The 204147-nt window shown below is 36.6% G+C and overlaps 6 protein-coding genes across 6 annotated transcripts in view; 3 read left to right on the forward strand and 3 right to left on the reverse strand.

Moving 5' to 3' along the window:
- LOC141435768 (nuclear receptor subfamily 2 group C member 2-like) overlaps nt 1-17029 on the reverse strand; it is a gene marked incomplete in the record, with an annotated part of 21409 nt that extends 4380 nt beyond the window's left edge. The window contains 8 exon segments of the mRNA XM_074098583.1: nt 1-186; nt 1329-1496; nt 1597-2034; nt 6748-6863; nt 7483-7656; nt 13636-13677; nt 16540-16594; nt 17014-17029. Of these exon segments, the coding sequence (XP_073954684.1) occupies nt 1-186; nt 1329-1496; nt 1597-2034; nt 6748-6863; nt 7483-7604 (1030 nt within the window).
- A 4056-nt stretch (nt 17030-21085) lies between these two features.
- Nucleotides 21086-46760, reverse strand: LOC141435777 (uncharacterized). The gene is made up of 6 exons (XM_074098596.1): nt 46416-46760; nt 38858-39007; nt 37295-38548; nt 35890-36055; nt 33824-34022; nt 21086-32868 (listed from the first exon to the last, which is right to left on the reverse strand). Exons 1-6 carry the CDS (start codon nt 46542-46544, stop codon nt 32751-32753), a joined length of 2016 nt encoding a protein of 671 aa, XP_073954697.1. The 5' UTR covers nt 46545-46760; the 3' UTR covers nt 21086-32750.
- Nucleotides 46761-50061: 3301 nt separating this feature from the next.
- Nucleotides 50062-73608, forward strand: MED23 (mediator complex subunit 23). Its single transcript, XM_074098605.1, has 17 exons — nt 50062-50579; nt 51821-52065; nt 52219-52351; nt 52574-52756; nt 53072-53844; nt 53931-54331; nt 54885-55059; nt 56861-57030; nt 57366-57484; nt 59451-59638; nt 62208-62388; nt 63029-63174; nt 64355-64578; nt 65336-65581; nt 66846-67290; nt 67883-68089; nt 68427-73608. Exons 1-17 carry the CDS (start codon nt 50508-50510, stop codon nt 68563-68565), a joined length of 4047 nt encoding a protein of 1348 aa, XP_073954706.1. The 5' UTR covers nt 50062-50507; the 3' UTR covers nt 68566-73608.
- Nucleotides 73609-75256: 1648 nt separating this feature from the next.
- On the forward strand, nt 75257-125018 carry fax (failed axon connections). The gene is made up of 6 exons (XM_074098617.1): nt 75257-75773; nt 110650-110785; nt 111124-111326; nt 113136-113273; nt 121059-121343; nt 121446-125018. The coding sequence occupies exons 1-6, from the start codon at nt 75468-75470 to the stop codon at nt 121515-121517; spliced, it is 1140 nt and encodes a 379-aa protein (XP_073954718.1). The 5' UTR covers nt 75257-75467; the 3' UTR covers nt 121518-125018.
- An 8529-nt stretch (nt 125019-133547) lies between these two features.
- On the forward strand, nt 133548-170797 carry LOC141435800 (peroxidasin-like). Its single transcript, XM_074098628.1, has 7 exons — nt 133548-133840; nt 152989-153204; nt 157564-157635; nt 160639-160871; nt 160948-161241; nt 162216-162488; nt 162573-170797. Exons 1-7 carry the CDS (start codon nt 133677-133679, stop codon nt 165413-165415), a joined length of 4095 nt encoding a protein of 1364 aa, XP_073954729.1. The 5' UTR covers nt 133548-133676; the 3' UTR covers nt 165416-170797.
- Nucleotides 170798-174620: 3823 nt separating this feature from the next.
- On the reverse strand, nt 174621-180968 carry LOC141439710 (acyl-coenzyme A thioesterase 13-like). The gene is made up of 3 exons (XM_074104057.1): nt 180689-180968; nt 176472-176659; nt 174621-174778 (listed from the first exon to the last, which is right to left on the reverse strand). The coding sequence occupies exons 1-3, from the start codon at nt 180773-180775 to the stop codon at nt 174622-174624; spliced, it is 432 nt and encodes a 143-aa protein (XP_073960158.1). The 5' UTR covers nt 180776-180968; the 3' UTR covers nt 174621.
- Nucleotides 180969-204147: the final 23179 nt, after the last annotated feature.

The raw sequence follows: 204147 nt of genomic DNA on the forward strand, positions 1-204147 counted from the left end.
TACTTTGCATACTTCTATTCTCTTGTCGTGCGCTTTTCTCTGGATCTCTAATAATATACTCCACTGTGACGCTTTTGTTTCCACTGGTGTCCAAGGCTATGCGGCTTTCTGCCATTTTTGACACCACGTGTATGACTGGAGGGTCGCAGTTAGTCGGGGAGCACACGGGCACCCGTGTTCTTGTGCCTGTTTAAAACAATAATTGATTTAATAGATAATATTTATAATAGTAAAAGCCGGGAAAATACTTATTCATAACAAAAAATATGATTACGCAATTTATTTGGTGCATGTTTCATATTGTACAATATAGTCGCGTATAAGTGTACGTTAAATGAACCGAATTATCGAATCAACAGAGCGGGTTCTGGAGGGAGTTGTGTATGCAAAATTAGATTACCGCATTCTGTGAATAGTTTTGAACTTAGAAAAGCTTGCAAATTATGATTCTGAATGTTTCGTGGTCCATTTTTTTTATACCTGAACCACAGCCTGAACCCATAAGACTGAACTGGAAGACAGGAATGGACTGAAAAAATGGAATGATGATGATACAAGCTTTTATTTAACTTTCAATGTATGTATGTATGTCTATGTATAAATGTGCGGGTCAAATCTTGCAAGTTGAATTTGACCTACTTCCAGTAGCCGGATTGACTTGAAATTTGGCATACTTATGTACATCTGATGACAATACAATAATCGGATAGTGACATCCTGGCGGTCCAATTAGGATCGTCTCTGAAGGACGGAACTCTTCAAAGGTTAATGGCATCGACTTGAAATTTGGCACGGAAATGTTGTTTAGATGACGATAAAAGTACAATCAACAAAAAGTACAGTCAGCAAAAAAAGCTTGTAGTAAAAATATTTTTTTAATGAAATCCTTTTTTCTTATTATTAAATAAAAGTTATCAATTTATAATAAAAGTTATCAAGTGACTCGATAAAAGCTTGTAAAAAATGAATGTTATTACGAAATTAGTTATTAAAATGTTCCAAAAGCATTCTTTTCCAGTCCATTTACATGATATTTTAAGGGGTATAAAAAAATGGACCACCGGTTCTCCTGGAAACATTCAGAATCATAATTTGCAAGCTTTTCTGAGTTCTAAACTATTCACAGAATGCGGGCCCTAATTTAGCATACGCAACTTCCCTTGGCGCCTGCTCTACAAGATCTCGTGACTGCTCGTGACATATATGTTGCGATATGTTGATTAGTCGACGTCTAGGAACGTAAGTAGAAGATAAGATGGCTGGGGAAGTTTTCCATTTGTCAAACGTGTTTTGAGTGATAAAATATTAAAGATACTTGCAAGTCTTACCTTCTTTTGTGACATTATCTAAGCACCGATTCGATTTGAATGCTTCTTCGGAACTTGACACTTCATCTTCTTTAATTTTTTCCGGCAGTTGTGAATCAGGTTTCTCTGCTGTACGAGTTGACACAGTTGATCTAAATTTGGGCGAATCCATGGTCTTTTCTAACGCTTCTACAACGGGAAGTCAGGTGGAATAAGTAGTTAGTAGGCACAAAAATTATATAATTAGATCTAAAAAAAACATTTGAATAATATAGGATAATAAACTCACTATTGGGTTGCTCAGCGGGCGTAGTAGGGCTTTCGGTCGAAATAAGTGGGGGATAGAAAATATTTGCCGGGAAGTATCCACTGTGTGGCATGGGGTAATGGAACTGGGTGGGAAAGAGCGGTATCTTGAATGGATTTAGAGGGCTCAGCGAGCCGACTTGAGTGCCGAAAAGTGGATTCAATTGCGGAAGTTCTGACGGTATCGTTTCAGGAAGCCTTGGGAAATCTTGAAAGGAGGTTTCTAGGAAGGTGGGCATAGGTATGTCGGGTGGGGTGGTGGCTAGAGTACTGTAGGTGTTTAACTGCGGTAAGGTGGAGAAGGCTAGGGGGGCGGTGGGAAAGAAGTTTTGTTGACGCGTGAAGTTGTATCCGAGTTTTTGTAAGGTCAGTTGGTGGTGCGCTGCCACAGCAGGCCGGGGTGCTCGCTCGTGCTGTACCGCTGCAGCGCCAACAATATATTAATATAAACTCATTAAATACAAGGCATTAGATAATAGGAAAGTACCTACAAGTAATGTAACTATTTAGTGTGATCTATGATCACCTCAAGACGTCAGCATTTAAGATACGAAAAAATATAAAGTACGTACGTCAAATCTATACTTAATATTATAAATGCGAAAGTGTGTGTGTTTGTATGTTTGTGTGTATGTTTGTCCGTCTTTCACGTCGAAACGGAGCGACGGATCGACGTGATTTTTGGCACAAAGATAGTTTATGGGCCAGAGAGTGACATAGGGTACTTTTTATCCCGGGAAAATGCACAGTTCCCGAGGGAACAGCACACGATAACCGAATTCCACGCGGGCGAAGCCCTGGGCAAAAGCTAGTAATATTATATTTGATAGGTTTCTTTCTAGTGAAAGTAAAGAAGATGGAAGGAGTTTTGAATTAACTAGTCATATTACGAAACATGAGACATCTCGCAAACAAATTTAAGTCCATATGCCTGTAGATTCTAAAGAACTTAACGCCGGATAGCAGCAAAGTTATTAACACCTAAGCAAACACATAATAAGTACTACAAGTGGTTGGCAAACAATATCACATTAGGGAAGAAAAGTTAGAAAGTGTCGGCTAGAAAAGCGATAGGGTCGCTCGGGGAGCAATCAATTTGATATGTAAATAAATATGGCGCGAATGCCGGCTGCGGGCGACAGTTCCTCGACAAACATTTGGCGACCCTCGAATAGGTCAAGATTTGCGCTAAGTATTTGTGAAACACGTTATTTTTTATGCGAGAAATCATCCCTCGTACAATATTTATTTACAATTTCTGAATTGATTGCTTGTTTATGATTTTCTTTAAAATAGCAAATATGGCGTAGGTCTCAAACACCTAAGTGGTTCGTTTGGGACATTTAGGCTGTTTTTAACCAGAGATTTGCGAGTGTTGCGAGGAATGCGTTTTACATGTAAGTACCAATAGGAACGCTTCATTATATCGCCTTGCTCCGGTCAGCTGTTTCCTCCAGAGCGGTGCTGTGCGAGGTTAGGTAAAAGCAGCGTTTCTATTGGTTCATGAAAAACCCATTCCTCGCATCCTGAGCTCGCAATCGCAACACATACTTGCACATCTCTGGTGGAAACGCAGCCTTATGAAGCGTTTGCATATTTTTTTAATCTAAGTAAGGTGAGTATTGCACTTTAATTGCTTACCTATACAAATTATTAAGAAGCAAAATAAACAGATAAGTACTTCTTACTTCTCATGCTCTTAAAATGTTACTATAGTCTTTGTATATCGGGACTAAAGCTCCTTTTTATTCTATAGGGATTAAAGTATTTTTTTTTAATTTACGTTGGAAACCCCTAAACAGCCAACACGGTGTTTGTGAATGGAGGAGTTTTAGGGCGTAGAAATAACCCCAATATGACAACTGTCCAAATATATTAAAAAAAAAACACGATTTAATTTCGTGAAACATAATTAATGATTACGAATATTAATCTATTCAATTATATTAAGGATTAATTCATTTTATTATGCATAGTCCAATTAGTTTTAAAATAGTTTTCAATTTTGAAACTGTTGGCTAAATATGCAAGCTTTTAAAGTATGACTTCATAAACAACAAAAGAAAAGAAAAAACCGCGCGACAATTTTTTTGCTATTTTAATTTTGAACAGATGACCTGTCCATTAGTTCGAGCGTATGTTTTTAAAAAGTAATATTGTAATTTTGAACAGAACATTGTTTTTTTTCTCGCATTCTAAGTGAAAAGTAGTGTTTAACGCGAGACTAAACAACCATAATGCCACTCGAACTATAGCCACCCTGGCTCTGCTCGGGTGGCTAAACATCTCGTGTCATTATGGCTTGTTTTAGTCCCTTGTTGGACATTCTACTATATATCGATCCTCGTGAGTCCTCGCATACTCTACAAAGAACAAATGAACACTAATTGTAAGATTAACGGCCGCCGAATATACTTTTTAAATTATAAATCACAAATTGTTTATTAAATAAATAATTTAAAGAATATGTATAGATATACTATCTAAAATAAAAAAAAACTAGTGACCCATTGGTCTTGAGTACTAAAAAAAAGGTAGGATTCAGGAGGATATTTAAGTGCCACTAAGTCACTCGCTCAGTTACCTACATGCAGAATTGATTGAGCATTCGGCACGGAAAGGATCGTCACCACGCTACGCTTGTAAGAGTAAAAATGCCCTCGCGTTTTTTCCTCTCGCCACTTATCGTCACTCGTGTACCGCAAATACTTGAATGCTTCCTAATGGAAAAGACATGCTACGGAGGCGCCGCTGGATAAATACTTTATTGAGACAAGTGCTCGGCCATGTTCACTATTGATTGCCGTTCAATTTCCTTTCGTAGTGCGCGGAGATGCCCGTGTACCTATATTATCGGTTATGAAATATATATGTAGTTACGACGCTTTCGCCTGTCTGGTCTGGGGTCAATTCTGGGTTACATTAGGCAAATTTGTACAGTGTCCAGTGTCAGAGTGTGTGTGTGTGTGTGTGTGGGGACACTGTAGAAATTGGTCTACAGAACCGTCCCAGAACCGGTGATAATATTAAACAAGAGCGAAAAAATTAAGTAATGTTTTTCTAAGGATTTCGTATTTTATACGGAATCTTCCAAGTTTAGGTATATATTTTATACCTTAGGCTGCTATTTACTCTTAAACTACTAATAATTCTCAGGCAAACTTAGCCGTTATAGTTTTCCTTGAAAGTTTGATATATTTACTACTATCCTGAATTTTTCCAAATTTTTCCACCCACCGGTTTAGATTTTAGAGGGGGGGGGGGACGCTGGATTTCAATGAAAATGTGAACTTTAAAGTTGAATATTTCGCAAACAGATCACTGAATAGAAAAATTGTCTTAGCAACCCCCCAATGGTTTTAAAAGACCTATCATACGAACGATACCACACAATATAGGGTTAGTCGAGAAAAAAAATCACCCCCCTTTACGTCTATAGGAGGTTATGTACCTTAAATATTTTTTTTACTTTTTTATTGTAAGTACCACTTTGTCGGCGTGACTGATATGTATATATTGTATATTCATGCCAAATTACAGCTTTCTAGTACTAATGGTCTCTGAGCTTACCCGTGGACAGACAGACGGACAGACATGGCGAAACTATAAGGGTTCCTAGTTGACTACGTAACCCTAAAAACAGGGGCTATACCGGGTGTGGCCTGTAATATGAGCAAATAATTAATACATAGATCATACTTGTCAAAATTAACAACATTATGTCAGCGACTTTTAAAATTAATAGTAAGTTTTTTTAATTTTTATTACACTGTAAAGTTTATTCGAAGAACCAATGTAAAGCAAAATGCTTGATGTTTGTAGCGTGACAGGCGACGTCACTTGTGTTCAAGAATGGCGTACATTGATTACAGTATTTAATTTGCAAGAAAAAAGGAAAATCTAAAGACTCAATTATTTTTAAAAGTCGCTGAATTAATGTTGTTTAGTTTGACGAGTACCTACGATCTATGTTTTAATTATTTTTTCGTATTACAGGCGACACCCGGTATAGATCACTGGTAATTGGATCATCATGGACCCACTTAATTAAAATCAAAACTTAACTTTTGTTTTTTTTTCTAACAAACTTAATCGTAAATTCAATGTACGCCATCCTAGAACCCAACTGACGTCGCCTGTCACGCTACAAATAATAAACATTTTGCTTTACCTACATTGCTTCTTCGAATAAACTTTAAAGTGTAATAAAAATGAAAAACTAATTATTTTTAAAAGTCGTTGAACTAATGTTGTTCAGTTTGACGAGTATGATCTATGTTTTAATTATTTGCCCAGTGTGTAAGTTTCCGGTTACAAAATACGTCTCGATCGCGTTTGCGTTAAAATCTCAATTTGTATGGAAGGAAACACGGACAGGGCCTCTAGCGGAACGTTTGCGCTGTTCGTGTTTCCATACAAATTGAGATTTTAACGCGAACGTGATCGAGACGTATTTTGTAACCGAAAACTTACACTAAGGATACAGGCCACACCCGGTATTTTAGTTTGTGTTGTGTGGAATGTCGAATGTGGCTCTATTGAATCCCTGAATCGATATAGGTAAATGAATGTCGTCGGCCTGGGAAATAGGGCCTCTGATAAGTCACTACTTATCAGAGACCGCGCCGCAAGTTAACATAAAACTAATATGACATGAATAATAAAAATGTTAAACGAGTTAAGAATGCGGGCCACCTATTTAGCTAAAAAGCCATTATTATGTATTATATTGTAAAACTCTTTATTGTAGGTACATAAAAAACACAGGAAAGAATAAGAATGACTGAGAATGATGTATGTTCACATGATGTTCACTGCAGCTTAAAAGATTCTAGCGTTAAACTAATATAATCCTGCACATGTTTCTAAGATAGGTAGGTACTTTAGTTATAGGGCGATATGAGCCTAAATTCGCTTAAATTAATTTTGACATGATTATCAGTGTCATTAAATTAGGTATACTTAAGCATATTAGCAATGATACTAAACTAATACCCTTGATTTTTTTTCCAAATTCAGGCTTTTAAGCCTATAAATATTACGATGTATGTAGTCTGATGGCATTGTTTGTGTACTTTTTGCTTGTTGGGCAGTGAACAAGTATTTTCTTGTTGTGATGCAATGTCTAACTTACCGTCTTTCTTCATATTCACGCGCAGGCATTTGGAGAAGCGGCAGGCCTGGCACTGGTTCCGTCGTGTCACGTCTACCACGCAGCGGCCGTTTTCCTTGCACACGTAGTCTAAATTACTAAATTACAAAACATAAATCAAATTAACTAATGGTACGGTAACACTTAGGTTACACAACAGGATCTTTCGAGTAATAGGGCCCAGATGTCCAAAATAAGACATTCCACCAAAAAAATTACTTCCTTGAGTATGTAATTTTGGATTTTGTAATATGGTGCAACGAGAATCTTGTAAGCCAGAAATGTGGTAAATAGGTAATGTATCTAGTATTTTGAAAAATGTAGTATTCTGGGAACGTGGTATTTTAGGCACGAGCGCTAACATAGGTTACAAAAGAGGATTGAAGAGTTGGAGAGTGGAGAAAAAACAAATTATTGAGATAAACGAATCTAGGGTGAATGAGCATTTATTAGACAAGCGTGCTTCATCTTAGTTCACATCTTTGTTTACTATCAGGCGTGATTGTGGTCAAACGCAAGCCTATTTCTGTTTGGCAAACCTGCGATTTTTATATCTTAGCTTGCTTTACCAATACCTACATTGCAGCACTTGATTGACCGCTTCAAACTCATTAGCTTTACGGCCTCGCATCGCAATGTTCAGTTTGCACGATTTTTCTAGCTGATCTAAACCGGGCTTAAAGATTGTGTTATAAAGATACGTATAATGGTAATAACCGTCTTATACTCCTCTTGAAGAACCCTCTGCAGCCGTCGCAGGAGGGCACCCCGTAGTGTTTCCCTGAAGCTTTGTCGCCGCAGACACGGCACAGGGCCTCGGGCTTGCTGCAGCTCTCCATCGCGCCTCTTCAGCTTAAAACGTCCAAATGCTGGGAACAGGCCTATAGCCACCTGGTGAATAACATTTTTATTTGCAACGGCAGTGGAAATCAAGAAAGCAACTCGCCAATAATAAGGACGGCTGTGTATTCGGTTGTTTTTTTATGTTTGTTACCTCAGAACTCCGTCATTTATGAACCGATTTGAAATTTTTTTTTCTTTCTCGTATAGGAATGCCTTCAATAAGGTCCCATAAGCACCAAATCAGGATCTAATGATTGGATCCGACTGAAGGAAATCGATGGAACTCTTAAAATATTGTAGGGACACCTATGGTAATTTGGATATATTTAGCAGTAACTCGTCCATTTGCTCTAGGAAATGATAATTTGGTGAAGTGGAACTGATGATGAAGACCACATTTGACCAACAGAGAGCTACTACTCAATAACAAGTACCTACTTCACGGGTTGAATTTCAATTACCTACTTTAACACAGTTGCTAAGCAATTTATGCTCGTAATGCATATGGTAAAATGGAACGAGTGGTGAAGCACCAGGACTCCTCAATAATGAACGTCTCTACACCAGATAAAGCAATCTTTCGTAAAAGGTGTCGAGCAGTTGACATAAAACTATTATATCTTAACTTATTTACACTAAAAATCATGGAAAACAAAATATAACAAAACATTGAACAGACTACAAAAAACATGAAAAAAAAATTCTACCAGTCTGAAGTCGGTGCCTCAGCACGAGACAGCAGGAGTGATTGGAGTGTAATATATAAGTACTCGTAGGTATGTAGGTGAAGTAGAAGTATAATTATGTATGGCCTAAAGATCAATCGTTCCGATTTTCATGCTTTTAACACCATTTGCAGCTTTTTTTGGCGTACCGCTAGCACTACCTATTCAATTTTTAGTCTCTTCGCGGCAGACACAAAAACACAATCAGGGCCAAGTTGCATAATAAAGTACCTACAAGTTAAATAGTATAAGCAATTTTGTACGGAAATTTACTAATTGGCACTAGTAGCTTGTACTTTATTCTGCAATTGGGCCCAGTAGTACAATGTCGACGCTGCAAGCACTACTATGCTAAGGTGGAAGCTGATTGATAATAATAATTTTGTGCGTATGAGGTGCAATAAAGAATCTGAAACTACTCAGAAAATAACTAGCGCTATACACGACAGAGCACGAGTACAGCTTAATTTACAACAGTATTATTTCAGTCAATTTTATGCGCATATCTAACGCCTCATTTTCACCACAATAGCTCAATCACATTATCCGCGAAACGCGATGATATAGCAAAGAAAGGATAAGTTTGTAAAGATACTGCCTCGTCACAGCGTCATGCGGGACGGTATTGATAGTCGATTGATTATTCAAATAAGCCAGTCGCGACATCATGCCCGTAGTAAAATATTAAAAAGCACTTAGGTATGTCGAATGTGCGACAAACGAGGGTTTAATAGCTAAATTTCCGCACGTGTTTGTATTCTTTGCACTTTTAAGCAGACTAAATACCTACAAGAAAAATCGTGCAAGTTATTCACTAGACATTGCGTCGCTCGATTTGATCACGGCCTCGCAATATACCTATTGCAACATGCACGATATTTTTTGCAGGTCTAAGTTTTCCTTGTAAATTTAATTTACCTTCTTAACTACCATAATAATTTTTCTTCAAACTTTTCAAACCAACATTGAGGACGTGCGATAATGAAAATTTGCAATTTCAAGTTGAATATCTCGCAAATAAATCACAGTCTCGAAAAATTATATCCAGAATTATTTTAAAATACCTATCCAACGGTACCCCACACTACAGCGTTAAAGGAGCATAAAAAATCACCCCCACATTACGTCTATGGGAGGTACCTACACAAAAAAAACGTTATTTTTATCATCTTGTCGGCATAGTTGCTACATACCTAATTTGCGTGCAAAATTACAGCTTTCTAACACATAGTCTTTGAGTAAAGCCGCGGACGGACAGCCAGACAGACAGATATGGCGAAATTATAAGGGTTCCTTTTTTGCCATTTGTCATAAAAATTATGAAGTTCTATGTGACATACGCTGTGCGACACAGTACAGAAATCTGTACTGTGGCGACACTGTCATTTTTACAAAATAAAAATAACGTGTCCACAACCTTTTGATAATTTAACTGACGATTAAATTGGATTTTTATTAGCCAGGAAACTAGGTAGGTACCTACCCAATTGACAAGCAGGCACCAAGAAGGACTACCTATGCTGAATCGTAAACAGCAATTTCTATTTTTTTGCTTGGATGGAAATACAACCTAACGTGTAAAAAAAGCACTGTTGTTTCAAGGCGTAACGGATATGCCCGTGCTTTCATCATAGAAGTGGAGGTCGATTGTTACGGAACGCCTGGCAAGGTTCCCACGAAGCTCCTGGGGGAACTTACCTAAGCCATTATCTACAAATTACTCGCGGCACCGCGGTCATGTGCTTCAAAAGTTAACGTTTGTAAGTCATTTTCATTTTATAAAACTGATTTGTCTATATGACTTCGGTTATACGACTTACACGCTCACTCCATGGCGTCAGTTCAGTCCATCTGATTTTCTGTCAGTCAAAACGGATTATTATTAATTTAATACAGATTTTCACCAGTCGCTGGGCCATCAGACCGTCAGTCTGAAAGGGTTACGCCTTAATTCTGTCGTCATTCAGATCAGAATGATGGAATGAACTGACGGCAGAATGAGCGTGTTTAACCGAAGTCTAGTTTTCATCAGTCACATCGGTATTTTGAAGATTCAGATGCAATCATAACAGATTCTGGTCTGAGTTCACATGTTTTAAGTGCCAGCCGTGTATTAGGTATAAAAAAGTTGCACCTTCTGAACGGTACGGTAATGTTAGTCTGTAACCATCTAAAATTACTTCACATTGCGTAAGTTTTGTTTAGGAGACGAGAGGGGTAGGAGACCCTAATAACACTGAATATTTACCTACAAATTTGTACGGAACTGTCCGTGCGTATATTTTTGCCCGGATTTTTTTTAATAGGTCCGTATAGTCAGCCTAACGCCTAAAGCCCTCGCAGATTAGAAATCATAACGAAATAGATTTTGAAAGATTCCACCCTGGTACGTGATTCAGTTTTCTTGACTGTACATGAATAAGTTTGTTCGACTGTACATACCGAGTGTGGCCTGTAATATAAGCAAATAATTGAAACATAGATCATACTCCTCAAACGGAACAACATTAGTTCAGCGACTTTATGAAAACACGCTACTACTACATACGTTAACTTTAAGGCCGCTCGACTTTTTGTAGCGATGCAGTAGCGATGCTGTCGCGCGTTCGCATAGATACAGTCGCGATGCGGTCGCTAGCTGTGTACCCTCGCTCACATAACCACGATTCAGTCGCGATGCAAAATGCTTCACCTTCCCTCCGTTCTCTCCACGATGTCGTCCAAAACCGTCGCGCGTTTGCATCGATACAGTCGCGATGCTGTAGCGCGTATACCTATCGCTTCAAAAAGTCCCCGTGGGCTAGGGCCCCAAGGGGACAATCTACAGATCAAATGAAGTTAATTTCTCCAAGACACAATGACCTAACTCTTACTGTTTAAAAAATAATCAAGATTTAAGATATTCATTATTAGCAGTAAAACAGCATAAAGGTCCTTAATTTATGTTTTTTTTTTTCAAAGAACATTAGTAATCTGTCTTTAATTCACACATATTTAGCAAAAGAAAGTTGTTGTTTTTGTTTCTTTAAAAAAATATGGCTCTGTCCATTGGAGGACAATTTTGCCAGTGTCTAGTAGGTTTTGCCGTTGTACGGTAAAAAAAAGGTACGGTAAAAGAAAGTTAAATGTGTGGATTTTTTTGACGCCTCTCTTATGTGATGTGTTGGTGATGCGTCACGTCAGTCGTCAATGTCACTAGTCAAGTTTGTTTATTTTACAATTCAACAATTAACAATAAATAGATTTTTCGCGCTGTCATCGTTCATCCACCATTACCTCTCATATTTCGTTTTCTAGAATTTTTTTACCGTACAACGGCAAAACCTACTAGACACTGGCAAAATTGTCCTCCAATGGACAGAGCCATATTTTTTTAAAGAAACAACAACAAAAACAATAAATGTGAAGCTACTAAGTATATGCAAGAAAAGTTTTCAATTTACGAAAAAAAAATTTTTTTCTGTTCCGCGAAAAAGTTCAATTATCAGGTAGTTCATATCAATGAACTGAATCGTCTGCCGAAGTTAACGGATATAAAGAAAAGACGGTGTATTATCGTAACAAAAGCTACAAGAGCCTCCAGTCAACAATAACATTATCTAACCATAGGTATTTATCAGGTAATGGTTTTCGAAATACCAAGTGGCGTGCGCCGCACACGCGCTAGTATTTAGTACGATAATCGCAATCGGTATCGTTAGGTAACTAATTGTCAGCAAAATGCTGACATGTTTTTGTAACCGTAGCGTGACGTCCGGGTCACAATTACGCCGTATGTGACGCTGGTATCAGTCGAAATAATTATCTATTCATGCAACGTGTGTCGGGCGGGCGGGGAATAACAGTGCAGGACAGAACTAAATAACTAAGAGGAATAGAAATGCCATGTTAGCTAAAAACGCCAGGCGCTGATATGGTTTAAAAACTGGCTAAGAACGTGTCGGACATGCTCAAGATAGGGTTCCGTAGCCATTACGAAAAAATCAAGTACCTACTTAATATTTTACTAAGGATTTCGTATTGTGTACGGAATCTTCCAAGTTAAGAGTAAATAGCAGCCTAAGGTATATAATATACCTAAATTTGGAAAATGCCGTAACACAATACAAAATCCTTAGAAAAATATTACCTACTTGATTTTTTCGTAATGGCTACGGAACCCGATCTTGGGTATATCCGACACGCTCTTGGCCGGTTTTTATTCTTATATTATTCTTTCTTGATATGTACAACCTGTTTGTACACAAGTATAGAGTCTAGGTATTGAAAATAAGTAATTATTAAACTTCACGGTTCGTTAAGTGCAAAGTATGGCTCATGTAAGGCAGACATATTGCGGGAATTATTAAAATGCTGTTACCTATTATTATTGGAAGGGCACGGATTGCGTGTCCCCTAAAGTCAAAGGGCGAATGTACCTCTATGACATTTGGATCTGAACCCCGACCCCTGGCCGCAAGCCGAAGTGTGAAGCGCAATGTAAACACAAACAACCCCGGGATTTAATAAGTGGTAACTACTGTAGTAATTTGTTCCAGAATCAAATCCATACATCTTCAAACTTCTTTATTTGCCCAGAATATAATACGAGTAGGTACAGTCAATTGCCTTTCCTTTTGGATTTGCCGTCTTTGGGTTAAAATATTGTTGATTAAATACTATAGTTTACTGCTTGAAACTTATTCTGCTATAAGGTTTATTTATTACGTTAACAAATAGGTACTAACTAGCATGCAAAAAAAATATATTTAAATTATTTGAAAGGAACATTTTTACATCATATACTGAACCTTTGCATAACAATTTATCTATTTAGGAACTTAATAAACGGAAAATGTTGCAAATCTAGAGGCAATTTATTAAATATGTACAGTCAAGTGCAAAAATAAGTATCTATTCGAACAACTCAAAAATTTGTTACTACGGTCTTATTGCGTCGGAAAAAGAGTCTGTGGTACAGTCACTAGCACCAATATCTGACACAACAAGCGTGCATAATTATCTGATACGACTCTATTTCTAGGGCCGGAAGGACGTGTCAGATATTTTTGCACGCTCCGCTGTGGCAGATATTAATGCTGGTGACTGTACCAACATATTTTTGAAACTTTGAATAAGTACATCTCGTAATATTCAATTTCAATGGAATCTATTAACCAGAATGTTAATGTCGCTCGGGAGTCGTCGAATTTCTTCGTCGGGCCGAAGATAGGGTTCCGTAGCCGTTACGGAAAAATCAAGTAATATTTTTCTAAGGATTTTGTATTGTGTACGAAATCTTCCAAGTTTAGGTATATCTTACCTTAGGCTGCTATTCACTCCCTCCTGGATCCCCTGGTCCTCACTTGAGGACATAAAAAAAAACAACTTTACTTTCAAATTGTGAAAACAGATATTTTACGTCGGGCCTCAGGAGGAAAACTACTAATAATTCTCAAGCAAACTTAACCGTTATACTTTTCCTTATAAATTTGATATACATACTTGCTACCATCATGACTTAAAAAAAATTCAAACCAATATAGTCTATCAAAAAAGAGTAGAAATTAAAAAGTGGCAACACTGTATAGTGTCCTCCCTTTTTGGTTTGACAGGGTTTGAAAGGGATGGCACTTCAGTGTTGCCACTTTTTAATTGTAGCGTGACAGGCGACGTCAGTTGTGTTCTAGGATGGCGTACATTGATGGCATGTATTTAATTTGTATGAAAAAAGGAAAAATCAAATATTCCATTATTTTTAAAAGTTGCTGAACTAATGTTGTTCAGTTTGACGAGGAAGATCTATGTTTTAATTTTTTGCTCGTATTACAGGACACACCCGTAACCCTAGTGTAAGTTTTCGGTTACAAAATACGTCTCGATCGCGTTCGCGTAAAATCTCAAGTTGTATGGAAACACGAACATCGCAAACGTTCCGCTAGAGGCGCTGTTCGTGTTTCCATACAAATTGAGATTTTAACGCGAACGCGATCGAGACGTATTTTGTAACCGTAAACTAACACTAAGGACACCGGTATAGTTAAAGTGTACGTTATTAGGCACAGGTCATGTCAAATCAAAATTAATCTATAAACGAACAATTAATGTACTCGTAAAGGTTAATTTAATTTGCAAAATTGCACCCAAAATTTCGAATCTGAAACTATAGTCAAACGATGCCTACGCACATAATTTTAACCCTCTACTGCTCCCAGGAAGGTCACAGCACCCAATTAACCCAAAAATTGCTTTATTTTTTTCTCCAAAACTATGCAACTGACCGATTTTCAATTTTGCACAAATATTTTTGCGAAAAAAAATTAAAAAAAATATACCGTATAACAACTTCGGCTTAAAGTCACTTCACCTTTTTTCTGAAATATGCATCAACATCTAATCTACATAATATCCAAGTTTCATAAAATGTCTAGCTCGAGTGCAATACTAAAAAATAAATCTAAATGTACCTACTCTTTAAGAAAGAAAGAAAGAATAAATTAATTTGCTAAAATTCGGCACAACAAGAAAAATAACTTACAAGAAAAAAAATTAGACAACCTTAACATAATCTTATATACTAAATAGGAAGAAAGAAACGATACATTGTGCCGAAAGAAGCAAGAAGGGCCATACTCTGCAGGGCTACTACGAAACTCGAAAATCGAAGTTCGTGTCGTGCCGTCCCTCTGACACTTATACTATTTAATACCTGCTCAAAGTAACTAATTGCAATAAATAATTAAATTACAAGCTAGGTACCTATTCAATAACTTCAAGTACGTTTAAGTGGGTTCTTTGTAGGTCAAATACCTACCTACTTTAGAAAATCCTACAACTATGAAACTTGGTAAAATGACGACGTACCTACGTAATAAAAAAAAACCGGCCAAGTGCGAGTCGAACTCGCGCAGGAAGGGTTCCGTTCTGTACCATTATCTACTTATACAAAATTAGACATTACCTAGCAAAAACACGGCAAAAAAAAAGAAGTTTGTTGTATGGGAGGGGAGATATTTATTTTATTTAAATTTAATTATTTATTTTTAAAGTGATTACAACTAAAGATTCTGTGTATATTTGAAGCGTCTACCTGTTGCCGTTATTATACGAGTATCAACCAAAAAAAGGAAAAACAATCACGTTTGTTGTATGGGAGCCCCCCTTAAATATTTATTTTATTCTGTTTTTAGTATTTGTTGTTATAGCGGCCACAGTAATAGGTACATAATCTGTGAAAATTTCAAGTGTCTCACTATCATAACTCAAGAGATAGAGCCCGCCCTGTGACAAACGGACGGACAGACAGACAGACAGCGGAGTCTCCGTAATAGGGTTCCGTTGGCACCCTTTGGGTAAGGAACCCTAAAAAGGACTACGTTCTCAAATTCAAAATTAGAATTATTAAAATATAAATAGGTACCTACCTACTTTAGTTTATAATTAGTTGTTCTGGCCTTTTTTCCCAGGCACAATATTGTTCATTATCAGAACATACCTACTAAGAAAGTACATCTACTTCATTATTTTTAAATTTTTTTCATAGTAAAAAATACGTTTCGCCATTTCCATAAATTCATCTCCTAAATTCTTCCTAAATTCATAAATGAAAGTTTAGCTTATATATTTTTTATTAAGTTTACCTATTGAATAGGCATTTAACTACTTACTCTTAAAACGAAATTTGTGGTGCCCAAAAGAACCTTAATATTATGTATGCGACATGCGTACCTACGTAGAACAGAACCCAAATTCGGCAAAGCAACACGAATTTAAAGAAGCACAATACTTTAACATACGAAGAAAAGGAAAATTTAGCAGAAACTGTAATATAAATACATGTACTTACTGTTTTTTAAACAATAAATTAATATAAGTAAGTAGAGATTTTAGGCTGTTCGGTGGTTGGGACTCTACTCTGAAACTTTTCAACCCCTTTTTTCCGTGTTACCTACGAAAATCGTATAAAAATATGTCTGTCATCTAAAAATCTCAATCAAAACCACCATCGTGTGTTTGGTGTGCGGGATTGATTTCATTTTATGCAGACATTATTCTTACATTTTCGTAACTCACAGGGTCACAGGACACAGAGGTTGAAACTTTTCAATTGCGTACCTACTTCTTCTCCTGATGACTTTTTTATAAATTACATTAATACATGTGACATTATCTTATTATTTAAAACAATCGCATTCTGCATAAGATTAATTAATGGCAATAAACTTACCTAATCATGGTAAACTTGCGTCTCGCCTGCAAAATCCATTACATTAGGTAGGTACCTACGTACATGAAAAATGCTTAAGGACAGTTTAAAAAGTCAGAGAAAAATTACATTATGGTTTCTGAAGGCACACAGGCACACCGACGGTTGTTGTTAAAAATAAGCCGTAAGTAATTTTTTGAATGACGTAACTTTAACACGTTAAATTTTTAATTATTTAGATTAGAACCATGAATTAAGCAATTTAAGTGTCGACATTGCAGATAATATTTTGTCTGAGCATGTTGACTCTTACTCAGTAGGTAATATCCAAAACAGTTTGTGCAAAAACGTTAATTTTTGTTTAAATATTGTATGTATTATTATAATAAATATTCCATTATATTCATTAATAAGAACAAAGTACTTAGGTACCTACAGCTAAAAATTAATTGCCTCCTTCGAACAATTCTTCAAATTAAGTAGTAAAATACTTACCACATCGATGTCGTCCAGAGGGGTGCAATATTACGAATGTTGGAGCCTTAGTGGCGAGACACGATGTGGGTGGGCAGGGTACAATAAGGGGCGTACCGTCACCCCTAAACAGGCAACTCCCATTGGCTCGCGGCTGGTCGGTAGGCGTGTTTAGACACACTCTACCCTTAACAGAGATGTTTTAACGTAGATGTTTCGATTATGCATTAATGTTAATGGGCGTTTGTGTCGAGGTGCTATGCTTGTCATACCATGTGCCATAATATACAGGATGTAACATTCATATCGGTCAGTATGGGAAAGTCTGAAACTATAAGAAATACGAAGATCTGTTCTTAGAAACCGTGTCATCGATTTTAGTAACAAGAAAAACTGTATTCATACATTTAAAGAAAACTTGTACTCAGCTCGGGAATCGAACCCGGACGTTTTGAAAAATAAACCTTATATTATTATGGAATATGAAATACAATGCATTTTATTCATTCTAGATAACGCGTTTCATAGTAACATTTATTGCTTATGACCTACACTACCGATATCCAAATAGAAAGAAATAATATATTGTTATATTTTCAAAACGACCGGGTTCGATTCCCGAATTGAATAAAAGTTTTTTTTTTAATGTATGAATGCAGTTTTTTGTTATTAAAATCGATGATATGGTTCCTAAGAACAGATCTTCGTATGTCTTATAGTTTCAGACTTTCCCATACTGACCGATATGAATGTTACACCCTGTATAATACACGTAGTCAATAATTCATTATTGAACGGCGATGGCACCCACAAATTAGATAAAAGCTGGCTCACGTGACAAAGGTTCGAGGACTTTGAAGTGCGATATACATAATTTGATGCTGGTATTGTTTTTTTTTTATACAATATAGGCTTGCGTTTGGCCACAATCACGCCTGATGGAAAGCGAGGATGGCCTACGATGAAGCACGCTTGCCTAGTAAATGCTCATTCACCCTAGACTTGAAAGCGGCCAAATTGTCTTTTATTTGGCCTCATTTTTCATAAAGTTGATTTACGGAAAATAAGCAGAAAGAGGCAGTTGAGCGAGGTGTTGCGCTCGCCCCCGAGCAGTGCGAACCGTACCGCAACGCTAATGGGTGGCTGATCAGCAGGGCTACTACGAAACCCGAAACTCAAAGTTCGTGTCGTGCGGTCCCTCTGACACTTATACTATTTAATACGAGAGCGAGAGGGACGGTACGACACGAACTTCGAGTTTCGAGTTTCGTAGTAGCCCTACTGGAGCGCGCGGGGACGCCCGAGCCAGCCAGATACAGCCAGCAAAGGAGTTGTAGTCGATGCCTAAAAAAAAAGGAAAGTATTACCTACGTAGAAACCATTTTCGAATGCTGATACGTGCATATGCAACGAACTTGCATTTAAACTATGATATTGTTTCACATTTTAATAGTTCGTTCTAGAATTCTTATCACAAAAAAGAAGAGACTGGCATTTAAGACACAGGCACTGCCTAGTTTAAATGCTGACGTCAGGATGTCTGGACCACTTTCATACTCATTTTTTAGGGTTTCGTACCCAAAGGGTGCCAACGGAACCCTATTACTGAGACTATGCTGTCTGTCTGTCTGTCCGTCTGTCACAGGGCTCTATCTCTTGGGCCGTAATAGCTAGGCACCTGAAATTTTCACAGATTATGTATTACAGTGGCCGCAACAACAACAACAATACTTAAAATAAAATAAAGTTACAAATTAAAGGGAGTCGTCATAGAAGAAACGTGTTTCATTCAGCCGTTTTTGATTGCTAGGCTGCCAAGATGACGGCCGTCAGTTGCTAGGGGCAACGCCCGTGACCCTATGTGGAATGTTTAACTACTTATTAATTTGCGATTTTATTAGTGCTATTTTATAAAACCTTCGATAATTATAATAATTGTCTCTAAGACCGTGGTTTATTTTTTTATGCAGCATTAAGACTAAATAACAATTTATAATCCACAAACCTCCGACACACACTACCTACACACACTTCACAAAAGCCAACTTCAATAAAGCACTCACAGCCGCTGTATTTAATGCTTTTTACACTTAAAAATGTCCGTTATAATTCATACTAAGTAACACTATATTTATTGACAAGGTCAAAATTTAAAATCAGGTTAAGATTTATTCACTAATCTATATAAATAAAAATGAATCGTAAAATGTGTTGCTAAGCGCAAAACTCGGGAACGGCTGGACAGATTTTACTAATTCTTTTTTTGTTGTGTTCTTTATTGTAAGGAGAAGGTTTTTATGGAAGAAAATTTAGAAAATTACAACGGGGCGAAGCCGCGGGCAACAGCTAGTTCATAATAAGTACGCGCCGTTCGGCCGAATTACTGCGTTCAGCGAAATTTTTTTTTTTTGGCGCATGGCAAGATTCTAAAGCGCTATTCAGCCTCCGACAGGGCGACAGCTAAAGAGGATGAGAATTTAAAATTGTTCTTTATTCAAAATACTTGCACCTAGTGCTTACATTTTGGTGATATGTTTTTATTAACTTATAATGTAATGTAACTAATTATGTTTGTTCAATTATATTTCAACTTAAATTTGAAGTGGATATCTTCAACCGATTGAGCTGAAATGTTGCATGCATGTATAAATCCGATAACAATGCAATATTATTATGACATAGAGCTGATCTGATGATGAAGTTAGATGTTGGCCATAGGAACTCTGTAATAAAACGACACGACCGCATCGATTTTGGTCTCATTTGGTTCGTCTTGACGACTACCTACTTTGGTAACCAGGGGCAAAAAGTACCGCCAACAAAAAAGCTTGTGTTAGACTTTTTTTACAAAAAATATTACTGAACTATTTGTTTTTAAAACATTGTACGGAGGTGCGGAACCCTTCATGCGCGAGTCGCTCGCACTCGCACTTGACCGATTTTTTTTATTGTCTGTCAAGGTACTAATTATTTTAAGTTAGGTATCAAATAATAACAAATAAGTAGTAAATTTTGGTATTTTCTAAACATCAAATATCTCCATTGCTACAGGGGTTCTGACGCTTACAAGACCTATCCAACGATACCCCACACTTTGGGGTTAGTCAAGAAAATATTTTTTATTTTACCACTGTCTGCGTGACTGATATGAAGCTGATATGTATATTCATGCCAAACTACAGCTTTCTAGGACTAACGGTCATTGAGCTTAAAGCAAAGTGTGAGTCGGGCCACACGCAGGGTAATTTTCTGTAGGTTAGGTACCTACCAATATATATGCGGCAAATGTTCAATATTAACTTGTACAATTATAGCTTAGGTACTATGCTCCATTTAATTTAAGGTTTGAATTAACGGTGAAATTGTAACACATGTTTCTCGGTATTTCGAACACAAATGGACTAAAAATACCTACAGGTACTTACATTTATTAGCGGTATTTACTGTTTTTAGTATATAGAAATTAATACAACTTTAAATATTTTCGTTGTTTTATTTAAAAACTTGTGCAAATTTTACCGTTAAGTTTCAAATGTTAAAATAAATGGAGTATAGGCTGTGATAGACCATTTCTATTGTTGGTAGGCTTTTTGTCTAACCGTTAAGACTCTAACGCGTACACGGTCGTAATGCCGATCACCATTTCTATCTGTACCCTTAGGGGGTGTTTCACCATCCATTGATTAGCGTTAACCGACGGTTAAATGTGATGCCGTCTCCGTCTATTCTAACAAAACAAATAGAGACGGCATCATACCTAACCGCCAGTTAACACTAATCAATGGATGGTGAAACAGCCCCTTGTGTAAGTTTTCGGTTAGAAAATACGTCTCGATCGCGTTCGCGTTAAAATCTCAATTTGTATGGAAACATGAACATCGCAAACGTTCCGCTAGAGGCGCTGTTCGTGTTTCCATACAAATTGATATATTAACGCCATAATTAATTTCAGGTAATGCAAAATATTCACAAAATTATTCTAATAAATCCGCTACACTAGCGCCTCTAGCGGCGAATTCATACGCGATAGCCCTCATTGCGAGTGCGTTAGAAAACGTGGCTTCAGATGGAGCAGGAAAATCAAACAAAGGTATTAGTAAATCCATATAATAAAGTACACAGTATTATGATTACAGTTCGTATTTATAGTGCAAGTCAGATAAATTCACATTTTACTTATTACGTGGTGATATGTTATGTTATTATTAACTTATTATCTTACGTTCTAAGCGTCACTGTGGCGGTTTAAGGCATTCAAGCAGCTCGGGAAGCAAGCAAATATCAGACTAGGCCTCTATTGCATACGTCCAAGCGATACAGTTGACGATATGACCCTTGGCAACTCCTCCTTCCAAACTTCATACAAAATTGCTAATGAAATTATTTTTCATGTAAGGATAGAATTGGGAATGGATGAAAATTTTAGAAAGGCTTGAAACTTTTTTTATCGATAGGAATAATCTTACTAATTAACAGAAAAAAATATCTGATTTTTAAGTAGCATCAATTAATTTTAAAAAATGAAAGAGTTTTCTTTACTGACTAATGACGATAGTCCGGTCGGTTACATGTTGTTCCATAGCCCAGAACAAAAAACTTTAAAAAAGAATTTATGTGTCTTTAACTCGTTCGTTTTTACAGGTGACACTCTTTACCGGCCCGGATAATACCGAGCCTGTTTTTCAAGTACACACCCATAGAAGCTCGTGTCAGTTTCTATGGGCGTGTACATGAAAAACAGGATTGGTATTTCCATGTTGGTATTATCCGGACCGGAAAGAGTGTCACCTGTAAAAACGAACGAGTCAACCATCTCACCTTGATCTCACCTTTCAATAAGACCTTTCAAAGAAGTTTCGAAGACATATCTTCTTTTTTAAAACTTTTTGTTCAGGGCTATGGAAGAACCCGTAACCAACCGGACTATCGTAATTTGACGGTAAAGAAAACTCTTTCATTTTTTAAAATTAATTAATGCTACTTAAAAATCTGATATTTTTTCTGTTAATTAGGAAGGTTATTCCTATCGATAAAAAAAGTTTCAAGCGTTTCTAAAATTTTCATCCATTCCCCAATGGATCTCCAGCTTAGAACAGTGGAAAAGAAAAATTAGACGGACGTATTTATTAAATCACAACTTTTTTCAATTTTTGAGGGCAATTTTTTACAAACTAAATCTCTGCCTAACCTATTTATAATTTGTCTGTAAGCAAGATGACTATTAACGAAGGCGTACCGTGTCCGGTTTATGAATAGGACGAACCCAGTGTCTTTGCGTGGGTGTTCTACGGGTCGTGAAAGTGGAGACCTGACTTTTTTTTTATCAAACAGCTGGCAAACAAGCAGGCGGGTCACCTGATGTTAAGTGATCACCGCCGCCCATAATTTTCATTTCCGTGTCGCGGGAAATTTAAAATAGGGATACGTGACCAGATTTATAGCTGGAAACGAGCGTCGAGCAACTACCAATTGTGACCGCACCTTCATCGCCAGACAGCGCGAGCGAAACCCTATTTCACCTTTTAGGTACGTATGCATAAGATCACTTCACATCGCGACGCGCGTGTTATATATAGGTACACATCTATTTACCTATCTATCTATAACTACAGACAATTTTATATTTGAAATGTAAACTATATGTATATATCCTACTAATATTATAAATGTGAAAGTTTGTGAGTGAGTGAGTGAGTTGAGTATGTTTGTTACTTCTTCACGCTGAAACGGCTGAACGGATTTGGATGAACTTTAACAAAAAGTTAATTTATAACCTGGAATAAAACATAGGATACTTTTATCCCGATGTTCCCACGGGATAGGGATAAAATCTCGAACTAATAACCGCTGGGCAACAACGATTTAATTTTCGGGAATTCCCAAGGGAATTTAAAAAAAAAACCGGAATTTCAATTCAGCTGCTGGGCATAATGATCTACGTGTGTGAAGCCGCGGGTAAACACTTGTGTATATATATATGTATATATATATATATATATATATATATATATATATATATATATATATATATTATATCTGTATATATAACACGCGCGACTTAACTGACCCTAATGGTATCGAGGAAAAAATGTTGCTTATAACTTTTATCTCGTTATTCATATAAACTCTGGCTTAAGTTATGTTAATTTAGCATTCCTTTGTCTTTATCTGTCACTTTCGCATTTGCCTTTGTCAGACACGTTTAGGTATACAGGGTGACTGGTAATTCAACCTATTGAAGGAGGCTTTGCTGGAGCACTGTTCTGCAATAATTTGATCAAATTAACTAGTCTAAGTTGAGTTAGAGTTACCTATTAAAAGGTTTGTTTAAAAAAACCTTTTTAGGGTTCCGTAGTCAACTAGGAACCCTTATAGTTTCGCCATGTCTGTCCGTCTATCTGTCTGTCTATCCGCGGGTAAGCTCAGAGACCGTTAGTACTAGAAAGCTGTAATTTGACATGAATATACATATCAGTCACGCCGACAGTGGTACAAAAAAAGTAAAAAAAAATTTATGGTACCTCCCATACACGTAAAGTGGGGGTTTTTAAAACCATTGGGGGGTTGCTAAGACAATTTTTCTATTCAGTGATCTGTTTGCGAAATATTCAACTTTAAAGTGCAAATTTTCATTGAAATCGAGCGTCCTCCCCTTTAAAATCTACTGTTGGGTGGAAAAATTTGAAAAATTCAAAATTCAGAATGGTAGTAAATATTTAAAAAAACAATTACAAGGAAAATTATAGCGGCTAAGATTGCTTGAGAATAATTAATAGTTTAAGAGTAAATAGCAGCCTAAGGTATAAAATATACCTAAACTTGGAAGATTCAGTACACAATACGAAATCCTTAGAAAAATATTATTTGATTTTTTTGTAATGGCTACGGAACCCTATCCTGGGCGTGTACGACACGCTCTTGGCCGGTTTTTTGACATAAAATTAGTAGGTGATTGCGAAATAAAACATCATTTTTAACTGCAAAAAGAATTCTTGTGATAGTTGATGAACAAATAATTTCTTTAAATAAAGAATCGCGTCAAAAAAATCCTAAACCTTAGAAATAAAAGGATATTAAACAACACGTAAATTATTTTATCTGCACCCATAGATAATGACCAGCATTACAACATTGGATTCTATCATGAACACGGTCCACGGCTGTATCGTAATGGTCATTACGATACCATTCGGTACAGAAATCTGTATCGTAATGTTCATTTCTTTACATTTCGTTTAACTAAAAAAGGAATGCTCAAAAAATAGAATCACAAAACTCCTAATTGAGTGGATACAAGTTATTGCAAATCAGCTGTTGTATAACCTCCCTCAAAGAGGTCGAATTACCAATCGGGTACGTATTATAATGTATAAATTTAAAATACATATCGGTTGAAATACATACAGTTGAAATACCGAAAATTATAAAATATAATGCATCAAAATATATATAGTTATTTAACATAAGTTCTAAACGCATAAGCTTGAAATGCATAGTGGTCAAAATATATAATGGTTACAATACTTACAATGCATAATGGTTCTTAGTCATATGGCACAAAAATCATATTTTCATAATGTATACGTTCAAAATCTATACAGTATGTTTTCTATAATGGTTGAAATACATACTAGACACTGAATTTTCACTAAGAAAAATGCATATATTACAATTCTGGCACTCGCCGGCCGCTGCCGCGGCACGCTCGCTTCGCTCGCTCGGCTCTTGCTTGTTTTGGTCATAGTTGAACCTAACACGCTCCTCCTCGCTACGCTTGTCGTCGCACCTAAAGTTTCTATTCAAATAATGATCAGACTTTAGTTTAAAATCCAAGGTCTTGCTAGACAATACGGCTACCGATCAGTCGGTTTCTTATAGGTTAGGTTAGTTTAGCCCAGGCGCGAAGCGCCTTAACTACGCTAAATAGGAGCTCCTCCGTCGACATTGTCTTACAGTCCTTAATTTTTCAAAATTTAACATGTAAATACAACGTAAATAGACTGGAGATGATGATAAACCTAGGCATTATAGTATGTATTTTGACCATTATGAAAAACGTACTTTAGGAATTTTAATTGTTATTTCTTTCAACTATTATATATTCTGATTGTATATATTCTGAACATATACATTGTGAACTTAGTCATTTTAATTGTATGTATTTCGACCAGTATGAAAAACGTGCTTTATGAATTTTGATTAGTATATATTTTAACCATTATATTTTTCAATTTTCGGTATTTCAACTTTATGTATTTCAACCGATATGTATTTTAAACTTATACATTATAATACGTACCCTTACCAATCACCTTTCATAGTCCAAGATCCGTTTAAGAACGACCTTCACCGAACTGGTTAATGGATGAAACGTATTTTATATTAAATTTAATATGTCAATAAATATATTGTATATGGGTCGTCTAAAAAATTTCAGTCGAGGATATGATTAATTAATAATTAAAAAAAAATAACGGTTTGTTGAAGTCCATAGAATATGCAAACGTTAGGTTGCCTATTTTTTTCCCGCCACAACTCGGGTAGGCAGGTATAAACAGGTAAATCGATACTAGTAACTTGCACCGGTCTGGTTAATGGATGAAAGTTAAATGAAAATAAAGATTATTTCATTACGAACACGGTGGTACAGGGTTGTTTGCGAAAAATATGTCTTGAATTCCGGTTGTCGAATTTTATAAAGTGAAATATTGCTGCGAGTGAATATGTGCGACTCATTTTTTAAATGGACGGACTACAAAAAGCTGCTTTGCTGTAGGTATCCTCTTCTATCGCATGGGATGGTTGTTGCGAACTCTCAGTGGCACATATTCACTCGCAGCAATATTTCTCTTTTTAAAATTCGACAACCGGAATCCATATGCAATATATTTATTGACATATTAAATTTAATATAAAATACGTTTCATCCATTAACCAGTTGGTGACGGTCGTTCTTAAACTGATCTTCTACTATCCTGTCATACTACATGTGTACAGTACATACTTCATATGTAAAAGTTTGCATATGAATAAGGGTGCAGCAGTGTTTAGCTGTTTGTATACCCTAGCAGGCCTTTTGTCTAGGGTTTTTCGTAAGAAAGTTTTTTTTTTCGGCCACGATAAAACCTAGGTCTTCTACTAGCAGCTGTCATAGGTATAACTCGACTGTATCGTGTAGATGCTGTTCAATAAAGGCCCGGGAAAACCTTGCGGACGTTATTATCAGTCGTACGCTTCTTCGTAGCTATATCATATCATAGAACAATGCACGTAAAGAAAAACAAGTCACGCTCGTAACAGTAAATCTATATCGTCTTTGGTGAAGGAAACACTAGTTGTAGGTAGAGTCATTCACGATGACGCGTGCCGTGGTTCTTATTACAATGTCTGTTCTTATTCTAATTTTGACAAAATCACGCGTCTTCGTGGATGGCACTAGGTATAGTCTTAATTAGGTCATAAACTAATTATTATCATTTAGCCAACCGTTACAATACAGTACAATGCATGAAAAACCAACGCCGAAAGGGGTGTCCACTGTTAAACATTAAAAACTCCCTGTATTTCTTGACCATTTACAGAAGTCATACACACAATCTATGTCCAATTAGAAAAACATATTTCAGCGAATTCGACATACATAAATCTTTGTAGAACCAAGTAAACGAAAGTAAACCTTTACATGATACAGGCTATTGTGTGGATTACACGTTAAGTTACATGCGATGCTATTCTCTTATGTAAGCTTTCTCTGCTTTACTTTGTAAACTGTAAGATAATTATCGAGATAAAAGTCAGTAACCTCAGAAAGTGTCGGTTCTCATTTTAGATCCAAAGAATATACCAATGCTTGAAATGTTATATAAATCAACGAAAAAACTTGGGATACTGAAAAGTCTATGCGTAATGTTGCCTTTTTAATCTTTACCATCAGCTAATGGATCTACTGGATGGGCCCTTCAACAAGAGCAAATAATTAAAACATATATCGTACTTAATCATTTTTGAAAGTCGCTGAACTAATGTCGTACTGTTTGTCGGGTACGACCTTAAGTTTGTTAAAAGGACCACCCGATATAAACAGTTCAGAATGTTCAATTTTGAGATTCTCCTTATTTTAAATTAATCTATGTTATATTATATGAAACGTTTCCCAGTGATTCTAAACTATTTATTTAATTTAAAAGAAACTTGAAAAAGGAACCACTTTTCGCAATAAAATTAAAATGGCATTTACCCTCTCATCAGTATACAAAGCGTGCAAATAAATTTACACATTCCATTTCGATGTAGGTACATCGACATGGCGCACAAACCACAAACCATTATAAAAAACAATCATAATAAGTACTATAACCACGCATGTGAGTGGATAAACATCATTGGGAACTCTGTAAAAACTTAATAACCATAATCAAAATAACTACAAAGGATATAAATAAGATCTATATTACTTGAAAAAAGAAACTTGTGTCTAACATCGATATTGTAAATAAACTGAGGCCTTATTGCCTAACAAAACTGGCAACACAAACATTTTCGCCACTTCATTTTGTCACATGGCATAAGACGAGGGTAGAAAGAGATGGAGAATGCGATCGCTAACGTCAGCGTGTTAGGCAATACGGCCTCCGGACCGGGTAAAGTTTACCTGCTTATATATCAATTACAAGATACGAGCTCTTTTAAAAGCGGTGTTGAAATATGAAAATCATCTCATCAGGTTCATGAATTCTTCTTACACTGACAGTCGGCGCGTAGATTGTCGTAATAGATGAACCAAAAGTGCCGAGAGGCGGTTTCGGAACGTTCCATTCCATCTTATTCCCAAAATACTCTTTGCCAAAACACCCGTTCCAAAATAAAAGTTTCCTAAATCGACCGTATGCCAAAAGGCCTGTTTCTAATAGCGTCCGCTCCGCATACCAAAATACCCGTTTCTCGTAGCATCCGTATGCCAAAAGATCTGTTTCTCATTATACCTGTATTCCCAAAAGACCTTTTTCTCGTAGTGTCCGTATGCCATAAGATCAGTTTCTCATTTTCCGTATTGTAAAGAGTTTTCACATTACGTATTAACAACGGGTGTTTTGGGAAACGGATCATCACAAGCATATCTTTTGAGAGAAGCACATTGCGAGAAACGGATTATTTAATAAAAGGTAGTGATGGGAACGATCATTTCGGGATTAGGTCTTTTTAGGAAACGGATATCAAATCAAGCCAAACGTATCTTTTGGGAGAACCACATTTTGGGAAACACTTATTTGGGATATAAACTGATTTATTTGGAAATGGTAGTGACGGGAACGGATGCTTTTGGAAACGGAGAGAACGTTCCGAAACCCGAGTGGCGATAATTTATATTTCCTAAATAATTTGTATTTCTATACATAAAGCTTCCTTTTCGACCCGGCAGGTAAATTCAGTTACAATATTTTTCTCATACACCCATACTGTGAACACTGCTCAGAAACTGTAACTTGATAAATAAAATTAAAAGTTATCTTACATTATTTAGACCTTCATTATTGCACTTGATATGGCATCAAATCACAGTTTCTGGACATATTTTATTTGTATGAGAAAACAAACCAACTAGTGAGCTCACTAGCTCAGTGCAGGCCAAACTTCATAACAATTTAGCAGTAAGAAGCAATACTCGTAAGAACGAAGATTTCAAAAAGGTATAACACAAACTCTTCTTGATTAAGAGCGTTTATACCTGCTGATCTGGCAACGTTGCATTTTTGTTAGTTTTTCTCGATTATTCCATAAAAATTGAATGAAAATTAAAAATGTGGTCTTCAAACTCTTCTTAATATAAGTTAATGTGTCTACTCCAATAATTATTCGTGATAGACTTTTATATTCTTTAAAAACGAACAAATGTTTATTAACGGTTTTAAAAGAAAATAAAAGTCTATCACGAATAATTATTGGAGTAGACACATTAACTTATATATTAAGAAGAGTTCTATCAGACCACATTTTTAATTTTCATTAAATCTTTATGGAATAATCGAGAAAAACTAACAAAAATGCAACGTTGCCAGCTCAGCAGGTATAAACGCTCTTAATAGCAGAGGCAAGTAAAGTAGTGTCAATGTTTTCCTTTTGAGTTCTTCATCAGCGGATCAACTTCTGCTGTTGATTGCAAAGATGTAACATTTAAAACCTGCTCCAATGTAAAACACCGCCAAATAAATAGATTAACAACTATCAGCTCACTTTGTGATATTTATAATTGGTAAATGATTCATCTGCGATCTGGTTCGACTGTAACAATACTCGTATTGGCGCCGACCGTCTCAACGTGAAAGAATAAGAAAATAAAAAAGCCTCAGTGTGAATCAGTGAACATTCGTAAAACAAGTTTTACTTCATTCATACGGTAGACAGGTCACAATACAATAATTTGGCTAATCAATTAATTAACTCAAATAAAGTACCCCACCCGCAGTTGACGCGTCGATTCAGATACATCTGATATTAATATTATAAATGCGAAAGTGTGTGTTTGTATGTTTGTCCGTCTTTCACTTCGAAACGGACCGTCGGATCGACGTGATTTTTGGCATAGAGATAGTTTATGGGCCAGAGAGTGACAAAAGCTACTTTTTATCCCGGAAAAATGCACAGTTCCCGAGGGAACAGCGCGCGATAACCGAATTCCACGCGGGCGAAGCCGCGGGCAAAAGCTAGTAGGTACATAAATCATATAAGCGGCGCGCCAACTGAATGTGGTCATTCTAATACATATTCATAACGGTATTCCCTTGTCTGGTCTATTTTTTTGCCCAAGTTCAGTTTCTCTAAAAACTTTTAGTATAGTGAATTGTTTGTCTAAAGTAAATTTGTATAATTGCATTATTCATAATTATTATTTTGTCGAATTTTCATTTTACCTAAATGATCATTTTCATAACTCTTGTTTTGTCGAATATTATTTTATAAATTTAAAACTCACTTTGTCGATTCTTATTTTAAGTAATCATCACATAGCCGAATAACGTTTTTACTAAGATTAGAACTGCGACCAGTAAAGTAGGTTAGGTTAGGTTAGAACTGCGACCACAACAGCGCGCGAGCCGAGCGAGCGTGGCGAGCGGCCGCGGTAGCAGCCGGCGAAGCGCCAGAACCGAACTTATGTTAGACGAAATATAATTATGTCGTCAAACAATATACGAAATAAGTTTATAAAAAATCAAAATGAGGGCATTTAAAGTAAAAATTACTCGCAAAAATTAAAATTAGGTAAAATGAGAATAATGTTCAGTAATATTAGGCAAACCGAAAATTGGCAAAAAGTTGTTAGGCAAAACAAGGTACAACCATTTATAACACTTAATGCCCACACAGGGGAAAATAAATAACATTATTTCGCTAAAAAATGTATCATTTTATGAATTTGACCAACTTTATTGAGCAACGACAGTAGAAACCTTTTAAATTGGTACATTTTTCAGAAACATCATTACAGTTAACAATAAATACATAGTATATCTTGTGTCACTCAATTTATTACAAAACTTAACATTAATTATTATTATTATTGCTGAAACAAGATCGTTGCCCAGGCCCCCACGGATATTTGGTGTCTAAATTACATCTATGGTATAATATTGTAATAGGTACATGGGCACACAAAATATAAACAAGATATATCTACTCTGTATAGTAATATGTACTGACTTTGTACCACCACAAAAGTATTGCTATAATTATTATGCATGAATCCCTGAGGGCCTGCTTTGCTACTTCTCAAAATAGCTTTGAACAGAATTGACTAACATTATTTACCTATTTTATTACGACCAAAACCACTTTATAAATGATCTGTGTTAGATGGGACAGTAGTGAAACAGGTCGTCAGTGTCAGTCTCGTGGTACATCGTCAAAGCAATTATGAAAGGGTATTCGGCGAGTCTGTATTCGAAATCGCTACAAAATATAAGCGAAATTTATCTTTAACTCAGATGCCCGCCCATAATGAGATAGTATTTCCCGTATGTTAAATGTACACCAATCTCGCATATGCGCATGCCGAATACAGACCATGAAGAGAGGTCATTAGAGAAGACGTAAACGGATGCATGTCGTCGATATGATGACGCAAGGTCCATCGGTGAGACACCCGTAAAGTTAAGCGTTCATTTCATTATGGACGTAGTATTGTCTAGTCTAGGCAGCAACAACATGGGCAAGAGGGGTACGACAATTCTGTTCACACTCAGGATCAACGTAACAAACTGTACTAAAAGTACGAATACGAAAATTTACCACGGTAAATATGTCGATTAAACAAATACGACTAATGATAGAAATATTATCAGGTACTTAAAGAGAGTACATTTAATGATATTGTCTAATTATTGAATAATAAATTAATATTAAAATCGAAAGCTGAATAAATGGAATGCAAAACGGCTAAATATTTTTATCGAATGGGTTACTGGTTTTTGTGACATTTCATATGGAATTCTGACGTATGCTTACGCCCGGTACACACGACAACGATCCATCGCAGCAATTTATCTGCTCAGTTCGTCTGCGCAGATTTACCGAATGTGTGTATGGCAAATCGTTGCAGACTATTTCGATTGCACACTTGATCGATGGCAGTTACATTTTCTATTTGATATTGCGCAGTTTTATTATAGCGTGCGGATGTTTTATGGGACATGCTCGGAAAGTGCATCGTTGCACCGTGATTTGTGCACAACTGAAGATCGATTTAACTGTGCAAACAGGAATCACTGCGATATGTCGTTGTCGTGTGTGGCGGGCTTTACCATGTGGTACACGCACCTCGACATGGATAGACAAAATATATTTACGTGGGCGCCACTACAAAAACCTTAAACCTAGAAAGTCAATAATCACATTACTTTCTTGTTTGTCGGTTATCTTTATCTATCAATGTCGATGGCGCGTCTACTTAGTGAATTAGGTATTTAGCTACAACTGCAACTAAGTATCTCGCTAAATCATGATTAGAGCGATTAATGTCAAGTCACGACACCATCTAGATTTTTTTTAATCTTAGATTTTTCAATTGTTAGTTACGTATTTATCACAAATGCTATGTTTTATGGCAGACAATTTGTTAAAAATCTTGTGATATCCGAATATCGAATGGTATTCCTCTCTTACTTAGAATATTTTTTGATAGATTCAGTGGGAAGGGTGCAAGCAACAGCAACCAAAAGCCTAAGTTACTCAGGGAAAACGTAGTTTTCTATTACTAAAGAAATCGGTTTGGATGTTTGAGACGAGGGTTTCCCCTTCCGAGCCATTTTCGGTTTTAAAATAGTAGGAGCCGTAAAATGGTAGGTACGGAACTAGCAGGGCTACTACGAAACTCGAAACTCGAAGTTCGTATCGTACCGTCCCTCTCGCTCTCGTATTAAGCAGTATAAGTGTCAGAGGGACCGCAAGACACGAACTTCGAGTTTCGAGTTTCATAGTAGCCCTGCTGACTCTTTCTTATATAACAAAAAACAAGCACACACACTTAACCTCTTTATCAAATTAGGAAAATAGATAGATATGTAGACGATAGTATAGAGAAGTTTGGAAACCACCAGTGCAAAAATTTCAGTACCTAAATTATGGATTGTTTTACATTAAATATGCACACGATGTTTAGAGATAGATCAAACATGCGTAACTACCGCGGCTCTAGACGTCATCACTGACATTGACACTTGTCATTCTAACCATGATACAGCGAGCTTAATATTACCAACATCAGCCTATATTTCAGCAAGTAGCTCCGAATAGTAATGTGTTGCGTTCAAATAATCCAGGAGGCGCCTCGGCAGAGGCAGGTTGCTTATCAGGTCCCGCCGTACGTATTTTAATATCACAAACCTGAAATTACATATTACATGTTGATTAATATTCAATGACACATTAGAATAAATTATTGTCTATGATTGAGGTCATTAAAAAATAGTACAAACAAAGAGTCAAATAAAAAAAAACTTAGCTTTCACGCCTAAACCGCTGAATCGATTTTGATGAAATTTGGTACAGATAGAATAGACCTTGGGAAAAAACATAGGCTATCTTTTATTGAAGAATTAGTCCTTTTGTGTTGGCAGGGTAGAATACACGTCGTATTGCTAAAATGTGGCTACCCGCAAAATATTTTTCATCACACTTGCTCGTAAACAGTGTCGTAACATGCAGGCTACCTTGGTTGCAACCCCCCAAATAAAACCCTCGACCTTAATGTGCTTGTCATGAAACCCGTGGTCGGTAAATGAGTCATTGTGCGTACAAATTGTCTTGTCATGAAGCCCAAGGTCGGTAAATGAGTAAATTGCCCGTACTGATGGTGCTGCGCATGGCGTAGCAGCAGGACCACATGCACACGCGGCTCAGGCACATGCTGAGGGAGGGGGAGGGCGACGCTGCCAAGAGCGCAGCCTAAGGTATCGCCAATATTTGGAACAATTATATTTTTTCTTTTAGAAATATAAAATTTTACTCGCAAATGTGATGAAAAACATTGTATGTCGCACGGGCGGTGAATTTCGAACGTCGTCGGTTTTAGTACTTAGAATCTCGGGATTATTCGTGAGAGTGCGTTAAGTACATGTTCACACGAGTGAAATTCGTACAAAAACTAATACAATGGATACACACAACGACACAAGATTAGTAATGATTACACTTTAAACACGTTTGCTAATGTCGTTCAGAAATCAAACAAAAGATCGGTTTTCTTATTCATTCTCATGCGAATCTTCAGGAAAACGAAGAAAACCGAGCGCCATTAACATTCTAGTAGTAATTTTATTACACAGCCTGTAGATATTACCTGCACATGTGTTGCAAGCTCTGTACGCGCTTGAACCTGGATACTGGGTACAAGAGTTGCACTCTCACTGGCCCCAGGACCGGCCTCAAATTTAAGAAGAACAGGTATCTGCCGCTCCTTGACGTTTCCACCGCATTCTCTATGAACTCCACTATTGTCTGAGCCTTGAACATTGTACAACCGCCGAAGCAGAAATTACCTGAAAATGCAAGTTTCAATCAAATTCCTTTCCTTCCTTTCCCTTCATCCCCCTACTCGGAAATTCGTGGAAAGCGCGAGGTGAGGTCCACTCATTGTCAACGCGCCGTCTGCGCCTGGACAGGTGGGACAATGAGTGGACGCCGAAAGTCGAGGCGGTGCTGGTCGGGTGCCGGGTGGCTCTAATGAGCTGTAACCTAAAGAATCCTTTTTTTAGGGTTCCGTACCCAAAGATTGACAATGGAACCCTATTACTGATACTCCGCTGTCTGTCTTTCTGTCCGTCCGTCCGTCTGTCACAGGGCTCTATCTCTTGAGCCGTAATAGCTAGGTACTTGAAATTTTCACAGATTATATATTACAGTGACCGCTACAACAAATACGAAAAATAAAATAAAGTTAAAAATTAAAGGGGGTCGTTATACAAGAAACGTGTTTCATTCGGCGGCGCGGGCAACGCGAGTGACCCTATGTTGTTTTTAATGTTTAACTACTTATTAATTTGCAATTTTATTAGTGCTATTTTATAAAACCTTCGATAATATAATCATCATCATCATCATCTCAGCCTATATATGTCCCACTGCTGGGCACAGGCCTCCATAATATAATATAATAATTGTCTTTATTTTTTTGTGCAGCATTTAGACTAAATAACAATTTATGATCCACCAACCTCCGACACACACTACACACACTTCCTAAAAAATGTTCGTTATAATTCATACTAAGTAAAACTATTTATTTACAAGGTCAAATTCGTCAGGTTAAGATTTATTCACTAATCCATAATAAGTACGCGCCGTCGGCCGAATTACCGCGTTCAGCCACTTTTTTTTTCTCGGCGCATGGCAAGAGTCTAAAGCGCTATTCAGCCTTCGACAGGGCGACAGCCAAAGAGGATGAGAATTTAAAATTGTTCTTTATTCAAAATACTTGCACCTAGTGCTTACATTTTGGTGATAGATATGTTTTTATTGACTTGTAATGTAATGTAACTAGTTATGTTTGTTTGGGTGGAATTAATATTTCAACTTAAATTTGAAGTGGATTGCTTCAACCGATTGAGCTGGAACTTTGCATGCATGTATAATAAAACGACACGACCGCATCGATTTTGGTCTCATTTGATTCGTCTTGACGACTACCTACTTTGGTAACCAGGGGCAAAAAGTACCGCCAGCAAAAAAGCTTGTATTAGAATTATTTACAAAAAAATATTACTGAACTATTTGTTTTTAAAACATTTTACGGATGTGCGGAACCCTTCATGCGCGAGTAGCTCGCACTCGCACTTGACCGATTTTTATAATATAACATAGGACACCCAGACAATAAATGTTTATCGAGCAGTGGGCTCGAGTTATTTAACAATGAAAAGGGAAATATGTAAGAAAGGAACTCGTGGATGCAATAGCATAATGCCCATAGTATACAGTCTGGCATTCCTTATTTGTTTGTCAATTGAATATGAACATATGATAATATGAACAATAACCAATCACTCCTAACTAACACGTACTTCCATGTTCAACTAATTTTATGAATCATACATACATATATCATCATCATAATCAGATTTGAAGAGAATTCCGAAAAAGACTTCTTAAAAAGAATCGGCTTTTAATTAAAATTAGTTTCAATTCAGTTCTTATGGACATATATTTTAACTGAAAGTATATAAAAGCTCAATGGGTACTATACTGTATACAGTAATACGTAATTTCGTATGTGTTTCTCTTTTTATTTAATACTTCTTAATTGAATGTAGGTCATAAAGGCAAGAAATATAATAAATAATTCATTGTTTATCAAGTTCTTAGTCGTAGTCTTGCAGATATGAAATAATAATTTACATCCATACTTACCCTGATCATGTTCAATCCTTACGTGTCTCAGTCCATTTAGCTTAAACGTTAAAGTAAATATGTAATGATCGTCGCTGCTGTCGCGTACTATAAACGACCCATCAGGTTCATTGGACAGGATCTTCTCAGCAGCCTCTACTGATATAGGACCCCAGTACCAGCCATACTAAAACAATTAGAAATCTGATAAAACTTAGAGCTTGTACAATTAAACGTAAGGGTTGATAAGAAATCGAAAAAGGTAAGAAAATACTACTGGAAATAATACTGGAAGAGATCCCTTAAAGGGATAAGTGTTAATTTCATGTGTTTTTATGGGGTCCATATCGGCTCGCATACTTATTGAAAGTCCGAATGTAGGTAATGTTTGTCAGAATGATCGTTTGTTATAACTATTTCTTCTCTGAATCCAATGATTGTCCAGAATTGTTATAAAACAAATTTAACCTAACCTATAGTTTTCTATAGGACGATTATTTAAAATTTTCAGAAAAATTTAAGGTTTCAGTGGGAAAAAAACTATGACAAACGATGATTCGGACAAAAATTACGGTATGACTAGCGAAGAGTATGCGAACTTTGGCGCTCCCGTTTTTATGTTACAATAAAGAGTTTACAATACAATACGAAATATGAGACGGTGCAATGGAAGAAGGTAGGTATCACACAAATTCACATAATGTTGATTATGTACAATACTGACACTACCGAGCGAATAAACGGCGTTTTTTTTTCGTCATTATCCTATAGAAAATTTTGAAAGACAGTATCAATCTAGTTTGATCAAGGTTGTAGCGACTTGCGCATCCAATGTCTAATAATCGTTTGAGGGCCATGAAGTTTTTCCAATGAAAATGCTTGATTGTTATTTTTAGTTAACTTTATCCTTACGCACTACCAGTTGGGCACTGGGCAGTAGTTTTTGATCAGCAAAGCCGACCCCAAGCTATTACTGCACCTGTTCAGCCTATCCGGCCTACTGTACCTACACGTGCGACAAAGCCGAGCGACTTCTTTACAAGCATGTATTCGATATTACCGCCCAGCCCGGCTTATATGTAGGAATAGCAACCTTTACATTTTTAGTGTAGGTCGGCCACCCAAAAAAATAGGTGGGGGACTTGAACGTCGGTAGATATAAATGGGCACCGGGAAGGGGGTTTGCACACTTTGCACCCCCACGGCGTAAAAGAAAATACATAGAACAAAACTAAGATACAGAATGAAACCTATAAATGCACCTTCCTATATGCAGATGCCAGATCATCCCCCATCAGCATCCATCTCAAAATAATCCTACCGGCGCCCATGTAGATATAGAATGTTATTTTATTAAAGAAGCGTTTTGGGGGCACCTACAGTCAGCAGTAGGCCTTTCCAGATTAAAAAAACGAAAATCACTTACATCTTTAACCCTCTGAATGGAGGTTGCGAAGTCCATGACAGCATCGTCGTCGTTGACGCGACGCGACGAGTGCGGCGCCGGCGCCGGCGGCAGCGGCGGCAACGCCCGCCGCACAGCCGCCGGCGGCGACTCCCGGCCCTCCACTCGCTCCACTTCGCCTCCCGACTCTCTCTCCACACCCGTCCTCCGCCAACGAAATAAATTACAAAAACTCTGCTTCAAATTCAACGACAAAATCCTCACTGGCGACATCTTCTTCTGATTACCCACTTTCTTAACACTCTTATCACTCTTATCTATTTCTATAACGTCTTTAGGAACCTCTTTATGCTTCTTATACTTCACATTTATGCCAAAAGAATTTTTATTAGGCTTCTTGTGATTATTATTCGCCTCGACCGCAACGCAAACTTCGTTTTCCTTGGACGCGTTAATCTTGGCGTCTTTCGTTGGCCGCACGTGTATCTGGACGTTCGGAATTATTATATTGTTCTTCTTGTTTAAAGTATTCCTGCACTCTGAATCGCTAGAGCTAGAGTACAAGGTATGCAAATATTTCCTCATTTCACGCAACGTCAAGTGTAGTGAATCTGTCTCTGAATCGGATATATTTTTCTTACACGACGAACTTGGCAAGCTGTGCCTTTTATTTTTGGAATCTTTATGTCTAGTTGTTGTTTCCTTTGGCTTATGATTATTATCGGTTTGAACGTAGTTAGTGGCGGTGTTTTGTAGAGTGCTTTTGCCGCGTTTCTTATTTGTTCTAGGAGGTTTCTTGCATTTACTTCTCACATTGCTATGACTAGGACGCACCATGTCGATGGGGACGGCGTAGATATCGCTGTCGAAGGGTACATTGTACATGTCAGTTATGTCGGATGTCTTAGCTGATAGCGTGTCGTGGGAGATGGCTTGCGTTATGAAACTGGAGTCGTCTTGGAACTGAGTGATGAGGGAATTGTGACTGCTGGAGAGACGTGAAGTGAGGGAGTTTCTAGAGGACGGGCGGTTGCCGCGGCACGGGCTCAGGTGCAGTAGCCGAGGACTCGCGAACCTGTGGTTCAAACACTGCCGACGCTCGTACAGTGACTCTGGCTTTAATTTTCTTGCGTAGAGAGGAGACACGTGTCTCGTAGTCATCGGAATATCAAGACTCGATGTTTTTGAGTTATTTACAGAGTCATTGTTAATTACGACGGACGGAGGCACGAACACTGCCGTACATTCGATTATATTAACCGAGACAGGATCATCCTGTAAATTAAGAAAATATTAAACGTTAATCAATACAGTACCTGGGCGACTGAGCTTCGCTCGAGCTAAAATTAGAAATCCCGCGTTTCACCGAGATATGTAGATCGAGTTTTCGCCCCCGAAAACCTACAGAAAATCTCAACGAAATCATTAAAATTGTTTCTGAGATCACCATAATAAATAAATTACAAGTATTGCTCGTTTAAAGGTAGTACATAGATACCTATTACGTATTTTATTATCTACATATTCACAAAAATTATCACAATCTGTGAAAATAAAAAATAAATAACTGTGCACCAGAAATACCTGAAATTCTAGAGGAGGCTCAATAGTAGTTATCAAGCCTTTTCCGGGGCCTTTTTTGACAGTGTTAAAAAAATCACCACACATGCGCTCGGATGTCTCGGTTGACTCGCATAGTGACAGAGACTTTTCATCAAAGTCGCTTTCTTGGAGCTAAAAAAAAAAAGAATTAATGTTATTTGTATATCTTGTTGACTGAAGGAATAAGTATAATTCATATATACATTATGTACAGTTGACTTCTGAACCATTTGATTTCTGACCCATTGTAGTGTAGAATGTTTTCACAGTAAGTGTCATACTGAACTCTCTTGTCAAGCAATACATTGTCACTATGTCTTTTTCTATGAAAAGGTTCCACAGTGGGTCAAGATTTAGTTGGTTTGATAGTAGGTACATTATAAGGTGTTAAAATTTATAATTCTGTACTCTACATCTTTGTCTTCAAAACAAACATGTTTTCGCACCCACTCATTATAATCTTGATTTTTCATGTATTTTATTTTATGTAGGTATTCATTGTAGGCAAGATATTACAAACACATCATACATCAACACAAAAATTAGCTATTTCTATCTTATTTTCAAAATCTTTACTAACTGTCTGTAATATTTTTGCATATATTCGCAAGCACAACAATAAATAACTAACAATGTAACAATATTATGTAAGCATTCTTGTTATAACACATTTAACATTATATTTTGAAGGTAAATACGGATATTTTTTTACAACCATACTCATACAGTTGAGGAAATTGAATCACATACCAGGGTGGGGGGGACCTTTTCATAATAAATTTCGGGGTGCCCCTTGAAATGTCGACAAACTATTTATCGAACTTCATTATATCGAAAAGAATTCATAGTATATTTAATACTAGTAATTTCACTTCATCGACTAAACAATACCTACAGTAGCGAACAAAAGTATTTTGACTCCAACAAAAGTTTCGATATTATGTTAATCATATTAGTTATGCCTACGTATTTGTTCCTAAAATAATGAATGGCTTAAGACATCTTCAAACTAGGCAAAAAGTTCAATTTCTTTTAATAATATAAACACTAGCCCCAAAATTTTACAGTTCAAAATCATTTTGACAAGTATATTCTTTTAATTTTTTACTAAGAATAAGCATGCATGTCACAAATATTTCATGTATAAATATCAGTAGACTACTTGTAACATGCCGAAATACAAAGAATATTCAAACGATATAAAACAGGTTGTTGCGGCTGCGCTCAAAAAGGGCAAGTCGCAAGCTGAAGTTTCACGAACTTTTGGAGTATCCCGCCCGACAGCTTATTAGCGTTTGAAATAAATTGTTTGAGGCTCGATAGAATGTCCTTAACAAGCCTAAAAGTGGTCGTCATCGAAAATGACTTTAACAACTGATCGTGTAATCAAAAAACTTTCCACAGAAGATCCGCGAAAATCTGCAGAGGCGATCAAAGACAAATAAAAAAAAAAAAAATTTTAAACAATCTATTAAGATATGGCTTGCTAGAAAATGTTACTATAGTATGAATGATTTCTCAATGATGAAAGTTGACATATAATTTTACGTTATGGTATTGTATTAGCTATGATAATTTGAAACCTAGTCGTGTGAATAGTTGGATAAATTGTAATGATTTTAAAATTGTTAATAATGTCCCAGCTAAAATGTATGTACACCTGAAAAGGTAGGGTCTGGTGATACTCTATTTTCATGTATTATAATCTGCAAATGTAACCCATGTCCCACATACATCGAATAAAATTATTATTATTATTATTATAAAAATAAAAATTTCAACAAATATATTCATGTTTCCACTGTTAAACGACGCCTGAGAGAGTGAGGATTATATGGCCGACTCCCGTCTAAAAAGCCGGATACTTCGGGAAAGAATAAGACGGCGAGATTAGCGTTCGCAATTTGTCACACACAAGTCGTGGACCAGTACTGATTGGTCAAAAAATGTATGGAGCGACGAGAGTCAGTTTAATTTAATGCCATCGGATGGCATCAAGTACGTGGGACGTCCACACATAACGACACGATGTAAGATACCAAGTACCCTACCCACGTCAAGCATGGTGGTGGCAATATGATGGTTTGGGAACGATTTTCTCGCCACGGAGTCGGCCCCCTCGTTAGAATTTACGGGATAATGGATCGATTTGTATACGAAAATATACTCAATACACATCATGATACCTTATACTAAAGAAAATTCAGCACGATAATGACCCCAAACATATCCAGGCGTTGTTAAAGTGAAAAAAAATAAAGATTTTTTGAATAGCCCAGTCAAAATTCAGATCTAAATCCCATTGAACACTTGTGGGAAGAGCAGGATCGCAGAGTAAGGTGCAGAAATTCCTCTAGCTAGGAGGCTTTTTTTTCGAGCACTTAAGTCAGAGTAGGCGAACAGACCTTATGAACGGATATACAAAAGTTAGTAGACTGTATGCCAGCTCGATGTGCCGCTGTAACGAAGATTAGAGGCTTTGCAACCAAGTATTAAGCAAATAGTTCATTTTAACAAATCACCAGCTCGGCAAGGCCAGTGATTGTAAATGTCAAAATATATTTGAACGGTCTGAACTGAATAGTTAAAAAAAAAGTTTTTCATTTAACGTAGGTACGTGGTTTTTTTATAGTAATGGTAATGACAAGTGGAAAAGCAAGAAGCATAGGCTCAGTTTACGTATTTATAAATTATTTTAAAATAATTACTGTATTAATAAAAATTAAAAAAGATTTTTATTTGCCAAAATACTTTTGATCGCTATACTGTACATATTAAAACAATTATTAGAACAACAGTAGGTACAAGGATTATTATTTGCTTAAAAATATATTTCATCAACTATTCATGAGACAGAACAACTAAATATCGCTGTTTATTTCTTCGACGTATTATTATAATATAATAACTATACAAGTGATAAAGCGTAGTGCACATTACATAATAAAACCACTAGTACATATCATCAACTTGATGCTTGAAAATGGTACATTCCCAGATGATCTAAAAAAAGCAATTATAGTTTCTGTGTACAAAAAAGGCGAAAAAACAGAAATCGGTAACCATAGCCCTATTGCCCTAATCCCAAATTTCACAATTTTTTTTTAAAGTAATTTATTCTAGACTAATGTCTTTTCTTAATAACAACAGTATCCTGGATAATGCACAATGCGGTTTCCGGAAGTATCTGTCAACGTTACCTATATGCATTATTAAAAATAATGAAAGGTGTTTGGAATGCATTGGACATGAAATCCCCTGCGTGTGCGCTCTTATTATACAATACATGTCGAGTGTTGGGCAAAATTTAGTTTGACTAATGATTGATGACTAATGTTAGATACGTCAATCATGAAATGACTAATGATTTGTTAGTTTAGTCATGTTATGGTGATTGATGATTGATTAGTTTCAATCTTAGTAAAGTAATCATGATTGATCGTTTATGATTACCGTTATTGAATATCGTCAAAATGTCGTCCGTCACTGAGTGAGTATGGACAAAACAAATTGGTCAAGTGCGAGTCGGACTCGTACATGCAGGGTTCCGTAAACAGTTCAGTAAGTTTTTTTGCTGCCTGTAGGTACTTTATGCCCCTGGTTACCAAAGTACTCGTCAAGACAAATCAAACGAGTCCAAACTCGATGCGGTCGTATCGTTTATCACAGTGTTCCTATGGTCACCCGCTAGCTTTATCATCAGATCAACTCCATGTTATAATAATAATGCATTTTCATCGGATTTATACATGCGTGCAAAATTTCAAATTTGAGTTGAAAGATTCCACCCGAGCAAACATAGTTACATTACACTGCAAATAAATATAATGCTTGTAATAAGTTTTTGTTAAACAAGCTTTTTTGCCGAATGTACTTTTTGTTGACTGTACTTGCATTGTCATCTAAACTACATATCTGTACCAAATTTCAAGTCGATACTATTAACTATTGAGGAGTTCAGGGCAGGAACACCAAGATGTCTCGATAACTCGAACAGAAGTACGACGAACGAAACACAAACATTAACATTCCGTTAGAAGCATCAATCACATCACATGCATGGTCGTGATTAAAACTAACGATTGAATGACTAATGATTTGTGGCGTTAGTCATGATTAGTTCAATCATGATTAAATCAATCACGATTACATTAGTCATGATTGATCAGTTGATTGACGAAATTAGTTGATTTGCCCCACACTGATTGACTGTGTGGACTACTCAATCCTACTTAGGTTACTTGAAAATATTGGTATAAGAGGGGTTGCACTCAGACATATGGAGACATATAATATATTAAAACGTTTGCAGGCAACGCAAGTAATATTTTATAACAAGCGCTGTAATTGTTTCCAGACGAAGACGTCTCCATTCTTAGAGAATAAGCTGGGTGTAACGCAGGGAAGCATATTAGGTCCGTTATTCGTTCTAATTTACATTAATGAGTTCTCCGAAGTTAATCCACACATAAGCGCTCTCTTTCCAGATGACGCTTCTGTTCTTATATTAGGCAAGGGATTAAGCCACGCTGAATATGAGACGTCCATAAACACCACACTAGGAAATATTGTAGTGGTTGGCTTCTTTGAATCTAAGTATCAGAGGGCCTACTCCGAAGTTCAAAAATCAAAGTTCGTATCGTACTGTCCCTTTCACTCTCGTATTAAATAGTAGAAGTATCAGAGGGACGGAACGACACGAACTTTGATTTTCGAATTTCGTAGTAGCCCCGCAATTTGTCAAAAACCAAGTATATTCAATTCAGACCCTATCAAGCTAAAGCAGCCCAGCTTAGTATAAACTATAAAGGCACACCTATAGAAGAAGTAAATTCATATAAATTTTTAGGAATTGTTATTGATTTGTTCCTTAACTGGAAACAGCACATAGAGATGGTTAGTGGCAGGTTGAGGTGATTTTGTAATGGTTTGCAAATATTAGTAAAAGTTGCAGATACTAAGACAGCATTATCAGCATATTATGGATATGTGTACTCAATTTTAAATTACGGAGTTATGTTCTGGGGGTTCTTATGGGGCAACCCTGCGGAATTTCAAGTTAAGGATACCACTAGACCAGTAAGAAACAAATATAAGTTAAATTTAAGCGTGCCAGAATCGAAAATGGTCATTGTACGCAAAGGAATGTATTATAATAGCATAAAAAATTTCAACCACCTACCCCAACATATAAAAGTGATGTCCGGAGCTAAGTTTCAAACATTAAAAAAAGTAATGAAAATGTTTTTATAGTTTAAGGGAGTATTTTGAATTTAATTTTGATGACAATATTGTGAGTTGTAACTAATCATTATCTTCAAATCATTACCCTAATGTAGTAACATGACTAAGCAATTTTTATTTTATTTGACATTGAAATTAATGCATGTATTAGTTCTGTGTCTGCTATTGTATGCTCCACTGGGGCAGATTATGTGTGACTTACTATCAAACTTATAACAACTTCACCAATGTGTATACCATAATCATTCAATAAATCTATTATTATTATAACTCTTTATTAATTTTTTTATTCTTCTATTATTATTATTATTATTCTCTTTCTATATTTTTTATTCTTAGGATTAGGTTGTATAGTAGTTTTATAAGAAGGTCCCTGAAACGTAGCCAGGTCACCGACGTGAGAAGGTCTACATCAGGCCCTGTTAGGGCCTTGTAGAGCCGCCCGTGTTGCTCCTTGCTCTTCCATACGTTCTTGCGATCTTCCGTGCTCATTACCATAGGACTGCGCCAATTATTATTATTATTATAAAACACCAGAAGAACTACAACCTCAAAAAACATCTCTACCAGAAAAGTATGTTAGGTTAGGTTAGAACTGCGATCCCAACAAAAATTAATTGCTACCAAAAAAGTAGGTTAGGTTATAAAACTACTTAGAACTGCGACTGCAACCCCATCAAAAATAAATCGCTACCAGTAAATTAGGTTAGGTTAGAACTATGATCCCAAGAAAAATAAATTATTAATATTGATAAGGCACTTTCATTACTGAGACTGCAATTAAAAGTTAAACATGTGTATCAAAAAGTAATCAAAATACCATGCACAGGGGGCCTACCACACTCTCTTAATACAATCACTAGTCTTTCAGAAACGTCAAATGCTACCTCAATGCCACGAGCCGCTGATGTTTAAAATGCTATAAAAAACATGACAATAGACGACACTGATTTGACAGAAATGACGGCATATTAACAAGAACACTTTATTGTTAATGTGCTCAATGGAAAAGTGGGGCCTATGGTTATAGCAAAACCAATACCAATAGAATTTGCACGTTTATTCAGTAAACTTAAGCACACACACAAACAGCACAGCACTAGTGGAAACAACTGAGCGGAGCAAGGATAGGTATGAATCTTATCTATTAGTTCACAAGAAACACATTTCTCGCAACACATCCTCTCATATCTCTGGCGTAAAAGCATCCTAAAAAGCCTTATTTCTTGGCCGTTATCTCCTATATGCTGTAATAAATGCTTTTGACTATAATTGGATCTGGTACTATAAAATTATTTCTGTTTCTATATCGAGGCAGAGCAGTTAAACACTTAAAGGCAGTTAGTTTTGAATTAAGATGGTAATACAGATGTCTGTTACTCAATATACATCAGGAATAGCAGTTAAATAGGCCCTAAGTATTAGAGTAATAAGATATTAGAGAAGAAAGAGTAAGAAGAACTAGACTTCTCGCATATTTGCTTGCTTGATTCATTGGCCAGCTGAATTGTAGCATATCACTAAATTCACATGGAAATTGGCCAAAAATACTTAATTGTTGCCTGTTACAATGCATGAAGAACACTGAAGTGGATTTTATGACTGTGGACTTTGCAATTGATGGGATCATACCATATCTCCAGAGTTCAAATTGTAGATATAAATTTTGCTCAGATTCATTTGGTTGTTTTAGCATGAACTGATAAATATACCAACTCATCTACACATGCAAGAGCTTATGAACTTAATATTTATTGGATTTACTTAACTCACTCCAATATCATGCTAAATGTTTTTAAATTATTACTTTAAGCACAAATAATATCTCTCATGGTATAAGAAACAATTTTTTATGCACATTTTTTAAAAATTATAGTAAAACCAATAAAACCATACAGTTAATGTCGGACTTGCTACAAATCCCTATTAGTAGGAAATATATTCAGCGGCACAAAATTTGGCCCCCTCCATACCAAATTACCTATTTCTGCATACTTTGAGGGCCAAATTTTTTGCCACTGTATCCATAGTATTCTGATTTACATATAGTATCAAACATATACATGCATGCAACCTTTTTAAATTGTTAATAGTAATTGAAGACTTATAATTAGGTACATGACTTAATTGGCGAAACTAGGAAATTATTTTTGCTCGCAATTATTCGAAATCGCTGAAGATAAACACGCAAAACATATGATTATAATCTTACATCTTAATGCAGTCATACAAAAACGTAACAATTTGAACAATTTCAAGGGAAGTACAGTACTGTGTTACGAAAGAAGGAACTGACCTCGGATGTAACGTGATGCCAGCCGCTAGCGGAGTCGCTCGAGAAGGAACCACTCGTGATGAGTAGACCGCTGTCTTCACTTAACGGAGGTGCCTCGGAATGTGTTGAAAACGAAGGCGGCGACTCCATCACCCAAACAATATCACTTCAAACCTTTTACCACACATAAATTGGACGATATATACACTAAATTATAAAAAAACATCAATGTACACTGTTAATAATTATATTTATTAACACAAAATTAATAAAAATCCTCTCCTCGCCTCTAGCGAGCTTATAGCTCATTCAAGCTCATTCTTTGAGCTCGCTCATTTCATTCATTTTCATTTCATTGCCAGACGCCAGTTTCTGCAGGGTTACTACTTGGCTACTACGAACGAACGAAACGAAACACGAAACGGGTGACACTCTTTCCCGGCCCGGATAACACCAACATGGAAATACCGGCCCTGTTTTTTGTGCACTCGCCCATAGAAACTGACAGGAGCTTCTATGGGCGTTTACTTGAAAAATGGGGTCGGTATTTCCATCCCGGTATTATCCGAGCCGGGAAAGAGAGTCACCCCACGAAACGAAACTCGAAGTTCGTGTCGTGCGGTCCCTCTGACACTTACACTATTTAATACGAGAGCGAGAGGGACGGTACGATACGAACTTCGAGCTTCGTAGTAGACCTGCTGGTGTCAATCTGACAGCGCCATATTTTTTTAAATAACAAGAACCAACAACACAAAATATAATGTAGGTATTTCCATTACGGTATTGTACGTTCGGTAAATAGTGTCACCCCAAAATTAGCGTGACACTATCCCGGCCCGGATAATACCGGGATGGAAATACCGACCCTGTTTGTCGTGTGGGCCAATCCACGAAAATTCAATAATGGCGAATATATGCTAATAATAAATTCAGTATCACGGCTGCGTTCTTTTTCACTTTGCATGACGTTTCTCACACGTTTTTACATAAGTTGCATGTATTATAAATAGTCTATGACAAATATTTAATTAATTATTACAAAAGACACGCACCAAACGTCATCGCCAATTAAAAAAAAAGTTAAATAGTAAACTTCCTTACTCATTTACTAAAAATTCACTGCGTTGTTTCCGTGTTTCTTTTCATATTTCTAAAGTACACATGACCTAGAATAACATAATAAATTATGAAAGAATTATTATGAAAGAAACATAATAATAATGAATAAAATAAATTTGTCACGAAAATTCGTCAACACCGTTGCAGCACCGTCAAAGTTAAATTTATCGAATGTTCTTACTACCTACCGCGATCGAGAGGCCGCGCATTCTTTCCTCAAGACCTCTTGCTAATAGTGGTGGAGCACATGCCTACTTTTCCCTCGCAGAATTATCAAATTTTGGATTTACATTTGCTTGTGGACACTTTGTCACACTTTTGCATCCTTACCAACAACAAAGAAAACAAGGAAAATACCAATATTACATATTTTTTAACTATTTAGGCTTGTGTATTTTATGAACAATACAATAAAAATCGCTGGCGGTGCTCTTTCAGAATTAGTATTCAGTTAAAAAACATATATGAAGTCATGTTCATCATAACCATCGTCATCATTGCCATTTGTTTTTTGATAATGGTAATGATTATAAGTGAACGGTAATGACGTAATTGCGTTTTTATCTTATAAAAATTACGGTTATGTATGATGTTTGCTTTTAAGAAGTATTTAAATTAGTTCATCGACACCCCGCGGGACCTATGCAATTTCCTGGAATAAAAAATATCCTTTGTCCGGGACTCAAAGTATCTTTATACCGAATTTCGTCTAAATCGTAGTCAAAATACCACAAACGGGACTTATAACGCTAAAACACACTAGTTATATTTACCTCGATGTTTCAACCACATTACAGTGGCCGTGGTCACGAGTAGACTAAAGTGTGGGGTGTCAAGTCTGTCTAGCAGCGCGATCCCTTCGAATCACCTGCACTTGATCACAAAAAGTACCGGCACTCGTATCTCGAACTACCCGCACTTGGTCATTCTTATTTGTTACCCCATCACACTGACACACAAGACTAACAACGTCCTATCGTCCCTCCGAACATTCATCATGACGCCGACACTTATTTATAACAAGATTCCATGAAGACGAAAGCTTATATCCCATGTACCTCTTTAAATTTTTGTACTTTTTCATTTCATCCGCTTCACCTACCATTCTTGAGTAGAAATGACATTCCGTGGAGAGGATTTTGGGATTGTGAAGCTCAATCCAGTGGTTTGGTCCTGACTCTAATAAATGTTCGGCTATAGCTGACTTATTCACTTGGCGATTTTTAACAGCTGCAATATGTTCCTGTCTCTCTCAGCTATTGTTATTTTCGTCTGTCCGATACCGGAAGTACCACAGCTACAATCAACCTTATTAACACCTGGTGTTTGGAAGCGAGCGATATCTTTGGGTGGCCAAAGTCGCGAGGCATATTCGGGCACCCAAGGATGTCGTTTCCTTCCAAACACCAGGTGTTTATAAGGTTGATACAGCTTTTAAAAATCGCCAAGTGAATAAGTCAGCCATAGCCGAACATTTATTAGTCAGGACCAACCACTAGATTGAGCTTCACACACAATCCCAAAATCCTCTCCGTGGAACGTAATTTGTACTCAAGAATGGTACGTGAAGGGGTTGAAATGAAAAAGTACAAAAATTTCAACCGGGACCATGGATATAAGCTTTCGTCTTGATGGAATCCTGTTAAAAATAAGTGTCGGGGTCGGGATGAATGTTCGGAGGGATGATCGGACGTTGTTAGTGTTGTGTGTCGGTGTGATGGGGTGACAAATAAGAATGACCAAGTGCGGGTAGTTCGAGATAAGAGTGCCAGTACTTTTTGTGATCACGTGAGTGTAGTTCAAAGAAATCGCGCTGCTAGGCAGACTTGACACCTTACACTTGTCAACTCGTGACCCCGGCCACTGTAGTGTAGTTGAAACGTTGAGGTAAATATTACTCGTGTGTTTTAGCGTGATAAGTCCCGTTTGTGGTGTTTTGACTATGAGCGAAAATCACGAAAGCTTAAAACATTTCATCTAAATCGGTTCAGTGGTTTAGACATGATGAAGTAGCAAACAAACAATCAAACAGACTTACAAACTTTCATATTTATAATATTAGCGGGATTCTTTTAAACCCCACTTTCGTACTACGTTTCATAATTTTGAAAAATGTGTGATTTATTATAATAAAACATTGCAAAAGGGACATCACTAGGTACACTAAATAAAACTAACTTCTATGAATGTGTAAATAAACTTCCCTCGTGGCCTAAAATAACTATTATGCGATTTAATTTTACTGGACTATTACTATGGTTTCTATTTTTATAATTAAACATAGTTTATTAAAACTATTTGTCAGAATAACTTGATTTCCACAGAATTATCCAAAAATAACTTCATCGTTGAATGTATATAATTGTACTTAAGAATTTTTCCTTACCTTTATCTGTGCCTTTATACTATTTGGTTGTCATTGTTATTATTGTTATTTAAGCCGTTGTGTTGTGATATTTTATTTTTAGTGATTAAAAACAAAAAAAAATATATTTTTCGTCATTAGGTCATTACTGTCAACACGTCGTCATTACCAATATAAAAAAAAACATTACCATACTAAATACATCATTACCATTGCATTCATGTAACTTTGAGAGTCTATAACTTCTGATTCGCTTGTTGAATTTTAGTGCCTTTAGTAGTTTTGTGAATGTTATTAAAAAAATATTTAATTTTATAGCGGTTTGCACGCATTTCCGATCACTTTTTTAAAAATCATCAAAATAAATCAGAAAGAATCAAAACGGCGGACCTACCCCGTGTACACGCCCATAGAATAGAAGCTCCTGTCAGTTTCTATACGAGCGTGTATGTACACAAAAAACAAACAGGGCTGGTATTTCCATTACGGTGTTATCCAGGTCGGGAAAGAGTGTCGCCCCAAAATAACACCTTCAAAAATTCTAATTCATTTATTTGTGATTGAGACGATTGAAACTCAACGCTAAGGTAAATTGAGCCGTGAAATTGTAAATTACAATGCATTAAATGAAAGCCGCCAGTTCCTTGTATTTTACCATGGCGGAAACGCAAGTTGCCCACTTAGTGAATGATATATTGGTAAGTAACACTAGCTTGTTATTATTATTAAATATAAAATTTATAAAATTAGGCGTATGTATTATATTTGTACTCCTACACTTAAATTACATATTAAATACAAACCGTTTTTCTGCTTGTTAGTATTTTTTCGCGTCATAATAGTTAAAAATAATTTAAATAAAATTTCAACAGAAGGTAGTTTTCTAACTAGGGATCGACATAGGCAACAGGAGATCAAAGGTTGTCTAATTTATTTATAGTGATATTAGCTAGTATAATACCTAGTTTTTATTCCATGTCTACCTATGTCATAAAAGAAACTTATATGCTTAATTTTATCTTTAAACAACTGTAGATTATTTAAATAAAAAAAGTTTTTGTACCTATTTGCTGAGCGGGTTTTAAGTCCACGTCTCTAGCCGAGTATGCTGCCAATTGTATTATGTTGCACCCATTCAACCCACCCATAATTAATGTTCACTTGCATATAACTGTTAACACAACACAAATATACACAGCTCGAAAATGTACAGGGATAGTACCGTAAGTAGTCCCAAGTCTAAAGAGTGGCCTACGAGAAGTAAATTGTGAAAAATCACAGATGCCACAAATATTGCTTTTGTGCAATAATAACTCGATTTTGCAGTCGCTAAGCACTCTCTTGAAAATAATCTTGATGGTGCCCATGTCTGGCTCTGTCACCAACCCAATCAATGCAGTTTTGTTGCACCAAAATTACTTTATCTTCAAGTTTAAAATTTCAATTAATAAATGCTTGTTAACTTAATGATGGTTGCCTTTATGTAACTAAACTGTGTGGGAGGAGTAAAATTAAAAGTAAATAAATAAATATATATATTTTCCTTCTGATATTTTAATGAGGCTTTATTACACCAAATGTGACTATGTCAGCAGTGGCGTAGCTACCAAGGGGCTAGGCGGGGCAGTGCCCCGGGGCCCTAAAGCTCAGGGGGCCCTCGAAATTCTGCTTTATAGCTGATTGATAAAGTTGCTTAGCATTTTTAAAGTAGGTATTTGTATATATAATGATTTTACTTCAAAAAACCTTACCAGTTTTGATAGCAGTGGGCCCCATTTTTTTATTTGCCCCAGGGCCCTAGGTTACCTAGCTACGCCACTGTATGTCAGCCTAATGGGGAGCCTCAGATATATACACCTACAGACAATATATTTTATTCACCAATATTTCTAGCCATATTTGATTCAGATCATGATCTTACATATTCCTGATGTTGCAGCGAGTTGAGACAGTGGAGGAAGCATTCAGTTGCTTTCTGGTTTACAAACCTGATCAAGAAAATGAGAGGTTAGCAACATACCAGAAAAAACTATGTGCCATCATGTCACCAATAAGTGTAGAGATGCAAGAGCCTGCTATAAGGCAGTACCTCACACTGACAGCAGTCCTCACAAATAGATACAAAATGAAACAGTTGCTAACACTCATGGAGAATTTAGTCAATACAAACATCATCCAAGCTCGGTAAATGATTCTGTTTAAAAATTATAATTTATCCCTTAGTTTATTAATAATGTATTATTAAGATTAACAAATCAAATCCAGAGCTATTGTGATAATGATCTTCTGCTATGCAATTTTATTTAGTGTAAGAACATAAAATCTTCTCTTTTTTAGCACACTCTGTGACTGCATATTGACTAGTGAAAAGCTAATTTATAAAAATGCAGACTATTGGATAGAATGTTTTAATTTGATCAGAAGAATTATAGGCGGTGTGGATTACAAAGGCGTCAGAGAAATTATGAAGGTAATCATGTTTTTTTTAAATTTATTGTTCAGGGTAATATTTTGTTAATTTATGATATGAAGCCAATAGTGCTTAAAATTCAGTTTGAGGGTAATGTTGAGCTAGTTCGTAGTTCGACAGCCCTCTCGCTCCTCCCATATAGGGGGGAAGGGAATGTGTTCCTATTGAGCCCCGTCCATTTGGCTCTGCCACTATAAAACCATCATTTGTTTAATATTTCAGGGTTGTCGAGAAAAAGCACACACACTGCCAATGCGACTGAACTCTAGCACAATGCCTCAGTTGAAAGCCCTTTACAATGTGATAGAGTACATATTCGATCGCAATGCATCCTTGCTGCCTGCTTACTTCATTGTCACCGAAATACAAAAGGATTATCCAGATAATAATCACTGGCCACATTGGGTAAGATTGCATTTATGCTACATACATAATTAATTGCCCTTTAGCTTTGCGAATTTCACTCTTAAATTAATATGTGAGTATTGTTATCAATGGGGGTACAATCAACAATTGCTTTGAACTGTATTTTTAATGTCTTTCTAAAGTTCTTGCTTTAAATAGTTTATTGAATCAGGTGTTACTTTGCGGAGGCCCATATCAATGAACTATAACAATAACTTTGCTCACCCGCGCGCGATCTTCGGTCGCAGGTGAGCAAAGTCATTGTTTAGTTCATTCTTGCTTTAGCAAAAAAAACACTAAATATATTTTTTTTAGCAACTGGCGAAGCTTCTGACTAGCTTTGTTCAAAGTTTCAAACCTTGCGCTCAAATGGTGTCGATAATAGGACATTCTCACATGTTGCCAGTGGTTGAATTCTCTGGATATGCTGATCACCTAGTGAATCCGTGGCGATTAGATCCAACTACCTTGAAATTTTCACTCAAAGGTAGTCTACCTTATGACGACAAATTACTAAAGCCACAAATATCTTTGTTGAGGCATGTGTTACAACAACCATATTCCAGAGACATGGTATGTTCGATGCTAGGGCTTCAAAAGCAGCACAAACAGCGTTGCATAGCACTAGAGGATCAACTGGTAGAGCTAATGATACTGGCTATGGAAAAAAGTGAACAGGAAAATGAAGACGATGAAATGTCTTCCACACACTGGTGCTGGCTGCATCTGTCATCACAAGTTATTTATTTAATTCTGTTTGGGTTTGCATCATTTCCAAATATAGTAATGGGGCTCCACAATAAATTGATTGGACATGAAATGAAGAAAGGCAGAGATCACCTAATGTGGGTCCTTCTCCAGTTTATTTCTGGCAGTATACAAAGGAACCCGCTTTCCAATTTTTTGCCCATAATAAAACTACATGAGCTTCTATATCCGGAGAAGGAACCCCTGCCTGTACCTGACTGCACAAGGGCACACTGCACGCACCAAATGGCGGTCGTTTGCATTTGGATGCACTTGTTAAAAAAAGCAGAAAGTGAACACAAAACAATGCCAATGCCGCAAAACTTGAAAGTACAATATGAGTAAGTAACACTTTACTTGTTCTTATTAGATTCGGCATAAGCTGAAACTATTAAAATTACTTATCAATATATAATTGATATTTTAGCTTTCTCCAACACTTGATGACGTCGAACAACACACCAACTTTAATGGGATCTGACTATCGCATAGCATTACTATGCAATGCATATTCAACAAATCAGGAATACTACGCTCGACCTATGGGGATCATTATAGAAACACTGTTCGGCAGTCAGAAGTCTTTACCCAATGGGAACCCTGGGACGCCACTGCCCACTGTTCCTTTGTCGATGTGCATACTTGACAGCTTGACGTTGCACTGTAAGATGTCCCTTATACATTCGATCGTGACGCATGTGGCGAAGTTGGCTCAAAACAAGACTAGTATACCTGGGAGCAGTATGATGGCTCCAGCGCTCGTCGAGACTTACAGCCGTCTGTTGGTCTACACTGAAATTGAGTCCCTCGGAATCAAAGGTTTTGTTAGTGAGTGTTATGTGTGATTATTTTCTTGTGCCTTAAGTTTCTTTCTCCTAATGCATGGATGTAAAAAAATGATATTATTTGAATCTCGCGTTTATTTAATATCTTCAGCCTTATTGTTTAATCTAACTTGAAACCCAATCAGTTCATAACATTGTTAACAAAGTTCTGATTTAAGCATGAATTTCATAGTCTTGCAGAGGCCGGCACATACTTAACCTATTGCCAGAGCTTACTAGGATTGCCTCTATTTTTTGCAGTTTTTTTATATTTGTAACATGTATTGCTGGACATGGCTATCTAAGAACTGAGTCAGTCGTAATGTATAACTTTGTGTCTTCTTTTATTAAAACATAAAAGATGTGTAAGATCAATTCCGGGCACGTTTGAGAAAAAGCTGTCTCAAATAATAGAAAATTATTCCTCATGATGTAATTTCTCGTAAATGGGTCTTAAATATCGTCCTTCCTTTGATGAGAAATATATATGTTTGCATTAGACTGTTTCCTTGTGTCATTGGTTTTGTTTCAACAAAGTTTTAACAACCTATTTCCAGTTCAACTCCTACCAAACGTGTTCAAGTCCCAGGCGTGGGGCATACTTCACAATTTGCTGGATATGTTCTCGTACCGGATCCATCATATCCAGCCGCACTACAGAGTCACCTTGCTGTCGAACATACATTCACTGGCCGCTTTCCCGCAAGCCAATCAAACACAGTTGCAGCTATGGTAATACCGCCACTGACACTAAGCAACTTGGGGCATCAATGCGCTAGATTAATTTGGGCATTAACGGATAGGTTTCAATACGAGGGCTGCCTTTTAAGTTCTGTCGTTTGCAAACCTCCCGTGATTATTAACAAAAAAAAACTACCTATGATCTTAAAATACCTACCTAGTATGACTCGAGATCGGCCGAACCGTTTTAGTCTTAGTACAGCGTCGGTTCAAAGTTGACAAATCAGTTGTGAAAATGGAAATTTCGAAGGAAAATTTACGTGCGATAATTTTTTACAACTTCAAAAGGGGTTTAACGATTCTTCAGTGCTTTGAAGAGCTGACTACGGTTTTTAATAATAAATCACCATGCATCCGGACTGTGAAACGCTGGTATTTAGAAATTCTACGTGGTGTGTCTAGTCTTAGTGATAGGCACCGTGAAGGCCGACCAAAAACAGCCGTAACCCAGGAGAACATTGATGCTGTACGGCAACTGATCGTCGAAGATCGCCATGCGACATACCGTGAGATAGAAGCTTCTTTAAGCATTTCAGGGACCAGTGTTCAAAATATTTTGCTTGATCACTTAGGCGTAAAAAAATTGATCTCACTCTGGATACCACATTTACGAAGACCAAAAAATGGCTCGCGTTAGATGGTCTGGTGTCGCAAAACTCTGCGGCAATTCAACCTAGGAGACTCTAAACACGTTTATGACATTATCAGTGGTGACGAATCTTGGATACATGCCTACGATCCCGATTCTAAACAGCAGTCGACTGTTTGGGTGTTCCAAGATGAGCCAAAACCGACCAAAGTAATACGCTCACGGAGCACTTCGATAAAAATGGTCGCCACGATTGTAGCGAAAAATGGCCACGTTGCCACCATCGTGCTCGAAGACCGTAAAACAGTTAAAGGTGACTGGTATATTACCACTGTTTGTTTACCTGAAGTTATCGGCGAGTTCCGAAAAAATAACCCAAGACGTCGTATAGCGCCCGGCAGAAAATTGCGTTTTTAAAATAGCAAAACGTCGAAAATCTGGAACACCCGCCGTACAGCCCAGACTTAATGATTTCTTCACTTTTCCAAAAATCAAACAACGACTTCGTGGTCAACGGTACCGGACGCCTGAAGAAGCGGTTGAGGCCGTTTTGGTGACCCCGACTTCGGACTGGAATAAATGTTTCGAAAACTAGTTCGATCGAAAGAAAAAGCGTATTACATATCACGGTGATTACTTTGAAAAACAATAAATACCAATTAACTCTTAAATTGTCTTTAGTTTTTCCAAACGACACAACTTAAAAGGCAACCCACGTAGGAGCCGTGCGGTGCGAGACACCTTTAAAGAATTATTAGATTACTTAGGCTTAATTTAGATAACAGTTTGATTGGCCAGGCCCTATACTAATTCTCACTCAGGATGGAATCGATCACAGGATGTTAAAGCAAAGACGGGTAAGATTACTGCACAACAAGGAAATTACTGAACCAGTAACAGAAGCAGTGTTGACAAGTCGTCTACTGCCTCCGTGGTTTTGGCGATGGTGACTTATAATATAAAAGAGCATAAGACCTGTAAAAAACTTTTTAAAAGTAATATTAATTTCATAATTAAGAAGAAAATATTTAAGAAGTCCAATAATCTTTCATTTTTCTTTTGAATGATGTGATCTCTGATTACTTTGATAAGTTTCTGAACGCTATATCCTAAATAGTAATTTATTTCTTAATTTTTATAGCCAGCGTTGATTATAGACCCTCTAAAGTTCCTTTCATATAATCATGTAACCTTTCCTTCCAGCTTCGAGAGCACAGCGCTCCGTCTGATCACAAGCCTCGGCAGTTCAGGCGTGCAGCTGCAGATGTCACGCGTGGTCTCTGACCCCAAGTCTCTGGTGTCTTCGGAGAATGAGGAGCTTAACCGTGTACTCGTTTTGACACTGGCACGGGGCATCTATATGACTGGGGCAGGTTAGGGAAAACTTTAGGGCCTCTGCTAACTCGCGCGGGTGATGTAAGGCTCGGGCGCCCGCGTGCTTGTTTCATGTCGTCTGATAGACCATTGAAACAAACGAGTTCGCGGGGGCCCTAAATGGGTCAATTTATTTTTTCCAGATAAAGTACAGAAATTAAATAATTAGATGTTATTTGCTACATTTTAAAGTGGAATAGGGTTATGACACTTATTTTAATTTAAAATATAAATTGTGCGGTTAAAAAAACTGTTGCGCCCTACCAGCTTTAGGGCATCCAAAGTATCTGCAATTATATTTTCTCTGTAAAATATGTATCCTTTTTGTTTCCAGCCAACGACGGTTCAGCAGTGAAAGAATTACTCACAACGATCATGACGAATACGCCGCACATGTGGTCGCAGCACACATTACAGTGCTTCCCGCCCGCCCTCGTTGACTTCTTCTCACAGGTAGATATTATGTACTCGTTACAATAGTACATTACTGCAGAGGCCGCGACATAGGGGATTGCCATTATAGATGGCCGAGTGTTAACGAGGTGAGTGTGAGGAGTGAGTGTTATCTAGAGATTCGAGGCCGACAATCCCTGTTCGCGAACGAGGCTTGTATAGCGCGTTTCTCAAATAAATTCAAGGAAATAATACCATGTCACTTGATGATGAACTCATATCGGAAACAATACCTAACACTTATTTAAATTAAAAACCAGTCGTTGTAGGTATAAACCGTATAAGTATTTGTTTTTTTTTTCTATTCCCGCCAAAATACTCATTTAGCTATTTTTTTGTAAGCTTTATTAAAAAAACCGACCAAGTGCGAGTTGAACTCGCGTGGAGAGGGTTCCGTACCCTACAAAGCCAAAGTCAAATGTTTTCCTCTATTTTTTTTTATAAATATTTTTACAGTGCTAAATATCACATTTGAAATCCTCACAGTAAGACGCGAGTTTACTACTAGCGCTATCTAGTGGTGTTTTAGTGAGCTATTTTCCGTAAGTGAACGTTTGAGTTTACTACTTTATTTTGAATTAATATGTCTTATAGGTTTTCCTGTAGTCTACAAGCAATGAACGATATTTTGTATTTTTTTCAAAATTTTAGGCTCTGTAGTTTCGAAGATCAGGGGGGGGGGATAAATTTACGTCTTCTTTCATGAATAAAATCAAGACTATTTATTTTACAATAATAACAATATATTTGAGATCCTCATAACGAGCCCTTTCATTTGATTTATGACACAGTAAGGTTTGCTAAACTTTTTTAAATTTCTTAATTTGACATCCGAAAATGACCCTTATTTAAAAAAAAATATTTATTTACTTTGCAGATCTGTGTTTCTTTGGGTCATAGGATTATTATTACACCATTCTACCAATTTTCACCTGATTTGGTCCAGACCAGTAGGTTCGGAGCAAATATGGCTGTGACAGACGGATGGACAGACAGACAGACGCACAAGTGATCCTATTCCTGTAAGGGTTCCGTTTTTTTTGTACAGAGCCATAAAAATGTCGATACCTTATTAATACGGTATTTGACTATTTTGTATATGTTTTATAAATTAAAACTACACAATGCCTGTTATAGAATAGAAAAAAAATTTAAGCTACCTTTACAAATAACAAAGTAATAAAGGTTTGAAATTCAAGATTAGACAGAGAAAGACATACTGGCATGTAACCGCCAGACTTGCTGCATAGAGTAAAGCGTTTGAGAAAAAGAGAGATATATAGATTTTTCAAAAAAACACTATAAATACAATTTTCAAGCGATTAAAATTTTCTCTTCGCTAAACACTATCTGTATATTTATATTTTCATAATAATATTAAGATATGGCAAAATCAGGAGTAGTCAAATACCGTATTGGTTAAATTATTAACGATAAATGTTAATCCTTGTTTATTTATTATATTGAATACTTGATTTAATAGTCTAGTCAAATAAGAGAATCGTCGATGCTATACAAAGGCGTATGGCGTTCTATCATCATTAAGATGAGGCCGACGTTTCCTTGGATGTTTGAGAAAAATATTAGGAGGCCCCTGTATAAGACTCCGTTTGTGTTGCGAGGAATGCGTATTTCATAAACCAATAGAAACGCTTCATTTACCTCGCCTCGCTCCGCTCAGCTATTTTCACCAGAGATGTGCTGTGCGAGGATGGGTAAATAAAGCGTTTCTCTTGGTTCATGAAAAACACATCCCTCGCAACACATGCTCGCCCATCTCTGGTGGAAACGTAGCCTAAGACCGGCACTCACACAGAGACAAGAGACTGCTTGTTCTACATTTCCGATGCTTAACGATTTCGGTGGGCGAACAATCGATCTAGGTTTTGTCTCTGGGCGAAAGAGTGTTTTTTTAGCCTAAGCGAAGCTCGGTCCCTGGTACTAAGTAATTCAATATGTAATGCAGAATCCAGCTCCGAAGGAGAACAAGCAGATTCTAAAGAAATCCGTCGAAGAGGAGTACCGGAAGTGGACTTCGATGGCGAACGATAATGATATCATATCGCACTTCTCCGTGCCGGGGACGCCGCTGTTCCTCTGCCTCTTGTGGAAGATGATATTTGACACCAATAGGATCAATCCTATCGCCTTCAAGTATGTATTTATAAACATCATTTTCTCTCTCGTTCCTAGGCAAAAACAAAGTTTTACTTAACTGTAACTAGAACACATTGGAAACAAATAAAAAACCGGCCAAGAGCGTGTCGTACACGCCCAGGATAGGGATCAAATAATACTTTTCTAAGGATTTCGTATTGTGTACTAAATCTTCCAAGTTTAGGTATATTTTATACCTTAGGCTGCTATTTACTCTTAAACTACTTATATTTTTTTTATTAATTTTTAATCTTTAGCCGCTATAATTTTCCTTGTAAAATTGATATATTTACTACCATTCTGATTTTTTTTTAATTTTTCCACCCAACAGTTTAAGTTTTAGGACGCTCGATTTCAATGAAAATTTGCACTTTTAAGTTGAATATTTCGCAAACAGATCACTGAATAGAAAATTTGTCTTAGCAACCCCCCAATGCTTTTAAAAAACGATACAGGGTTATAACCACAATATAGGGTTAGTCGAGTTTTTTTTTTAACTTTTTTTTTATTGTACCACTTTGTCGGCGTGACTGATATGTACCTATACTATATTCATGTCAAATTACAGATTTCTAGTACTAACGGTCTCTGAGCTTACCCGCGGACAGACAGACGGACAGACATGGCGAAACTATAAGGGTTCCTAGTTGACTACGGAACCCTAAAAACAGAAAAAGCCTCCTGTAAGCTGAATATCGACCCGGAGTCTTCGCCATCATTCTTAACGAGAGAACCGTAAAATTGTGAAACAAAAATCAGAAAGTAAAATAATGTTTAGCGAAGAAAACAAAAATTCGGAAGAAAATTAAATTTATTGTGATTTTTTTTGATAATCTATATATCTGTCTCTTTCTAAACACGCTTTTCTCTATGCAGTAGGTATAGCGCTACTTGCTTATGACGTAACACGCTAGTATTTCTTTTAGTGTCAAGCCATGAATTTCAAACCTTTAGGTATAACTCTGTTATTGTACGTAAAGGTAGCATGTAAGGTAGGTAGGTAGACAAATTTGCGCGTGACTCCGTAGAACCCTGTTGCAGTCAGCATTTGCCGCACTTATCAAGACGGAACCAATCAAAAAATCTTGACAAGGGCAGTAGAGACTCCCTGCGCCAGGGTTCTACCGTACGTATTTGTCAATATATGAGTACTTAAAAATTACCAGTTTTTCCGTTATTTGATAGGTTAAAACATTTCTGCAACAAATACCGAATACTGAACTACCCTTGTATTTTTTTACATGCTCTGTCAGGACAGGTGGCTTAGATGTGAATCGTCTTGACATCTATAGTCCGTGACCGTATGTCTAACGCACGAGCGCTCGTGATCGCATTCACCCCCTCTTTCGACCCTTAGGGTGAAGTCACATCTATCAACATCAAATCGCATTTTGTGATACAAAAACGCAATATTGTATGAAGTGCGTGCGCATGCGTAAGGGTGAAATACGGACGCATCTTCATACAATATTGCGTTTTTAGGGTTCCGGAGCCAAAATGGCAAAAACGGAAACCTTATAGTTTCGCCATGTCTGTCTGTCTGTCTGTTCGTCCGCGGCTTTGCTCAGGCCCTATCAATGCTAGAAAGCTGAAATTTTGCACGGATATTTAGGTAAACTATGCCGACAAAGTGGTACAATTAAAAATTCAAAAACAATTTTTTTTTAGGGTACCTCCCATAGACGTAAAGTGGGGGTGATTTTTTTTTCTCATCCAACCTTATAGTGTGGGGTATCGTTGGATAGGTTTTTTAAAACCATTTAATAAGACTATTTTTCGATTCAGTGATTAGTTTGCGAAATATTCAACTTAAAAGTGCAAATTTTCATTAAAATCGAGCGTCCCCCCCCTCTAAAATCTAAACCGGTGGGTTGAAAAATTTGAAAAAAATCAGGATGGTAGTCAGTATATCAAACTTTCAAGGAAAACTATAACGGCTAAGTTTGCTTGAGAATTATTAGTAGTTTATGAGTAAATAGCAGCCTAAAGTATAAAATATACCTAAACTTGGAAGATTCCATATAAAATACGAAATCCTTAGATAAATATTACTTAATTTTTTCGTAGTGGCTACGTAACCCTATTTTGGACGTGTCCGACATGCTCTTGGCCGGTTTTTGTATTACAAAATGCGATTCGATGCTGATAGATGTGACTTCACCCTTATGCGATTGTGATTCCGAGTGCATTAGACGATACTGAATTTGCCATATCTTAATATTATTATGAAAATTTAGATATACAGACAGTGTTTAGCGAAGAGAAAACTTAAATCGGTTGAAAATTGGATTTAAAGTGAATTTTTGAAAAATCTATATACCTGACCTGTCTCAAACGCTTTTCTCTATGCAGCAAGTATGGCGGTACTGGCGTGTGACGTCACATGGCAGTATGTCTTTCTCTGTCTAATCTTGAATTTCAAACCCTCATAACTTTGTTATTTGGTAGTTTAAAAATTGTTTATTTATTCGATAACAGGCATTGTGTACTTTTAATTTATAAAACATATACAAAATACCGTATAAGGCCTCTGGTCTGGTCATAACTATTCAGTGTTGTATTAAAGGATACTGGAGCGCATCGGCGCCCGTGCCCTTTCCGCGCACCTCCGCAAGTTTTGCGACTATTTAGTGTACGAAGTCACCAACCCGGCCGGCGGCCCACATATCAACAAATGCGTCGATGCCATCAACGACATCATTTGGAAATACAACATCGTCACTATTGACAGGCTCGTCTTGTGTTTGGTGAGTTGCACTACCTTCTGTATGATCCCGGTAAACGCCCATGTCATAGCATAGTTTCTAATAGTGGGTGCTTTTCATTGTCTTTGGAAAATAGTAGCATGATACCCAGTCATACGCGGAGGGGGGAGGGGGGTTGCCCCCCCTGGAAATTGTAACCTTTACATAATGTATTGAGCGTTAAGTTTTGAAGAAAGCCAGCCGTAGGTATGTATGATAAACCAGGAGGGGGGGGGGTCCAAGCTAAAAAAATCACCTCCCCTGGACCAGAAGATGGGCACGCCCTTGGCATAATATGGTTAAAAATCGTTACTTTTTTTTCTATGAATTAGGCTGCGCTACGAGCAAGTGGATCACCTGATGGTAAATGAATACCGGCGCCCATTGTCTCCCGCCACACAAGAGGACTGCAAGTGCAGATGCTTTTGCAGCCTTGAGGACTAAGATAGAATATCACATGGCCAGTTATTTCACCGACTATCTTTCTCTCATCGCCGGAACACAGCAACTTAAGCACTGTAGCAGCAATTTTTGTAACCTTTTGCCCACGATTTTGAGTCAAAGTATTATTGTTATACCATGAAAATTACACAAGTTTGCGATGCGAAAAAATTATGGTGCTTTTACCTTAATTATTCCTTAGGTACTGAGGCCAAATCCTGACGGCAACGAAAGTCAGGTTTGTCTGTACATCATCCAACTGCTTCTGCTCAAAGGCTCTGAGTTAAGGAACAGAGCGCAAGATTTTGTCAAAGAAAACTCGCCAGAACACTGGAAGCAGAACAATTGGTATGTTATTGAAACTTTTTCATTAAATTTCATTTTAAAAACAATATTAGGATTAGTATACATAGTGCTTAAAAAGAGGCTAATGTAAGCTAATAAATATTAAAACTGGAAATCCCACATCATACGAGTATGTGTGACCCACCTACAGAAAAGACATGTTAGACATGGCTAAAACAACGGTTTTCTCTGTTAACCCTGATTAATTCTGCAATACAATGACAACCCTCAGAAAAGAATTTTAACAGTTGAGATTGTATTGCAAAATGACAGTGGGTTGACACAGTATTGCAAAACAGCATCCAGTTCACATTTCTACTCTTAGACCTAATGAATATAACACAAAAAAAAACATAAAAATCGGTCAAGCCGTTTCGGAGGAGTTTTGTTACTAACACTGTGACAGAGTTTTATACATATACGAGTATTAGAAGACTAGGTGTCCCGGCGAACTTCGTACCGCCTACCTAACAGAGACAATGAATGTCGTGTTAACTTTTATCTTAACTTTTAATGTTGTATTTTATTAATGTAATTAAATGAGTACAAATTAATATTAAGTTAATAGTTTATCCATACTAATATTATAAATGTGAAAGTGTGTGTGTTTTTGTTTGTATGTTTGTCCGTCTTTTGATTCTTGGCATAGAGATAGTTTATGGGCCAGAGACTGACATATAGGCTTCTTTTTATCCCTGAAAATGCACAGTTCCCGAGGGAACATAACCTAATTCCACGCGGACGAAGTCGCGGGCAAAAGCTAGTTAGGATGATTAAAAATAAGGTTTAAATAAAACATAGTCTAACTAACGGTACTAAAATTGACCGACTGATCTGAAATGATTAAGACCAATCGATAAGACAGTAACTTTGTAATTGAGATGGTACTACATTGCGGCCTACCCGCAGTTTATTAGATGCACTAAAACCTTACTAAAAAAATAGCTTACCTACGTCTTATTCCCTACCCCCTACCAAATATACACAAAAAAAAACATAAAAATCGGTCAAGCCATTTCGGAGGAATTTGGTTACAAACAAAGTTACCCGAGAATTTTATATATTAGAAGAAGATAGATAGATTAGATCTTGACATATGTGATTAGTTCCATAACAAATAATTATTGTCAGCAAATAAAAAGCTTCTGAGACATTGTTTTTTTTTGACAATATCTCATTCCAGGTACGACAAGCACCTGGCGTTTCACAGAAAATATCCCGAGAAGTTCGCTCCGGAGGAGGCGACCAGCGCCTACGGCGGTGCCATACCTGTGTACCTGAGCAATGTGTGCCTCCGGTTTATACCAGTGTTGGACATTGTGGTGCACCGCCACTTGGAGACACCGCAAGTCAGCAAGAACTTGGAACAGTTGCTCGAACACCTTGGATACCTTTATAAGTTCCACGGTGAGACGAATGTTGCTACTACAATTAGTTTTCTTTAGTATTGAACAAGATTATTGCCTAGAATTACATCTTTAGTCACCAAAACGCGTTTATTGCTGAAATAAAACGATCCGAAGCAACAAATTGAGTTCAGATTTATCTGTTTAGAAGTAATTTGCGGGAGATAAATGTAGTTATAGCCTACGAACAAATAATAAGTCAGGAATTTGTAACTGCGCTATAAGCATACATACCGTGTTCTAAGCGTGTCCTACGCTAAAGTGCGCATGCGCGTCATTTAATTTTGACTGACATTTATTTTGCAAGTTTAGTGAGCTCACGTCTAATTTTCGAACTTTTGATTGTGAACAGCTCTAAATTACCATGCCAACGTGTGTTATGAAGTGGCGCAGGGACAATGCAAAATTAATTAATAAGTAGTCGTAAAAATATATTTACATTTAATAGAAAAATCGGTCAAGTGCATACAATTACTTTCTGTATACTTTCTATTTTCAGTCGATTTCTTTTTACGTTTAAAATCCATTTATACGCCGAAAAAGTTTTTTCCACTTAAGATATACAATCTATTGAAGTATGTATTGATAAACCGCGTTATTTTTCTACGTATGGCCACTTTGTGTGTGGAATTTGGTCTGAGTTACGCTTTCCTGACTTATTATTTATTCGTAGGTTATAGCATTCAAAATTGAACTTTGTTGATCAGTTCTGCTTTTGTGAATAATCAGGATTCACAGACTAGTTAATTTAATTTCAGACCGGCCAGTAACATTTTTATACAACACCCTGCACTACTACGAAACAAAGCTGCGAGATAAGCCGCTACTGAAGCGTAAACTAGTCAACGCAGTGCTGGGATCTCTAAAGGACGTGCGACCCGCTGGCTGGGCCACCACGGAGGCTTTCCAAGCTTATCTCGTGAAGACCGATGTCGATTCCGCAGCCACTCCGTGGACACCCGACCTTAACTACTACTTAAGTCTCGTCAACAGGATGGTGGACAGTATCCTTTATAAAATAGTTACACTTTTGGGCAATAGGCAATATTACGCAAAACTCTGCGCAGGAGGCGACACTAGCACAAACCTTAGACAAACCGCCTTGACAACGTCAGTTCTCTTTATAGTTTGTGGCCATGACAGATCAGGACATATTTATTAGTAATAACATAAAGGCACTGTTACACATGCTCGTTACTAGCATGTTTATAAGCATGCTTATGAGCATGCCACTAATGAGCATGCTCATGGACTGATACAAACGCGTTCACACTTGCTTTACCTTTCCACCCCCGTCTCGAACATGCCACTTTTTTTTGCCACTAAAAAGTATGCTCGATAGTAGCATGTCCTGTTCACACATGCTACTAGCTAGCATTTGCTCGATAGTAGCATGCTCTCTTGCTACTAACGAGCATGTGTAACAGTGGCCTAAGACTTCAACCTCAAGCGAAATGTGTCAGTTTATTAGAGGGAATAGGGAATATTACTGCAATGTTCTGCCGTCAGAATGCAGCACTATTCGATTCGATAGCATACATAATATGTATAGCTCTATATTTATATTATAAACTGTTTACGGTTTGTCCTACTGCTGCATTCTGACGGCAGAACATTGGAGTAATATTCCCTATTCCCTCAAATAAGCTAACACATTTCGCTTGAGGTTGAAGTCTATTATTTATGGTTATATAGTTCTAAGCAACAAATGGAAATTGCTCACGGTGTAAGCTAAGCTTGCACTTCTTGTTTACGACATAGATGAAATTTAGTATGGAGATAGTTTGAGACCCAGGGTGTCCATAGAACAGTTAGTTTTTTATCTGGGAAAATTGCATATTTACTTCCCGCAGTATAGTGATAAACGAAATCTTCGCATAAGGAGTCGCGGGCAACAGCTAGTCACAAATATAGAAACGGTTCACGGTTTGTTTCTTGATAAAGAGTTTTTATTCGCTAAGCGTGCCCAATGTCCTAACAATAAGTGTATGTTATATTTTCGGGAACAATTAAAATACTAATATTACTTAAGCTCTGGTGAGACATGATCTATAAAGTTACAGAATGAAATGGTTATTAAAACATTAATTGTTTTGGTCACCTACTTCGTCTGCGTATAATTAGTTGACAGCTAATCCAAGGGAATTCTGCAACTTCTGGTTGCATAGGTATTAGTATGGAAGTATGAATAGTATGGTTGAACACTGCTTCATAATCTTTTATTTCATTAATCTAATACGTAACTGCTTTCCTTAAAACATTCTACAGCTATGACAGGCCAGTCTCACTTCCCGAACACTGACTGGCGTTTCAACGAGTTCCCCAATCCGTCCGCTCATTCGCTCTACATAACATGCGTGGAGCTCATGTCTCTACCGATGCCTCCTAACGCCGTAGGCAACAGTTTACTCGACGTGGTCACCAAAGGTTTCGTCGTTATACCAGCAACAAAAATCCAACTCTGGATCAACGCTATCGGCCTCATCATGGCCGCATTACCTGACTCCTACTGGACAGTGCTCCATGAAAGGACACTGGAGTTGATGACCAATAGTGACATGACGGAATGGCAGTACCAACACACGCCTTTCCAGCTGTTTAATTTGGCGACTACAAATGATGGTATGCTGGAGAACAAATACAGTTTAACGCTGGCACTGGCACATGCTGTCTGGTACCACGCTGGTGCGGGACAGATCATGCAGGTCCCTCAGTAAGTAAATGTCATAGTCATAGACTATAGTTTTTTTTGTTGCGATGAACACAATTTACGTCTTTTTTATTTTTTAGTCCATAACCAACGTGTTTAAAACACATTTTCAGCAAATTACGATTAAAAAAAATATTTTTGACGTCTATGTTTTACGTCAATTCCCTTCGTCAAGTTTGTGAAAGTTTTTTCAGTTGTTTCTATCAATGAAATAATCCTTCTGTGAAGTTAACGAAAACCAAGAAGAACACTATACTATAAAATGTGTTTAACATGCCTCAGTAAATTTTGAACCAGAGGGGCTGCTATGAAATTCGAAAATCGAAGTTCGTATCGCATCGTCCCTCTCACTTTCGTTTTAAATAACAGTACCTGGGCTAAGCTAGATCGATTTGTCATCCCCGAAAACCCCCACATACCAAATTTCATCGAAATCGTTGAAATATATATACAAGAATTGCTTGTTTAAAGGTATTAGATAGATTGATAGATAAATAACCGTGAGCGCGACGGCAAGACACGTAGTTCGAATTTTGCACTTCGTAGTAAAGAGCTTGCTCTTTCAAATTCAAAGAAAACATCTCAACATTTCCAGGTTCGTCAAAGAAAAGCTTGCGCCTGAGATCCGCACAGAGATCCAGCTGGTCTTCCTTTGTCACTTGGTGGGCCCGTTCCTGCAGCGTTTCAACTCTGACGTCTCCCGCGCGGTCATGGACATCACGATAACTCTGTACGAGTTGTTAGCGCACATCGACAAAACGCAGCCGCATCTACAGTACATTGATCCTATATGCGACCTGCTGTATCCTTTTCATAATCTGTCAAGAGAAATAGTATCATAGAGCACATTCAATCCTGGTAGTATAGGTTTAGTGCGAAAACTTTTTTTGTTTTCAGTTATAGGCCAATACGATAGTCGTCCGTATTGTTTTTTGTTGGAACTCTCATAAAAATGGTAAAGCACTTACTTGGTTGACTATACATACATTGAGTTATGTTAACAAACAAATGGGTTCGATTTCTTTTTTCTTTCGAATGCAGTTTTTTTTAATAACTAAATCGACATAATTATGGTAAATTACTGATTAAATTACAGGTATTTTTTGACCATTATCAATTTCTTTAACAAAGTCCTCCAGCTACCACATTAAATACATGTTCGTCGGCGACACACTGAAGAACGAGGTGGAAGCGGTGATCAGGAAGCTGCGACCTGCGCTACAGATGCGTCTGCGTTTCATCACACACCTTAATGTGGAACAAATCAACACCGCCTAGCAGAGTGACTACTACAGCTACACACCTTCGAGTACGAGCTCTAGCTCAGAATGAACGGTAACGCTGTAGATAAATAAATAAGGCGCAATTTTAGCCAACTTAGGTACAGTCCTGAACAACAACTTGGGAAGATCCCACTTGTTCAATGGAATTCATTCAGCACGATTTTGAAACTTTTCTACTTCACAGCTTTTCAGTTTCGATGGATAAGAGAATCTACCAACAATCTTCGTTATCAACAAACATTACCGACCAAACTTACGTTCATGCTAGAAATTTATATTATTGCCCGTAGATCATGGGCCTCAGTTTCATTGCGTAGGATCAGTCAATATTTATCTTGTGTCCTTGAACTTGACTTATTATAAATGTAAAAGTAAAACGCTCAAATTTATACACGGAGACAAAAATACAAAAGTCGGTTCCTCGTATGTACAAACAGGTGACATACTTGATGCAAGCTATTATTTTATCATATTAATTTTATTTTAGGTTGTTTAAACCTTTACTTTATTTGCGCCGTATGTAACTTTAATATCAATACGAGTCGCAGAGGAGGGGTCTAAAAAATATCAAAAATCGGAGAGACCCCTTACATTTTTGTTACATCTTTGCCTGTTTTTTATTGACTCTGTTTTAACATGTATGCGCAACGTAAATAAAGATGGATAATATACATACATAATGAATGCCCACAGACGAATGTGATCATTTTTTTAGTCGCATTGTAAGTATTGGCATGGTTGGCTCAAGAGTCTAATTATAAGATCTTTTTTACAATTGTATCTGACTAAACCTGGGTTTGTATCTTTTGTAGCCGCCAGTATCTGTAACTTGCGCATGACTTGTGTCTCGAAACGTGAGACAAATACACGATACAAATACAAAGCAGACGCAGATTTTATTTAGAACTGCTGCACCCAGGAACTTCAATTGCCTTTAATGGATTCAGAACTGTGCTATTGTTGTATATCGCGCGTAGTATCTAACTAATCATATCAAACGGTACCGTGATTAGATGCTGCGCCAATGTGATAGTTGAAAAAGATGGGTAATTCGATTGCAACGACGTGCGTTAGACAATTAACCCTTTCGTTTCTGCGAAATGCAAAAAATCTGCCCTGTATGCCAAGTTCAGTGAAAAGATATCTGCTCCTGAGTCCTGTAGGCGAGTAAACTCGTTAATGGAAATGACGCTCTTACGTCCGAAAGGCGACTTAACTCGTCTAGGTAAAACGCTTTTCAGAGCCGGTAGACGAGATAACTCGTTAGCTAATATCTGTATTGTACCAAATTGTACTTATAAAAAATAAATACTGAATATTTCACTCTCAAACTTAGGAACATAAAATAATTATATATATACCTAGTTGGCAACATCACTAAGTAATTATTAAGTGATGTTACAGTGTTGTCAATAGCAAATAGGCAAGATTCAAGATAAAGAATACGAGGCGCAATGTGCCCGGCTGTGGAAGTGATTGCCGATTGCCTTAATCCAGTATGTAGCGCCAAAAAATAGAGAACGAGTTAAGGAGCGGCCTTACCGCTGCTTAAAAAACGGTGACGGTATGGAATCGCAGTGACGCATCGTATGCGCACCGTTTTTTTGCATACTATCCACACCGCTGCTTAAAATACGTAAACGGATGGAATCGCAGTGACTTGCCGTAAACGTCAGGACTTTACCGCATGCTCTCTACCAAAAGTCGTGACGTTTACGGCACGTGACTGCGATTCCGCACCGTCTGCACATTTTAAGCAGCGGTGTGGAGGGAATGTGATAAAAACGGTGCGAATACGATGGGTCACTGCAATTCCGTACCGTCGCCGTTTTTTAAACAGCGGTGTGGCCGCTCCTTTACTCGGTTACCGGATCTGAGAGCTGATCGCACGAAACGAGTTAATTCGTCAGCCGAACTGAAAGGTTTAAGCTACTGATTTGCTTATGATGAAATGCGATTGTTATATATAATTACCAAATGTCCATATTTGGTTTTTTTTTTTTACTTAAGTGACATGAGTGAAGAATTTTGTAAAGTATGTATATATTTGTTTGTAAAATTGAGAAAAAAAGTGCTAAACGTGTGAATTCATAAAGCAATGCAATAATATAAGTAAATAATACTAAAGTACAGTATATTTACTGAACGTTTTTATATTAAAAAAGACCGTTATCACAACACAACAGTTTCCGTTGTTTTACATACTTTCTTTGATCAACGGTATCGGTATGTTATATTTTAAAATGGTTGTACTTTAGACTGGTGGTAAAACTGTGGTACCGTACCGCTTACTATTATTACTAAACCAATAAACCAATTATGCTTAAATGGGCGGCTAGCACAAATGCCCGCGGCTCACTTTACCATCTTTCTTCTTTGGGTTTCTTTCAAACGAATGCATTAAGAAACGGACGCAAAATTCCCTTGAGCTAGCCGTTCTGTATAAGTGATTGAATTTAGGCTTAGATTAATTGTTAGTGAAGTCCTCATTACAATCAAATTTATGTAAGTAATACGGAATCACAAAACTAAGCAAATAACATTCACTGTTTATGCAATAGGTACTATTGTCTATTGTATATAAGTAGTTATACATATTTTATATTTAGAGGTAAGTATTTAAGAAATAGGCACCTAACGTATTTTTTATTCATAAATTCATGATCAACTAATTGAACTTATAAAAACATTTCATTGTATTGTTTACCCAATCGTCGCATCAAGTATGGAGCATCACAATCTTATTGTAGACATTATAAACTATTTTTAAAACTACACATCACAGTTTTAGTTTTGTATTGTTATTGTAAGTAGTTGCATGTAAGTAAATAAATTATAAGTTAATTTAGGGGCTGTTTCACCATCCATTGATTTGTGTTAACTGGCGGTTAGGTGTGATGCCGTCTCTATTTTTTTTGTTCGAATAGACGGAGACGACATCACATTTAACCATCTGTTAACGCTAATCAATGGATGGTGAAACAGCCCCTTAATCACAATAGGGAAGTGGAGTACGCAAGAAGATGAACAAGCACTGTTTAAAATTAAGCGCCAATTTCGCATGTATATTGTGTTGACTTCGAAGAGGTGCCGCTGTGATGTTTTCATCTTCTAGCTTACTGCCATGTCTGTGCCAAAAAACAATTTATTCTATTTTTGTTGTTTCCTTTTTCGCTGAGCGTAAGTATACTCGTAGAATGACACAAGAGCTGTTGTCTTATTTAGATACGTGTGTGCGAACACAGATCGGTTACTTGTTATCAAATCCAAACTTTATTGGCACATAATATGCATCCCGTCACATCAGGAATATCTGTAATATTTGCCCTCATAGAAAGTCCTTGTAGGTCCATGAAAAATTTAAGACTAGGCAAAGTATGAAGCAGCGCAGGGCAACGCATTCGAGCAAGAGAGTTTCAGGCCCGCCGCTGGCTGTTTAAACGCCCGCGTGCAATACCGATAAAGCCGCCCGCACCGTGTACGTCCTCATGCAAATTATGAGAATGTTTCGTATATCGTAATATCATATGTCGCCCTTGTGCGGTGCACGCCCTGCGCACCCGTTCCCGGCGGGCCTGGAGAGTTTTATAGTAACATGAAACTACCGTGAGACTCACGGTATGAATTAATGATATTGTACCGGATAACTCACGTCTTAAATCATATCAAGCTAAACTAAACTAAAATATCATTTAATATTAATGTAACAGATTCCGTTTATCACATCACACACACATGTCACATTAACACACTTATTTCTCTTATTAGTCAATCTTGTATGCGACCCGTGCGTGGCTGCAACAAAAGTGTGCAGCTACTTTTGGTGCTGACTGTATCCGATTACAATAACTGAGATGTGTATATTTTGTATTCTGACATGCACTTTCGCCTCGATTGGCTGGACCTGCGTCCTTGTTCGTGTGTTATTTTGGTTTTTGGCACTGGTTCCCTTTCAGCAAGCAAGCGCTTATTAAAACACAAAGCTTTCAATTCTTCTGGAGTAGCTTAAAGTAGGAGTTAATTTTTGCCTTTTGTGATCGAGACAAAAAAACACTACAAAGTGTAAACAAATTTTAAATAAGCGCATAGGAGCTAGGGTAGGGTACATGTTATGCATTTAAAGTTTTTAAAAGAGGTTCTTAATGATAAACCTGAATGCATTGAAAGTTTGAAGTCACTACGTTACCTGACATTCGAAAATGTACGACTCGTCAAAGTGCATTTCGTGTCTAACCATAATAATGTTGTGAAATAACGATCAAAACTTATTTACAATTTAATGATGTTATGATTATGGCAGAGTCATTTTACTATGATCCCTATGACCTGTACCAATAACACTTAGGGCCTGTTTCACCACTCGTCGACTAACTTTAAGTGACGGATATCAGTGGTGCTGTCTCTGTTTGTTTTGTCCGAATAAACAAAGACGGCATTACTTTTATCTGACACTTAAAGTTAGTCAACAAGCGGTGAAACAGGCCCTTAAAATGATAGCTCTACCCTACGTAAAGTTTAGGTATTATAGTCGTTATAAATAAGTACCTACCTAAACACATCAGTTTTAATAAAATTTTGACTATGACATTTCATAGTCTGTATTTTTTCAAGAAATTTATGTAGGCAATGGATCATGGTAATATGACTAATATACGAGTTTACGGTTTAGGTATCTAAATATTCCCAATTTAAGTTTATTTTATGCTCCACCAATGCAAAACAATGTACAAATAATTATAGTCCGGTGGCTAAATTATATGAAATCTATAATCAGTTTTTCCTCATGATTTTGTGGTTTAATATTACATATTTTTACATTTGACTGTAAGTCTTTGTTCTGGCTTTAGATAGGTTAGTGATAAGGATAAGCTAAAACAAGCGTGTAATTTTTCTCGCTTGTGAAAGATGTGATTTTGTTTTACTACTTTACTGGAGCAATAGGTTATTGTAATAAAAACTTAATAAGGTCTAAAGTTCCAAATCACGTCGTTGTGTTGATTTTATCCTAATTAAAATTTAATATATAAATCGGAAATCACGTGTCTTTTTTTTACAGGTTGCCTATTATGAATTTATGACCTTGTCTCTTGTGCATTCTTATGGAAGTTCTATTCGTAACCGAAGCAATCTAATATTCAAAATAATTAAGTATTTACATCCAAAAACCCTGGTTTGAAATGAAAGTTTCGAATAATATTGGATAGGGGCGGAATCTATCTCTAACTGGGTCACTTTATGACATAAATAAAGTAATAAATAAATATCATGGGACACTTGACACCAATTAACCTAGTCTCAAACTAAGCAAAGCTTTAGTAAAATCCTTGCGACATCACCTCACTACCGTTAAATGGCGCACAAGCAGCTGTTTTTATTTTTAGAAAATAAAGTAATGAACATACGCTCAAAAACTAGTTAATTGATGGCATGGAGCTAAAATGGGGGTGATTTTTTTTTCTCATCCAACCCTATATTGTGGGGTATCGTTGGATAGGTATTTTAAAACCATTAGGGGGTTGCTAAAACGATTTTTCGATTCAGTGATTTTTTTGCGAAATATTCAACTTTAAAGTGCAAATTTTCATTAAAATCGAGCGTCTCCCCCTCTAAAATCTAAACCGGTGGGTGGAAAACTGAAAAAAATCAGGATGGTAGTAAGTATATCAAACTTTCAAGGAAAACTATAACGGCTAAGTTTGCTTGAGAATTATTAGTAGTTTATGAGTAAATAGCAGCCTAAGGCACAGAATAATAATAAGTATAGTAAAATATACCTAAACTTGGAAGATTCCGTATAAAATACGAAGTCCTTAGAAAAATATTACTTACTTAATTTATCGTAATGGCTACGGAACCCTATTTTGGGCGTGTCCGACATGCTCTTGGCCGGTTTTTTTTTCGTGCTACGGGTCAAATTGATTCTTATGGCCTTAAAGATCAATCGTTCCGATTTTCATGCTATCACATGGTGATGTGCAACTTTTTTTGGCGTACCTCTAACACTAAAAACACAACAAAAAAAACTACAACGGTCTACTGGACCTGATGTATGTGTATTCTGTTATTTTATTGTTTACCGCTTCGCTGATTATCGAGTGCTTGACAATTTAAGTTTCGCGCTTTTAAAGTTGAGCGACTATGATGGAAGAGACACACCTTAGATGAATGATTGGTCTCGCGCGCTCGCTCGACAACGACGACGAGTTTCACTGCGCAAACTGGCATTATAATTTGGTTTATGACCAAAATTTATCAAAACATTCGGAACACGCACCTCACGCACAGTCTGCAACGCGACTGAGCCAAGTACGCCGATTTCGGCGTACTATTTGTTGCCGCATTTCACAAGACCGCCGGCGGTATCTAGTCGAGCGAGCGCGCGAGACCAATCATTCATCTAAGAGACACACCTATTCGGTCACGAATCCTATTTATTTTTTATCAGATTCTTTCCATAATTTTTAATAACTAAATAGCATTTTTTAATATTATAATACACAGCAGTATAATAGCATTTTTTTTAAGAGCTTATAATCGAATTTTAAGTTTTTTTATTCCTGGTAAATCCATTGCGCACTATGCGCACTCCAATGCGCACGCCTGCAGGCTGATTGAACACAGTTAGACCGCCATTTTGTAGCGTTGCTAAGCAACCAGTCGCTCAGTTGATTAAATCATATGCGGCGCGGCGCGGCAGATCGGCTCGGCAGCATTACCAGGCTGGTAGGCGGCAGGCAGGCTAGTTTTGTTAAAGCTGCGTTTGCAACGCACCCTAGTAAAGCGGTTGTGAACTAAACTTATTATTATTAGCGGCGCTGTCTCTCAGGTCGGGCTCGTGTGATTTCAGTGCGTGAAAATATTAGTTTTTTTGAGGAAGACTGTTAGTTTTTGATCAAAATGGCCACAGAAGTAACGAATAATGCTCCAGTTATAACGGAAAAGGAAAAAGATACTAAAGAAGAGGCCGCTGTGGATAATGGTCCAACTAAAGAAGATGCGCCGGCTGTGACCGAGAAAGCCGAAGAAAAGACAGAAGAGAAAAAAACCGAACCCACCCCGCCGAAGCCGACTGCTCACAAAGCTAACTTTGAAAAGGATATCGTTTATTTGTATCAGTTTTCGCGAACTCCTTTGTTGCCGTCTACATCCCCTTACTGCTTGAAGGTAGAAACATGGCTGCGTTTGGCTGGTGTCAAGTATGAGGTAAGTGCTAGATTGTAATAATTGTGTGTAACTATTTCTTTTGTTATTATTAGCTTCGTATCTGATGAGCCATGGGACCTGCTAATGGCGTGTGGCATGTTCAAAATTCGAACAAGGTTAAATTAGTTTTGTTTTTGTTGTAATAATGTCTGTTGGTGTACGAATTTAAACCTGATAGCTTATTTTCTCATTGGTTTACAAGGACACAACATTATACTATGGGTTTGCGTGCTGAGCATTAGAATGACTATAATTTAAAACTTCAGAATATTTAAAGCAACTGCGAATTTTGCGTCTTTTGCGAATGTTTCATGTACTTAGTAAAAAAATTAGGTAGCTCATGTATTTTTTTTGTTACATGTCATTTTTTGTGCCTAAGACTGGGCATATTATACCTAAATACAGTTCTTAAAAAAAAACATCTTAGCTGTTACCCATTCTACAATAGCGGTCAGACTATACCAAAGGTCCCCACCATACAATTTTTTTTTATTGCTTAAAACGCGTCAAAACATAGGAATCAAAAAATAAATAGCCGTATTTTCGAAAAAAAGCGAAAAGAAAATTTCCAAGCAAAATTACTATGGAGCGAGGACAAAATTTGAAACATTTTTTTTTTATGTTAGTATGAGCCCTATTTTAAATGATTGTTATAATTAGAGTAAGTTAAAATGAGCATTTTTTAACAGGGGCACTTTTCTCTGTGACCAACTACAGATGAGATAGGAGATGTACACATCAGCTCTCTTGAGTCTTTTAATCGGATTCGGCTGCAAAAGTACACTGGATAACGGGTTTGGGTGAATCATCAAGAAGAAAATGAGCATTTGATAAGTCGAATGATCAAACAATAGCTAAGATTAACGGCTTAATTTGGTTCAACATCATTTAAAATATGTGTCATTATGACTTCATTTTGGTAAAAAAAAAATGTCCGTGCCTCCTTTGCTACAGTCCAACCACATTAGCTTTATATCAAGAAAACAGCTCTTCCTATGCATTTACTAGTGAGAGTAATAAAAATATTATGAGGCATTCTTATTTCTAAGTACCTAATGTGTACCTACTTAAATAATAAAGAGTTAGGTAGTTGGTGCTTAAAACTTCCTTGGCATTATGCAGGAACTTTGCAGAAATCTAGATTTAATCGGGGAGAGTAAGCTATAATATTTAATAAATTAATAACGGCAACAGGTAGACACAACATATTCACAGAATATTTAGTTAAATATTCACTTAAAAAAAAATGGGGGGCTCCTCTACAACATTGTTGTATAGATAATGGTACGGAACCCTTTGTGCATGAGTTTGACTCGCACCTGGCCAGTTTTGAGGATAAATTCGCTTTTGTGCTTTTCTCTCTCTACAGTTGTTTTTAAATTACCATGAGCAGTAAAGAGAAAAATACTTCAATAAATATAAGTAGTGTTATTTAACAGCTTCATCCACAATCATAATAATAAAATTAAATAGATTTAATTTCCAAATTAAATAATTTTAATTTATCATTTGGAAATTGGGCTCATGCCCCTACTGAATTTTCTTTGTCATAAAAAGAGTGCCACAATACCTAACCACTGAAGCAGTGAACAATTTCAGATAAATACCTGCAATTATTACCACTTAAAGAAGTGAAAGTGAAAGTTGAAATCTTTGAAGGCTTTATTGTGGCTCTAAAATTTTTTTTTTCTACCATATTGATAAAACCTTATAGCTTAATTTGTACCAAATTCTTACCATATTGCCAGTGTGTGTAATTGTGTATGCAAGTGGGTGTAGTGTAGTAGAGGTAGATGCTTTCCTGATCATGTGGTAAAATCCTCTGTAACTTACAGTCACAGGTAGAAAAATCAATATAATATTTAAAATTGGCTGTGCCTCTACTGCATTTTTTTAGCGTAAGAAAGAGAGTAAATTATTTTGACTTGGTTTTTAATACTTTTAAACTTTTTTTTAAGCAGTAACTGTTAGTCATAAAACCATCACAACATCTATTAGGTACTCCATTATTATATCTTGTTTTCATTTCATTGTAATTTGCGTTATGTAGTCTGAAGTAGACCCCCTACCATTATTAGTGTAAAGGACATTTTTTCTTATCGTAAAAGATCTACATCTTCAGTAAACAAGTAATATAATATAGGATGTGGTTGGGGTGCAGGGTGTTAGTTGAATAGAGGATAATTATTTATTTCTCGGAAAATTGCCTAGATTCCACTTGTTAATAGCCTTCTGCGAAAATTCTGCAATTTTCAAAACAAAGGTAGGATCATCTTCATCTGTTTGCCAAACATCATCCAAATCCATTGAGTCATTCTGAGTGATGGTATAGATGGAGTAACAAACATACATACATTACATTAAAATGTCTTAGTAGTATCCATGGGGGGCAGAGTTTGAATTTATCAAGATAATTAATATATTTACTGCTAGTTTTGATCGAAACCGTACCGAAAATTATCGGGTAATTATTTGATAATAATAATTATTACTAGCCCATTCTGTCCCACTGCTGAGCAAAGGTATCCCCCGACACTTCCACTTAATTATCGGATAATAATTGTCCGGTTATTATCCAACAATATACCTACGCTACGCGTAACAAAAAATAACTATTAGTACTGCATTAAAAGTGCATTTCTACAGACACACAATGAAGTGCCCCTAAAAATTTTATTCAATAATAGGTAACTATGTCCCGTGTTTGGATACGATACACACTATGAATTTAACGTATAATAAACAAAATATCACACGAAGGTATGAACGTTACCATCATTGATAGGTAGGTACGTACGAGTAACTGCGCTACGTTTACGCTACGTTTATTTTTACGTTTATTATATTGATATAGCCTGTGCAACCCTGTTCGTAGAATTGTAGCGATTGTCAACATCAGTCATGTTGTAGTGCCGGATCATGTTAACACATTATCAAGAGTCAGAATACGGTCGGCATATTTTGCTAACGAAAACCACATTTGAGCTCTATCCTAATCTTTATCTTCATTCTAATGTTGAAAAAGAAAATGATGTAGGTAGGAACGGTAAGGACACAAAAGCCGTAAATTAAATAATGTTTCAAACCGCAGATAGGTATAAGCTGGACACTAATTTCAAGGAACAAAGAATTTTTTTTTAAACTTCCGTCGCCCCTCACACGCCGTCACAATTATCGGAGCTAGTGTTGCCGAAAAATAGATACCTAGTTTGCAATCGATAGTTTTAATCGGAAAAAGGCCGTACTATCAATAGGCAATATCGATCAATAGTATCGATATCTCTTTTCGTGCAATACTATCGATAGTATCGATATTATTGCTGTCTAATAATGCAAAACTATCGATAGTATTGAACAGAAATACGAAAACTATCGATAGTATCGATACGAAAAATTCGGTCCTAATGGGAGTTTTCCGACTTACTATGGAAGCCCGACATGGCCTTTCAATCTTTATAATTCGCAAAACCCCATTACGACCGAATTTTTTGCAGACAACCCAGAAACAGCGCTTTCGTTGATATTAAATTTGTTCTATTATCGAATCAAGTGAAAGTAACTGGCATCGACGACATACCTGTTTATACCTGGCAAGTGGCAACCCAGTAGTTCGTCCAGGTAAACAACAGCAAACCCAACGTCTGCACATTCTAAAGGTTTTATACTTTAAGTCAGTATACAATTTTGATACTATCTCGATATGTTGCAACAATTAATTAAAAATATATATTTTTAAATAGTTAAAAATAGCCTGTCCAGGTTTTTTTTTAGCAATCCCATTTCTAATATATTTTCTAACATACTAAAATTATTATAAAATAAGTTTCATTCTATTATCAAACCGGTGAAGATCTTTTTGTTAAGTTTGGATCTTAGACCATAATTATTTTTTTTAATGCACAAACAGAAGATGCTGAAATGAATAAATATTCACGTCATGAAGACCAGCGCAATGGCTTTAATATATTCATATCACGTCTTAGATACTGCAAATAGATGTCATGGCGCAATATTACGAGTAAATATTAGTATACGTAGGCACCTTTCTCAACTGATAACGCTTAAAACCGAAGGACCAAACAAATTATGTTTGTGTTCTCGAGCGTGCAAACATTTTCACCTTAGACATCTTTTTGGTTGGTGTTAGTTAAGTATACGTTCCGACGTTTTAGAAATTATTGCGTGAAAGTACACCGGTAGTAAGCTGGCGATTTCCCGGACGAGCACGTATTAGGTGTATTAGATAGGAATGCGTGCTACGAATACGAATAATAACAAGTGGCCGGTAAAAAAGCGTCGCAGACTGCATAAACTCACCGCCATTAATAAAAAAAAAGTAAGAAAAGAAATGGATAAGTAATTTTTTAGGGTTCTGTACCTCAGTTGGCAAAAACGGAACCCTTATAGGAGCACTTTATGGTCTATAGGGTTCCGTAGCCATTACCACACGGCGGCCACGACGTACAAAATACGCGTTCTTGAATCTACATATGCACGACGACGTCTGTACACGTGTCAATGTGTGCGTAAGACACACAGGGCTGACTATCGCAAAACCCTAGTAACTGCAAGTTATAAGTACTACCAATGACATTTAAAGGTACTTATATATGGCTTAGATATGTGCAAATAAATGTTATTTATTTTAAACCTACTTAAAATGTGTCTGTCTGTTTATTTAAGCATTATTGTTTTTTTTTAATTACAATAGATGTACGACTACAAACTTAAACAAATTATTTGGTAGGTAGTTATTTCATGTATTTATCGCGATAATTTCAGAAATCATTATTTATTTATAAACGTAAGTAATTAGGGTATCGTTACCATTTCGCATAATTATTGCTCCCGAACTTAGTGCCGTGCGGCCGACATACATCGCGTTGCGCACCTCGAATCGGTGCGGGGCGGAGCGTGGCCATTATATATTCTGTGCCATTACGAAAAAATCAAGTAATATTTTTCGAAGGATTTCGTATTTTGCGGCATCTTCTAAGTTTAGGTATATTTTATACCTTAGGCTGCTATTTACTCTTAAACTACTAATAATCCTTAAACAATATTCGCCATTATAATTTTCCTTGTAAATTTGATATACTTACTATCCTGTTTTTTTTATTTTCCACCCTATAGCTTGGATTTAAGAAGCGGGGGGAGGGGGGGGGGTGAGCTTGATTTTAATGAAAATTTGCACTTTAATGAATATTTCGCAAACAGATCACTCAATCGAAAAATCGTCTTGGGAAACCCCCCAATGGCTTTAAAAGACCTATCCAACGATACCCCACACTATAAGCACAGAATATATAATAGTACTAACGTACAGAATGGCCACGCTCCGCCCCGCACCGGTTCGAGTTACCCCACCCCTCAAGCGCAGATTGCAGGAAAACCGCAGGAAAGCAGTCGGGTGCGCGACGCGATGTATGTCGGCTGCACCGCACTAAGTTCGGGAGCAATAATTTTGCGAAATCGTAACGGTACCCTACCCTTCCTTTTTCTAAATAAATAGTGATTTCTGAAATTAACGCGATTAATACATGATCGTACGTACCGAATGGTTCTTTTAAGTTTGCAGACGTATATCTATTGTAATTGAAAATAATAATGCTTAAAATACGCAGACAGACAGATTTTAAGTAGGTTTAAATAAATGGAGGATATTCTGGCTTCTGGCAGAACCGGATAAGTGCACAATATTTATTTTTTATACGGTTTTTCTAGATAAATAAAGCAGAAAACATTGAGTATGCCTATGTATGTAACTTTAAAAAAAATTGCACTTATTCTGTTTTGCCAGAATACCCTCGAAATAGGTACATTTATTTGCACATATCTAAGCCGTACCTACATATGACTGACGCGTGTACAGACGTCGTCATGCCTATGTAGATTCAAGAACGCGTATTTTGTACGGCGTGGCCGCCCTGTGCTATAAGGTTAGTCGAGAAAAAAATATCACCCGCACTTTACGTCTATTGGAGGTAGGTACGAGTACTTACCTTAATTTTTTTTTGCCACTGTCGGCGTGACCATATTCATGCCAAATTACAGCGGTCCTGAGCTTAGCCGCGAATAGACAGACAGACAGACAGACGGACAGACATGGCGAAACTATAAGTTATCGTATAAGGGTTCCGTTTTTGCTAGGTTTTTGCCAACTGAGGTGCGGAACCCTAATAACTGTTAAACCATGGTCGCGTTTAACTTGTATAAAAACAACAACAAAAACTGGTTTATTATCATGAAAGTTCTTTTTATAAAATACGAAATTCCGTAAAATCATGTTCTTTTTTTTATATCCCGTATTGACGCTTGAGCAACCGCATGAAACGTGACAAATAACTTTATTTACACAATCATCCATACTCGAGCCATAAATAAAATTACCCACAGTAAATTATCAGCAGGATATTTAAGTAATTAAGGAATGTATCGAGACAGCTAGGAAATAGATAGTATTTAGTTACTTAGGGTTGCCACCTCATCGTAAATAAGTCAAGTTATTATTTACACCAGTCTTTAAACGGCGAAGACATACTGTGCCTACATTAATTGATCAAACGTGTGCATAACTGCATAGTTTGCACAAGCAGCCAGCACGTACCTAGCATGACTAATAAGTACTAATATAACACTGCGTTGTCTCCGAGGATATAGAATTCCTGCCATGTTTGCTTTTAAAGCTGGCTGTGGCCGCAAGTACAAATGACTAATGAATGCGTGCGTATTGATAATGAAGTTGGTTGCGCCTGTGAGCGGACTTATTGTTTCGCATATCGTACTCCCAGATCAACAGTGGGTTAACTCAAAATATATACACCGTGTTTTTCTTCATTTCAGTTAACTTCGGCAGACGGCTCAGTTCATTGATAGAAACTATCTGGTAATTAACTAAATGACCAAATAAAAATTTATTTTTTGTTTTTAGGGTTTCGTACTTAAATAGGGAAAAACGGAACCCTTATAGGATTACTTTGTTGTCCGTCTGTCTGTCAAGACCTTTTTCTAGGGAACGCGTGGAGGTATCAAGTTGAAATTAACACCTCATGCCCCTTGAAGCTGTAAAAAAATAAAGCTTCTACATTAACGCAATCAAAAGATACGGCCATTTGAGTCTTATTTTTCATACATTTCGCAGTGGATTCAAAACCTATAGGTACTTCCAGTAGACCTAGAATCATGAAATTTGGCAAGAAGGAAGGTCTTACAGTACAAGTAAACGCAATCGCTAACATCACAAAAAAATATTTTTTTATACAAACTTATGTCACTCGAAAGCGATGTTTTATTTCGGAACTGCGTAGATCAAGGTAGCAAGCAAAGTGGTACACGCGTGGACTACGGTGCACGAGGCCCCTAGTGTTTTCGTTTAAGTATTTATTTTTCTTTTTCCATTGTGTTCATTTTGGAGCTTTACATTTTGGAGGTAGCTATCTTTGTCCATTCTCATCCTAGCCTGTTCAATAAACTGACAGAGACACGCCGACTCCCTGTTCGCTCTCAATATCACCATACATTGCGGAGGAAAACTTGCAATACAGCGTCGGTGCGGAAAAGTGTCTTAGGGATGGCGCCTCAAATATTTAATAAAATTCCAGATTCTTTTAAAGAACTGAATTTGGCGCAATTTAAAAAAAACGTCATGGTTACTCCTAAATAAATGTTATTATAGCGTCAATGAATTTTTAAGTGATGACAATTTATAATTATTAATATTGTTTTAATGTTATGATTTTGAATTTTGATGGACTGTTTAATTTGTTTTTTTAGTGTTTTGATTATTATTTTTTATATGACATATTTATATTGTTTTTTTTAATGTTTTTTTTTCTTTCTTTGACTGATATGTATATTTAAATAGCTGCAATTATAAAAAAAAAACTGAAATTTTGTACGCCATGTGGCAAAACATACAGGGTTCTATATTTTTTATTTTATCATCTCTACATCTGTACCTATGTTTGACAAATAAACTATTCTTATTCTTATTCATTCTATACGAATATTATAAAAAGGAAAGATTTGTATTTTTGTATTTTTGGATGTTTGTTACGAATTAACTCAAAAACTACTAGACCGGTTTTGAAAATTCTTTCATTATTAGAATGCTAAATTACTTCAAAGTGCCAAGTTTTATTACCAGATAAAATTAGGGTTCCGTAATAAAACATCTTTCATCGCATGCGCTTAGAAAAGTATTGATGATAGAACAAAAAAATGTTAACGAATATATCAATATGTACTAAAAACTTCCCGATACCATATGTCCAACTATTGTAATTATGTGACTACAGCTACTTTTTTACATTTAAAAAACTGAAATGCCGACTAAAATCAGACCATGTTATCCATACCTTTGTCCTGTATAGATACGGAACCCTTCGTGTGGGAGTCCGACTCGCACTTGGCCGGTTTTTTTTCCATGCGAAGTCGAGTCGCTAGTATTTTATATTTTAGGGGAAAAGCAAATCAACGATCTATTTACATACAAATTTGTACGGAACCCTCGGTGGGCGAGTCCGACTTGCACTTCAACCATTGATTAAATTTATTTGACGAATAAATGTGATGCCGTCTCTATTTGTTTTGTTCGAATAGACGGAGACGGTGTCATATTATTTTATCAGACAAATAAAATTAATCAATGGGTGGTAAAACAGCCCCTTAATAACTTTATGATCATTGTTAAAGATCCAATTATAAAATTAACAGACTTATACATATAAGAGACATGCTGAAAACACGCTTTTTAGGATTCCGTAGCCGAAATGGCAAAAACGGAACCCTTATAGTTTTGTCATGTCTGTCTGTCCGTCCGCAGCTTTTATCAGGGACTATCAATGCTAGAACGCTGTTATTTTGGACGAATATATGTGTAAACAAGATGGTACAATAAAAAAATCAAAATATATTTTTTTTAGATTACCTCCCATATACGTAAAGTGGGGGTGATTTTTTTTCTTATCTAACCTCATAGTGTGGGGTATCGTTGGATAGGTCTTTTAAAATCATTAGGGGATTGCTAAGACGATTTCTCGATTCAGTGATTTGTTTGCAAAATATTCATTTTTAAAGTGCAAATTTTCATTGAAATCGGGCGTTCCCCCCCCTTTAAAATCCAAACCGGTGGGTAGAAAAATTTGAAAAAATTCAGGACGGTAGTAAGTATATCAAACTTACAACGAAAACTATAACGGTTAAGTTTTCTTGAGAATTATTAGTAGTTTAGGAGTAAATAGCAGCCTAAGGTATAAAATATACCTAAACTTGGAATATTCCGTACAAAATACGAAATCCTTAGAAAAATATTACTTCATTTTTTCGTAATGGCTACGGAACCCTATTTTGGCCGTGTCTGGCACGCTCTTGGCCGGTTTCTAACCTTCTTTTGTTTGCTAAATATGTTTGAATTACAAACGCTTTAGTTACGGACATTAAGGGGCTATTTCACCACTCATTGATTAATTTTAACTGATGGATAAATGTGATGCCGTCTTCGTCTATTCGAACAAATGAAACAGAGACGGCATCACATATCTGTCAAATAAATTTAATCAATGAAAGGTGAAACAGAGGGTAAATAAGTTTTTGTTAAAAATTTCATTTTTAATACAAGCTTTTTTTGCTGATTTTACTTTTTGTTGACTGTACTTGCATTGTCATCTAAACTACATAACCGTACCAAATTTCAAGTCGGTACAATTAACCATTGAGGAGTTCCCTCCTGCGGAGACGATCCTGGCTGGACCACCAAGCTTTCACTACCAGATTATTGTATTGTCACCAAATTTACATAAGTATGTCAAATTTCAAGTCGATCGGACTGTGAGCGGACTAATGGAAGTGGGTCAAATTTAGCTTCCAAGATTTGACCCAAACAAACAAATAAATAAACAAGTGAAACTAAATAAAAGCTTGTAAAAACCTCATTAATTAGGAACCTCTCCACTGTTTAACTGCGCATTTTAAACAGTAACAGTTAGGCCACTAATGTATTCGAGAAATTAACTTCGTTTGACCTGTTGAATGTTCTCTTAAAGAGTTAACGGAAATCAAAAATAACACAACAACACTAAGAACCAGTCAGATACCAACGGATTTTTGTTGTGATTCACTTCGTTCATGCTGCAAAAAAGTCAAAATAAAGAGAAGTATTGATTTGTAAATCCTAAAACGTGATCTGTAATTAAATTTAGGTAACATCACCGTTCTGGTACAACAGAACTGGCATATGTTCGGGACGATCGGCGACTTCGGTGTAGCTGTAGGCACTTCAATATGTTTATGTAGCTCGCTCCAGAGGGAGGGTGTAGGACGTGCGGCATCCGCCCGGGGCCATTGCCCTTTCGTGTTAACCTTGTCCCATTGCTACAATAAAACTAATGATATCAATGCGGTACCCCCATCAAATAATGACCCTCATTTTATATTAAAAAAACACTCTTTTGTACTTTACTTTTAAAAACTGACATAAGTTAGGTTGTAACTTAATGTAACAAGTTGATATCAGTGTAATTCTGAGAAATAAAAAAGTGAGAACAATAACTCAAGTTAGCTCAAATTGATCGATGTGTAAGATAGGTACGCCATGTGAAAAGTAAGATAAATAAGACATATATCTAGCTGACCTTGTTTCCGTCCATACGGGCGAACCTCTCGAACATCAAAATGAAAATGAAGGCTATAAACCTGCACGGGAATCAATTTTGTAGTTGGAATGTAAGAAAATATATTTACAAATTCAAATTGAATTGTTACGTCGACAATTTCGTTAGTTCACTTATGTTTAGAAGTCTGAAGTGTTTTGATCTGGAGCGTTTAATGGTAGTTTATTTATTTTAGGTGTTAATCCTACTAATATTATAAATGTGAAAGTTTGTGAAGATGTTTGAATGTTTGTTATCACGTCTACATAAACCGCCTGAACCGATTTACATGAAATTCGGTATACAGATAGTTTGAGTCCCGAGGAAGGACATAGGATAGTTTTTATCCCGGAAAATTGCATAGTTCTCGCGGGATAGCGATAAACGAATACTACGCGGACGGAGTCGTGGGCAACAGCTAGTAAATCATAATTATAATATTAAAAATTGCTGAATGTTTGGGAAAATTACTTAGCCGAAGGCTGAATAATAAATACGGTAAAATTACAGAAGAAGGAAACCCACTGACTCATCCCTAAACCACTTACTGCGACGTGCGTTCAGTTGTAGAACATCATATTATTTAATTAACTCATGTCTATTTTTTCATATAATGGTTTACGCCATCGAACAATACGAGCATCATGAGGAAACAAATAGGCACCTACCTACACGCAATCTGTACTGCGTTGTTAATAGAAACGGTTTAAATTACATACATATCCAGTGAGGCAAGTAAAATTACTCTGTAACTGCTATCTTAGAGATTAATGATTGCGTGCCTCTATTAAGCCGTCGCCCACTGGAATTGGGTCGTTGACCTCAGTGCCGGAGCCTTAGACCAATGAGGGGACATTTTTTCTCTACCGCTACGAACTAAGTATTTAACGAAATTAAAGTAGAAGCCAATTCTGACACGAGGCTAAAAGTAGTGAACGTGGTTCAATTTAGTAAAATAGTCGGATCTGTAGTAAAAAAAATGGTCAAGTGCGAGTCGCACTCGTACATGAAGGCTTCCGTAAACAGTTCAGTAAAAGTTTTCCTTAAAATTCTTCCAATATAACATATTTTTGCTGACTGTACTGTATGCCCCTGGTTACCAAAGTACTCGTCAAGACGACAAACGAGTCCAAACTCGATGTGGTCGTGTCGTTTATCACAGAGTTCCTATGGTCACCCGCTAGCTTTATTATCAGATCAACTCCATGTTATAATACTATTGCATTGTCATCGGATTTATACATGCGTGTAAAATTTCAGCTCAATCGGTTGAAGATATCCACTTCAAATTTGAGTTGAAAGATTCCACCCGAGCAAACATAGTTACATTTTACATTACACTTGCAAATAAATATAATGCTTGTAATAAGTTTTTGTTAAAAAACTCATTTTTAATACAAGCTTTTTTTGCCGAATGTACTTTTTGTTGACTGTACTTGAATTGTCATCTAAACTACATATCTGTACCAAATTTCAAGTCGGTAGGTACTATTAACTATTGAGGAGTTCCCTCCTGCTGAGACGATCCTGGCAGGACCACCAAGATGTCACTACCAGACTATTGTATTGTCACCAAATTTACATAAGTATGCCAAATTTCAAGTCGATCGGGACTGTGATCGGACTAATGGAAGTGGGTCAAACTTAGCTTCCAAGATTTGACCCAAAGAATAAATAAATAAATAAAAAAAACGGGCAAGCTACAGAAAAGCTTCTAAAACTATCGCCGAAATGTAAGCACTTGTGCAAGTATTTCGAATAAAAAACAATTTGAATTCTCAGCCTCCTTGGTTCTGGCTGTTTGCTTCTGAAACCATTGCCAGAGGACGCCGCGCGCAGCTCAAAAAAAAATTGCTGTCTGTCAGCACAGTTCATTCGCGGTAAATTCGGCGGAATTCGTATATTGTGTAATTAAATAATAAGAAGCTCGACTAATGTGAATAAATTTTAATCTGTATTTATAAACCTTGTTAATAGTGTTAAATACTTAGTATGATTTTTTTAGTGTAAAAACCAATAGGTAAACAGTAATTAATACGGTGTGGAATAAGCGAGCGCTTTGTCAAAGTTGGCTTCATTGAGGTTTGTGGTTCATAAATAGCTTTATTAATTTTTGCACAAAAACGAATAAACCAAACGATTGACAGTCAGTACATTATATTATCGAAGCTTTTATAAAACATCATTAAAATCGCAAACTTAAAGGTAAATATTCAAACGACATAGCTACCCGTTGCTAGGCGACTCGGTCGCCTTAGCAACGGCTAATAACGCCTAGCAACCAAAAAACGCTGAAAAAAAACACGTTTCTTGTATGACAACCCCCTTTAAATTTAACTTTATTTTATTTTTAGTATTTGTTGTTATAGCGGCCACAGTAATGCATAGTCTGTGAAAATTTTAAGCGTCTAGCTTTTACGGCTTCAGAGATAGAGCCCTGTGACAGACGGACGGACACAGACAGACAGACAGCGGAGTCTCAATAATAGGTTCCCGTTGGCACCCTTTGGGTACGGAACCCTAAAAACAACGTTACGAATAGGTACGAAACAATGAAAGAATCAGTTCTAATGGCGTGTCGTAGAATGAAATGGACGATCTACTTTCGTTACTCGTATCGTATAGTCTTAAGTGTCACATGGTTCGCTTAACCTCTTATACTCGTATTAGCGGTACTTCACCGGATTAAGAACAATATTTTGTTTTATTTATCTCCTTCAATAGCTCCTTCGAACGAAAAACGGCTAAAAGAGCTAAGTGCGTTTTATACACAAGGCATTCATTTACCTATTCACACTTACACCGCTGAACTGATGATAGGTAGTTTGTGTACATATTTCTGTTGCCGCTATAACAACAAATACTAAAAACAGAATAAAATATATATTTAAAGGGTGCTCATTACGGCAACAGGTAATTGCTAAATATTATTTATATTTTCGTTCACTTAGAAATAAATAATTAAATTAAAATAGAATAAATATAGAGAAGCCGTGGTGGCCTAGTGGATTGACCTATCGCCTCTCAAGCAGAGGGCTATGGGTTCAAACCCCGGCTCGCTTCGAAATTCATGTGAGGAATTATATTTCAAATTTACCACGAGCTTTGCGGTAAAGGAAAACACCGTGAGGAAACGCGCACAAACATGCGAAGCAATTCAATCGTGCGTGTGAAGTTCCCAATCTGCACTGGGCCCGCGTGGGAACTTATGGCCCAAGCCCTCTTGTTCTGACAGGAGGCCTGTGCCCAGCAGAGGGACGTATAGGCTGGGATGGTTGATGGATAATAAGTATTTAAGGGGCCCTCGTACGGCAAACTTCTTTTTTTGACGATTTTTGCTAATGTCTAATGTATAGGTACGGAAGCCTTCGTGCGGGAGTTCGACTCGCACTTGGCCGTTTATTTATTTATTTTGTCCGTGCAAAGCCGGGGCGGGTCGCTAGTTATTTAATAATTTGATTAATAATAAAACCTCAACTTGAGTATATGTAGAAACTTTAATATTCTAAATATTCAAAAAGAACAAGTTAAGTATAAAAATCGGAAAACAATTATTTTCAAGGGACACTCCAAAAAGTCAGTGATGCAACAGAAATTTGTTAAACAACTATAAGGAATGTATTGAGGAAAAATGACACTCATCCATCACTCGTGCCATTATTTAAATGCGAAGACGAATTTTTAATTGAAGAAGAGAAGCTAGAGGAGTTTTCTAATTAAATGCCTGTAATTCAGACAGTGACAGTGATTGAGCGTTTATTGCTTCATTATTAATCATAAAATTAATACTTATTGCAAATAACGCTTTTAAAGAATTAAATTCCTTGTACTAATTTAATATATGTGTGTTTAGTAATGCGCTGTTATGATTAAATCAAGCCCCTACTGTGTTATTTATAAGTCCACTGTAAAAATAATGACGTGGCAGCCGATCTACATGACTGTTATAGACTATGAATACTCGTATGCAGCAATGTATCTCGAGTCTTAAATGATCATCCGATCTCTCTCGATGAACGTCGAGAATTGCCGAGTGTCAAAGTGGAAATAATCTTATTGTACAGCCCTGTAACCACAGCCTGTAACCATTTTAAATTTAGGACATGGTTTAGTTCAATGAAGGGGTCTTTCAGTCATTTCATTATTAACTATTTCACCCGATGTTGCTGCTTTCGAAGATTACCTACGTAAGTCGTAGACACGGCTACGTGCGTCGCACATAAACACATAAAAGCGGATAATTCAGCTTTGACATACTTTCTTATGGTTACTGGAACATGGGTTACTTCAATGCGAAGAAAGTCCACTACCGGCATCAGCGGCAGATAGAAACTAAGTATTTCACCCGGGGGATTATCATTTATTTACATTAAACCATTTGACCATTTGACTTTTCATCACAACGGATGTGGTATTTAAGCATTAGTTATGTTTACAACACAAGCAGAGCTTGTCTCATTTAAAATGACGCGTCTCTCACTCAACTAAATCAGTTCATTATGAACTGATGTGTAATTCCATGTAGCTAAGGAGTTCTCCTAAAAAAACATTTATTAGTATTTACATAAGTAATACATTTATTTTATCTGCAAAGTGTTCAGTTATCAAGTTCTGGAACTTTGCTGGTCTATTATGAATATTTTAAAAGTTTTCAAAGTTTGATTAACTTCATCTAATTTAATACTCGTATAATGCCAATTGTTTCACTCTTATGCCCTCTGCAGTATCTATTTATTCATAAAAAAAACATTAAAGAGATATTGAAATTTTTGGTTTGAAATTGTAATGAAAGTCACTTATCAGGGGATAAAATAGGAGATGAAAATTTATATGGAACGTCGTCATTATCACAGATTAATCGATGAATCTTTGTATGGGATAACAACTAAAAAAAAAACTGTAAAATTCGACTCTGACTCGCGCATCAATAGGGTTCCGCACGTAGGTATTTATGAATATCCAGTGTTAGCAGAGCCTATTCTAAGCTCATAAGCAAAATGTACGCAATGTGGGGTCATTTTAGATGGCTTATTAAAATAGACAGTCAGACATGAAAAATAATGATTTTCAGATATTTCCTATTTATTTTGCTATAAGGGAAAAAATGCTATAAGAGCTACCTTTGTACAAAATTCCAAGTTTATAGGACAGCTGGAAGTAGGTACTCTATAACTTTTTCTGTTAAGGCGATTTGTATGGAAACTACTTTTTAATGACTGTAGCTTTTGATTGCGTTGACTTAGAAGTTCGATTTTTTTCACAGCTTCCGGGACCTGAGTTTAGGGTTTTAATTTCAACTCGATACATACTCCGCGCGTTTACGGGATAAAGGGTCTTGACAGACAGACAGACGGACCTACAGCAAAGTGATCCTATAAAGGTTCCATTTTTTTCCTTTTGAGGTACGGAACCCTAAAAAAACATTTGTTCTGGCTCTTTTCACATTTCGACATTTTTCATACTTGAAAATATGGGGATGAAAGTTCGTAAGAAATTCCAAACAAATTTACTATAAAACAGCGTTTCCACCAGAGATGTCCTGTGCGAGGATGTGTAAATGAAGCGTTTCTATTGGTTAATGAAAACACATTCCTCGCAACACATCCTCGCACATTGTAGCTATGCTTAATAAGAATGTCGTCTTAATTTTAATCCTACCCTCCTAACTTACAATAAGGACGTAAGATGTCAAGAGCTCACTATGAAGAATTAGTCCTTTTGTGTTGGCAGGGTAGAATACTCGTCGTATTGCTAAAATGTGGCTACCAGGAAAATATTTATGTTTTACCAAAGAATGGAAGAACAAAACAAAATTAGCTTAGATATAAAGCAATGTATTAAAATAGGTTATTTTCAGTAAACTGTAGAAGTTTCTATGTGCTATTATTATTGGCAGAATAGGTACCCTAAATAAATTAAATACTTTCCAAAGTTACTATTACACGCGGATGAAGTCGCGGGCAAAAGCTAGTAATGAAGTAAATATACTCAGCGGCACAAAATTTGGCCCACTCTACATACAAAATTACCTATTACCGCATACATTTGAGGGCCACTTTTTTTGCCGCACTGTATATTTAAATGATGGTCAATGTAACAGATCTTTCAAGTTAGGGCTGTTCACGATACTTACCTATTGCTTGAATTTCTAAACAGCCGTTCTGCACGCTAAATTCCTGAGTTATAAAAACTGTCATTTTCGACAGGGGGCAAAGGGCAAATCAGCGTATACATGTACGAAATTTAAATTGTACCTAGTTAATGCATTTGTGGATCATGTATTTAGCCACGAACACAATCAGCGAAATTAGTAAACATTAAATTGAGCTTCACATATACAATCACTCTTTAAAGCCAGCTACAGACCAACCGATTCTATTCTGATTATTTTCTATTCTGTAAGAACCGGGGTTATCTTCACACCCGCCGGCCGGCTAGAACGTTGTGATCGGCGATACTACAGCTTGCTTACCGTGCATTCTTGCCGACTCGGGTCGGTAAGCACTAAGAATGCGACGAGTGGTATATTTTGTATTGCATTCTAGCCTTCGCGTTTCGGTTCTTTTCTGTTATATTCTAGTTAGAGCTGAATAGAATCGGTAGGCTTGTGACTGGCCTAACGGGTATGACAGTTACAGTTACGATTTGCTATAATTTTTCGCAAACTACTAACTCATTTGTCGACAAATACTAAAATATTTTCACTGTCACTGATAAAATTGAGACGTTCATTGTTTTTAATCCTCACGAGTTAGGATACTGCCTACTGGCTCATAGAAATTAACTTTAGTTGACACTGATTTAGTTGACCTAAAAAAGCTTTCCATAAAGTTAACCGAAATAAAAACACTCTGTAGAAGTAGAAGTGAAGCACAGCTATAAGGGCCTGTTTCACCACTCATTGATAAATTTTGCGTGATAGATAAATGTGATGCCATCTCTGTTTATTCGGACAAAACGAACAGAGACGACATCACGGTCACGGATATCTGTCACATAAAATTTAACAATGAAAGGTGAAACTGACCCCAAGTGTCGTAAGACACGATACATTTGGCTTCTGTGCTATCAGTATATCGTTTTCGTCGTTATTTAGAGGATTAGATAGACTGGCTCTTTGTCACGCGACGAACCGCTGAGGGCTGCCCTCTTTCTACCGAAACACTCATCAATTTTGCCTATAAATCCAATAATTACCACATTGACACGACAAACTAATTACGGAATTGAACCTACCTCTCCATTAGGTAAGTAGACTTTCAACAATAATGACGTGATGTTTATATACAACAACGCTATAGTAAATATACACACTCGTATTGGATAATAGTTGTTTGTTCCACAAATAACTTCAAATAACACTGAAAACGGTTTACCGCTGTACCTCGATGTCAACTTGTTTAGTTATACCTTTGGATGAAATTTAGTCCTCAAAAACCTTCTATCTATGTATCTACTCGTATAGGTTACCTACTTATAAAATAACACTTCCTGACTAATTCATCATTGCCCAGCCGAAACTACTGGTACCAGAGATTAAAATTTGACAGATTTTTTCTTGAACCATGGAGGTTAGTGGACCTCAGGAGAAGGGATTTTTCATATTTCCATGGGATAGTAAATAAAAGGGACTTATATTTCCATTCGAATTATATTTCCATACTATATCTCCGAAACTACTGTCATTAGAGACTATTCCCACGGAATCCTACTAATATTATAAATGTGAAAGTTTGTGAGTGAGTATGTTTGTTACTTTTTCACGCTTAAACGGCTGGACGGATTTGGATGAAATTTGGCGAAAAGTTAGTTTATAACCTGGATTAAAACATAGGATACTTTTTATCCCGATATTCCTACGGGATAGGGATAAAATCTTGAAATTACAACCGCTAGGCTTAGAGTCATGAAATTTGGTATGTAGGTAGTTGGACGTCTGGAATAAAACATAGGTGACTTTTTGACCCGATATTCCCACGGGATACCTAGGGATAAAATCTTGAAATAACAACCGCTGGGCTTTGAGCCATGAAATTTAGTATGTAGGTAGCTGGACCTCTGGAATAACACATAGGCTACTTTTTATTCCGATATTCCCACGGGATAGGGATAAAATCTTGAAATAACAACCGCTGGGTTTAGAGTCATGAAATTTGGTATGTAGGTAGTTGGATGTCTGAAATAACACATAGGCAACTTTTTGAATCGATATTCCCACGGGATACCTAGGGATAAAATCTTTAAATAACAACCGCTGGGCTTAGAGCCATGAAATTTAGTGTGTAGGTAGCTGAACCTCTGAAATAACACATAGGCTACTATTTATTCCGATATTCCCACGGGATAGGGATAAAATCTCGAAATAATAACCGCTGGGCTTAGAGTCATGAAATTTGGTACGTAGGTAACTGGACATCTGGAATAACACTTAAGTGACTTTTTGACCCGATATTCCCACGGGATAACTAGGGATAAAATCTCGAAATAACAACCACTGGGCTTAGAGCCATGAAATTTGGTATGTAGGTAGCCGGACGTCTGGAATAACACATACGCTACATTTTATCCCGATATTCCCACGGGATAGTTTTGTAACTTAGGGACCCCATACATCCCAGTGCTGTATTATTATTATTTTGTAATGTTTTCTTTAATTGTATACTGTAGTTTTCAAGTTTTTTATTTGTAAATATTTTATTTTGAAAAAATGACTTTCTGACAACTTTCTTGCGGCGCATTCTTCTTGGCAATGATGGTCTTTCCGAAAGCGCTGGTAGTTTAAGAAATGAAGTGTAAAAGTGCCCATTGCGGCCTATTTACTGAATAAATGATTTGAATTTGAATTTTGAATTTGAATTGGGAAAACAATTGTAATTTCATTACTGGGTTTAGAGTCTTGAATTTTGTACAGTTATTCACAACACAACCTCAATGAAGACCACGATATAAATTTTGGAAATTTCCAGGGGAATTTTGTTAAATCCCGAAAATTTCAATTGCAACTACCAGACCGAATAGTTTACGCGTGCGAAGCCGCGGGTAAAAGCTAGTATTGAATAAAAAGGATTTTTATACTAACTGACTCGGACAACGCATGCATATGCTAAGCTACTAGAGCTAGAGGTTAGAAATTTGGCAGACGTATTCGCGTGGAATAAGGAATAGGTAAAAGGGATTTTTTTAATACTGACTAGCTGATATTGAGACTTGATATTATGGCACACAGAAAAACCCAGCGACAAACTTGATTTTTAATTACGTTGCAGAAGGATTAATTTAGAGTTGAAAGTGTATACATAGATGAACGTGGCGTGAGGCATTCCATTGGCCTAGACGACTGGATGACTGACTGACTGACTGGATCAAAGAGTATTAACACCTATAGGACTGGATGACTCTGGAGGTGAAGGAAGGGATTTCTCGAAATTAACGCGGGATGGGAAATAAGACGGATAGGTGTATTTTTTTATACTGACTAGCTGATAAAAAAACTGTCTTGACATATTTTTTCAGGGTCATAAAGATGCACTAAGAAGGGATTTTTCGAAATTTCCGCGGGATAGGGAATAAAAAAAAAACATTTTCGAATACTAACTGATGAGTTGATGTAGAGGTTTGCTACAAAATACTCTAGTAGGTATGCGAAATCTGCCATAAACTATTTGTAGTAGTAGTATAATAGGTAAGTACAGTCAAGGGCAAAGATGTCGACACGGCCAAAGTTGCAAAAATATGTATACACGGCCTTAATGTTAAGTGCATAAAGTCGTGTATACATATTTTTGTAACTTTGGCTGTGTCGATATCTTTGCCCTTGACTGTACATACATACAACGAAAAAGAGGGCGTTGGTTAGTCGGGACGGGACTCAATGAGTGTACTGTGGGGACTGTAACTAGGTGAGAGCTTAGGTACTGGGGATCAACGCGCGTGACTTTAAACTATTATGAAATAAACAGCATCTTCAATCATTAATTAATTATATTTTATTTTAGAACTTGGTAGTACTTATAAATAGATTTACATAAATAGAAAATAGAAATAGAAATAGAAACGTTTATTCGCTAATTCGCAAATTACATATTATAAGTAAGTACACAAAATAAAACAAGTATAAAATGGTTCCAGCCGCTTAGGCTATCGGGAGCAATCTGCGCTCCGGCATGTATATCGCTGTCAATCTGTTTTAAAGTTATATTCTAGAAACACAATATAAAAAAACCTATCCCTTTATATAAAACTAGGTTAATCTAACCTGCCAGGTGGTCAGTTTTACCACCTGCCAGCGGTATACAGCCTAGTTCCTACAGTACAATATCGCATTTTTACTCCCAGTCACAAAACATGCTCAATTCTCGTTTGTTTAATATTTTCACTTGTTTGTTCGCACGTACAAAACCATATGTCATTGATATTTCTTTTGCAATCATTGATTCATTTTAGTATGGCAATCAGCAGCAGTAGAATGTAATCGATTTCGCTGACTTGAATGGACATCGTGGCACTTATTATTCCAGTATGATGACTCGTTTTGAACTACGTATATGGGTGGTGGAATGCGGCTAGCTAGAGCGTTCGTCCTCGGAAGTAACGTTCAGGATAGCCGATTACAAAGCTCTATATTTTTTTTTCATCACATGTGCTCGTCAATTATGTTATTCCATGCCTGTATACTAAAGGATAATGGCCTCAATTGTTCCCGGGGGAGTTACGGAATTTACGGATTTACGTATAGTTTTTCTTCTCAAATTTTTATGGTGTAAAATTGGGTTATATCTAAATGAAATGACGTACCTACTTACTTTTTAAAACTAAGTTGACTTTAGTGGCGTGGCCGTGGCCGGCGTGGACGGAGACAGGTGCGCGTATATTTTGTGATGAATGACCTCTTGATATGCTACTTCAATAAGACAGTCGTGGCTGTGGTGACAATCAGGTCCTTTACGGTGCCTGAATAAAGCACCATCTGAACACAAAATCGGAGTACCGATGCTAGTCTCTTCTATTTCATGGAGATGTCCTGTGTTTTCCCTGTATTCGCCGACAATCTCTTTTAAGAGGACCAAGAGAACCAGGCGCGCAGCGCCCTTAACACCCTCCAACCTAAGCTGAACTCTATTGGATATGCTTAACCATAGTAATGTGAGGCGGTTATGCATTTCATCATCATCAGCCGGAAGACGTCCACTGGTGAACAAATGCCCTCCCCCTTAGAACGCCACAATGAACGACAACTCGCCACTTGCATCCACCGCTTTCCCGCAATTTTCACAATGTCGTCAGTCCACCTGGATGGGAGGCAGCTGCCAATGCTTCGTCCTCGGTTCGTGGTCGCCACTTGTGGACTTTTCTCACCCAACGGTTATCTGTTCTTCGAGCAATGTGGCCCGCCCATTGCCACTTTCACTTGCATATTTTCCCAGCTATGTCGGTGTTTCCAGTTATGTATTTATTTCCCTTCTTTATATTATTTTTACTTTTAAATCTCGCAATGTCGTTCGTCCACCTAGTGGGAGGCCGGCCAACGTTAAACTAACAGTAATTGTGTCAAAAGTGTTCTTTGAAATTCTTTATATTGACGTATCTTTTTACTTGTGAACCGATTCGTTAATCCAAGAAAACTACCTACAATCAACGCCTGCAATACATCAATGAAAACCACATCCACATCGGTTAAACCGTTCCTGGGATTAGCGCGAGCAAACGCACAAACAAACAAACTGACAAACAGACAATTTAAAAAAAACATTGTTTTGGGTTCTATTGCGCTTATAAATATTACCATTACCATTGTAACAGTTTTTCGCAAATATTTACAGATATCGGCCAAGCGGCCGAATAAACTAAGGCCTTATTGTCCGAGTTCACAATCTGTTCCTAGTAGAAAGAAATAGTAAACGTGAAATGATTGTGATTTCGAGTGCGTTTAACAATGTAGCCTACGGTTTTAGAGTTCTAAAACTAAAAAGTATGGCAAAATAAAAAATTGGATTAGTAACTAACTAAGTAGGTAGCCGATATTTAAGTTAGACCAGCAATTACTGGATATTTTAGTCCGTAAATTTGGTGACTTCTACAGTGATACCGAACTGCAGAAAGTGCTAAAAACTTGAGTAATTGTCAAATTTGAGTACCTATAATCATTAGTCGTCTACTAGTAGTATCAATAAACATTTAACTATTATTACGCCTAAAAATTAAAAATAAAGCACGTTTCGAGATTTATTTTAGTCGTGTGTTGCAAAGAGATCGAAGTACCGCAGCAGAGCATAAACCAGTGAGCTATGAATGCATGACACGGTATGTCGAATGCACTTTCCCAGCTATACACTCCACGCGGGTGCGGTATTAAAAACGACAGACTTAATTATTCGCTGATAAAGTAGGCCAAGTTTAACTGTTCCACAAAGAAAAGACTAGCATGGCATACGAGGGCTGCCTTTTACGTTCTGTCGTTTGCAAACATCCCGTGATTATAAAAAAAAACTAGTATCATCTTAACATATACTGAGCGGCAAAAAATCTGGCCCTTAAATGTATGCAGAATCAGTAATTTTGTATGAAGGGTGGGCCAAATTTTGTGCCGCTGAGTAGGTATATTTAAATTTAGAATTCGAAAACAAAAGATTGACTCAAGATCGGTCGATCCGTTTTAGTACAGGTTCAAAGTTGACAAGTCAGTTGTGAAAATGGAAATTTCGAAGGAAAATTTACGTGCAAAATTTTTTAAAACTTCAAAAGGGGTTTAACGCGTCTTTAGTGCTTGGAAGAGCGGACTACGGTTTTAAATAATAAAGCACCATGCATCCGGACTGTGGAACGCTGGTATTTAGAATTTCTACGTGGTTGCTCTAGTCTTAGTGGTTATTGATGCCGTACGGCAACAGACCAAAAAATGGCTCGCGTTAGATGGTGTCGCAAAACTGCGGCAATTCAACCGAGGAGACTCTAAACACGTTTATGACATTATCAGTGGTGCAATGTGATGAATCCAGATTCTAAACAGCAGTCGACTGTTAGGATGTTCCAAGATGAGCCAAAACCGACCAAATACGCTCACGGAGCATTTCGAAAAAAAAATGGTCGCCATGATTGTAGCGAAAAATGGCCACGTTGCCACCATCGCGCTCGAAGACCGTAAAACAGTTAATGCTGACTGGTATACCACTTTTTGTTTACCTGAAGTTATCGGCGAGTTCCGAAAAAATAACCCAATGCGTCGTATAGTACTGCACCACGATAATGCGAGCTCGCACACCGCCCGACAGACAATTGCGTTTTTAAAAGAGCAAAACGTCGAAAATCTGGAACACCCGCCGTACAGCCCAGCCTTAAGCCCTAATGATTTCTTCACTTTTCCAAAAATCAAGCAACGACTTCGTGGTTAACGGTACCGGACGCCTGAAGAAGCGGTTGAGGCATACGAAATGGCCATTTTGGAGGCCCGACTTCGGACTGGAATAAATGTTTTGAAAACTGGTTTGATCGAATGAAAAAGTGTACCTATATCACACAACACTTTGAAAAACATGTACCATTTAACTCTTAAATTGTCTTTAGTTTTTCCAAACGACACAACTTAAAAGGCAGCCCTCCTATGTTACTCAGAAGTCATTGTAAATTAATTATACATCGATTTTATTAAGGGTTTTATTTGCAATATCTTTGAATTGGCATAGTCGGATTTAACTTCAGGCCGTACTGTATAGACGGAATTAATTCATTAAGTTTATGAATTAAATAGTAGATTGTTTAACAAGGGACTAAAACAAGCCATATTGACACGAGATGTTTAGCTCGGGTGGCTATAGTACGAGTGGCATTATGGTTGTTTAGTTTCGCGTTAAACACTCTACTTTTCACTTTGAATGCGAGGAAAGGAAACAATGTTTTGTTCAAAATAACAATATTGCTTTTTAAAAACGTACGCTCGACTGATGGACTGGCCTACTGTTCAAAATTCAAATAGCAAAAAAATAATTGTTACGCGGTTTTTTCTTTTCTTTTATTGCTTACGAAGCTTTATGAAGTGACGCTTTAAAAGTTTGCATATTTAGCCAACAGTCTCAAAGTTGAAAACTATTTTAAAACTGTAATTGGACTATGCATAATAAAATGAATTGATTATTAAGCTTTTCTCAAAAATGGTGAATAATTCTGAAATAGAATAAACTTTTTCTCAAAATATATTATACAATTTAATTTTATTCCAATATTTTTCTTATGCTTTCCCGCCTTTTTTCATTAAAAATAAACTGCAGGTGTATTTTTCCACCGAAAACACCACAAGCTATTTCAGACCCAATAGAAAAAGTCCGGAGTTCCAAAAAAATATCTGATACATGCACTTAGACTTGGCTGTATACGACTTGTGCCAACATTTCCATGGCCTTTTTAACTTTAAAAAAAATATGACTGATTGAAGGCGCGCTAATTCATTATTGTCGAGCTAGCGCGCCTGCAATCTTTTTAACTATTTAATTTTTCGCTGACCATAAACTATGCACTTCACCTTCTGATATGTAAAGAATAATGTCAACTTTTACGGACATTTTTGAGAAATAACCATTTATAACGTTCTATTCGAAAATTTGACCTAAAAGGTATTTCTAAATGAAAGTAACGAATTCTAATTAAGTTTGGAATAGGATTAATTGGTTTCAGTTTTAATAAAAGAGAATTTATGACTTACAGTAATTAATTATTAATACGCGATTAAGTCATTCCGAAGTCTGCCAATTCATGTCCGAATAGAAATCTGTAGCAAGCAGTCCGTTTTGCGGTTTTACGTTTAGTTCATGGAGCTTAGGCCATAAAGAATTCAGACAGTTTTGTTATTCAGTGATGTAATTACATTGCAAAAACATGTTCGAGTCCATATTTGTCAATTTTGGGGCTAATTTTATTATGAGTAGAGTAGAGTACCTAATAGGCACAGCCATGACCGTCTTTTATAATTTAGGAGCAAGCAGAGTTGTTTGTGACTTAATTTAGCTCATGTCCTGCGATACTACTTATACTTGGTACTTAACGAAGAATGTAAGTAATGATTTTGCAATAGTACTTACATCTAGGTTGTTCAACCTCTTATCTTCAGGCGGTCAAAGCATGGTATCGTATATATACGACTTACTTTATTACAATCATAAATAAAGGAACTGCACTTATCTTTGAGAGCAATAAAATGCGCTTAAAAGTTAAAGGGCGATACCTCATTAAACACAAAGCATCCGATTTACTGGCGGCGTGCGTTCAGCCGCTCTATGTCGAGCGAGAGCGCTGTTTTAAGTCAGCTTGTTACCATAGCGGTGCATGTAACCCTGCATTGTAACTGTACTTTACTAATTGTAACCTGAAACACTAAAAATATTCACACAATGGTATGGCGATTCTACGAATGCTTCTGTTTAAATAACGGCCGGCAGCACATTGTGTGTTCTTGCTTTGTTTACACTTAACACGCTATACTGAACAGTAACATACATTGTTAAAATTAACTTTGATTCGATGGATGTTGGTTCTTCCACCTAGAGCGAAATCTACGTACTTAGACAACACGTGTTAAAATACGAGAACATGGAGCTTTTGTGTACCGATCATTAAGTGTTTAACATCTTTTAATCATGGTTAAATACTGACCAGTCGAACTTGTAATTAACAGTGGCTTTACCACACCTTTACAAGACATCGGTACTTAATGGTTTAACAATATTAAGTAGTAAAAGGCTCGTATCATTTTTAACAAATAAGAAGTCTTAGAAGTATGCATTTGCGGGTTTTTAATTGTTCACATCAAATCATGAGACGAAGTTGAGACACAAAAATGTTATAAAACTAATTTGGGAATTGGGAGTACTTATTTGGGTAATTAATGTGAAACGTTATGATCTTTGTGCGACATTTAGCATTGAGATGGGGATTCTGGAGAATTTCGTATAGGGGTATATGTAGCGATGTGTATTATGTTATGAGTGGGTGGCCTAGACATGCAGGTCGGCAACCGCGAGGGCTTCGACCCGTGGCGTGGAGGCGCCTGCGCGACCCCGCCCGGCCGGCTCGCGGCCATCGACCAACCCCACGCGTTCGCCCGGCTCCCGACACCCGACGCCCGATCAGCTACTTCACTGAGCCCTCCCGCACAAATTTCGTTAGCTATTGGAACTGGTGCTCATGCTAGCTGGGCCACTTAATTGTTAGCTTCGTGTCGCTATTTAATTTTCACAGGGTCTGTCACAGGGACACGAAAGTCAATAAAAATAAAAACCAGAAGAGGAATAGATCATCACAATGTTTCACATGCGATCTATTCATATTTTCCCACAAAAATTGTAATGGCATAGCCTGGTTTTCGCAAATTATTTATAATTTTATAGAAAAAAAAACTTTCCCACCGAAACGGAAAACTCTGGACTGTAAAGTCACGCTAAGTACACGCTAAAGCGATAATCTAAGAACGATTGCTTCCTTGTGTTTCCCTCTGGGATGTTGTATTGTAATCCGTAATGCGCGAGTGTGAGTGACAGTAAAGGGTCAGTGGGTATCTGTATTCGAGACGCGAACTGCGGTTGATTCTAGCCCTAGCGAGATTCTATCTTACGTATTTATATGCAATTGTGCTTGAGTAAAAAAAACAATTCAGCTCCCACGATATACTCGTAAATACGATATCGCTTCAACGCTTTTCAAAAATAACTTAACTTTTTAAATCAACTTTAAGGCGGCATTGCACGGAACGAGTTAACTATGTATAACCCTCGAGTTAAAAAAGTGTTAATCCAGGGTTAATGATTTAATTTTTTATCCGTTGACGGTGCAAGCGTATCTCTAAACTAATTTAGGTGCTAAGGTTTGAAGCGGTACAGCGACCAGCGACGAGTTATTGAATATCGGTATCTCTACCTGACTTTAAAGTCGTGTTGGAAACTTTCATCAATTGTTTCAAATATATTTTTTCGGGAGTATATTAATATAAATTTTACGAACAATTCACGGAAAATTTCCTTCAATTCACGGAAAAGTTACCAAGTTGATAATCTATTCGCAACAAATATTTATTTGTTCCGCTGTCAGTTTATTATTAGGCTCAAACTAAGTAAGCGCTGCCACCGCCCACTCCCTCACTGCCACCCTTAGTACCGCGAGTTCAATGGGTGACGTCACGTCTAAAACTGTAGGTAATTTTGTATTCAGGCCGAAACTGAAACTTAGAAAGCAAAGTGGAGCTTTCGAAGAATGTGCAAGTTACTCGTACTCGTACCTACCTTAACCCTAAAAAGAAAGATCGTCATTGTCGAAGATAAATCGATGGTTCTTTATGAAACTTGGCATTTGGGCACGTGATAAGAGATAAAATAGATATTTTTTCGCGCGTTTTTAAAAAATCATCCTGTGAGGGAGTGAAATAGGGAATGAAACTTTATATGGAAGATCGTCATTGTCGAAGATAAATCGATGGTTCTTTATGAAACTTGGCATTTGGGTACTTATAAGAAATAAATAGATATTTGTTCAAGCGTTTTTGAAAATTTTACCTGCGAGGGGATGTTAGCAGAGGGGATGATGCAGTGTTACCAGAGGCTTCTAAGCTCATAAGCAAAATGTACCTACGCAATGTGGGGTCATTTTAGATGACTTATTCACATAGACAGTCAGACATGCAAAATTATGATTTTTAGATTTTTCTTATTTATTGTGCTAAGAGCTACTTTAATGCAAAATTCCAAGTTTCTAGGACAGCCGGAAGTACCTTTTTACTTTCTCTGTTAAGGCAATTTGTATGGAAACACCTTTTTAATGACTGTAGCTTTTGATTGCCTTGACTTAGAGATTTGATTTTTTCACAGCTTACGGGACTATTGACCTGAGTTTAGGGTTTTAATTTCAGCTCGATACCTATACTCCGCGCGTTTACGAGATAAAGAGTCTTGACAGACAGACGGATTCGATTTGTAGCATTCGAACATGGCGGATGTAGACAATATCTAATTTTGCTATTTCCGTTTCTTTGGCTAGTTGAAGTATAATTTTGATAGTGTTTTATGCGGCGATTTACCTTAACAGTGAACAGTGATCACAAAATTCTATATTTCTCTCGTGTCTGACATTTTTTAATGCACAAGTTGTGTCCACGTGGTTTCTGGAATTTTACTATCAAATTGCAAAAACTACAACCACCGTACAACGTCCCTCTCAAAGAGAGTATACTTTGACACTGGCGAAATTATCCTATTAATTAGGACAGAAAAGCCATATTTTAAAAGAGAAGAGAAGACAGACAGACGGACGGACGGACAGCAAAGTAATTCTATAAGGGTTCCATTTTTTCCTTTATGGTACAGAACCCTAAAAAACATGCTCCGGCGCTTTTCAAATTTCGACCTATTTACTTGAACTTATGGGATGAAAGTTCTTAAGGAATTCCAAACAAATTACTACATATAAGTATATTTATCGGAAATATGTGTAGCTATGCTTAGTAAAAATGCCGTCTTATTTATAATCCTACCCTCCTGACTTACAATAAAGGACGTAGGTAAGGTGTCAAGAGTTCACTATGAAGAATTAGTAGGTACTTTTGTGTTGGCAGGGTAGAATACACGTCGTATTGATAAATAAATTAAATAATTCCCAAAATTACTATTCTTCGCGGACGAAGTCGCGGGCAAAAGCTAGTACTATATATGTCACATTTTGCAAGTTTTGCATAAATTATGGCAAAGATTTAGTACATAACGTTCCAAAAGAACATCTTCACTAGGTACGTAGGTACAGTTAGATTGAATAGATAAGTAATGCATAAAAGATGAAGAGGCTGAAGAGCACTTTCGCAACGTCTCTACACCGCCTTTGCGAATGTAAAACAAAATGAAATGAGCCATTTTCAGCAATTTAATATTTTTATGTAGATAAAGACATGTAGACACGCAGTAGCGTGTCAAGCCAAGTTCAAGCTAACAGAACCGGCAATATCATACAGAAGGGACTCTCGAACAAAAGTCAAGTTTAGGTATAAATCGAAATGGCCACGTTTTATGTAATGCCTAGGAATTTCATGATCTGGCGGATTTTACGATCGGGCGACGACAGATATATAAAACATTACTGAATCAGAACGACAAGTTGATACGGAAAAGGCACATTTGGTGATTAGTATTCAGAAGCACTAAATAATACTCCATCCCTTAATGCAAATCGATTGTCTTAATGAACTGTGATGCGGGCCGTGTTCTGAGGGTGACGTAACTCTACGTAATAAAAGCATTTGTTCTGAATGAAAAAAAAATGCATCCTGTTACGGATCCGAGGGCGTATGATAAAATATGACAAGCTTGCAATCACAATCGCATTTACTATGCATGTGTACTGCTATCTTACACCTTTGTTCGGCAGATAGAAATGGTCATTGCGATTGCAAGCGTGGGCGCGTTGATACTAAGCCCGCCGCTTTGCAAACCGGACTATTGACCATTGATCGACCAGATATTATTTTACATCTTACTTAGCCTTATTATGCCGTTTGAAACTTTTAATTAGTATTGTTACCGCAGGTACCATAGAGCAAGTACTAGAAAGGCAAGTGCTAGTAGGACTCGCATACCGAGGATTCCGTACCAATTTGTACTTGTCTATCTGGTATTAGTAGAGCCTTCTCTCCTACGCAAAATGTACGCAATGTGGGTTTATTTTAGATGTACAGACAGACATGAAAACTAAAGTTAGCACTTTTTTTATTGCGCTGAGTTTAATTCTATTATTGCTCCAAGAAGAGGTAGCAGACCCGGGTCCTTTAATATTTATTTGAGCTCAATACCTACCCACGTTCCTGAGAAAAAGTGTCTTGACAGACGACCGGCCGGACAGACGAAGAACAAAGTGATTTTATAGGATTTCTCATGTTATTAAGTGAGGTACGGATATTAAATAATATTGTAACAGATAACTCACGTCTTAAACCGAGTTTAGCTTGACATGTTTTGGGCTATTTCGTAGACCTAACATGTCGAGCTAAACTCGGTTTAAGACGTGAGTTATCCGTTACAATATCATTTAATATGAGGTACGGATCCCTAACAAATCGGTATAGTTTCTAAACCGACGAACAAAAAATCGGGGTCACGTTCCATATTGCGTTGTTCAAAATGTGACTAGTCCTTTTCGTTCGTCAGTATTAAAGCAAGATCTTATTCTTGTGCATAGAAAATACACGTCGTACCTAATTAATGACATAAAAATTACTTCCGTGTACTCGTTACACTTCAAAAGATAAAGAGTTCATTAAAGGTAGGAAGAATACGAAAGCCAGAATGACTGGACTGGATTGATAAACCGGAAGACGGCGCCAAGTATTAATGGGGCCCCGTCCATCGTGCACAGGCCTCTAAAAGGGGATAAAGTCAGGATTGCGTTAAGTAAGAAAAAATATTTGCGAACTGAATTACAAATAACTCTTTGGTATACATTTTAGGAATTTGAAAATGCTGTCTTTAACACTTAATTATTATGTTTTACGCGTATGCCTGTCATTGCCTGTTTATCAAATTGCTAGATAAATTAAAATATCAAAAGATTATTTTAAGTCTATCAAGTAAGATACATCGGAGCCGTATTGTCTAAAACGCGGGTGCTCGCAAGCGTATTCAACATCTCTTTCCACCTTATTCCATACTGTGTGAGAAAAAGAAGTGGTAAAAATGATAACGATTCCGAATGCGTTGTATAATAAATAAGGCATCAGAGCGCGCATAACAAAATAATCACTATTCTCTGCTAATTGTTATGGTTAATCTTCAAGACAGATGCCAGCCACTTTGATTTTGAAGTAAATTATTCAGATGTTATGGGAATAAGTAACCTTCGGGCAGTCTGGTAAAAAATAGTGTTAAGTTTTTTTCGACCGCTGACTTTATTGTAGGCAAGTCAATAGGGCTGTCAAGAAGAAGCCGGCATTTAGGTGCTAAGTAGGGTTGTGCGACAGAGTCACCGCGGCGGGGGCGGAGGGTGCGGTGAAGCGAGGGAACGTTCGGCCGCTGAACCTTGCCAGTCGAAATCAATACAGCTGCTCTCCCCGCTCGTCTGGAGCCCGTTGCCACGGTTACGCAGGCAGATAAACGCCGCACCCACCCCACTACCGTGCGGTGCCGGGCGCCCGGGCCGGCGGGAGCACGCAGCACCGCACGCCACGCGCCTTTCCTTGTCGCCTATCCCCTCTCCAGCTCGGGTCACGCTCTAGCCGATCTCGAATTCGTTCCCTCAACCCTTTATTACAGTTTAACTGCCGCTTAGAGAGATTATTGTGACAACCTGTTGTTGCCACGTGGGATAGGCCGGTCAGTATCTCACAAATTTAAAATGACAATAACCGTGGTTATGTAAGTACCTACTTAGTTAAAATCAGTATTATAACTACCTTTTACCCGCGACTTCGTGCGCGTAGACAACATAAGTAATACAAATATTGGTTTTTTAATGGAAGGTGATGTAAGTTTGTTTTTTCTTAAAACCTACAACAAAACTACTATACAACAAATAATATAATTATATCATCATTGAAAATTATCGTATGTACCGTCACGTGCATTAATACATAACGTTTCAAATGATGCATTAAAAAAAACATACGTTACGATTTATGATACGTCTGCTAAAAAATCTCGACACAAATGTGTAAGGAACCTAATTTAAAATTTCTTTATAAACTACGCTTTTTGTACATTTATGCGGCGGCGTCAATACAACCAAGCTGAGCTGGTACGTAAGCTTACACGTGAGCAAGCTAAATAAAATTGCCCATGGGAGAAACAATTTTCCCGCAAGTCTACGCCGGTGAATTTGAGAGTTTGACCCTGCGACTTATTAATGGTCATGGTCGTGGGAATTTTGCATTTTTCCGGAGAATAAAATAATAAATTAAAAAAATCAAAAAACCCGACTGCCTTAAAATACTAAAAAGAAGAAAACAAGTGTAGTGGGCTAGAACTTTGTTAAGTAGCTAACTTAAAGTTCAACTGTCGGGACCCATTAGGTAATAATTTTTGAGCGTCACTATTTAAATGGGTCCCGACTGTTGAACTTTAAGTTAGCTACTTAACGAAGTTCTAGCCCACTAGACTTGTTTTCTTCTTTTTAGTATTTTTTAAGGCAGTCTGGTTTTTTGATATTTTAAATTTATTATTTTATTTCCCACTTTTCTGTGAAAATGGTATATTAAAACGATTATAAACTATATATATATATATATATATATTTAGAATGGGCTAATTATATGCTTTCATTTGATACTCCACTCGATAGGTTTAAATAAAAAAACATTTTTTGAATACTTACAATTTGGCGTCAAAAATCCGTCATTTTGATTTTTCAAGAATTTCATGTACGCAGTGTCACTCGCGTCATCAAGACGAATCCAATGACGTATCATTTATCAAAATCGGTTCAGCCATTGAGTAGTTACGAGAGGACATAGGAATAGACATACATACATATGCGCCAAACACATAACCCTCCTTCTTCGCAGTCGGGTAAAAAGTAGCCTATGTCAATTAAGGATACTGTAGTTTTCTATTGCTGAAAGAATTTCTAAAATCAGCCGCGAAGTTTAATTCACTTCTATCCCACGGTAATTTCGCATTTTCCCCGGGAATATGTAAATTAGGGATAGTCCGCAACTTTCTATTGTTGAAATTATTTCTAAAATCATCCCCGAAGTTGAATTTACTTACGGCCATCGCGCGGGAATTTTGCATTTTCCCAAAGAAGAGTAATCTATACCAATCAGCAATAGTGTAGCTTTATACTAGTGGAAAGATAAGTTAAAATCAGCTCTGAAGTTGAATTCAGTTTTTTCTATCCCATGGAAATTTTCGATTTTCCGTAAAAAAGTGGCCTATGTCAATCGAGGATAGTCATATTATATCATATGAAAGAGTTTTTAAAAGCAGTGCCAAAGTTTAATTTACCTATTTCTATCTATCACATAGATACTTAAATAAAATTTAACGATGTAGGTACAGCACGGTTGCGTTATTTAGGGGTGTGCTCACTTTTAGGGTGTCCTTGAAATAATCTGGACACATTGTTTGTTGTACAGAACAAAGTTTGTAGCCCTATATGGTTAATCACATATATGAGCTACAGCGTCTAATATTATGACAATGTCTACATCAACCTTATGGTTAATACTAATAGCGTAAGGGCGTATAGATATTTTATTTGACGTAGATTTTTTTGACGTCTTGGTAACGTTCATAATATTTTAACGTATTTATGACCTTGTGACAGTATTTATTTATTACTAGTTCAAAAAACATAGTTTTTTTTTGTATCGGTAATATGCTCAGACTCACCTTAGTAGTGATAATACAGAATTAATGAAGAGTTTCATGTCCTTTATTTGCGTTAATGTTACTTACGAAATGGTATGTACAAAAAATGACCCCTCATGCTCACGGATTTGGAAGAGCGAACAGCTTTGTCATGTCATGTAAATGGGTCATTACCGCATTATGCTGTTAAAAAAACATTGTACATCATAACATAAGTTGTTAAATGCACTGCTCCTATGCTAACTTTAACTACACATGCTGGTTTAACTACTTATATTTATCAGGGTTCGAAAATATTCGATATTTATTATAAATATCAAAATATCGGATAATATAAAAGTTAGATATATATCCATATTATTAATTGTAAAATAAATTAAGTAAAATTGTTTCTGCACTTTATCGATTACTTTCTTTGTAAAAAAAACTACTCCATCGCCATCTATATTTGGGAAGTATAAATGCAGTAACAAAGGCCAAAAAGGCCAAAAACTAGCTAAAATTACTTAATAATATCAAATTTTTAAACCAATTTTTGTATTGATATATATTATAAAAAATAATTTGATATATCGGATATATATCATGATATATATATATATCTATTGATATTATATCCTCGAACCCTGATATTTATGTACATATTGTATTGTAAAACTCTTTATTGCACATAAAACACCAAAATAACAGAACACAGGATAATAAGATGTACAAAGGCGAACTTATCCCTTAAAGGGATCTCTTCCAGTTAACCTTTAAACGATTGACAGGATATCAGACATATGTAGTAATTATTCTTATTGTACTTAGGTATGTGCTACCGGCCCCAGCGAATGTTCATTCATTTATTTCGATAAAATATACAAAAAAATATATTTTATTCACCTTTGTTAACTTTATTTACAGAACGTGGATCACAAGGCGAAATTCCGTTCCAAAAAGGGGCAACTGCCATTTGTGGAGTTGAATGGTGAAGAGATTGCCGACAGCACTTTCATCATAAAGGACCTTTCGGAAAAATTCAATAAGGATCTTGATTCGGGTAAGCTGCCTTGTTATTTATTACCTCATTAGACATGTTTTGTCCGTCACTTCTCTATGTCAACTTAGTAGCCAGTTATTTCTCGATTATAATACAATAATAATATATGAGCAATATTACTCCCGTCGTAATAGAAAGCGAAAAATAAAATGTATTGCGAACGCAGGGGCACGTATCTATGTGTCAGAGGTCATTGCACCAGCAAGGGCATCATAGCTCCGCGTCCTCAGAGCCCCGGGCAACCTAGAATCCTAGATTGCACAGGGACGTCGCGCATGTGCATTTTGTTGCGAGCGGGAATGCTGACCTGCAGCACCTGACCTATTTGTTACACGCAGCGCTGACGGCGGAGCAGCGCGTGGTCTCGCACGCGATGATCTCGATGGTCGAGAACCACCTGTCGTGGGTGCTGCTGTGGTGGCGCGCCAAGTATCCCGACAGCGTCATTAAAGGATACCACGTCAATCTGCAGAACGCGCTCAACACCCGCCTGCCAAACCCGATACTTAACTTCTGCTACAAGCTCACCTCAGGCCGCAAGGTGTGTTATTTTATCACAAACTTTTTATTCTCACTGAGATGTTTCCATCACGCAAAAGCGGCTCAGTGGATTTGATTGATGATGATGAATGTTTTAGGATACTTTTTTTTCCTGGAATAGCGTAACTGATCGCGGGATAGCGATATATGAATTCATCGTTCGTAGGCGAAGTCGCGGGCAACAGCTTATTATTGAATATTGCTTAACTAGCCTTAACCCGCGGCTTCACCCGCATTAGAAATAGCTTAATGCCGTCTAAACTCAACTGTTGTAAATTATGCCTGTGCAATTTTTTGAAGTACACAACGACAAACGTTTACTTCCACGATTATTGTTACCATGGCAACGCAATAAATAAATGTCTATTTACAGAGTTTGGCTTGAAGTAGCGTTTCCACCAGAGATGTGCGAGGAATATTTTTTTCATTAACCAATAGAAACGCTTCATTTACCTCGCCTCGCTCCGCTCAACTGTTTCTACCAGATATGTGCTGTGCAAGGATGTGTAAATGAAGCGTTTTTATTGGTTATTGAAAAACACATCCCTCGCAACACATCCTCGTACATTATTGATGGAAACACAGCTTAAAAAAAAGTTTCTGCAAAAATTTGAAAGGACAACGTTCGCTCGCACAACGCCATCTATTGATTGCAAACGAAGTTAACACGTCATATTGAGAGCCGAGGTGCGGTACGTCACCGTTCTTGGACCGCGTCGTCTATTCTTATCTTTGTCTATCTGTACGCCAAGTTTCATGTAAATCCGTTCAGCTGTTATTGCGTGATGGAGTTACAAACATCCAAACATCTTCACAAACTTTCACATTTATAATATGATTATATTATTATTAAGTAGGATATTACTTAATATAACTCATTGACATAATAAAACTGCTTCATTATGACAGATCCACTGAACTTAATATCTAACTTTGCGAGATAGTTTAAAACACCATCATCATCATCAATATCATCATCATGTCAGCCGAAAGATGCCCACAGCTGGGCAAGCCTGCCCCAAGGCTCTCCACTATATATAGATAGTTTACATAATTAGCTTTAAAATACGGACAAAAGTGCTACTTCTTACTTAAGCTAGCAATTCACTTGGCATATTCGTAGAAATATTTTGCAAATTTTGCGTGCGCGAAAGGGATGCACTATATCATTTCTAGTGTGAGTGGCGGAGATGAAAATAACGCAACTAGGGTTGCCAGATACAGGCATTTCATTTCCGGGACAATTCGAGGGTTACGAATTGGGTCGGTAGGTACTTAAAAAAAAAACCAAGCACAAAACCAAGTATTTTCTTCAAATTGCCAAATCATTAGAATTGCTCGTTTTAAAAAGTGAGCCCAGATTTTGTCATTTGGCAAGTCTTGTAAGGACCTCAAAAACAGTTCTTAGGCATTTGAATTCTGAGGCAGGGCGTCAATGTTAACCGAAGCTTCAATTTTTAACATGGAAGGAAATACTGCTCTCGTAACTTATTTAAAAAAACTATTATTATAGTTAGTAGTCGAAATCCGGGACATTAAAGCGTAATACCTAGAACCGGGATAAGACATGTAATTCCGGGACAATCCCGGATGTCCCGGCCATCTGGCAACCCTAAACACAACGCGAATACACAATACCAAGTGAAGTGCCACCATTATTCAGAAAATCATGTATGTGAAACACACAGTGGAGGACACATCACTATTGTCGCAAAGATTACGCCTTTAATACGCACTGACCGAGCCAACTGACTGAGTAAAAAGTACCTAGCATAAGCGCCTGGTGTTAATAGTTGAAATTATTTTCCAGGGCATGAAGAAGGCAAAGGCGCACGGCATCGGGGTGCACAGCCAGGAGGAGATTATAGAGTTCGGCAAGAATGATCTGCGTGTGCTGTCTGACCTGCTTTCAGACAGACCATTCTTCTTCGGCGACGAGCCGACCCTAGTGAGTTGGACAACCTTAGTTTTAATTCGTCTTCATTCGCCTTTTGAACTTGATATTGTCTACTGCTGAATTAATTATATGCAATGGGTGGACAGTTGGACACATCATAAAACGTGGGCTGCCTTTTAAGTTCTGTCGTTTGCAAAACTCCCGTGGTTATTAGAAAAAAAACTAGTGTCATCTTAAAATATTTTAATTCAGAATTCGCAAACATAAGAATGACTCGAGATCGGCCGAACCGTTAGTACAGCGTCGGTTCAAAGTTGACAAGTCAGTTGTGAAAATGGAAATTTCGAAGGAAAATTTACGTGCGATAATTTTTTAAGAGCTGACTACGGTTTTTTTTTATTTATTTAACTTGAAACAATTAAACATGCATTACATTTAGTGTTACTCGCCAAACAGTTACGTTTATTGGCGAAAAGCGCTCAATTTATTTTAACTTAAGTACATAACTACCTAACCACCTCATTCTACATTGTACAAACTTGCAAACAGAAGTAACAAAAGAAAAAAAAATTATATGTAAATAAAAATAACTTCACACACATAGGTACATAATTATTTTGGATCCCCGTGGACAAGGTTACCGAGAAGAGAATCCCGTAAGCGTCAGATCAGAACCCCTGGACCAATGGAGATATTTAATTTTTAGAAAATACCAAAATTTACTACCTATTTGCTACTATTTGATACCTAACTTAAAATAATTAGTACCTCAATAGACAATAAAAAAACGAGTATAAAAGTGGTCCAGACATCCTGACGTCAGAATGAAACTTTTTTTTTTACACAGTTCGAGGCAACACAGCTAATTTATCTCTTAGTAAGTATTTACTACCTTTTTAGTACTCCAACATATAATTTATTCAAATTTGTTTAGCATACCAGAAAAATGTTACACATGAAATTTTTTTTTTGCCACGAAGTTTACTTTTCCTAATTTTTTAGAGTCACAATGACGGGTCTATCTATACAAATATAAAAAAAAACAATTACTAATACTAAAAAAAAATACTATTTAGTACCTATTTAAAAAAAATACCCCTCTGTACTTGAACTTATTACAAAGGTACACCCGCCATCCTGACTGGCAGGACGGCGGGTATATGCTAATTTACTATCAACCTATTGATTTTTGACAAATGTTATTACTCGAAAAAAAAATGTACTAAATTTGTACTTTAATATGCCGTTAAATTTTGAGCAATCAGATTTATGGTTTCTAGTTTTTACACATGTATTGTTTTTCTCCTTAAATTTTAGTTAGAAATAAGTTTAAGGTACGCTTACACCTATACACGTGTATTACTCGGAAACCATAAATCTGATTGCTCAAATTTTAACGGCATATAATAAAGTACAAATTTAGTAATTTTTTTGGAGAAAACTGGATCCGGTAGCTAAAGTTTTTGTGCCGAAGCTCAGAAAGACCGAAGTCAAAGAAACAAAATAAAATGTAGAAACTACATGCATTTTATCAATAATATAAACGTACGGTAAGAAACAAGCTTAAGGTACAGTCAACTACAAAGAGATTTATCCATGTTAATCTTACAAAATATTGTAACTTTTCGCATGTCATAATTTTTTTTTTTTTTTTTTTTTATTTGACTGGATGGCAAACGAGCAAGTGGGTCTCCTGATGGTAAGAGGGGGTATTGCAGATGCGTTGCCAACCTAGAGGCCTAAGATGGGATACCTCAAGTGCCAGTTATTTCACCAGCTGTCTTACTCTCCACGCCGAAACACAACAGTGCAAGCACTGCTGCTTCACGGCAATTACCCTTGGTCACCTATTTCTAGTACCAACAAAACCTTACATTATCATCGACCCGTTTAAAATGCAACAATTATGTATTCCGCTACAATTCTTCCGAATTATAAGTGTAGCGGGATATAATATATCGGTAGATAGTAAAAGAGGCTTGTTAGTGTATAATATTATTAAGACAAATATAAGCAAACGTTCAATGTTCCAAAACATGTAACCTATATATTTTAAATACAGAACAGGCCCTAAGCTATACTACGAAGTGTAAAATTCAAACTTCGTATCTTGCCGTCCTGTTGACGCTAATACGAGAGCGAGAGGGACGGTAGATTTTCGAATTTCATAGTAGCCCCCCTGAATCTAAGCAAGCCGATTCGAAGTTTAAACACTAAATTTCTTCTTCATTATCTACTAGTTTTTGCCCGCGGCTACGCACGTGTAAACCCGTTAGATCCAGCCTATGAATTGAACTTCTTTACTTAATTCACATGAGAATTCCTAAAAAATATTGTAGATTTCATTAACGTTTCATAAAAACTGTGCTAAATTTCATGGCTCTGAACCTACCAGTTGAGATTTCGAGATTTTACTCGTATCGAGATCTCGTGGGAATATTTCGATAAAAAGTAGCCTATGTATTATTCCAATCCAATCACGCAGCTTTCGCAAATTTTAGCTAAGCTGAAGCTAGGTGAAGGAGTAACAAAACACACACACACACACACACACACACACACACACACACACACACACACACATACATACTCACAAATTTTCGCATTTATAATATTAGTACTATTTGAAAATGAATAAAATAAATGCTGCTAAAATTAAAAAAAAACCTGACGTTTCACGAAAACAGTACGCACTTGTCATTGCATACATCTGTCTCAGGTAATTGGATAAATAATATTTATTTAGTGTGTTGGTTACATTTCTTTGGAACATTGAACGTTTAATTATATTTGTCATAATATATCGGTAGATAGTAAAAGAGGCTTGTTAGTGTACAGTCAAATGCAAAAATATGGACTTATCTAACCCTTCAAAAATATGTACTCTTATTCCGGCGTAATAAGGCCGTGGTAACATATTTTTCAGTGGTTCAAATCGATACATATTTTTGCACTTGACTGTAGATTCGGAGGAAGCGTTGCGGGATACATAATTGTTGCATTTTGAACGATTCGATGATAATGTAGGGTTTTGTTGTTACTACCTAGTCTTATGTTCCAGCTCATGCCTTTAAAATGTGATATGCAATAAACATTTTGACTTTGACAATTAGTGTGACTTGAATTGTGATTAGCGGGAATTATCTCCTACATTTAATCTAGAACAAATATGATTTAACTCAATGCGAATGTTCACTGAAAACCTCTAAGAATGTCCGTGAAGAAGTTTAAACTGCCAATTTAATTGTAATTTTAAAGTTTGTAGGTTAGGTTGACCATTCGGTTGCTCGGCTAGATTCCTTTTTTTTTAGTAATTGGTAATATCGACAAAATTTAATCAACTAATCATAATATATAAGTGCACTAGCTCATAAAATAAGAATATCACATATTTAAATCATGAGAACTCAGTCAGAAATAATGACGTCTCTTGATTTAGCAGTATGTAATTCTTTGGAACTACATATTAAATGAATAATACGCATTCAGAGCGATAGACAACGACAAAAAGATAATCATACCTAGAACCCTTAAGCTATCGCTATGGCTATTCAAAAATGAACACAACGCAATTGACTTCCTGTTTAGATATCATACATACAAACATTGATAAGAAAAGCGTTTTTAACGCAAGCTTTTTGTGCTGAATGTATTTTTATTGTACTTGCGTTTTCTTCAAAACTACATATATGTACTAAATTTCAAGTCAAGCGTACACTATTTTACACTAATATTATAAAGAGGAAAGATTTGTAATTTTGTATGTTTGTAACGAATTAACTCAAAAACTACTGGAACGAACTTCAAAAATTCCTTCACTATTAGAATGCTATTCCTAAAACATAAATAGGCTATATTTGTTGCTAGAAATAATTAGGGATCCGTACTAAAACTTCAATAATGTAACCAAAGGTGTAAAAAAAATTGCCATGAAATGTTTTTCATCGCATGCGAATTGGACATTTATTTCAAAAGATATTACGAATTTAAAAATATTAATCCAATTAAAAAATGCATAAGATATAATTTACTATATACGTCGATGCTTCCCGGCTTCGCGCGGGTATTTAACCGACTGCCCAAAGCAGGGTTATTTTGAAAATTGTACCCATGTGGAGCCGGGGCGGAGCGTTAGTATTACTGTACTATTACTTATTCTGTGGTATTACGTACACTAACATTATCAGTTAAATAAATCAAAAAGACAGCATGAGCTCGATTATTTTGTTCAAATTGGATTGTACAAAACGTTAGAGGCTCTATTTTTGTCCACGTTATATGCTTTAGTTCTATCTTTGTAGGTAAATTGTATTTACTCGATGTAGTTTGATTGGGTAATAAACAGAGATAAATTTAAATAGGTAAAAATTTAAGTACTTCTGAACTGATATAAAAATAAAAGTTTTTTTTAGCTTTTGTGATGTACACTTAAACGAAAAACTATTTGATTCCTTTTAAAAAATCTTACACGTATAGTAAGCTATATTATTAACATCAGCGAATAACATATCGCGGAACGTGCAAAATTTTTGCGGGACGTAGACAAAGTTGCGCGGAACGTCTAGTATTTAGATACTAATCATGTCTGATCAGAACTATAAGCAGTTAAGACATTTTCAACAGTTCTTTTTGTCAACACTTAGCTTGTTTATAAAAACCAGTACGAAACGGCTGCGTGCTGTGTTATCGTTCAATATCCGTTGTTTTAAGGTGCGACCAAACCGCTGCTTAAAAAACGGTGACGGCACGGAATCGCAGTGACGCACCGTATGCATATATATTTTTAGTATATTTATCGCATGCTCTCCACACCGCTGCTTAAAATACGGAACAAAAGTCGTGACGCTTACGGCAAGTCTCTGCGATTCCGCACCGTCAACTTTTTAAGCAGCGGTTTGGCTGCACCTTTATTTGAAAACCTACGTGCGCATTGTCATAGATGTTGCATATTACGCGCGCGTGGCGCTCGGCTGTGTAGGTTGGTCGTAACATAGACATTGCGTTAGACGTGTGTCTGTGGAAACAATCAGTTGCAGTAAATACAAACAAAAAAAAAACAAGATATTGAGTAGAAATTAAAACCATATACTCTGGTCTGGGCACAGGCCTCCTCTCAGAACAAGAGGGCTTGGGCCATAGTTCCCACGCGGGCCCAGTGCGGATTGGGAACTTCACACGCACCATTGAATTGCTTCGCAGGTTTGTGCAGGTTTCCTCACGATGTTTTCCTTCACCGCAAAGCTCGTGGTCTGTGCCCAGCAGTGGGACGTATATAGGCTGAGATGATGATGATGATGATGATGATGATGACTCTGGTCTACAGTCCCTTGCAGATGTGAGAAAATTAAATTTCTAAATCAACGCAATCAGAAGATAGTAATTAAAAAAAGTGTTTCCATACAAACTGCCTAAACCAAAAAAAAATATAGGGTACTTCCGGCTGTCCAAGGAACTGGAAACACTTTTTCTCAAAATTATTCGTATTATGTACACACGATTGCGCGTGAAAATGGTACGGTGCACATAATACAAATATTTTTAAGAAAAAGTGAATTTTAACTAAGAACCACCCAATTGTATTGACCAGTTCTGAAAGGGCTACGTCAATAAACCATTTGAAATGACCCCACAGCATTTTAGATCTACGCAGGTACATTTTGTTTACAAGAGGGTCTCTGCTAACACTAGATATTCTTAAATACGCTACAAATTTGTACGGAACCCTCGGTGCGCGAGTCCGGCTCGCACTTGGCCGGTTTTTGAATATCCGCTGACAAAGTGTAGCCGATGTATCTCGGTAGCCGATGTGGAATATCAGCTGAAAAAGCGTTCCAGAGAGCCAATGTGTAGTCTTTGTTTGGTCTGCTACTATGAAACCGCTGCTAAGCAGACATATTGCAAGCTAGTCGTAAATCTGGTAACGTAAGCATACGTATACATATTAAAGCTTCCTTTGTCTATGGGTGTGAACTGATATAGCAGTCTGGCTGTGTAAGCCGCTGAGTAGTACCTTGGCACAGAAAGCAGTAAGTTAAGATGTTATAGAACACAGTTCTTTTGAGTACAAGTAGATAATCTGAGCGATAATATATCGAGGGTCCTATGTATAAGGGCCAAAGTGTTTTTTTTCAATTTTGAGTTTTGTGCATTATAGGTATCTATAAACTATATATATTTAGATACTGGATTAAAAAAACACTGTTATTGAATTATTTTTGAGTTTTTATTGACGTAAAATGGCCGAACTAGATGCAATTTTAACGTAAAAGGGCCAAACGTACGTTTGATACTTTTACGCGGTAAATCCCGGGCGGTTTTTTTTAAATCTGTAGGCATAACTGCCATTTAGGTCCTTGTACGTCAAGCGGAACGCCACTACCCCGATACTATATCGTAATGTGATTGTATTCCTTTTTTTAATTTCTGCAAGTATCTTGGGTAACGTATTTTTTACCAAACATTTTAAAGTTGAACGCGTATATGAGCCAAAGTACCACATAGATCTTTTTACTGTCTTTTAGAACACAAGTTTATTTCCCGGAAATTCACGTATATGGGCGTATGTAAGTACCATAACTTTTAATGAAAAAATATTTTATTCAAATTTATTAATTGTGGTTGAAGGACAGAGTACTATTAGCTAGTGTGCCAAATTTTAGAAGTCTCGGATACACCATCTCTGAGTTGCGACAGTTTTTGACTTTGAAAGCCCGTCCTGTAAAGTAAGGATTTTACACTTAAGCCCTTATACGTAGGGCCTATCGATATCTACTGCATTATATATTACGATGAGTGATGCAACAGAGCTCTGTTTATGTTTCTGCAACTACGTAAGTTCCGCGCGCTTTTTAACATCCGTTTCCGCTTCTGTTTCCGCAACTTTTATAACGGAAATTTTATAATCGGAAGTTTACGACGGTTGAGTGACAGTTGAGACTCTCAACACACTCAGCGGCCAAATTACTTTTACCATTACCATTACCATTAATTTTGAATATTAATAAAATGTTAATTTGCAACTTTGTTTTCTATTGTGTATTTCTATTTCTAATCTAGGTTTAGTGTGTATTTGATATTTAATAAAAAAATAAGATACAAGCGCCAAGTAGCCTGTCACATATCTCCTTATATAGTAGGAATCGAGACGAAACTCCGAACGTGGTGACTGGTTCAGGGAGTAAGTGGAAGACGCATAACCTAGTACCTGCATATTGCATTTAAAATGCCAAATGTACACTAACTCCGGACACATACTGCTGTATTGTTCTATAACCGAGCTTTCTCCGCGGATTCAGCGTTGTACGCGATCCTCTGTTAAAGTCAACCACAGACCAACGCCGAAACCCTTGACTTCGTATAAACCCTTCGAGTAATGAAGGGTGAAGTTATAGTAGTCTGTTGAGAGAAGCGTTGTTTCCACGGACAAGGTTTGTTTATTAGTAAATAATTCCTGGTACGCTATAGCCTATAAAAATGTCTATATAATGAACTGAAACAATTACTTTGGTCACCTGCGACCTCATGATAGCTTCGTTTATACAAGAAATGTGTGTTCATGCAGTTCCTCCACCTCCACACTGTAAGAACACACAAAGCTATTACCACCACCACCACACTACACTGACACGCTTCGGACTCAACCAGAGCTCATCTTCAGGGCAACACAACCGTTCACCATGCTACCATGTTAGATCAACATTTCTAACATAAACCGTAGCTATCATAAGGGCACCGGTGAGCAAAGTAATTGTTTCAGTTCATTGATATGGACCTCCTCAAAGCAGCGTCTGATTCAATAAATTATATTAAACGTCTATATAAACGTTTTTTCAACAGTTGGACGTGGTGGCGTTCTCGAATCTCGCTCAGCTGAACTTCATCGACAAGGAAGTGGCTCACCCGCTGCGGGACGCGATGAATGACAGCTTCCCAAACTTGGTGGGGCTCGTATCCCGCATCAAGGAGCGTGCATTCCACGACTGGGACGATATCTGCACCACGCTCGACTTGAACGCGCATCTGCCCAAGCCGCCCAAGGAGACCAAAGAGGCCAAGGAGACCAAGGAAGGCACTGGCCCCGCTGAGAAACAACCGCTCCCTGACGAACCGGAAAAGGGCAAGGTATGTCTTCTCATTGCCAAGGAGAATTAATAAATGGAATCCTAGATTTGAATCATCATAATGTGTTTCATATTTCAACTTCATAATTTATTGATATTGCAGGGTGACGAAAAGGAGAAGGAGTTGGAGAAAGAGCCAGAAGAGAAAAAAGAGAAAGAACCCGAAGATAAATAAACGGCAAACCACAGCGCTCCGCCAGTACCATACTAACATACAAGTTGAATTATACACTTAAGAGTCAGACTCGTAATAGATTCTGTATATTATAAGCGTGTAAATCCATTTGTCTTTCCTGTTTTTTCTTTTGACGATGACGCCCGTGTGCGTATTGATAAAGTGTGCTTTTAATGTTTCATTGGTTAATTGATATATGTTTCGCTCAATGTCGTGTCGTGTATTAAATTAAAATCTCAATATTACAATTTTAAAATCTGTCATCTGTAGATCTTAACGAATTGACTCTCTTTTCATAGTGACTGACCTTTTGTAATTATTACGAATTATATTTCTCTTCGTTTCTTGTTTCAGCATAGATTAATTAAAAGTAAGCACAAAACGTTGAATTATTGTAACGATCGTTTAGGTACTTACAGGATTAGGTAATCAGATGATTCAGGTAAATTATCTATATAATAGTGGTATGTACGTAAATAATATTAACATTCATAATTCATCACATCATATTGTTTTGTACAACGGGACTGAAGTGTTAATTCAGCAAGTTGTAGTAATCGCGTAGTTTTAGTGGACCGATGGCCGGGTGCGGAGCGCGGCCTGTGCGGCGTCCTGGTTGCTCCTCACACTGGGGAGTGAAACATCACCTAACTCCGCACTCGGAGATGTCAATTAACTTAAAGATACTTATACCATTTTCAAATAAGTGTAAATTTATCACTGGTTAATTATTAAATATTAATGACGTCTCAGAGTGCGGCCGTTAGTGTTCCAGTTTTAACGAAATACTCAAATTCACTCATCAACCCATCATCAACTCAACATTATACATGTGAAATATTTTAATAAGCTAATTCCCTCATTAGTCTAGAATTATTGATACCAAAAATTGGCTGATGTTTAGTAGATAATTGAATAGTATTGTCAAAGTTCAGCTCGTCGTGCGAGCAAGGAGCTGGTAAATGACTAGACTGTTTTGAGATTCTTGTACTTTATCAGTTTTTACGAATAAAATTTACAATTTACAAAAATTTTTGATAAACGAAAAAGCCTGGAAGACTGTTTTTCACGTTATTATATAATTCATAGTCCATAAAAATTTTGATAATGTATTGATTGTTAAGATTAAGACGAATACGTACTCAAAATTAAGATATGAAATTTAAATCCCGAGATTAAGTGCTATTTCTTTAGTGGAATATTCTAAGCGGCAATGAAGTAATCTGCATCTCCTATTTCGTTGGGTGACAAGCAAAAGTCACTAAATGCAAAAAAATAATAATCGTGGAAGATTAACCTTAGGATGCGTTGCATAAGTTTGATTATCCCTTTTTACTTTATAATGGTAATTAGTGACTTGCTTGTCACCCAACAATTTAATATTACTCATGTTATGTTATTTATTACCTCTGCGGCTCCTCTTTGCATCTCTGCTGAATGATTTTTCACTTTAATTGTATCTCACTATCAATGCCTAATGCAGTCTTCTGGCGAGCTGTGCAATGCCACTTTAGTCAGTTGTATAAATTCTTAGCACAAAAAATTACTATTTTTTAACGAAATCATACCATTTTGCCGCATTTTAAAGTTCACAAATAGCAAAAGGTCCTAAAGCTTAAGGTGTTTTTAATGTTTTTTAATACATAGTCGATTGATGTATGCGGCCAATTGTCATTATTTCAAAGTCACAAAATATTTTCGTAGAAAAAAGACGTTTTTAGATAAGGTTAAGTTATAGTATTAATCACTGAAACAGGCTTGATGACACGTGTTATTGTTATTATTCATAGCATAGCCTTTTCTGTAAGGCTGGTTTACAATTCGTAATTTTGAACATTCCATTCCGTCATTGATCGAAGTTACACCTTTTGAGTTTAAGCGTTTTAGTACTTATGAACGCTGGTCGCTGAAGTTGTTATATATATCCGGTATAAATTTCGAAGTGGTTGCCGACCTTATGAAATAAAAAATAAAATTGTAAGTCTGGGTTGTTTGTTAATGAGAACCCTAAAAATAGAAAATTCAATTTAAATTGATAGCATGCTCTTTATCTTGAACCACACACATGCTAATGTAATAATATTTGTAAGTCTGTAGTAGGTCTGAAAATGTTGCATATTATAACAATAAAAAAATAATGGTAGATTTATATGATTAAATAGGCGTAACCGAAAGCGGCTTACGATAGGTTAGGTGCGGAAGAGCAAATCGATTTGAGCGAGAATTAGTTCGTTCGATCCACTCGTAGATTTATAAATCGGTAATTAATCTACAATAAGGTCAGATTTTGTTTGACGTAAAATTTTGATTTCACAATTTTTGGGGAATGGTTGACCTTTGTCCCTCCCGACAACTGCTGACCATCACTGCCATTAGTCTCACATAAATGTAAGGTTTAATAATAAGAAGGTTTTATGGTATAGGAAACGAATGTACTTCATAAGCTGTGTGTTAATTTGTATAAGGCTAGCCGGGAACCTAACTTGAATGAGTTCGCGGCCTCCTTCTACAAATAAATAGTAATCCATAGAAGTTAATCTCACCGAATCTCTCAATAGAGCCTGTTTCAGTGCACCGGATGTATATCGGCAACTCGTACGCACGAAACTGCAATCATAACAGCACAACTCACGGCTGTTCCCCTCGTTCACAGAATACCAGATTTTCACTAAACTAGTAGGTAAACACAACATCATCATGTACGTATCTGATTCACCTAAATTAACAACGTCCTCACTCGATTTTGCTATCAAGAGCCATTAGTATTTTGGTATTTCGGACATCAGGTATTATCAAACTCTGGTATTTTAGGAACAAGGGCTCTATATACGACGGCCGGTTCGTGTTCGCGCAAGGTCTCGCAGCGTCAGGTCAGCGCCGCAGTCTGTATTGGGTGATCGTCGCGACAGGCTACCTGCCGACCGACGTCTATTTAGAAATCGATAACACTTGTCATTTTACTCTGACATTACTTTTTTATTATAATTATTATAAAGTCGTGTATTGTTAATTGACGGCAGTAACGAACGATCTAAAATATATAACTAAAGGAAGATAATCTTGACACGACTTTCTATGTCTTCTCCAGATATTAAGGTAATTCGGATAAACATGACATTTTGATTACTTGTGTTGTTGTAAGTTAGTGCTATTATTACAAAGTAATTATAATTACCATAAAATAGTAATAAGAATTCCAAGTATGTATGAGTATAATAATTAATATAATAGGCATAAAATGTAGCGATCAATCTTAAACATTGAGTTGTAATATCCATATAGTTGTTTATTAATTTCATATAATCAATCATTCACTTAGTAATTGTGGTTTTCAATTATCGTGTCAATATTATAATGTTAAGTAATATTCAATTAGATAATAATGGTTCGCCATAAATGTGCCGACGTATTAATACACAACTGAGCTTTCAGTGGACACAATGTTCTCATTAGGATTTCAGTGTTACATATTCTGTCGCCATTAAAGTATATATCTACCAATTTTTAGCTGCTGCGTGTATCGGTGAGATTTGAATCAAATTACGCCGATACTCTCAACGGATCGTTTTATTTTTCTTACACCTCGTGACTGTCAGTTTTAATCCATAGACTTCAAATTCCCATTAGTGAAGATGTTCTTTTTTCATCTGTAATGATTGAAATCTGTTAGTACTGTACTGCAGATATCTTTTGTAAGTCCATTCTCCCGAAAACCGCTTGGCGCTTACTGTGCGCTCAACGCATATTTTAGGGATGTTAGGGATCAAAATTGCACGAATCACTATCAGTCAGGTCAAAGTTAAAAAAAAAAGACTAGCGACATTCATTTCATAGCTTCAGAGAGGCTACTTCGAAATTAGAAGTTCGTGTCGTACCGTCCCTCACTGTCGTATTAAATAATATAAGCATAAGCGGGGCGGCAAGCTACGGAGTTCGAATTTTGCACTTCTTCGTATAGGCTCGGGTTCTCTACTAAGACGAAGTGCAAAATTCTAACTTCGTATCTTGCCGTCTCGCTGACGTAAATAATTATTTAATACGAGAGTGAGAGGGACGGTACGATACGAATTTCGTAGTAGCCGTAGTAGCGAAAATCGAAGTGCGTAAAAATATAAACCATCAGTCTATGAGTGACAAGGTCTACTTTTGAACTATTTCGGAATTACCCGGGCAAATTTCTTATTTCTCCAAATGTCCAAGAAAGGAAACACGATAATGAAAATTCATTAACAAAACAACGGCGCATTATTATATCTAATGTCCACTAATCATAAGTCTTTTCAACTGAATGTGCGATATTGTCATCTATTCAACCTGTCAAAAGTGATGTGGCCCCTGTGAGGAATACTTAGTTGAATTGGTAAATGACAATTGTTTGCCTCATTACTAGTAATCACTCCAACTTTCAGCCCACATACTACTAAGAGATACTAACATATTTTTCTCAAAAATGTCCGTAAAAGATGACATTTTTCTTACATATCAGAAGGTGAAGTGCATAGTTTATGGTCAGCGAAAAATTAAAAAGTTAAAAAGGTTGCAGGCGCGCTAGTTCGACAATAATGAATTAGCGCGCCTGCAATCAGACACATTTTTTTTTAAAGTTAAAAAGGCCATGGAAATATTTGCACAAGTCGTATACAGCCAAGTCTAATGGCCGGTATCAGGTATTTTGTTGGAACTCCGGACTGTTTCTATTGGGTCTGAAATAGCTTGTGGTTTTTTCGGTGGAAAAATACACCTGCAGTTTATTTTTAATGAAAAATATTGGAAAAAAATTAAATTTTATAATATATTTTGAGAAAAAGTTTATTCTATTTCAGAATTATTCACCATTTTTGAGAAAAGCTTTATATTAGTCTCGGCTGGAATAGCAATTGCTGGCTTCGTATTAGTTAAACGGACTCGCAAGCTCGTCTGTTTAATACTCATACTCAGCCAGCCATTGCCTACTTCCAGGCCACGACAATAATCTACTATTATTAATGTTTTTTTTTTCAAACACGTTACAACACAGCTACGTAGTTTTTGTGGGAGTATACCCTACAATTTTATTAATATTTTATACATGAAAAATTAGGTGAAAAATAATAAAATGACAATTTATTTTTGACAGCTCTTTTCAACAAGTTTTTTTAAAGGTAAGCCTATGAAAAAAACATATAAATTGCAAATAGTATTAGCTACTACCATACGAAAAAATATTTGGTGTAACATACTGAAAAAAATAAAAAAACTAGCAAAAGCATTCAAACCTTATTCAAACACAGCAGCAGTTCAGTGATATGTTGTGACAGCCATACGTTAAATACAAAATAATACTCTTGAAACTTTAAAAGCGAACCTTCAGAAGGCTACACTCTTGATACTTTAGGGCTCCGTACCCAAAGGGTGCCAACGGGACCTTATTACTGAGACTCCGCTGTCTGTCTGTCTGTCACAGGGCTCTTATCTCTTGAGCCGAAAGTTAGGCACTTGAATTGTTCACAGATAATTGTATTACTGTGGCCGCTACAACAAGAAATACTAAACATAGAATAAAGTTAAAAATCAAAGGGGGTCGTCATACAAGAAACGTGTTTCATTCAGCGGTTTTTGGTTGCTAGGTCTTGTTAGGTGTTGCTAAGCGGCCATCATTTGCTAGGGCCAACGCGAGTGACCCTATGTTATTTGAATGTTTACCTACTATTAATTTTATTAGTGCTATTTTATAAAACCTTCGATAATATAATGATTGTCACTAAGACCGTGGTTTATTTTTTTTGTGCAGCATTAAGACAAAATAACAATTTATGATCCACAAACCTCCGACACACACTACACACACTCCACAAAAGCCGATTTCAATGAAGCGCTCACAGCCACTGCATTTAATGTTTTTTTACACTAAAAAATGACCGTTATAATTCATACTTAAGTAACACTATTTACAAGGTCTATACTTAATACAGTTTACAATTTATTCACTAGCCGAGCACAATACCTACACAATACAATAAGTACACGTGCCGTGCGCCGAATTATTTTAAAATTGTTTTAAAATGAACCGCGTTGACAGCCACATTTTTTTCTGCCGCAGCGCATAGGCAAGAGTCTAATGCGCTTATCAGCCTCCGTCCAACACGGTAGCAGCCAAAGAGGATGAGAATTCATAATTGTTCTTTATTCAAAATACTGTACCTAGTGTAGGGTTGCCATACGTCCCGGTAGCCGGGACATGTCGCGGTTTGAAGCATGGTGTCCCGGCGTCCCGGCCGATTACCAAATTGCCCCGATTTAAACATAGTTATACGAGCGACTCGTGCATGAAGGATTCCGCACTTTTTTGTTACAATACAAGTGTTCTAATACAAGTTTTTTTTGTTGGCTGTACATTTTGCCCCTGGTTACCAAAGTAGTCGTCAAGACAAATCAAATGAGTCCAAACTCGATGCGCTCGTGTCGTTTTATTACAGTGCCTATAACCAACACCTACTTCATCATCAGATCAGCTCTATGTCATAATAATATTAAATTGACAGTTTTGCAGGTGGTAGGACCTTGTGCAAGGTCCGCCTTGATTGCTACCACCGTCTTGCTCGCTAATCCTGCCGTGAAGCAGCAGTGCTTGCACTGCTGTGTTTCGGCGTGGAGAGTAAGACAGCGGGTGAAATTACTGGCACTTGAGGTATCCCATCTTAGGCCTCTAGGTTGGCAACGCATCTCAAAAGTATTCTGAGTAGGTAAACGAAATTACATCGAAATCTAAAAAAAGTAATTTCAAAATCTTTTTTTGAAAACTCTCAATTACCCCAATGCTCCCTACATAGAATATGATTCTCTTACTACCTAACCTACTAGCATTAGATTAGAAGCCATAATAAGCTAGCTACGACTACGAACATGAAGTACAAGTCGGCGAGCCACCGTATGCCTTAATAAATCAATGCAGTAATAAAAGAGGAATTTAAATCAGTTCACGTTCATGAGGCGGTCAAAGTTCACATACAAATCAAGTAACACAATTGTTATTTACGATTCGCATTCAATAAGCACTGATTTCCAAATGTCGAAATGGTGCCTACCATACAATAATCATGCATCTTGACACTAACTTGACCTGACCAGAGGCCTTATTGTCTCACACTTTTGGAATCACAGATTCAGATTATTTAATTATTTGCCAAGTAATCAAATTTATATTTTAGCACGTCATTATATCTATGTACCTACCATGTACCTACCTACATTATCGAGTATTAACACTATTTTCTCAAAAATGCCCGTAAAAGTCTACATTATTTCTTAGTAAGTATATCAGAAGGCTAAGTGCATAGTTTATGGTCAGTGAGAAATTAAGAAGTTAAAATGATTGCAGGCGCGCTAGCTCGACAATAATTTATTATTTTCGAATCACAAACTTTTTAAAAAGTGAAAACGGCCATGGAATGTTGGCACAAGTCATATACAGCCAACTCAAATGGCTGCTATCAGGTATTTTTTGGAGCTCCAGACTTTTTTTATTGGATTTGAAACACAGCTTGTGGTGTTTTCGGTGGAAAAATACACCTGCTTTTTTAAATAATAATAAAGGTGGGAAAGCAAGCTCGTCCGTTTAATTCTCATACTCAGCCAGAAATTGCCTGCTTTCAGCCACGACAATAATCTAATTTAACATGTATCAATTTCATTATTTCCTTAGATTTTAATATGATCATATAATAATAACAATACAAACGACAATGTTTAAAACAAAACTCATAACAACAACAATTTCGTGAGCGGTACCTATCACATACTTACTTAAATATTTTTTAGTGGCAGGAAGTACAATTGTTTTTACCACTTCCTTCTGTCACACGGCATAGGAGGAAGATAATGTTGCAAAAAAACTGTTTTTTTTTCTATCGTAAAAAAAACAGAAAAAAAGGGGTTTTTTTTCTGGATCATGTTTTTTTTCAAGAGTACAGAATTTAAAATTAAAAAGGGAGTTTCTGAAAAAGATTAATACGGTCAGCGATTTCTCAAGGTCAACTAACGATAGCGGAACTGTTGCTATCGCAACAACACTGGTCCCAAATCGTTCGACAGCGTTTGACTTTTACTCCGCAAACAACCAACAAACGACAGAGTAAAACATTTTTTTTTAAATACCCGCTTTCGTGGCCATTATTAAGTGCGTAATGCCCGGTTCACATTATTCCAGTGAAACCGTTCCAAGTAGCATGACGAGGATTGTGACCCCGCAATGTATCGCTACTGGCACGATTTTACTGGAATAATGTAAACCGGGCATAATGGAGGCGATACGAGTGAATATGGATGCGATCACTATGCGATATAATTACGATTAGGAATGACAGAGTAAATTAATAATTTTCTATTATTTCGTAGTATATATAACTACTTATCCAATTATTCGCGTATTGATATGCGTGTTTGTTTTACCACAAGTTTTTTAGTAATGACTACGGAACCCTACACAGCATGGTCTGCATTTCATAAGTACAATGGGGATGTCTTCAGGATTTTTATACCCGAAGGGTGACGGACGGAACGCTATTACTGTCGCTTCGCTATCCGATTTGTCACTCAACGGCTGAATCGATTTTCAAGTGCTATTCCACTTTAAATACCAAAATTATTTGGCGCATGGTCGGGGATTACCGATCCCACAAACCGAGTGTTCAGTCTTTAATTGTTTTTGACGAAGCCGAATTTAATTTGTTAAATAACATAAAATTTAAGCTTAGGCGGCTGTCCATAGCTATCCAAACGTAGAAATTCCGCGAGTGGGGCAGTTTTGCGCCGGGAATGGCAAAGAGTTATTTGACTAGGTAATTTTCGTAATAATTGCTTATTGATAATAAAATAAATAACGATCTTCACTAAATTTGATTAAAAACTTAATAAAGAAGATAAAATAAACTGATGTTTTAAATCTATTCTTTCCTTATACGTAGATAATATTTACAAGTATGTATGTAAAAACTTGTAATAATTTGGCACGAATGACACTGAAACTGATCTTTTTAGGAACAGTAAGGAAATTAAAAACCATTAAAAAGTTAGTCGTCTCTGAGTTAGGTAGGTAATTATATGTGAACAGGTTAATGAACCTTCCCAGGTAGAGCGATTTCATGATCGACTGTACTGACATTTGAGAAAAGTTTTCCATTTTGTCATCGTAAGAAGGTGTGATCAGTTCAAAGGAGCTATAAATAGATAGCGTCTATCTTTACAAATTGATTAGCGTAGCCGTAATAATAACAGATTCATTTCGGAGAGTTGAAAACGTACCTAACTAAATTTGGTAAGGGGCTATTAGTAAAGTCTGCAAGAATAAAAATGAAAAAAAGCTGATTCTCTACTTTTTTCCTATCACTTTGATGGAATTTAAAAATTCGTGATTTTGACACGTGTGTACCACAAGCTTTTAATTAAGTTACAATGTTAACTAACATTTAATTTAACGTTAATGAACAAAGTGACCGACGTGATAAGTATTTGGTAGACAGCGCTATGCAATGGAATGATTCGCATCATCTTTCTCCGTTTGTCGTCTTCTTTCGCGTTCTCCTTTGCGGTTAAATTTAACTTCATGCAATTTTACAGATGTGAAGTCGACGAGATTTCTTGAATACAGTAGCTACTCGTACTTAGATACTCAGGTAATGCAAAACACAAATTTTTGATATAATATTCGTTACAATAAGGTTCATAATAGAGGTACATAAGTAGTTAGTTAATTGTCAATGAACTTCAATATTTTTAACTTCTTTCTCCGCAGCTGCAACAAAAAATACTGTAGATAAATAAATATTAGTGAAAATACTGTAGGTAGCTACCTACTAGTTCACATTAGCGTATAAAATTTTGTTTGATTGGATAAATTATAACTTTTGAATAAACTTTTTTTTTATTCGACTGGATGGAAAACGAGCAAGTGGGTCTTCTGATGGTAAGATATCACCACCGCCCATAAACATCTGCAACACCAGGGGTATTGCAGACGCGTTGCCAACCTAGAGGCCTAAGATGGGATACTTCACGTGCCAGTTATTTCACCGGCTATCTTACTCTCCACTCCGAAACACAACAGTGCAAGCACTGCTGCTTCACGGCAGGATTAGCGAGCAAGATGGTGGTAGCAATCCGGGGGGACCTTGGACAAGGTCCTAACACCTGCAAAACGTACCTAGTTGAAATAGTCAGACTTTCTTGTTTCTTTATCCTTCTGAATCCTGCATACTTTTTAAAGTACGAATTAAAAGAGTTACTGAAGATAAGGAATAACTGTCGATTATAATGTAGGTAAGAAGTAGGCGCAAATGTTCTATATATAAAAAACCTAAAAACCTATTTGGGACTAAGGGGCTGTTTCACCATCCATTGATTAGTGTTAACTGGCGGTTAGGTGTGATGCCGTCTCTATTTGGTTTGTTCGAATAGACGGAGACGGCATTACATTTAACCGTCGGTTAACGCTAATCAATGGATGGTGAAACAGCCCCTAAGTATTTCCAAAATCACAAAACTGGGGCTTTCGTCTCGATCTATGTAAAAGCTCAATGACAATAAATCTCACAATTATTACTCTAAAATTAACATCTATAGGACATATATCTACTTAGATAAGCAGCTGCTTATGTATATCTGTTGAAAAAATAATTTTCTGCCTACTTAGAATGTCTTTAAAATGTTGTAGACTATGTTACAGATAAAAACGAATACGGAAGGCACGGAAATGTCAGTCTAAGAAGAGATAGGCCTTATTAGTAATTTGCATAATAATTATACGGTTTGCAACCAAAAGGTAAAAGGAACACTCTCGGGTCTGTGGAGAGGAGAAACCGTCGTTATTAACTATTTAAGTAGGTAATAGCCTCTGTCACTAAGAAACCTCATTGTCACTTCACCACATGAACAGCTGAAAGTGGCCAGGATAGGAACAACTAGCTCTTTTTACACTTGCTACCTTTTAAGAAGTGTTTGGTTGAATTATGATTTGGGTCAAAACTTGCAGGTCGAATTTCACTTACTCCCATTTGCCAGATTAACTGGAAAGATAAACAGGTATGAACAAGCAAATAAATTTGAGTTTTACGTGATCTCTTAACCTAAGTTGAAATGTAAGAATAGTTAGGTATATACTGATTATTTACTAAGGTGTGCGTAGTAGGTACTGATTTTACAATAAAAAAATAAGTTTAAATTACTCAGTTGACACAATTTAGGTACATACTTAATCTACACTTGATGATTGAGAAGTCCAAACTTATTACCTAGGTATTGTAATTTGAATTAAAACTTAACCTAGAGAAAAAAAAACCTGGTTTGTCGTAATCATAACCTAATTCAATTAAAATAATTAACTGTGCTAATGAAGGATTTTAGTAGAGGTGCCTAACGATGGATCTCAATAATTACTTATTACAATATTTGCAATTACAATTTTTGTACCTAGATGGATAGTTTTCCAACACCACTAAAATTTTGACGAATTTTCTGTGGATGGGTAAATGTTATTGTTAGTAAAGACAACTACTCGTCTTAAAAACAAAATATTTAGTTTGACCTGTTTTTATTAAAAAACGAACTCAATTTCAAATTCAAATCATTTATTCAGTAAGTAGGCCGCAATGGGCTATTTTAGGTACACGTCATTTTTTTTAACTACCAGCGCTTTCGAAAAGACCATCATTGCCAAGAAGAATGCGCCGCAAGAAACTGTTATTTAACTTGCCCTGATTGTTATTGTTTTTTGTTTTCTTGGACTTGGATCAAATCTTGCAAGTTCATTTTGATTCACTTCTAGCGGTCGGATTGATTTTAAATTTGGTATACTTATGTTATTGGATGGCAATGTCAGTATAGTCAACAAAAAAGCTTGTATTAGAAACAATAATATTTTTTTTTTGCCGTGGTATGTGCGACGTGGGTTGTTCGGACGAGGCGGTTGGTCGTCGTCAGGCGTTTACTCGCTCCGCGCCGCGCTCAAGGCGCCCGAGCCCGACGCGCAGCGCCCGCTGCCTCAGCCGCTCGGCGCTCGCCGCTGCACTCACTCGACTCACTACTGGCTCGCCGGCCGGCCGGGTCGCTTTGTTCTTCATTCAGTCATCCGCCACCACTAAGCCAGCACTGAGCCCGTGAACTTTAAACTTTTATGCAATTTGAACCATGCGGCTCTTAATTTTATTTAAGTTTTTCTTAATATTTAAATTAACCTTAACGTTCGGTCAAGAAAGTTGTCCCGCGAGATGCCAGTGCGTCCGAAACGCGGTGCGGTGCCTCCATCAGGACCTGATCGCTGTCCCCAAAGCTCCTGCCGACTCGCACACCTTGTACGTATACATGTTTATAACACTTTTGCAAGTTGTATACCTTCTATTTTTAGCTTGTTGTTAGCCCGGTTAGGTGTACGTACTTTATATACATATATTTGAGCGGATTGCGAACACGCGGCGCGGGCGGCGAACGAGACGCGGGAATGTTATTGTTGCGAAACCATCTGGTGCTGAACAGATTTTGTGAATGTTTTATTAGCTATCAAACAATTCCAGGAAACTGATGCCTCTGCGAATTATTTATGCTAATTTAAGATCATTGAGCAAGTTTACCGTTTTGTTTCAATAAGTGGTATTAAAATAGGTACACGTACTTACATGGGACAAATTGTAACCCGCCTTTACAATAATTAGTACAGTATACTTAGTCCTTAAATACTTGAATATATTTTTCCTTGTGTCTTAAATTTTTATAAGTAGGTAGGTTTCGCATAGACATACCTAGACTGAAACTAGTTACGCTTCCATAAAATACAAAAGTTATTTGTTATGCAAGGCTGGAAAGTGACTGTTTGGCACAAGTGCTTATTTATTGAAACCTGAGCAAACGAAGGATTCTAGGATTGAACCACGAGCGAAGCGAGTTCAAAAGGAGTTCAAAAGAAGAATCCTGAGCGTAGTCGAGGGTTTCAAAGGCACGAGATGCTAAACAACTTTACAGCTGAGTGGAACACACAATTTTTCACCTCACGACAGCGAGAAAAATAGTAGGTAGATGAAAGAAAATAAATTGAAAACTCTTATAAATCAGCTTCAGGTGACGCTAGCTAGCTTATGCCAGTGGCTTTTTCTAAATCTCAGAATTCTCGTCCCATGGAAATATGTCAAAATACATCACGTTCTTGTCTGCATTAAAAGAGGGAATTTCGAAGTCAAAATTCAGCTTTTTAGATCCAGGGTTTGGGTTGGACGTTGATTAAGTGAGTTAGCCAGTACTTTTTACATTTCATTATGCAAGTAGCTAAACCTACTCAAAGTTAAAATAATTATTACTAGAATTGGTAATATTGACATTGTGAACAGTTGGTGCGTTTTGAATTTGACCACATCTCTATCTACCTATTTGTCGTTATTTTTGTGAATAAAGACGAAAAAACTTATGTAATAGAACAAAATGTAAATAAATGTTATCTATTTTTTTTGGTATTAATAAATAACAACAAGAATGAAAACACTAACGCATTTATATTAATGAAAGAATTTATAACAAACCACGTTTCAGAACGTGTCATTGTTCTTTTTTTCCGGTGCGTTTCCAAATCTCTTTTCATCATTTGATATCTGTTTTCTTCTTGTTTGTTCTGTAATGTATTTTTATTGTAATTATAGACGCATTTGGAACAATTTCAGAAAACTGAAATGAGCTTCATTATTACCAAATAATTGTTTAGTAATAAGAATAAAATAACAGATTTAAATATTACTTCAACAATATATTATGACGAACTTTCTTTTTGAATAAGTACGTCTATATTCAACGCTTACTTCCTCAACCTCGTATCTACCCGAATTGTATACAACAAATCAACACTATCATACTTAACATAAAGATGATTCTAAAGCTATTTTGTGGCCAGATACGAGGTTGTGGAAGTAAGCGGTTAATAATATGGGCGGGTGTGCGGGTTCACGATAACGTTCGAATTTCAAAAACTCTTTCCAGCCAAGAGGATAAAAAGCGACTTTCCACGCAGATTTCGAAGGATAAAGAAAGCTTTTTCGAGCTAGTGAGGTGAAAAATATATTTTCTTCCAACTATGCTTTAATTTCATCATAACCGTACTAAATACCCAGCACAAAACGGGACTTTCCTGCTCTAGAGCAGAAAAAATGTATGAAAATCCTTTATTGCATTGTTTAGTTTTTTTTTAAATTGCACCACCAAAGAGGTACTTAACACAAGTATTTTTGCTATAAAATTAGCCTGCATAGTGTAAAAAAATCTAGCGTTAGGTTGCTCAACCTGACAGTCTTATGAAATTTGACAGACAGTAGCCGTATATTTGAAAAAAAAAAATGTGTTTGGTTGGCCAACCTGGCGCCCATCCGAAATTTGACAGATCGCGGGTAAGAATATCTGCAGGGCTACTACGAAACTCGAAACTCGAAGTTCATGTCGTGCGGTCCCTCTGATACTTATACTATTTAATATGAGAGCACGGTACGATAAGAACTTCGAGTACTAGTAGCCCTGCTGGCTACTACAAAAAAGTAAGAAACAAATTGGCGGGAACCTTGCAAATTTTCCGTGGTCATTTTTTGAGAGTGCGAATGTAAACTTACAAAAATGGAATCATTTCTTTCCTATTAATTGTTTAGCATGAGTTTTTTTTGTCTACTATTCCTGTAATAGTTGAAAGAAATGCAGATTATGCACCTCGCATTCAGTAATTTATATTGCCCTCGTGCTTTTTAAAGCCCTCGCTAACGCTCGGGCTCCAAATCGGCACTCGGTGCAATAATAAATAACTTTCGGCTTTTGAAATTTAAGTTATAAGTCGCTTTGCAGTTCAAAAACCGACTAAGCGCGAGCGGACAGCTGTTATTAGGTACTAAAATTGAATAATTACGCCGAAAAATCACGTCTCTTCTGTAATGGCCGGGTACCTATTTTTAGGATTCTCTAGTCTCCTACAAAAACCTTATAGATTCGCCATGACCGTCGGTCCGTAAGACCACGGCTTAGCTTAGGGACATAGTGCTAGAAAGCTGTAGTTTTGCATAAATGTACTTACCTATAAGATCATGCAAAGTACTCCCCGTCTTCAAGCTAAACAGTTGAGTGATAAAAAATCCGAATGAAAAATCATAAATATAGTAGGTACATGCATCGAATTGAAAAGACATTTCAAGTTAACGAATTATAGTCGATCATAACTTAATACTGAATTACTTGCTGCATATATTAGTAGATACGGAACCCTATACTACACGTAGCCCGACACACACTTGGCTGGTTTTTATACTTCATTTAATGTATATAATTTGTTGTTAAGTATAGCGGCCATAGTAAATATTCTGTGAAAGAAAATTTCAAGACTATAATAGTTTCAACGATTTAACGTTTGACCTTTATGACAGAAGCGTAGACAGGCAGATGGAAACCAAGAACAATAGGATTCCGTTTTTTTACTATTTTCGGGTATAAAACTCTGAAAAGTCCCAAAAAATTCTTATGGGTTGTAAATTCATTACCTTTTCTTGTCTCAGCATGACCGGTTTAATTGTGTTGATCCCAAAAAAGGAGTAATCGGGTGATCTTGACATAAAGTTTGTACCCGTCTTGGCATTAAGACCCCGACCCGACGTGCGGGGCGCGAGGTATAAATGCGTTATAGGTAAAAAACGTAAGAAGATGACCTGTTGTATGTAGGTAATTAGTGCACAGAATTGATAAGGGACTTAAGTCATTTTTCGAATATGGAACGCCGACTTATCTATACAGACACGTTACTACTATTGCTACTTACAACATACAACTGGTCATCTTAAGTTTTTTACCTACCTACGTATGTCTTTTGTTATTAAATTTTATCTTTATACAAAAGATAACAGAACTCAACTGCTATTTTAGTTTAATCGGTGGCCTAGTGTAGTGACACAGATTAAGTAAAGGTTCGGATCGCACACAGGAGACGTTCGATAAATATATTGATCTACGCCTACCGAATTATGCTTGGTTTGGATAGGTATTTAACTAAATGTAAACAAAACAACGTCAATTGTTGTCTTAAATATTGAAATTCCCCATTAAAGTATCTAAACATTTACATTTCTGTATTGAAATACACTAGACTAGTTTGTATTACAGTGATCGATAAGTAAAATGTTTAAAATCCTTGAATCTACCAAATCTGGCAGCTGAAGTTTGTTTACATTTAATTAAATACCTATCCAAACCAAGTATAGTTGTTCGTACTCGATGATTATGATTAACAGCGCTTGTGCCAGCAGTGCCCTTAGTGTAAGTTTTCGGTTACAAAATAAGTCTCGATCGCGTTCGCGTTAAAATCTCAATTCGTATGGAAACACGAACATCGCTAACGTTCCGCTAGAGGCGCTGTTCGTGTTTGCATACAAATTGAGATTTTAACGCGAACGCGATCGAAACGTATTTTGTAACCGAAAACTTACACTAAGGGCACAGGGCTATTACGAAACTCGAAACTCGAAGTTCGTATCGTATCGTCCCTCTTCGCTCTCGTATTAAATAGTATAAGTGTCAGAGGGACTGCACGACAGGAACTTCGAGTTTCGTAGTAGCCCTGCAGAGGCGTGGATGTTGGTAGTTTTCAAATAGGTATTAATCTATGCAAACCTTCGAAGTACATTATGTATAATATAACCAGCGTAAGGTACGTACTGTAAAAATTACCTAATTAAAGACAAGGTTTGCCTAAGACTTTAACTTAAATATTGATTCCGATTAGCAATGTAAAAATATAATTTATTAAAAGTCTCTACCTTACTCTACTACTTCATATCTTTAGTCGTTTAGACGACCAGATGGCCTAGTGGTTAGAGAACCTGACTACGAAGCTTGAGGTCCCGGGTTCGATTCCCGTGTCGGGGCAGATATTTGTATGAAAAATACGAATGTTTGTTATCGGGTCTTGGGTGTTTAATATGTATTTAAGTATGTATCTGTCTATATAATTATATTTATCCGTTGCTTAGTACCCATAACACAAGCTTTGCTAAGCTTACTTTGGGACTAGGTTAATTGGTGTGAATTGTCCCGTGATATTTATATCTATTCATATTGCGTCGACGGCTCGTTTAAAAAACGCGGTGTGGAAAGGGCCCTTACACTTGTCCATAACTACTAGGGAACTTGCACCTATGCGAACAATGCATAATATAAGGATAACGAACACGTCAATATTGGAAAAAGGAGACAGACTTGCTACGAGACTGGACACTGGAATAACCAAGAGGTTACTACTAACTGTAACTTCCAATTTTGTACCATAAAACATTTCATTTGCAAAGCCCGTGTGCACTGCGATGTCATTGAATAATTAATTATGAAATTTGGCTGAAATATTCGACCGTGACAAAATTGAACCCGGATAAACATTCGCTCGGTCCATAACTCGAAAAAAAGCAATGAATTCAACCAAATTGATAACTTCCTTTTTGAAGTCGGTTTCAAAAAGTCGTTTTCCCAGAGAAACGATCAAACTAGAATGATCGATCTTCCCCGAACACTCCCACATAACAAATTTCATCGAAATTGGTAGAGCTGTTTTCGAGATTCCCGAAAGAAATACGAGTAAATATACAAGAATCGTTCATTTAAGGGTATTAGATAGATAGATTTATGTGACCGAAAAGTACCAAATTATTATTATTTTTTCACATTAAACTTGATAATTCTTATTCGAGCTTTCCATAATTAACACTGTTATTTAATTATACGGTTTTATAATAATTTAGAATTTAGATCAGACCACCAACCTACTGAACAAAATATTGTGACAAAATGCTTGGAATTTCAAACACGTACAACCTTTATCTCTTCAAAAGCTAGGCATGTATATCAAAGTGTATTTATAAACTGTCTCATAAAATAAATTCCCCCCAAAACAAAACGTTAGTGCATGCTTTGCCTCTAACTCCAGATAATAATTTCATCCCGATCTATTAAAAAGTTTAACATTGGTCAGGTTGATACCGTATTATTTCACTCATCGCATAATTTTGTAAATATCTAGGCAGATAATATCATCGTTTCTAACCACCACTGATGCAAAAAGAGGAGTCTTATTAAGTAAGTTGGACGCCAATATCCATCTGTCTGTCTGTCTGTCAGCGGCATCTTTGCTCTCAAAACGAATGGACCGATTTCGATGCGGTTTATTTTACATGAAAGTGAGTTTCCTTGCGGTTATTCTTAGCTATGTTACATTAAAATCGGTTCAGCCGTTTTTGAGATATTTAACTTTGAAATGAGAACAAAGGTTTCTTTACCTTTATAAGTTGGTTAGGTTATTGCATTAGCTGCTTTATTAATAAATAAAATTAACTTGCATTCAAATTATTCTATTCTATTATATTCCATTAAATATCCTATTGCTAATCAAAGCGTGGTTTATTATGTCTAGAGCCTAGACTTTGCACTGAAGTTGTGTCGAAGCTCATTTGATCATCGTGTTCTAGAGTTTAATTATGTTATGTATGTATGTATTATCTGGTGGTGACTGTAATGCTCATCATTGCAATAAAAATGCAACGTTAGGTTCACATCTGTACTTAAATGCACCTACACACGAGTTTTTAACCACATGCAGTGATGCTAGCAGTCGTAGGCACCTACTTACGTTATGTACCTATTATCAATATCAAATGGGCTAGAGTCCTTTATAATACATATTTCTAATTAGTTTGTCAGTTAGGTACAAATTCTCGGCTCTAGAACTTGGGCATAGGCGAAATTGAGACGAGAAGCTGTTTTATTACTTATTTCGTAGGTAAGTTAAAATTTCAAAATTGTGGAGGTCAACGACTTTTTGTAGGATGGTAGGATTTGAAATTCTTGGGGTCATTTTGTGAGGCGCGACTTATTGAGAAGATATTCTACGAATATTCCTAAGAGGTAGTCCATCCCAGCCTATATACGTCCCACTGCTGGGCACAGGCCTCCTCTCAGAACAAGAGGGCTTGGGCCATAGTTCCCACGCGGGCCCAGTGCGGATGATTGAGAACTTCACACGCACCATTGAATTGTTTCGCAGGTTTGTGCAGGTTTCCTCACGATGTTTTCCTTCACCGCAAAGCTCGTGGTAAATTTCAAATGTAATTACGCACATGAATTTCGAAAAACGCAGCGGTGCGAGCCGGGGTTGGAACCCACGACCCTCGGCTTGAGAGGCGATAGGACAAACCAAGAACTAAGAGGTACTTAGTATTCCTCAATAAAGTATGATGTCCTGTTGAGTTTTGGTGTGAACTAATCCTTGTCTGTGTGTATACTCTCTTAACCCTTTTAACGCTTTTACATTGTCATACAAAGTGATCAGTATGTGACTGAAGACCGTCCGCCGACCGACCGTCCCTCTCGCTCTCGTATTAAATAGTATATATAAGTGTCGGAGGGACCGCACGACACGAACTTCGAGTTTCGGGTTTCGTAGTAGCCCTGCTGCGCTGCTGTCATTATAAATTATCGAGATGTATTCAGGCCCTAACTAAAATAGGTAAGTGCCCGTACCTAACTAATCTTTAAAACTGAACTACATACATGTTTGATCGGGAATTAGGACGTATCGGTTTTGTGGGTTCGTGTCGAGGTCACGGGATTTTAATAGATTTATAAACAGTGCAGCTAGTTACTAACGTAGTTTGCGTAAATCGGTGATGGTTATTGTTATCTTTTTTGACGTAGCTCAGCTATTGAACAGGTCCAATAAAGTAACAAACAAGATGTAAGCATTATACCCGCTCAGTGTTTGCTTTGTTTACCAACTACTTATTATCATTACAATTTATCCATAAATTCTTTCAGTACTTAACATTAAATTGTTCAAGTTTTATGTTTAATCTGCGCCTCAGGGTGCTCACTCAATATGTATTTAGAAGTATTTATTTTTTGTATGTATTTTTTTTTTCAGACAAAATTCTGTAGCCAGATCTTTTGTACCTACGGAACGTTTGTATGGAGAAATAATCTCCGGGAGAAATGAACCTATTTTATTTTAATAATTCTTTCACAAATAGAAAGTACACCTTTATAGATCAATGTGGGCTCCTTTTAATTCCGGTAATTTGCAAAGTTGTAGCGAGAGCAGTATACCCAGGCAATCGCTAGTAACATTCGAGTATCAAACGACTAGAACCCCGAGCTCGGTTATGGGTTCAGTGTAGTATTGCCGGTTCTGCTGTTTTTACAGGAATCTCCGTTTTTCTGGCCGACATCGATACTGTTCTACTGGTATGTACTTACCAAAAATCGGTTTTGGCCGATATCTACTATGTGCTACTAGTTTTTGTTAGAAATCTACTGTTTTTGCCCTAGACTCTAGATAATCAGAAGAAGGGATGGGGGATGTTCACAAAAAATTACAATTTCATTGGATTTTATCACGATTTTATGATTGGGTTTAATTATCATGTACACAGTAGTAGGTATGTAAGGGAGAGTAACCTATATTGAACCGGTGCTTAAATTGGACCGCTTCTGTATTTCCACCAAATTACACAATTTATTTACACTGGCAACAAACACTGTTGCCAGTCATCTGTTATCGCTTCACTTTTTGTTGCAAGTGTAGGTAAATAAATTGTGTAATATGGTGGGAATACAGAAGTGGTCCAATTTAAGCGCCGGTTTAATATAGGTTACTCTCCAAACGTAAAAATAAAGTTTTTATTTGCATGTGATCAAAAAGTTGGACCGTTGGACCACGTTAAATGATAGTTATCCATAAAAAGCGACTGACTGGAAAAAGTTTGGTTGGAAATAGTATGGTTAGTTTTTGTGTCAGTAGGGAAATCTTTTTTATTCTTACGCTCATTAAAATTGAGCGGTGTTAATGGACACCTTAACCTTACCTTTTAGAACTTTACCCGTTTTAATTCCGTTTTTTCACGTTTGAAAACTATGTTTTTCAACATTATAATTAAATTTTCAATCTTTTCAATTTTTCTTTTAAGGGTAAATTCAGCATCTACTGTTTTTTTCGCGATTTCCTGTTTTTGCATGCAATATCTTTATCATTTATGCTTGCAATTACTTTTTTTAAATTTTACTTTGCGAAACCTGCGCTGTAGTACCTAGTGGTTAGTACAGTCAACGTCATAAATAAGTGATCACTTTTGTACCTTGTCATTTTAACGTCGGGTTTGAAAAGCCAAACGATATTGTGTACCGTCTGAAAGCGACAAGGTACAAAAGTCATCACTTATTTATGACGTTGACTGTACCTATACCTAGTGTATCATGATGTGAATTTAATAAATACACTAATGATATTAAAACGGGCAAACTCTGTATATGTTTGTACGAGGGGCCCCCCTATTAGGGGTTGATCTCTGGAATTACTGGACCACTTTTTACAAACCTCTCACAGATAGAAAGCTGGATAATACCAGAGACCGTATTGCTTAACGATTCTGACGCTCGCGATCGCAATCAAATGACAGTTTCTGAAGGCGAAATCTGCACGCGTCATCGTGAATGACTCTACCTATACGCATCCTATCGGTACGACACGCCGTTTAGTAACGTCTCCGTATTGGGTTACATTCCGTGTCTGATACGTTCCTATTACGGTCATGGTATTATACGGTGTAGTGGGTAGAGACCTTAAGATTCAGATATAGCATGTTTTATTTATTTACTTGAAAGCAAGTAAGTTGATGCAGATTCTAGGACGGCGAATAGAATAGAATAGAATTATTTTATTTGCTAGAATACTTATAAACATAGTACAGGGTGTTAAGGTACAGCAGTACAGTATTCAGTCGGTGAACGACATGCAAAAGTTCTACATATATTACAGATTAAATTAAATTACATCATGTGCATAGTAATGTCAGTGTTTAAATAAAAATACAATATATATAATGTGCATGGTAATTAATGTCAATTATAAAATTCTACAAATTCTTTAACACTATAAAAGCAATTTACGTTAAGCCATCTAGTAATTTCCTTTACAAATTTATTATATTCCATTTGTCTCAAATCTGCTGAAAGATTGTTGTATAAAATAATGCACATATTATACGCATTTTTGCGATAGATAGCAGCACGACAAGGAATATAATAGGTTCTTGTATTGAGCTCTCTGTTTACCTACAAAGACATCGGACCTGCTTCTAAAAAGTTCGGGGTGTTTTTTAACAAACATGCATGCCTTTTTTATGTACTTTTTTTATGTTCTGCAACTATCTGTGACCGAAAAGCGAAGGAAAGTTTGTCTAATTAACGTGTTAGGTACTGTTTGTCGTCGGTTGGTACGGTTGAAAAATCAAATCAAATGAATTTGAGAACGGGGTAGCAAATTAATAAAGGTAGTTTATTTACTTTTTGTCAAAAATCTATTTAAGATCGGTTTTTGGAGTATTTTGTATTTTTTATTACAACTCCAAATTTGTTACTTTTGCGGTCATCCGGGTCATCCCGTGAAATCCAACGAAAATACAAAATGAAACATGGATGCACAGAAAAAAAATTAGAAAAAGAGACCAGGGGGCCTACCATGATCTTTTCATAAACGATCCAAACGCAGAGCAGTTCAATTTAGGCACCTAAACTGAATCGTCGAAATTGGTACCTACCACGAGGTTTATTTCTCAGAGCTGAGTCTCAATGGTTTACAAGTGAATGAAAGACCGATATTGTCTCTGGTCCGAAACTGAAACGCTAAGTAAGTCGCGAAAGGGATGCCGCTATATGCAAACCAAATATTGTATACTAAAACCTCTTTATTTTGGAAAACCATAACTCTATGTCATTCCGTGTTCTTAGCAACCGTTGTGTTGATTACAAATAAAATGTTTACGCTGTCACTAATCCACGATTCTATTTTCTCACTGAAAAAATAGTTTTATCAATGAGGCGTTACGAAGCACAATGTCGTGAGTACCTATGAAAAGTTATAAAACTTGAAAAAAAGTTTAAAAGTTCTTGAAATTTAAAAATATTCCAAGTAAAACACTTAAAATTCCAAAAGAATTGTCAGAATGAGTAACTTATACTGAATCGCTAAATTTGACACTGAAGCGATTCAATTCCCACTCAAGTTAAGCGCTTGAAGTGAGTGAATGAGAATGTCTGTATCGCTGTCGCTGAACCGTGCTTGAAATGAATCGCAAAAGTAACGTCGTGGTACGAAATAGCGATGCAGTTCAGTTTAGAGCCTAAACTGAATCGTATTAAGAGAGCGTGGTAGGCCCCCTGCATAAATATTTACGAATAGTGCTGCTCTCTGCTTTCGGTTTTCGACATAATTGCAAATAATGGGTACCTAAAACATAATATTTTATGGAATTATGTATATTATTTTATTTAATATAATATTGTTTTTATACGTTCTCAACTTTTCGACAGATTAAAATTCTTATATTTGTGTTATGATATGAGAAATGAAAATTCGCAAATTGTTGTTATGACAAACATTACACACCCAATTAATGAATATTTATATCGTCTATATTTTCCTGTTTGTTATGTTCAAACTAGGGTAAGTATGGTGATGCCAGCCTATAAATAAATGAATTCGCATCTATTACAGTACGGGGTACAATAATAAATGTGTATTTATAAAATTACTTATTATAAAATGTGCATCGTTTTTTCACGCAATTCCTTTATTTTGATTTCCTCGTGCACGCAACTTCCACTAAATGTAGTTAGTTACACAAACACTTATAAAAAATACCGATTAAAAGCCTTTCCGATTAGTTGGTGAATCCTACAATTAATGTCATTTCTTTATTGAGTTAGATGTAAGGACGATAATGAGATTCGTTAAAATCTTTAAAAAATAAGATTAGAATCGAAGTGGAAGATTATTTTTGTAATTCAGTGAAATAAATAGATTTTGTTTTGACTCCGTCTAGCTTAAACATAATATTCGTAGTAATATAAATAGCCGATAAGGTGACAGCCAGCAAAAATGTAACCCGACATACATTGCTCGGATGCAATTTAATACCAAGTGCATCCAATCCATCCAATATCTTCTTTATCATACTAGTAAGTATAGATGATAATATAACTAGCTTTTGTCCGCGACTTTGTTTGGCGAATTCCACGGCAACTAGGTACAAAATTTTTCGGGATAGAAACTATCCCATGTCCTTCCCAGATTGTCAAACTTCACCATACCAAATTTCATCGAATTCGGTTCAGCGGTTAAGCATGAGGTAGTAGATAGACCAACAGCTACTTTCATATTTATAAATATTAGTAGAATCTGTATAAACAAAAATTGATTGAAGCGATGTATTTTCGAGCATCACTTCACAACTGCTGGCTATTTGATTACTTAATTCTGTTTTTGTTATGTTTGTCTGCCGAGAGGTTTTGCATTAATGATACCAACATATACATATGTTTGCGCAATTAAATGCAAGTGTGAAAAAATTCAATTTAGAAATGTCATACAAAAATTGAGCAAGTGAAACAGAAAACGCCTGAGAGGTGAAATTAGTCTCATTTTTGTCTTAGACAGTATACTCGTGCAAAGTCGGGGCGGGCGGCTTGTATGATGTAAAAAAGAGGACTGCTTTGTTTTGTTTGATATTCGATGCAATCTCTACTTCTTGACTGAACTGATTTAAGAGATCTTCCGCACATAAAAGCTACGCTATCCTTAATTAACACACATTTTATTTCGAGGAAGTGTACCTAAAATTCACTGTGGATGAAGTTGCGAACAACAACTAGTGAATGATCTCACGGTATCGTGAAGCCATATGTTAAGAATAAAAACTACATTCTTAGTCAAAAGAATCATCTAAGTAATAAAAATATATGAGAACCAAACAGTTACCGCATCAGAGCCAGGGACGCTTACGTCACCATCGGGATTAGTAAAGTAGATAGATACACACGATGGTTTCCCGATTTTCGACGATAGAAAACGATTGCCATCATTTAATTTCTCATAATTTTTGGTATCTAGGTATAAACTGCCAGACGTGTTAAAATAGAAGCCGTTGGCTGTCCATTCAACTCCCTGGATGTTGTGATAAATAATTAGAAGCGAGGCTTAGTAACAGAGTGCTAGTCAAATTTATAAGCCAAACAGTTCGGGGCTCAGTGTTGCCATGCAAACTACAAGTAGAAATTATTGTATTCGTACGACGAAATGATCGTTAGGAAAAAACGTTTCGGCTGTCTTACATGAAAAGTGGTTTATTAAACAAAAAAAACCAGCATGATTTATCTGAGTTCAGTTTATATATATATTTCGGGGATCTCGGAAACGGCTCCAACGACTTCGATGACATTTGGTATTTAAGGGTTTTCGGGGATGAAAAATCCATCTAGCTTTGTCTTATCTCTGGGAAAACGCTGGTTACCGAGCTTTATCCCGAGCGGAGCTCGGTCGCCCAGTTACTTTCCTTTAAACGCGGTTTTAACATAACCATTAGTCGCTTGCTAACAGAAATCCAGTATGCAAAATATTGGAGCCGTCTAGCTCCAGCTGTAAACTTACGAGTAACTTGTGTTTAATTTAAACTCAAGGTTCTATTTTATTAGTAACTTACTAATGTATGTATGTACCTACACACACTGTCGTCAAGGTCTATTTCAGTTTGCAATAGATTTGTTCAAGATCGAATAGTCTTTAGTTGCAAATGGTTGTGCCTACAAACTTTGTTGTGGTTCATGTTCTGTTCCGACTCACTTATACATATGGAGATTTTTCACTTTCCATGCAATTTTACACACATTATTTTTCATATCTAAACCTTTTCTGGAAAAAATATCCAAATTGGAGTAGCTAGTCTGAAGTGTGATATCATGATATGACTTACATGAATCCTGAAAAAATATACCCTTTTTCTTTAGGCTCCGTTTCCACCAGAGATGTGCGAGGATGTGTTGCGAGGAATGTGTTTGTCATGAACCAATAGAAACGCTTCATTTACCTCTCCTCGCACAGCACCGCTCTGGTGGAAACAGCTGAGCGGAGCGAGGCGAGGTAAATGAAGCGTTCCTATTGGTCCATGGTAAACACATTCCTCGCAACAAATGCTCACACGTTTCTCTCTCTCTCTCTCTCTCTCTCTCTCGGTTGAAACGCAGCCTTAAGGTATTGTGTATGATAGATCAAGCAGCTTATATCTTGTTGTATGACTGTAAGGCTGTTTGACATAATGGAATTTCATCGAGACGGTATAATCTACTTATGTATTAGAGAATGAATACAGGCAGTGGCGGAGCGTCTTATTTAGGGTACTGATTCTAATCAGTCCGAGACTTAGGTGCGACATTTTTTTTGTTATGGAATTATCATCATCATCCCAGCCTACTGCTGTTGTGTGTAGCCGTCCCACTGCTGGGCACAGTCCTCCTCTCAGAATGGGAAGACTTGGGCCGTAGTTCCCACACGGGCCCAGTGTGGATTGGGAACTTCACACATACCATTAATTCTTTATGGTATTTTGCCGTCCCCTAAATGGGCGGACCGCCCCCCCCCACGCCACTGACTGTAGGTAGGTATGTAGTAAAATTGTTGTAAAAGAAATTTAAAGGATTTGCTAGGTAAAAGATTGGCTAAGGAAGTCTGATCACTACCTAACTAGCGATTCAAAGATGGACCAGCAGGCCCTTTACCTTTTGAAGGCCACGGTCGGCAATAACGGAAAAAAATGGCTGAAAGTCGTGCCGTAGGCGCCGCAAAATGCCGACGCCTCTTATAATTTCGTTTTCTAGATTTTTTTACCATACAACGGCTACTTAATCCCACTAGACAAGACACTGACAAAATTGATTTATCAGATAGATAGACCCATAATTAAAAAAAACTAAATGTTTGAAATGGACCGTATACCTAATTTAAGATTACTTTTCTAACTCGGCAGACATGATATTATTTATTTACTTATTTCAATAAGTTTCACAAAATACTAAGATACAATATTGATGTTATGGATGGCTTGTACTTGGGCATTGTTGGTTGACCTTAAATTATTAGTATGTCATATACATTCAATGCTAGGAAGCCTAGTCGAATTATTATCCTTTGAGCAGATTGGTTGATGCTTTAATATAACAAAGTGGCGGTTCTCGGTTCAAAGCATACAAGGCGCGGCGGGCGCGCCCTGGGATTGTGCCACGATCTGCCGAGGTGCAGCTGTGAGATCACACCAATACACATAGAAACTAGTAATGTAGTTACACCTAACGAATATTTGCTTCTTAAAAAAAAACTTATTTTCGATCGACATTTATTCTTTAGGCGCCGCCCGCCCCGGCTTCGCACATTTGTAGGTACAGTCGAGTTCATACTTCTGAGCAAGCATTTGATCAAAAATATGTGAAGCGTGTTCAGATATCGAGGGCATTCTGGCAAAACAGAATAAGTGTAATTTAAAAAAAAAGTTACCTACATAGGCATACCTACTCAATTTTTCTGCTTTATTTATCTAGCAAAATCGTATAAAAAATAAATATTGTGCATTTATCTAGTTCTGCCAGAATACCCTCGATATTATTGATCAATTTTTTGCTCAGAAGTTTACGAACTCGACTGTACTACCTATTGACGAAAATCTTGCTAGCTTCTCACTTGGTCATTTTTGTAAGGAGATTTTTGAATAGACTATTTTCTTCTTGTTTACAATTTAAAAAACTTTCATTCATACAAACCTTCTAATGACATTTACAAATAAAGTTTTTACTTATATATATTGACCAAATAAGTGCAGCCGATCCTGTGATGCGCTTGAAATATATTTCTTGAATTCATTTTAATATTTTTAGGTTCAAATCTTAAACTAGAAATGATAATAGACAAATATAAGATAAAAACGGGTCAGGCGTGAGTCAGGTTTAGGTAAAACATTGAAACTTTGTAATTTGTCTGTTAGTCCGACTCGCCCTTGGCCTGTTTTTTTATAACTTTGTGTAGGCTTGTAGATACTAAGTCAGTTATAGGTTAAACTATGTATCTATTATATCATCCATCATTCATTACATCCTCTGCAATGCAACTTCGACTGACGGTAGGTAATTAAAAAGTGACAATTAATTTTTCAACTAGCAAAAGCTTGGTAATAAGCCTTAAGGCCGCCATTGAGGGAATAATAATAATAGCTTGGTAACTGTTTATGAATAAGGGACATATTTTGTATTTATTGTCAACACAATAGCTATCGGAATGGTGCTTATACCTTTTGGAGCCAAAATAATAATAGGTAAACCTCGCAGAACTAACGTAGATGAGCTAACGAATAATAGGTAAGTTTCCGATCTAGTGCCACAATATACCTACTTAGTGCTGGTTGCGGGAAATGAGTTGCATGTTGAATGAACCCGATAGTCTTTATTGACAACCGACGTTGGACTTAAAAGTACTTTGGATTCTTAGAAAGGCGAGCAATAAAATTTATTACTAACAATGCGTTGGTTGGGTTGATTCAAGGCCTCAGTCGGGCGTTCGTTATAGCTTATGGCAGTCTTTCAGATATTTATGGTGCGTGGGTTGGTATCATAGTAATACTAGCTTTTGCCCGCGGCTTCGCCCGCGTGGAATTCGGTTATCGCGCGCTGTTCCCTCGGGAACTGTGCATTTTTTCGGGACAAAAAGTAGCCTATGTCACTCTCTTGCCCATAAACTTGTTTGTTTGTCCGTCTTTCGACGTGAAAGACGGACAAACATACACATAAACACACACACTTTCTCGTTTATAATATTAGTATGGATTAGTCTAGACCGGACTGTTAATAATAGGTATGTAAAATATACTGTGTTTCCACAAGAAAACGATTGTTAGGTCACTCAACTTTCGGTGTCGCAGATCATTTTCGCCTACAAATTTTTAACGTCAAACGTAGTTTATTAAATTTAGGGGCTGTTTCACCATCCATTGATTAGCGTTCGTCTATTCGAACATTACAAATAGAGACGGCATCACACCTAACCGCCAGTTAACACTAATCAATGGATGGTGAAACAACCCCTTAATGTAATACTTAGCCATAATGTTTATATAGTGGTTACTTTTTTACTATTCAAGAGGTCAGAGATATATAAGTACTGAATTCAATTACAATTACAGCCTACTGATCAGTTTAAAGTCGGCGCCATTGGTACCTAGTAGTTAGATAGTCTGATCCTTCTGCCATATCACTAGTCTTCCTGCGCATGCGACGGAGTGGATGACCGTGGGTGGGCGTCAGTGTGTACCTACATCATGTGTGCATTCCACGTTGTTTTGCAGCATAATTAAGTGTCAGACACAGATATAACCCTGGATAAAAAAAAACATTAACGCCCTGTCTTGTACTATTATCTATTCTGTGCACCTGTTTCACCATCCACTGATTAAATTTATTATCTGACGGATAAATGTGATGCTGTCTCTGTTTGTTTTGTTCAAGTAGACAGAACCGGCATCACATCTATCCGTCAAATAAATTTAATCAATGGGTGATGAAACAGCCCCTAAGTATGTAATATCGAATGAATGAAGAATTTTCTTCATAATAATAACATATAATGTATTTACATTAGGTACTTAAATGTCGATTAAGTATAACAAAAGTCATTTTCTTGAACAAACAAGGAATTAATACTTTCTTTACAAATCAATAGTTTTTCCTGTTACCTAATTTATAATTAGATCACAGTGGGTGAAAATCGTTAATGCTAATAGTAGGTATAAGGCTATAAAATTTAGGTAATATTTTATAGTACATTGTGTCTTAAGGGCGGTTAATAAGGAATTATGAACGAGAGTCTATTAGAAGCCCAAAGTTAAAGACTGAAAGCTTTAATGAGTCGATGTTCATAATTCTAGTACAGCCCGTGCGACATACAATGTTTTTCATCACATTTGCGAGTAAAATTGTTTATTTGTAAGACAAAATATTATTTTTGCCTCATTGCCGATACCTCAAGCTGCGCTCTAGGGCATCGCCAGCATCCTACCCTGCTGTTGCGCGCCCGAGCTGCGGGAGGGGGTGCGCGTGCAGCAGCGTTGTGCGCAGCAGCAGCGCGCGCAGCAGTATCAGTACGGGCAGTGACTCATTTACCGACCTTGGGCTTCATGATAAGCACATCGGTCAAGGGTTTTATTTGGGGGTTGCAACCAAGGTAGCCTGCATGTTACGACACTATTTACGAGCAAGTGTGATGAAAAAATCTTTATGGCAGACTTTAGGCTATAACTGTAAAGTTGTTATTATTTATTTTAACAGCCTATTTAAAATTTCCTACATGATTCTATTACTAAGTTGAAACAAATACGTATTTCTACGTATTAAGATATACTCCATCCAAGATATTCATTGCGAAGATACGTAGGTATCACCGTCGGAAGCCGAAATTTTTAAGCAGCTCGGTACTGTGACGCTCAGCGGCAAATACTCAGTTTGTCATATCTGTTTGAATTGTCAATATACATGCTGAAAGGACACCACCCGACTTGTTAAGACATGCCATGCTAACCACTTGACAGTCCCGACGATACCAATGGTATCCAAAACCAAAATGCTTCAAACCGTCCGTTGGTTTGCAATTCCTTATCAGTTCTAAGAAGCTGGCGAGCTGACTGACGTTTATTATACTTATTCGAGTCAATGTTCTCAAATTGCTAAAATTGTTTCGTCACGAGACATAGATAGCATAGTAACAAGTCTTTGTAACAAGTCAAGTCTGAGTTTTTGAGGTTACTTGTTGTTTAATGGATGTCGGATAAGCTTGTATCAAAGCTTTCTTTTATTCCTGGAGCAATAACCAAAAATCCCACCATCATCATATCATAATAATGAGCTTCTTGTTTAATGTAATAGGTCGTTTAACGGGTGCCTTTCATATGATGCAGTAATAAGTATTAGGAGATTCCCTTCGGAATGAGAGATAGTTAGTTATAGTTTCATTTTGGTGTCTTAAATGTTGTCTCAAAAGTCAGTTTTTCTAGATTATCTCGGTTCCTATAGATCCAGTAATGTTAACATTTACTTATTACAAAATTTTAGAGCATACAATTTGGAACAAATATTGTGTTAAAACATTTTCGTACGCCCAACCGTTTTTAACATAGAGGACAAAGCCCGCAGCGCTCGTCGATCGTTTTTTTCGGCGTGTACATCAAATTTGTCAATTTTACCATAGGACAATGTTCCATTTTTGTCAACGATATTTAGGATTGTAAATTTTCCATTTGCACCAAATGACAGTAGGTAAATTTCATTCACTCAACTCCCAATTTGAGATTAACCCTAAACCTTTTAGATAAAGCTCAGTTTTCTAGTGTATCCCATAGGTATTTTTAGATATTTTGGCTGCTACGCTACCAGTGGTGATGTGCGTGCTTCGATTTATTTGTACGCGGTGGATGTCCTAAGCAATTTGATCGCTTGGGTCAACTTGATTTCTAATGCAATTGCAGAAGGATTAAACGCGAGAAAAAAAATGCCCACGTCTAAAATAAAAATACTTATTTTATCTTTTTTCCAGGGACGTTCGTTTCAACAAAATCTACGACATAGCGGGGGGTACGTTCGGACATCTGCGGCGCTTGCGTTCCCTGCTGCTTAACGACAACGCGCTGCGAGAGCTGCGCGAGGGCACCTTCCACGGTCTGCGACACCTGAAGTACCTCTACCTGTATAGGAACCGCATACAGACCATACACCCCGATGTGTTCCAGGGCTTACCGCATCTAGAACAGCTGTGAGTACCATTAAGATATTATATTATTATTAATGAACGTATGGACTGTTCAGTCCACTCCCAGCCACGCCTTGGTAGTTTCCAATATCTCGAAAATTTTACTAAACATGTGAAAAATGTGTGTTCGCAAAAACTTCCCCCTCTGTGTGGAGGTTCAGGCTTGGAAACTACGTAAACTTTGTTAAAGGTAAAGTATCGAAAGTTGTTATACAATGTAGTCTGTTCGCCGTGAGTTGATAAAAGTAGGGATTCTTAACTCAACAAATGCGGCCCGCTAATAACAGTAACAAAACAACGATAAAATAGTAAATTAAACATTAAGAGCGTTTATACCTGCTTAGCTGGCAACGTTGCATTTTTGTTAGTTTTTCTCAATTATTCCATAAAAAATTAATGAAAATTATAAATGTGGTCTGATAGAACTCTTCATAATATAATATAAGTTAGTTAATGTGTCAACTCCAATAATTATTCGTGACAGACTTTTATTTTCATTAAAATCGTTAATAAACATTAATTCGTTTTTAAATAATATTAAAGTCTATCACGAGTAATTATTGGAGTAGACACATTAACTTATATATTATGAAGAGTTCTAACTATCAGACCACATTTTTAATTTTCATTTAATTTTTATGGAATAATCGAGAAAAACTAACAAAAATGCAGCATTGCCAGCTCAGCAGGTATAAAAACGCTCTTAAATACTTAACTGTATAAAACACAATACGCGGACACTCCAATTGCTTGCCGCTCGCCCACCCGGCACACATTTGACAACAATTGAGTGCCTCGTGCCATGAAACTTAGTGCGAACAAGCGGCGCAGTCGGGTCACCCTCACTAGACCGAATATCATGCTAATTTCACTAGGCATACCAACGTTAGATATAATTTTCATTAGCTCTAATATCATGACAGCTAAACTTGTATGACCGAATTGATTACTAGACCTAAAGTTTTTCATCCTAATGGTTACTTGTACTAAACATTAAATGCTCTAATATAACTAAAACTAATAATGATTATTCCTAATGATTAATAGACCTAAAGTTATGAACCCTAATGTTTACTTGTACTAAATATTTAATGCTCTAATATTACTTAAATTAATAATGATTATTCCTAAAGTTATAAGCGAGTAAAGCGAGCGAGCAAGACGGTTTGGAGCAGAAGCGACTCAGATAGGTTAGGTTCAGAAGGTTAAGGCGCGAGCGAAGCGGAGCGTAGCTCCCGCCTTAGCCTTCGATGTTAGGTTTTTTTTTATAGCAGTCAAGATAACTCCCACTAGGAAAGTAGGTTGGATGGATGCTATTCAATATGTTGCTAAATTAAGGTGTTCCAATCAATACATTTGACGAAAATTAATGTTTTAGCTTTTTGATGTTAGGGCTAGTGAAATTAGGTACAACGTAAATTCGGAATGCTAAAATTACGGCTAATGAAAAGTTAGGAAAATGAAAAATTCGGCTTTTTTGATTTTAGGGCTAGTGAAATTAGGTACCACGTAAATTCGGAATGCTAAAATTAGAGCTAGTGAATACTTAGAAAAATAAAAAATTCGGCTTTTTGATTTTAGGGCTAGTGAAATTAAATATAACGTAAATTCGGAATGTTAAAATTAGGGCTAATGAATAGTTAGGAAAATTAAAAATTCGGCATTTTCATTTTAGGGCTAATGAAATTAGTGGTAGTGAAAATAGGATTAAAAGTTTTCGGGCTTCCATAGGAGAACCGGCGCAGTCATACAGTTTTCGTTAGTTAAGCGAGTCTTTACTCCGAGACGATATAATAATATATCAACTTTAGGCTTTTACATATCAATGCTTACCGCTACCTATCAAAATAGTAAAACACGAGTAAGAGAAATAAATAGGTAAAGTGGTACAGGCTGTAGCACCAGCAATGGGATTACGTTGGTAACATAACAAACCCCCCACAATATTTTTTTTACTGACCTCTATCTCACATTATCTCACCTGATGGTAGATATTGTCACGATCTTTAATTTGGAACACAAGATCGAATATCTGTCATTCAAAGGATTTGATTACAAAATGGATCAAAAATTAAAGATAAGTACAGATGAGGCTGCGGGTGTAGCTTACTAGTTCAGTAAAAGCCTGTTTACTTTGAACTTGAATAAAGAATGGGAAGAATCAAGAAAGGCGTGGGAAGAAGTCAGTTGAAGGGAATTGTTACACACCCAGCAGTAGCTATGGCTACGATAAATGCCTACACAGATTTAAATAAGTAGCTATCGAATCTCATTTGTCAAAGACATATACCTATTGCCATCCACGAAGACGCGTGATTTTGCCAAAATTATTAAATTAGCCATTAATGACATTGTAATAAGAACCACGGCACGCGTCATCGTGAATGACTCTACCTTTACTGTCATAGAAATCAGACGTGCTTAGCAACTGCGACATGCGCATTGCGCACGTCCCATCCCAAGTATACGGCGGTGGCGCCCGCCGCGCGACTGCGTTCACCATAAAAGGTGGCAGTCGATGGCCCCGCGTGATAGTTCGTTATACAAATGATGTCATTGTTACCTGTCATGATGCCATTGTCTGTTTTGAGTATATTTTCATATTTTATACTAGACTCTACCAGCGGCTTCGCACGCATATTTAAATCATATCATTAGATTCAGCTGAATTGAATAGGGCATATTAGGCAAAGCTCTGCGCAGGGCGACACTAGCACAATCCGTAAAGAAACCGCCATGACAACGTCAGTTCTCTTTATATTTTGTCGCCATGACGGATCATGGCCAAAGAGTATTGATACCTATTATAGAAATCATGACATATTTGTGAGTAACAAAATAAATGACATTTACATCTATAGTAGCCATAGAGCTATATTTCCAAAAAAACATTGAAATAATATGATATTACGGCATCCTACGGACATTTAATTACTCAAAAAACATAAACCATAAACATATGGTATGTGCTAGTGCTGCACTCTGACGGGATAAAGTTGCAGTAATATTCCCTGTTCCGGTATTTTTCTAAAATCCCATGGGAATTCCCAAAAATTACACCGTGGTCTTTATTGACGTCGCATTATAAGCGATAGTGAGAATTTCATAACTCTATACTCAGCGGATCAGTTTTCGAGATTTTGTGCATCAGGGGATGGCTATCCCTATCGATCTACATGTCCAGCCGTTTCAGCGTGAAGGAATAATACCTAAACATGCACACACGCACACATACAAATATTCCCATTTATAATATTATTTAGTAGGATGTATGTATGTAATTAGCATGATGATTGATGCTTTATGTATTTCGGGACACAGGATTTAGCTAGTTTTGTATATTCAAGCGACGAAGCGTAAACCGTTTAATTAAGCCCATTAGAGAATACCATTACGAGCGATACCTTTGTGCATTTAGATAAACCTATACATACTTATTCAAAGTTAGACATTGCGGCAAAGTTAAACAATGCTCGACACAGGTACCAAAATACCGGAATATAAGTATTTAGTACTAGTTTCAAGCCCTGCTTGCAATTAAAACTACGTATGCCTAATGAGGCGATCCGGTTATTCTTGTAAATACATTGCTAAACTCGCCATATTGTAAACACAGGTGATGACGGATGGAGGTGGTGTTAGTTTGTATCTTTCATCATGGTTTCTAGATAACAAATTGTTTGGTAACCAGAAACTGGTTCAAGAAGCTGTATCTTAATTATGCCACAGAATCGAGGCTACGCTTTGTTTGGCGAAGATAAAGATGAACCGAATAGCAAATTAGATCCTCAAAGTGAACAATAAACATCTAGTGATCCAATCTAGGTATTATGTGATCCAAACTCGAAGAATTACCTAGCTCGGCTCGCACAACTTTAATTGTACTGTATTTAGTATTGTTTTAGTCGATGTTAAAAGTTCAAACCATTGCCATAACATACACGAGTTTCTTACTAATTTATTTAAGGACATCAAAAGAATGCGGACTGATAAAATGGTTGTAATTAAAAATTACAATTTAAACCTAAAAACCGGTAAGGAAATCGGATTGCGGTAAAGAGAAAACTGAAGCTCCACCTGGTAGGTATTCAGAATTGTTGCTATGCGCTGATTTTCCATTTCTTTCTTTGTAGTTGTTTTCAAACTGCAAAAATCTCTTATTTTCTCAAATTGTAGACACGACTCACAACTTGAAATAACATTAACAAGTAAATAATAACGCGAATCCGAATGGTAATGCGTACTTATAGCACATAATAACTAATAGTAGGTACTGCCTTATAGTTACCACCTCAAGTCACTTTAATCAATTAATTATTGCACATTGTTAAAAAAATTAATTGATCCAAATTTTGATTTCAGCTACCTGCACGTCAATGAAATACATCAGATTGAGGCGAACACATTCTCCCACATGCCGCGCTTGGAAAGACTGTAAGTGAAATAAGTTTTAAGAGCGTTTATACCTGCTGAGCTAGCAAAGTTGCTTTTTGTTAGTTTTTAACGATTAATCCAAAAAAAAAAAAATTAAAAATGGATTTACCCTTGAAATGTCGACAAACTTTTAATCGAATATCAGTTAAGTCAACGTTTCCTATTTTTTCATTTCATCGAATATTCATTACCTCAAATGAGTAAAATAAGTATTTTTAAATCACCGATTTTTAATTTCTGGAAATATTATTTAATAGATAGTTTATATGGCAGAACTTCATTTCATATTTTATTATTTCATACTTTTTTGAATGAAATTTATTTATTTCTGTAGCGATTTTTTTTGGGCCACAGTTCTAACCTATAACCTAACCAACTTTTCTGTCTGGTAGCAATTTATTTTATTCGAGGTCGTAGTTATAACCTAACCTATTTTCTGGTGTTTTATAATAATACGTCGAAGAAATAAACAGCGATATTTAGTTGTTCTGACTCATGAATATTTGATGAAATATATTTTTAAGCAAATAATAATCCTTGTACTGTTGTTCTAATAATTGTTTTAATATGTAATGAATAGTCGATGAAGTGAAATAACTCCAAGAGAAAATATTAGTATTGAATATTCTATGAATTGTTTTCGATTAAATGAAATTCGATAAATAGATTGTCAGCTGACAGCTGTTTTTTTTTTCGTGATTTTAGAGTTTCTCCCATAGTGAAAGTTGTTTAGATTAATGGTCTGAGCAAGTATACAAAATTTGAACGGTCCATAAAGTTAGTATATTAAGAAGAGTTATAACAGAACACATTTTTAATTTTCATTATTTTATTATGGAATTTAATCGAGAAAACTAACAAAAATGCAAAGTTGCTTGCTAGCAGTAAATGAATGAAACTACAGAGGCAAATGCAAATGTACACACACGGAGGGAATAAAATATACCTACTAAAATAGAAGTTTAAAATAAATTATGTCCGATAGTTAAAAAGTTACACGAATGTTTATTATAAGAAAAAGAATACAATAATAATTACTCATTTTGCTGAGCATTTTAGTTTATTTGCTAAGGCCATGGTTCACGACACGAGGATATTCAAATCCTCGTGACGGGAAAAAAAATAGGGCCACATTATGAAGGAAATACAACTGGCTGTGTTGAAACATATTTAACATACCTCATTTGTTCGGCAAAGTAGTACCTAATCTCATCAAAACATAAATGTGAAATGAGAGCCAAGTTCGACAAAAGAAGTGAGATCTAAACGGTTCAATGGTCACTCGGCACTCCTGAAATTTAGGTAGGTGGCGCCATTCTATTTATTCCAGTTTTTGTTATATTTTGTTATTATTATGCGATTTTGTTTTATCTGTGTCTGGTTGGAAAAAATACTTACCGCGAAAATATTGAAATTATTGTACCTGGAGCGTAAATCGTAAATGATTAATGACTATTTTTTCTCGCAATCGAAGTGAAAAATAGAGTTTACACCCCGAGACTAAAACTCAATATAAACCCTCGGATAAATAGACACCCTCGCTAAAGCTCGGGTGGCTAACCACCTCGGGTATATATTGGCTTATTTTAGTCCCTCGATAAAAATATACTAATTTGCATCAGGGCCGAAAGTGGCACAGGAACAGGAGCTTTGCGTAGATAAGACCGCCTATTGTCTACCCTGAATCTAGTGTTTACATTATAAGTTTTTTGTACTGATTTATGGTGTGCAATAAAGAATATTTGTATTGTATTGTATTGTGTACGTAGGTGAGCTTCGTCAACCCTTAATATGACATTACAATTCTTTAGTTCTGCTTTAAAATTATGGACACTTACGAGTACGTATGGTGTAGTATGGTTGATATCCGATCCTACAAATGTATACAGATGTAGTGCAAAATTATTTTCCTTCGTACTTTATCGCAAAAGTTCGTATTTATCATGCTCCCTCAATTAGTTTCAGTACCCATCTTATTTACAGCCGGACATTTTTCACTTTGACATTTGACACTAAACAATAAAGTTCCATATTAATTGATAGGAAAATATCACTCATTTTAATCATTGATTCACAGTTCGGGTGCCATCGTATTCCAATTGAGATCTGAGTTTTCCCTATGGAAAATCATTTTGCACAACATCTGTACTAGCAGGCACAGTCAGCAACAAAAGTAGCGGATCACTTTTTGACTTTGTCGTTTTATTACATTTGTCAAAGTATAAAACGACAAAGTACAAAAGTACCTATGCAGCAACTTTTGGTGCTGACCATGACCATACATCGTGCGATTTCATTTTATGCTTTTTATGTTTCAAGTTTTCGATGATTAGGAATATTAATTGTATGCTAAGTTATTTCGGTTCTTGTACTCGTAGTTGTATGGATTTTAATAATTATAACCTAAGTATTATCCTCCGCAGGTAGGTAGTTACACACAGCAATTGCCACTTAAATCGTTCGACAGTGGAAATTCTTCCTAGAACCACTTGAACAATAATGCACTAAGCACACATTCATTCACTAAGTTCTGGTAGTTTGTTGATATTAAGTTCTGAGAAAATAGTTTTTGTTGTTTATGTTTTTGCTGCCGATGCCGTGAAGCAGCAGTGCTTGCACTGTTGTGTTTCGGCGTGGAGAGTAAGACAGCCGGTGAAATTACTGGCACTTAAGGTATCCCATCATAGGCCTCTAGGTTGGCAACGCATCTGCAATACCCCTGGTGTTGCAGATGTTTATGGGCGGTGGTGATCTCTTACCATCGGGAGACTCACTTGCTCGTTTGCCATCCAGTCGAATAAAATAAATAAATTTAATATTGTATATACTTATTAGGCATCCATCCTATGTTGATATATAGGAGCAAAAAATTAAAACATAGATTCTGCCACTCAAATGGATGGAACTACTGTAGTTCTACAAATTTCAAAAATTAAGTAATTTTATCTTTATGTTGACTAATATTAACCCGATAGTTAGAAATCAATTTTGTGTTAATTTTAGATACCTGCACAACAATCGACTGGAACGCATTCCCCCCGACTCCTTCACCGGCATGCCGAAGCTGCACAAGCTGCGTTTAGACAGCAATGCCCTGATATGCGACTGCAACATGCTCTGGCTTGTCCGTATGCTGACGGTTCATAGCGACATGACCGTAGCCGCCACTTGCTACGGACCGGCCAATGCCATCGGCACACCTCTTTCTGCCATCAAGGAACAAGACCTCAACTGCAGTAAGTTAGCTTAATTCTTCTTATCTCTTGTATTAATTAAAAAGAACAGCTACACAAAATAGTATTTATCTTTTAGAGTATCCTGAAATAATGCAAGGACCCGAGGATCTATTAATAGAATTCGGAAAAGATGCCGTCTTCAGTTGCACCGTAACAGGAGATCCAGAACCTGAAATAGTTTGGTTCCGCGACTCGGTTGCTATTCCTTTAGATTCGACCCGATATGAAGTCATGAATAATGGCAGTCTGATGGTGCACAATGCAGATGAAACCGATGTCGGTGTTTTTGAATGCATGGCAAAAAATCCCACTGGACAAGTTCACTCTCGGCCTGCTAGAATGATGATGGAAGTTCATCCCCAGGAAAATGGTATATCTTTTTTCCTTTTAACCGTAGCTTTTAACCGACTGTTTGAAGGAGGGTATTTCGAGCGTATGTATGAATTTATGTATGTACTTATATCTATTTTTGACACCCTCCGTAGCCTAAACAACTGGATGGATTTCAATATATTATTATGAGATATCATTTGATTCGTCACAACTGTGTCGGAGAGACATAGGGTACATCATATTTCAATACGGGGTCAGCGAAAAAAAAAACCGGCCAAGAGCGTGTCGGACACTCCCAAAATAGGGTTTCGTAGCCATTACGAAAAAATTAGGTAATATTTTTCTAAGAATTTCGTATTTTATACGGAATCTTCCAAGTTTAGGTATATTTTATAACTTAGGCTGATATTTACTCTTAAACTACTAATAATTCTCCAGCAAACTTAGCCGTTATAGTTTTCCTTGAAAGTTTGATAAACTTACTACCATTCTGAATTTTTTCAAAATTTTCCACCCACCGGTTTAGATTTTAGAGAGGGAGGGGGGACGCTCGATTTTAATGAAAATTTGCACTTTAAAGTTGAATATTTTGCAAAAAAATCACTGAATCGAAAAATCGTTTTAGCAACCCCCTAATGATTTTGAAAGAGCTATCCAACGATACCCCACACTACAAGTATGGATGAGAAAAAAAAATCACCCACGATTTTGTCGGCATAGTTTACATATATATTCCTGCAAAATTACAGCTTTCTCGCATTGATAGTCCCTGAGCAAAGCCGCGGACGGACGGACAGACAGACAGACACAGACAGACAGACAGACAGACATGGCGAAACTATAAGGGTTCCGTTTTAAACCCTAAAAAACTACCTGTTGAACTTAAAGTTACACAACAGTTCTAGACTACTAGACTTTTTTTTTTGTTATTCAATTTTTTCGCCAATTAGATCATTTCTAAATTTTCGTGATTTCGTCACTTAATTTATTTTCCATTTTGTTTTATTTCAGAACTACCGGTGTTTTCAGTCCGGCCAAAAAATCAAGTTTTTAAAACGAACCAATCGCGAGTAAGATTTGACTGCGTAGCCAAGGGAAATCCATCACCGCATATATCTTGGTATTTTAAGGGTAACAGGATTTTATTAGACGAACGAATTTCTTTACACCACAATGGTTCTATATTCATTGAAAACGTTAAGAACAATGACGCGGGCGAATATACTTGTCAAGCCGAAAATGTCAATGGAAAAATCAATGCGTCAGCGGAGCTAGAACTACGAGGTAAATTATTTCAGATATTATGATATGAACACGAAATCAAGATAAAAAAGAAATGTCTTAATAATTTCATTAAATTTGTTACAGTGCGTCCTGATTTTATTATAGTACCAAGAGACACGGCTGTTGCAGAAGGTGAGAAGGTTAATTTCGAATGCACTGCTCGAGGGTGGCCAAAACCCCATATAAGCTGGTTCATTAATACAATGATTCTTCCAGTAGACAATAACCTAGTCTTAACTAATGAAAACCAAAATTTCACAATTTTGCAAGCCACCAAGGATAATGCTGGGATATATCACTGCAGAGCCGAAAATTCTGAAGGCGTTATTGAAATTTCAGCTGTTTTGAATGTAGAAGAGTTTAAAATTATTCCACCTACTATAATTTTGAAACCAGTTGACACCGACTCATATAAAGGCACAACAGTACAATTGCCTTGCGAAATAGAAAGTGAACCACCTGCATCTATTTCTTGGAGCAAAGATGGTAATTTATTGTCACCTAAAGATAGAATTTCAATATCTTTAATTGGTAGTTTGATAATAAATAATCTAACTGTTACTGACACGGGTCGGTACGAATGCTCTGCATCCAATGAATACGGAAGAGATACTGCATCACTTTTTCTCACAGTGAAGGATAATAAACTTCCGCGGGAAGAATACGTTAACATTGCTTTAACAGAAGCATCTAGGGACGTCGATCAAGCGATTGCTAATACTATCGATAAATTATTCAATAATAAGACAGGGAAAACAGACGTTCACGAACTTTTTCGAATAGCTCGTTTCCCAAATGCACCAGCCAGACAACTTGCTCGAGCAGCCGAAATTTATGAACGAACTTTAGATAAAGTAAGGCAGTATATTCAATCAGGGTTAAAAGTAACCTCGACAGAGCCGTTCAATTATAATAATGTTCTTTCTCGTCAAAATCTAGAACTCATTGCTCGTTTATCAGGTTGTACAGAGCATAGGGAAGAAAAAGATTGTTCTGATATGTGTTTTCATAGTAAATATCGTAGTTTTGATGGCAGCTGCAACAACTTTGCACATCCCATGTGGGGTTCATCTCTAACAGGCTTTCGTAGAATACTTCTTCCTGTATACGAAAACGGTTTCAGTCAACCAGTAGGATGGAATAAGGATGTGAAATACAATGGTTTTGTATTGCCGAGTGCTCGTGCCATATCCACTGCTGTTATCACGACAACTGAAATATCAGAGGATGTTCAAATATCGCACATGGCTATGCAATGGGGTCAGTGGTTAGACCACGACTTGGACCACGCTTTACCATCCGTAAGTTCTCAAACATGGGACGGTGTAGACTGCAAAAAAACATGTGACTATGCAGCTCCTTGTTTCCCTATAGATGTTCCCAACAACGACCCGCGTATTAACAATCGCCGATGCATTGACTTTATTAGAACGAGTTCCGTGTGTGGGTCAGGAATGTCATCCGTTTTATTTGGAACATTGCAACCAAGAGAACAAATAAATCAACTTACATCTTACATAGACGCTTCACAAGTATATGGCTTTGAAAGTGTGGTTGCTAATGATTTGCGCGATTTATCAAACGAAAATGGATTATTGCGTGTAGGAACTACTTTTCCAGGTAGGAAGCCCCTATTGCCTACAACAGGAATAAATGCTATGGATTGCAGGCGTAATCTTGACGAAAGTACCCGAGCTTGCTTTGTTGCCGGTGATATTAGAGCAAATGAACAGATTGGATTGGCGGCGATGCACACTATCTGGATGAGGGAACATAATCGACTTGCCCTGCAGCTGAAATCTCTGAATTCATTTTGGGACGGCGAAAAAGTGTACCAAGAAGCTAGAAAAATTGTTGGGGCCCAAATACAAATGATAACGTACTACCATTGGTTGCCTCTTATACTAGGCCGAGAACATTTTAAAAAATTAGGAGAGTACAAGGAATACGACTCTTATCTAAACCCTTCAGTTTCGAATGTGTTTGCAACTGCTGCATTACGTTTTGGACATTCTATGATAAATCCAGTACTTCACCGTTATGACGAGAATTTCGACCCCATTCCTCAGGGACATCTTTTACTCAGACATGCGTTTTTCTCTCCCTGGAGACTAGTCGATGAAGGTGGAGTCGACCCGCTGCTGCGAGGAATGTTCACAACGCCGGCTAAGCTGAAAACCTCTACTCAGAACCTTAACTCGGAACTAACAGAAAAACTTTTCTATACTGCTCATGCAGTAGCACTAGATCTCGCTGCGATCAATATACAAAGAGGGCGTGACCATGCTATTCCCGGTTATACAAAATGGAGAGAAGTTTGTAATATGAGCGAAGTTAATGACTTTGATGATTTATCAAACGAAATATCAGACCAAACTGTGCGAGATAAACTGAAACATCTTTACGGATCCGTTCACAATATTGATGTTTGGGTTGGAGGAATTTTGGAAGACCAAGTAGATGGTGGAAAAGTTGGCCCACTTTTTAGTTGTCTTTTGTTGGAACAATTTAAGCGTTTGCGAGATGGTGATCGATTATGGTTTGAAAATCCAACTGTTTTCAAGCCTGAACAACTAGCGCAAATAAAGAAAACCAGTTTAGCCAGGATTCTGTGTGATAATGGAGACAATATAGATACTATTGGAGAAAATGTGTTCTTGATTCCAGAGGTTCAAGATGGCATGGTATCTTGTGACGATTTGAGCTCAATTGACATAAGATTTTGGGCCGACTGCGAATCTTGTGGCGATTATACTCAGGACTCTACACTGTCCCGAACTCGCAGAGACACAACTTCAACTAAATATCATGATTCCCAAAATTACCGACTTAACGATTTGGAAACTGCAAATGAAGACTTACAAGAAATGGTTAGAAATCTGCAGAAGAGGCTTGAGTTACTTGAAGAGACTTGTAATAGGCAGTAATCGAAAAAAAGTATGTACATGCATAGAAACAGCGAGCTTATTGAACTGTGTCCGTATTGTTACTAATAACTAAGAGTCAGAAAAAGCACGACATTTTGAAAACCAATTTAACTCAGTTTCGTATACTAGAGACAGCTTAGTAGATAGACTTTTCATGTTACGATGTACTTTCCCAAAGACATCAGACTGTGAAAGAACTTTTTCGGGTCATAAAAATTTATCACGCTTTTTGGTGTACCTATAGGTGACATAAGTGTCGGTAACCGCGGTAGGTACAACAGATAGGTACTCGAGAATGTGGAAAAGCATTGATATTTAAACTACTACGATGAATGTGAAAAAAGATAGACGGTGGCGCAACGCCATGTCATGTGTTTTTCATCTTCTCTAGTTCCTTGTTGGGAGGTAATCTAGTCTAAAAGCATTGTTCGATTTTAAGAAGCGTCATTCTACTATGATATTAATAAATGTGCTAAATGTTTACTGGTACTGTGGTAATGTATACCTACATAATATCTGGGTAGAGGTAGACGTAAGGTACCCCTTCGTGATACTCGTAAAAGTAATCAATTATGCACGGATTTTACGATATACTTATTTGCAATTAGCTGTTGAACTGTATTCATGCTTTATCTATAGAAATAAAAAATAATCGTAAAATGTGTCGCTAAGCGCAAAACTCGGGAACGACTGGTCCGATTTCGCAAATTCTTTTTTTGTTGTGTTCGTTACCTACTGTCAGGTGAAGTGTTTTACAGAAGAAAATACAGAAAAAATACAACGGAGGCGAAGCCGCGGGAAACAGCTAGTTAATTATATTAATACTCAATAGACTCAACCACCATGTTGAACATGTATGGAAAATAACATGATAGTAATATTAAATAGTAGGTACGTACGTAAAGTCAAGAGACGATTTTGATCAAAGTCATGTGGATTGACTGACAAAAAATCTAATTCCCCACTAGGTTAACACATTGCGGTCCATTTGAAAACAGAAAATATTTATCTTTGCTTCATATTTATCTTTTGGTGCTATAACATATTTATTAATACGAGTATTATACACACGTACCTCCTTCTTATTATGGCTGTACTGCATTTTTGCATTTGGTACCTAAATAAATTTAACAGAGTTACTTATTGATGTTAAATGTTACTATAATATAAGATAGAAATAAATATTCACTTACCTATCCATATTTTCTATGACTTTGACTTTGTTAGCCATGGATTTTATGGCAAAAAGAACATAGGTAACTCAACATATTTTTTGCACATTACTTATTGTGTTACGTTTTCTTTTCTTTTTAAATAGTTGTATGTATTGACATTATTATTTTCATTCATGCTCATTCATAATTACCGTTCCATATTTCATCTGACATTATCTTAATGTTGTCATAATGACATTGTAAACTACCGGTTCGCTACAACAAAATGTCATAATACCAAGTTCCTAGTATAACGCAATGTCAAAACAAATTTGAAATGACTTACACCTCGGTACTTCTTAAAACACCGTATTCTTGACATGACTGTAATTCACATTAACTTGATACAAATAAGTTTCTATTAAAAGTTTCACTTTGAATAAAAGCTTTTTTCGCTTACTGTACTTTTTGTTGACTGTACTTGCATTGTCATCTAAACTGGACATCCGTACCAAATTTTAAGTCGGTACTATTAACCATTGAGGAGTTCTCTCCTGCGGAGACGATCCTGGCAGGACCACCAAGATGTCACTACCAGATTGTCACCAGTTTTATGCGATCACTGGAAGTGGGTCAAATTTAACTTGCAAGATTTGACCCAAATAAATAAACAAATAAACAAACAGGGCAAGTTAAATAAAAACTGGTAAAAATGTGTCTAGATTTACAATTCTCAAAATACCTGAAACTCGTACTGAGCTGCTATAGAAAATTTCTTTATTGTGAAATCACTGTTTTTCATAAATATAGCGATGAATAAGTAAATTAATTATCAACTTGGATTTCATCCAATTTTATCTTGTTCTATTTTTATCATAAATACGATCTAAAAATTAATACCTACTCAGTCCAGGTTTTAGGTATTATGAGACTGAGTCATTTTAATCTTTAGGCCATTAAAAGATATTTTTCAATTTTGGTAAGTAATTATGACACTAATACATTTTCACCTTCAGTCTTAATAATAATTCGATGTTTGAAGGAGTTGTTCCTTTTACCAATACATATATACAATTTTGGATATCAGATGTAATTTGTAAAGGTAATTATTACTAATGAATGACATTTTGTTATACGGAAAATAAATAAATAAAATAAATATCACGGGACAATTCACACCAATTGACCTAGTCCCAAAGTAAGCTTAGCAAAGCTTGTGTTATGGGTACTAAGCAACGGATAAATATAATTATATAGATATACATATTATACACTTAAATACATATTAAACACCCAAGACCCGAGAGCAAACATTCGTATTTTTCATACAAATATCTGCCCCGACACGGGAATCGAACCCGGGATTTCAAGCTTCGTAGTCAGGTTCTCTAACCACTAGGCCGTCTGGTCTATTTGAGGTTTTTGACATTTTGGAACTATTTTAATCTGTTTTCTGCGTCGCACTAAGAACATGGTATTATGATTATTTGGTTGTAGCGAACCGGTAACATCTTAAGATGGATTGAGTTTCAATTAACTTACGCCCACCATTAAATTAAAGTCCTCTCCGAAAACCATTTTTTAGGTACCTTTTTCAGCAGATAGACTTGTTGGTATTGCTGAATAAGTAAATAAATATACGTATGCATGGTAGATCGTAATACATAGATAGGTAATATAAATGTTATTGAATGATAAGTGTTGGGATTTTATGGGATCATAGGTACATAGAATACTTCATCTTTATTTAAGTTGCACTAAAATTAGGAACAAAACTACTTAGTCGCCGAAAAACTTATCTGATTTCACAACCTATCTATTTCATAATAACCTAATCAAAACGGTGTTTGCAGTCTAAAATTTGTACCTACTATTTGTATTAGTTGTCAAATCTGATAATGGGTTTCTCGGCCACTCCTAAGCCATGAATGTGTGTCTATGTTACAAACACATCTTTAGAGTAAGAAAGAGGTCATAGAGTTATACTCGTAAGTATGTACTTGAGACTTATAAATTAAAGCAATAATCGTATTTGTGATTCTTTGTGGTCAGTCCATTATTGCAGTCTTATTTTTTTATGGACATGTTATAGGTACGACCAACTTTTAATAATGGACAAGTTACTATGTATAAGTTAAGAAGTTAGTTTATGACATGCTTTTGTGGTTTCCTTTAATGGGAGTCAATATAAAAAGGTGGATCGCACCTTCGCACCGCACAAGTCTATGTTCCATACGAAATAAAGTGGGAACGGCCATTCGTACTTCACGTCTTACGCGGTGCAGTAATAATATACCTACTAAGGCAGGTCCTGTATACATACCTTAAATACCTACTTTTGCGTTGCACCAGCGCGATGTATTGACTTTGAGTGATGGTAAGACTAGACCAGTTATTTTCAGTTACTTTCAGTGCAGTTTAATTTTAAAATCAACCTTTTAAAAGTTTTGCACGGATAAATTAAATAAATAAGTTTTAACATTGAAAAAGTAATTTTAAGCAAGTAATTTTGAAATAAACTAACTCGTATAAACTTAAAACGGAATGATCAGTGGTGGGTAAAATATTTATAAACTTAAAGTAAGATTTTAGGCATTTGGACAATATTAAGCTACATAACTGTAGTTTGTGGATCAAATCCATCCAGTAGAAGTTAGGGTGACACGAACCTATAGGTACTGTGCCTATCGAACAGGTCGGACAGGACAGGGGTCCATTTCACGAAATTACAAGTTTGTGATACGATTGGGTCCCAGAGTCATTGAGACTATGGAGAACAAAAGGGATCAATGTTTGATAGAATATCATTTACCTAAATAATGAAGTAAAGTTGTCTACGTTAGAAAAGGTAAAAACTTCAAACTACTTAATTCGTAATGAATAAGAAATTGTTTACTATTTTTGATCAATTTCAAATCCCGATAAAAATAAGTCTCCAAAAACAAAGCAACTGAAGAGGGCTCTAATCTAAATAGCCATGCATTTGCGATGTCATAAAAATAACCCAAGTAGTTTACTAGTAGGTATGAAATAATATATATTTTATCACACTTGCTCGTCAATGAAGTTATTTATTCCTGTATTATACTAAATTCATCTACCTCACCTCCAATCACTCCTGCTGGCTCGTGCTGAGGCACCGACTTCAAACAAGTAGAAAATTATTTTCAAGGTATTTGAAATCGGTTCCATTTTTTGTTAAAAAAAAAAAATCAGTTTTTTTCTTGGCGTCTTTCTTTTGCCGAGCTGTGAAGTGTTTAGACACAAAATGTTATTTTTTTTGCATTTCTTTTCCCGCAATGTGATGAAAATCATTGTCTGTATCACGGGCCGTAAGGTGATTACAAACTCGAGTCATTAAAAGCCTTCTGCCTCGAGCACTGTATGCAGTAGTGACAAAAAATAAGAATTATTAACTTTAACCTAACTACCAGCGCTGTGACATATCTATTTTATTGCAGTTAATCAATCCTCTATGACCTAAGGTAGGTATATTCATGGGGTTTATAAATTAAAAGCGACCAGGTACAGACATAATCCATAATAATTTAACGCTTCTACCAAGAATATGCTACGTGTAGCCGTTATTTAACCTCAAAACTTTTAAAATTCATTTTATTAGGTAGATATGTATGTAAAACCTGAAAACATTAAGTAGACTATTTGTACTTAATTTTAAGTTTTCCAGCCACTGGTGTACCGTACTGGTCTTCCCTTATGCGAGCAAGCCTAAACCCAGCGTTGTGTGTGACCGATACTTTATAAGCTGAATTATTACTACCTAAGCATTTATTTAATTGTAACATTTTTACTTAACCTGACTAATGAAAACTTTGACTTTATATTAAGAAGTGTATTTATGTATACCTATTTACATACTATTTACTCTATTTCATAAATAAGCTAAGATAAAATTGTTGACATGACATTATGAACACTATTATGGCGCCATTTATTTTAAATGAAAACCGTTGTTTTGATAGAATATTTTTAAGGGATGTGTCCGCGGCACTGGCAAATTACCACATGAAAAATTGAGAAGTGTTATTCTTTGATGGACCTTTTCCTCACATTTTCCAACTAAATATCAACATTAACTTATCATTTTTTACTTATCTATTAAGTACATCATGTTACGATCATACATGTTAATATAATATTAATAACCTACTTCTGGTGTCTATTATATTTTATAAGTAGTGTGTGTATTAAATGTTTGATGAAATAATTGTATTTTTATTTGACCATGGTCCAGTTAATATAGGTAGGTAGGTAGGTAAGATAGTGTCAGATAATCAAAGCATCCCAAGACTATGTGACATGAAGGGAAAGTATCTTAAATACTAATTATAGATTGGATATTCAGCTAGAAAGAGGCTTTAATTTATTTTTAAATGATAGTAATACTGCGATCCAAGAATTTCTAAAAAATAGGTAATGCTTTGTCGGGAAATCGAATCTACTCAAATATGAAAAAAATATAAAATATCCCATATTAGGGTTCTGAAGTCAACTAGGAACCCTTAAACTTCCGCCATGTCTGTCCGTCTGTCTGTCTGTCTGCCTGTCCGTCCGCGGCTAAAGGGCCCCATACACGGTACGATTCGTCTGTACGATCCGTCGCTTCAGTGCCCTTAGGTTTTCGGTTTCAAAATACGTCTCGATCGCGTTCGCGTTAAAATCTCAATTTGTATGAAAACACGAACATCGCAAACGTTCCGCTAGAGGCGCTGTTCGCGTTTCCATATAAATTGAGGTTTTAAACGCGAACGCGATCGAGACGTATTTTGTAACCGAAAACTTACACTAAGGGTACAGACCGATCGGAACGACGAATCGTTAAGGGCCCCAAATACGGTACGATCGATATGATGAAAATCGCGACGATTGATCGCATCAAAAATGACGCCCATACACGAAACGATTGGTCGTAACGATCGATCATTTACTTGTGTGAAACTGAAGGATAAAGACGTGTTCAAATAATTCAATACGTGCCCATTATTAGTGACAACATAAACTTTATTTTTAAATTACAGTTTGACTGTTAGATTAACCCCTCATTATAATTATTTAAGCAATAGTAACGAATTACCAATAGGTACGTAAAAAAATCCTTAATGGAACAAAAGTTCCGATGGAAAAAAGTTCCCATCTGGCAACGTTCCGGCGTCAGTGAGACAAAATCGAATCGTTGATCGTAAAGAGCCATACACTGTCGATTCATCGTTACGAATTCATGATTGCATGGGATTTTGTTGCGATTTCCGACATCGTCTTCGATTAAGTAAATCGTTAACGATCTTGACATACACTATTGATTCGTCGTTTCGATCGGTCCGAAGCGACGGATCGTACAGACGAATCGTACCATGTATGGGGCCCTTTAGTGTACCTATGTCAAGATCGTTAACGATTTACTTCATCGAAGACGATGTCTGAGATCGCAACAAAATCCCATGCAATCATAAATATCGTAACGATGAATCGACAGTGTTTGGCTCTATACGATCAATCGTCACGATTTTCATTAGATCGATCGTACAGAGATGTGTATGGGGCCGTTAGTACTAGAAAGCTGTAATTTGGCTAGAATATACATATAAGTCATGCCGACAGTGGTCAAAAAAATTTTTGTTTATTGTAACTACTTTTTTGTTCTTGACTTACCCTATAGTGTGGGGTATCGTTTGATAGGTTTTAAAACCATTGGGGGCTTGCCCAGACGATTTTTCGATTCAGTGATCTGTTTGCCAAATATTCAACATTAAAGTGCACATTTTTATCAATATCGGGCGTCCCCTTCTCCCCCCCTCTAAAATGTAAACTGTTGGGTGGTAAAAAAATAAAAAATTCAGGATGATAGTAAGGAGGTACCAATATCAAATTTACAAGGAAAATTATAACGGCTAAGATTGCTTGAGAATTATTAGTAGTGTAAGAGTATTAGCATCCTCAGGTATAAAACATACCTAAACTTGGAAGATTCCGTACACAATACGAAATCCATAGAAAAATATTACTTCATTTTTCGTAATGGCTACGGAACCCTGACTTGGGCGTGTACGACACGCTCTTGGCCGGTTTTTTTAATGATGTCAACAGAAAGAATGAAAAAAAAATCATCTTAAGTAACAAGCGTCACTAATAACAAAACAGCCAAGTATTTTTAAAATTTTTACAATGCACGTGCTCGGAAAGTGCCTCTTGACGTGGGTCAACATATCCATAGAAAATTAGTGATTCCTGCACGCATCCACAAGTGTGCCGTAAAGTTGTATGGATTTTACTTACCGCACTTGTGCGGTAAAGTAACTTTTTAAATTGCCAAATTATGTCCAAACTATTGTTAAAAAAATAAGTCTAAAGAGTCGTTATAGTTAGGCTTTGAACAAATAAGAAAACGTTTGATGCAACCAACTGAATATTTACTGATAAGATAATACAGATTAATCGCGACAGAAAGAGAACGTTAATTATTTTTTTCATGTAAACTCGTATTTTAATTCCGTCTAAAGTTATGAAAAAAAGGAAATAAATTCTTGAGTCCAATTCGGACCGTGCGACGTCAAGCGCGCGCACTCGAAAGTTAACCAATGAGCTTCCAGTACGCGCGCACGACGTAGCACGAACCAATCATGGTTACCCGTTCGCGCCTGTCATGAAACCCCGCCAAAGTAATGTCCATAAGTTCAGTCCGGTGAATTAATTTTTGATGAGTAAATTAAAATGAAGAGTTTAAATGATGAATTTATATCTGACTTTACGCCGCCTTACGTCCTTCACGAAGTACATATTGTCAGTGACAAACTCAACGCTGAACAAAATACGTGAACTATAATATACATAACAAAGTTAATAAACATCTTAAATTGATAGAATAATCTACTTCTACACACATGGATATTATAACATTACCGGTATGTCTTATTCTTATTTATTTGCTTTTATCTATTAGAATTAGTGAACCAATTTTGATTAATTTACAGTTCCAAAGCTAAAAAATCTCAGATTTACGGTAACTTTTTGTTAACAGCTGGTAGATTAGATACATAATACATATACTTGATGATAATTAACTATTACACGGATTTATTCACGGGTTGCACTGATATTTAGCATTATAGGAGCGTGCAGGAGATAAGGACTAGCCAATATAAGTGTGGAAAATGTCAAGCAAAAAGGGTTAATAATTAATCATAAAAAATCACGATACTAAAACAAAGTCTCCTTTACCTATCATTAGTAGCTGTAGCTGTTCTAATCTTCTGAGTCAATGATCGTTATGAAAGATGGTTTAATAAAGTGTATACGTTAAAGATTTTGGTTTGGCGTGCATATCGGTATGTATATCTACTGCCTGCTACTGTAGTAAAAGGAGTATGGCAAATAAATGATGTAGTCACTGCCTCGATTTTTTTCCTCGCTTAATGCATTGTAAAACGTTGTATGATATACGTGTCAAAAGTAGGAAATTCCCAACTCGTGCCGGCTCAAAACACTCGCTTCGCTCGTGTTTCAAGTTCTCCGCCACTCGTTGGGAATTGCCTACTTTCCGCACTTGTATCATAAATAACTATTGTCTGTCTGTTCCGGGAACCGACTTAGTGAAACTATCACTGGCGTGTAGCTGATCAATCCTATAGGGAGTAACATTGCCATTCCCCCTCCCGTACTTCTTCTCCCTCTGGCATGACCAATATAGATGAACTTTTTGTTAAGTGTATGTGGGCATTTTCAAAAAAAGTGTACAACCTTTAAATTTATGTCAGTTTTGTACGCCGAATGAATGAAAAAAAACGATTGCTCTTGATTCTAAGTAGGAAAAACCATATTTGTGCTAAAATTTTAAAAAAAGGAAAGGTACACTTTTTGTGAAATTGCCCATAAGTATAGCTATTTTATTTTTCGATCGGATATTTAAGGATATCTTTAGTTTTTATCAGAGTTAATGAATTACTGAAGCTTGGTGCAGAAAAAGATAAAATAAACTAGTTCAACACATTTACTTAAATTATTGATCTAACAAATTCACTTTATTTACAAATATCACTAAATACCTATATATTTGGTATGTCTACCTGTTGCTAGCACTTGATTTTTATCCTTGTTTCTTATTTCCACTTCCAGGAAGGCTATTTTCTTTCCCAGTTTTCTAGTGACTGCCTCTACTTCTATGTTATCACCCTCTCTAGCTGCACTGAAGTACCTAAGGAGAAAAAAACATGAAATATTGATTCAATTTTATTCAAAAGCTAATGCTTTTAGTCTCTGTTTTGCTTGCCAAAAATGTATGTCGGTGTAATAAACATCAATTCAAAATTTACCGAAAGCCCACGTACACAGATGCCGTGATACCAGCATACGCAATCACATAGATTGTTAACTGTACGTCTTTCTAGGGAACATCAGATAGCATTGTCGAATGGTTATACTAAATCAATGGTAAATAGTTTGGTTCAAAAGAAGCTGGCACGGATAGTGAATAGCATGCTTTACGCCGTGTTACCATCGCAGTCTTCTAACAAATATAGGTGTAGCATTTCATACGTTGGTCGTTTGTCTGATAGAATTTATGGTATTTTAAAATCCAACAATGTTAAGGTAGCCTTTAAGACTAACAACTCTTTGTACTCTAAACTTTGTAATCACAAAGAGAAGGTAGATAAAGGAACTAGATTGGGTGTATACTAGCTCACTTGTAATGACTGCAGTAAAGTATATTTTGGTCAGACAGGTCGCAGTTTAATGCTAGATTAAAGAGCATGTTTCGGCATATAGGAATGAACATCCTGATAAGTCGAATTTTGCCAAACATTTGTTGGAACTAAATCATTATTTATCGGACTCAGTATCGTATGAAGCGTTACCTTATTGTGGCAAGGGGTTTCGTCTCGATCTCGATGTTTTAGAGCGAAACAATAATTCGCCCATTGACTAAACGAACGAATTCAGATAGAGGCAAACTCAGAAGTAAACCAATTACGAAGTTGGCAAATTATAGTTATGACGAATTAAGAAAAAGGCGAATGTCGCTGACACCTTCCGGGATATTACTACAATATACATGCAAAAAATAAAAATAAAAGCCGGGCAAGTGCGAGTCGGACTTGCGCACCGAGGGTTCCGTACACATTTATAGGTATTTAAGTAAACGGGAATCGTGTCTTGAAGATATTTCTCGCTTTTTCCGAGTGATTTAATACATCCAGTATATGCAGAGCCCTACTCTTAAGCAAAATGTACGCAGTTTGGGGTCAGATTATATTGGTCATTGATATTTACAGACAGACATAAATAAATCAAGATTTTCAGACTTTTCTAGTTGGTTGTGTTATAATAGCTACCTTCATACCAAATTTCAAGATTCTGAGTTCAAGTACCCTGTAGGTTTTGATTCCCTTGAGAGTTTCGAAAATTTGCGGAATTTTGCAGCATAAACGGCTGCATCTTTTGATTGCATTGGCTTTGAAGTTTGATTTTTTCACAGCTCCAAGGGACAGTAGACCTCAGTATTTAACAAAAAATTCAGCTTGATACCTCCACTCCACGCGTTCCCGAGAAAAAGGGTCTTGACAGACAGACCGACAAAAATTGATTCTATAAGGGTTCCATTTTTTTCCTTTTGAGGTATGGGACCCTAAAAAGAAAGAAAGAGCTTACAAAAAAAGAATGGGGATAGTCAAAAATCTCATCATCTCATTCAATGAAAAACAGATCTGTGCAAAAGTGTCCTGTATCTAGACTCGAGATCTCGACTTTGTGATTTTGGAAATATTTTAAACATAGGGACATGTACTTAGAGTTTTCATTTTGTTGAAAAGTTTGTACTCCACAGATAGTTTTTTTTACAAATTCACACCTTATAAAGTGCTCTAGGACTCAAAATGTTAAGTACTTACGATACACTGAGATCAATTGAGACACCCCTAGTTTCAATTGTATCATTAGCAGTAAGAGCATAGGTGGAGATAGCATCCACAAGATGCGCTATAAAGCCTCCATGCAGCGTGCCTCGCTGGTTGAGGTGCTCTGGGCCCACTTGAAAACCTGTCAGCAACCTCCCGTTGCTGCATGATATAACTTTAACCTATAAAAATCGCCTAATTAAGACAATAGATTGACAGGAAGAGATCCTTTAAAGGGATAAGTTCGCCTTTGTACATACAGGGTGTCCCAGAAGTACCACGTCACAGTGACACCAGAGGTAGGCCAGCTCAAGAGGAACCTAACCAACCTAACATGACCCCAGTAAAAGTTGCACGGTTTTCGAGTTATTACCGAAATAAAGATTTTTGGGGATACTCCCCTTTGTCTTGACATTTTTAGTGCCAGCATCGACTTGGAAAGCTTTTGATAACAGTTTTTTATGTATATCGAATCGGGAATAGTTACTTCAGAAGTGTAGTGTGTTATTTTGTCAGTAACTACCGTAAAAAGCTGAAAAAAACTTAATTAATCTTGATTTAAGTTGTCTCAAAAAAATGAATTTCAACTTTAACCATCTGCCATGAAAAAAATTTATTAGAAACCAAAACAAATAAATAACGCCAATAAATTAGACATGTTATGCAGATTCAGAAATGGTATGACACATGTATCTTACTACAAGAACATTAGACATTCTTATCACTTTAGTGAAGCCCTATCGAACCAACTTAAAACTGGAACTCCGAAAGCAGTCCCTGCTAAGTGGTACAAAAATGCTGTGTATAGCGATAGCTCATCTATTATCTGATATAATTATTTTGCCAAATGCACGAAGGTTAAATATTAATATTTGTCTCCCTTTTCAAGGCTAGGACCGGATCCTAAAGAACCGGATATAACCTAACCAGAAAAAAGTTGGAAAATCGCCAACTTTGTCACTTCAAAGTTCAATATTTCAAAAGCGGCTGAAACGATTTTGATAGAATATGTCTTAGAACCATCGCTAGAAAACCTGCTTTCAAATAATAAAAAAAACGCATTCAAATCGGTTTACGCGTTTAAGAGCTACGGTACCACAGACAGACAGACAGACATAGCGGTCAACTTATAACACCCTTCTTTTTGCGTGGGTGGTTAAAAACAGGTTTATCTTTCATTCATTTATTGGAATAAATTTAGTTCACAATAAATGTTCAAATTGTCTCCCAGGGACTCTGATGCGCAAAAAACATCGTTTAATAAAATTTAGGCTCAATTTTCGTAAACTGACTTCCGATATGGTACGGGCCGCGTCGAATACTCGTTGCCGCAATCCTTCTTCAGAGCGTATTGGTTTCGCGTAAACTTTGTCTTTTAAACATCCCCAATAAAAAAAATCTAGTGGGTTTAGATCCGGGGAACGCGGTGGCCATAAAATTGGTCCCAATCGACCAATCCCCATCTCTCAGGGAATGTTTCGCTGAGGTGCTCACGGACTAGCCGAGCGTAATGTGCCGAGAAACCATCTTGTTGGTACCACATGGTTCGTGTCAGTGCCAACGGTACATCTTCTAATAAACCAGGCAGGTCGTTTTGCAAAAACTGTAAATAGTTTCTACCATTAAGAATAGGAGGCAACTCGACCGGTCCCACAATTTGTCCATTAAGAATTCCAGTCCACAAATTAATTTTGAATTGGTATTGGGACTGATCTTCTCGTTCTTCATGTGTCTGTGTTGGTATTCTGTCTGCCAGCTATGGACGTTGTGTAAATTGAAATATCCATCCCTTTTGCAAGCCGATTCTTCAGTCCACAATATTTCATTGAAATAAATCGGGTTTTAGAATATTTTTAATAGGCTTACGTTTGGCCTCAATCTCGCTTGATGGAAGGCGAAGATGAGGCCTAAGATGGTACATGTTTGTCTAGAAGGTGTCTGTTCACTTTGACCTTAAAGATGTCCAGATTATAGCGTTTATAGCGTTTTTAAACTTTCGTGATTTTCATTCATATTCATAATACCACCAACGGGACTTATCACGCTTACACACACGAGTAATATTTACCTCGACGTTTCGGCAACATTACAGTGGCCGTGGTCACGAGTAGACTGAAGTGTGGGGTGTCAAGTCTGCTAGCAGCGCGAGTCCTTCGAACTACCCTGTATTTTTGCAGTGTGGAGGAGGAGGAACTGAATGAACACACATTTCTAGTATAAACGTAGCTAACATAAGGTCGCGGGTGAGCAAAGTAGGTGATTGTTTCAGTTCATTAATATGAACCTCGGCAAAGTAACGCCTGATTCAATAAATCAGTAGGTAATGTAACATGTTTTTACTTAACAGTGACGGCTTGCGGCATCGTCAAAGTGATAAGAATGCCTAATGTTATTGCAGTAAGATACATGTGTCATACCATTTCTGAATCTGCATAACATGTCTAATTTATTGGCGTTATTTGTTTGTTTCGTTTCTAGTATTTTTTTTTCATGGCAGATGGTTAAAGTTGAAATTCTTATTTTTGAGACAACTTAAATCAAGATTAATAAAGTTTTTTTCAGCATTTTACGGTAGTTACTGACAAAATAACACACTGCACTTCTGAAGTAACTATTCACGATTCGATACACATAAAAAACTGTTATTAAGAGCTTTCCAAGTCGATGCTGGTACTAAAAATGTGAAGACAAAGGGGAGTATCCCCAAAAATCTTTATTTCGGTAATAACTCGAAAACCGTGCAACTTTTACTGGGGTCATGTTGGGTTGGTTAGGTTCCTCTTGGGCTGGCCTACCTCTGGTGTCACTGTGACGTGGTACTTCTGGGACACCCTGTATATCTCAATGTCTGTCAATTGTGTTTGTTACTGACAACATATACGAATTTAAGAAAAAACTAAATATTTTTTTGGCCGAAAAGGCGTACTACTACTACTACTCCATCAGGGAATTTTTAGAATATACTTAAATAGATATATATATATATATATATATATATATATATTTTGTTTTTAATATGTAATAATTATAAAAATAGTAAATAGGTTTAATATAAGGCAATATTTGTATGCCCTGGGGCACCACATAGTGAGACTCAAAAAACATAATTTAAGACCAATTAAATGTTACCTATGTTGGACAAATGAATAAATGATTATGATTACTTATTTTGTACAATAAAGAGTTTACATACATACATACATAATTACATAAAGAATAAAAAATATAAAATAACATAAAAGATAAAATAGCCATTGGACACCTGTTAACTGCTTGTGATAATAGTTTATCTCACAGACTCATCCAAATCATGGATTGGGTGACATTCTTTACCAGCTTTTCTTTGCCATAAATGAAATAAAGTAGTTCACTTAAAAAAAGAATTTAAAAAACCTGACTGCCAAAACTAAAAGGAAGAAAATAAGCCTAGTGGTCTAGAACTTTGTTAAGTAGCTAATTTAAAGTTCAACAGTCGGGACCCATTACTAAGAGTTTTTGAGCGTCATAATTTAAATGGGTCCAGACTATTGAACTTTAAATTAGCTACTTATCAGAGTTCTAGACCACTAGGCTTATTTTCTTCCTTTTAGTTTTGGCAGTCGGGTTCATTGATTTTTTTAATTTAATGTTTTATTTTACTTACACTTTTTTGATATTTATGTGAAAACGGTAGATTAAAAGTATTATAACTCATATATATTTAGATTGGGCTAATTATTAGCTTTTATTTGATACCCATATTGTTAAAATACAAAATGTATTTTTTGATTCCTCCGCCATAATTTTCTTTGCAGACTGCATATTGAAATATTATATAGCCTACGTCACTCCGACAGTTATGACGAATCCAATGATACCTCATATGTTAAAATCCGTCTAGCCGTTTAGGCTGCAGCGAGGACCAAAGAAAAGGACTTTACATACCCACATACATAGATACATACATACGCTCGAAAAACATAACCCTCCTTTGGGCAGTCGGGTCGGGTATTAAATCACATTTATACGAAAGTACTTTACTGTACTTTCACACCACTAGTTTTAATCCAAAGCAACTCAAGGAAAAATGCAGCCAAGAATGATCCATAATTATGATACGTCAGTAGCCTCGTACTCGTAATCCATAGGTACTCGGACATGTTTCTCGTTCGTAGTATGAAAATCTGATTTTATTAAGTATCAATAAATATCTGAGAAAAGTTAGTGTTTACCTTGCGAAGATTGTGATCAAAACATTTTGTTGTTGCTATGACTTTTGTAAAAAGCTCAGCAACCTGTGCTCCCTTATTCGAACTCATACTTTGTTAGGTAAGTAGTAACCTAGCGATAATTTTTAACACATTTCTAAATATAGGTTGATAATTTCTATAATCTAAATTCCAAAATAAATACAAAATTGTCAAAATTACATCACAAGTAACAATAGTAAAATGTCAACCAACTGTCTGTTATGTCAAATTGTCAATTGCAGCTGTTCTGTGTTCCAAATTTATCTTAAATCACAATCATCTACTGTAGCTTTGGTAAGATCATAATTATCATACGAGGTCATTACCAAAATAGAACACTTTAATTTTAGTTCAAGTTGTAACAAAAAGATGTTAATTAAAGTTTTACTCATACTAAGTAAAATCCACAGATCTACAGCTTGCTCATAAAGAGTACAAATTAAAAAGTGGCAGCACTGTCATCCCTTTCAAACCAGGGGGCAAAAAAAGGGAGAACACTACAGTGTTGCCACTTTTTAATTTCTACTCTTTATGGGCAAGCTGTAAGTGAGAAAAACAGAATCATATACATTTGTTGATTTTGGACAAACAAAAAACAGCAACATGACATCTTTGACATGGACAGTAGCGTTGGTGTTACCAGTTACCACCACTTGAAGAAATCATACTTCCTAGAATCCTATTTCTACTAATCCTTCTATTAATCCTACTTAATCTAATCCTACTTAATCCTACTAATATTATAAAATGTGAAAGTTTGCGAGGTAGTGAGTGAGTTTGTGAGTGAGTGAGTATGTTTGTTACTTCTTCACGCTGAAACGGCTGGACGGATTTAGATGAAATTTGGCAAAAAGTTAGTTTTTAATCTGGATTAAAACATAGGATACTTTTTATCCCAATATTCCCACGTGATAGGGATAAAATCTCTAAATAACAACCGCTGGATTTAGTCATGAAATTTGGTATGTAGATAGCTGGACGTCTGAAATAACACATTGGCTACTTTACATCCTGATATTCCCCCTGGATTGGAAATTCTACCGCTGGGTTTAGTCTTAAAATTTTGGACAGTTGTTCTTAAAACAACCTCAATGAAGACCACGATATAACATTTGGGAATTCCTGGAGAATATTGTTAAATCCCGGAATTTTAATTGTAACTACCTGATCGAATAGTAAAGGCGTGCGAAGCCGCGGGTACACTCTAGTCTAATAATAAATATAAAGGCTGACCAGGAATATAAAAAAACCTGACGCAAGGGCAGCCCTTCTACGTTTTATTGCAACATTCTTTACACTTGCTATACTTGCTCTTCGGCATTTTAACGCACAAAACACAAAATAACACTTTAAAATACCATGCGCAAACGTTAACTTTGACAGCAATAGACAGATGAAATTTGAATTTAGTGTTATACCAGTGCAAGAATTTAGTTCTATTGATTTTCCGCAACATGGCGAGGTTTTTATAATTCTGGTCAGCCTTACAACCTGATTATTAACCCCCGACGCAAAAAGAGGGGTGTTATAAGTTTGACCGCTATGTGTGTCTGTCTGTGGCACCGTAGCTCTTACACGGGTGAACCGATTTGAATGCGGTTTTTTTATTTGAAAGCAGGTTTTCTAGCGATGGTTCTTGGACATGTTTTATCAAAATCGGTTCCGCCGTTTCAATATTCTCAGCTCTTTTGTTCGTTGCGCTAGGAATCATTCACGCATAATGGGTATTTTATTTACTTTACTTTCAAACTTTAATTCTCGGCTTGATGCTGCAGCCAGAATATCCAAAACACTACTTAGTAGGTTGTACACTCTTAATAAAACCATAGCAGATATATCGTGTTTGGATTCGTTTCGATCAGTATTTAATTCTACATACAATGCAATGTTGGCAACAGGATGAGCTGATGCTGTAGCCAGGATATCCAGTACACCAGTACACTCTTGAAAAAATAATAGCACATATGTCGTGTTTGATTCTTTTTTTGATGAGTATTTGATTCTAGGTACATACAATCATACAATGCAATGGTGGCAACACGACGAGCTGATGCTGTAGCCAGGATATCCAGTACACCAGTACACTCTTGAAAAAATAATTGCACATATGTCGTGTTTGATTCTTTTTTTGATCAGTATTTGATTCTAGGTACATACAATCATACAATGCAATGGTGGCAACACGATGAGCTGATGCCGCAGCCAGGATATCGAACATACTAGTACACTTTTATAAAAATAATATACTTAACAGTTTAAAAAACACGAAATAAAAAAACTAAAGTTTAAAATTTTAAAAACCCCGGACAAAAAAACGCTAGCAAAAATAAAAAAAACGCCCGAAAATAAAACGCTGCCAAACGAGACAAATAAAAAGTAAAAAATAATTATGCACTACCTAGCTGTTGCCCGCGACTTCATCTGCGAAGAATTCATGTATCCCTATCCCGCGGGGACTAATGCTGATAGGAAGTAATATTGTTTTACCTAAGCGTCGTCGGTGTCGGGGGACCGCTAAGGTTAACATAAAACTAAAGTACATATATGTTGTATTTTTTAATATTGTTATGTTTTATTTTTATGATTTCTTTCTATACAGTAAGAGTACACATAATATCAAGTCATACATTATTATGTTTATTCCTAGTCGACAATAATAAAATTATTTAATTACAGATTATAAATTTTGCTATCTGCCCCCGTAAACTGTAGGCATAATAGTGCCACGAGAGTTGAAATGAATGACTACAAAAAAAGCTACAAAAAGAACTGATTGCACAAAAATGAATGAAATGAATGAGTAAATGTCAAAATCCTGCTGTCATCACATGTTGTCACGACATGTTGTATTGTAGCTGTACTTAGCTGTGTGCTGTAGGCACTACCTATTACTTCACTCCTGTTATTTTTGAATAGCAATCAATTTTGTTCTCATTACACGGTACTGCTTTAATTATTTCAATACGTAAGCACGCAAAATGAAGAAAATTAAGAAAGAAATGGTGGCATAGTGGTTTGACCTATCGCCTCTCAAGCTGAGGGTCGTGGATTCAAACCCCGGCTCGCACCTCTGAGTTTTTCGAAATTCATGTGCGGAATTACATTTGAAATTTACCACGAGCTTTGCGGTGAAGGAAAACATCGTGAGGAAACCTGCACAAACCTGCGAAGCAATTCAATGGTGTGTGCGAAGTTCCCAATCCGCACTGGGCCCGCGTGGCAACTATGGCCCAAGCCCTCTTGTTCTGAGAGGAGGCCTGTGCCCAGCAGTGGGACGTTTATAGGCTGGGATGATGAACCGTAAAAGTAAAGTAGCAGTAATAAATATCTAATTTAGAGGATTTTTAAATACAAATTCCTGAAAATGATTTTTCCTGTTTTTTTTTAATCTTTGCGTAACCCTATCTTCACTATAAATATCTTCGGGTATGGTTTTTTGCTCTTGTCAAAGTTAGCTGTTCAAACTTGTGGCGGCCATTTTGTGACTTAGCAGGGAGATAAAGGAGGGTCTACGGTCCTCTAACTTTAGCAGAGCCTTGATCGACTGATTAGCGCTAACAGACGTTTATGAATCATGTTTTTTAGCATCGGGACTTCAAGGAGCCTTCAAGGAGGCTCTAACTTTTTATGAATAAAGCTGTAAATGTTAATCCAAAGCAAGGATAACACATTATTGAAAACCGCATCCTTCTACGTTGAGTGATTTCTGAGATTAGCGTGTGCAACGCACAGGCAAACATACAAAAAGACAATAATTCTAAAAATCATTGTTTTGGGTTCTATTGCGATAATATAGGCCCCTAGTAGTAGGTCATGTTGACATCTAATACATTTGTCAAAGAAATCACGAGGAAATCATAGCGAAATTGATTATGAAAAGGTTCCACCTTGGTACGTGATTCAATTTCCTTGACTGTGCCTATTGTATTTAGTTTGAACCAAAATGATTGCTACCCTATAATACGGTTACAAACTTCAAAATTCTCAAAATAAAGTATAGATAAAGCTCTTACAAATTACGATGCATATTTACTTAATTAATAACTCATGAAATGGATGCAAGGTGACCATGCAGCAAGCTAATATTATTTTTCAACCTGTTTTAATTACGTAGGTAATTCTCAATTATGCTCTAATTAGGGGCAACAACACACGTGTAGTAAACTTCATTTTGCCACGGTAGTAAAGCGATGTGGTTCCTGTATAGTGTACCTATAGTATACAGTGTATACGAATATTAATTCGCCATGCAGTACGTAGGTATCATAAAGTAAAGTAAGAGCAACCGAAAGCGCACTTGCTCTCGTTGAGTTATTTTCGGAGCAGTTCCGGGACGGAGTTTGCGCAAGCACAAAACATGTTTGCCATTTACGTGACCACTTTATCCATAACAAGTGTATAATGCCTGCCCACTGGCATAGTGCCACTGGTATAATTTCCGAAGAGATTTGGCCCTATACTACGAAGTGCAAAATTCGAACTTCGAATCTTGCCGTCCCGCTGACGCTTATATTTAATACGAGAGTGAGAGGGACGGTGCGACACGAACTTCGATTTTCGAATTTCGTAGTAGCCCCCTTAGTGTCAGATCGAAGATTAATAGAAGAGACTGAAAAATGTCCTTATTATTATTATTCCCCTTGATGGCGGCCTAAGGCTTGGGCCAATGTCTGATACAAATCTGATAAACGTCCTAAGTATTGTCATTCTTTAATTTGACGCTGACGTTCTACGAGTACGTTTAATTTGAAATTGATAACGTACTGACATTGGCCCAAGCCTTAAGGCCGCCATTGAGGGAATAATAATAATAATAAATTGATGGCGTGCTTTTCAGTGAAAATAAAATTGTGACAACAATTGCTTGCGGTGGTGACACAATTGATATGTAAGTATTATGGTGTGAGTGAATTTCCCTATAAAGTAGTCTGGATCCCGAGGAAAAATAACCCTGTTATAATTAAGCCCTTTCATCGGTATGGACGCTTAGCAGATGAGATGGTAGCAATCTAGTGCGACTCTTGTATGCAATTTCATCCCGAGGATCCCGTAATTACTAAATTTTCTGCAGATCATCAGCGTCATCATCAGCAGGAAGACGTTCACTGCTGAGCAAAGGCCTCCCCACAATGAACGACAACTCGCCATTTTCTTGCATCCACCGGTTGCCCGCGATTGGCAAAATACGGCAGCTAACCGACGTGGCGACAGCACGGTTGGTGTATTTTGCTTACTTTAATAGCATTATTTCGTACGGCCTTATTTTATGGGGATCTGCTGCAGACATTGAGTAAATTTTTATCTTACAAAAGAGAGCAATTAGAGCAATTTATAATCTCTTATATCTTCTTACATAATATATCTTTAAGATCTTTTTTTAAGGAAACCGGTATCCTAACCCTGCCGTCGCTTTATGTTTTTGAAATAATCATGGAAGAACGTATGTAATTTTCCCACTAACGTCGATAAGCCAAAGGCTACTAGAAACACAGGGAAGCTTAAAGTTCCATCATACAGACTGGCTAAAACCAAAAAGTCGTTTCTGGGTAATTGCATACGTTTTTATAATAAAATTCCAAAAAATATTACAAATGAAACGGATACAAAATTCAGATCTATTGTCAAGAAGACATTAATATCTAAGGCGTATTATAAATTTATATCATCATAGACAGGAATATTTGGATAAAAATTCCGATCCGCATTAGCGATACCTTCATATAGCGAACCTACTGTGTTAAAAAATATACTTGTGATGTATAGATGTCATTTAGTAAAATTGAAAATCTGCTTAAAAAAATATACTTCGTTGAGTTTCTGCCCGGATTCTTCTCAACAAAGGTTTTTCCGAATCGGTGGTAGATTTTTTTGAAATTCATAAGTGCATGTATGTTATAGTTATTGAATAAAGATATTTTGACTTTGACTTTGACTTTGATTCTCACGATTTCGTCAGTCCACCTAGTCTAGTGTAAGGCCTGCCAACGCTTCGCCATCCGGTCTGCATATTAACTTGGCAAAATGAAAAGTTTAAATCATGAAGACTGTATGACTTTACAGTTTTGATTAAGACTTGCTTATTTAGATAAAAAACAATGAGGGCTATCGTTTTTTGTCTCACTAGATGGCGCACTGTTGCGTGAGGTTTTTAAGTATGGCTTTCAAAGTCTGTTATTACGGGCGTGAAACAAAGTAGATTAAAATCATATTTAATACCTACACCTTAAAACCATAAAAACCACCACACCATACCATACAAAACCATAAAAATATCGAGCATGCCACAGTGTTGCATAGTCCCCGTTTTGTTCGGAAAAAAGGGAGGACAAAGGTTTCCGAAAGACAAAACTGTCTCAAAACACAGACATTCATTGCCTCGGAACGCATATTTGCCATAATTAATTTCAGAAGTTGCAAAATATTCACAAAATTATTCTAATTATAAATGAACCCGCGTAGCTCACCCAAAACAATGAGATTTGACATTTCGGAGACCTCACGCTACACTAGCGCCTCTAGTGTCGAATTCATACGCGATAGCCCTCATTAGTCTAACCATGGTCATACGGACCTCACGTGTCTCAATTGTTCTGATCAAATTTAGGATAGGTAGTTAATCATAAATTAAATCGTAAACTCAAAGTACTTACCTATGGATATCCTTCAGTAAAAAGATAAGTCTAAATAAAATTAAGTAAAAACATTATATATTGTCTAGCATTAAGAGTGTATCTAAATACCTACCTATCACGTGAAAATTTTTTGTCTATACTTTGTTCCTACGGCAGGCGAAAAAAATCGGCCAAGAGCGTGTCGGACACGCCCGAAATAGGGTTCCTTAGCCATTACGAAAAAATAAGTAATATTTTTCTAAGGATTTCGTATTTTATGCGGAATATTCCAAGTTTAGGTATATTTTATACCTTAAGCTGCTATTTACTCTTAAATTACTAATAATTCTCAAGAAAACTTAACCGTTATAGTTTTCCTCGTAAGTTTGATATACTTAGGATGGTAATCCTGATTTTTTTTTTTCAATTTCAATTTTTTCCACCCACCGGTTTAGATTTTAGAGGAGGGGGAGGGCGGGACGCTCGATTTTAACGAAAATTCGCACTTTAAAGTTGAATATTTTGCAAACATATTTAAGGTTCCGTTTTTGCCATTTCGGCATTTTGGCTAAAAACGGACAATGACCGAAGGAATTATGTTAGCGGCGAAACAAAACGATGCGTATCGCTTTCCATACACTTCTGTGCCCTTAGTGTAAGTTTTCGGTTACAAAATACGTCTCGATCGCGTTCGCGTTATAACCTCATTTTGTTTGGAAACACGAACATCGCAAACGTTCCGCTAGAGGCGCTGTTCGTGTTTCCATATAATTTGTGATTTTAACGCGAACGCGATCGAGACGTATTTTGTAACCGAAAACTTACACTAAGGGCACTGTATCGTTTCGCGTAGTGCGCGCGCTTCATGGTACGGGTCGGTCGAGCTTTAGGGATAAACAACCTGTTTTGTCAGGTTTAGTATGACGACCAGCGGATTTGGATGAAATTAGATATCTGGACGCCTGGAATAATACATAGGCTACCTTTTATCCCGATATTTCTACGGGATCGAAATAAAATCTTAATTTTTTTTACCTTGAATTGGCTTAGAGTAGGTAGGTAGGTAATACTAAAGAGGTCGAAGCGTGGGAAAAGCGATAATAATTGTTTTCGAGGATCGAAAAATAGTTACTTCAGTGGTATACTAACAGTTGTTTGCCACTTGTCATGAAAAAAGTTCGAGAGAAACAAACACGCTGTAGGATCCTCCTTCACCTCGACAACGCTTTGTCGTACACCTCCAGGCGAACGATGGACTATTTGGCGACGTCACCCGCCGTATAGCCCCGACCTTACCATTCTTAAATATTACCGAAAATAGAAGAAAAACTTCGAGAGAAACGTTTTATGGATGCCGAGGAAGCAGTGGCTGCGTTTCAAAAAGCTGTCGAAGAAACAGTCCTTAAGGACTAGTGGGCGAAGTATATACGTTTCTAATGGTTTTTTTCGGATTTAGCGATGTATTTGACGTGAATTTGGACACTGTCTTGAACAGAGAAAATAAAACTAATAACCTGCTAGGTTGCTCAGTTTTTGAATTTCTAAGAACTATTAGTTTGACCCTCATAACGAAAACGAAAAACAGGAATCTCGATGTCATGAAAGTTGATTTTATCTTAAATGTTTATTTTATATAATAACTTGCTGTTATTTGTAATAAATAAAATTTAAATTATATTTTATTCATGCACATTGATAATTTTTGAATTTCACCAAAAAAGGTTGGTGATCACTATAGTAAGCACTAAACGTCAATATTCGCCTGCCGTAGGAACAAACAAAGTATATGTTATATTTTCAAATTGTAGATTCAGAAAGTTTCGGTGTTAAATTGGACCTACTTGCGTATCAAATTCGAAGAGTCGTGTTATTATAGTTACTGAGATAGCGTCATTCGGAATCGAATATATATATCCAGTTTTTTCCCGTTTCCGTGGGAATTTCCAAAAGTTCTTCCTTAGTGGATGCCTACATTGTATAAGTTACGTACCTATCTATATGTGCAAAATTTCAAGTCTCTACGTCCAGTTCCAGGTGGTTTGGGCTGTGCGTTGATTTAATCAACTGTCATTCAGTCAGTTTAGAATATTATATAATAAATATATAGAAGATTTTACAGCAAAAGCCTACACATTACCCCCATAAAAATATGATTACCTACAGCTGTAATTATATTTACAGCTACACGTCCGTGTTTGGGTTACAGAAATGCACATATTTTGTAATGTGCGTTTTATGAGCTTCAATATGTAATTATAACAGGTACCCTACCTACGTACCTGGAAACCGAGATATCACATTTGTTCGTATTTATATCATTAATTACCCTTTACTCCCATCTTCGCAAGCGTAAACCATTAGGCCTAGCTAGCAATTGAATTGACATTCCAGGATTTCAGATTTTTTTCTGTAGGAATCCCCAAAAATTAAGCAAAAATTAAAACGTAAAAAATAGACGCCAAATTGCATGTCTCCTAGCCTAGCTAGCGGTTGTAATTTACGGGCACGGTTACTTTAGAAAAAAATATAATAGTCGTTGTTTTCTTAAAAAAACATATTTTTCCCGCTACTTAGGTACTTATTTTTTTTCCGTAACGTAAGAATCTTCTACGAAGTATTAGTAATCTTTAAAAAGATTGATCGTTGAAGTAATTTTCAAGCCTTGGCATAAGTAAGGAAAATAGGGATACATTTTTATATTATGTAGACTACCGACTCCACAAATGGGTGACTTGATTTGTAAAAGACTTGTGATGAGAATATTCAGCTATCTGTCCTTGTCCTTATTTGGCGGTGGTGCCACCAAATTCGACTGCTAATTATGTCACGTCTGCGGTGTGAGTGACACTCAACATATTGCCTGGATTGGGTCATTGGGTATTCCCTGTTACGTAATGATTGTCGAACGAACGCAACGTGGCAGCCGTCCGTTACAAGACTGTACCACTACTACTTGTACTACTTATTACTTATTCTGTGCCACTACCATAATTTTACAGTGACCGTACCTACTCGATAGCGACGGCGTAAATTATTTGCAGAGGCGCTGTACAAATTCTCCATACAAAATAATTTACGCCGCCGCTATCGAGTACGGCCACTGTAAACTCATGGTAGTGGTACTGATTTTGACACAACTCTTTGATTTTAGCATCACGCGATGAGTTGCTATAGGTACGCGCCGTCAGATCAGGAGTTCCCAAACTTCAAATCACTTTTTGTTTTATTATAGCTCCGAATGCCAGCGGTCATATTTTTTGATAGAACAGTAAAGAGTAAGTAGGTATTAACGAGCAAAAGGAAATTATTTATTTTTAACGAAATTTGAAAATCCACAAATAATTTAATATGTTTTACTTATTTTATTTATAACTATAACTAACAACTCCTTAAACAAATATTTACCTACTTGACTTATATAAAAAACAATTACTAAACTAAAACTATATATAAACTAAAATAAAATTAGGTACAAGGTTAAAATGGCAGTTGGCCATATCAGATAGGATAAAGTGAAAATGTTTATAAGATATTGAATAAGAATGAATCTCCGGATATGTCGAAGTCGCGTTCGTGGGCCGTTTAAGTGCTCGTAGAATCTTTAAAGAGCTATTATGCGATGAATGAGTAAAAGCGATCTGATATTTACAAGACAAAACGCGAAAAAAAATACCTATATACACGTACAGCAAAAACAATTGTGTAAACAAGGCATTTTTTCACGATTACTCCGTAGTTACTTACATTTGAACGCCAATCCCGATCATATTCACATCTCAATTGAGCTCAGCACCGTTTTTAACAATCTTTTATCATTAAATAATCGTGTAATATGTTTTTAATAGAATTAAATGGAAGACGAAAATCCGTTATATTTGCAAATTGACATGATAATTTTTTCTCACCGAAGTTGGTCTATGGTCGGTCTTAGTCTCTGGAAATTAGTGCTGTACCAACAAATTAATTATTTGACTGAACCAACCTTACCTACCGATAATTATGGCTGGCTCTGCAAATTAATTTATTCGTAGATATTAATTTTGTGTTAAGTTACACTATTTAATGAAGGTTATAAAGGTTTCTAATCCTATCCTACTATCCTACTAATCCTACTAATATTATAAATGTGAAAGTTTGTGAGTGAGTGAGTGAATATGTTCGTTACTTCTTCACGCTGAAACGGCTGGACGGATTTGGATGAAATTTGGCGAAAAGTTAGATAACATAGGATACTTTTTATCCCGATTTCCCATGGGATAGGGATAATCTTGAAATAACACCGCTCAGCTTTGTCATGAAAATTGGTATATAGATAGTTTGACATCTGGAATAAAACATAGCCTACTTTTTATTTCGATATTCCCACGAGATAGGGATAAAATTTCGAACTAATAACCGCTGGCTGGGCTTAGAGTCATGAAATTTTACCATGATTGTTTTAATGTAATGTCAATGAAACAACGATTTAATTTTCGGAATTCCCACGGCAATTTTTAAAAATCCCGGTATTTCAGCTGTTGGACCTAATGATTTACGTGTGCGAAGCCGTGGGGTAAACACTAGTTGGACGATAAAAGAGTATTATAGTAGAAATTATGTAGATTTCTTATTTACAGTACTTATCATATTTACTGTGGAGTCCATTGTTGGACCAAACAATCATTTTGAATCACTTCCCTGTGTCTACTCTCATTTCCCTGTCTTATGTAAATTTAAAAATGCCTCTTTTATTATCGAAAATACAAACTGAGACATGGATGCACAGAAAAACCAGAAAAGAGACCAGCGCTGGGAATCGAACCTAGGTCCTCAGCAATCCGTACTGCGTACTATAACCCCTACACCACCGTTGGACAGGAGTCAAGATACAAATTTCTCCTATGCGCACATATCTCAGGTTGCCTTTTCTCTACTACGCTACTTAAGCAGCAAAAAAATTCTAATTAATCCATATTTTAACTGACCCTTTCAATCTAAAATACTCCATCATAAACCTTGGGAAAATATACGTCAAAAAATATAAGTGGATATACATGTTTCACCATTTTAAAATTCTACCCTTAAAGGGGTATAAAGGGGAGTGTAAGTTTGTATGGAAAAAACGTTAGGTATATATATTTGAAGATATACCTAATTCTAAAAACTTCGTGAAAATGCTATTAAACATTTTAAGTTAAAAGGGACATGGAAAACATTGTGAATGACTCTTGAACAGGACTAAGAGAATACGTGATTCGCCATTTTTAAAATTAACTTAGGGAAAACATAAATAATGAAATATGAGTAAATTCAAAATAATTATTTACTGCTGATTGAAGTATCTTAAAGAGCTTTCACATCACTAGAGCCAACGTCAGTCAGTCAGTCAGCCAGTCGTCAGTCAAGTGTCAATGTCAGTCACCACATTTGTTTTTACACAATTGATTTTTTCCATTGAATAGTAACCATATATACACGTACCAGCAAAAACAATTCAGTAAATCCGGACCGGGGGATCGATTTTGAATTCACATCTCTGTCAAAATATATCGGGGGATATGATAAAATGTTTCGAATAACATACTCGTATTTCCACTAAAATAATGTTCAATCCGTGGTTCAATGAGTTAAAAAATATTTGTAATTTTCGGTAGTCCGTTACAGTGGCAACTCTTAGAACCAAGAAGGTGATTACAGCACAAATTTTCTCTAATTATTAATTATCATATACCTAATTTCTTCACACATGTATGTAATTCAACAATTTAATGCCTCTGCACAACCACTTTACTCACGGAAGGCGGCTTAGGAAGAATGCTTAGATTTCTACAATAAATTTAAACAATAAATTTAAACCCAGTTAGTTACCTACATTAAATTGTCGCCAGTAAAAATAAGTAGGTATATATCCATACTTAAATTTAATGTTTGCTTCCAATTGGGTAACCCGTCCCTTTCATTACGACACATATAGGTACAATGGTCACGCATGCGCACGGAACAAAGCAGGAGTAAAGTTCTGTAACACCGCGTGGGACGTGACGACTGTCATGTCTTACCATGCTACTCACTTCTCATTCATGACAATCACATCTATCGTAATAGCATGGTAATAGCTACTAAAATACACATTCAACTGTCCAAGAGCAAAGTGAGCCGTTAGGATGCCCTAAAGACTATAATCGACGTAATAATGGGTTTTATCACGCACTCAACACGTTTAAACATTACTTTAACGTAACTGTGTCGCTTACACGACATACATACCTATAAACATATTAGTTTTTATGTAATCTAGTTTTGAGACACTTGTTTTGTAGCCGGTTTTAATTCGAGCTTTTGATGATTACTACTAATTATGTAAGAAGCAATAATAGTGTAGGTAACTTGAACTTATCGTGGTAACTTTCCGCTTATACTGCATTATGTATACTTAGGTAAGTAAAGGATAGTTCATGTTTATAGGATAGCCGGAACTTTAGGTACTTCTTGGAATCAGCACCCGAGCATCGTATAACCCTTGCCCCCAAGATAACCGGGTGACCGTGGGGGTCGGTTATACAAAGTGTCGTGGTCTTGTAAATAGTGCAACTACTCAAGCGTTTCCTTATCAATATGCGGATAATGTACACACGAATCTAAAAGAAAAACCCAAACAGATCTATCTACTCATATTCTACTTAATACTGTAAGCAACAACTATGCATGTAAGTGCCAGAATCAGCTCAATTTGGTTGAGCTCTGTAAACCACTGACCCGTGTCTCGTTTTATTTTTATTATTAAACTTTATTGCTCTTTTATTTCACGTCTCATCTACTGGCAGTGTGGCTGTCGAGTCGTTGTCGGCGTCCACTTATCTTTGTTACGTACCTACACCCATCAAGCGTTCACGCTTTTAGAATCGATCTCGGTCAACAAACAAGCCGTGTTATTAATAAACGGTCGTAGTTCACACTATTTATCAGACAAAAGACAATGAGAACGGTCAAAACAACGCTGTTTTGTTTTCGTTAAGTTACATAACAGTTCGGTAAACTGTAGTATCTACTTATAGGTGTGTAGGTACTGTGCCGCGCACAGTGTAGGCGATCTGAGAAAGTCATTCGACCCGTCGTGGAGGAACCGCTTCCGCGATCAGCCGGTGGAGCGCCTATTCGTAGACATGCCGCTTCCTGCACCGCACTTCCTGGAAAACGGCGGCAACTCGTCACATTAACATTAACAACATACTACCATTAACAATCCAACTCCAGCTATAAGTATTTTATGGTTACTGGTGTATGCCACGATGTTATGGTTACTGGTGTACGCACGATGTTTTGACCGAATACCGACGCGTGACAGATCGCCAAGGTTTCACCTGCACTGAAGTAGGTCAGCTTATCAATTATGATGCCCGCTTTTCTGTCACAGGCGGTAGTCTGATATCTGAGTGAAATAAGTTTCTGTTCTATTTATTTTTTTGTTTTCGCCTTTGATTTGTCTACGGTTTCATTGTAGGTGACCGAAAAATTTACTACTTACCAAACTTTCCGTAATTTCACTCTTGTGTGGCCCGGCTGAAGACCAGTGCTGGTTTTCAACCAGCGATATGCTGAGCCGGACCTTTTATAGCGACAACACTTATTATTATTTTTTCTAACCTGTGTAATATGTCACTGCTGTTATAAATAAATTATTTTCCTTTTCTTTGAAACTGAAGTTGATAAGTACAGCTATCTATATATATATACTAGATTCTTTAACATGAGACCTCCATGTGTTTAAATTTATCAAAAAGGCTGAAAAATCGCCAATTTTGCTAAAATAGACGCAATTAATCTACAGGGTCTCCCAGAAGTACCACGTCACAGTGACACCAGAGGTAGGCCAGCCCAAGAGGAACCTAACCAACAACATGACCCCAGTAAAAGTTGCACGGTTTTTCGAGTTATTACCGAAATAAAGATTTTTGGGGATACTCCCCTTGTCTTCACATTTTAGTACCAGCATCGACTTGGAAAGCTCTTAATAACAGTTTTTTATGTGTATCGAATCGTGAATAGTTACTTCAGAAGTGCAGTGTGTTATTTTGTCAGTAACTACCGTAAAATGCTGAAAAAAACTTTATTAATCTTGATTTAAGTTGTCTCAAAAATAAGAATTTCAACTTTAACCATCTGCCATGAAAAAAAATTACTAGAACGAAACAAACAAATAACGCCAATAAATTAGACATGTTATGCAGATTCAGAAATGGTGACACATGTATCTTACTGCAATAACATTAGGCATTCTTATCACTTGCTGATGCCGCAAGCCGTCACTGTTAAGTAAAAACATGTTACATTACCTACTAATTTATTGAATCAGGCGTTACTTTGCCGAGGTTCATATTAATGAACTGAAACAATCACCTACTTTGCTCACCCGCGACCTTATGTTAGCTACGTTTATACTAGAAATGTGTGTTCATTCAGTTCCTCCTCCTCCACACTGCAAAAAACAGGGTAGTTCGAAGGACTCGCGCTGCTAGCAGACTTGACACCCCACACTTCAGTCTACTCGTGACCACGGCCACTGTAATGTTGCCGAAACGTCGAGGTAAATATTACTCGTGTGTGTAAGCGTGATAAGTCCCGTTGGTGGTATTATGAATATGAATGAAAATCACGAAAGTTTAAAACGCTATAAACGCTATAATCTGGACATCTTTAAGGTCAAAGTGAACAGACACCTTCTAGACAAACATGTACCATCTTAGGCCTCATCTTCGCCTTCCATCAAGCGAGATTGAGGCCAAACGTAAGCCTATTAAAAATATTCTAAAACCCGATTTATTTCAATGAAAATTGTGGACTGAAGAATCGGCTTGCAAAAGGGATGGATATTTCAATTTACACAACGTCCATAGCTGGCAGACAGAAAACCAACACAGACACATGAAGAACGAGAAGATCAGTCCCAATACCAATTCAAAATTAATTTGTGGACTGGAATTCTTAATGGACAAATGTGGGACCGGTCGAGTTGCCTCCTATTCTTAATGGTAGAAACTATTTACAGTTTTTGCAAAACGACCTGCCTGGTTTATTAGAAGATGTACCGTTGGCACTGACACGAACCATGTGGTACCAACAAGATGGTTTTCTCGGCACATTACGCTCGGCTAGTCCGTGAGCACCTCAGCGAAACATTCCCTGAGAGATGGATTGGTCGATTGGGACCAATTTATGGCCACCGCGTTCCCCGGATCTAAACCCACTAGATTTTTTTTATTGGGGATGTTTAAAAGACAAAGTTTACGCGAAACCAATACGCTCTGAAGAAGGATTGCGGCAACGAGTATTCGACGCGGCCCGTACCATATCGGAAGTCAGTTTACGAAAATTGAGCCTAAAATTTATTAAACGATGTTTTTTGCGCATCAGAGTCCCTGGAGACAATTTGAACATTTATTGTGAACTAAATTATTCCAATAAATGAATGAAAGATAAACCTGTTTTTAACCACCCACGCAAAAAGAAGGGTGTTATAAGTTGACCGCTATGTCTGTCTGTCTGTCTGTGGTACCGTAGCTCTTAAACGCGTAAACCGATTTGAATGCGTTTTTTTTATTATTGAAAGCAGGTTTTCTAGCGATGGTTCTAAGACATATTCTATCAAAATCGTTTCAGCGCTTTTGAAATATTGAACTTTGAAGTGACAAAGTTGGCGATTTTCCAACTTTTTCTGGTTAGGTTATATCCGGTTCTTTAGGATCCGGTCCTAGCCTTGAAAAGGGAGACAAATATTAATATTTAACCTTCGTGCATTTGGCAAAATAATTGTATCAGATAATAGATGAGCTATCGCTATACACAGCATTTTTGTACCACTTAGCAGGGACTGCTTTCGGAGTTCCAGTTTTAAGTTGGTTCGATAGGGCTTCGCTAAAGTGATAAGAATGTCTAATGTTCTTGGAGTAAGATACATGTGTCATACCATTTTCTGAATCTGCATAACATGTCTAATTTATTGGCGTTATTTATTTGTTGGTTTCTAATAAATTTTTTTCATGGCAGATGGTTAAAGTTGAAATTCATTTTTTTGAGACAACTTAAATCAAGATTAATTAAGTTTTTTTCAGCTTTTTACGGGAGTTACTGACAAAATAACACACTACACTTCTGAAGTAACTATTCCCGATTCGATATACATAAAAAACTGTTATCAAAAGCTTTCCAAGTCGATGCTGGCACTAAAAATGTCAAGACAAAGGGGAGTATCCCCAAAAATCTTTATTTCGGTAATAACTCGAAAACCGTGCAACTTTTACTGGGGTCATGTTAGGTTGGTTAGGTTCCTCTTGAGCTGGCCTACCTCTGGTGTCACTGTGACGTGGTACTTCTGGGACACCCTGTATATTAATAATTTCGTACCGATCTACGGTAGACTCGAACGAAATGCACATCAAATTGAAGAGCGTAAAAAATTAGTCAATACGAGTCGACAATAAAAAATGGAATAAATTACTAAGTACATATAATGGCGTTGCGAAGTAAACATGTCAATGTGGCGTTGGTGTCACGTCATCACGCGTCACGGGTGGCACAAATTCGTATTTTGTTATGACCTCTTAGGTCTAATTTCTTTGGTTATGAGACAGAAAATCATAGTTATTTGGTTTAATAAGATTAAGAGAAATATCTACTGGTGAAATACCGATACATAGGTTAGCTGTGAAAGTATTTGTAGTAATATTAAGGCTGGGAATGTACGTCAGATTTTTCGATAAATACGATAGTCTTTAGAGCAACAAAAAATTTTTTTTACAATCTGATATCATTATGAGTCTACATTTTACCCGAGCGAAGCCGGGTTTTCACCTAGTACTTACTTAATTTATCATGAAAAACAAGAGTACCTACCGTACATAATTAGGTATTGTCAAACCATCTGAATCGTGTCTTAAATAAGAAAATTTTCACATGAAATTTCATTCTGCCATGTAAGTACAAGGAAAATTATTGCGACATTTACTTCGGAACATTCTATCATAAGTAAGGCGGGATTCAAATAATCCGACTGTAAATTGCACAATACCTATTACTACGACAATGCACGCTACGGTAATACCAAAAGTAGCTTAACCCCCTGTAACCTTGTCACAGTAATCAACTGGAATAATTTAGAATGTATTGTCCACCAAGTGCTCAAAGTACTCTACTACCTACCTTTTTTTACGAGAGTTCCTGCATCAGCCAAAATAAATCTATATATATCAAATTAAAAGTCCTGACTGACTGACTGACTGATATATCAACGCACAGCCCAAACCGCTAAAGCTAAACGCTTCAAATTTGGCATTCATATACCTTAAGTGACATAGAGATACACTAAGAAGGGATTTTTCGAAATTGACACAGGATAGGGAATAAATGGGATTTACATTTTCACTTTAAAATGGCCCTATTTCCATAACTATTATTAAGAGACTTCAAATTTGGCATGCAAGTAGGTAGCTAATACAAATAGCTAAAAACAATTTTCGAAATTTACCGAAATTCCCAAGGAAAAAGGAATAAGGCGTACTATTTTATACTAGCCAACTAGCTGATTTAAAGACTTGATATTAGAAACATATATTTCTAGAGAATGATAGAAGTAGGTAGGTAAAAAGGGATTTTTCGAAATTCCCACGAGATAGGGAATAAATGGGATTTATTTGTCCGCTTCAAAGTGGCCTTAACTCCGTAATTATAAATATGAGACTTCATATTTGGCATGCAGGTAGGTAACACTAACAGGTAAAAACGGTTTCAAGATTTTCCAAAATTCCCACGGGATAAAACGTTAAAAGAGGATTTTATAAACTAACTGAATCATAAAACGCACAAGCTAAACTGGTTAACCTAAGGGCTGTAGATTTGGAAAAATTATGTAAATCTGGTAACAATACAATAATTTGGCAGTGACATCCAGGTAGTCGGGCCAGGATCGTCTCCGCAGGAACGAACTCCTCAAAAGTTAATGGCACACACAAGAAACTTTGCAAGATTATTCAATTTCTTTCAATGACAATTCATATGATAGACACTACCTGATGACTATAGCCAAGGTCGTCTGCTGATGAGGGAATAGCTCTGATACGTAATTTTACAGTTACGTTCAGTTTTAATGATACACACGACTTAATGAAAGACTGAAATAGCTAAGTATAAAGTAAAAAAAAAAAAACAGTGCAGCTCTCTGTAGTATTTACTGATTCTTATCTCGCGGGAATTATCTAATAAATAACTATAGTGTACAAAGTTGCGGTCAAAACAAACACGTAGGCACTTTAACGTTTTTTCGAAATTCTACTCCTATGAGAAACAGCTGGTGTAAATTTCCCTTTCTTAAGTTCTCCACCCATGGTTTGTCCAGGCAGCAATTTCCACCGAGCAGGCTACTGTTTATAGACTGGTCGCGAATGAATGCCGGCGGTAAATATTGTCGGGTTTTCATCCGTTTGACAGATTCCTTGTGACGGAACGGCCAGCCACGGAAAACTTCCTAGTAAAGTTATATAGTAAAAAAATCTGAACAGTACTTGCAACGTATGACGGATTGCATTCATTTGCACCTGTTATCTAGCCGTGTACACAACCGTTAGCAGAGAGGAGAAACTTCCTCTGGTTAAATTTTTGCATAATCTTACAATTTGGCGGTCACACCACATGGTATATGCACAAATATGTTTTATACAATTGCATAACCCGGTGTCTGACCAGCAGGCTTATGTGTAGGTACCTATGTATAATAAGTGTATTACTCGTAATTATTAAACCCGTAGCTTTACATGTTACGTACAGAGAAATTAAAAGTTTACGGGGTCGTGCTATTCTGTTATTAAGTGTTCTAGGAAGTGGGTTCAACTCTTAGGTTGCCTCATCAACCGTAACATCAGAAAATAATATTAGTTACACGAAAATAGCGATGAGTGTAATTATCGAGATAACTACCTACAATTAAGTATAATGGGTGGCCCAAAAAATTACCCTGAACTTTTGTTGCCTATAAATTGAGTTAATCGCTAATGTACATACACTATCCAAAACTCATTGACCAACCTCTAAATTCTGTTCTTTTACGGTCATTTTTGCGAAAGAGTTTTTTATGTTCTATGCATGATTAATTATGTTTAATTACGCATCATTACGTCAGTATTATCTCCTAAGTCCGCTCACACACAGTAATGTAATTAATTAAAGCTAGGTTAATTGATGATTTCCGTCGTCCCTCCAATTTTCATGGCTATTGAGTACCTAGTAGTTACATCAACATTATTTGTTAATAACAAACATGAAATGATTCGAAAAATACTAGTTTTACATTCATTGTAGGTGCAACTAAATCAGCGAAAGTTGAGGATAAATGACTTCAAAGTCAAAAGTGTTCATTTGCCAGAATACAGTACTGGAAGGTCTTACACTTTATGTTTTTTATTTCAGTATATTCAGCCTGCACGCATGCGTGCAAATATTTTGTTGAGAGGCGATTAATTATTTTAATACAATTACAAATTTCCTATGTCAATAATCAAAAAAATAGATCAAAAATCACAAAAATAATCAAAATAAATAAATTCAAAAGTTCAATAATAATTTCCAAATAATACAAAATAATACCAAAAAATATGTAAGTTTTTCTACAAATAACTCTTAACGGTATAAAAACATCTGTCGAGAAGCCAACTCGTCAACTATTTCCCCGGAGAGCCTTAATGTCCCGCGGCAGGTTGTTATACAATGTAATGCAATAAGTACCTAAATGACGAATAGTCTTTTACTTCAAATGAAATGAAGTTCATTGAATGAAAGTTGCTCCGTTCCTCGCTCAAAAGTTTTTCATCTCAAGTTTTTCTCTTATTGGCGTCAGGTTGCATTCCGGGTTCTCAACTAAATTAGCTCTTAGAATCATTGAAGTGATACTTATTTATTGATAGTGCGATGCAATTAAGTTAATGAAATTACTAAAGGCCCTTTGCAGCAAAAAATAAATATTGATGAGCACACAGAGAAAGAAAATGTTTGTTTAATTTTAGGTTCTGTAGTCCTACGAGGAACATTTATAGTTTCGCTATGTCCTTCCACAGCTTATTAAATAAAAGAGTGTCAAGATATTATGAAGTTACTCAGGACACATCGCCTACAAATAAAATGGGGATGTTTTTTTCTCGTCTATAAACCCATTATTATGGAGTGTCGATGGGTAGGTCTTTTATAAGCATTTCAAGTTAGCTGAGATTATTTTTCAAATAAGTGAACCCCTTAAAAATAAAACTAGGCGTGATAAACATGAAAATATTTAATTACATCACATAATGATTTTAAAGGCAAACTAACACAGCCGTAGGCCTTATAAAGTAAACGAGTAGGTAATATTCGTTTTGGATCTTTTAATAGAAAGTCTACCATTATAGGAACGTAGCCCGACACGTTCTTGGGTGTTTTTTTAATGAGACTTTATTCTCAAATCAAAATGTAGAGCTATCCTTAATTATAAGTAGGTACCTACATCGCACTAATATTATAAATGCGAAAGTTTGTGTGTGTGTGTGTGTTTGGTACAGTCGAGTTCATAAACTTGATCAAAACTATCTGAACACGACTCTATTGTTAATTGCTCACGTTTATGAACTCGACTGTACTCCTACATGTTAAAATGGACGAATTTGGATGAAATTTGATATGTAGATAGACAGCTGAACGTCTAAAATAACACATTAGTTACTTTGTCCCCATAGACCCACAAGATCGGGATAAAATCTCTAATTCTCAACCGCTGTGTTAGAGTCATGAAATATCGCACAGTTGTATTTCATGCAATTTCGGTAAAAATCACGAATTCCCGTGAGAATTTAGTAACATCTCGGAATTCCTATTGAAATACCAGATATAAATAGGTTTGTGCGTGCGAAGCTACTGGTTAGTCTAGTAAAAAACCGCCCAAGTGCGAGTTGAACTCGCGTGGAGAGGGTTCTGTACAATGACAAAGTGAAAATGATTCCTCAATTTTTTTATAAATATTTTTACGGCGCTTTTTAAATTAATACAAAATATCACATTTTAAATCCTCACAGTAAGACGCGAGTTAACTGCTACTAGCGCTATCTAGTGGTAGTAAACTATTTTCCGTAAGTGAACGTATTGAGGTTACCACACTGAAAATAAAGTGGTAAACTCAATACGTTCACACATTGATAGAATTCTTATAGGTTTCCTGTATTCTACAAGGATGAACTATAATATCTTGTATTTTTTTTTCAATGTTAGGCTTAGTTGTTTCGGAGATGAGGAAGGGGGGGGGGAATGGTCAATTTTCAGAATCAGAAATGTTTATTTGCTAGAACACAGTTACAAAGATGTTATGTTATAGTTTTATATCCAATGTATTCAGCCTGCATGTAGGCGTGCAAATTATTGAGAGTAGGTACAGTTACAATTTTATATTATTAAGATGCCATATAATCAAAGCAATGACAAGAAAAATGACAATTGAAATATTCCTAATATAATTGACAATAAATAATTATAATGACAATACAGTAAGAAATAGAGGAGGTTCTTAGAATAAACAACAAAATTATACAAATTATGTCAATTGTCAGATACATTTTAAATAAAAAACACTTATCTAAGAGCCAGGTTGTGAGCATCGTCTAAAAGCATTACCATTCAGCATCCTCAGATTACCTGTAAAGACGATTGTAAATGACAATGCACATATTATAAACATTTTTTTTAACATAATCTAATCAAGCATTTCCTATGACCCTGATACACTTTTTCTGGATTTAAAGACCCTGTCCAGATCTACTTTCGTCTTCTGTCATTAATAAATTTAAAACGATTTATTTAACAATAATAATATATGTCGGCGGCCGATCGTAAAATCCGCCAGATCACGAAATTCCTAGGCATATCGTGAAACGCCGCCATTTCATGATATGCCTAAACGTTGGCCAGGCATATCACGATGTGCCTGAGAAATAATACGGCAGATCGATTAGAGCAACGCATTCGTCGATATTCCTAGCTCTATACCGGGCACATCGTAAATATAGTTTCTTTTTTGGCCACTGATGGGCGCTGCGTATGCAATGGCGGCCGTGACCAGCTGACCGGCCGTGTTTGTTTAGCGCCGTGAAAAATGTCGGCGTCGCAACAAAATGATCTTTAACCGAAAATAGTGATTGAATTCAAAAATAGAAGTGCAAAAAGAAGCTTTTGAACATCAGCTCCGTCTTTTTATTGTGAATCAAACGGATTCTGTTGCACAATGTGAAAAAACCATGCACGGTCTGCCCGTATTTTAGAGGTTAGTATTTGTTGATAAATAAAGTATTCACTAGTTGTTATTTATTTATTACAGAAAAATTTAGGTACGACGAGCGAAGCGAGGAGTGTTAGTATTAATTGTGATCATGACGCACGAGCCGAGCGAGCGAAGCGAGCGTGCCGCGGCAGCGGCCCGGCGAAGTGCCAGAACCGATATGGCGGCGTTTCATGATACGCCTAGGAATTTCATGATCTGCCTAAACTGGCCAAATCATGAAATGGCGGCGCTTCATGATATGCCTAGGAATTTCATGATCTGCCTAAACGTCACTAGGCAAATTCGCTAAACAGTGAGTTTTGAACGATATGGCGTTGTCCCTTAGCCAATTCATGAAATGGCGGCATTTCACGATGTGCCTAGGAATTTTCGTGATCTGGCCGATTTTTACGATCGGCCGCCGACATATATATAATTGAGATCCTCATAACGAGCCCTTTCATTTGATACATGACACAGTAAGGTTTGCAATTTTTTGTGACAAAAATGACCCTTATATTTAAAAAAAT

This window comes from Choristoneura fumiferana, chromosome Z, assembly GCF_025370935.1.
Source record: "Choristoneura fumiferana chromosome Z, NRCan_CFum_1, whole genome shotgun sequence".
NCBI classification, from domain to species: Eukaryota; Metazoa; Arthropoda; class Insecta; order Lepidoptera; family Tortricidae; genus Choristoneura; species Choristoneura fumiferana.

What these genes read in the sequence shown, in the direction of transcription:
- LOC141435777 (XM_074098596.1), bottom strand. Translation starts at nt 46,544, where the DNA reads ATGGAGTCGCCGCCTTCGTTTTCAACACATTCCGAGGCACCTCCGTTA. An exon ending in GGCATCACGTTACATCCGAG is followed by an intron (nt 39,008 to 46,415) that starts GTCAGTTCCTTC and finishes TTTTTTTTTTAG; the next exon opens with CTCCAAGAAAGCGACTTTGA. An exon ending in CCATTCAGAGGGTTAAAGAT is followed by an intron (nt 36,056 to 37,294) that starts GTAAGTGATTTT and finishes TAATTGTTTTAG; the next exon opens with TATGGCTGGTACTGGGGTCC.
- MED23 (XM_074098605.1), top strand. Translation starts at nt 50,508, where the DNA reads ATGAAAGCCGCCAGTTCCTTGTATTTTACCATGGCGGAAACGCAAGTT. An exon ending in ATACCTTTATAAGTTCCACG is followed by an intron (nt 64,579 to 65,335) that starts GTGAGACGAATG and finishes ATTTAATTTCAG; the next exon opens with ACCGGCCAGTAACATTTTTA. An exon ending in CGTCAACAGGATGGTGGACA is followed by an intron (nt 65,582 to 66,845) that starts GTATCCTTTATA and finishes AACATTCTACAG; the next exon opens with CTATGACAGGCCAGTCTCAC.
- fax (XM_074098617.1), top strand. Translation starts at nt 75,468, where the DNA reads ATGGCCACAGAAGTAACGAATAATGCTCCAGTTATAACGGAAAAGGAA. An exon ending in CAATAAGGATCTTGATTCGG is followed by an intron (nt 110,786 to 111,123) that starts GTAAGCTGCCTT and finishes TGTTACACGCAG; the next exon opens with CGCTGACGGCGGAGCAGCGC. An exon ending in TCGGCGACGAGCCGACCCTA is followed by an intron (nt 113,274 to 121,058) that starts GTGAGTTGGACA and finishes TTTTTTCAACAG; the next exon opens with TTGGACGTGGTGGCGTTCTC.
- LOC141435800 (XM_074098628.1), top strand. Translation starts at nt 133,677, where the DNA reads ATGCGGCTCTTAATTTTATTTAAGTTTTTCTTAATATTTAAATTAACC. An exon ending in GGAACAAGACCTCAACTGCA is followed by an intron (nt 160,872 to 160,947) that starts GTAAGTTAGCTT and finishes TTTATCTTTTAG; the next exon opens with AGTATCCTGAAATAATGCAA. An exon ending in AGTTCATCCCCAGGAAAATG is followed by an intron (nt 161,242 to 162,215) that starts GTATATCTTTTT and finishes GTTTTATTTCAG; the next exon opens with AACTACCGGTGTTTTCAGTC.
- LOC141439710 (XM_074104057.1), bottom strand. Translation starts at nt 180,775, where the DNA reads ATGAGTTCGAATAAGGGAGCACAGGTTGCTGAGCTTTTTACAAAAGTC. An exon ending in TTGATCACAATCTTCGCAAG is followed by an intron (nt 176,660 to 180,688) that starts GTAAACACTAAC and finishes CGATTTTTATAG; the next exon opens with GTTAAAGTTATATCATGCAG. An exon ending in TCAATTGATCTCAGTGTATC is followed by an intron (nt 174,779 to 176,471) that starts GTAAGTACTTAA and finishes TTTTCTCCTTAG; the next exon opens with GTACTTCAGTGCAGCTAGAG.